At 43.4% G+C, this 250,828-nt stretch overlaps 5 protein-coding genes across 13 annotated transcripts; 4 read left to right on the top strand and 1 right to left on the bottom strand.

Moving 5' to 3' along the window:
• The first annotated feature begins 55,950 nt into the window (after nt 1-55,950).
• Nucleotides 55,951-81,765, top strand: LOC311137664 (RING finger protein 141). Of its 4 annotated transcripts, none has more exons than XM_084172187.1 (7): nt 55,951-56,579; nt 64,991-65,076; nt 67,876-68,073; nt 68,640-68,748; nt 68,970-69,148; nt 69,303-69,410; nt 71,141-72,438. In XM_084172187.1, exons 3-7 carry the CDS (start codon nt 67,937-67,939, stop codon nt 71,205-71,207), a joined length of 600 nt encoding a protein of 199 aa, XP_084028313.1. In that variant the 5' UTR covers nt 55,951-56,579; nt 64,991-65,076; nt 67,876-67,936; the 3' UTR covers nt 71,208-72,438. The 4 variants fall into 4 exon arrangements, with proteins under 4 accessions (XP_084028313.1, XP_084028312.1, XP_084028311.1 ...); XM_084172185.1 differs by lacking the exon at nt 71,141-72,438 and adding an exon at nt 79,118-81,765 and having other exon boundaries at nt 55,953-56,579; XM_084172186.1 differs by lacking the exon at nt 64,991-65,076.
• Nucleotides 81,766-85,893: 4,128 nt separating this feature from the next.
• LOC311137718 (AMP deaminase 3-like) lies at nt 85,894-115,778 on the bottom strand. 5 transcript variants are annotated; one of them, XM_084172274.1, is made up of 15 exons: nt 115,673-115,778; nt 104,383-104,608; nt 103,965-104,157; nt 103,599-103,764; nt 103,135-103,354; nt 102,905-103,034; nt 100,985-101,179; nt 100,573-100,704; nt 100,321-100,484; nt 99,668-99,794; nt 92,229-92,392; nt 91,919-92,039; nt 89,681-89,854; nt 89,306-89,416; nt 85,894-89,077 (listed from the first exon to the last, which is right to left on the bottom strand). In XM_084172274.1, the coding sequence occupies exons 2-15, from the start codon at nt 104,601-104,603 to the stop codon at nt 88,901-88,903; spliced, it is 2,295 nt and encodes a 764-aa protein (XP_084028400.1). In that variant the 5' UTR covers nt 104,604-104,608; nt 115,673-115,778; the 3' UTR covers nt 85,894-88,900. The 5 variants fall into 5 exon arrangements, with proteins under 5 accessions (XP_084028400.1, XP_084028399.1, XP_084028398.1 ...); XM_084172273.1 differs by having other exon boundaries at nt 104,383-104,605; XM_084172272.1 differs by lacking the exon at nt 115,673-115,778 and adding an exon at nt 114,441-114,584.
• Nucleotides 115,779-126,239: 10,461 nt separating this feature from the next.
• On the top strand, nt 126,240-152,102 carry LOC311136900 (laminin subunit beta-4-like). Its single transcript, XM_084171214.1, has 35 exons — nt 126,240-126,331; nt 128,664-128,712; nt 129,631-129,788; nt 134,924-135,059; nt 135,416-135,489; nt 135,617-135,805; nt 135,935-135,998; nt 136,112-136,326; nt 136,468-136,588; nt 136,798-136,986; nt 137,216-137,371; nt 137,473-137,585; nt 137,772-137,851; nt 138,293-138,449; nt 138,592-138,723; nt 138,807-138,992; nt 139,147-139,259; nt 139,393-139,513; nt 139,617-139,788; nt 140,013-140,156; nt 143,121-143,352; nt 143,573-143,730; nt 143,857-144,081; nt 144,198-144,415; nt 146,362-146,458; nt 146,604-146,973; nt 148,468-148,628; nt 148,772-148,974; nt 149,133-149,336; nt 149,431-149,575; nt 149,670-149,877; nt 149,975-150,110; nt 150,293-150,463; nt 150,582-150,735; nt 150,883-152,102. Exons 2-35 carry the CDS (start codon nt 128,688-128,690, stop codon nt 151,020-151,022), a joined length of 5,367 nt encoding a protein of 1,788 aa, XP_084027340.1. The 5' UTR covers nt 126,240-126,331; nt 128,664-128,687; the 3' UTR covers nt 151,023-152,102.
• Nucleotides 152,103-156,284: 4,182 nt separating this feature from the next.
• On the top strand, nt 156,285-210,746 carry LOC311137211 (laminin subunit beta-1-like). Its single transcript, XM_084171571.1, has 34 exons — nt 156,285-156,432; nt 156,812-156,990; nt 163,225-163,366; nt 169,459-169,532; nt 170,242-170,430; nt 172,684-172,747; nt 172,949-173,151; nt 174,254-174,374; nt 174,569-174,757; nt 175,775-175,951; nt 176,085-176,142; nt 181,940-181,994; nt 182,369-182,448; nt 182,670-182,805; nt 183,165-183,323; nt 183,424-183,551; nt 183,803-183,923; nt 184,114-184,315; nt 189,911-190,054; nt 190,158-190,389; nt 190,627-190,793; nt 193,507-193,731; nt 193,850-194,067; nt 194,151-194,247; nt 205,712-206,081; nt 206,190-206,374; nt 206,492-206,733; nt 206,984-207,187; nt 207,297-207,441; nt 207,672-207,879; nt 208,029-208,170; nt 208,343-208,519; nt 208,655-208,814; nt 209,252-210,746. Exons 1-34 carry the CDS (start codon nt 156,402-156,404, stop codon nt 209,389-209,391), a joined length of 5,364 nt encoding a protein of 1,787 aa, XP_084027697.1. The 5' UTR covers nt 156,285-156,401; the 3' UTR covers nt 209,392-210,746.
• Nucleotides 210,747-216,649: 5,903 nt separating this feature from the next.
• LOC311137062 (S-adenosylmethionine sensor upstream of mTORC1-like) lies at nt 216,650-229,426 on the top strand. 2 transcript variants are annotated; one of them, XM_084171384.1, is made up of 5 exons: nt 216,650-216,929; nt 225,085-225,226; nt 225,436-225,567; nt 225,770-225,884; nt 226,248-229,426. In XM_084171384.1, exons 1-5 carry the CDS (start codon nt 216,767-216,769, stop codon nt 226,878-226,880), a joined length of 1,185 nt encoding a protein of 394 aa, XP_084027510.1. In that variant the 5' UTR covers nt 216,650-216,766; the 3' UTR covers nt 226,881-229,426. The 2 variants fall into 2 exon arrangements, with proteins under 2 accessions (XP_084027510.1, XP_084027511.1); XM_084171385.1 differs by lacking the exon at nt 216,650-216,929 and adding an exon at nt 224,646-224,792.
• Nucleotides 229,427-250,828: the final 21,402 nt, after the last annotated feature.

Genomic DNA, 250,828 nt, shown 5'->3' with positions numbered 1-250,828 from the left:
CCTACTGTATTATAATTTTTTGTATGACCATTTTCTCTTGTTACATTTGTTTTTGGTAGCAGATTCAGTAGGATATTATGAGCACAATAGGCTTTGGCATCTGTACCAATCAGTTTTTCTCATTGGAAATCAGACAGGTTTCATGTCCGAGCATTTTAACGGGTGTGTTAAAAACTGGTGATCTGAGAGATCCCGTTTCATGTCGCTGGTCCCGCTGAAAATAATGTGCAGCTCTGGCCATGGCGCTCTTATCTCTTATCCATGAAGTAACTGTCAAACTCTCAACTGTTTTTCTTCTTACCCTGACGCAAATCTTTCTGGGAAATCGTTCTCAGCTTGATATCAATGGGCGGTTAGTCTCATTCTTTAATGACATTGCATTTGTGCTGTAAGACACCATTAGATGAAACGGTTTTGAATTGAATGACTGAATTTATTCAAAATAACTGTTGTATACCAGTGTGTGCCTTGGAAATGTGTGTCCTATTTCTTGGAAGACCAAAACACAGGACAAAAAAATAAGCACTGAGCCTGCTGAGCCTAATTAGATGCATATTATATTTTAACAGTCATTATAAGATTTATAAGGGACGAGAATGAACCCTATGATTGAACTGTAAAAAAAAAAAAAAAAAAAAAAAGGACATAGGGCCTTTTTATTTTAAAATTCATGATAGTTATGTATAGGCCTAGTCATAAATCACCAATAAACCGGGTAGCCTATAATATGACAGCTATAGTTTACAGTGCTGTCATTCAATTATTGTCAGATAATATTTTTAAGAGTTAAAAGTTTAGAAACAAGTTGAAACAAATAGATGCAGGGCATGACTTTTTTTTTACAAGCTCCATAAGTTTTTCTTGCACGGTATACTGCCGGTAGAAAGGGAGACATTGTTCAGAGTGCTAGGTCAGACGCATGCTGGGCCACACGTGGGTTCGTTTTATTGTAGTATGTCAAAGTAAAAACGTTTCAGGATAGCTTGCAGGAGGAAAATGATAAACGCCCATTGATGAAATAGATTATAAAACAGGGGGAAAAGTTAACAAAAGAGTTTATTTGAGGAAGATTCTATTTCGAAGTTATTTTCTGTGTGATCCGACAGGAGAGATGAATCCTGAGACCTGTTGGCTAAGACCTGTAACTAATGGTGTTTGACTGCTGCTCTCTCGGTTTTGTTCTCCTAAGTCCTAACCATTCATTTTCAAGTGGCTACCTCTCACATTTCTTTCTGAAGAGTCAACTCTTCTGCTTTGAAAATGATGGGGAAAGAAAGCCCGCGTGTGTCCTAAGTAATGGCGTAGAAAGTAGATCTCCATGAAATTATGCTCTATAGGAGCTTCCCAGGAAGATAGATGCAGGCACTGTAAAAACAGCAACAACAAAAAACACCCACAAATCTAGTTGTTTCAACTAATTATATTAAGTAATTGGTTCCACAACCTTTTTTTTTTGTTTACTAAACTTTTCGGTCAAAGTGTTACCTGAACTTCAAATGTTTAAATTCAGGTAACACATGACCAACCAACATGAGAAAATGTAGACAAAAATTATATCATTTTAAAATAATGTGTTTGCTCAATTCATATGTTCATTAAACTAAAAAAAGGCTACAATGGTTTCAACTTACATATTTGACACACATGATTACATTGTTCATGTATACAGTAATTATTATTCAACATGTCTTCACCTGGGATTTGAACTCACAACCTCTTTGTTCATGGCATTCCGATCTTCCTGCTACACCCCCATGTCTGTGTAGATTATCAGTTAATCTATCTATTCCCTCATTATTTATTTGATTTACTTATTTATAGTTGTACAGTTGTCTAATGGTGGAGCATATTACTCTGTTTCAATGTTACTCCTTCACTATGATAAATAAATAGCTTTTCTTGATTGTACTTTTAACAGAGCTGAGATTTACTTTGAAGTGCACCAATACAGGTGAAATCAGTTATTGACACAGACATAGTGGGGTAACAGGAAGTTTGGAATACTGTTACCTAGTCAGTTGCACTCAACCGAAATGCGTCTTCCGCATTTAACTCAACCCCTCTGAATCATAGAGGTGCGGAGGGCTGCCTTAATCGATGTCTCACGTCATCGGCGCCTGGGGAGCAGTTGTTGGGAGTAACTGCCTTGCTGAAGGGCAGATTTTTCCACCTTGCCGGGTCGGGGATTCAAACCAGCAACCATTCGGTTACTGGCCCAACGCTCTTAACCCCTATGGCTACCTGCCGCTCCATGAGGTTGTGAGTTCAAATCCCAGGTGAGGACATGTTTAATTGCTTACTAATTACTTTATAAATTAACATGCACAATGTAGTCAACGTGTGTCAAATATGTAAGTTGAAAACAAGGCTGTGGAACCAGTTACTGAAAAATAGTTGAAACAACTAGATTTTGTTTACAGTGTGGTAGCCTACTTCCATAACTAACAACAACATTAATGGTAAGGATTTTAAAATATATTTGACAAATTATCTCACACTAGTAGGCTACCAACTATCCTTCTGATCCAGCTGTCTTGCATGTTACGCAAGCAGGGTCGAATTAGCTTATTTGGTCTATTTATCCTATTTTCAGGTTAATACCATTGGGCTATGGATCTTTTATGCAAAGGAGCCATGGCAATAATAACATCGCCAGAAACACTTCCACATGAACACAAATAAAGCCTACTCTTATCTTTTCAGACTATTGAATAATGTATTTATTAGGGCAGAGGCAAACTGTAGCCAAACCCATATTAAGACACCTTAACACAGCACCCACCTCCACAGAAAAAAAACATCACTGGTTTGTTCAAAGTATTTTATTCTTTCACGATCCCTCGAAAATCCCCCTATTGTACAAATCAAGCAGATGGTTTGCAGGAAATATAGCTTAGCCCCAGTGACCGAAACTAATTTCTACTAGCTTTCCAAGCCTGGCACGATTGTTTTCTCTTTACCAAATAGAGATAAAACATCTGGTCGGTCGCTGAATTAAACAATTTTAAAGATTTAAACCAATCTTTAAGATATTATATTATGCACCCTCACCACCCCACGCTCATTATCCGTTGACACAAGAGGTGGTTGCATTCAAATTAAAATGATCCAGTCTTAACACTGCCGCATAATTATTTGAACCGTTTAGCCTACTAGAAAAACTGTTTTAAATTCAGGTAATTAAGTAAATGTTTGAACATTTTGATTCCAAATATATTGCCTTCTTGCAACCTATTTTTTTGTTTATCCGAATATATTCGACTCTTTACCTGACTTTCACTCTGCCGCTCTATTCAATATATTTAAGAGTAGCCAATTTAGTGAGCAGATGCCCTCATTTGCATTTAGACAAATTACATTATTTTCCTTTAATCAAATAAATACCCTAATAAGGAGAGTTTTTGATCATGATTGCAGATTATGACTTAATTCAGGGACATTTAAAAAATGCAATACTACCACATCTGTTAAAAAGTTACATGGGCTATTATTGGTTAAATATTTAAAAGATAATCATCAAGTTTAAATTGTGTTTTTGCATGGTATTTATTTTACACGCTGCTTTGGAGATGGTCTTAACACCTTCGCTAAGCCGCCTCCTTGCGAGGGCTCTCCCACTTCAAATCTGGCTCAGCATCTGTTTCTGACTAGGATCCGGCCACTGCGGAACATTGAAGGGATTAGGAATGACCTAAAATACAGAGAAGCTCTGACAAGCATTACATCGATATTAACTTTGCATTAAACATAACCCCCCGTTTTCAAACGGATAGAGGCACAAGTCCAACGGACAAAGCGTTTCAGTGTGTGTTGCTCTCAATGCACCTGTTCCCCAATTTACTTGGTAGCCAATCTGTGTTTATGAAGGCTTTCCTTTGAACCGCTTCCAGTGTCAGTTAGTCCATTCTATGTCTGGTCATATATTCATAATGATGTTTTGCTTAGTTAACTACTTAATATGCACCACTTAATCAATATATATACAGTACCAGTCAAAAGTTTGGACACACCTACTCATTCAAGGGTTTTTCTTTATTTGTACAATTTTTTACATTGTAGAAAAGTAGTGAAGACATCAAAACTATGAAATAACACATATGGAATCATGTAGTAACCAAAAAAGTGTTAAACAAATCAAAATATAGTTTATATTTGAGATTCTTCAAATAGCCACCCTTTGCCTTGATGACAGCTTTGCACACTCTTGACATTCTCTCAACCAGCTTCACCTGGAATGCTTTTCCAACAGTCTTGAAGGAGTTCCCACATATGCTGTGCACTTGTTGGCTGCTTTTCCTTCACTCTGCGGTCCGACTCATCCCAAACCATCTCAATTTGGTTGAGGTCGGGGGATTGTGGAGGCCAGGTCATCTGATGCAGCACTCCATCACTCTCCTTCTTGGTAAAATAGCCCTTAGACAGCCTGGAGGTGTGTTGGGTCATTGTCCTCTTGAAAAACAAATGATAGTCCCACTAAGCGCAAACCAGATGGGATGGTGTATCGCTGCAGAATGCTGTGGTAGCCATGCTGGTTAAGTGTGCCTTGAATTCTAAATAAAACACAGACAGTGTCACCAGCAAAGCACCCCCACACCATAACACCTCCTCCTCCATACTTTACGGTGGGAACTACACATGCGGAGATCATCCGTTCACCCACACCGCGTCTCACAAAGACACGGCGGTTGGAACCAAAAATCTCAAATTTAGACTCCAGACCAAAGGACACATTTCCACCGGTCTAATGTCCGTTGCTCGTGTTTCTTGGCCCAAGCAGGTCTCTTCTTCTTACTGGTGTCCTTTAGTAGTGGTTTATTTGCAGCAAATCGACCATGACACTGTAACCTTTGACCTACTCCAGAGGACTGAGATGTTTTGGAACAGATATGGCCTCCTTTGTGGACAAAATTGTAATCCTGTCATAAGCAATAGTGGTTACCTATGTCTAACTAAGTGCAAAGTAACTAACCATTTATTTTGTTTTCTTTTACTCTGTTTGGTTGTGGTATGGTACATTAAAGTTCACAACACTGAACTAAACACTCAATTGAAACAAGATGAAGAAAAGTCTTTCAACTGCAGTATGATTTAACACTGTGTTTTCTTATTGACTAATGGAATTTGAGGTTAATCAATCATTTTTACTGGCTTTGCTGTTGCTGGTGGTGCACCATGGTAACTCGATGTTGTGACTGTTTGTAATGCTTCATACCATGGGAAATCCCTTCTGGAATCATGGTCCTTGTTCTGTTTTCATAGGGCAGCCATAGTGGGCTAACACAGGACCAGAAAATGCTTTATTTTCCTGAAAAATGGAATGACACAATCATAGTTTCCAGTGACATCTACATTGTTTTGAAGTTGTATGGCAAGATTATGCTTTCATCCAAAAGTGTACACCTCCCTTGTATAAACAATACATTATATGCTGTAATAACCTGAGTACATTTAAAGGACAAATCCACTAAAAAACTATATTTGAGTATTCTTTTAATTAGTCTACTGTTAATACAGTCCACTGTTTGCATGTCAGCTGATATTGGACTTTCAAGAAGCAAAGTGTTACTTGCCATATAATCATGATGATGCAAAATGCATGGCTGAAACAATCTGAACAAATATGCCCGTGATGCTAACATATATGGGAAACATTTGCCTCAATATTGGCTTTATACCCTCCCTTAGCTCAAATAACCATTTCAATTCAAAACTTGGTTATTTTCTCTCATTAAGATAGATGGCTGAAAACATTGGGCTTTTGGAAACACTCATAGAATGCTCATTAGTCTTAAATCAGTCATGGGAGCTCAGGGGACGTCAATGTGGCAAACATATTTAATTCGAATTCTAATCTCTTTGGGCCTCATAACGTTCCACTGCCTTGCTGGATCTTTAGGGAGCTCTCTGCACCTGGCAGGTTGTTTAGAAAAGTATTGTAAACGCCTCTGGTTAAAATGTGCTCCACGAATAAAACCAAAGAGCTGCCACAAAGCGGGGAATCTTTGTGGTTGTCAACACCAGTTTAAATTAAGGGCTGGTTGCTAACCCCTCGGTCATGCTAACTGGAGCATTATTCTTGTTGATCATTATAATGTGCAGGGGCGTCGTGTACCTAAAAAATCTGAGGGTGCACAAAGTACGTGAGGCTTTTTTCAAACACCTGAAACAGCTTTATCCTGCAATCTAGAGTCATAATCAGTATGCTTAATTCTATGTAAAAAATGTATATTTTCTGCATATATAAGCATACATTCTGAGCTGTCTGTATCCTCCTGACTGGTGGTTATATTTTTAAAGAAACGAAATATGCTTCTCTGCATCTCTGCTAAAATCTGGGTAAAAGATTGAAAGGAATGTGAGTCTTATTCAATACATTAACTTAATGCTTGCTTTTCTAAAGTCTACCAACCTTGCCAGCAGGCATGCCAGTTAAGATACAGGTAACTGCCAAAATAATGGAAACACTTGAGTAAATGAGGGATGCAAAGTATATTGAAAGCAAGTGCTTCCACACAGGTGTGGTTCCTGACTGAATTAAGCAATTAACATCCCCTCATGCTTAGGGTCATGTATAGAAATGCAGGGCAGGCCATTATTTTGGCTACCATGGCTATGCCCCCATAGGACAACAATGTCCCCATCCACGATGGGTCACTGAATGGTTTGATGAGCATGAAAACAATGTAAGCCATATGCCATGGCTGTCTCAGTCACCAGATCTCAACCCAATTGAACACTTATGGGAGAATCTGGAGAGGCGCCTGAACAACGTTTTGCATCAACATCAACAAAACACCAAATTATGGAATTTGTCATTGAAGAATGGTGTCGCATCCCTCCAATAGAGTTCCAGACAATTGTAGAATCTATGCCAATGTGCATTGAAGTTGTTCTGGCTCGTGGTGCCCCAACGCCCTATTAAGACACTTTATGTTAGTTTTTGCTTTATTTTGGCAGTTATCTGTAGTTAGGCAAGCTAGCTAACTTGATTGATACCCTGAAATGGCTCCTTCGAAACTAGTTATGAGGTTGGGAGATTTCAAATCAAATCAAATATTATTTGTCACATACACGTGTTTAGCAGATGTTATTGCGGGTGTAACAAAATGCTTGTGCTTCTAGCTCCGACAGTGCAGTAATATCTAACAAGTAATATCTAACAATTTCACAACATATACCCAATACACACAATGTGATGAGGTGATGTTGAAGGAGTCAGGCGCAGGAGGGTAAATCACAGAATAACAGGCTTTATTCCGCAAACCACAGAGTACGCAGTAACGCGTCAAAACACTCCAGTGCGCAAAACAGGCGCACTGGAATATACAAGGCACACTGGGAAATATCCCGGCGATACAAAATACAAGGAGCTCCACAGAGCTTCACTACTCTCCACAATAAACAATCACACACAAAGACAAGGGGGCAGAGGGAACACTTATACAGGTACTGATGAGGGGATTTGAACCAGGTTTGTGTAATCAACAAGACAAAACAAATGGAATGGTGAGATGAGGAGCGGCAGTGGCTAGAAGGCCGGTGACGACGAACGCCGAAGCCTGCCCGAACAAGAAGAGGAGGCAGCCTCAGGAGGAAGTTGTGACACACAAATCTAAGTAAGGAATGGAATTAAGAATATATACATATATGGACGAGCAATGACAGAGCGGCATGGACTAAGATACAGTAAGATATTATAGAATACAGTATATACATATGAGATGAGGAATGCAATATATGTAAACATTATTAAAGTGACTAGTGTTCCATTTCTTAAAGTGGCCAGTGATTTCTATAGGCAGCAGCAGCATCTAATGTGCTAGTGATGGCTATTTAACAGTCTGATGGCCTTGAGATAGAAGCTGTTTTTCAGTCTCTCTGTCCCAGCTTTGATGCACCTGTACTGACCTCGCCTTCTGGATGATAGCGGGGTGAACAGGCAATGGCTCGGGTGGTTGATGTCCTTGAATATCTTTTTGGCCTTAGTGTGATATCGGGTGCTGTTGGTGTCCTGGAGGGCGGGAAGTTTGCCCCCGGTAATGCGTTCGGCAGACCGCACCACCCTCTGGAGAGCCCTGCGGTTGCGGGTAGTGCAGTTGCCGTACCAGGCGGTGATACAGCCCGACAGCCGACAGGATGCTCTGTCGGGCTATAAGCCAACTTCATAAAATTGCTAGGTGGCTAGTAGTATTACAGAGAAACAACAACAACAACACCAATTATTTTATTGTAAAATCATTGTAAAATTAAACAGGAGAAATCTGAGGGGGCACATGCCCCTGTGTGCCCCCTATGGGCAAGATGTCTCTGATAATGGGAACATATTGGGAAAACCTTCTCAATAAGATGGCACACAAAAAGAGCCCTGAGTCCTTGGAGGGAAGAGTATTTTTTAAACCTGAGCGCTTGTATGGGCTGACGGGGCTGCAGTGGGAGTTTGGGCACATCGACACAATCTTTAGCTTTGTTTTAGGCCTGAACTTGGAGAGCTGAGGAAAGCACCTTGTCGAAAGGGCTCTTTTGAGTTTGGCTGATGGGTTGAGCGTGGGGGCTCTGCAGTGGCAGCGAGGGAGATTGTGTACCAAGGAGGAGCTGGGTTGTTCTCTGGCCACTTGAATGGGGGACGCTAGCGCCTGTTGGCTGGATGGTATTGATGTGGTTTAGCCGAGTAATCGGATTGAAAGTGAGCCATGGTATTTATGTCAGTTCGCATTTCGTCAAGTGCATAATATGCATGGCCGCGGCGTGGGGATTCTGTATTGAGACTTTGCCCTGCAATTCAGTTATAGAAAGCCAAAGACTCATTTAATTCAAATATAATTAGAATTTAACCGTTTACCGATTGATATATTTGCATAACTGCAAAGGCCCTTTGCCTTTTCTGTGTGTGAGTGTGTCTTTCTCTGAAGGGTTCCCTGGCCTAGCCCCTGTAAGTGTAAAGTGTAATTGGAAGTGTATACTATTCATGTACTTTAGGAGGAACAGGGTTTCTCACAGGGATAATCAAAAAGGAGGTGAAGGAGAGGGAAAATTCCAGACAATGACATTTCACTTTTCCCACTAAAGGAGCAATAATGTCAGGCTAAGGCAAAGGCTAAGACACAGCTTAACAACAGTGTAATACGCCTGAAGTGCTGTGAATCTCACGTGATATCATTTCACCAACAATAGTTTGTTGTTGTTTTTATCAACTTTACAGTTTTTCTTATATTTGCTGAAAAGTATAACATATATGACTTATTTTTTCTATTTATTTATATTTTTATAATGACCTCAGGATTTGAGGTAGGAGGCTACTTGTCTAAATATGATCATTTTTAATGGAGTTGATTTTTTGTTATTATACAAATGGAACAAGGAAATATGATCAGTCCTTAATCCACTTGTATAAAAACAAAAAGGGAACTGCAACCGGAAGTTTCCAAAGCCACAATTTCACGCAATATCTTGTGATAACTGTCATTCATTCAAAGACCTGGTTAGCACATGCATGTTAAGCTGGGGGGGAAAACCAAAGTAAAAAAACAATAGCCAATAGAAAGGTGAAAACACAATTGAATTGAGTAAGGTTTGTTTGGTTTTGCAATCCCTACAAATAGCAACAGGTCCCACTGACATTAAGAAATATATGGTCTCAGGAATTAAGCTTTCAGTTCTGGTTCTGGAGTACAGTATGGTTTATGACCCATCTGTTTTATTTTCACAGACACAGAGAAGGCCTATCGAAAGGCTGGGTTTACCTAAAGCCCCTGGGTCCATACATGTGAACATTATACAAAGTTTAAGTTTAAACTTTTTCTCTGTCTCAAAACGCGCATCAGCCAATTGAAATTGTCAACGTAGTTGCACGTGATAAAACACTACATGTTAGCTCTTGTCACGCCCTGGCTCTGGGGACGCTTGTATGTTGAGCCAGGGTGTGAGTGTTCTTTGTTTATTCTAGTTCATGTATATCTATGTTGGCCAGAGAGGTTCTCAATCAGAGGCAACGAGTGTCAGCTGTTGCTGGTTGTCTCTGATTGGGAACCATATTTAGACAGGCTGTTTTCCCACAGTGTTTGTGGGATCTTGTTCCTGTGTAGGTTTGTGTTTTACACCTTTGGACGTCACGTATCGATTTGTTGTTTTGTTCGTGTAATCATTTAATAAATAAGTATGTTCACCTTCCGCGCTGCGCCTTGGTCCTCCTCCTTCAGCGAACGTGACAGCTCTTCCCATCAGATAACCTGGAAGACTTAGCTTTATATGCTAACCTGAGCAGCTGGACATGATTATTTCTAGTAACAAATTCTGCATCAGCCAATTACAAATGTTGATGTAGGTGGACGTAATTTAACACTTTTTCATGAAAACGTCCTTAACAGAGGTCAAATGGCATGATCTGATAATCAAAGTTACAAAAACATGAACTGGACAAATAGCTCACAGGGTAAGGAGACTGGCTATTGATAATTTTCACCGTTTGTGGTAAGTTTGAATCCCAGGTGAGATATAGTTTTACCTTTGAAATGTAGAATTATATTTATTGTGTTAGTGTGATGCGAAGGGAAGTGCTGCCAACACCTTGAAAATGAAGATTAAGAATAAATTGAGGAGCTGCATCTTTCTTCAGCCTTGTAGACAAGCACACTGCTAATAATCAAGTTTATTCAGTCTAGATACTGTATATTACATGTAGATGTCTAGGCCTACACTTACAGTACATGAACAAGATTTTATATACGTTATTATAATCATCCACGTCATCACATATGCATTATTTGAATCAAGCATCGAGGACCAGCAGTGAACAGTGTTTTGCTTCACAAAAAATCTTCACACAAGGGGTTGCAAACCCACAGTTAATGTGCCCTGCAGATTTCAAGTGAACCACTTTAGCGATGTGTGCCACCTGGAAGCGATGGTAATAGTGGAACATGACAGCTATTTTGTTATGTACAATAAACTTACACAGAGTGCAAATTATGGGGGAGACATGAGCTCCTCTTAAGGCAACAAAAGTCAAACTTTGGTGGGGGGTCTCTAAATATTGATAATTTCACCAAGACCTGCGCCGACAGCAAGAGCATCAATCTCACCAGAGAAAGCATCCAAGCGAGCGAAACAGCGGCCCTCTTTTTGGCCAGACAGCATCAGATACATGGGCTAAACATACAGAGACAGAGGGGTGCTGTTTCGCTCGCTCAGATGCTTTCTCCGGTGACATTGATGCTCTTGCTGTCGGTGGGCATCTCAGTCAAATTATCAATATTTAGAGAGGAGCTCATGTTTCCCCTGTAATTTGTACTCTGTGTAAGTTTATCGTACATAAAAAACAAAAAAAACATGTAGAGCCACTTGCGAATTTAAGGAAAATTATCAAAAAAATAATTCATTCGTTTTTGTTCTTTTTTTATTGTTCCCATTTTTGGGGAGGCATGGCTTACCTTGGCATCTGTGAACACATACCACTGTAGTAGGCTTAATGACAATCGCCAAATGCCACTAATGGTTTTTGTAACAGATGTCTCTTTCCATTCAGCAAATGGAGGGGATAAATGTGCGCAGCCGCAGATAACCTACCTTTTGAAGTGATTTGTTTGACAATCAGATGAATTTAATTAATAATTTTTACCGTTAAATGACATGTATTTACTATTAGGCCCATCAAAAGAAATGTGTGCACATGCACCCAATAGAGGCTCCCACGAATGTCACGGTATAATTCGCACTCTGAACTTGTAAGAACCTGATTTCTAATTTTTGCATAAAAGCAAATGGACGTGTGTGATAAGCATAAACGTAATATTTTATCATATATGCGAAAACATGTATTTTTAATTTTGTCTAACATTAGAACTAGTAGCTAGTAGCCTGTCAAGGATGCATCATGCAATATTGGCACACTACATTTTGTTACAGACCAAGACTAACAAAAGTAAACCTTGAATTTGGAGGTTTAAAATATCCCTCTCATGGCCAAGTTGACCTATTTTTTAAAAATGCCATTGGTTGGAGGACACAGTTGAAGTCGGAAGTTTACATTCACTTAGGTTGGAGTCATTAAAACTAGATTTTCAACCACTTCACAAATTTCTTGTTAACAAACTATAGTTTTGACAAGTCGGTTAGTGTTTACAGACTGATTATTTCACTTATAATTCACTGTATCACAATTCCAGTGGGTCAGAAGTTTACATACACTAAGTTGACTGTGTCTTTAAACAGCTTGGAAAATTCCAGAAAATGATGTCATGGCTTTAGAAGCTTCTGACAGGCTAATTGACATCATTTGAGTCAATTGGAGGTGTACCTGTGGATGTATTTCAAGGCCTACCTTCATTTTCAAACTCAGCGCCACTTTGCTTGACATCATGGGAAAATCAAAAGAAATCAGCCAAGACCTCAGAAAAAAGATTGTAGACCTCCACAAGTCTGGTTCATCCTTGGGAGCAGTTTCCAAACGCCTGAAGGTACCACGTTCATCTGTACAAACAATAGTACGCAAGTATAAACACCATGGGACCACGCAGCCGTCATACCGCTCAGGAAGGAGACGCGTTCTTTCTCCCAGAGATGAACGTACTTTGGTGCGAAAAGTGCAAATCAATCCCAGAACAACAGCAAAGGATCTTGTGAAGATACTGGAGTAAACAGGTACAAAAGTATCTATATCCACAGTAAAACGAGTCCTATATCGACATAACCTGAAAGGCTGCTCAGCAAGGAAGAAACCACTGCTCCAAAACCGGCATAAAAAAGCCAGACTACGGTTTGCAACTGCACATGGGGACAAAGATTGTACTTTTTTGAGAAATGTCCTCTGGTCTGATGAAACAAAAATATAACTGTTTGGCCATAATGACCATCGTTATGTTTTGAGGAAAAAGGGGGTGCATTGCAAGCCGAAGAACACCATCCCAACCGTGAAGAACAGGGGTGGCAGCATCATGCTGTGGGGGTGCTTTGCTGCAGGAGGGACTGGTGCACTTCACAAAATAGATGGCATCATGAGGAAGGAAAATTATGTGGATATATTGAAGCAACATCTCAAGACATCAGTCAGGAAGTTAAAGCTTGGTCGCAAATGGGTCTTCCAAATGGACAATGACCCCAAGTATACTTCCAAAGTTGTGGCAAAATGGCTTAAGGACAACAAAGTCAAGGTATTGGAGTGGCCATCACAAAGCCCTGACCTCAATCCTATAGAAAATGTGTGGGCAGAACTGAAAAAGCGTGTGCGAGCAAGGAGGCCTAAAAACCTGATTCAGTTACACCAGCTCTGTCAGGAGGAATGGACCAGAATTCACCCAACTTATTGTGGGAAGCTTGTGGAAGGCTACCCGAAACGTTTGGCCCAAGTTAAACAATTTTAAGGCAATACTACCAAATACTAATTGAGTGTATATAAACTTCTGATCCACTGGGAATGTGATGAAATAAATAAAAGCTGAAATAAATAATTCTCTCTACAATTATTCTGACATTTCACATTCTTAAAATAAAGTGGTGATCCTAACTGACCTAAAACAGGGCATTTTTACAAGGATTAAATGTCAGGAATTGTGGAAAAACTGAGTTTAAATGTATTTGGCTAAGGTGTATGTAAACTTCCGACTTCAACTGTATGAAGTCTAAGATCTTTGATTGGCTAATGCAGAATTTGTTAGCGTAGGGCTAAGTGTGTGAACAGCTATCATGTAGCGTTTTATCACATGCAACTACGTCGACGATTTTCATTGGCTGATGCGCATTTTGAGACAGAGAAAAATAATAAACCTAAACTTTTTCAAAAGATTCACAAGTATGGAACCCCTCTCTTTTTCCCTGTGGCAATTTGAACCCACATATCCCAAATCAGATCAATAAAGGGTGATCTTGACACCATATTGTCCTCTGCCAAAATGATTCTCCTTCTGTGTCCATCACAAGAAAATCCCTTTGAACCTGCCCCCTCCCTCTCTAGGAGTAATCCAGGGCCCAGACTTTGATTTTCTCCCCCACCCCTCTTTCCTTTTTCACAAGCACAAAATGTACAGCAACTAAGAGGAAAGACAGAAAAAAAATGGTGTTAATATCAGCATGTCAGACACAAGATTAATCCTAATCTCCTTTTCTGTGTGGCAGGGCGCGGGGTTGAAAGGCATGGGGGAGCAGCGGCCGGGGACTGGCAGCCCTGGATCTCCTCCTCCAATGGGATAATGCTGCCAGCCGCCGTGCTTGCTGGCTGTGTGGACTCCACAGGGCTGTGGGGAGCCCCTTCCTTACCACTCTGGGCTTTCACAGTACACTTCCTGAAGAGGTAGGTGATATTGGCCCCCTGTCCTCACCCCCATATGGAGAACCTCTGATCCCAAGTTGCTTGTGCTGGTATCCTTGTTCTCTGAATCAAAGGTATAATAACTTTTGATGTGGTTGCCCCACTGAATATCATTGTTGTCATGACACCATGCTAGGGCAGGATCTGTTGATCCATACAAAGTGAAATGAGACATAATTTTCAGCATATGCTGTTCCTTTCTGTCCAACTTTCTATGATACTCTAGTCATTCTTCCAAATCAAGGGGTAGGCTAGTCATTCATTGAAATCACTGGAGATCTTACTGACTGTGGCTTTAAAGATATATACAGTTGTCTTTTTTCCACCTGTTACCACAATCTTTTCCAAGACAGAAAATACTTTACAAACATAGAGTAAATTCCAACTTTTACAGGACTGTTCTATGCTTTGTTGATAGCCCAAGTATGAATTTGGCTCTATCCATTCTTTATATCATCATAAAATAGTGGTGAATTTACCATGCTGGTCAAATGTTCTGAATAACCTCTATGATATAGAGCTCGCCAGCTTGTAGTCCTAAAAAACTGAAATGAGTTACCTCTGGTTCGTTCAGCCATTCCTTTAGGAGAAATTAATGTGGAAAGAATGGAGTTTTGGGATAAATGCCGAAAATAAAGTCTGAGGTTAATACAGGCTTACGAGATCTTATACAGTTTGGTCTCCAAAAAACCCATTAATTTCTCCAAAGGCTTTGGCCTCCGTTAGTACCTACAAAAAGACTCCATTACTATTGCTCTCTATTGTGCATTCATCTGAGAGATAATGACAATCGCATCACGAGTAATTGACAGAAGTAGAATACATAAAATTCTAACAATATGCAATGAGTACGGTTTCAAACTGAGAAATCCTGGCCTTTAGATGAAAGGTTGGAGAGCTGCTATAGATTATACAAACAGTGGCCAGGGAGAGCACAATGCATGAGAAGGTGGAGGTATAAAGAGAATAAAAGAATCGGCCCCAAAGGGACTTCACTTCTTTTGGCGTGGGACATCATGAAGTGACCAGCCCCTGAAACCTCCAGTGGTTCTCCTGTCCACTGATGGTCAAGACTGTGGACAGAAAGGTCCCAAACGTTTCAGCAGGACCTTTTGAACTTTGGGATGCTCTCTAAAGAGGGGCTTTCAGGCTCCTCTGTATTCAGTTCTCTAACAGACAGACACAGAGCAGGGTGCCCAAAATACTGCCTGGAGAAACCTGAAAAGGCAAGCCCTCTGCAGAAGCCTAAGCCACCCACACCAAACACTCTCAGCTATGAGTAAAATATCATTTTGTCTTTTGCTCATATGTATTGTATCTGTGTGAGTAAAAACGAATGGGCATAAAGTGAAATAGAATAATATGCCACTGTGTCTCTATACACTGAGCATTCCAAGAAGCTAGCAAGCTCTGTAAAAGCCCCGCAAGGTGAATTTATAGTCATTTTCTGCCAGAGTGAGTGAAACAGAGGCCTCTGAATCTGAGCTTTGTACAAAACCCATCCAAGAGTGAAGAGGCTGGACTGAGTACTTGGCCTGTCCAGCTGCCTTGAAGTGAATGGGTTTTCTTTCGGAGGCCATTGAATGCTCTCTGTCTCTCTGAATACAATGTAGGTGTTACTGCTCAGAGAGAAAATAACAAAAATAGTCACTTGAGAGCTGAGGTTTGTTCTTGAGGGGTGTTTTTTCATTCTTACTCAGTCATGAAATCATTCCTCCTTCAGATGAAGAGGGGTTCCCTTTACAAAGGGCCCGGGGGTCCCAATGGCCCTCCAGACATTTTTATGGGACCTTTTCTCAATTTGATACTAAATTTGATTCTGAATAAAACATGAATATTTCTGTGTATTTTTAAACAGGAGCCACGCTCTGTATGCTGACCTTCAACGGACTGAAATAATTTTCTGAAAGAGGAGGGAGACAAGGTGAGGAATTGTAGGACACTACTTGCTTCCTCATATGCACCTTTTTCTTGTCCATAGCCAGGAAACAATGCCTTTTCTCTTTTAAAGTGAATCACTTTTGGACAAAAAAAACAAGCCTCTTTTTTTTTCCCTTTGCCTTATAATTCTCTTGGAGTGTGACAAAGGGGAGTCTTTCAGCAGTCTATAACCCTCGCTGGGTCAGAGAGAAATCTAAAGACTATTAGGAGCAGAGAGAACACAAAAGGTTGGTGGGGGAAGTTGTTAAAAAGGAAGTCCCCATTCTTAGGGGGCTGAATGTGATGCAGAGATTAAAAGTTTCATTTTAGATTTTGCTGTATTCATGGAAGCATGGGTGTGAATGGATCCCATAGAGACCCACAGTGATTCCTTGGACTTTTATTCTCTGCCACATCTCAAGACACAGTTAGCTTAGCACTTCACACAGGGAGCAACAGTAGAAATATGGGACTTGGCTATAGGATGCTTTGCTTTCCTCTATCTGTGTGTGTGTGTGTGTTTTCATTAAGATGGTTTATCAGGTGGCCTGCCTTAAAGGGGTTGTTGCAGAGAGGCCAAGAAGTTGCTTTTCACTTCCTTTCCCACCCCAGAGGTGCATTGATTCTGAATGAAAGGCTTGTTTGCACTCTACTGTCTCACCGTTAAACTCTCTCATGTGAAAAAACATTCAATATAAAGGCAGAAAAACACCTGCCACTTACAGAATATTTTTTTACTAAAATATATATTTTAACAAAAGGACGATCTTGAAGAAGTATGAAATCGTTTCTTGGAATCCCACAGAATTGACAACAAGCAAGATGACAACTGCTACATAACAGAACAGAGAATTCAATATTCAAACTGGTAATATACAAATAGGGTCAAGGCTAATACAATTCCCTTCACAATGTGAGTAGATAAATACATGCTTTTTCATTTCATTTTCACTTTGAAAACTTTATCACGTCCACCACAACATCATTCACCAGATTATAGTCACACGCTCAGCATGCTCTGCTTTCATTCAGGTTCCTACATCAGCTTTGTTTAATAATTTCACAAGGACTAAAGTCACACACACCCACATATACAAAGAAAAAGAAAGGCGATACGGAGGATATTCTCAAGCAGCGCTCATTCATCCCATATCGCCGCTCCTTTGAAAAGGGCTGGGGGAAATGAAAGCGTGCACTAAGCTATTCACCTCCCATTTGAAGGTCTTCGTTTGGTGAAATGTGCCATATCTGTAACACTTGAGGAGGTCCAAAAGATTTTCCTCAGAGAAAGAGTGGGTGCTCATTTCAGTCAATGTCCTGGCGGTTCTGGTGTGTGCCCCCTCTTTGTGCCGGCCCAGCAGGAGGCCTGTTGTCCTGCCACATTCACGTGCCGATCCCAGTCATCCCACACACGGGGCCCTTCACCTGTTTGAAAGCCACCACCACACTGCAGACACAGCCAATCGCCTTTTGTTCCGCACCCGCTCTGCCTCTTTCAAGGAACAGACTGTAATTTCATCAATTTTTCATGCCTATAATTGCCATGAATACTTTACATTTCCATGTCTAAACATCAACAAAAAAGGGATTTCATGGCCCCGACTTCAGCCAGGCAGATCCACACTGGCATGGAGAAGAAAGTAAACATCAAATCCAGAGTCTCTGTTACAGTCTGGAGACAAATGTGGTTATTTTTATGGCATGGAGAAGGTCAAATGACGAAGGAGAGTTTGATTTGAGCTGCAGAGTTTAGCAGGCTGAAAAGCCTAAAATTATATTGTCTATCTCATCACAGTTGAGCACAGTTGGGTAAATGGAAAAGATATGTTTAATAAATCTGGAGAATTTATTTTGTGATGGTATATTTTCTGAAGACATTCAAGGGACGAAGGACAAGTACACTTGTAAATAATAACACTGCAGGTATTATGCTTGCTCACTACAAAATGAAGTTAAAATGGAGGACTGAAGTGTGAGATAAAATAAAAATACTGAAACATACACAGTGGTATTTGTGGTCAGTTGCCTGTTGCAGTGGACAGAAGTTCGGGATGGAGGAGATTTTTCTGACCAGCTCAAGGGTAATTACTTTTACACCATGGAAGCTGCCTGCCTTTGTCCCCTGATTTATACAAGGGAACATATTTAGGCATTAGAGCCCAGTGTCTGGATGCAGGAAAGCCCTTCCCAAATTTGTAGCAGGCACCAGAGACAGAAGGCATTACACTCTCCAAATGCTACGCTTTTGCATTTGAATGTGTCAACGATCCCCGTCCCTTAGAGAGGGCTGCATCACTAACATCTTTAATCCCTAAAATATTGTGAACCCCCATGAATGCCTCCCATCTAAGCATATGTGCAATTATTCTGTAATGCTCCCCAAAATGTGATTTATATATCGTTTGCTCAGTGAATTCCCCCCTCCACATCTCCTTTGTGGTCCAAATAATTGTTTCTTTTTTTTGAAGGACAACAAAAAAAGGGCTGTGAGCCTCATATGAACCAACAATTTACATACTGACATATTCTCTCATCTTTCCACGACCCGAAGAAAAGAGGGCCTGATTTGTTTGAAGGGGCACGTTGCGGTCATGAAAAGAAAAGTTAAGATGAGGATGAAAATCGAAAGCATCGTCTCACAGAAAACGAATCCTCTGGCTGGGAATAATAGAGTGAGAGCCAAGTCATGTATAAGTAATCAGAAAGTGCGGACTCCAAGGCTTCTGCATCGTTCTCTTTGTGCCGCTCCACAGTGGAATGGGGAAAGGATTCAGGGAACTACAGCCTTTCATTTTGGATGGATTGAATCACATTATTTGTTTTGAACTGGAATAAAGAATAGAGCTATCCTCCTTAAAATGGTAACCACACATTTACGACAAACAAGTCTAAGGTGCTTTGGAATATGGAGTTTTGTGTACGACTCACATAATAAAGTTTCTAAGTGACTATTTTCTGTATCCTACATCATATGAACATAACGGTCTTGTCTTATCCCATCTACTGTGCATCATCATATTTATCTGAACTGACTGAGTGGACCAAGTTCTATAAGAAGTTATGTAGCAGTTTGTTCATTTTAAAGGATAAAATAGTTTAGCTCTATACCATAGGCTGGGCAGGGTGAGAGCCAATGTGTGTCAGTTATCCATAAAGTTATTCACCCTCACTTTGGGGCTTTTCTCTAACCCTACTAAACCCTTATATATACATTGGTTTGCAACAATAAGTCTCTGTTAATTAGCATCAAGTGTTGCCATGCCGAGGATTTGAAGAAGCCACATTCAACTCCCTCTCACTTTCTAATTTTGGAAATAATGAGAGGGGATGACATAGGCAGAGGAGTTTTAGTTTGAACCCTCTCTCTGTCATTGTATCTAATGGGACTTTCTATTGGCGGTAGCAAACAAGGGGGGCTTAAAGTGGGATTGGACCATTCCTCCTGCTTCTCTGGGCCTGGAAGAAAGGAACAGGGAGAAGTGGAGGGTGCTGGTAATTCTGGGCTTTAATTAAGACACTTCACTTCTTCTATGGAGCTTTTCTCTCCCCTATAGTTCAGCTCCTGAGTGTGTTGAAAATAGTAAAAGAGCCGAAAGAAAGTGTATTTTGAGAGAAAAACAGGGATTCATTAACTGACAACTTTACGTTAAAGGCCATGTGCTTGCCGTTTTTTGGGGGACTTCACACGGACATCTGGTGGGCAATGTTTTGTGTTTCAGCTCAGAGAGATTCATCACTTGCTGACTACACTCAGAAAAAAAGGTGCTATCTAGAACCAAAAATTGTTATTCGAAGAACCCCTTTTGGTTCCTGGTAGAACCCTTTTGGGTTCCATGTAGAACCCTTTCCACATTGGGTTCTACATGGAACCAAAAAGAGTTATACCTGGAACCAAAAAGGGTTCTACGTGGAACCCTTTTGGAACCCTTTTTTCTTAGTGTGTATAGTACAATACACAAATACATACACTAAACAGAAACAGGCATTAGAGAAAGCCTGCGTTTTAGGTACAAACTTATCTGATCAACTGTTCATGCAAATTGAGATTTATCTGAACTAAGTAATAGTACCCCATAGGTTTTCTTCTCCAAGGTAACACATTTTTTTTTTTACATCCCTGTAATGATTGATACAGACTTGGAAGAGTTCCAGTGTTGGATAGCCAAAGCCAGCTAGCTAACATAGCATCCCTCTCCGTTTGAGCCATATGTTTGAGTAGGCTAAACTAACTGGCTGCATTCGATGCTAGCTAAGTAAGTGAAAGTGAAAGTGAAAAAAATATATACTACGAAATATAGCTATCTCTCTCTCGCTCTTGCTTCTCCTTAATTTTGGAAGAAATTAATTTGTTAAAAACTGTTAAACTATTGTCTTTCTCTCTCTTTGAGTAAACTACTCACCACATTTTATGCACTGCAGTGCAAGCTAGCTGTATCTTATGCTTTCAGTACTAGATTAATTATCTGATCCTTTGATTGGGTGGACAACATGTCAGTTCATGCTGCAAGAGCTCTGATAGGTTGGAGGATGTCCTCCGGAAGTTGTCATAATTACTGTGTAAGTCTATGGAAAGGGGTGAGAACCAAGAGCCTCCTAAGTTTTATATTGACGTCAATGTACCCAGAGGAGGACAGAAGCTAACTGTTCTCCAGCTACACCATGGTGCAACCCTACATAGTGCTGCTGAGGATACTGTAGACCTTCATTGCAAAACAGTGTGTTTTAATCAATTATTTGGTGACATTAATATATTTAGTATAGTTTTATCTAAAAAGGATAACTTTTTTAATGTTTCACTATTTTAATTTTTATGAAATTCACTGAGGAGGATGGTCCTCCCTTCCTCCTCTGAGGAGCCTCCACTGGTCTGAAGATTAACAATGAGATAAGGTATGGCGGAAGTTTATGCAAGATAACTTTATAGACAAAAAGAGCGCAATGCATCAATCTACAAGACTTCAAAGAGGGCCAGCCTACTTTCTGATACAAAATGCAATGATGTGTATTGACACTGGGCCAATTGTGTGCCGCCCTATGGGACTCCCGATCACGGTTGGTTGTGATACAGCCCGGGATCGAACCCGGGTCTGTAGTGACTCATCTAGCACTGGGATGCAGTGCCGCTGCGTCACTCGGGAGGCCCAGGTATATTTTTTCTTAATTTTTTTAATTATTATTTGATAAAATATTGCATTTGGCCTTTACTACAATAGCCCATAGAAACGCATTGAATAATACATTAATAAATGGCTAAACAGACAGTCAAAAAGTAAATCATAAGGAATAAGGTTTTGAAGTGTCTGTCCTATATCTAGGAGACATAAGAAAGTTCAGGAAATATTTTTGTTTTTTGGACACATATTTAACCCCTTTTTATTGTTGGCACAAAACTACCTCCATACTTCTATTGTTTAAAATTGACGGTACCGGGTTACCTTCAGACGAGTCCTCTGACACTTGTGGGGGTCATATTAGTTTGTAGCCCAAACGGTTCGTATGCTACAGACTTTTTCATGAGAAGACCGATTTTCGGGATGTCTCCTAGTCTGACAAACATGTCTGCCACTTTCCACTACAGATGTGGAAGGCCAACATAGGCGGATGTGGTGGATTGAGATGCAGCCCATGCAAAAAAAAACAGATATCTCTAGCTTAAACAGCCAGATTCTGATGGGGATTTTTTATTATGTTAATTAGATTGACGCACGGATGTGTCAATAGACTCTTAAGGATCTTAACAAACTCATCAACATGCTTTTAGTAAGATAGCTTTTAGTCAATCCAGATGCCCAGATATTTATAAGCAGGAACACGATCAATAAGGGCACCATCCAAAGTATGTATGCATAAATCATCAGATACATTTTTATGTGATTTGGAAAATAACATATTCTTGGTTTAACCAATTTCTGTTCCAATTTGTGTTCAACAAAGGCTTTCTGCAGCGCAATAAAGGAAGACTGAAGCTCTGACAGAGCCTGGTCAGCTGTGGGGGCAATAGCATACACCACAGTGTCATTATGCATACAGGTGACATGATTTGTAAAAAAAAATATATATATACAGATAAATGAAAATTGTTCATGTAAATAGTGGGAAGAAAATGGACCAAGAATCAATCCCTGTGGGGCACCCTTTGTTATGTCCAGAAAACCAGTTTTAACACCATCAGTTAATACTGTACACAATGTGTTCTTCCCTTTAAATAATTTTCAAACCAGCTACACGCAGACTGGTCCAGGCCAATTGATGAAAGCCTCAGAATAATTAATGAGTGATCCATAGTTTTTAAGGCTTTAGACAGGTCAATAAAAAGGGCTGCACAGTGTTTCTTCTTATCCAAACAATTAAGAACATATTTAAAACCAAAGAAGCAGAAATGGTGCTATGACCTAGTATGAAACCTGACTGGTGTACATTTAGTAAACATTTTGTAGTTAAAAAGGATCTAAATTGAGTATTTACCAAGGATTCTAGAATCTTTGCTAGGCAAGAGAGATTGGAAATGGGGCAATAATTATTTAGATCACACGGGTCACCACCTTGGTGAAGGGGGAGTATATGGCCGCCTTCCAGACCCTGGGGATGGTACCAAAAATAATAGTAAGGTTACAAATATGTGTTAAAGTTTCTGCAATCAGAGGAGCAGAAAGCTGCAGCAAGAAAGGATCGAGCAAATCAGCCCCAGTGGATTTTTTTTACATCAATCTTGCGCAAGGCGTCTAGCACATCACAAGTAGAATGTTGTTGAAATGAAAACAAAGATTCACTAGAAGTTGACGGAACTTCCATCGAGCCAACTAGAGGCTGGGAGAGGGGCAGTCGAGTGGCTGACCAGGGTAAATTAAACAACCAATAAAAAGCCTGCCGAGATAAAATGCTGATTAAACACATCACTTATCTCATGTTTCTCAGTAATGATGCCAGTCTGACACAACTTGTTTAGGCAGGGAAGTAGAAATGTACACGCTTCAGTGCATTAACTGTTTTTTTTTAAGGATCACCAGCAGAGTCTGAGATAGAACTTTAAAAAGTAGCTAGATTTAGCTTTCTTGATTGAAGAAGTGCATAAATGTTTTAATTGCCTGAAAAGCTGCCAATCAGCTACAGAGTCAGTTTTTCTAGCCTTGGCCCAGGCCTGATTTTCTCATCATAACAAGATCTGTAAGTTCTATGGAGAACCAAGGATTTTTTATATGTTTTACTCTAAGGCGTTTGTTTAAAGGGAGCATGTTTGTCTGCCAGTGAGATACAAATAAATGAGAACAATCCTAGAGCTAATTCAGGGTCAGTCATGCAGCTGATAGAGGAAAAGTCAGAGTAATACAGTTGAAGTCGGAAGTTTACATACACCTTAGCCAAATACATATAAACTCAGTTTTTCACAATTCCTGACATTTAATCCTATTAAAAATTCCCTGTCTTAGGTCAGTTAGGATCACCACTTTATTTTAAGTATGTGAAATGTCAGAATAATAGTAGAGAGAATGATTTATTTCAGCTTTTATTTCTTTCATCACATTCCCAGTGGGTCAGAAGTTTACATACACTCAATTAGTATTTGGTAGTATTGCCTTTAATTTGTTTAACTTGGGTCAAACATTTCGGGTAGCCTTCCACAAGCTTCCCACAATAAGTTGGGTGAATTTTGGCCCATTCCTCCTGATAGAGCTGGTGTAACTGAGTCAGGTTTGTAGGCCTCCTTACTCGCACACGCTTTTTCAGTTCTGTCCACACATATTCTATATGATTAAGGTCAGTGCTTTGTGACGGCCACTCCAATACCTTGACTTTGTGGTCCTTAAGCCATTTTGCCACAACTTTGGAAGTATGCTTGGGGTCATTGTCCATTTGGAAGAACCATTTGCGACCAAGCTTTAACTTCCTGACTGATGTCTTGAGATGTTGCTTCAATATATCCACATAATTTTCCTTCCTCATGATGCCATCTATTTTGTGAAGTGCACCAGTCCCTCCTGCAGCAAAGCACCCCCACAGCATGATGCTGCCCCCCCTGTGCTTCACGGCTGGGATGGTGTTCTTCGGCTTGCAATGCACCCCCTTTTCCTTCCAAACATAACAATGGTCATTATGGCCAAACAGTTCTATTTTTGTTTCATCAGACCAGAAGACATTTCTCCAAAAAGTACGATCTTTGTCCCCATGTGCAGTTGCAAACCGTAGTCTGGCTTTTTTATGGCGGTTTTGGAGCCGTGGCTTCTTCCTTGCTGAGCGGCCTTTCAGGTTATGTCGATATAGGACTCGTTTTACTGTGGCTATAGATACTTTTGTACCTGTTTCCTCCAGCATCTTCACAAGGTCCTTTGCTGTTGTTCTGGGATTGATTTGCACTTTACGCACCAAAGTACGTTCATCTCTAGGAGACAGAACACATCTCCTTCCTGAGCGGTATGACGGCGTGGTCCCATGGTGTTTATACTTGCGTACTATTGTTTGTACAGATGAACGTGGTACCTTCAGGCGTTTGGAAATTGCTCCCAAGGATGAACCAGAGGTCTTGTGGAGGTCTAAAAATTTTTTTCTGAGGTCTTGGCTGATTTATTTTGATTTTCCCATGATGTCACGCAAAGAGGCACTGAGTTTGAAGGTAGGCCTTGAAATACATCCACAGGTACACCTACAAATGACTCAAATGATGTCAATTAGCCTATCAGAAGCTTCTAAAGCCATGACATGATTTTCTAGAATTTTCAAAGCTGTTTAAAGGCACAGTCAACTTAGTGTATGTAAATTTCTGACCCACTGGAATTGTGATACAGTGAATTATAAGTGAAATAATCTGTCTGTAAACAATTGTTGGAAAAATGACTTGTGTCATGCACAAATTAGATGTCCTAACCGACTTGTCAAAACTATAGTTTGTTAACAAGAAATTTGTGGAGTGGTTGAAAACTAGTTTTAATGACTCCAACTTAAGTGTATGTAAACTTCTGACTTCAACTCTACATATCATGAAGAAAAGCTTGTGAGGAAATCTTAAAAACATTTCTCAGATCAGTGTTAATCTGTTTGGTATCTCTAATACATGCAATAGGACAGTGATTACTGAGATCATTAACAAAGACACCACTGGACAAGTACTTGTGGGGGCTATTTGTCAGAATTAGGTAAATCAGTGAATAGTTTGCTGAATTCTTTAACAATAATTCGCGTGGGTTTTGTAATCAGTTGAGTCAGGTTAAAGTCAAGACAAATATTCTTAAAATGGTCTGAGGCCGGGGTAAGCCAATCTAAGTTAAAATCTCCTTAAATGACTAATTCAGATGACATAAAAGGTTTTAAATACTCAGAAATAATAACAACAGTGTCCGCCAGTGCAAAGGGGGGAGGGAGGGGGGCTAACAATACGGTTACAAGATCATTAGTGACAATACCCCTGGTAATGTCATTATCTATAGGCAGTATGATGATAATGCTGTGAAATAGTGGGAATGTGAAGAATTACCTGAGCAGGGGTTGGGCTGTTTTTGACTCAATGCCTTATAAGAGCCTCATCAATGTTGGCCGAGATAACTTTTTCCCCTTTCATATTTGGATGTAAGCCATCCCTCTTGTAAAACTGGGGCTTCTCCCAAAAATGGTCAAATTGTCAATGTACTCCAAATCCATCGAGGAACAGTAGGATTTAAGCCAGTACTGTAGCCAGAGGAGAGGACTAAACCATTCCATTCCACAAACTATTGTTGGTAGAGGACCAGAAATGAGAACCCACTTGTCTGTCTCCTTTAGATTGTCTATTAGCACTCTGAAGTCAGCTTTTAATTGCTCCGATTTACGACGACTGATGTCGTTTGTACCAACATCAATGACTACTGTGTGAGCATTCAGGTGGTTCTCCATCACAGCAGGGACCTGGTGATCTATGTCCCTAACACGGGCTCCCGGGAAGCAGTGGATCCTTGCATCCGCGACCACCACATCCCTAACTATGGAGCTCTCTATAACAACCACCACTGGAGAATGACGAGAGGGTCGCTGCGAGCCTGTGAGACGTGATATGGGGGCTGATCCAGAGGATGACCAGCTCAGTAACCCAGGACCAGATCCAGAGGAGCTTGCGCTGGGTGCTGAGGTGGAGTGGAAAGGACGGGGGGAGCGGCGGAGGGCCCCGGTGAAGCCAGGGGGCTCAGAGCCGTAAAACAGTTAGAAAGCCGCAAGTCTGGATGAGAGGGCAGTGGAATGTTCCTCCGATACTACCTCTATCTCGATTCCACTTTGCCTCCGATAGTGTAGAGCAAGATGCAGTAGTCCTCCGGTTCTCTACGGGAAAGTGGTCCAAGGTAGTATCCTCAGTGGCTACTGCAGAGGAGCTCAATCTCGTAGAGCACCCTGGATTATCCCCTCGGTCATTTAAAATTGTTGCATCAAAAATAGCATGCAGTCTTGAATTCTCCTTAACCAGAGCGAGAGACGTAATTTTAGGACCCTGTTCAATGATCCGGTATTTTGAGGCAACGAGTTGTTTACACTTTTCACAAGTGTATAAGTCAGTAAATTCTTCCTCTTTCACTACGGTGAACATATCACAGGTCTCACATTTTATGGCTTTACCGTCCATCTCTGTATCCAACTCCAAATTAGAGGAATCCGAAATGCTTATACTGAGGTCAACTGCAACTTGAGATAAGCTTTGCCAGTGACAGCCAGGTAACCTAGCTAGTCGGAGCTAGACGGGGCTAGCCTGCCAATGGTAGCTCCAGGAGACAGCAAAATCCAGCCAACACGGTGACACCATTGTCCCATACTAAAACACTTAAAAACAATGTTTTAAAGGTAAAAAATTAATAAGTGTCTTAAAAATATAAAACGTATCAGTGTTTTAAAAAGTATAAAAAGTATAAAATACAGAAGCACTGTATCGACCACTCAAACTTTTTGCTTCCTACTTTACTTCTATGCTCCTAGAACCCTTCTCTTTGTGCAGCAACCCATTTCTATGTGTTCGCTCTTAAGGAAGACGAAGGGAATTTACTCTACCCCCCAAGTGCCCTCCGTGCCACGGCTCTCCCTCCAGCTCTCGTTCAAGCAGCCGGGGCAGGAAAACAAATTGTGAGTTGCCACCAAGCGCTGTCCCCGTGTTCCAGTGTGTTAACACTGCCCTTTTCAACAAAAATGTATCTGCTGTATCCAGGCATCATGCCAAGCACACAGAGCAAAATACAATGAAAGGGCGACTAGCTCCATCGCCACCACAGGATGCTCCGGCACCACTGGTGAGCGAGAGTCTACCGACCTGTGGGCTACTCGCCACAAGAGCAGGGTAATGGCGCGCATGCACAGTCTAGCCCTGAGTCTGGTCCATGGTTACGAAGGGGTACAGACTGCAGTTTGCTCTGAGACACCTGTTTTTAGGACCCGTTTTTAAGCGGTACGAGACACCATTTCCCTTGTAACCCACCTCTCCGAGCTAGGGTTCAAGATCAATCAGATAAAGAGCTGTTTGGTGCCAACACAGAGAACAGACTACCTCTCTCTCTTCTCAGGCAACCCTCTCAGACGACCGCATGTTCCACAGGGGGTGCTCGGTTACATTCAGAATGTGCTTCCAAGTGCTTGGATTGATGGTGTCCACCATCTCAGGGGAATGCAATAAACGGAGTGTGGACCCCACCACTCCGCATTGTTAACATAAATGACCTCGAATTGCTGACAATGTTTATTTCACTGAAACACTTTCTGGCGGTTGACGTATGCCACCACAGTCGTATCAAGACGTGATCAAGACGTGATCATTCCGAAGATGTTCAGATTGAAGGGTTGGGTACCCAGGTGTGTGTGTCACGTGTGTTGTGTGTGTGTCAGTCACCAGATCTCAACCCAATTGAACACTTATGGGAGATTCTGGAGCGGTGCCTGAGATAGTATTTTCCACCACCATCAACAAAACACCAAATTGTGGAATTTCTTGTGGAAGAATGGTGATGCATCCCTCCAATACACACACAAGTGGTGGCCCAATTCCCTATTAAGACACTATGTTGGTGTTTCCTTTATTTTGGCAGTTACCTGTACCTCACCGCATTCACCTACTAACAAGAGTGTGAGGAAGTTCGGTATGCTCGAGAATGAACAGAGGGCGGCCGAGTGGGCTCCTTATAATGAGGGGAGAGGCTCACCTCATCCACCACTCGACCTGTCTGTCTCTGACAGACGTGTGTGGTAGGTTCTTTCAAGCTTCTGAGATTCTGGTGAATCCCACATGTGAGATATCTCACTCATAATATCAGAGAACCTGGGTTACGCAAGTAACCTTGAGTTTTTTTCCCTCATGCTGCCTTGATGTCAGTTTTCTCGGTTCCCCTAAAGTCAATGAACACATGGGGTTAAGGCCAATAACAAAGATGGCTATGAACATCTTCTCTTTCTCATATGTCTTAGAGAAATTCCCTAATCGCCCATGTTGCTGCTGAATGAGTCAGTAATAATGCAGATTAAAGCAGTAGCTTTAAAGGCCCCTGGATGCCCTCTGATCTGTTGAGCTTGGCTTCAGCTCGTGGTGTTTTTACAGGGCTACAGGCTATGTCTCTCATTTCTCATCAAATTGTCAGTCATAGCATGTCACTGTTAGTTTTGTCTTGACTTTCCGTTAACTGTGTTTTGATTGTTGCCATGTAAAAATATGGTGAAATATGATGTTTTGACGGAAATTAGCTTAATGTCACGTTTTGTTGTGTCACTTGTGCAGAGCTCCAGCTGGGTTAGTCTTGAGGCCAAGTTGTAAATGTTAGATTTTGCTTAACAATGGAAAGCATTCAATTTCCAATTGATTTGTATGGTACTGTTGAATTTAATGGCATTTTGAGTCTCAATGTACATTACAGGTATTGGTGTCCAATTCTTGTCAATCATAGCAGTTTGTGTCATTGCTCCCCAAAGAATCAAAGAAAACAATCAAAGTGAAATGATGTGAAAGAGAAAAATGTATTTACGAAAGTTCAATCAGTAAGGCTGGTCTGAATAGATCGTCACTTCATTCATCTAGTAAACTCTTGTCACGCCCTGGCTCTGGGGACGCTAGTATGTTGAGCCAGGGTGTGAGTTTTCATTTGTTGTCATTCTAGTTTTGTATTTCTATGTTGGCCAGTGTGGTTCTCAATCAGAGGCAACGTGTATCAGCTGTTGCTTGTTGTCTCTGATTGGGAACCATACTTAAGCAGCCAGTTTTCCCACAGTGTTTGTGGGATCTTGTTCCTGTATAGGTTTGTGTTTTGCACTAAGGACGTCACGTTATCGTTTGTTGTTTTGTTCGTGTTTTTTCATTCTAGTTAATAAAATATGTTCACCTTCCACGCTGCGCCTTGGTCCTCTGTACCCGACGATCGTGACAGAAGATCCCACCAACACTGGACCAAGCAGCGTGTCCAGGAGCCAGCGCCAGAGGTATCGCTAAAGGACATCAACCTCGACTGGGCCTGGCCCACGGGGAGGAGAGACCCCCAGAACATTTTTAGGAGGGCGCTCACGCCGTGGACGACGGGGCAGCAGGAGGCCGCGATAGAGCGGTCCAGCGGGTTTGCAGAGGAGGCCGCCAGGTTAAGGGGGCCACTGGTCACAGAGGAGAGGGAAAGTGTAGAGGCACGGCGAGAGTTACTGGGGTGTGTTACCAGTCCGGTCCGGCCCGTTCCTGATCCCTGCGTAGGGCCAGTGGTGTGTGTCCCCAGTACGGTCTGGCCTGTTCCTGTTCCTCGCATCGAGCCAGTGGTGCGCTTCGCCAGCCCGGCTCGGTCCGTTCCTGCTCCCCGCACCAAGTCAGTGGTGCGCTTCGTCAGCCCGGTCCGGCCCGCTCCTGCTCCCCGCACCAAGTCAGTGGTGCGCTTCGTCAGCCCGGCTCGGCCCGTTCCTGCTCCCCGCACCAAGTCAGTGGTGCGCTTCGTCAGCCCGGTCCGGCCCGTTCCTGCTCCCCACACCAAGCCAGTGGTGTGCGTCGTCAGTCCGGCACAGCCCGTGCCTGTTCCACCGGTGCCTGGTCCGGTACCGGTCAGCTGCTCCACGCCGGAGCTGGAGCAATCCGCTCCACCAGTGTTCAGTCCAGCTCCGGCCAGCAGGGCCAGACCGGACCAGGGGTACTGTGGGAGTGGGGATCATGCCCAGAGCCGGATCCGCCGCCAAGGCGGAGTGCCCACCCGGTCCCTCCCCTGTGGTGTTCTGTTGGCGCGGTCGGAGTCCGCGCCTTTGGGGGGGGGTACTGTCACGCCCTGGCTCTGGGGACGCTAGTATGTTGAGCCAGGGTGTGAGTTGTCATTTGTTGTCATTCTAGTTTTGTATTTCTATGTTGGCCAGTGTGGTTCTCAATCAGAGGCAACGTGTATTAGCTGTTGCTTGTTGTCTCTGATTGGGAACCATACTTAAGCAGCCAGTTTTCCCACAGTGTTTGTGGGATCTTGTTCCTGTATAGGTTTGTGTTTTGCACTAAGGACGTCACGTTATCGTTTGTTGTTTTGTTCGTGTTTTTTCATTCTAGTTAATAAAATATGTTCACCTTCCACGCTGCGCCTTGGTCCTCTGTACCCGACGATCGTGACAACTCTATAATTCACATCACTTCCTATCTCACTCATCAGCATAGCAGGTATTTATATGGTAGTGTCTATAACGTTAGCTCATCAGTATAGCTGGTATTTATATGGTAATGATTAATACATTACCTCATAAGCATAGCAGGTATTAATGGTAGTGTTAATAATGGTACCTCATAAGCATAGCAGGTATTTATATGGAGTGTCCATGTTACCCCATCAGCAAAGCAGATATTTATATGGTAGTGTTAATGTTCCCTCATCAGGATAGCATCATGTCTCTCCTCCTCTTTACCATTAGCAAGCGTGCAGAATGTCATTCACCTATTAACTTCAGCCAATGAGCATGGCACACTAAGGCAATTCCACCACGCTTGCTGATTAACCTAGGGGATCACTCGTGTAATAATCACTTCCCTTTCTGTCAACCAATGGGCATAAATCTAGGGGAGTATTTATGAACTCACCCCTTGTCTCTCACTTGATGTTTTGCAGCAACAGTCTTCCAACGACCTTCCACCTCCCCACCAGCATAATAACCTGAAGGCCCGTCATCGGAACCCCGTTCTCCAAGCGGGGGGGGGGGGGGGGGGTTTCGATGCCAGCTACCCAGTATAGGACAACCTGTCATCAGCATCCGGCTCTGAGGAGCATTCCACAGAGACGAGGCCTACCCCAAACTATTCAATACAAATCCATATTATATTCTGTCTCTGTTGTCATTCAGTTAAGCCTGAACTCGATTGAAGTGAGGTTCTTAGTGAGGCTCACTTTCGTCTTCATTTTTCTCCATCTGAAACACTAGTCTATACGTACTGAAGAGAGAGAGAGAGGACACCCGGTCCAAATGATGGACAGATTAGCAAGAACAGATGGAAGGGTCACAGTCGAACAACTCTACATAGAGCACATAAAGACAATGTTTAAGTGGAGTTTATTGTCCCTGACAGACACTGTCAATCAAAGTGGGTGCTCCTCGCTCCACTGCTAGCACTAGCAGGTCCCTCTTTTACCCACCCCATGGCCCAGTGAAAAAGAGCATTGTTAATGGACTGAAATCTTCCTGGTGGCTATCAGCACTCTTCTTTGTGATTTTTTTACTCTCCAAGGGAGCCAACAGGCTGCATGAGTCAGGTCACACTAAGAATGTGCGACTGTGTCATAGGTCTTAGAGTCTGAGCAGCTAAGTCAAGATTGAAAGGGGATCAAGCTCATGCTGCATTTAATACACTGCCCCATGTTGGGACGCTAACAATGCTGCCATCTCCCCCAGTGATGTCATCTGAGACCCTGCTCGGCTGTGAAGCTTCTAGGGCTGCTGGTTCCTGCTGTAGGATCAACCCCCTTGGTCATTTTTCTCTCTACCAAAGCTTTTGTTTTATCAGTGATTTGAAAAGTCAGCAAGTTTAGAAGCACCCTCAATAAAACTGTAGTAAAGCATCTTGAGTCAAATCAGACCCTTCAACCAGTGACTAATCATTGACAACTTTTCTTTAGCACACTATGGGGCCTCAATCACTCCTTTACCAAGGACATCCTGCTGACTAAAGACTTATTGACACCAGGAATCAATAATGACAAAGATGAAAGAAGCAGACTTACAAATCTCAACATTGTCAGTTATAGGGTGGCAGGTAGCCTAGCAGTTAAGACCATTGGGCCAGAATGGTCGCTGGTTTCAATCCCCGAGCCGACTAGGTGAAAAATCTGTCAATGTGCCCTTGAGCAAGATACTTAACCCTAATCGCTCCTGTAAGTTGCTCTGGATAAAGAGTCTGCTAAATGACTTAAATGTAAATAGGCAGCTACCCCGTAGTAATCTAATAAAACAACGACAATAAGATAATGCTCATGCATAGTGTGACAACAACACAGCAAAATGTCAGTGTCGTCTTTAGGATGTACTCAGTGTTTTGGTTCCTTTATAATGAGCCACATTAAATTTCAGAATGATAAATAGCTGTAATACAGTATATTGTATGCATGCAGATAGCCATTCATTGTGTGTGCATAAAATACAGAATATTACTGTGATTATGATACAAAATGCTTACAAAACGCCCCCCTTTTAAGTACATTTTAAAATATTTCCAATAAGAAAATAAGACTGAGACTATAATTTCACTGTATAGTGTACAACAGGCAAATGACAACATGCAAACACAGATCTAGTCCTAAACTTCCACATACATTTAAGAAATGTTAATGTTAGTGCCTAGTAGTTGTTGTTTGTGAACCTGGGATGGTATACCATAGGAGGGAAAAGAACCTGGGATGGTACAGTGGGGAAAAAAAGTATTTAGTCAGCCACCAATTGTGCAAGTTCTCCCACTTAAAAAGATGAGAGAGGCCTGTAATTTTCATCATAGGTACACGTCAACTATGACAGACAAATTGAGAAAAAAAATTCCTGAAAATCACATTGTAGGATTTTTTATGAATTTATTTGCAAATTATGGTGGAAAATAAGTATTTGGTCACCTACAAACAAGCAAGATTTCTGGCTCTCACAGACCTGTAACTTCTTCTTTAAGAGGCTCCTCTGTCCTCCACTCGTTACCTGTATTAATGGCACCTGTTTGAACTTGTTATCAGTATAAAAGACACCTGTTCACAACCTCAAACAGTCACACTCCAAACTCCACTATGGCCAAGACCAAAGAGCTGTCAAAGGACACCAGAAACAAAATTGTAGACCTGCACCAGGCTGGGAAGACTGAATCTGCAATAGGTAAGCAGCTTGGTTTGAAGAAATCAACTGTGGGAGCAATTATTAGGAAATGGAAGACATACAAGACCACTGATAATCTCCCTCGATCTGGAGCTCCACGCAAGATCTCACCCCGTGGGGTCAAAATGATCACAAGAACGGTGAGCAAAAATCCCAGAACCACACGGGGGGACCTAGTGAATGACCTGCAGAGAGCTGGGACCAAAGTAACAAAGCCTACCATCAGTAACACACTACGCCGCCAGGGACTCAAATCCTGCAGTGCAGACGTGTCCCCCTGCTTAAGCCAGTACATGTCCAGGCCCGTCTGAAGTTTGCTAGAGTGCATTTGGATGATCCAGAAGAGGATTGGGAGAATGTCATATGGTCAGATGAAACCAAAATAGAACTTTTTGGTAAAAACTCAACTCGTCGTGTTTGGAGGACAAAGAATGCTGAGTTGCATCCAAAGAACACCATACCTACTGTGAAGCATGGGGGTGGAAACATCATGCTTTGGGGCTGTTTTTCTGCAAAGGGACCAGGACGACTGATCCGTGTAAAGGAAAGAATGAATGGGGCCATGTATCGTGAGATTTTGAGTGAAAACCTCCTTCCATCAGCAAGGACATTGAAGATGAAACGTGGCTGGGTCTTTCAGCATGACAATGATCCCAAACACACCGCCCGGGCAATGAAGGAGTGGCTTCGTAAGAAGCATTTCAAGGTCCTGGAGTGGCCTAGCCAGTCTCCAGATCTCAACCCCATAGAAAATCTTTGGAGGGAGTTGAAAGTCCATGTTGCCCAGCGACAGCCCCAAAACATCACTGCTCTAGAGGAGATCTGCATGGAGGAATGGGCCAAAATACCAGCAACAGTGTGTGAAAACCTTGTGAAGACTTACAGAAAACGTTTAACCTGTGTCATTGCCAACAAAGGGTATATAACATAGTATTGAGAAACTTTTGTTATTGACCAAATACTTATTTTCCACCATAATTTGCAAATAAATTCATTAAAAGTCCTACAATGTGATTTTCTGGATTTTTTTTTCTAATTTTGTCTGTCATAGTTGACGTGTACCTATGATGAAAAGTACAGGCCTCTCTCATCTTTTTAAGTGGGAGAACTTGCACAATTGGTGGCTGACTAAATACTTTTTTTCCCCACTATATACCATAGGAGGGAAAATAACCTGGGATGGTATTCCATAGGAGGGAAAATAACCTGGGATGGTATACCATAGGAGGGAAAATAACCTGGGATGGTATACCATAGGAGGAAAATAACCTGGGATGGTATACCATAGGAGGAAAATAACCTGGGATGGTATACCATAGTAGGGGAAATAACCTGGGATGGTATACCATAGGAGGAAAATAACCTGGGATGGTATACCATAGGAGGAAAATAACCTGGGATGGTATACCGTAGGAGGAAAATAACCTGGGATGGTATACCATAGGAGGGGAAATAACCTGGGATGGTATACCATAGGAGGAAAATAACCTGGGATGGTATACCATAGGAGGAAAATAACCTGGGATGGTATACCATCGGAGGAAAATAACCTGGGATGATATACCATAGGAGGAAAATAACCTGGGATGGTATACCATAGGAGGAAAATAACCTGGGATGGTATACCATAGGAGGAAAATAACCTGGGATGGTATACCATAGGAGGAAAATAACCTGGGATGGTATACCATAGGAGGAAAATAACCTGGGATGGTATACCATAGGAGGAAAATAACCTGGGATGGTATACCATAGGAGGGGAAATAACCTGGGATGGTATACCATAGGAGGAAAATAACCTGGGATGGTATACCATAGGAGGGAAAATAAGTGCTCTTGTCTGTACTGGCTGAGCGCTGGATCAGAGGCGCTCTCTTTTTGTGTGTGTGCAGAGAGGGGTGGAGCCGACGGGCTTTGATTCCAAACAGGCTCTCTTTCAGGGGCATCCCCGGGCCTGGCTGGGAGATGCTCACATCCCCGGAAAATTCAGGAGGAGAAAAAGTTTATGGAAGCGAGTAGGAGTTTATTCACTAGCGTCTGAGGCCTTTCAGGGCCCTGGGAGTGAGTGTCTATAAGGGGGCAATCAACCATGGGCTGGGAATTATCTCTGTTGCTCTCCTACCTGTGACGGCCCCCTCAAGTCTCACTCAATGAAAGGAAGAACAATGGGCGAGGGGGACAAACAGTCCAGAGGAGTCTATCATTCTGTATGGTGTTATCTTAGGAACTGAATTAAACTGGAGTTCCCCCTTTCTGCCTCATAGTCAGCACTATTTTCAGGAGCCAGTGGTACTCTTCAGGTCCCTTTCAGAACTTCTCAACAGGTTCATGAGGGCAAGAAGTGCAGTATATTAAAAAAAGGGATAATAACTTCACTTGACTGGAGCTAACAACATTGTGAACTGAGCAGCCAAGCTTGCCAAGCTTGCAAAAACACAGCCTTTGAGAAACTTTCCACTTTTGTGGCTGACTCGAACAGAAAATTATATTTTTCACAAGGAACATATGTGGTGTTACTCTTATTTAATAAATAAATGTATTCATTAAATATAATGAAATATATTTTAAACATATATATTCCCCAAAAAAATATTTAACCACATTTAAGTATATTTTTATTATAAAATACGGAGGGTAAAAAATAAGTAGATTTTTCAAAAGGTGATGAAACCCAAAGAAAATCTAAATCTTTGATGAAATAAAATAAATGTTATTAAGATTTGTGTCTAAGAGATATATTTTTTGTCGCCCATGGTGAGGAGTCGTAAAGTGGTGCTTCCTGGCCACCAGTGCTCTACCTCACAGACACACTGGCCCCTGCCTGTGGGAAAGGGGAAACCATGACTTATCTGAACATATGGTTTCCCAATTCAAGTCAAAGTGTCTGAGCCCTGTTGCATCTGGTGCCATTTCAGTTTGTTAAAAATGCCACACAGGGCTGTGACGAAAGGAGTAGAGACAGAGGAAAATACAGTTATTACACATCCATGGGCTCATTTTTTCAGCTCATTAGCCACTGGCCTCCGTGACCAATTAGGTTTTGTCACCATTGCCGGGTCATTATGCTCTTATTTCTTGAGTAGTTATTCAGCCGTCACTTGGGGGGATATAAAGGGGGAAGAAATAAACTGAGAAAGGCAGAAAAGGCTGGCATCAATGAAAATTAATAGAAACTGGGAAAAGGAGTTTTTAAAAGTATTGAGTGATAATTTTGTGTCAAAGGGGACAAAGGGTCTTTCCAGGGTTATAAAGATGCTAACTGTGTGAGGATGCTGGGTCTTGTGACTGTCAATGTGGTAGGGAACATACGTATTTTGACCTTTGCACTTTTGAGTCACTTTAAAATAAGAAATTATTCTATAATTTTTTACTTAAGACAGGACCTCAGACGTTCATAATGTAGCAACCACCAACAAAATGTTTCCCAAGCCAATATGTTAGCACTTTCTTGAACCTCCATCGGAGAGGCTTCTGCTTAAAGCAAGTAGCAAGATTGTTAAATGTATTGCCTCCACTGTGCAGGTCAGTGGCTGGCCAGTATTCTTCAATGGGGGCCATGGGGAGAGGGAAACACTGATGTCAATCACCGAGTGGTCTGGCACAAAGGGACATAATTGGCGTGGGTCCACCTCGCTGAGCTGACGACCCCCAGGGGCCTTCGTGCACGGCTCTGGACCCCTCCCCTCCTCGAGCTGACCACAGACCATTTATCACAGTCCTGGGCAGCATGGGAGCCCCCGCACACACACATTCCTCTCAGGGCCTGCTATGTGAGCACCACACACACATACACACACACCACACACTCACACAGACCGTGGCAGACACACCATGTAACAACACATTTAAATAGGCACCCCATGAAAATGGCTGGGTCAATATGATGAGTAATGAAATAGTATTACAAAGATAATGGTTTAGCACCGAACAGAACTTCATGCACAGCGAGCAATTCTTCTTTGAGGCAAAAGGAAGACTTGTGGTTGTATAAAGTGTGTAAGGTTTGAATAACTACTGGTGGTGATATACCACTTAGATGTAGCTATGAGGAGGCCACTAGGGCCGAGATTCAATCTGATCACTGGTAAATTCACGTTTTAGCATGCTTGACATCGAAGGGAAATTTCAGATTGAGACGACATATGCAGCGTTTACCGTGAATGCAGTCTCTGCGAACGCGGGAACATTGCCTTTAAAAGGTGCATAGCCAACAAAGCGCGATCAGATGGAATCCCAGCCTAGGTAAAAAAAAAAATACAAGTTAACACAATTTTCCACCTTTTGGGTATATATTTCACATACCTTGGTAGGCTACTCGGTGTACCCATATTTTGTTTTTTCAGTACTACCATAGTAGGGCCCTTGTCTCAAACTCCTTACAAACACTACAATCCAAGTTAGAATTGCATGTCTATTAGTGCCTAAGTAAGCAAAATATGGTGGTCCTCTGTAGCTCAATTGGTAGAGCATGGCGCTTGTAACGCCAGGGTAGTGCGTTCGATCCCTGGGACCACCCATACGTAAAAATTTATGCACACATGACTGTAAGTCGCTTTGGATAAAAGTGTCTGCTAAATGGCATATTATTATTATTATGTACCTGAAACTGTCTGTGTGGATAGACTCCAGATACAGTAAGTGGAAAATCGTGTTTCTCCTAAATCTCTATTTGATTTTGTAATATTCTGGGACCTGCTCCAACACAAAGTAAAATCTGGACTGAATAGGGTCACATTTTCTCAACAAGGAATCAGATCCTTCAACTAATCTGACTAAATCTGCACTTTGAGGCGGATTGGTCCCTAATCTCAATATAACCTGAGTGAGACCACCAATGAACCGTACTTCTCTGCCTCCTGTTTCTGTTTTTTTACCCACTGAACATCTAACAGGGAGGTAACCATTTTTGTATTGTTTCAGAATAATTGCTTGGTTATGACATTTCTCAGATAAATCCCTTATTGACTCTCATTTGTGAATTTCAGAACTACTTTGCAACGGAGCCAGCTACATACGTTGAATGAGTGAATGGACAGCCAGTCACTAGCATTAGGGCTAGCACAATACTAATTCCCTATGTCTAATACAAAGACAGCAATTATATGCTAATCAGTGGAACTCAGCAATACCTTTCTCCTCCACTTTCCCTCTCTGTCACGACAAGCTGGTGCACCGGCTCATGTTTAGTCATGCCTACTTATTAAGCCATTACCTCTCCCTTAGGGCAAACTGGAAGAAGACTTTTCTCCATTATGAAAACCACTTCATTTATGCTACACATTCAGAGAGTGGGCTCTCAAAATTGGCTCCATTTACATGTAGACTTTATTTTGTTCAGAGGATTCAAGAAAACGTATGATAATGAAAAACATTTCTCATCGGATTTCGGATCAGAATTGAGTAGTGTGGTTTTAAGCTGCCGTTTCTAGACTATTATCACCAGATCGGATACAGAATGGGTTTGATATTCTATTGTAGGATAATGTTGTATATAGTATGGATATTTTAATTGCATTATAGTATTGTACTGTGGTGTGATTGTTGAATGTATGTTTGGATATTTCATGTGTCTTAATTATTATATTCCAAAGTACAGTACTGCTGTAAACCTGTGATAAGAACCTATGACATTCTTGTGTGAGAAAACCCAATACAATACATATCATAAATAGTGTGGTTTTATTTCAACTACTATCAATTTGGCCTTTTTAGCTCAATTTACGTAGAAAAATACCCTCTGTATTATTCCAAACAATCTTTTGAATGCAACAAACAGTGTGTTAGTGAGGTGTCTCTTTCTGCTCCGACAAGCTGTTGAGAGAATAGCTGATTTTTCAGCATATATTTCACTCTGTAGAGATCTAGGTTGAAGACCAACATCAAAATAGAAGATCACCCTCTGAAAATAGAAGTGAACCCAAAAGGTTTCCATCTGTGCCCGAAGCCCCTTGCCTCAGTAGATTGCCCTAATATATGCATACATGCTGCAATAGTTATTCCACACATACTTTTTAAAGATTTAAGACTATGCCAATGAGCCACCATATCCAACAGAAGAAGCCTAAGACTTGAATTCCTCCCCATTAAAACAAACAGAAAAACAATGTGACAGAAACAGCAAAACAACCTGCCGTGCTCCAGTGGAGTTTATTCACAGAGAGAGAGTCTTTTTTTTAAAAGTGAAAAGTCATTGTTTTAAAATGAACTTCCCTGGGTGAATGATCCCTCCACACACACATATACTAGCCACCTCCAGGGCCATGCACTCTTTCTTAATCAAATGTACATTTACTAGTCGCTTGGCCAGAGACATCTGCTCCATGCAATCAGTCAATATTGTGGATGAGTTCAAAGCGGCCAGTTCATTAGCTGTGTCAGCTTTACAACCAGAAGGTGACGGTCTGAAAGTGAGCAATACAATGTGGGACAATGGCAGGCTCATTAAGCAGTGATTTATCATGAGGGGACGGCCTGTTTAACCTTTGGCCAGCACTAGCCTCCTTCCCCTCTCAAAGGGCCTATTGTCAACCCCAGGGGTCTCTGACTGTGTGAAAAGGTAAAAGATGATCTAGTTAAAGTCAAATTAATTTCTTTAAGATCACTATAAATGTAAAGCTTTCTCTGGGGAAGACAGCAGTGGTAACATGTGGAGTGTGCAAAGCCTGCCTACTTAGTCACTTTTATATGGAAACACTGACTCTGTGTCACAATAACAGACCAACTCACTGATTCGCTTTTCTCCCTTTTTCTCTATTTTTGTGGTTAGGTTTGTTTTGTTTATTTGCTTACTCTGTCGTTCTATTCTATTCAAATTCCATTGGGTATCATTAGAAATGTCCAAGCGCTTTTCTACATGTTCATTTAGGAATAAGTTCTTCAGAATCAAGTTTAGTTGTTTGCTAAACTCTTATGTTGTGAGTTCCCACAAATATCAGAACTGAAAAAAAGAGAATGATATTTGTGTATATATTTATCATATGCACACAAGCATTACAGATACGACCTATCAGTAAGTTTGCATTTGTTTTCAAATGCTACACAAAGGAGATATTAAACATTGTTCATGTGTGGACTTCTGCACAGCTCAGTGGCTGATTCCATTAGTCAGAGTAAGTCTGAGAAGTCAGAGTGGATAATATATCGCCCGTGGTTTGTAAACTGTTTTGTTAACAATGCATTGTGTAGAAATGAAAAAAGGGTCAGAGCGTTGAAATGTGAACAGTTGGAGGGATGTAAAAAAGCATGCAGCAGCCTGTTTTTGGATAGGGCCTGGCGATGCGCCCCTCCCGTCCGCACCGCCCCCACTCTAACAAGGCTCTGCTTAGTCACACCACCTGCCTCCCTCATTCTTCAACCCCAGAGCTGGGCCTGTCAGGGGAGCAGACGTAGCCCTGGGTCAGCCCCTCCTGGGCCAGCCCCTCCTGGGCCAGCCCTCCAGGCCCCCAGGGACAGCACCAGACAGCCCCAGGATAACCAGGGCCACAAATTGAGTGATCAATACAGTTCCGATCACATGGTCCGCACGCGGCTTGGCCTGTTGTGTTATTCGCTGAGGCAGAAGACATGATGGCCGCCACCAGTCCATGTCTTTTGTTCCAACCTGCTTCCAAACCTTTGTGCTGGACTGTGTGTGCTTGTGTGTGAGGAAGCCTGGGGTAGGGAGGATGCAGGCAGGGGTTCATTAACCTACGTTTGGCACAAGTGACATCAAGTGCCATCAGTATCAGAACTGGAGAGAGAGAGAGTGTTGAGCTGGTTAGAGTGTTGAAACTATGTCAGCAGGCAATCTTTGAATCACTACAAGGCACAAATTATGCCGTATGTAGCAAACAGACATGTTAGAAAACACCACTGACTCCATGGCCTTTAGATAGCACAACATATCCCAGATGACAGGATCTCCCACACCAGTTAGAGAAGCTTCTCACGAGTTAGCACGTTTGTCTAATTCTGTAACTGATCACTGTTGTGCTGTGTGACAGTAATGGCCAGCTAGCTAGCTATCCCCAGTAGAACAGAGATTAGAGGTAATGAGAAGCTCGATCCTTCACACTGATCACCCATTAGCCCCTCACAACCCACCCAGACCCAGAGCACACACACACCACCCCCTCCCCTAATTTGCTCTGAAGGCTATCTTACCACTGTCACACACAAAGGGTGGTGACAACTGATCTGATTCCCACTTAAAATCACCACTTGATTAACACAGCTCTGTTGTGATCTTGTGTGTGTGTGTGTGTGTGTATGTGTGATTGTGTGTGTCATACAATATTGAATTAGTACCACCTGTAATCAGATTTTTTACATGATGGATAATCTTTTTCACACATGGGAAATGTCAGCCTTAATGGCCTAATAGTCAAACTTAACAGCTTTGATAAGGCCAACTCTAGCCTACATCTTTCAAATATGATGATTTTGAGTTATAACTTGCTGAAATATATTTGTAAAAGATATTAAGACTTGAAACATGTTGTTCCTTTGAATCATTTGCGTTACGCTCCGTGATATTTCCACTAGCTTTCAAAATACAACACAATCAAATAGATTGTGCAAGAGGGAGAGCCTTTCGATAATGCCTTTCTTTATATGCTGAATTTGAACCATTTCAATCTTCTTTGAAGTAGCTTTTGGCACATTTAATGCAGAGATTTAGAGCAGAGAATTAATAAAAATAAGAAAGGGGCTTTGGAGGTGTTTATAGATTTCAATTATCTCTCACTTGTAGAGAGCAGCAGAATGTGTGGTCTGATTGGGTCACCCCTCAAGTATCACTTGAAATGTACACAGCAATTTTTCCCTTTTTCACCACACTACTAGTCCGCCATGCTAAATCTTCAAGGAATTTGCTTTGTAGGGGGTTCTAAGGGCTAAGGTCTGGGGACAAAAAGCCCCCCCCACACCAACACAGACACACACACAATATTACAAAGTAGCAGTGCCAAAAGCGGGAGCAAAATTGCAAAACTAGGCCGGCTGACCGCTGAGCAAACAGACTCAACGTAATGGATCGGCCATCTTCTCCACCCTCCAATTACCCTGATCCCGTGTAGAGAATATGGCTGCATTGGTTCACACCCAAGCTCATTCTGTTAATCCCATACATACATATCAACCTCACATTCACTAACATTACTCTATTACTCTATTCCACAGCCACCCAGGCAGTGGGAGTGGAGGAACAGAGAACGCTAGCTGTGAAAACCTGCCTTCTTCAGGTTTAAATAAAATAATGAGGAATATGCAAATGCTTTGGAAGCTTATGGGATTACTAGTTGTTGGACAGTGGTCTTCACCACAATGATGGTGCACTAATACAGGTGTTAGTAAACTGGCATTAGGGGCCTGGCTAATGCTGCTCCATTCACTCTGGGATTGTTCCCTCGGCATTGACATTTGTAGCTCTGTTTGCCCCCTGGTAGAGAGGCTGGTTTGGGCTATTGTGGGTCTGCTGTTACCCAAACTGACACTGGGCTTCCACACCAACTGTGGGTCTGTGGACCCAGTTCTAGACACAACTTGTTAGCTGTCTTTGGGCTAAACATGGTTTTCCATTAGTGACCTGTTTGTTTGTTAACAGGACTACCCTATGAAAGTCTACTTATTGTTCCTGTGGGAAAATCCATGTGTTGTTGCCTAAAGGTGACAGGCCTCTGTGCAGTCTACTTTACCAAAGGAAAGGTATTATATTATTCTATTTCATCAAATTACATCCAGAGCTAGGGAAAAATGTCACTGCACAGTAGTAGAACACATGCAAGAAAGATGTATCACTTTAGCTGAAAACAAATGAGCTAGACATAGACCATTTTGTCTTTAACTGTTTTGTGTACAACTTGGGGACTTAAAAAGGGCCATTCCACTGATCCAGACCTGTAACAATAGAATCATTTATGTGGCTAATGGTGAGAAAATCAAACAGACATATTGCCTAAGAGGCTTTGAAGAGTTAGTGAAGTCCATACCAATTTGAAGATCTATCATATTCTCTGGCCTGGGAAAATCATGGGCATTGTTTTGTAAGGTATTTGAAGGGTTTGTAGGATGTTGCTTAGGGCAGTTAATTCATTGTACTTTTCTCTCTGTATTGGACTATGGTGATACTATTTACAGTATGTGCAAGCCTCAAGCTCTACACTGAAGGCTCTTGACTCTGTGTATAATGCAGCCCTTCATTTTGTCACCAATCAGAGACGTCTAACTCTACAGTGATCCCTACAGTGCTGTCGGGTGGACATCACTAGCAACATGCAGGCTCAAACACTGGTACATTCTTATTTATAAGACCATTTTAGGAAAACTGCCATTTTATTTATTCTCTCTTCTAGCTCAAAATAAAAATGCATAGAAGCTCAGATCTCAATCTTGTTTTATGCTAAAAGTCCCGAAAATTAGAACCGAGCATGGAAAAAGGGCCTTTCATTACTCAGCCACCTGGTCTTGGAATTCCCTCCAAGCCAACCTAAAACAGGACCTGGTGTCCCTGGAGGAGTTCAAAGGTGATGAACAGGTTGTTGAGACATGTACAGTAGTTGTTTCTAGTTGTCACTAGTTTGCGTTGCCTTTTGTAAGGAAGTATGTTGTTTTACTTCACACACATGCCTGCACGCACGCACACACATCCGCTGTTTGTTTGCTGTTGTATTTGTGCTGTTGCCAGCGTCTTCTGTCTGTGTTATCTGTTTTGTCTTACTTTTATTTGTATTGTATTTTTTAATACCCCGTCCCCACAGGAGGCCTTTTGCCTGTTGCCATGACATCATTGTAAATAAGAATGTGTTCTTAATTGATTACCCTGGTTAAATAAAGGTTAAATAATAAATTACTAAATGTACCAATGATTCAGTTATGTAAAAAAACAGAAGAAGCGTTATCTAATGTGTTGCTCAACAATCATACTCAAGTATAGAAAAGTGAAGGACTACATTGTATTACACTCAGCCTAGTTAATCTCAAAAGGCAGACTACATTATGAGTGGCTTCAGTGACAGTCAGTGTGCACGACAGTCAGTGTGCACAGCAGACAAGGCATCTCAACAGAAGCAGGACTGTTTTTATTTCAATTGTAGCATCAACAGTCTGAACTTGTCCTGCCACTATCCCTCAATTAGATTATTTTTTGCCCCATCCCAATGGGATGCTACAACTAGACTAAAGACCATACCATTGGAGAGGAAATGGAGACGCCTACAGTTGCTTTAGACAGAGGAAGCAGCCAGCTGGAGAGATGCATATTCATTCTATATTTTCAGTAATCCAACAACAGTAGTGGTACCTGTTGATTCTCCCTTCAGGATGAGCTATAGACTAATCAGTTTGCTCATAGCATTACTGTATTGTTCTGCTTTGATTTGTATTAATTGCAATTGGTGAAAGTTTACCTTAGCCAAAGCCCTATGTTAGCTAACCCTTACATAAACAAACTGGTCAAATTTGCAGTTTAACATGTGAAATCGCAATTTCGCATGTTAAATAGCTGATTTCATATATTGAGCTTAAATTTCACATGTTAACACCACCTTTCCACATGTGAAAAGAAAACATGTTTTCACCTCACGTGAATTGCAGTTGCACAAGTGAAATTTGCGGTTTTACATGTTAAAACATTCACATGTGAAAATTGGATATGCAGTTTCACATGTGAAAAACATTATCATGTGAAAATCTCACATTCACATGTGGAATTGCAAGTTCACATGTGAAAATCAATCTCATGTGAAAATCAAATTTGCAGTTTCACATGTAAGAAAACTCCACATGTGAAAATCTCACATTCACATATGGAATTGCATTTTCACATGTAAAACCAATCACATGAAAAATCACATTTGCAGTTTCACATGTAAGAAAACTCCATATTTGAATATCTCACTTTCAGATGTGGAATTGCAAGTTCATGTGAAAACCATTCACATGTGAAAATCTATTTTGCACTTTCACATGTAAGAAACATTCACATGTGGCGGTTAAATAGTGTTATTCTCCTCACATGTGAAAAGGTGGCGTTAACATATTGCAGTAGCAATGTTTCCACATGTGGAATTGCAAATGACGTAATGCCATTCTGTAAAAGGTAACTTAGCCTACCTGAGTATAATAATTGAAGTGTGTTAAAAAATAATGATTTCTTATTTCTGAGCCATCCATTTGGAGTGTTACTCCTGAAGGCGCACGCCTCTCTTCTTCATACATTGGTCTGTGACCGTTGGAAGAAGCCCAGTGAAAAGAACAGAGAAGCTAGCTCTCCTTGTTTCCTTATTTATCCTGTTTAACATATTTGAATTAGCAATTTTGTAATTTAAAGCTAAAAACAACAATCCGATGTAAAAAACAAGTTGACTGAGGTTAAAGTGTGTTTATCAATTTATCTGATTTTGCTAACTGGTACTTTGGACAAAATCAAGACATCAATATTCTTGTAATGCTTTTTGTATAAACAAATCTTAAATTACAGCTCAATTTGAGCAAATTATGAATTTGCGATTCATTGTGATTAATCACAGCAAATCCTGCGATAAACTCAATTACATTTTTGAATAGTTTGACAGCTCTAGTTGACATTAAAATGTGAAAATACACATGTGAAAGTGTAGCGGACATGAGTCGGTCATGGTCATGTGATGAGGTAGCCCCGACTACGACATCAAAATTAGTGTTGGCCCTCTCGGTCGAATGGTCAAGCCGTTGGCTTCTCCCATGGAGACCTGGGTTCTAATCCCACCAGTTACGAAAACACACAATCTGAAATGTCATATGAAAAATCTATTTGAAACTTCACACGTGTCCAAAAACCATGCGTCTGACTCACATGTTTATTTTTCACGTGATTTGTTTACATGTGAAATGTCACACATATGTCCGAAAACCACATGTCTGTATTTTTTTTTACATGTGCAATTTTTCGCGTGATTTGTTCACGTGTTTTTTTTGTTCACGTGTCCGAAAACCACATGTGGTTTTTCACATGTTCTTTTCACGTGTTTTTTTTATGTGGGTTCTTTGTAAGGGAAGTGTAAGAAAGGAATAAATGCATGTATGTGTGTGTACTAGTGAGTGCATTTATTCTCTTTTTTATTTTCTTAATGTGAACAAGTTGCTTTGTCTGTTTATTTCAACAAGTGTTCTTTTAGTATGTCAAATGTTTCATTCTGGGGGAAAAAACGAGTGATTGGATGCTATCTGAATTGTAATTTGTTTGTTTTCAGAAAAACAACGGTAGATGAGTATGAAAAGTATGCACTCAATAACTGTAAGTCGCTCTGGATAAGAGCGTCTGCTAAATGATTGTAAAAAAAAATTAGTGGCAGCATATTTATGACTGTGTCTTTGCCGATAACACATTCATGTATGACACCTATGCAGATAAAGTCACCATCCACCTGGTCCAGTGATCAATGAATGGCAATGAATCAACATGAGCAACTGACACAAACCCAACAACAGCTTGTTCCCTACTGCTCACTGCAATTACTGCCCACTGACAAGAACAATAACACAACATGTCCCTTTCATGAGCATGCAATTAGTGACTGGCTGGTCTAAAGACCCAGATCCAAGGCTCAGTACATACTGTCAGCTTCCTACTATGTGGTCTATGGGAGACCTGAATTCAGACTGTTGCATTGATTCTTACTGTTATTTTTTCTCAGAGTCAATTATCTTCATGTTATTACTAGACTAATGGTCTAAGGTGACACCAATGTGTAATGAGTGGTCTGTCCAATATCAGTATTTATTACATAAATACTATTTTTGTTTTATTTTTAACCTAAGTATTTACCACAATCTCATGAAAATGCTGATTATTGTCATTTCAATGTCCAAACACTCAAGGAACAATGTTAAGTACGCCCTCTGCTGATTGATTCGAAGAAGGCCATTTTGGAAACAGAATACTGAAGTTAGGGTTAGAGCTGAAGAGGGTTAGTGTAGCCTGGAAAGAGAGCCTGTGACACAATCCATTTACTGGATTGGTTGAACAGTACAGAAGAGAGCCTCCCCTGACAGTTTTTGTTATTCACGTCAAGACCAGTATGTAGGGGATCTATTTTATTATTATTTTTTACACCTTTTCGTGATATCCAATAGTAGTTACGGTCTTGTCGATCTAGTTTCAGGCGTTTCTAAAGTTAGGGCTGGAGATAGGGTTTGGGTTAGGTTTGTTGTTGAAGCTAGTGTTAGGGCTGGAGATAAGGTTTGGGTTAGGTTTGTTGTTGAAGCTAGTGTTAGGGCTGGAGATAAGGTTTGGGTTAGGTTTGTTGTTGAAGCTAGTGTTAGGGCTGGAGATAAGGTTTGGGTTAGGTTTGTTGTTGAAGCTAGTGTTAGGGCTGGAGATAAGGTTTGGGTTAGGTTTGTTGTTGAAGCTAGTGTTAGGGCTGGAGATAAGATTTAGGTTAGGTTTGTTGTTGAAGCTAGTGTTAGGGCTGGAGATAAGGTTTGGGTTAGGTTTGTTGTTGAAGCTAGTGTTAGGGCTGGAGATAAGGTTTGGGTTAGGTTTGTTGTTGAAGCTAGTGTTAGGGCTGGAGATAAGGTTTGGGTTAGGTTTGTTGTTGAAGCTAGTGTTAGGGCTGGAGATAAGGTTTGGGTTAGGTTTGTTGTTGAAGCTAGTGTTAGGGCTGGAGATAAGGTTTAGGTTAGGTTTGTTGTTGAAGCTAGTGTTAGGGCTGGAGATAAGGTTTGGGTTAGGTTTGTTGTTGAAGCTAGTGTTAGGGCTGGAGATAAGGTTTGGGTTAGGTTTGTTGTTGAAGCTAGTGTTAGGGCTGGAGATAAGGTTTGGGTTAGGTTTGTTGTTGAAGCTAGTGTTAGGGCTGAACTCATCTCTCATGGACAGACTACATAAGCATAAATGGTACCCTAGATATGTCATGATAAAACCGGATGCGTGAGATAATGAGCAGCATTAGTTCTGGTGCTTTGGACAAATCACGATTTCGCAGGTGTTAGCGTCTTTCAAATTCCGGAAGGGGAGGGGACATTTGGGCCATAGACTTGCCTGTAACTTGCAAAGAGAGACGGTGGAGCTCTTCATTAAGGTTCCGATCCTCTTTCTATTTCTTCTCTTAACAAGTATGGACCCAGACCTTAATCAAGCATCTGACCAATTATGCAAGACTTTAGTTCTGGGTTAACCGAGATTAGGGTTGAACCGGGATGTGAACATGAAGATAGGGTTAGGGTTGTGGTTGAGGCTAGGGTTAGGTTTGTGGTGGACATTAGGGTTGAACTGGGATGTGAACATGAAGCTAGGGTTAGGGTTGGTTCTTAACCCATTCTTATAAACCCTAACCTTGATTTAGTGTACTTCTTTCCTACTTTTTATCCTACTCCTCTTTGGACCTGTAAGGTGCTGGAGCTTGGCTCCACCTGGCTCTCCCTTTCACCCAAGGTGCATGAACCCGGCTCTGTGTAGCTCCGGCTCAATTTCAACACTGCCTTACAGGCATTCGGTTCTGTCATGAGCTCCTCCTCATGAACATGGGAGATGGCTCTAAGTATTCCGAAAAAGATGCCAGTTGTTATCACGTCCAAGTTATGAAAACTGTAAATATTCAAACTTAAATAATAATTATAGTTATATTGGCCTGTTGGTATACACTTCATACTAACTTCAGCAACACACATTTTTATTTAAGAAACGAATGCAAACTTAACAAAGGTCTCAACTCAAAAGCCATAAATGACAATACACAAATTATTTCTCATGAGCTCTCTGACTCTCAGGATTCCCCTGTAACCCCAGTCCCACATAACCATGGATATGTATTCCTGTTTCCCACCGCAGCACATAGACATCCACACACATACCTCATCAACTGGCCTAACGCTTTGCCATACTGAGAGGCCATTGTGCACTCAAATCTGGGAAACGTATTGCTGCTAAATGTATTTGAAGTTAAGCAATACCCTGAAAATGCAGTTCTTTTAGACTACCTCCTTGTTGTTCCCTACCCTGTTTTGTTCCTTGGTGGAGGGACACAAGACTTGCCATTGTAACAGCTTCTCCTATTTATTCTATTCTGTTAACCCCTTTAAGTAGTGTGGAAATTCCAGCACGCCAAGGATGGGAGCTTTCTTTATGGGGTGCCACCTATTTGCTGCTCATAAAACAATATTTAGGTTGATTCAGTGCACTGTGTGCGTCACCTCACTGAATGGGCCCCATTCATGCGGGGTGAAGGGTGTAGCGTGGGGCTATGCCGAGGTAGCGTGGGTCCCTGTGTTTTGGGGAGGCGCTGTCACTTGTTAGTAGGAGTGGCAGAAAGGAGGGCCGCCAGCGTCCGATGCTTGGGTTAGCATTGAGTTGATTTAACCGCATAATCGGATTGAAACTGAGCCACGGTATTTATGTCAGTTCACATTTCATCAAATGTGGAGTGTGAATTGGAGTCCACAGTACAGAGGGTTAATCCAGAACTAAAGCCAAAATAATTAGGGGCTCCGTTTAATCCACTCACAATTCTACAAGCTGGGGAGAACATTAAAATGAGAACGCTTTCTGTTGGCAAACAATTAAATGGACCTATCACATCCCAGATTCTCGCTCCTGCCAGGCTCTTAGAGGTTGTATTGGCTCTGAAAATGAAAATGAGTTTTGCTCCATGATTTTAGTGATGAATTTTAAATGAAAAAGAAACACATGCACCAATGACACACCAAACTACTGAGAAATGCATAGGATAGAGGATTGTTATTAAAATAATTCCAAATATTTTCAACCTAATCAATAATAAACAAAAATACTGTTTAAAGATTAGTTAGTTTCGAGTATAGCTTACCCGCTGGGCACAATACGTCATTTCAATGTGGTGAATTGGATAATATTTGGTTGGTACGTCATTGATAAATACATCATTTCAACCTATATTCACCCACTCAGAAAGACAGCCAAAAGTTAGTTGAATTTCGAATGTGTTATCACTATGCTTTCAACCATCTAAAAGCACAACCAAATCCCAATGGAAAAACAATGTCTGATTTTTGGTTAAATTGTCACTCAAATATCTATCACTGTGCTTTGAACCATTTAAAAGCACAGCAAAGTTCAAATGGGAATACAGTGTCAGATATTTTGTTTATTTATACAACAGATTAATGTGACATCACTGTGCTTCATCTCATAGCAGAACCAAATGACCTAGATTGCAGTTGAGATTACATTAAAAGTACATAGTGCAAGTGATCAATGCCGTTCGAGATTCTGCGCAGATTATTACAGCAATTGTGAAGATCTCCACAGACCTGCTATGACCTATGTATGCTATCTTGAACATGCACGCTTTATATGATTACATAAGAAGACATTTATACTTACAGTAACCTCAAAATGGATGTGTTACTCATTTTAAGGTTGCATGTTACATTAGTTTGTATATAGCTGTTTACTGTATTACAAAAGAAATATTGAATAGTGTTTGGTTGACAATGCAACCAAATATCAACATTTGAAGGAGATGTATCTACTGCTTGGATAGTTACATCCGAGCCACTGGCTTAATCACATTATTTAAATAAATGCCTTGAATATAATGTATAATGTAAAAAGGCCTGCTGGATGTAACTCTTCACTTAAGTGGAATATGAAAATGTCTACAAATATCCCTTTTATACCTTAACAAAAACCGGCAAACTTTAGTATACAGCATTCTTTTTACCGCCTTTTCTTTATATTTGAAAGTAATAACATGTGCAAGTGACGTGGTCATACTTCTGGGTCCTGTCCCCTAATCTTTTGAATTGGCTTGAAGATTATATTACCAAATTCGTGAAAACGCAGTCATTTAATGTATATTAAATTATATTTACTCAATTAACTTCTGGCAGATGCCTTTTATTACATTTTTGCTCTGAAGACCATTGTGCTAAGTTTTTTGCCAATTGAAAACCATTGAAAACAGTATTAAAACCGGATTGTAGTTCCTGTCCAAATGTTGTCAATGATATGTGTTCAAGTCATAAACCAAGTTTCCATCCAATCATTTCATAAAGATGATTTACCTGAAGTTTGAAAAAATGTATGACCGGGCTGATGGGAACAGGAAATGCCAGTACAATTTGATAAATGTTGACAAAAGAGATTGGTTGGGCGAAGCGAGAGAGCGCTGAACTTTACTGACGGGTTAGCCAAGAACAAGATAAGAAAATCGAGAGATAGGCAGCGATGCCAGAGTCCCCTGGTGCGAACCAGGAGTACGGTGGAAGTAACTTTAGACAAAGATTTGGTTGGAGAGCCTCGTAAATGGCGTCCCTTGAGAAAGCAAGAACAAGATGTATGTCAGGAGAAGTGCAGTATTATCATAAGGAGACGTATACTTGGAATACGGAGGAGGAATGGAGGGAAAAAGAGAGGCAGAGGAGGTGTAAGAGAGAGAGGGAGGAAGATTGTGAGCTTGAGTTGGTTAAAAATGGCTGAAAAAAGGGAGAAGGTTTGTTAAAGAAGAATGGTAGAAAATGTAAGCAGAGTGAGCTGAAGACAGGAGGAGAAATGGAAGTGAAGTATCGGTGGTGGTAGGTGTGGTGAAGTTCTCGGAGCCTGAGGCTTGCATCGAGGGTCAGGATAAAGATGAGTATGTGACAGTAGGAGTGACGTTTTTGGAAAAAGGGGACCCTTGCCTTTGGCTGATCAATTTGTGGTTTCAAAGTGGGTGAAAACAGAGTTGGGTACAGTGGAATCGGTGAGGGTAACCAGAAGTGGTCTAGTGATAATTGTTTGTGTTTCTGCTGGTCAGAGGGAGAAGGTGCTCAGAGTTAAACAAATGGGGGAAAGAATTGTGAATTGTTTCGCTCTCAAGAAAAGGGCGCCATTGAAAGGAGTGATTACTGGGGTAGCAGTAAATGTAAAAGTTGATCAACTGAAGGTGAAGATTCCCGGTGTTTGTGATGCTCGTCGTTTGGTGCGACGCAAACAGGGTGGCGAGAGTGGGGAAACAGAAGAGTCATTGTCTATTCTTTTGAGTTTTGAAGTTGAGTCTTTGCCCGACAAAGTGAAGTTAGGATATATAAGTTATCCTGTACGAGCTTATGTGCCGAATACATTACATTGTTACAGGTGTCAAACTTATGGGCATGTGGCAGCAGTGTGTAGGAGGGAGGTTCCAAGGTGTGAGAAGTGTGCAGAAGGGCATGAAAGGAATGTGTGAATTGGGGAAAGTAGTGGTATGTGCTAATTGTAGGGGTGCCCATGGGGCTGGGGATCAGAAATGTCCCGTGCGAGAGGCAGGTTGAGGTTTCCAGGGTTAGAGTAGTGCAGAAGTTGTCATATGCTGAGGCAGTGAAGAAAGTAGAGGAAGATGGGTCAAGGGGGAGGAGTGGTGAGAGTAGTAGATCTGTACCAGTACAGAGGGATAGGCCAACAAGTGATATTTGTTTCAGTAAGATTGGATTTTTAGCATTTATAGCAATGGTTATTAACTGTACTGCAGGGATGGAACGGAAGTTGCAGAAAATTGAGGTTGTGGTGGCAGCTGCAGAGAGGTATTTGGGTGTGCGAGATTTGACATCAGAAGAGCTACAGGGTGTGTTAAGTGGTGATGTCCCATCCTTTCAGGTTGAGGGCATGAGGTAGGAATAAATAGATTCAAATAGTGGAGTAGGGTGGTGTTCATTTTATTTGATATATTTCTTTGAATTTGTGAGATGGTAGGGTATTTCTTTATTTCTCAAGCAAAGTATAAGGGAGTTATACTCCAGTCTAGTAGGTGGCAGTAATGCAACATATTGGATGCCAACCGCCGTTAAACCTCATTGAAGAAGAAGAGAGACAGGTTGAGGTTGCCAGGGTCAGAGTAGAACAGAAGGTGTTGCATGCTGAGGCAGTGAAGAGAGTAGAGGATGAAAGGAATTGTAGGTGTAGGTGACCGCATGCACAAACAAAATGTGTGAATGCCATGATACCAAAGAAGAAGGAGACGAGGAGAGAGGAGTATGCAATTGAGATCTTCCCAGTGTAAATGCACAAATCTGATATGGGTCATAGGTAAAACTGAGTGTGGAAAGATTCGATATGGAGAAAATAAATCTGAATTGGGTTCTTAGGGTAGCTGTGTTTAGAGTATCAATCATTGTCATTTCACGCGCCCCCAAACTTTCACAAACTCAAGTAGCCAAACTTGGTCTAGCCTACATAATGCAAAATAGCCTAACTGAATTTGCTTTTAGTTGCAAAACGAAACTTTCAAAAAACATAACATTGCTTACCATTTTAACTTTTCCATGTTTTTATCACCCCTTGATCATAATTTCCAGTTATTTCTTTCGTTATTTAAGAACACCATGAATTGATCAATTAATTGAGTTAGCATTAGGCTTAGTTTGATAGCCACCAGTGATCTGCGTCAAAATGGTCCTTGCTATTCGGAATATTTGGGATGTCCCTACTTCTTCTTCTTCTTCAGTGGGGTTTATCGGCGGTTGGCATCCAACGTTATGGTGCATTTCCGCCACCTACTGTACTGTGAATTAAAATTATAGACTGCTGACCCAATCACAGCGTAGTGTGTTACCAATTGTTTTCTTGGTGACTATGGTCCCAGCTGCCTTGAGATCATTGACAAGATCCTTCCGTGTAGTTCTGGGCTGATTCCTCACCGTTCTCATGATCATTGCAACTCCACGAGGTGAGATCTTGCATGGAGCCCCAGGCCGAGGGAGATTGACAGTTATTTTGTGTTTCTTCCATTTGCGAATAATCGCACCAACTGTTGTCACCTTCTCACCAAGCTGTGTAGGTCTACAATCTTGTCCCTGACATCCTTGGAGAGCTCTTTGGTCTTGGCCATGGTGGAGAGTTTGGAATCTGATTGATTGATTGCTTCTGTGGACAGGGGTCTTTTATACAGGTAATAAACTGAGATTAGGAGCACTCCCTTTAAGAGTGTGCTCCTAATCTCAGCTCGTTACCTGTATGAAAGACACCTGGGAGCCAGAAATCTTTCTGATTGAGAGGGGGTCAAATACTTATTTCCCTCATTAAAATGCAAATGAATTTATAACATTTTTGACATGCGTTTTTCTGGATTTTGTTGTTGTTATTCTGTCTCTCACTGTTCAAATAAACCTACCATTAAAATTATAGACTGATCATTTCTTTGTCAGTGGGCAAACGTACAAAATCAGCAGGGGATCAAATTCTTTTTTCCCTCACTGTAGGTATAGCCTCAGTAGCTGCCCCCACGAACGCTGTTCTCACCCAGTTATTCATACTATCTACATCCCCTCTCATATCCACCCGAGCCATCACCTGCTCACTCAGCTCCTGAAACTGATTCCACTTTGCCCTTCCAAACACCCACCTGCCTACTCCCTCCACTAACACCTCCTCTTCCCTTCGGCCTTCTGTGCATAGAATGGAGTAATGATCACTCCCTACTGCCTGCCCAACAGGCTTAGAGCATTCCATTGTAGTACTACTACCATAACTAAGATCCAGTAATACATGACTCCACTATCGGCTGCTTGAGGTCATCTCGAACCTCTCCCCATGTCAACCCTGTCATACTCAAATGTCTCCCAGCAGCTTTCACTATTAGTTTAATCCTCTCCGTTTTAGACTCTACTTTATCAGTGCTATTGATAGCTCCTGCTATGAACGTCACCAGCTTTCTCTTTTCTATGTATACCATATCGCTGCCCACCTGCCCCGTAATCCCTGGTCTAGATGCTCCTACCCTTCTCTCCCTTGAACCTGTATTTCCCTGGACCTGGACCACCCTCACTGCCTCAGCATATGACACCCTTCTCTCCTGGACCACCCTCACTGCCTCAGCATATTGATACCCTTCTCTCCACTCTCACTTGTTGCACCTCCACTGCCTTCTTCATAGCCTCACACCCACTATATGCCACACTATGAGCACCCCCACAGTTGCAGCACTTTGGTTGTACACCATCTCCACACTTCCCATACTCATGCTCCCCTCCACACCTGGCACACCTCTTTTTCTCTTTACAGACTGTTGCCACATGCCCAAACCTCTGGCATTTATAACATCTTAAAGGTTTCGGTACATAAGCCCTCACATAGTAACTCATATATCCTATTGTTACCTTATTTGGCAGTACCTGGTCCTTAAAATTTAACAGAATAGATGTGCTAACCCCTTGTTGCTTGCAATCTTTGTGCATTCACTAGAACGCCTCCTCTCAAATTTTCCCTTATCTCTTTAGTGCTAACACTCACTCCTGTTATCACCCCTTTACTCCACTGCTTCCCTGCTTGGTCAGACCAGCTGCTAGACACCACCTTACACTTCCCTATTTGCTTCACTCCTATAGCTTTTTCCCCCTGCGCCATGTCCTTACAGAACACCAACAAGCTCCCATCTCTTAATACTTTAGCATTAACAACTCGTTTATCACAGCCGTCAACCTTGTCGGACTCATCTCCCCAACTCCCCCTTCCTCCCTAAACTTCATAATCACGTTATGCTCCTCCTCACCTCCATGATCCTCTCGTGTCTTATCTTGCCCTTCCTCTGCACTTTCTGCCTCCGAACTTCCACTATCGTTGGAATCTAGGTTGCTCTCCTCAAACTTCCTTTTCTGCCTCCTCTCTACCTCCATAGAACTCTCGCTCCCCTTCATACCCCTACTCCCTTTCTCTCCAGCTTTATTTTTCTCTTTCTTACTCCCTCCTTTTTTTGAACCACTATGTTCCATACTTGCTTCCCTTTCCTCTCCATCACTATCTCATACCATCTCTGACCCATTCACAGCACGGCCGTGCCGAACTTCCGCCACACCGAGTAAAGTTTGTTTGTTTCTCAACGATTTCAAAAATCCCTCTCCTCAAAGAAGTTCCCACGGAAAGTCTTCTTCCTCCTCCAAAATCGTCCGTCTTCGCTGTTCAGCTGTGTTGTTTCACTTTCCGAGTGTGTGCGACATCCACCGGGCTGTCCCTACCCCATTGAAGTTTACATTTAAAATGGTTAGGTAAGGACAGTGCGAAGTTTGCTGGCCACTACTTTCTTTCGTCATCATTCTGCGACAGCTCTACTAGCGCTATAGAAGCCACAACATAAACTCCCAAACAAATTAAACGTTGCTGATTGCATGTGGGTTGTAAAATATCGATGTTGACACGTAGCCATACCAGGTAAGCTGAACTTTTGTCACCAAATGTATATCGATGTTCTTAGTATGTGGGCTTTCCGAACCTAAGAAATAAATTGTGACGTTAGCTATTTAGTCATATGTAGCTATGTGCCAGATGCAGTAAAATGCCAAAGACAAATTGCAACAAATATAGGCAACCCTTTCGTGTGACTAACTACAGGTTTTCAAGTCAAGGCAAGCTAACTTAGCTGGCTAGCTCGATGAGTTGATTACATAACATTTCTGACATCACTAGGATCGTATTCGTAACAGCATGTAACGTTGGTTAGCGTTCATATTGTTGATGAGATTTTCTGGGAAATATGACATTAGCGTAAGCTAACGCTTGATGGATAAACCTATCAATGCCGTGATAGGTAACAGTCCTAACTAGCCAAATAATGGACTAAAGGAGCCTAAAGTACCTTATAGTACAACGACCTTATGTCTGTTTTAAAGCGAGGCGAATTGGCCCTGGAAGCAACAAAATAAAAGCCAAATACTCCATCTAAACGTGAATCGATTCTCAATTGCGGTACGATTCTAGAAACGTAAATCCCTTGTCTTTCATATCACATCAAAATAATTTCACAAATGCAAAATACACACTTACTGTACACTGTTTTGACACAGTTGCAGCCGACAGTATTTTTCAGTGACCACGGTTACATGCACACTAATATCACGTTATTATTTGGGATACTCAGTATTCCGTTTTTGAGTTGACTCGTATAAACATCATATCCCGTTTACAATAACCCCAAAAAGCTTGTATCCCGGTTATGAGAAACCCGGATAAGATGCCTAGGATATGCTGATCTAAGATGGGATACTGTGGCATGTAAACATCTTATCCCGTTTACTGTTGTTTTTGCGGTTTGTGTAGGCTCAGTTTCGCAAATCATGGGTGTTGTGATGTTTTCTTCTGATTGTCAAACAAATCACTTAAAAAAGTAGGCTACCTGCGCAGTTCGATCCATCATAATAATTCCATAATAACTTGCCAACTATAATTCATTGACTATAATTTAACTTTCTGCTTATAATTTAGAAGGCCATTTGTTTATTAGCTATAGTTTGATACAGTACATGCAGCTTCTCTTTTGTCATAACTTGTTGCCCCAGAAGACTAAATAAAGTAGTGCTCACCAGAATAATGTCTTATGTGAAATAGAATGAATGCATTAATAATCTTGAAAAGTTGTCTTGTTTCGTTTAGGGACCAGGGAGAAAACTCAATAACTCCAAAACAGTGGAAACAAGAAAAGCATAATTCTGCAGGAGTTAATATTATATTACTCTACATGTGAGAAGTTATACGTTTTTCGCTTTGCTTGAAAAATTAGCATTTACCTTACGTCAGCAAATACAGGATGGCTGAATTAAATTACATCTAAACTTTTGATTGATCTTATGTATCAATGTAAATAGTCGGTTAGAAAATATTCCACACGAGAGGTGCACTGAGAAGGAGCACCAGTAGTGGCTAAGGGAGCAAGCATGGAGAGGCCAGAGATAGCCAGACTTGTAAATTGGGCTAAGGAACAGAAGTTGGGTTTTGGAGAAACGCCAGGCCCGGCTCCAGGATGACATGCCTGAGGGGACATTTTAAATCCATGGGGGGCACAACTAGTATTGCTTTAGAGCCCCCAAAGAACAAGGTAGATTGGTCCTACTGCTGTTCAAATGTACAAAAATGTATATGAAATGTAGCCATACACATCAACAACCGTTGTTTTATTTTAATAACACAAGAAAGATATGCGCCCAACTACAACATACAAGTGTATCCTAAATGCAGCCGTAGCTGCCATAGGCCTACACATAATTTCCGCCTACCAACACGCACAGATCAGCTTGACAGGATGAGCAACACTAGGCTATCAAAGGTTCTTACAGGCTTCATAGCTTAAACTTCAATAATTAGAACTAAAGGCTACATTTCTGTTGAATTTGTGACACTACACAATGAGCGTAACCTACAGTAAGCCAAGCCGCCACTTCTCCAGGTGCGTAATATTTTCTGTAGGAGAGTTTCAGAAAAGCGAACTAAACCAAACTAAGTGCAAATTCTATATTCATAGCTGATGTGACATTTCCTACATGACAGTAGCCAATTTGAATCTGCCGCAAATAAGAGTAAATGCCCATTCAGAGAGCAACACACACATGCTATAGCAAGAGAGCAGGGAGGGGATGAAAAAGTAGGCTATGTATCGTTTTCATAGTATTGACATCACTTTTACAGTAGCCTATCACACAATGACTGTGTGTAATGCAAATTAATGATAAGAGTGAACGTTTGCCTACTTCTTTTAGTAGGCTACACACAGTATTGGTCCTACTACTGCGACGTACAAAAATGTAGGCCTATCTGAAATGCAGCCATATAGCCTATACACCAACTGCCATTTTGGTCCCAAGAAAGCGCGCAATGTTGAAGAGAAGCCCCACGAGGACTGGTGGCCCAAGATGCGCTCATTAAAACAGCACACGCCGTAACATCGATTCAGTACCATGGACAGAAGGCTACTGCGCGATGAAAGGGTGCACTACCAATTTCAGCACCACCGAAGTGGACAGCCAGGACAATAAGAGAACTGCACCAGGGCTCATCTCAGAGCACAACCAGTAGGCTACATTGGTCATTGTCTGTATACCCAAAAAATAACGCAAAGCTACATATCTGTCATTCGCAATTAGACCCGCAAAAGCAAGCAATGACATTAAGAGATCACAGATAAATCTAACATTAATTGAAGTACAAGGCAAAGGCCTGAAGTAACACTACATTACGTTTAAAAAATCTGCCAAACAACCAGGCTTACATGAGGGAAAACCTGTTAATTCTGGCACGGCGGCCAGGGCCATAAAGGTTGTAGCTTACCATTTAGAAGAGTTGCAGCCTCCTTGATGATGTCTTGAATCTCATAAGAAGTTTCTTATTCCATTCTCATTCCTTTACTTGGTAGGTCCCTCTCAAATGCCAGCTGGACAAGCTGGGCTTTTCGTTGATGTAACATGCTGCATCTGTGTTCACTGAATATGTTATTCAGGGTGTAGAAGGAATTTTTGCACATTGCTATAGATGCCCCAAATGTTAATCCATGTTTCAGTGCAAAGGCCCTCCATATCTTTGAATAACACTGAGTGGGGTCCATTTGTTGTTGTTGGCTGTGTTTGTGATTGCACTTTTCAAGAATGTGCGAGCCACAATAAACTCTGTCATTTGCTTGGAGCTGGTGTGCTCGTGCCCTCCTGGCATGCCTCACAAAGCTTTTCGAATTCAGCATCACATCGCAGTTTTTCAACGCACCCATACGTACTGCGGACAAGTTTGACACCGGAGTGCAGATCAGTAGCTTCATACTGCAATAACTTGTTAGGAGGGTCGAGAAGCCCCAGGATTTTATGAGAAATTGTACAGGCAGCTACACACATTGAAAAGTCGTATATCGCCTCAGACGTCATAGCGTGCACCACAACCAAATGCAGACCTTGAAACAGGTGCTACAAATGACCGCTTTCTCCCACTGAAAATGTGACTCGGGTACGTGTCAAGACAAACCTGTGCTGGCTCCTCATCACCGAGGTCATCAGGTGCTAGTGGCTGGGGTAATGGAGGTGCAGGTGCTTGTTGTGATGTTACCCTCGTGCTGCTGGTGCTAGGCTCTTCACGTTCTTTTTGGTCAGCAGGCGGCGTGGGGGATGGGCGGGTATTATATTTGCTGCTAGGGTCCTCAACTCGGTCGGGCAAGCAGGTTGCTCGGTGAGCTCGGCATCTGTCTCGACATGGTGGTCCTCAGTTTTTTTGCTCTTGGCAGTGCCCAGCCATTTTCGGATATCAATGCTGATGAAAGCTTAGTGGACAGTGCATTTGGAATGTATTCAGACCCCTTGACTTTTTCCACATTTTGTTACGTTACAGCCTTATTCTAAAATTGATTAAATTAAATGTTTTTCATAATCAATCTACACACAATACCCCATAATGACAAAGCGAAAACAGGTTTTAAGAACATTTTGCAAATGTATTAAAAATAATAAACAGATACCTTATTTACATAAGTATTCAGACCCTTTGCTACGAGACTTGAAATTTAGCTCAGGTGCATCCTGTTTCCATTGATCACCCTTGAGATGTTTCTACAACTTGATTGGAGTCCACATGTGGTAAATTCAATTGATTGGACATGATTTGGAAAGGCACACAGTGCCTGCAGCATTGAAGGTCCCCAAGAACACAGTGGCCTCCATCATTCTTAAATGGAAGAAGTTTGGAACCACCAAGACTCTTCCTAGAGCTGGCCGCCCGGCCAAACTGAGCAATTGGGGGAGAAGGGCCTTGGTCAAGGAGGTGACCAAGAACCCGATGGTCACTCTTGACAGAGCTCCAGAGTTCCTCTGTGGAGATGGGAGAACCTTCCAGAAGGACAACCATCTCTGCAGTACTCCACCAATCAGGCCTTTATGGTAGTGGCCAGACGGAAGCCACTCCTCAGTAAAAGGCACATGACAGCCCGCTTGGAGTTTGCCAAAAGGCACCTAAAGGACTCTGACTATGAGAAACAAGATTCTCTGGTCTGATGAAACCAAGATTGAACTCTTTGGCCTGAATGCCAAGCGTCAGGTCTGGAGGAAACCTGGCACCATCCCTACGTTGAAGCGTGGTGGCAGCATCATGCTGTGGGGATATTTTTCAGCGGCAGGGACTGGGAGACTAGTCAGGATCGAGGGAAAGATGAACGGAGCAAAGTACAGATATCCTTGATGAAAACCTGCTCTAGAGCGCTCAGGACCTCAGACTGGGGCGAAGGTTCACCTTCCAACAGGACAACGGCCCTAAGCACACAGCCAAGACAACGCAGGAGTGGCTTCGGGACAAATATCTGAATGTCTTTGAGAGCCCGGACCCGATCTAACATCTCTGGAGAGACCTGAAAATAGCTGTGCAGCGATGCTCCCCATCCAACCTGACAGAGCTGGAGAGGATCTGCAGAGAAGAATGGGAGAAACTCCCCAAATACAGGTGTGCCAAGCTTGTGGCGTCATACCCAAGAAGACTCGAGGCTGTAATCGCTGCCAAAGGGCAGCGATTATATATATATATATATATACATGTGCAAAAAAAACTAAAAACCTGTTTTTGCTTTGACATTATGGGGTATAGTGTGTATATTGGGGGAAAAAAAACAATTGAATCAATTTTAGAATAAGGCAGTAACGTAACAAAATGTGGAAAAAGTCAAGGGGTCTGAATACTTTCAAATAAAATTTTATTTGCCACGTGCCGAATACAACAGACCTTACAGTGAAATGCTTACTTACAAGCCCTTAACCAACAATGCAGTTTTAAGAAAAATAAGTGATAAGTAAAAAATATAAATAATTAAAGAGCAGCAGTAAAATAAAATAACAGTAGGGAGGCTATGTACAGGGGGTACCGGTACAGAGTCAATGTGCGGGGGCACAGGTTAGTTGAGGTAATTGAGATAGTATGTGCATGTGGGTAGAGTTAAAGTGACTATGCATAGATAATAAACAGAGAGTAGCAGCAGCGTAAAAGAGGGGGTGGGGGGGACAATGCAAATAATCCGGGTAGCCATGATTAGCTGTTCAGGAGTCTTTTGGCTTGGGGGTAGAAGCTGTTAAGAAGCCTTTTGGACCGAGACATGGTGCATCAGTACTGCTTGCCATGCGGTAGTAGAGAGAACAGTCTATGACTAGGGTGGCTGGAGTCTTTGACAATTTTAGGGCCTTCCTCTGACACCGCCTGGTATAGAGGTCCTGGATGGCAGGAAGTACTGGGCCGTACGCACTACCCTCTGTGGTGCCTTGCGGTCGGTTGCCATACCAGGCAGTGATGCAACCAGTCAGGATGCTCTCGATGGTGCAGCTGTAGAACTTTTTGAGGATCTGAGGACCCATGCCAAATCTTTTCAGTCTCCTGAGGGGGAATAGGCTTTGTCGTGCCCTCTTCACGACTGTCTTGGTGTGTTTGGACCATGATAGTTTGGTGATGTGGACACCAAGGAATTTGAAGCTCTCAACCTGTTCCACTACAGCCCTGTCGATGAGAATGGGGGAGTGCTCAGTCCTCTTTTTTTTTTCCTGTAGTCCACAATCATCCCCTTTGTCTTGATCACGTTGAGGGAGAGGTTGTTATCCTGGCACCACACGGCCAGGTCTCTGACCTCCCTATAGGTTGTCTCATCCTTGTCGGTGAACAGGCCTACCACTGTTGTGTCGTCGGCAAACTTAATGATGGTGTTGGAGTCGTGCCTGGCCATGCAGTCATGGGTGAACAGGGAGTACAGGAGGGGACTGAGCACGCACCCCTGAGGGGCCCCCGTGTTGAGGATCAATGTGGCAGATGTGTTGTTACCTACCCTTACCACCTGGGAGCGGTCCGTCAGGAAGTCCAGGATCCAGTTGCAGAGGGAGGTGTTTAGTCCCAGGGTCCTGAGTTTTGAGGGCACTATGGTGTTTAACGTTGAGCTGTAGTCAATTAATAGCATTCCCACATAGGTGTTCCCCTTGTCCAGGTGGGAAAGGGCAGTGTGGAGTGCAATAGAGATTGCATAATCTGTGGATCGGTTGGGGCGGTATGCAAATTGGAGTGGATCTAGGGTGTCTGGGACAATGGTGTTGATGTGAGCCATGACCAGCCTTTCAAAGCACTTCATGGCTACAGACGTGAGTGCAAAGTGTCGGTAGTCATTTAGGCAGGTTATCTTGGTGTTCTTGGGCACAGGGACTATGGTGGTCTGCTTGAAACATGTTGGTATTACAGACTCAGTCAGGGACATGTTGAAAATGTCAGTGAAGACACTTGCAAGTTGGTCAGCGCATGCGCGGAGTACGTGTCCTGGTAATCCGTCTGGCCCTGAATGTTGACCTGCTTAAAAGTCTTACTCACATCGGCTACGGGGAGCGTGATCATATAGTAATCCGGAACAGCTGATGCTCTCATGCATGCTTCAGTGTTGCTTGCCTCGAAGCGAGCATAGAAGTGATTTAGCTCTTCTGGTAGGCTCGTGTCACTGGGCAACTCGAGACTGTGCTTCCCTTTGTAGTCTGTAATAGTTTGCAAGCCCTGCCACATCCGACGAGCGTCGGAGCTGGTGTAGTACGATTCAATCTTAGTCCTGTATTGACTCTTTGCCTGTTTGATGGTTCGTCGGAGGGCATAGCGGGATTTCTTATAAGCGTCCGGGTTTGAGTCTCGCTCCTTGAAAGCGGCAGCTCTAGCCTTTAGCTCAGTGCGGATGTTGGCTGTAATCAATGGCTTCTGGTTGGGGTATGTACGTACGGTCACTGTGGGGACGACATCATCGATGCACTTATTGATGAAGCCAGTGAATGATGTGGTGTACTCCTCAATGCCAACGGAAGAATCCCGGAACATATTCCAGTCTGTGCTAGCAAAACAGTCCTGTAGCTTAGCATCTGTGTCATCTGACCACTTCCTTATTAACTGAGTCACTGGTGGTTCCTATTTTAGTTTTTGCTTATAAGCAGGAATCAGGAGGATAGAATTATGGTCAGATTTGCCAAATGGAGGGTGAGGGAGAGCTTTGTACGCGTCTCTGTGTGTTGAGTAAAGGTGGTCTAGAATTATTTATTTATTTTTCTCTGGTTGCACATTTAACATGCTGGTAGAAATTAGGTAGAACAGATTTAAGCTTACCTGCATTAAAGTCCCCGGCCACTAGGAGCGCTGCCTCTGGATGAGCGTTTTCCGTTTTGCTTATGGCCTTATACAGCTCATTGAGTGCAGTTTTAGTGCCAGCATCGGTTTGTGGTGGTAAATAAACAGCTACGAAAAATATAGATAAACTCTCTTGGTAAATAGTGTGGTCTACAGCTTATCATGAGATACTCTACCTCACGCTAGCAAAACCTCGAGACTTCCTTAATATTAGATTTCGTGCACCAGCTGTTGTTTACAAATATACACAGACCGCCACCCCATGTCTTACCGGAGTCAGCCGTTCTATCCTGCCGATGTAGCATATATCCCGCCAGCTGTATGTTATCCATGTCGTCGTTCAGCCACGACTCGGTGAAACATAAGATATGACAGTTTTTAATGTCCCGTTGGTCGGATGTCCTTGATCGTAGATCGTCCATTTTGTTTTCCAATGATTGTACTTTGGCTAATAGGACTGATGGAAGTGCTTTCCCGAATGCACTGTATAATTATTCAGTGCGCCACTATCAAAACGTTTTTGTGAGGAAGGAAAACAGTCAATTTGACCCTGCCCTGGGATCCAATGAGCTTCCTAAACAAGGTAATGAAGGCGATATCTTATGACATTGCATGGCTAGGTGCCCAATCAGAATGCAATTTTGGATTTTAACTACTAAATATTACATTATTACATCATCCCCTTCCTCCCTACTTCTCAGATCATGAGCGCACACCGGCATATAGCCTCTGTCCCGGTCAGCACTACTGGCAGGCCCAGCGGCACTACAGTGGCAAAAGCGGCATGGTAATTCATATACCATTTGTTATGTTTATGGGGAAACAAAACTGGGGGGGATAAATTGTATCTGGGGGGGGGGGTCTATACCTGGCTTTTCTACCCCGTAGGGCCTGAATATAACGGATGAAGGCACGGTAAGAGCGTGGTGAACGGATAGATGTGGTTATGGACAGAGAGGAAGAAAGAGAAGAGCCGAGTGCAGAGGGAATGTGTGTGTTGAGGAAGAATGGCGCCAAGTACAAACCGCACTCTGTTGCCTCTGATAGCGCAGAAAGTTAACCTGACGAGTGTGAGGATGAATTATCTGCGGTTGCCTCGCCCTGTTCATGCAAAGGATGAATCTGGCCCAGTGGTAGTGATATTTTTGGAGAACGTGGATCCCTGCCTTTTGGCTGACCCATATGTAGTATCAGGCTGGGTAGAAATGAAGTTGGGTACTGTTCAATCGGTGAAGGTAGCTCGACGGGCCCTTGTGATGGTTTTCTGTGTCTTCCACCCAGAGGGAGCGGCGCTTCGCCTCACGAGCTTTGGGACAAGACCTGTGACTTGGTTTTTGCAGATGCTCTTATCCAGTTAGTGAGTGCATAATTATTTAATTTTTTTCCTTTTTCTTTTTCTTTCATACTGACCCCCCATGGGAATCGAACCCACAACCCTGGCGTTGCAAACGCCATGCTCTACCAACTGAGCTACATCCCTGCCGGCCATTCCCTCCCCTACCCTGGACGACGCTGGGCCAATTGTGCGCCGCCCCATGGGTCTCCCGGTCGCGGCCAGCTACGACAGAGCCTGAACACTAAGGTGTTTTAGATTCCAAGTTTATGGTCATATTGCAGCAGTGTGTAGGAGTGAGATTCAGAGATGTGAAAAGTGTTCAAGGGGGCATGGGACAAAGGAATGTGAAATATCGGTGGAAAGAACGGTCAATTGTGGGGGTGCCCATGTTGCTGGGGATTAGAAGTGCCCGGTGCGAGAGAGACAGGTTGAGCTTGCCAGGGTAAGAGTAGAACAGAAGGTGTCGTATGCTGAGGATGATGGGTCAAGGGTGAGCAGTAGGCCTAGGCCAATACAGAGTGACATGAATGTGTGCTTCAGTAAGGTTGGCTTCTTGGCATTCATTGCCATGGTTATCAACTGTACTGCAGAAATGGAATGTAAATCACAGAAAATAGATGTGGTGGTGGCAGCTGCAGAGAAGTACATGGGTGTACAAGGTTTTACTGCAGAAGAGTTACAAGGTCTGTTGCATGAAAGAGTCCCATCCTCCCAGGCCGGCGGCCTGGTGTAGGATCAGTTAGGGTCAAAGTAGTGGAATGGGGTGGTGTTTTTATTTTTATGAAATGGTGTTATATTGGTGGTGGTGCCATTTATTTGTTCCTTTCCCCCTTTATTTTTATATCACTAAATGTAACATGACTGACCACACACTACCGACCACACACTACCGCACAGTAGGTGACAGCATGCACAAAAAAATTTGCGAATGCAATTATACCAAAGAAGAAGAAGAGGTCCACTCGGTCTTCCATCTGTTTTCCGTAAACAAGCACTCTAACATGGAAATATGGCCATGTGGAAACCCTAACCCTATAAAGGTGTGTATCAATTCAACCTTTATTTTTTATTTTATTTTTTATTTCTCACTGATATGAAAGATAAGGTCCTTATGCTTCCAAAACCGTACCTCAAGCGATGTTAATGTTCAGACCGTGTGTCGGGCCTCTTAACAAAACTCCCCCATACAGAAGACGCCTTCGTCCAATGACTCTTATGTGTAATGTAATGGAACAGAGTGCTGATCAAGTGCTAAGTCCTAGCTAGCTAGCTAGCCAGTTATATATGGCTATTTTGTGAAACACTACCTGCCTCAATTCAACTGGTTATGACAGTAACAGTAAAGTTATATTGTCATGCCATTTTATGTGTCAATGCATTGAAATGTGTATGAAAAATGTATGCGCTCACTGCTAAATGACTAAAATGTAAAATGTAAATTCAAGTTACCTAGCTGTCAAACCCATTAGACATTTTCACAAATAATTAGGCTTATCTAATATCTAAATAATGCCCTATGGCTGGTAGCAGTCTTGGCTGAAAACACTCATACTAGGCTACAAAGTTGGGATAACAGTTCTTCACTGAAAATAGTTCCCTCTAAAGCAGCGTTTCCCAAACTAGGGGTTGTGACCCAATGTGGGGTCGGTTGATTTGAAAATGGAGTTGCGAGAGAAGCTAGGTGTGGTTGTAATAAACAGAGTGGTTTCTGTTTTCTTCCTACAAATGTGGCTCTATCTTTTGAACGGTTTAAGCTACAAAAGATTATGACCCCATCACTGAAAGATAAGACTCTCAGGAACACTTATGTGTCTGTTTCCCTCTACAATGCCCACAAGCCTCATTAGAACAGACTGGACAAGACCAGGTTCTAAATCCGACTGGGGGGAAAAAGAACATCGTCAATTATGTTCTTTTCTACACAGAAAATCATACAAAATTATTACCTGATGACCTTCTGAATTTCACAATAATTTTCTGATGCATTTCTGTCACTTCAAACCATACTGTCTTCAGATTGAAATACTGTCAAAAGTACTGTCAGACTGATTTGTAATAGACTGTCATAGCCCCCCCCCCAAAAAAAAAAAAAAATGTAAACATTGGCTGCTGATTACATCACTTTTTTCATATGGTGGGGTTGTGAACTTAAATATCAAAATGGGGTCGCAGGTCAACAAAGGTTAGGAACCCTTGCTCTAAAGGCCGTAGGTAAATGACTTGGTGACTTTGCTTGTTTCCCTCGGTCAGGCCCTCTTGTGCTGAATGAGGCACGGTCTTCCCATAGTGCTGTTGATTGAGTGCGGTCAGGATGGGCCAGCAGATCTCAGGCCAGGCGGTGATGACCCATCTACCTGAGAAGCTGGTGAAACATGCAGGGCTGGTACGCGACAGCGGCTACCTCAACTACGATGAGTTCCTGGCCAGGGTGGCAGAGCTCAATGACGTGTAAGGCCGGCCATGTTGTTACTGTCAATGTAGGCCTTGTTTGCTTTGTACTTAGTCACTAGACAAATATATGATGATACCAGGGTGGCAGAGCTCAATGACGTGTAAGGCCGGCCATGTTGTTACTGTCAATGTAGGCCTTGTTTGCTTTGTACTTAGTCATTAGACAAATATATGATGATATAATAATAATAATATGCAGATCTACAAAGAGAATCGCAGTCTTTCCCTTTTCATTTCCAGATGGGGAGCTAATTCCCCAAAGTAACATCCAGGTCCTCCGCTGGCACTTCTTGAACATTATCCAATTATAACACTAGTTATTAACTGACATAATCCAGGTTATGAACCTTAATCAAGAGCTAGAGCAGTATCTCCCTGCTAGGATTTACCCTAGTCTATTCCCCAATCAGTAGGCCTTGCTGCTACTGGTGTAAATCTGGCTCTCACAGGCAGTGAGTGACTGAAACGGAGGATAGTTAGGTGACAGTGTTAAGTTGTCATTGTGACTGTCCTCTGATCATCTGTTGAGTAACAATGTTTCTCTATGACTGTGAACTGGACAGGACGGCTAAACTAGCAACTGGACAGCAAAAACATCTGATCTTTGAAGTCCAGACTGGCTCGGACACCTCTGCTCTGTGGAAAGTGGCTGTGAGGATAGTTTGTACCAAGGTGAGAGAGGGACAAATTAAAGTTGGTCTCTGATGGAGACATGTCATTGTGAATCAGTCTCCACTCTCACTAGTTTTTTAGGGGGCATGTGTGTTTTTGAAACAGAAATGATGTGTGTGTGTGTGTGTGTTACAGTGTCTGTCGTAAGCACATCGTGTGTGTTCATGGCATCTGTGTTTTTGAGACTGAAACGTGTGTGTTGTTGCCCTGTGCTCTGGCAGATCAACAAAGAGAATGGGATGGTGGAGGCGTCTCGCATCATGAACCTGTACCAGTTCATCCAGCTGTACCATGACATCACCAGCCAGGCAGCAGAGGTGCTGTCAGCAGAGGGCGCCAGCCTCGCGTCTGGAACACTCCCGTCAGGGGACTCCTGCCAGGCCAGCATGTGGATGGGCAGGTTAGTACTTCAGTGTGTGTGTGTGTGTGTTTCTTTCATGTGTCTGTGTGAAGTCTTGCGTTGCCATCCTTCCAAGTCTTGTTCCTGGATGTGAGGAGGTCTGGAAGCTGAGGCTGGTCTGTGACTGGCTGCCATTGTGTGTATTCCCATACAGGGTAAAGCAGTTGACTGATGAGGAGGAGTGCTGTATCTGCATGGATGGGAAATCTGACCTCATTCTGCCCTGTGCGCACAGCTTCTGTCAGAAGTGCATTGACAAGTGGTAAGAGACACAGACACTATCCACAATAGGTCATACATACATCTGTTGTCATGAGGTCCATTTTTCATGGGTCATTTGAGTAATTGAGCACATTAACATGCCCACTAATAATTTGATATTAAACTGATTATAGCAATAGTATGGCATTAGTCATGTAAACGCCTAACAATAATTATCTTAAGTAAGCATATGTCAATTAAAACGCCTAGATTTCTTTGCAATCTTTCAAATAATTAGGACATGTAAACCCCTTAATCAGAGTTCCAGCTGTGTCTGCGCATGTGCTCGCAGGAGCAGCACGAGCCTTCTTATGCGTGAGTGAAGTGAGCTTGGAAAATCTAAAAGTGTGAATATTAGAAATAGTTTTCATATACAAACTTTATGTCCGAACTTGGGTACCGTGGCCCAGCGCTTGAAGCAAAGCCTCCTCCTCCACCCTCTCTCACTATTCCCCACCCGCAAAATTTCAATCACATAGCGCGCCCTACACTTGTCTGTCCAATGCATGTAAATAACTTGCCCACTCCATAGCAAGCTGCTCTATCCACACTGACTGGTGAAGTCATTTAACGTGGAACTAAATATAAACAAAAAAGAAAATGGTTTCAGAGGTTTAAAAAGGAACAGAAAGGAACGATATAAACCAATACATTTTTTGGGGTTGGAACCGATTCAGAACTTTATTTTGCTGGTCTGAACAGTGGAACGGAAACAAAAAAATTATAATGGTTCTGTTCAGAACAAAACGATTGGAAAATAATTTCTGTTCCAACCCCCGCTGAAACTTTGTTGCTTAGTATTTTTCAGTAATTTTTTTCATGTATGTTTATCTAATTTGATCCCTTAGCTCCTCGGATTGGGATGGGGGGAGGGGGGTTGTAACTTCATTTTGTATGTATTCATGTTTGCTGACTATTATTATTAATAAATAAATAAACATTTTATCACCAAAGAAATGTCTTAACTCCGTATCAAATAGGCTTCCCAAAAATAATGAGTTTGGAGGGCTAAAACTATTAAATATCAAGGCATTAAACCTCTCTCTTAAAGCTTCTATTATACCAAAACTGTATCTAAATCCAAACTGGTTTTCCAGTAGGCTACTAAGAGAGGCACATCCGATGTTTAAAATGGGTCTCTTTGTTCTTATACATATTAAACTATCAATTTCCGGTTGATTGACAATGGAACCCTGTTGAAAGTATCCTCCTTAAATGAAGCCATACAGAGTTCCCTACAATTCCAATTTCATCCTCCAGAAGAGACGGCATATAAACTCAGCAAAAAAAGAAAAGTCCTCTCACTGTCAACTGCGTTTATTTTCAGCAAACTTAACATGTGTAAATATTTTTATGAACATAACAAGATTCAACAAATGAGATATAAACTGAACAAGTTCCACAGACATGTGACTAACAGAAATTGAATAATGTATCCCTGAACAAAGGGGGGGTCAAAATCAAAAGTAACAGTCAGTATCTGGTGTGGCCACCAGCTGAATTAAGTACTGCAGTGCATCTCCTGCTCATGGACTGCACCAGATTTGCCAGTTCTTGCTGTGAGATGTTACCCTACTCTTCCACCAAGGCACCTGCAAGTTCCCAGACATTTCTGGGGGGAATGGGCCTAGCCCTCACCCTTCGATCCAACAGGTCCCAGACGTGCTCAATGGGATTGAGATCTGGGCTCTTCGCTGGCCATGGCAGAACACTGACATTCTTGTGTTGCAGGAAATCACGCACAGAACGAGCAGTATGGCTGGTGGCATTGTCATGCTGGAGGGTCGTGTCAGGATGAGCCTGCAGGAAGACACATGAGGGAGGAGGATGTCTTCCCTGTAACGCACAGCGTTGAGATCGCCTGCAATGACAACAAGCTCAGTCCGATGATGCTGTGACACACCGCCCCAGATCATGACGGACCCTCCACCTCCAAATCGATCCCGCTCATTCCTTCGACGATAAACGCGAATCCGACCATCACCCCTGGTGAGACAAAACCGTGACTCGTCAGTGAAGAGCATTTTTTGCCTGTCCTGTCTGGTCCAGCGACGGTGGGTTTGTGCCCATAGGCGACGTTGTTGCCGGTGATGTCTGGTGAGGACCTGCCTTACAACAGGCCTACAAGCTCTCAGTCCAGCCTCTCTCAGCCTATTGCGGACAGTCTGAGCACTGATGGAGGGATTGTGCGTTCCTGGTGTAACTCGGGCAGTTGTTGTTTCCATCCTGTACCTATCCCACAGGTGTGATGTTCGGATGTACCGATCCTGTGCAGGTGTTGTTACACGTTGTCTGCCACTGCGAGGACGATCAGCTGTCCGTCCTGTCTCCCTGTAGCGCTGTCTTAGGCGTCTCACAGTACGGACATTGCAATTTATTGCCCTGGCCACATCTGCAGTCCTCATGCCTCCTTGCAGCATACCTAAGGCATGTTCACGCAGATGAGCAGGGACCCTCGTCATCTTTCTTTTGGTGTTTTTCAGAGTCAGTAGAAAGGCCTCTTTAGTGTCCTAAGTTTTCATAACTGTGACCTTAATTGCCTACCGTCTGTAAGCTGTTAGTGTCTAAACGACCGTTCCACAGGTGCATGTTAATTAATTGTTTATGGTTCATTTAACAAGCATGGGAAACGGTGTTAAAACCCTTTACAATGAAGATCTGTAAAATTATTTGGATTTTTACGAATTATCTTTGAAAGACCGGGTCCTGAAAAAGGGACGTTTCTTTTTTTTGCTGAGTTTATATTACAGCAAATAAATGGCTAAACTCCAATCTACTGATAGAGGATAAACCAATTTTCTTGGAGAGAATGTATAAGGAAGGTATCATGTTCATGAATGACATTTGTAAACAACGACGGTAAAATTGTCACACAAGCAATTAATGAAGGTGTATGGAGATGTATGCACAATAAGTAAGGGATAATCAACGAGGGGCTATGCGTTCTCTGGAAAATAATGGGGAAGATTATTCCATTTAATTAAAATCTGCTTTCATATTGTTGAGTAATGGAATAAAGTTATCTTTATATATTTGTCACTTATTAAGCATCTTTATTTTTTGTGGTCCACTTAAAGGATTGCTGTAAATCGTGAGTTTTTCTTTTTCTTATTGCCAATATTTCATTTTTTTCCATGTACATTTTATAACCTGAGATTTGAGTATTCTGAAAATATTTTTATCAAAGGGGGCATTATCAGGTATATCAGGAGATCATATGCAAATAAGTTTTGTTTAAATGTATGTTTACCAATACTGATACCTGTTACATTTTGAGTCCTCTATAATTCTTACTGCAAGCCGTTCAATTGCCAGTGCAAACAGGAGGGGAGAGATAGGACATCCCTGTCTTGTGCCCCTTTCTAAAGCAATTTCTTCAGATAATGTATTATTTGAGTATATTTTTGCTTAAGGATATTTATACAATAATTTTATGAAATGTATTATTTCAGCTGGAAATTTGAAAGCTTCCAAAGTTTTGAGTAGGAACGGCCATCCAAGACAATCAGCCATTATTATAGCCATTGAATTCTACCGTGCAAATATACCGTGTGTTATAGGGAAATAATGCACGCTCTAGAATGCCCTTCAAGCCAATCAGAAACGAGTATTCAACAATGCCATGGTATAAAAAAAGTATAAACTGGGTGGTTCGAGCCCTGAATGCTGATTGGCTGACAGCCGTCAGGAACGAATTGCAAAAATCTCTGAAGCTGGAGACACTTATCTCCCTCACTATCTTTAAGCATCAGTTGTCAGAGCAGCTTACCGATCACTGCACCTGTACACAGCCCATCTGTAATTAGCCCACACAACTACTTCATCCCCATATTGTTATTTACATTGTTATTTATTTTGCTCTACTTTCACATCATCTTCTGCACATCTATCACTCTAGTGTTAATGCTAAATTGTAATTATTTTGCACTATGGCCTATTTATTACCTTACCTCCATAACTTAATACATTTGCACACACTGTATATAGATTTTCTATTGTGTTATTGACTGTACGTTTTGTTTATTCCATATGTAACTCTGTGTTGTTGTTGTTTTTATCGCACTGCTTTGCTTTATCTTGGCCAGGTCGCAGTTGTAAATGAGAACTTGTTCTCAACTGGCTTACCTGGTTAAATAAAGGTAAAATAAATAAATAAAAATATCAGACTTTATACCACGGGTATGACATAACATATATTTTTACTGCTCTAATTACGTTGGTAACCAGTTTATAATAGCAATAAGGCACCTCGGGGGTTTGTGGTATATGGCCAATATACCACGGCTAAGGGCTGTATCCAGGCACTCCGTGTTGCGTCTTGCGTAAGAACAGCCTTTAGCCGTGATATATTGGCCATATACCACACCCCCTCGGGCCATATTGCTTAAATAACCAACTCATCGCAGCTCTTCCACAAATGGAAGAGGCAATTACTTAGAAGCTAAAGGAATGAATTAGTTTGTCTGCCACCAATTAAAAAGTACCGTATAAATGGCATAAAATGACCAATATAAATCGTAAAATGTATCAGTTTCACTTACGGTCAAGAGGGTTGACAACTATGCTTCATAAAATTCAAGATAGTTGGGAACAGATTTTCGAAGTACCAATACCATGACATCGGGTTTATGAACTGATATACAAAACTTAAATTTAAGCTATTATATCAAATTCTCGCTACAAAAGAATGCTCAGTGTACAGTCGTGGTCAAAAGTTTTGAGTGACACAAATACTAATTTTCACAAAGTCTGCTGTCTCAGTTTTGATGATGGCAATTTGCATATACTCTAGAATGTCATGAAGAGTGATCAGATGAATTGCAATTAATTGCAAAGTCCCTCTTTGCCATGAAAATGAACTTAATCCCCAAAAAACAATTTCACTGCATTTCAGCCCTGCCACAAAAGGACCAGCTGCCATCATGTCAGTGATTCTCTCGTTGACACAGGTGAGAGTGTTGACGAGGACAAGGCTGGAGATCACTCTGTCATGCTGATTGAGTTAGAATAACAGACTGGAAGCTTTAAAAGGAGGGTGGTGCTTGAAATCATTGTTCTTCCTCTGTTAACCCTGGTTACCTGCAAGGAAACATGTGCCGTCATCATTGCTTTGCACAAAAAGGGCTTCACAGGCAAGGATATTGCTGCTAGTAAGATTGCACCTAAATCAACCATTTATCGGATCATCAAGAACTTCAAGGAGAGAGGTTCAATTGTTGTGAAGAAGGCGTCAGGGCGCCTAAGAAAGTCCAGCAAGCGCCAGGACCGTCTCCTAAAGTTGATTCAGCTGCGGGATCGGGGCACTACCAGTACAGAGCTTGCTCTGGAATGGCAGCAGGCAGGTGTGAGTGCATCTGCACGCACAGTGAGGCGAATACTTTTGGAGGATGGCCTGGTGTCAAGAAGGGCAGCAAAGAAGCCACTTCGCTCCAGGAAAAACATCAGGGACAGACTGATATTCTGCAAAAGGTACAGGGATTGGACTGCTGAGGACTGGGGTACTCATTTTCTCTGATGAATCCCCTTTCCGATTGTTTGGGGCATCCGGAAAACACCTTGTCCGGAGAAGACAAGGTGAGCGCTACCATCAGTCCTGTGTCATGCCAACAGTAAAGCATCCTGAGACCATTCATGTGTGGGGTTGCTTCTCAGCCAAGGGAGTGGGCTCACTCACAATTTTGCCTAAGAACACAGCCATGAATAAAGAATGGTACCAACACATTCTCAGAGAGCAACTTCTCTCAACCATCCAAGAACAGTTTGGTGACGAACAATGCCTTTTCCAGCATGATGGAGCACCTTGCCATAAGGCAAAAGTGATAACTAAGTGGCTTGGGGAACAAAACATCAACATTTTGGGTCCATGGCCAGGAAACTCCCCAGACCTTAATCCCATTGAGAACTTGTGGTCGATCCTCGAGGCGGGTGGACAAACAAAACCCCACAAATTATGCAAGAATGGGCTGCCATCAGTCAGGATGTGGCCCAGAAGTTAATTGACAGCATGCCAGGGCGGATTGCAGAGGTCTTGAAAAAGAAGGGTCAACACTGCAAATATTGCCTCTTTGCATAAACTTAATGTAATTGTCAATAAAAGCCTTTGACACTTATGGAATGCTTGTAATTATACTTCAGTATACCATAGTAACATCTGACAAAAATATCTCATAACACTGAAGCAGCAAACTTTGTGACGACCAATACTTGTGTCATTCTCAAAACTTTTGACCACGACTGTATATGGGTCATTGAACAGTCAGACCGGTGCAGGCTGCCACGAGGAAACAGAATCAATAGAACATCTCTTTTGGTACTGTCCATGTCACACCCTGGTTCTGGGACTCATTATGTTGAGCCAGGGTGTGTGCAGTCTATGTGGTTTGGTTCTATGTTGGGTGTCAAAGTGTTGTATTATGTTGATTAGTCATATGACTCCCAATCGGAGGTAACGAGTGTCAGCTGTCGGCTCGTTATCTCTGATTGGGAGCCATATTTATTCTGTATGTGTTCTTGTGGGCATTGTGGGTTATTGTTCCGTTTCTGTCAGTTTAGCAGAGGACTTCACGAATCGTCGTTTGTTTTGTATTTACGTGCTTTACTTTATTAAAGTTATCATGTTCACTCAACGCGCTGCGCTTTGGTCCGTTCATTCATCAGACGATCGTGACAGAATAACCCACCATCAAAGGACCAAGCAGCGCGTCCAGGAGCAACGGCATCAGCAGGGCCATCATCGTCGGAAGGACGAGAGGCAACCCCAAGAAATTTTGGGGGGGGGGCACATGGCTTGGGCGACGGAGCAGCAGGAGGCTGCCACAAGGCAGAGTCAGAGGGCTGCCAGGTTAAGGGGGCTGACGGAGGCAGAGAAGGGACGGATTCAGTGGGCTACCAGGTCAAGGGGGCTACTGGGTAAAGCAGGGAAGGAAAGTGTTGAGGCACGGCGTGAGGTACTGGGGTGTGTAACCAGTTCGGTCCGGCCCGTTCCTAGTCCCGAGGTGCAGCCAGTAGTGTGTGTTCCCCGTACGGTACGGCCTGTTCCGGTCCCTCGCACTAAGTGTACGGTGCGCGTCGCCAGCCCGGTTCGACCTGATCCTGCCACCCGCACCAAGTGTACGGTGCGCGTCGCCAGCCCAGCCCGGCCTGTTCCGGCCCCTCGCACTAAGTGTACGGTGCGCGTCGCCAGCCCGGTTCGGCCTGTCCCTGCCATACGCACCAAGTGTACGGTGCGCGTCGCCAGCCCAGCCCGGCCTGTCCCTGCGCCACGTACTAAGCCTCCTGTGTGTCCCCAGAGTCCTGTGCGTCCTGTTGTTTCTCCCCGCACTAGCCCTGAGATGCGTGTCCTCAGCCCGGTACCTCCAGTTCCGGTACCACGCATCAGGCCTACGGTGCGCCTCAGACGGCCAGAGTCTGCCGTCTGCCCAACGGGGCCTGAACTGTCCGTCTGCCCAACGCCGTCTGAACTGCCCGTCTGCCCAACGCCGTCTGAACTGCCCGTCTGCCCAACGGCGCCTGAACTGCCCGTCTGCCCAACGCCGTCTGAACTGCCCGTCTGCCCAACGCCGTCTGAACTGCCCGTCTGCCCAACGGCGCCTGAACTGCCCGTCTGCCCAACGCCGTCTGAACTGCCCGTCTGCCCAACGCCGTCTGAACTGTCCGTCTGCCCAACGCCGTCTGAACTGCCCGTCTGTACTGAGCCTGCAAAGCCGCCCGTCTGCCATGAGCCTTCAGAGCCGTCCGCCAGACCGGAGCCGCTAGAGCTCTCCGCCAGACAGGATCAGCCAGAGCCTTCCGCCAGACAGGATCAGCCAGAGCCTTCCGCCAGACAGGATCAGCCAGAGCCTTCCGCCAGACAGGATCAGCCAGAGCCTTCGGCCAGACAGGATCAGCCAGAGCCTTCCGCCAGACAGGATCAGCCAGAGCCTTCGGCCAGACAGGATCAGCCAGAGCCTTCCGCCAGACAGGATCAGCCAGAGCCTTCGGCCAGCCATGAGCAGCCAGATCCGTCAGCCAGCCATGAGCAGCCAGATCCGTCAGCCAGCCATGAGCAGCCAGATCCGTCAGCCGGCCATGAGCAGCCAGATCCTTCAGCCAGCCATGAGCCGTTCAGCCAGGATCCGCCAGAGCCGTCCAGCCAGGATCCGCCAGAGCCAGCCAGCCAGGATCCGCCATTGAGTCAGGTGCTGCCCCTTATCCTGGTGCTGCCCCTTAGTCCGGTGCTGCCCCTTAGTCCGGTGCTGCCCCTTAGTATGGTGCTGCCCCTTAGTCCGGTGCTGCCCCTTAGTCCGGTGCTGCCCCTTAGTCCGGTGCTGCCTCTTAGTCCGGTGCTGCCCCTTAAACCGGTGGGGGTCATTTGGAGGAACCTACGTAAGCGGGTAGTGACGATGGTGGGGTGGTGGTCTAGGCCGGAGCCAGAACCGCCACCGAGGAGGTATGCCCGCCCAGCCCTCCCCTGTTTGGGGGTTTTGAGGCGCGGTCGCAGTCCGCGCCTTTAGGGGGGGGTACTGTCACACCCTGGTTCTGGGACTCATTATGTTGAGCCAGGGTGTGTGCAGTCTATGTGGTTTGGTTCTATGTTGGGTGTCAAAGTGTTGTATTATGTTGATTAGTCATATGACTCCCAATCGGAGGTAACGAGTGTCAGCTGTCGGCTCGTTATCTCTGATTGGGAGCCATATTTATTCTGTATGTGTTCTTGTGGGCATTGTGGGTTATTGTTCCGTTTCTGTCAGTTTAGCAGAGGACTTCACGAATCGTCGTTTGTTTTGTATTTACGTGCTTTACTTTATTAAAGTTATCATGTTCACTCAACGCGCTGCGCTTTGGTCCGTTCATTCATCAGACGATCGTGACAGTCCATCTGTGGCTTGTTTTTGGAGTCAGGTCTAGGAATGGTTTGTTATATCAGGGTGCGGTTGGACCTGCAAACTGTATTGTTGGGGGATTTGAAGGATCACTGTCAAATGTTTATTTATGGGGCATTTTCGGTAGAAATGCTGCAGATGGGGAGGTTCAGGTCCCTAGTGAGACACCATGGTAGAATGGAGGGATATATTGCAAGAGGAAATGGTAGAATGATGATTTATTGGGAGAGATGGGTTGATCTGTGGCTGTTTGAAGGTTGGCATTAATGAGTGTTGGAATAAATACACTTGCACAATATAAAGGTTTGAGATCCTCCAATCAGGGGTGAGGGTGGGGATGTGATTGAATGTTTTGTGTTTAGTTATGTATGTTTTGGTTTCACGCTGTGAGCGGTGTGTGTGCTGGTCTGGTGGTTATGGGTGCGCTCGCTTCCATGCCCGCCTGGGCGTCGGGTGGTGCTTGGTCCTTCCCACCCTGGGAAAATCCCATTGGGCCAAGGGCGGGGGCTTTGCCCTGCTGGCATCTCTGGGGTGGGTGGGGGAAATCGCATCCACTGACTAGAGCACCCACTGATAGGAACGGCCATTTGTATTGTCTTTGTATTATATTGTTGTTTTAATAAATAAAATAATATGGTCGCTTTGATAACATGTTTATTTTGATTGGCGATTTTCTGCATTCATCAAAGTCCCTTCAGGTAGCCTAATTTAGGCCTGATGTCGATTTTAAACAGGATTATTAGGGAAATCGTTCTTCTTGCAAAGCATGTAGACGTTTTAATCAAACTACATTTAATCAGTGTCCATGTAAACATACCCAATGAAATGATTTGGTTTGTTTTCATAGGAGTGGGCAGAGCAGGAATTGTCCGATATGCCGCTTGCAAGTGACCGCTGCCAATGAGTCGTGGGTGATGCCTGATGCCCCTACAGAGGAGGACGTAGCTGGCTATATCCTCAACCTGGCTGACGAGGCAGGCCATCCGCACAGACCTTAAACTACTCAACACTGAGGCACTTTGATTAACCACTGACAGACAAACTGATATCAAGAATAGTTTGGGGAAGGGTCTGGAGTTTTTCGCCAGGAAAAGCACCTTGCCCTGGTTTTGGGTGTATGTAGATAAGATGGTTTGCTTTATAGGAATTTGCCTGCTGTGATGGTTTATATTTCTTTTATGTTCTTTTTCTTTTTTACTTTTCCATATTATTTCAAGATGACTTTTACATGATTGCTCTTAAACTTTGTGTGTGTGTATGTACAGTACCAGTCAATAGTTTTAGAACACCTACTCATTCAAGGGTTTTTCTTTATTTTTACTATTTTCTACATTGTAGAATAATAGTGAAGACATCAAAACTATGAAATAACACATATGGAATCATGTAGTAACCAAAAAAGTATTAAACAAATCAAAATATATTTTATATTTCAGATTCTTCAAATAGCCACCCTTTGCCTTAATGACAGCTTTGCACACTCTTGGCATTCTCTCAACCATCTTATAATAATAATATGCCATTTAGCAGACGCTTTTATCCAAAGCGACTTAGTCATGCGTGCATACATTTTTTTTTTGTGTATAGGTGGTCCCGGGGATCGAACCGACCACCTTGGCATTACAAGCGCCATGCTCTACCAGCTGAGCTACAGAGGACTACAGTCTTGAAGGAGTTTCCACATATGCTTAGCACTTGTTGGCTGCTTTTCCTTCATTCTGCTGTCCGACTGGGTTGAGGTTGGGGGATTGTGGAGGCCAGGTCATCTGATACAGCACTCCATCACTCTCCTTCTTGGTAAGATAGCCCTTACACAGCCTGTAGGTGTGTTGGGTCATTGTCCTGTTGAAAAACAAATGGTCGTTTGGGATGGCTGCAGAATGCTGTGGTAGCCATGCTGGTTAAGTGTGCCTTGAATTCTAAATCAATCACAGAAAGTGTCACCAGCAAAGCACCCCCACACCATAACACCTCCTCCTCCATACTTTACAGTGGGAACTACACATGTGGAGATCATCCGTTCAACCACACCGCGTCTCACAAAGACATGGCGGTTGGAACCAAAAATCTCAAATTTGGACTCCAGACCAAAGGACAAATTTCCACCGGTCTAATGTCCATTGCTCGTGTTTCTTGGCCTAAGCAGGTCTCTTCTTCTTGTTGGTGTCCTTTTAGTAGTGATTTCTTTGCAGCAATTCGACCATGAAGGCCTGATTCACACAGTCCCCTCTGAACAGTTGATGTTGAGGTGTGTCTGTGACTTGAACTCCGTGAAGCATTTATTTGGTCTGCAATTTCTGAGGCTGGTAACTCTAATGAACTTATCCTCTGCAGCAGAGGTAACTCTGGGTCTTCCATTCCTGTGGTGGTCCTCAAGAGAGCCAGTTTCATCATAGCGCTTGATGGTTTTTGTGATTGCACTTGAAGAAACTTTAAAAGTTATTGAAATGTTCCATATTGACTGACCTTCATGTCTTAAAGTAATGATGGACTGTTGTTTCTCTTCGCTTATTTGAGCTGTTCTTGCCATAATATGGACTTGGTCTTTTACCAAATAGGGTTAAAAAAAAAAAAAACTTGTCACAACACAACTGATTGGCTCAAACGCATTAAGAAGGAAAGAAATGCCACAAATTAACTTTTAAGAAGGCACACCTGTTAATTGAAATGCATGAAGCTGGTTGAGAGAATGCCAAGAGTGTGCAAAGCTGTCATCAAGGCAAAGGCTGGCTATTTGAAGAATCTCAAATATAAAATTGGTTTAAAACTTTTTTTGTTATGTGTTATTTCATAGTTTTGATGTCTTCACTATTATTCTACAATGTAAAAATAAAGAAAAACCCTTGAATGAGTAGGTGTGTCCAAACTTTGGACTGGTAGTGTATATTACACACACAATCTATCTCTCCACAAGAATATATAATGCAACCACATTGTTTCCGTTCGGCTTGGTCCTGCCTAATCTTATAATTACACTGTGAGTACTGAATAGTAGTAGATATTTTTATAGGCACCTCTAACTGCTGTTGAAATGTCCATAAATCACAAGTCACATAACTACTATAATTTCATTTTGAAATCCTATAACACTCAATGTGAATGGTTTGTCATTTGATGAAATGTGAAATTAAGTACAATAATCTCATGGATGCTTCAGCCATGATTAAACGTTCTATTTTCTCCTCAAAATGTTAATTAGGTGAGGTGATCTATCCCCCCCAAAATGTTGCTTTTAGTTTTATATATGAATCAGTAAAACAAAATGTAATTATTGTTTACAAAATCATTTATATATCATGGGTACTTAAGCATGGCCAGTGCATTGGATGTTTTAAATATTTAACTTTTTATTAAGTGTGAGGCTGTGAATTAAAATAATACTACAAATAATACAGTCCAAATATGTTATTCCCATTAGTGAACTAAAGATTTGAGCTGTATGTACTTTACTCATGACTGGCTTTTACTATACTGAATAAAAATATAAACACAACATGTAAAGGGTTGGTCCCATGTTTCATGAGCTTAAATAAAAGATCCCAGAAACTTTCCATATGCACAAAAATATTATTTCTCTCAAATGTTGTGCACAAATTTGTTTACATCCCTGTTATTGAGCATTTCTCCTTTGCCAAGATAATCCATCCACCTGACAGGTGAGGCATATAAAGACGCTGATTAAACAACATGATCATTTCACAGGTGCACCTTGTGCTGGGGACAAAAGGCTACTCTAAAATATGCAGTTTTGTCTCAAGTTTTGAGGGAGCGTGCAATTGGCATGCAATTGGCACATTGAATGTTCAATTCTCTACCATAAGCTGCCTCAGTCTTTTTTGAGAATTTGGCAGTACATCCACAACCGCAGACCACCTGTAACCACGCCAGCCCAGGACCTCCACATCCGGCTACTTCACCTGCGGGATTGTCTGAGACCAGCCACCAGGACAGCTGATAGAACTGTGGGTTTGGTATGGGCAGGCATAAGCTACCGAATTGGTGGCGGTGGGGTTATGGTATGGGCAGGCATAAGCTACCGACAACGAACACAATTGCATGTTATTGATGGCAATTTGAATGCAGAGACATACTGGGATGAGATCCTGAGGCCCATTGTCGTGCCATTCATCTGCCACCATCACCCCATGTTTCAGCATGATAATGCACAGCCCCATGTCGCAAGTATCTGTGCACAATTCCTGGAAGCTGAAAATGACCCAGTTTTCCATGGCATGCATACTCACCAGACATGTCACCAATGTTCCCTCAAAACTGCGCGCCTCCGCGGCCGCGCACTTCCTTCAGGTCTGCGGCGCAGAGGAAATGCCATGCTGCGCAGAGACTCAAGAGATTGAACTTCACTGAGTTCGCCCCATTAATTTGCACTATATAGATCAACGTTTTTTCTGTGATCGAATCAACATTGTCAGCCACTTTTCAATGCAACAAACCAAAACTAATTCTAACTTTGCAAGATTGAGTCTTTGATTTTGTTGTAGGCAGAGCCAGAGCGCAACGGAGTAGAATTCTATTGGCAGGGATAGCCCACGAGCGGTTTTCAATCACCCGCAGGTGAATGAGCTTGTCAGATCAGATCAGAGCGCAGAGCCGTGCGTGTGCACATTTGTTGATATTCTTTGCTTGTTATCGAGTTGTTATCTCAGTTATAGATAAGTGTATAGGTCAGCAATGGGGAGTTACTGCTTCCTACAACAGCACAAAACGTGTAGGCTACATTTCAAGCTGTCTTTGAAAAGCCGTTCAGGTAAAAAGCTTATGTCTTAATTAAAGGAGCAGTGTTGTATTTTGAGACAGCCTTGGATATGCAAATAGTAGCCTACATTGTCTATTTCTCTGTATGGTAATAATTATTAATTTTATTTTGTAAAGTGGCTTCTTGCATCGTACAACACAATACAATGCCATTTACAGTCACATGTTTGGCCCATGGTGTTACAAACCAAGTTAAAAATCCTTAATGTCAAGCCCTTCATAATGTAAAAACGTCTTTAAAATTCTCATGCAATGTAGGCCTGCATTGAACACCACATATAGGCTACTATAGGCTATATCATAGAAATCAAAAGCTTTTTCTGTGTGAAAATGTTATGGATTCCCTCCATTGGTTTTGTTGGTAGGCCTACATTATGCTGAAATGGCTACTGTCTAAAACTGTAAGGGTACAGCCTCCGTGTTCACTGTAAACGCGTGCTGGAAGTTGCACAAAATTCTCACAATGTTCAAGTTTTTCGCTCACAAGACCTCAAATTTGCTCAGTGCCCCAAACAATTAGAGGGAACATTGCATGTCACCCATTGAGAATGTTTGGGATGCTCTGGATCGACGTGTACGACAGCGTCTTCCGGTTCCCGCCAATATCCAGCCATTGGAGGAGTGGGAAAACATTCCACAGGCCAAAAGCAACAGCCTGATCAACTCTATGCGAAGGAGATGACGCACTACATGAGGCAAATGGTGGTCACACCAGATACTGACTGGTTTTCTGATCCACGCTCCTACCTTTAAAACAAAAAAAGGTATCTGTATTTCCCAGTCATGTGAAACCCATAGATTAGGCCCAATTAATGTATTTCAATTGACTGATTTCCCTATATGAACTGTAACACTGTACCTAAACAATGATTTAATTAATGTTAGTCCACAGAAAATACATAAATCAAATATGACCTAATTATTTAGTGTTTGTAATGTTGACCAATTGCACTTTTGAATACTTTTGTAGTTTGCTGTGACATTCATATTATTAGTATTGTTATTGTGCATGTTTGAGTAAAGGGTTGTTCCATATGATTTCGATAACTTTCTGCCTGCACCCCTTTTGATTTGAACAACACATTTACATTTACATCATTTAGCAGACGCTCTTATCCAGAGCGACTTACACATTGGAACACCTTCATACATGTTTGCCCATGGTAGAAGTGGTCAGAAAGGGACCGTTTAGACCTGATTGCCAAAGGGTGGCTATTTGAAGAATCTCAAATATAAAATATATTTTGATTTGTTTAAAACTTTTTTGGTTACTATATTATTCCATATGTGTTATTTCATAGTTTTGATGTCTTCACTATTATTCTACAATGTAACGAATAGTAAAAATAAAGAAAAACCCTTCAATGAGTAGGTGTCCAAACTTTTGACTGGTACTGTATATATTGTAGCTTACACCCTATTTTACACCATTGAAGGTGGTACCACAAAGATGGTTGGAGGTCCACACATCAGATAATGTTGTCTTGATTGGGAATATTCAATGTTTATAAATTAAACTTTCAATCTTCCATAGGAAACCTATTGAAATCATAGAAATATAGATAATAGAATATACATTCACATTGAAGTTGAGGGTGAGTGGACCGGCAATCACCTGTCTGGTAGTAATTTGAAGTTTCAATTCAATTTAAATGTCAATGGTGTAGCAGCCAAATTGCAGTGGTCTGAAGGGATAGGCCCATTCTATGAATTATATTTTTATGATTTCTGTATTCCAGAGTATGCTGTGTCTCAACCGATGACGGGAACAACACAAACACTTCAGATTATGTAAAATAGTGTCTAAGCTACAACATTTGTGAAAATGAGAAAAAATCTATGTTCATGTGTTTGTTTAATAAGTGATGTTAAAGCTTACATTTTATTTTTATTTTTTACAGGGTTTGACAACCCTGTTTGTGAGCATTCAAATTATATCAAACTCAACTGTTTATCTTTTTCAGTGATGAAGACATTGACGTTCCACTACATGACGTCGGACATCTCATTCCAAAATCATGGGCATTAATATGGAGTTGGTCCCCCCTTTGCTGCTATGTTGGGACATTTCTGCTGGGACTTCCTTCCATTCAGCCACGAGCATTAGTGCGGTCGGGCACTGATTTTGGGCGATTAGGCCTGGCTCGCAGTCAGCGTTCCAATTCATCCCAAAGGTGTTCGATGGGGTTGAGATAAGGGCTCTGTGCAGGCCAGTCAAGTTCTTCCACACCGATCTCGACAAACCATTTCTCTATGGACCTCGCTTTGTGCACGGGGGAATTTTCATGCTGAAACAGGAAAGGGCCTTCCCCAAACTGTTGCCACAAAGTTGGAAGCACATAATCGTCTAGAATGTCATTGTATGCTGTAGCGTTAAGATTTCCCTTCACTGGAACTAAGGGGCCTAGACCGAACCATGAAAAACCACCCCAGACCATTATTCCTCCTCCACCAAACTGGCACTATACATTGGGGCAGGTAGCGTTTTCCTGGCATCCGCCAAACCCAGATTTGTCCGTTGGACTGCCAAATGGTCAGAGAACGTGTTTCCACTGCTCCAGAGTCCAATAATGGCGAGTTTTACACCACTCCAGCCGACACTTGACATTGCGCATGGTGATCTTAGGCTTGTGCAGTCGTGGAAGAAAAAAAAAAGTGTCATACTTGAGTAAAAGTAAAGATACCTTAATAGAAAATGACTCAAGTAAAAGTGAATGTCACCCAGTAAAATACTACTTGAGTAAAAGTCTAAAAGTATATGGTTTTAAATATACTTATGTATCAAAAGTAAATGTCATTGCTAAAATATACTCAAAAGTCAAAGTCAAAGTATGAATAATTTCAAATTCCTTATATTAAGCAAACCAGACTGCACCATTTTTTTTATTTTTTATGTACGGATAGCCAGGGGCACACTCCAACACTCAGACATAATTTACAAACGAAGCATGTGTGTTTAGTGAGTCCGCCAGATCACAGGCAGTAAGGATGAGTAGGGATGACCAGGGATGTTCTCTTGATAAGTGAGTGAATTGGACCATTTTCTGTCCTGCTAAGCATTCAAAATGTAACGAGTGCTTTTGGGTGTCAGGGAAAATGTATAGAGTAAAATGTACATTATTTTCTTTAGGAAAAGTAGTCAAATATAAATAGTAAAGTACAGATACCCCCAAAAACGACTTAAGTAGTACTTTAAAGTACACTGCTCAAAAGAATAAAGGGAACACTAAAATAACACATCCTAGATCTGAATGAATGAAATAATCTTGTTAAATACTTTTTTCTTTACATAGTTGAATGTGCTGACAACAAAATCACACAAAAATTATCAATGGAAATCAAATGTATCAACCCATGGAGGTCTGGATTTGGAGTCACCCTCAAAATTAAAGTGGAAAACCACACTACAGGCTGATCCAACTTTGATGTAATGTCCTTAAAACAAGTCAAAATGAGGCTCAGTAGTGTGTGTGGCCTCCACGTGCCTGTATGACCTCCCTACAATGCCTGGGCATGCTCCTGATGAGGTGGCGGATGGTCTCCTGAGGGATCTCCTCCCAGACCTGGACTAAAGCATCCGCCAACTCCTGGACAGTCTGTGGTGCAACGTGGCGTTGGTGGATGGAGCGAGACATGATGTCCCAGATGTGCTCAATTGGATTCAGGTCTGGGGAACGGGCGGGCCAGTCCATAGCATCAATGCCTTCCTCTTGCAGGAACTGCTGACACACTCCAGCCACATGAGGTCTAGCATTGTCTTGCATTAGGAGGAACCCAGGGCCAACCGCACCAGCATATGGTCTCACAAGGGGTCTGAGGATCTCATCTCAGTACCTAATGGCAGTCAGGCTACCTCTGGCGAGCACATGGAGGGCTGTGCGGCCCCCCAAAGAAATGCCACCCCACACCATGACTGACCCACCGCAAAACCGGTCATGCTGGAGGATGTTGCAGGCAGCAGAACGTTCTCCATGGCGTCTCCAGACTCTGTCACGTCTGTCACACGTGCTCAGTGTGAACCTGCTTTCATCTGTGAAGAGCACAGGGCGCCAGTGGCGAATTTGCCAATCTTGGTGTTCTCTGGCAAATGCCAAACGTCCTGCACGGTGTTGGGCTGTAAGCACAACCCCCACCTGTGGACGTCGGGCCCTCATACCACCTCGTTTCTGACCGTTTGAGCAGACACATGCACATTTGTGGCCTGCTGGAGGTCATTTTGCAGGGCTCTGGCAGTGCTCCTCCTGCTCCTCCTTGCACAAAGGTGGAGGTAGCGGTCCTGCTGCTGGGTTGTTGCCCTCCTACACGTCTCCTGATGTACTGGCCTGTCTCCTGGTAGCGCCTCCATGCTCTGGACACTACGCTGACAGACACAGCAAACCTTCTTGCCACAGCTCGCATTGATGTGCCATCCTGGATGAGCTGCACTACCGGAGCCACTTGTGTGGGTTGTAGACTCCGTCTCATGCTACCACTAGAGTGAAAGCACCACCAGCATTCAAAAGTGACCAAAACATCAGCCAGGAAGCATAGGAACTGAGAAGTGGTCTGTGGTCACCACCTGCAAAACCAGTCCTTTATTGGGGGTGTCTTGCTAATTGCCTATAATTTCCACCTGTTGTCTATTCCATTTGCACAACAGCATGTGAAATGTATTGTCAATCAGTGTTGCTTCCTAAGTGGACAGTTTGATTTCACAGAAGTGTGATTGACTTGGAGTTACATTGTGTTGTTTAAGTGTTCCCTTTATTTTTTTGAGCAGTGTATTTTTACTTAAGTACTTTACACAACTGATTTAAATAAACCAATACCATTGGCTAATAAAGAGGTTCACATTTTGCACATATGTATTTTGTCTTCTATTTTATTACAAGAGTGTTGACAACCTCTGGTGATTGCCAGTCTCATATTTGACCAACTATGTGTTTCAGGTGCATGTGTTACAGTTTGCTTCTGTTTGTGTGAAATATTGTAAGTAACTCTTTATTGTCATATAAAAACATCAATTTCCCTATCGCATCATGAACATGTACAGTTGAGTGACAGTTTCCCAATTTTGTCATATTCAGCACATGATAACAGTTTACCTTTGACGTGCTATTTGTGGACCATCTCTACAGCAGTGATATGATGACCACATCAGAGGAGCACTCAAAGTAGTAGAAGGGGCTCTGTAGTAAACCTCTCTTAACAAACTTAAAAACACCACGCTCTCTCAAGACACCGTTACAACAGAGATATTGACCTCAAAAACAATGCATAAAAATGTATGGCTATCATTTACATGTGAGTCCCTTGACCTGACATAGCACAATAATATATCTCCTACCATTATGTACTGTATTTCAAATAGAAAGGCCAGAATAACACAATGACTGGTGTGCTCTCGGATTGGCTTTCAATCTGGCGTGAGAGCTCCTGTATTGGCACAGTTGGTAGTATTTCTTGAACAGGACATGAGAAAAGGGAGAACTATGGCAGTGTCCCTCTGTTGGATCGCATGTTCAACTACAAACTGGTTTTTCGAGGTAGGGATAAAGTTCTGCTTTATCAAAGACCATATGAAAAATGCATGCAAACAAAAGAAAACACGAATCAAAAGAGGCCATGGGTACTGTTGATTTGCCTAGTGCGGTGCTGTTAGCTTTGGTTGATTTGGTGTGGCTTACACAGTACAGTCTCATTACTTTAGCATGGTGCATTATTCTCTCAGTATTACCATAGCCCAGTAACAGTACAGAATTTGGCTGTGGTCTAGAGCTGAAATAAAGAGAGACCAGAGGTCACTAGCCCAGGCAAGCGCAGTACAGCTCAGCTTGGCTCAGCTCGGTAGTGTGAAAAGGGTCTCTCTGTGCTTTGGTCACTCGACCTGTGTGCCGCTAGCCTCTGTCTTCACAGCCTCCACCAGGAAGCTGAGCTCATTGCATAGGGTCTCGTGGCGGTAGGCCATGCGGATCTGAGCCACATTGGTCCGTCTAATGTCATTCCCCTCAGGCCCGTCCTGCAGGTAGTTGGCCCCCAGGAAGTGCTTCTTTTCCTGGCAGGAGTAAAGGGGGATATGTGTCACTAAATATGACAAGGCACACTGAGACATACTCAGGAGTTACATGAGGTGGTCAGGGATGGCTACATAAATCACTTATGAGGTGATGTCCTGGTGAGTTCTCCTGAGCTTAAGGAGGGTGAAAACATCTGTCACAGTCAGCAGGCACTACTATTGTTTACCAAAACACTACAATTTACCAAGCAGTTCTATTTACTGTACCTGGTGAGACAGACCACTCTGCAGTACACTGTTCCTGGCGATCTCACATGTGTCACAGGTGCTTAGCTTCCACAGCTGGGCAGCAATGGCATATTCCTCCATCAAGGCCTCCTGCAGCATGGACAAACAGACAGGGGTGAGTTTCCCCAAAGATTCTTTGCTAACATGCTACTTTATTTCACGCACAGAAGATTAACCGTCAAACACTGCCTTTACAATTGTTACTCTCTGGTAGGTGTGCGGCTGGGTTGTGTAGATATAATTATTATGGTGATAGCTTCATCTTGCCTTCTGGTAGGCTAGTTGTAATTTCTGCCACATTGCCTACACCAATCCAATCCTTTCAGATCTACAGAAGTGCCCAGTGGCTCTGACCTTTGTGTAGTGGAACTGCATGGGGTCGTCGGTGGACAGGGACACACACAGGCCCTTCTGGAGGAACTCCTTGAGAGGATTCTTGGAGTACTCCAGGAACAGGCTGTTGTTGCTTAGAGGAGACATGGCGATGGGGACCTGGGCCAGGTAATACAGGTACTGCAGCACAGGACTCTGGGAAGGGAGAGATGGAAAGATGTCAACACTCCCTTTGTCTTGGCCATGGGTAGGAGGGAGGGAGGGTTGGTGGTGGGGTTGTTGGGACGGATGTGACAGCTAGGAGGGGTCTCACTATATTCCTGGCAGATGGGATCTGGAGAAGGGGGGTTGGGATGGGAGGGTCAGCTGTATGGGGACCTGGGATCGTGGGAGGAGGGATGGAAAGAGGTTCTTATGGTCTTCCACAACCTTTCACATTTTTCACACATTGCCATGTTTAAATTGCACCATTTGTAACCTTAGAAAATATACCAAACTGTGCCATTGTATATTCTACTGCTGTTTCTCATGATTGGTTAAAAAAAAAAGATGTAACACCAAGTTCCAGGGAAAGCTTTCCCAATCCTCATTCTTTGATTGTGGAATTGTAGGTCTTTATTGTCTGATCCACCCTTAACATAACAGTCTGGTATGATAAAGACTTCAATAGACAGATGTAACATGTCTAAGTTCCATCTGATTATTTCATGAGTTGGATAATCAATTGTGCAAATACTCTGAATGTAGACCATTCAAAGTTAGCAAAAACACGAAGATCTGTCTGCAAAGGCAGACAGGTGGTTTTTAGTGTACTCATTTCGACTTAGCTGAATAAGCTGCTGATTTGTCATGTGTGTCATCCCAGTGCTTGGGAAGTGAACAGGGTGGAGCTGTGTTGGCTAATGAAAAATGTCCTTTTGACACAAAGAAGCTGAATAAATGTTGAATGTTTCAGTTATCAGTAAGTGGGCTCTAAAATCAAGCACACAGCCATGCAATCTCCATAGACAAATATTGGCAGTAGAATGCTCAGTGACATTCAACGTGGCACCGTCATAGGATGCCACCTTTCCAACAATTCAGTTCGTCAAATTTCTGCCCTGCTAGAGCTGCCCCGGTCAACTGTAAGTGCTGTTATTTTGAAGTGGAAACATCTAGGAGCAACAATGGCTCCCCCGCGAAGTGGTAGGCCACACAAGCTCACAGAATGGCACTGCTGAAGCGCATAAATCATAAAAATCGTCTGTCCTCGGTTGCAACACTCACTACTGAGTTCCAAACTGCCTCTGGAAGCAACGTCAGCACAATAACTGTTTGTCAGGAGCTTCATGAAATGGGTTTCCATGGCCAAGCAGCCGCACACAAGCCTAAGATCACCATGCGCAATGCCAAGCGTCGGCTGGAGTGGTGTAAAGCTTGCCGTTATTGGACTCTGGCGCAGTGGAAATGCGTTCTCTGGAGTGATGAATCACGCTTCACCATCTGGCAGACGAATCTGGCTTTGGCGGATGTCAGGAGAACGCTACCTGCCCCAATGCATAGTGCCAACTGTAAAGTTTGGTGGAGGAGGAATAATGGTCTTGGGCGGTTTTCCATGATTCGGGCTAGGCCCCTTAGTTCCAGTGAAGGGAAATCTTAACGCTACAGCATACAATGACAATTTAGACGATACTTTGCTTCCAACTTTGTGGCAACAGTTTTGGCAAGGCCCTTCCCTGTTTCAGCATGACAATGCCCCCGTGCACAAAGCGAGGTCCATACAGAAAGTTTTGTCAAGATCTGTGTGGAAGAACTTGACTGGCCTGCACAGAGCCCTGACCTCAACCCCATCGAACACCTTTGGGATGAATTGGAACGCCGACTGCGAGCCAGGCCTAATCGCCCAACATCAGTGCTCGACCTCACTAATGCTCTTGTGGCTGAATGGAAGCAAGTCCCAGCAGCAATGTTCCAACATCTAGTGGAAAGCCTTCCTAGAACAATAGAGGCTGATGTAGCAGCAAAGGGGGGACCAACTCCATATTAATGCCCATAATTTTGGAATGAGATGTTCGACGAGCAGGTGTCAACATACCTTTGATCATGTAGTGTAGATTAGACAGAAGGGAAAAGCTTCCATTCCCACTGAAAGGTGACTTCCGAGCTGTGTGGCTCAACACAGCTTTCAAAGATTATAATTCCTGTTACATGTAATCCGTTACTACCCAACCCTGGGCATGTTATAGGTAATGATTAGGGGTCAGAGTAGAGGTTTCTGACCTTCTTCAGGTTGAGGCCGTGGGAGATGTTGTCGGCCGTGAGGAAGGCAGAGACCAGGTGGGTGATGGAGCCGGCCTCACCACAGTGGGGCCGGAACTGGAAGGTGTTGAGGCCTCGTTCCCTGAGGGAAAACAAAGAATGACGCATTCCATTCCATGAAGACTAATTTTCATAACAATTTTATTGGACAAATAAAGTATGTATTATATATTGCTGAGTCTACCTTTAGTCATAGCAGTAGGCTACACATAGGAATACCTTCAGTACAGTACATGTTTTCCTGACACCCTGGTCAGGAGCAGTGACTTACTTCCTCAGGTTGTTGAGCACCATGATGTTGGCGTACATGTGGAAGAGGTAATAACTGTAGGGGGGGTTGTCGCCTGAGGTCCACTCCTCAGGTTTGGGGCTCTTGTAGGAGAACATGTGGTCACTGTGTTTGGACTCATCATCCACGCTGTCGAACCCGGTCACCTACAGGACAGGAGGGATGGATCTGAGCAGGTACCATAGCTAATGCACTGTAAACATTTTAGCACTAAATGGCTGCCATACATGATGCATGACCAACTCTCATACAATGTAAAATGCTTTGAGACCCAGGGGAAGTACTACTGTATAAATGCAATCCAATACCAACATTTTATTATTAGGAGGAATATACTGTTTTTTATATACAGTGAGGGAAAAAAGTATTTGATCAGTCTATAATTTTAATGGTAGGTTTATTTGAACAGTGAAAGACAGAATAACAACAAAAGAATCAGTAAGTATTTGACCCCCTCTCAAATCAGAAAGATTTCTGGCTCCCAGGTGTCTTTTATACAGGTAACAAGCTGAGATTAGGAGAACACTCTTAAAGGGAGTGCTCCTAATCTCAGCTTGTTACCTGTATAAAAGACCCCTGTCCACAGAAGCAATCAATCAATCAGATTCCAAACTCTCCACCATGGCCAAGACCAAAGAGCTCTCCAAGGATGTCAGGGACAAGATTGTAGACCTACACAAGGCTGGAATGGGCTACAAGACCATCGCCAAGCAGCTTGGTGAGAAGGTGACAACAGTTGGTGCGATTATTCGCAAATGGAAGAAACACAAAATAACTGTCAATCTCCCTCGGCCTGGGGCTCCATGCAAGATCTCACCTCGTGGAGTTGCAATGATCATGAGAACGGTGAGGAATCAGCCCAGAACTACACGGGAGGATCTTGTCAGCTGGCACATCTCAAGGCAGCTGGGACCATAGTCACCAAGAAAACAATTGGTAACACACTACGCCGTGAAGGACTGAAATCCTGCAGCGTCCGCAAGGTCCCCCTGCTCAAGAAAGCACATATACAGGCCCGTCTGAAGTTTGCCAATGAACATCTGAATGATTCAGAGGAGAACTGGGTGAAAGGGTTGTGGTCAGATGAGACCAAAATCGAGCTCTTTGGCATCAACTCAACTCGCCGTGTTTGGAGGAGGAGGAATGCTGCCTATGACCCCAAGAACACCATCCCCACCGTCAAACATGGAGGTGGAAACATTATGCTTTGGGGGGGGGGGGGGTTCTGCTAAGGGGACAGGACAACTTCACCGCATCAAAGGGACGATGGACGGGGCCATGTACCGTCAAATCTTGGGTGAGAACCTCCTTCCCTCAGCCAGGGCATTGAAAATGGATTGTGGATGGGTATTCCAGCATGACAATGACCCAAAACACACAGCCAAATTTTTCTTGGGGTTGCCTCTCGGGTCTCCGTCGTCGGCACAGTTGGCACCATTTCACCTCTCCTACCTGGGCATCTACCTTCGCCCATGGCCCTTTCCCCGCAAATATCTCCTCCCATGACCACCATTTGCCCACCTGTGACATGGCTATTTGCTCTTCCTGGGCACGCTGCTTGGTCCTCGTTTGGTGGGATCTTCTGTCACGGTCGTTTACAGACGGGACGGACCGAGGCGCAGCGTGAAATGCATACATATTTATTTAAATGAATAAACAACCGACAAAACAACAAACCAACGAAACGTGAAGTCCAACACAACACAACACAACACAACACAACACAACACAACACAACACAACACAACACAACACAACACAACACAACACAACACAACACAACACAACACAACACAACACAACACAACACAACACAACACAACACAACACAACACAACACAACACAACACAACACAACACAACACAACACAACACAACACAACACAACACAACACAACACAACACAACACAACACAACACAACACAACACAACACAACACAACACAACACAACACAACACAACACAACACAACACAACCCACTAGTGCCAATAGGCTGCCTAAGTATGGACCCCAATCAGAGACAACGAGCGACAGCTGCCTCTGATTGGGAACCACACCGGCCAACATAGAAATACACATACTAGAAAACCAACATAGAAATACACAACATAGAACATACACACCCTGACTCAACATATACGAGTCCCCTGAGTCAGGGCGTGACACACACCTACTCATTCAAGGGTTTTTCTTTATTTTTACAATTTTCGACATTGTAAAATAATAGTGAAGACATCAAAACTATGAAATAAAACATATGGAATCATGTAGTAACCAAAAATGTGTTAAACAAATCAAAATCTATTTTATATTTGAGATAATTCAAAGTAGCCACCCTTTGCCTTGACAGCTTTGCACACTCTTGACATTCTCTCAACCAGCGTCACCTGGAATGTTTTTCCTTCTGTCTTGAAGGAGTTCCCACATATACTGAGCACTTGTTGGCTGCTTTTCCTTCACTCTGCTGTCCAACTAATCCCAAACCATCTCAATTGAGTTTAAGTATTGTGGAGGCCAGGTCATCTGATGCAGCACTCCATCACTCTCCTTCTTGGTCAAATAGCCCTTACACAGCCTGGTGGTGTGTTGGGTCATTCGCCTGTTGAAAAACAAATGATTGTCCCACTAAGCCCAAACCAGATGGGATGGCATATCGCTGCAGAATGCTGTGGTAGCCATGCTGGTTAAGTGTGTCTTGAATTCTAAATAAATCACAGACAGTGTCACCAGCAAAGCACCCCCACACCATCACACCTCCTCCTCCATGCTTCATGTGTCACAAGTGTAGAGAGGAGTAGGCAGGAGGCAGTCGCAGGTTTGGAACTACTGAATTTATTAAAGCACCGTAGCTTAAAGCGGGACGAAACCCACAGTGTAAAATATAAAGTACTCAAGAAATAGTAGGAGAGATTCCGCTCAGGAAAACAAGCAACATATACAATGACCGACAAAGACAAATGACAGAGGGAGTATATATACAGTGATAGAGTGGGGATTGGAACCAGGTGTGTGTAATGATGACGAGACAAGTCCGGGGTTGATGAGTGAAGGGCGTTTGCCAGCAGTAGGTTCGGCAGCAGCTAGAAGGCCGGCGACGCCGAACGCCTGAGCTGGACAGGAGGGGGAGCCAAAGCGAAGGCTGGTGTGACATCGTGGGAACTACACATGCAGAGATCATCCGTTCACCTACACTGCGTCTCACAAAGACATGGCGGTTGTAACCAAACATCTCAAATTTGAACTCCAACCAAAGGACACATTTCCACCGGTCTAATGTCCATTGCTCGTGTTTCTTGGCCCAAGCAAGTCTCTTCTTATTATTGGTGTCCTTTAGTAGTGGTTTATTTGCAGCAATTCGACCATGAAGGCCTGATTCACGCAGTCTCCTCTGAACAGTTGATGTTGAGATGTGTCTGTTACTTCAACTCTGTGAAGCATTTATTTGGGCTGCAATCTGAGGTGCAGTTAACTCTAATGAACTTATCCTCTGCAGCAGAGGTAACTCTGGGTCTTCCTTTCCTGTGGCGGTCCTCATGAGAGCCAGTTTCATTATAGCGCTTGATGGTTTTTGCGACTGCACTTGAAGAAACTTTCAAAGTTCTTCACATTTTCCGGATTGACTGGAATTTCCACAAATTAACTTTTAACAAGGCACACCTGTTAATTGAAATGCATTCCAGGTGACTACCTCATGAATCTGGTTGAGAGAATGCCAATAATGTGCAAAGCTGTCTTCAAGGCAAAGGGTGGCTACTTTGAAGAATCTCAAATATAACATATATTTTGATTTGTTTAACACTTTTTTGGTTACTACATGTTTCCATATGTGTTATTTCATATTTGTGATGTCTTCACAATTATTCTACAATGTAAAAATAAAGAAAAACCTTTGAATGAGTAGGTGTGTCCAAACTTTTGACTTACAGTACGCACACAGGTCGAGAGAAATTTTTTATATGACAGACAGTGACACAAGGACAGACAGTGACACATTCAATACCGCCTTGCACACTCTTGCCTGCATCTATCTTATCTAGTCCAACAGTTACAAACGAGAGCTTCTATTGGACAAATTCAGGTATTTTTATCCCCGTTTGGCAGAATGAATACACCCCTGATCACTAATAAACACAGTTCACTTTCACAGTTCACCTCTATGCACTCTCCTCCTCTCACCTTTTCCATCGGTTTGTGGACTTCACTGAACAACACATCAGCTGTAAGTGACCAGGCGAAAAAACCTTTCCAAGCCAAACCATGTCATAACCGCTACACACTGTTTACATCGTTGTCCCCATATTACAGTGGGGAGAACAAGTATTTGATACACTGCCGATTTTGCAGGTTTTCCTACTTACAAAGCATGTAGAGGTCTGTAATTTTTATCATAGGTACACTTCAACTGTGAGAGACGGAATCTAAAACAAAAATCCAGAAAATCACATTGTATGATTTTTATGTAATTAATTTGCATTTTATTGCATGACATAAGTATTTGATCACCTACCAACCAGTAAGAATTCCGTCTCTCACAGACCTGTTAGTTTTTCTTTAAGAAGCCCTCCTGTTCTCCACTCATTACCTGTATTAACTGCACCTGTTTGAACTCGTTACCTGTATAAAAGACACCTGTCCACACACTCAATCAAACAGACTCCAACCTCTCCACAATGGCCAAGACCAGAGAGCTGTGTAAGGAAATCAGGGATAAAATTGTAGACCTGGGATGGGCTACAGGACAATAGGCAAGCAGCTTGGTGAGAAGGCAACAACTGTTGGCGCAATTATTAGAAAATGGAAGAAGTTCAAGATGACGGTCAATCACCCTCGGTCTGGGGCTCCATGCAAGATCTCACCTCGTGGGGCATCAATGATCATGAGGAAGGTGAGGGATCAGCCCAGAACTACACGGCAGGACCTGGTCAATGACCTGAAAAGAGCTGGGACCACAGTCTCAAAGAAAACCATTAGTAACACACTACGCCGTCATGGCTTAAAATCCTGCAGCGCACGCAAGGTCCCACTGCTCAAGCCAGCGCATGTCCAGGCCCGTCTGAAGTTTGCCAATGACCATCTGGAGGATCCAGAGGAGGAATGGGAGAAGGTCATGTGGTCTGATGAGACAAAAATAGAGTGTTTTGGTCTAAACTCCACTCGCCGTGTTTGGAGGAAGAAGAAGGATGAGTACAACCCCAAGAACACCATCCCAACCATGAAGCATGGAGGTGGAAACATCATTCTTTGGGGATGTTTTTCTGCAAAGGGGACAGGACGACTGCACCGTATTGAGGGGAGGATGGATGGGGCCATGTATCGCGAGATCTTGGCCAACAACCTCCTTCCCTCAGTAAGAGCATTGAAGATGGGGTCGTGGCTGGGTCTTCCAGCATGACAACGACCCGAAACACACAGCCAGGGCAACTAAGGAGTGGCTCCGTAAGAAGCATCTCAAGGTCCTGGAGTGGCCTAGCCAGTCTCCAGACCTGAACCCAATAGAAAATCTTTGGAGGGAGCTGAAAGTCCGTATTGCCCAGTGACAGCCCCGAAACCTGAAGGATCTGGAGAAGGTCTGTATGGAGGAGTGGGCCAAAAACCCTGCTGCAGTGTGTGCAAACCTGGTCAAGACCTACAGGAAACGTATGATCTCTGTAATTGCAAACAAAGGTTTCTGTACCAAATATTAAGTTCTGCTTTTCTGATGTATCAAATACTTATGTCATGCAATAAAATGCAAATGAATTACTTAAAAATCATACAATGTGATTTTCTGGATTTTTGTGATGATAAAATGATAAAAATTACAGACCTCTACATGCTTTGTAAGTAGGAAAACCTGCAAAATCGGCAGTGTATCAAATACTTGTTCTCCCCACTGTAGCTAAAGTAATGTCCTAGTCAACATAATGATAGCTAATACAACTAATATGTTAGTAAACCCGCTACAATCATGCAGTAACGTTACAGTGTATAGTCAGTAAGCAGTTACACTGGCGGGCCGTTGCAATAAATTAATAAAACCAAAAGCTTACCTTGACTTGGAAGAGTTCCAGTGTTGTGTTGGATAGTCATAGCCAGCTAGTTAACATAGCATCTCTCTTTGAGCCAGGTGTTTGAGTAACTAAACTAGCCAGCTGCATTTGCTAGCTAAGTAAGTGAAACTGAAAGTGAAAAAAAGGACAATCTCTCTCTCTCTTGCTTCTCCTTCATTTTTGAAGAAATTAATTTGTTGAAAACTGTTTAACTATTGTCTTTCTCTCTCTTTGAGTCAACTACTCACCACATTTTATGCATTGCAGTGCTAGCTAGTTGTAGCTTATGCTTTCAGTACTAGATTCATTCTCGGATCCCTTGATTGGGTGGACAACATGTCAGTTCATGCTGCAAGAGCTCTGATAGGTTGGAGGACATCCTCCGGAAGTTGTCATAATTACTGTGTAAGTCTATGGAAGGGGGTGAGAACCAAGAGCCTCCTAGGTTTTGTACTGAAGTCAATGTACCAAGAGGAGGACAGAAGCTAGCTGTCCTTCGGCTACACCATGGTGCTACCCTACAGAGTGCTGTTGAGGCTACAGTAGACCTTCATTGCAAAACATTTGTATTTTAATCAATTATTTGGTGACATGTGAATATATTTATCTAAAAAGGTTAACTTTTTTAATGTTTTACAATTTTTGTTTTTATGAAATTCACTGAGGAGGATGGTCCTCCCCTTCCTCCACTGAGGAGCCTCCACTGGGTGGCAGCATCATGCTGTGGGGATGTTTTTCAGCGGCAGGGACTGGGAGACTAGTCAGGATCGAGGGAAAGATGAACGGAGCAAAGTACAGAGAGATCCTTGATGAAAACCTGCTCCAGAGCGCTCAGGACCTCAGACTGGGGCAAAGGTTCACCTTCCAACAGAACAACGACCCTAAGCACACATCCAAGACAAGGTTGAATGTCCTTGAGTGGCCCAGCCAGAGGCCGGTTTTGAACCCCATCTAACATTCTTGGAGAGACTTGAAAATAGCTGTGCAGCGATGCTCCCCATCCAACCTGACAGAGCTTGAGAGGATCTGCAGAGAAGAATGGGAGAAACTCCCCAAATACAGGTGTGCCAAGCTTGTAGCGTCATACCCAAGAAGACTCAAGGCTGTGATCGCTGCCAAAGATGCTTCAAGTACTGAGTAAAGGGTCTGAATACAAAAATGTCTAAAAACCTGTTTTTGCTTTGTCTTTATGGGGTATTGTGTGTAGATTGTTGAGGGGAATTTTTTTTGAATCCGTTTTAGAATAAGGCTGTAATGTAACAAAATGTGGAAAAAGTCAAGGGGTCTGAATACTTTCCGAATGCACTGTATATAGTTATTTCCCTATTTCTGACATGGAAAATCAGTCTGATAAAGTTGAGCTACCCTGCTGTGTGTTGTAAATACTCACGTATTTCAAGAAAATGTGTATCTCCTTGTTCTTTTGTGGATTGACTGTAGCCTCGAACAGTGGGAGGAAAATATTCTCCAACAGTTTGGCGAAGTTCTGTATTATCTTCTTCGACTTGAAAATGTCACTGCAAGACAAAATGTTACATTTCTGAAACATATCTTTAGATAGACAGATGTAATTTGCTTGATCACTGTAAGACTAATGATGGATTAAATAAAATTATTTGTTGATCAATAATAATGCTGACAACTGCCTTTATTTTTTCAAGTTGCAGCACCATTCCTACTATCTTTTGTGTGACTAAAACACTCTTAGAAAAAATTGTTCCAAAATGGTTCTTCGGCTGTCCCCATAGGAGCACCCTTTTTGGTTCCAGGTAGAACCCTGTTTTTCTAAGAGTGTCGGCCCACTATTGGTATTTGCAAACAAGAGCTTGGAATCAATTGGTTCCAAGTTAAATAACAACCAGTAAAGGGACCATCACCTTGGTTTACAATGTAACATGTCCTATTTTACACATCTCCATTGCCACTTACAACTAGTGAAGTCTTACAAAGACCATTATGGTTGAAGAATTATAGTACCACCACCCTAGAGATCAGCATTCAGAGCAGCATTCCCTTATCTTCCCTTCTCCCTGTGGCACTTACTAGATCCTGGGCACCTGGATGATCCATCGCATGTTGGGGGAGTGAACCTTGTGCTGGATGAACCATGAGGCCAGGCTCTCCCACTCATCAGGGGAGCGGCCGTAGATGGACATACGGGGCTCTGCGTGCTGGTACTTACTCTCCTCCAGCTCATGAGCCACTTCCTGTTATAGAGGAAGAGGAAAAGAATTACAGTACGTTAGAGATGCCCATGATAGTGGAGTTGATATTGAGCATAAGTTGATCCTATACCTTGATGATGCGTGCAAAGTATTCCCCTTTGATGTAGTTGTCTGTTTTCAGGTAAATCTCTCTGAGTTCGCTTGCTCCCACAGGGTTGTACTTGGAGTTGAACTTATCAAAGCGGTGGAATGTTTGCCTTCCCTAATAGAGTAAACATTTATAATTTATTACATGCTTTTGTCAACAATGGCAGTTTAGCACCACTATCATTGTGATCCTCAAACACAAGTTATATGGAACCTACTGCCAAACTGCAATTGTTTAAAGACATACTTCTGAATATTCATATATGCATTATAAAGGTGTTATGAACTGCTTATGAACAGTTTAATCGGTATGCCGAATAGGTTATTAAATGTGTTAAAAAACGTGATATTATTTCAAGCATTGGAGCACGTAAGTGTTTCTGGAACATTCTTACAGCGTGTACGTCCAGGGAGTCCACAGTGAGGTCATAGGGGTCCATGGCCAGGGTGTCAAACACCTGTTTCAAGGTGATCATCTGGCCCCCCTTCTCCAGCACCACGCGGTCTGCCTCGGTCTTGTAGGTGGTCTGGATGAACTTCAGCAGGTGCTTCTGGTTCATGCAAGCGGCTGCGTGGATGTGAGTGTCTACCTGTATTTATGAGGAGGCATAAGACAGACATATTTTGTCAGCTTGTTCTAAAGCACAGCTTGAGTCAGTGAGATGTAATGTATGACCATCTAATCATGGGAGTTTCAACCCTTTTATTTGCATTACATCTTATACTCTATACACTACCGTTCAAAAGTTTGGTGTCACTTAGAAATGTCCTTGTTTTACATGAAAACATAAATGAAATTAGTTTGAATAGGAAATATAGCAAAATGAATAGGAAATGTATTCATTGACAAGATTAGAAATAATGATTTTTAATTGAAATAATAATTGTGTCCTTCAAACTTTGCTTTCGTCAAAGAATCCTCAATTTGCCACAATTACAGCCTTGCAGACCTTTGGCATTCTAGTTGTCAATTTGTTGAGGTAATATGAAGAGATTTCACCCCATGCTTCCTGAAGCACCTCCCACAAGTTGGATTGGCTTGATTGGCACTTCTTACGTACGATACGGTCAAGCTGCTCCCACAACAGCTCAATAATGCTGAGATCCGGTGACTGTGCTGGCCACTCCATTATAGACAGAATACCAGCTGACTGCTTCTTCCCTAAATAGTTATTGCATAGTTTGGAGCTGTGCTTTGGGTCATTGTCCTGTTGTAGGAGGAAATTGGTTCCAATCAAGCGCCGTCCACAGGGTATGGCATGGCGTTGCAAACAAAATGGAGTGATAGCCTTCCTTCAAGATCCCTTTTACCCTGTACAAATATCCCACTTTACCACCACCAAAGCACCCCCAGACCATCACATTGCCTCCACCATGCTTGACAGATGGCATCAAGCATTCCTCCAACATCTTTTCATTTGGTCTGCGTCTCAGAAATGTTATTCTTTGTGATCCGAACACCTCAAACTTCAATTCGTCTGTCCATAACACTTTTTTCCAGTGTCTGTGTTCTTTGACCATCTTAATCTTTTCTTTTTATTGGCCAGTCTGAGATATTGCTTTTTCTTTGCAACTCTGCCTAGAAGGTCAGCATCCCGGAGTCGCCTCGTCACTGTTGACGTTGAGACTGGTGTTTTGCGGGTACTATTTAATGAAGCTGCCAGTTGAGGACCTGTGAGGCGTCTGTTTCTCAAACTAGACACTAATGTATTTGTCCTCTTGCTTAGTTGTGCACCGGGGCCTCCCACTCCTCTTTCTATTCTTGTTACAGCTAGTTTGCGCTGTTCTGTGAAGGGAGTAGTACACAGCATTGTACGAGATCTTCAGTTTCTTGGCAATTTCTTGCATGGAATAGCCTTAATTTCTCAGAACAAAAATAGACTGACGAGTTACAGAAGAAGGTTCTTTGTTTCTGGCAAATTTGATTCTGTAATCAAACCCACAATTGTTGATGCTCCAGATACTCAACTAGTCGCAGGAAGGCCAGTTGTATTGCTTCTTTAATCAGCACAACAGTTTTCAGCTGTGCTAACATAATTGCAAAAGGGTTTTCTAATGATCAATTAGCCTTTTAAAATGATAAACTTGGATTAGTAAACACAACGTGCCATTGGAACACAGGACTGATGGTTGCTGATAATGGGCCTCCGTACGCCTATGTAGATATTCCATAAAAAATCAGCCATTTCCAGCTACAATAGCCATTTACAACATTAACAATGTCTACACTGTTTTTCTGATCAATTTTATATTTTAATTGACAAGGAAATGTATAAGTGACCCCAAGCTTTTGAATGGTAGTGTACATCACCAACCTTCCTGACGTTATAGAAGTCTCTGTGAGGTACACCTTTCAGCTCCTTCAACTCAGCCATCTCATTCAACATCTCATGCAGATAAAACTTGGAGGCCACAAAGTTCAGTCGTCTGTGGCAGTAGGTTTTCCTGGAAGAAGAATGAGATGACATTAGAAACACTGTAATAGAGGGGTCATTGGGAATTGGGCAACAGTGGGAGGTGGTGATATTGGTGGTGGGGTGCTCACGTGGGCCCGTCTGCGATCATGGCGAGGACATGGCTGAGGTCTATCGCGAAGGTCTCCAAGTCGGGGTAGGGCAGGCTGTGGGGCTGCTGCTGCTTCAGGGCCTCTGCATCGTCGTACACGTACACGATGCCGTCCTTCATCTGCAGCAAGTAGTTCAGGTCGTCAGGTATGCCCTCCGTAGTGTACGGGTCCTCCCCCTCTCGAGGGCAGGGGCACATGTCTGCAGAGGACAGGATTAAATAAGTGGACAGAGGGAAGAGTGGAGAGAGTGAGAGGAAACGACAGAAGAAGAGGATGAGTGTCTCGAATTGGAGTTACTTTTCCTATGAGTCCTTTTCAGAAATAATCAAGGCAAAGCTGTTTCTAGGGCTCTTTGCCCCAAAGTCTTATACTGTATCTATCACATTGATGAGCAGTTAGCTGGTATGTGGTTGATGCTGGATGTGTACAATGTAATTCTCTACCTGGCAAGATCTCGTCCTCCACGTTCCACTTCTGGTTCTCAGCGCTGCGGAGAAACTGGGCGGTGGTCCTGTGGAAGCGGTGGTAGGCCAGCCTGGAGTACTTCTCTCTGATGAACAGGGCCTTCATCAGGGTCTTGGCTGCCTGCTCATAGTCCTCCACTGTGATCTGGGAATGAAGTGTGTTGACAGGCCATTATAGGCAATACACTGTCAATAGAAATGGCAACTCCTAGAAGTATTGTTTCCAAGCTAGCTCTTGCCTTGGTATAATTTTTTTGGGGATCATTGCATGAAGTATATGACATGATTTGTGATGTGATTAAATTAGATTATACAAGTATCATATTATTGTATGACGTCGCTTACCCCTGCACAATAATCTCCGCTGATGGTGACCCTCTGGAACTCTGGGGAGTTCTCTGGGATACTAGGGCAGACAGGGGCGCCAGGGGAAAGCAGAGGGGTGACTACAGACATAGCCCACTCTGGATTGATGTTGAAGGAACTGGGGACCTGCTGAGATACCGACTGGTAACGCTTAACCTTAAAACTCTTCTTCCTGGAGAGACCAACATCATACAAGTGGATAAGTGGACATTCCGGACCCTAGTCTCCTTTTTAACTCAATGTCATTCAAGTCACTTGGGGAAAATAATCCTCACTGAAAATGTCTACATTTGAAGATCAGTTCATTTCAGTGACTTGACATGAACTGAAATACTTTGAAATTGACTCCCAGTGTCCCTGACCTATTAGACCCATTAGTTTATCTGTGCCCTCTGACCTCTTGACGCTTTCCTCAGAGTACTGCTCGGCGATCTCCTTGAGCATCTCCATCTCCCGGTCCTGGTGCAGGCCGATGGGGCAGTCCTCAGGCACAGTGTACATGGACAGGGCATCCTTGGTGTCCTCCTCCTTCAACGCCGAGGCGTACACCTTCTCTGCCAGAAGACGCACCGACTCATCCACCTCGCTCAGCGAGATCTTAGGGAACTGACGCGGCATCTCTACTGAAACAAAGGAACACACACGTACTCTGACTATCACAGATATGCTTTTACTATGCAGGATTGAAGTATACTGTATTCGTGAAATATACTGGTATTTTTTTATGTTTAAAACACGCAGTTGTGACATTGTCCTTTAGAATTGAGTTATAAAATGACTTAGAAATGACTTATAAATGAAGGCTGTTGGTATGATTATTATATTATCTATGATGAAGTACTACTGCTGTTACGGAAAATAAAACATTATCTTAGCAGAGGCAGTAAATAACTACAGGGTAAGCAGGAGACTCACACACAACAGGCTGAATCTGAGAGCATGGTGTAATGGGGACACCAATGTTTCGTACCACCTCAGCTTAAATCACTGCAGTTAACATGTCCTTGAGTGTCCTTGTCTCATGTTTCTATGTGCCTTCATTTGCTGCGTCATAATCATGTTACAGTAAACAAAACTATTCACCAAAAAGGTCATGTTACAGAGACAGAGTCACCTTTGACCTTTTGGATCAGAGGTCAGTCATTGAGCATGAAAAGGAAAATCGTTCACCCACCCAGCCTCTCTGTCTCCAATTATCTGTCTCAGTGACTCTATACATTTTGTTTCTAAAGCATTTTTTGACTGTGATACAGACAAAATGGCCTTGATAATGTGTTGAGTATGCATAAAAGCGTGTGAAGAGAAGTGTGTGATACATACTGTAGTGGGATATGTCACAGTTCATGGGATTGCATGAGCTCATGGCTGATTATGACCATATTAGGTGGACCATATTAGGTGACTGCCTCCCCCCTCCTCCCAAAAAAGGTTTAGAAATGATTCCTTTCTTGTTCTACAGAATTGTCCATAGGCTTGGTTCAGGGTAGATCTGGTTACTGTGATATTTGTTTCTGCCTGGCAGTTTCACAAAACCACTGTTGTCACGACTTCCGCCGAAGCTGCCCCCCTTCCTGGTTCGAGCAGGCTTCGGCGTTCGTCGTCACCAGAGTACTTGCTACTGCCGATACCATTCTCATCACTCCACTTGTCATGTCTTGTCAATCACACATACCTGGTGCTCATTCCCCTAATTAGTATATGTATAAGTGTTCCCTCTGTTCCCCTTGTCTTTGTGAGTGATTGTTTTGTTGTGAGAGCGTGTAGCTCGGTTGAGCTACATTTCACTGTGTTATTGCTAAGGTGGATGTTTTCCCTTGTACAGTTTCGTTTGACGCTTGGGGCGTTTGATTTATGCAAACGGATTAAACTCTGGACTTCGGTATTTTACCTCCTGCGCCTGACTCCTTCTTTCACACCTCGTCACAGAATCACTCACCTGATCTGATATGGAGTCAGCACGAGAAGACCGCATGCCTGGAGTTGTGGCAAGGGTCCAGGAGCATTCCTCGATGTTGGCCAGTTTGGGGGAAGCGATGGATCGGGTTCTTCAGGTGGTAGAATGCCTGGAGAGGAGAGGATCCGATCTATCGAGACCAGCTGGTCAACCGGATCCAGCCACCTACACCCCAGCCCCTGGAGGGATCCAGATATCCCGGCCACCGGTGTTTGACGGGACTGCAGCGCGCTGTAAGGGATTCCTACTCCAACTGGAGTTGTATTTCTCCAGCATCAGACCGGAGCCCTGGGAGCGGGAGAAGGTATCCGTCCTCGTTTCCTGCCTTTGTGGGAGTAGCCCTGGAGTGGGCCAACGTGGTATGGAATGAGGGAGGTACCACGTTGAAGAACTACAGGGAGTTTACTCGCCTCTTTAGGGCCGTTTTTGATCACCCGCCTGAGGGTCGAGAGGCGGGCGAACGACTGGTTAATCTAAGGCAGGGGACGAGGACCGCTCAGGACTACGCGCTGGAGTTCCGGACGCTGGCAGCGGGGTCCGGGTGGAACGAGCGGGCCCTGATAGACCATTTCCAGTGCCACCTAAGGGAGGACGTCCGACGGGAGCTAGCCTGCCGGGATGCCATGCTATCGTTCTCCCAACTGGTGGACATGGCCATCCGGCTGGACAATCTGCTAGCAGCCAGAGGACATCCTGGTAGGGGTCTGCCCGTTTCCACTCCGGACGACTCTGACCCCGAGCAGATGGAGCTGGGGGGAGCCGCCGGTCGAGAGAGCGCAGGAGGACAGCGACAGTGCCACTCTGGTGGCACGAAGGGACAATCCACCTCATGTCGCAGTCAACGTTCTTTTGGGGCTGGAGGCGGTAGGCAGGGTACTCACGCATCACCCCAGGTAACGAACACCCAAACGTGTTCAGAGCCCTTTGCGGCGCACTGTACTTTATCTATCTCCTTTCCAGATCACTTGGTCGGTTCCCAGTGTAAGGCGCTAGTCGATTCAGGCGCAGCTGGGAATTTTATGGACAGGGCATTTGCACACCGTCAAGGCATTTCATTGGTTCCCCTAACCATTCCACTCCCCATCAGAGCACTAGATAGTCGACCATTAAGGGTCCGGGTTGGTCAAGGAAGTTACTGTACCAGTCACCATGATTACGCAGGAGACACATGTTGAGCAGATCACCTTTATGATCATTGAGTCTCCTGCTTACCCTGTATTCTTGGGTATCCCGTGGTTAGCCCTTCACAACCCCAATTTCTCATGGCCGCAGAGGGTTCTTACGGGGTGGTCGCGTGAGTGTCCAGGTAGGTGTCTAGGTGTTTCCGTTGGTGCGACCACGGTGGTGCGCATTCCCTCCGAATACCATGATCTGGCTCTCGCGTTTTCCAAGATGCAAGCGACTAAATTACCACCTCATCGGGAGGGGGATTGCGCGATAAACCTTCGGGTAGACGCTGTACCTCCCAGGAGTCATGTGTATCCCCTGTCGCAGGCTGAAATGGAGGCTATGGAAATATATGTCACCGAGTCCCTGCGCCAGGGGTATATACATCCCTCCACTTCACCTGCCTCCTCGAGTTTCTTCTTTGTGAAGAAGAAAGATGGCGGTTTAAGCCCATGCATTGATTATCGACCACTGAATAATGTGACGGTACGATTTAGTTATCCTCTTCCCCTCATTCCTTCAGTGATTGAGTCAATGCATGGGGCCCGTTTTTTCACCAAATTAGAACTCAGGAGTGCCTACAACCTGGTGAGTGGAAAACAGCATTCAGCACAACCTCGGGTCATTATGAATACCTGGTAATGCCCTATGGTTTGATGAATGCTCCATGGGTTTTCCAGTCCTTTGTGAACGAGGTGTTTCGGAACATGCTTAGTCACGGTGTGGTGGTCTACATCGATGACATCCTGGTGTATTCCGCTACGCGCGCTGAGCATGTGTCCCTGGTTCGCAAAGTACTGGTCTGACTGCTGGAAAATTATCTTTATGCCAAGGCAGAGAAGTGTGAGTTTTTCCAGCAGTCAATCTCCTTCCTCGGATATCGCATTACCACCACAGGTGTGGAGATGGAGGGAGACCGCATTGCAGCCGTGCGTAATTGGAAGACTCCAACCACGGTAAAGGAGGTGCAGCGCTTCCTTGGCTTTGCCAACTACTATCGAAGGTTTATTCAGGGTTTGGCAAGGTCGCAGCTCCCATTACCTCCTTGTTGAAGGGTGTGCCATCCCGGCTCCGCTGGTCTGCTGAGGCTGATTTGGCATTCAGTAGATTGCGGGGTCTGTTCACCTCAGCCCCGGTGCTGGCCCACCCCGATCCATCACTACCGTTCGTAGTGGAGGTGGATGCGTCCGAGGTAGGGATAGGAGCTGTCTTATCCCAACGCTCGGGCACGCCACCCAAGCTCCGCCCCTGTGCCTTCTTTTCTAAGAAGCTCAGCTTGGCGGAGCAGAACTACGGCGTTGGTGATCGGGAGCTGCTGGCTGTTGTCCGAGCTTTGACGGTGTGGAGACATTGGCTCGAAGGGGTGAAACACCCTTTCCTCGTCTGGACAGACCACCATAACCTGGAGTACATTCGGGCAGCGAGGAGGCTGAATCCTTGCCAGGCCAGGTGGGCCCTCTTCTTCACCCGGTTTGATTTCACACTCTCATACATTCCGGGTACGAAGAACGTGAAGGCAGACACACTGTCTCGGCTGTATGACACAGAGGAGAGACCCAGAGACAACACCCGCATACTCCTGGCCTCATGCATGGTGGCGCCGGTAGTATGGGCGATGGATGTAGATATAGCGCAGGCATTACGCACAGATCCATCTCCACCGCAGTGTCCAGCTGGGCTGCAGTACGTGCCTGCGCTTATCCGTGATCGTCTGATCTACTGGGCACACACGTCACCCTCCTCTGGTCACCCAGGTATCGATCGTACAATGCGCTGCCTGACCGAGAAGTACTGGTGGCCTACCTTGGCTAAGGACGTGAGGGTGTATGTTTCCTCATGCTCAGTGTGTGCTCAGAGTAAGGCACCTAGGCACCTCCCAGCGAGTAAGCCACAACCTTTACCAGTTCCACAACGACCATGGTCTCACCTGAGTTTTGACTTTCTCACTGATCTTCCCCCCTCCCAAGGTAACACCACTATCCTGGTCGTTGTGGACCGCTTTTCAAAGTCCCGCCGCCTCCTTCCTCTGCCCGGTCTCCCCATGGCCCTACAAACTGCAGAGGCTCTGTTTACTCACGTCTTCCGGCACTACGGGGTACCAGAGGATATAGTGTCTGACCAAGGTCCCCAGTTCACATCTAGAGTCTGGAAGAAGTTCATGGAACGTCTGGGGGTCTCGGTCAGCCTGACCTCTGGTTTTCACCCCGAGAGCAATGGGCAGGTGGAAAGGGTGAATCAAGATGTGGGTAGGTTCCTGCGGACCTACTGACAGGAACGGCCGGGGGAGTGGTCGGTGTTCCTGCCATGGGCAGAATATGCTCAGAACTCTCTCCGCCACTCCTCCACTAACCTAACACCCTTCCAATGTGTTTTGGGTTGCCAACCGGTCCTGGCACCGTGGCACCAGAACCAGACCGAGGATCCCGCAGTGGATGACTGGTTTCGGCGCGCGGAGGAGACTTGCGACGCTGCCCACGCTCGCCTCCAGTGCGCCGTACGTCGTCAGAAGGCCCACGCTGACCACCACCGCAGGGAGGCCCCGGTGTTCGTACCGGGGGATCGGGTCTGGCTCTCGACCCGGAATCTGCCCCTCCGCCTGCCCTGCCGGAAGCTGAGCCCGCGGTTTGTGGGGCCGTTTAAAGTCAAGAGGAGAATAAACGAGGTGACATACAGGTTGCTACTCCCCCCTGATTACCGTATTAACCCCTCGTTTCATGTGTCTCTCCTCAGGCCGGTGGTAGCTGGTCCGCTCCAGGAGTCTGAGGTACGGGAGGTTCCTCCACCTCCTCTGGACATTGAGGGTGCCCCGGCGTACTCGGTCCGTTCCATCCTGGATTCGAGGCGTCGGGTGGGGGGCCTTTAGTATCTCGTGGAGTGGGAGGGGTACGGTCCGGAGGAACGGTGCTGGGTCCCAAGGCGGGACATCCTCGATCCCTCCCTGTTGAGGGATTTCCACCGTCTCCATCCGACTCACCCTGCTCCGCGTCCTCCTGGCCATCCCAGAGGCCGTGGTCGACGCACTGCTGGAGCCGCGCGTCAGGGGGGGGGGTACTGTCACGACTTCCGCCGAGGCTGCCCCCCCCCTCCTGGTTCGGGCAGGCTTCGCCGTTCGTCGTCACCGGAGTACTAGCTACTGCCGATCCCATTCTCATCAATCCACTTGTCATGTCTTGTCAATCACACACACCTGGTGCTCATTCCCCTAATTAGTATGTGTATAAGTGTTCCCTCTGTTCCCCTTGTCTTTGTGAGTGATTGTTTTGTTGTGAGAGCGTGTAGCTCGGTTGAGCTACATTTCACTGTGTTATTGCCAAGGTGGATGTTTTCCCTTGTACAGTTTCATTTGACGCTTGGGGCGTTTGATTTATGCAAACTGATTAAACTCTGGACGGATTAAACTCTGGCCACAATGCATGAGGCCGGGAGTATGCAGGTGTTGTCTCTGGGCCTCTCCTCTGTGTCTGGATGGTATTTCACCTCCTGTGCCTGACTCCTTCTTTCACACCTTGTCACAGTTGTGCAACAAACATGGTTTCGTTCACGTCTTTCAGTTCTGTGGTCTGTTTCTGAGTTGTAGCACAAAAACAACTCCATTCACATTAAATGACACAGAATATTCCCAGTCAGACCAAGCAGACAGAGAAAATGAGGGGTTAACAATCTTGAGGTCCATTTCTACTGTAAAAGGCAAAGACAACCTACAGTGTTTGTTGTTTTAGTATGCAGTTATTTGCAGACTATATTACTCTTGGTTCCCAGGACCTTGTATATTTTAAATGTTTATTTGTGTAGCCCTCAAGCCTTACATTATCGTGTTTCCATTTGCAACCAACTGATTCTGCTGATTCACTTAGCTTAGCCATTTTGGAGTGACACAACTTTGGTTGCTATCCAACTACCAGTCTACAATGCTTGCTGTGTTCTTATTTTATTGACCATGTCTCCACATGTGACTATTAATACTAGTGCCACTGTTAGGGTAGCATCTGTGACTGAGTGGGTCAGTTGGCCAGTTCCCCAGTCAGACGTCACGGATACTGTGTAGAACGACAAGCAGGGAAAAGGAACATTAAGCACCACCCTATCAAATGAGTGCTTCGATGTTGGCTCACTTTCACTAAATGTTGACATGGAACTCAAGCCAACTAAGATCATTCAACAACCCCAGTGCCTTAAAATAGGCCTACAATGCTTTGGAACTTTCCCCCATGTTCCTCGGCCAGCGCCTCTAGGAAGGCCGCATTTCCGACGAGTCGTCCCAACAACAGCTGGGTAAGTCTCATCAAATCAAATCAAATCAAATGTTATTTATCACTGGTGTAGACTTTACAGTGAAATACTTGTTTACGAACCTTTCCCAACGATGCAGAGTACAAGTACCAGATCAATGTGCAGAGGTACGAGGTACTTGAAGTATATACAGTGCATTCAGAAAGTATTCAGACCCCTTGACTTATTCCACATTTTGTTACGTTACAGCCTTATTCTAAAATGGATTAAATTGTTTTTTTCCCTTATCAATCTACACACAATACACCATAATGACAAAGCAAAAAAAAGGTTTGTAGACATTTTTGCACATTTATTACAAATAAAAAACGGGAATATCACATTTACATAACTATTCACACACTTTACTCAGTACTTTGTTGACGCACCTTTGGCAGCGATTACAGCCTTGAGTCTTCTTGGGTATGACGCTACAAGCTTGTAACACCTGTATTTGGGGAATTTCTCCCATTCTTCTCTCCAGATCCTCTCAAGCTCTGTCAGGTTGGATGGGGAGCGTCGCTGCACAGCTATTTTCAGGTCTCTCCAATTCGATCGGGTTCTAGTCCGGGCTCTGGCTGGGCCACTCAAAGACATTCAGAGACTTGTCCCAAGTCACTCATGCGTTGTCTTGGCTGTGTGCTTAGGGTCGTTGTCCTGTTGGAAGGTGAACCTTCACCCCAGTCTGATATCCTGAGTGCTCTGGACCAGATTTTCGTCAAGGATCTCTGTACTTTGCGCCGTTCATCTTTCCCTCGTTCCTGACTACATTTTACATTTACATTTTAGTCATTTAGCAGACGCTCTTATCCAGAGCGACTTACAGTTAGTGAGTGCATACATTTTTCATACTGGCCCCCCGTGGGAAATGAACCCACAACCCTGGCGTTGCAAGCGCCATGCTCTACCAACTGAGCTAGTCTCCCAGTCCCTGCCGCTGAAAAACATCCCCACAGCATGATGCTGCCACCACCATGCTTCACAGTAGGGATGGTGCCAGGTTTCCTCAAGATGTGACGCTTGGAATTCAGGCCAAAGAGATAATCTTGTTTCTCATGGTCTGAGAGTCCTTTAGGTGCCTTTTGGCAAACTCCAAGCGGGCCGTCGTGTGCCTTTTACTGAGGAGTGGCTTCTGTCTGGCCACTCTACCATAAAGGCCTGATTGGTGGAGTGCTGCAGAGATGATTGTCCTTCTGGAAGGTTCTCCCATCTCCACAGAGGAACTCTTGAGCTCTGTCAGAGTGACCATTGGGTTCTTGGTCACCTCCCTGACCAAGGCCGTTCTTCCCAGATTGCTCAGTTTGGCCAGGTGGCCAGCTCTAGGAAGAGTCTTGGTGGTACCAAACTTCTTCCATTTAAGAATGATGGAGGCCACTGTGTTCTTGGAGACCTTCAATGCTGCAGACAATATTTTGGTACCCTTCCCCAGATCTGTGCCTCGACACAATCCTGTCTCGGAGCTCTACGGACAATTCCTTAGACCTCATGGCTTGGTTTTTGCTCAGACATGCACTGTCAACTGTGGGACCAAATATAAACAGGTGTGTCTCTTTCCAAATCATGTCCAATCAATTGAATTTACCACAGGTTGACTCCAATGAAGTTGTAGAAACAGCTCAAGGATGATCAATGGAAACAGCTCAATTTCGAGTCTCATAGCAAAGGGTCTGAATACTGTAGATTGATGAGGGAAAATTTTATTTAATCCATTTTAGAGTAAGGCTCTAACTTAACAAAATGTGGAAAAATTCAAGGGGTCTGAATACTTTCCGAATGCACTGTATGTACATAAAGGCAGGGTAAATTGACTAGGCATCCGGATATATAATAATAAGAGTAAAATATAGTATCATCAGCAAATGATCAGCGTAAAAGTGTGTGTGTGTGTGCGTGCGTGCATGCGTGCGTATGTAGTGTTTGAATGTGTGAGGGATTTGTGTAGGAGTGACAGTGTAGTGTGTGTATATGGTGTGTATATAAAGTCTAGTGAGTGTGCACAGGGTCAGTGCAAGATGGAGTCAGTGCAGATAATTGACTATTTAGCAGTCTGGCTGTTTAGCAGCATTATGGCTTGGAGGTAGAAGCTGTCTCTGAGCCTGTTGGTCCGAGAGCCGATGCTCTGGTACCATTTGCCCGACGGTAGCAGAGTGAACAGTCTATGACTTGGTTGGCTGGAGTCTTTGGCCATTTCTTACACCTCCTGATATGGATGGCAGGGAGCTCGGCCCCAGTGATGTACTGGGCTGTCTGCATCACCCTTTGTACCGCTTTGCGGTCAAGGGCGGTGCAACTGCCATACCAAGCGGTGATACAGCCGGTCAAGATGCTCTCGATGGTGCAGCTGTAGAACCTTTTGAGGATCTGAGAGCCCATGCCAAATATTTTCTTCCTCCTGAGGGGGAACAGACGCTGCCGTGCCCTCTTCACGACTGTGCAGGTGTGTGTGGACCATGTTAAGTCCTTAGTGATGTGGACGCCAAGGAACTTAAAGCTCTCGACCCGCTCCACAACAGCCCCGTAGATGTGGATGGGGGAGTGCTCTTCCCTGTTTTTCCCATAGTCGACGATAAGCTCCTTGGTCTCCTTGACATTGAGGGAGAAGTTGTTGTCCCGGCACCACACTGCTAAGTCTCTGACCTCCTTCCTGTAGGTTGACTCATCGCAACAACAACAGTGTATATGGGGACAATAAACTGAGTAATTTACTGAGTGATTTAGTTGTTGTCATGATTTAGTTGTTGACTTTGTGTCCATGAGGAAGGTCAGTGCCTCTATACGCCATCACACACAATCCAAACACATGACATCATCAAACTGGCGACTCATCCTGACTTATTGTCATTTCCTCTGAAAATGCCCCTTTTTCAGCATTTGGCTATTGTCAACTAGTTGTGCTTCATCACAGTATTTTCTTGCACACAGGAAGTGCTCAATCCAGTAGATCCTGACCCTCAGAGTGCCCCAAGCCATAGACATTCAATGACCCCTGCTATTCACACAACGCCCATTGTCATCATCACAACACAACAGGATGGTCAGTAGGTAGCTTTATCTCTCACTCTTACCTTCTGCAGTGATCCGGGCCATGCCTGGCTCTCTGACTCTGAGTGGTGAGTCTCTATCACCCAGTGGTGACTCTCTGTCTCTCTTGTGAATCTCTTTGTATGACTGTTGATCACTACTGTGATGCAGGAGAGACTCCCTGTTATGACTCTTTCTGTGTGTCTTTCTCAGGATTCGCTCAGTTGTTTATCAACCCTGGTCTCTGTATGAGGCAGCAGCTGGTTATTTCTGTGTCTTGAGTATTCCTATTTTAGGAGGCTGGGAGCGTCATGGAGACCAAACCCGCTAATCCAAGTTGTGTATGTCACAACTGGCTCTTAGCGAGGCAGTGACTCAGCACTCATTGAGAGATGAGAGATGGGGTGATGGGGGGTGAACCTAATGTCCTTCTGATCCCCCTCCTCCCACCATACACTGTAACAGTTGTAAGGAGAACAGGAGAGCAGAGGACTTAATGCTTGCTTGAATAGATCATCAATGGCAGGAGGCAACCTCTTTGCCTTTGATCTTCTGGTCATGTCTTTGAGGGAGGCAAGCAAGACGCTCTGCTAAACAGGAAAGTTAAAACATATGCTTGTCTGCACCAGCTGGCTCTACTAAAAGCCAGGCCTGGAACTGGGCCATGCCAGCCTGCCAGGAGCATAGCAACCATGCCCTGCACTGTGTTGGACAGACAACTGAGCTTTACCAGGATTCCATAGTCCATAACAGGACCGAGAACACAAGTACCTGATAGAATAGAATGTGCTGTGCACATTAGAGCTAATGACAATTTATGGAACACTCTGTCCCTGAAACATTGTGCTACACTGAATGAAACACACAGAAGGTTACAATGTTATAGTCAAATGGACACATTCCCAAACCCATGCTTTGATAGACCTTGACGTAGGATACCAGGCATAGAGTACTGAATCCTATTTGCTGTGAGTGGCCTCCTTTACCCTTACTATACGCTGGGTGTCAACAGTCACATGTGCCCCTAAGCCATTACAGAAACAACAAACATAATGTAATTCAATAGTAGTATGCTGACACACCAGGGTGAGAAATGCCTGGATCTATTTGTGCAGTGTAGTCATAACAATCACTGGTCCAGTGGCAGGAAATGGAAAGTGTCAGGAACAAGTCAGATTATAAACACAGTTAGAGGGCAGTCAAAAATACGTAATCAGTCTCCAGTGAAAACATGCAAAACCCCCGAAGAATGTAGAGACACAGGCCTACTACTTACCCCAAGGTGTAACAAAGCGGAGAAGTTGGTAGGTATGTTGTTTATTTGTTCAGTGTTGTGTGCTGATGCTACAGAATCAGACGAGGGGAGTGAGTGTGTGGTGCTCTCAGCGGACTAGGTCTATTTATTTATCTTTTTAATGGCTGAGCTGCGTCTCACGGCCTCTCCTCTATTTGCAGGGAAACAATTGGGGGAAACCTGACTCCGCCTCGGAAAGCGTTACTGTTGTACGTGCACATCCCACAGAGACTTGTGTGTGTGCCAGTCCTATCCTGTCCTGCCTTTCCCAGTCCCAAAACCCCCACTTCCCCATCTCTCACTCCCACTCAGAGCCACACACAACCACAACCGCTCTCCAGATTATAGCTTGAGTAATTTTGGCATTGGTATTGTATTATGTAACATCTCTTATGAAGGACTGTGACATCTGCGTCATATTCAGTACTCTGGTAATATGATACTCCACCTCTTTACTCTCATGAGAAGAAATAACAATTTTTGACAGTGAGGCATAGGAACACACATAGAAACATGGATTAGCATAGATTTATTTAGGCTTAGCGTAGGAGTGGGCTCTGTAGTCTTGAGCTCACTTGACAAATCAGTTCCATCGTGCCAGCATTGTGCCAACGAGGCCTCTACATTTAGGAAGGAATAAAAGATAACCAACCAGCTCCCTTATCACTCACAGCAATTCAGCGTTAGAAGAAGTGTTCTCTACACTCTCATGCTCTTTAACATGTAGTAATATCATTGAATTAGATTAAATAAGACGCTCATGCTTACATTGCTGCACACAACTAGTGTATGAACTCTGTCAGCGTAAATGAGTGGTTTTTGTTATTGCACTGACCCTGCTGTATGGCCAGTGCACATGCTCATACCTTGAACAGTACTTAGCTCTTAAATGCTGGTAGAGAACAATGGAATGCCCCAGGCTGCATTCTCACCTCAGCATTCAGACATTGTTGTTTTTCTTTCATACTGTATGTGTCTGCAAGTGCATCTGGATATCATTAGCATATAGTATGTGCATGTGCACAGTGTGTGTATGTGCGTCTTTGTGTGTGTGTGTGTGTGTGTGTGTGTGTGTGGTTAGGTTTGAAGCTGCTCTAACCTGCTCTGTGTTGTTTGCCACTGGAAACACCTCTGATTGTCAGCGCTCTCTGTGACCGCTGAAGATTTTTTGTTGTTGCTTACGATAACAATCTCAATTTGAAGCTCTAAAGAAAAGGGGAATTCTTCTCAAAATCAAGAACACCATTCTCCCTCCTGCCCCACCTATTGTCCATGTATGAATATTAGTTGGCATCTAACTGAAGAAGCTAACTGCATCGCAGTGCTAGCAGTGCATCGCAGTGCTAGCTGTGCCACTAGAGATCCTGGTTCGTGTCCAGGCTCTGTGGCAGCCAGCCACGACCGGGAGACCCATGGGCGGCGCACAATTGGTCCAGCGTCGTCCAAGGTAGGGGAGGGTTTGGCCGGCAGGGATGTGGGTTAGTTTCCCACGGGGGGCCAGTATGAAAAAAACAACAAAAAACAAAACAAACAAAACAAACAAAAAAACATGTATGCATTCACTAACTGTAAGTCGCTCTGGATAAGAGTGTCTGCTAAATGACTAAAATGTCAATAGAAGATTAGCCTTAGTGCAGCAGCTGTGGCAGACAGATTCTGCTAGTGAGCTAAACTGAGTGCACACAGCTGATTTACCCCTTCACTGCCGGCCTGGAAATGAATGCAACTTTTTACCAGTTTATGCAAATAATTGCACCATGAAGTGAAACCATGAAAGAAAGAAGGCTATGTTTCAGTTATGGGGATGCACGACCACATGTAGCCTAACTAATCTAACTTTACTGAGAGTATGATGGAAAGTGTTCAGATGTAACCCAACATCCTTATATGCTTTGTCCTCTCTCTATCTCTCTCTTTTCTTTCTTGAACCAGTTCTGGAACAATTTATACACACATTTATACACTCATGCATGTTTTTAGAGAGAAACTGGGTACGATGCATGGCTGATCTTACAGTGCAATGGTAATGTTGTGAGTCTTTGCACTGGCCCCCATATAAATCTCTACAGAAATTCTTAAACTTGAGTGATGTCTTTGGTGGAGAGAATGTGTTTTATAATGAACCTTAGACAATAATACATAAGTTGCCAAAAAGTGTTTATTATGATGGACTGTGAAAACCCAAGGGATCATCATCTATTAATTTACTGTGTCAGAGCAGATATTATATTTTCTTCCATTTAAATATTTGAGGCTGTGAGTAAGTTCAGTTGGTGTTCAAGGTACAAAGTGTTCAGATAGAATGTGTGCTGCAGTCTTCTCCTCCCTGCTTTCCAACCCCCTTTAATTACAGACCTTTAGTGCCCTCTGTGGGATATCATGTGTTGTTACATGGGGTTCAACATTTATTTTTGAGGGTTGCAAAGAAAAACATGAATAATGTTATAATAAAATCATGCTGAGGAATTTTCTTCAAAAGACAGAGGATGAGACATGATGTGTCATACAGTGTCATGCTTCAGAACAAAATAAAAACTATACAGTCACTGCCTTGCAGTCTAACCAACGGTACTTTAAACGAAGCACAGTTTGAAGGCTAAACAAATGTAATTCACGTTTCACAAATGTAAGGCAGCACTACATCTATTCCAGATAAAGGGGTACTAATTATTTGTATAAAATAATTTATATAAGTACTGTGTTATGTGGCACTATCCAGGTCTTTCTTGCAAAAGTGGGTTATTTTGGCAAGAGAGACCTGGTTACCACATAACCCTGCTTCTTATACATTATGTGCAAGTTGAGACATGGCCTCTTGACTCAAGCGAAGAAAACTTTGGCCAAATATTACAACAAACAAGCCTACAGGCCAGAAAATGTTGTTCAGCGTTCTCGCATTTCATAAACACTGTGTTTGGATAGATCCTGACGGAACTCATTTCCAATACTGTAGTACAAATAGTTCCACCTGAGAATTTGTCAATGTTGCTATACTTTGAAAATGTGAAGAATTATGGAACTAAGGTGTGAGTCAGATGTGCCTCCTTCGGATTAATACAAATTTGAATTAGTCCGGTCAGCACTTACTTCTTCTCCTTGGTCAACAAATCAACAAATCCAATGAAGAAATGAACATTCTATTAAATCTATCATAGCTCACATGAAACCAACTCCACACACCACAGATCATTTTCAACTGCAATAAAACTTTATAGAAACAGAATTCGTTGGCACATGCTGAGGATAAGTTAACATTGGCCTAACTAGAATATCAAGTGGATTAATATTCATCTCTAGTAGATCCTGAAGGGCATATTCTGTCATCATTAGACCTCTGGGGAGGATTGGCCTGGATCCTGACCTCAGACTGGCTGCATGGAGTCCCAGATAAAGGAGCTACTGCCTTGGCTGCAGTGGAGCATACCTTGGTCCTCCTAGGGATGCCTCCTGGTGTCTGTGGTCTGCTGGGTTTAACCTCTGGCAACTGCTTGTGGCTGGAGGTAAATGTGCTCCCACTGGTTTTGGTTTTGACTGGACCCAGACACATGCTACACATTTGTCCCTCCAGCTGCAGATGAGGCGTGCGAGGCACCTTAGAGGTGTTTTTTCTCCTTTGGACAGTGAGAGAGGTCACAGTGAGCAGTGGGAGCATGATGGGTGGAGTGGCCATTGGAGGCCTTCCCATGTCAGCCCTCTCTTCAGTCACATCCATGTTGTGGAAGTGGGATCGGCTATTCCTTCTCCCTGGTGGCATTGGCTGTAGGACAATATTACTGGCACGCCGGACACTGAGGATGTCTGTCAGGCTGTTCTCAGAACTGTTCTGACTGGTCTCTGGTGTCCTAGCCAATGGAGAGCTGGACTTCCATCTGTCTTTCATGGCTGTGAGAGTCACAGTGGAGGAGCAAACAACAACAAAAAGCATGTTTGAGAATAAGAATATAGAATAGATTGCAGATATTTCAATAGAATTTGATCAAAGTTGTTATTATAAACTAGTGTTTTTCCACTTTCAAAGGACATTCCAATTCCTCCCAAAATGTTCATAAATTCATAAAAATGACAGATTCACAAACTAAGGCCTACCTTCAATTTGGACATCCAGATAATTTGCACACGTAGGATTTGACTATACAGTCTCAACAATATATTCTTGAAAACAGAAAGACAAGATCTGTTTTATTTTTCCTCGTTTTGTACATATTTTTTTGTCACAAAATCACAAAACATAATAGAGAAGTTTTTCTTACAATTATTGATAAAATAAAGTTCTCATAACATAAAAGTAATGTATATGAGATTATTTCGTTAATTATATGGCCTACCTCAGTTCAGGAAGAGTGTAATGACTTGTCTATAGAATGTCTTATTTTAACAAAAGAATGCATCATTATGACATTATGTACATTATGACATAGCAGCCATCCACCTCATCAAAGTTAGTCAAAACCACTTGAATAGGCCTAATGTAAAATTAAATACAATAGGCCTAATTCAATAATTGAATACAAATAATAGTTTGACAATAATTATTCAGTTTATTGGCTTTTATTTTCATTACAGTAGTAGTTTAGAATTTATTAAAATGTGATTAGGCCTAGTGACCTTAGCTCATTGAACATCTGTGTGGAACGTTCGCAGCTGACGCCACAAAGATGCCCTTGAAAAAAAATCACGATTTCATATTCAACGTATCGGCATATATGCACGGAAAATAAATTCCCAGTACTCAAATAAATGTGAACATTTTATTATGTATTTATTATAGCATCCTCTTAGAACGAGAACCACCGTGGTGTCACTGTTTTAGAAAATAAAAAAGCACTAAATTAACCAGATTCATGACTTCTGCACGTCCCTCCTGCACAGTAGATGGCGCCAAAGTGCTCTCTGTTTCTTCTTCGTTAGAAGAAGGAAGCAGACTTCTAAAGCATGCTGTGTGCTTTGCGCCGTTGTTTTTGATGATGTCCAAGTGCGAACATAGCTACAGGTATTTTGACTTCTATACTAAATTATAATAGCAGTAGTTGTGTGTTTTCTTGTTGTGCATTCGACCCACAATATTTTGGTCCCATTCGGTATTAGCATTGTGATAATGCCTAATGCCCAGATTGATGATGTCGACCAAACACAATTCAATATCACTTTTGAAATACAATAAATAGCCTATTAATTTGTTGACAAAACAAATTAACAAATTATATGTTGGCTTCACGTCTCCAACTCAACTCAAATAAAATGTATGAAAAATGTATGCACTCACTAAAACTGTAAGTCGCTCTAGATAAGAGCGTCTGCTAAATGACTAAAATGTAAATGTAAATAAAAATTAAAGAATGGGATTAAGCCAGTATCTTAGATTGAACTATTTAAGCAGTAAATATATCCTTTAAATGTTGATCTTTGATTGCGTTGTCAACTAAACACAATTTAATATTACTTTTCTAATACAGTACAGTAAATAGTCTAAAGTTAAGACTATCTTACAAACGAATGTAACATTCAACCTTAAAATGAGTAACATGGCCACATTTTGAGGTTACTGAAACTATAAATTTATTCTTATGTAACGTTAATCCAAAATTGCTGTATTGTGTGTAGAATCTCGAACGGCATTGATCACTTGCACCATGTACTTTTAATGTAATCTCAACCTCAATCCAGCTAATTTGATTATGCTATTAGATGAAGCACAGTGTTGCTTAGTCGCCAGGGATGTGGGTTCGATTCTCACGGGTGGCCAGTACCAAAATGTATGCACTCACTACTGTAAATCGCTCTGAATAGGAGTGTATGCTTAATGACTAAAATGTAAATAACACATTAACGGTTGTGTGTGTGTATATACAGTACCAGTCAAAAGTTTGGACACACCTACTCATTCAAGGGTTTTTCTTTATTTTCACTATTTTCTTCATTGTAGAATAAAACAATGAAATAACACATTTGGAATCATGTAGTAACCATGTAAATCATGTAGTAACCTATATTCACCCACTCAAAAAGTAAAATGTATTTTTGAGTGGGTGAATATAGGTTGTAATCTCATTGATCAACGTATCAGCCACATATTACCAAATGATCCACGTTGAAATGACACGGTGTGCCCAGTGGGTAGCTTGTTTGCATTAGCCATGCCTTATTCTATTCTCTTCTATTGACAAAATGTTTTGTCTTTTTTCAGCAAACAGAAAATTAGACTGCACCTCTCCCTCCGTCTATCAAGATGGAGAACTTGATGAAAGAACACCACAGCCGCAATGATCCAGAGAACAGGGCAAATGACATTGATTCAGCTGAAATAAAGATTCAAATAGATGAGATACGCATTGAGTACACTGAACAGATGAACACACTGGAAGAAGATAATCTAAGTGACCAGCCAGCAAACCAAGCAGACAGTTCGGATTCGCCACAAGAGGATTCTAAGTCTGATTCAGTCTTTCTTTTGTACACAGTGTGAGAAGAGCTTCCGTACTGCATCACGCTTAAAGCAGCACCTAACAATTCATGATGCTGACAGAACATACTGTTGCACAAAATGCGACAAGCACCTCCGATATGCATAGTGCCTAAGGAAGCACCTGACGATGGACAGTGAGAAAAATCTGTGAGGAAATTATGTTCTGTTGCAAGAGCTTCAGTCAAACCATACTGGTATCAAACCCCATTCTTGTGAAGAGTGTGGGAAGAGCTTTGGTCTTCTGCAGGGTCTTCAGAGGCACCAATACACACACAGGCCCAAACCAGAAAAGTCCTGCCTCTTTGAGGATTGTGGAAAAAGCTTTCTTAACCTCACTCAGCTGGCCAGTTATAAACATGTTCACTCCAATGTTAAGTCACACACTTGTGAGGAGTGTGGTAAAAAATTCAAACAGTTTGGAGGTTTGACTGTACACTGCCGCACTCACACAGGGGAGACACCGTTCTCTTGCAAAGAGTGCGGGAGAACATTTACGCAGTCTGGCTCCTAAGGTTCATATGTTAAAACACACAGGAGAGAGGTCATTCTCTTGTAAGGAGTGTGGTAAAACGTTAAACATCGCAAAGATGTTACGGCTTCACATGCTCGTTCACACAGGAGAAAAACTACATAAATGCCCTGAATGTGGGAAGGGAAACCAAATACAGTGATATACTGTATTTCACCACAAACTGAACTTTCCATAGAATGTTATTGTTGTCACGACTTCCTCCGGAGCTGCCTCCTCTTCTTGTTCGGGCAGGCTTCGCCGTTCGTCGTTACCGGCATTCTAGCCACTGCCGCTCCTCATTTCATCATTCCATTTGTTTTGTCTTGTTTATTACACACACCTGGTTCATATCCCCTCATCAGTACCTGTATTAGTGTTCCCTCTGCCCCCTTGTCTTTGTGTGTGATTGTTTATTGTGGAGGTTACTATAGCTCGGTGGAGCTATATTGTATTTTGTATCGCCGGGATATTCACCCGTGTGCCTTGTTTTCTCCAGTGCGCCGTATTACCGCACTGGAGTGTGTTACGCATTGCTGCGTACAGCTGTATTGCCGAATAAACCATTTATTCTGTGATTTACCCTCCTGCGCCAGACTCTTGTCACAATCACCCGCTACAATTGTGGGTCGCCTTTTTTGTAATATAATGCCTATGATACATTGTGTCAAACTAGTCTAATGATGCATAAGATAAAAGTGGTAATTTAATTTATAAAACTTTTTTTTAGCGCTTTTCATTATATAAAGAATCTGAGCGCTTTAAAGGAGTAAAGAAATACGTGCAATGGTGACTTATTTCTCATTGAACTTGCATTGCAATTGCTGTACTGCATGGGGCGGCAGGTAGCTCAGTGGTTAAGAGCGTTGTGCCAGTAACCGAAAGGTCGCTGGTTCTAATCCCTGAGCCTACTAGTTGAAAAATCTGTCGATGTGCCCTTGAGCAAGGCACTTAACCCTAATTGCTCCTGTAAGTCGCTCTGGATAAGAGCGTCTGCTAAATGACTAAAAATGTAAAATGTAATTACCGTTGTTGTCCATTTGAAACCCTTATGTTGTTGTTGTGGCAACAAAGTACAGTGGGGAAAAAAAGTATTTAGTCAGCCACCAATTGTGCAAGTTCTCCCACTTAAAAAGATGAGAGAGGCCTGTAATTTTCATCATAGGTACACGTCAACTATGACAGACAAAATGAGATTTTTTTTTCCAGAAAATCACATTGTAGGATTTTTAATGAATTTATTTGCTAATTATGGTGGAAAATAAGTATTTGGTCAATAACAAAAGTTTCTCAATACTTTGTTATATACCCTTTGTTGGCAATGACATAGGTCAAACGTTTTCTGTAAGTCTTCACAAGGTTTACACACACTGTTGCTGGTATTTTGGCCCATTTCTCCATGCAGATCTCCTCTAGAGCAGTGATGTTTTGGGGCTGTTGCTGGGCAACACAGACTTTCAACTCCCTCCAAAGATTTTCTATGGGGTTGAGATCTGGAGACTGGCTAGGCCACTCCAGGACCTTGAAATGCTTCTTACGAAGCCACTCCTTCGTTGCCCGGGCGGTGTGTTTGGGATCATTGTCATGCTGAAAGACCCAGCCACGTTTCATCTTCAATGCCCTTGCTGATGGAAGGAGGTTTTCACTCAAAATCTCACGATACATGGCCCCATTCATTCTTTCCTTTACACGGATCAGTCGTCCTGGTCCCTTTGCAGATAAACAGCCCCAAAGCATGATGTTTCCACCCCCATGCTTCACAGTAGGTATGGTGTTCTTTGGATGCAACTCAGCATTCTTTGTCCTCCAAACACGACGAGTTGTGTTTTTACCAAAAAGTTATATTTTGGTTTCATCTGACCATATGACATTCTCCCAATCCTCTTCTGGATCATCCAAATACACTCTAGCAAACTTCAGACGGGCCTGGACATGTACTGGCTTAAGCAGGGGGACACGTCTGGCACTGCAGGATTTGAGTCCCTGGCGGCATAGTGTGTTACTGATGGTAGGCTTTGTTACTTTGGTCCCAGCTCTCTGCAGGTCATTCACTAGGTCCCCCCGTGTGGTTCTGGGAATTTTGCTACAAAATCCTACAATGTGATTTTCTGGATTTTGTTTTCTCAATTTGTCTGTCATAGTTGACGTGTACCTATGATGAAAATCACAGGCCTCTCTCATCTTTTTAAGTGGGAGAACTTGCACAATTGGTGGCTGACTAAATACTTTTTTCCCCCACTGTAGATGACCTGATCTATGTACTTTGGCAGGGCCATACTTGTTAATGGGGATACCTTTAGTACTGTACTGTATGTTAACCTTTCAGTGAATAATGAGTGATTTGAAATGTAAAAGTGTTGTGCACAGAATTAACACTAACCTCCACCTTTATTCAATGCCTTGATTGAAGAAAACTATACAGGCACATATTGCACTCAAAATATATGCTTTACTGCAGTGGTTTCCAACCTGTGGTCTGCGGACCACTGGTGGTCCACTGGGGTACTGTAGGTGGTCCGTACATTTTATTGATTCCCAAAATAATAACAGTTGGGAGTATTTATGGTATAATAAGCAATTTTACATTACTTTTCACAATACAAATTGTTTATAATAATAGGCCTTTAATCTGTTACATTCACAGATAAAATTGACTCAAAATTTGACAGCCAAGATATTTTATGTAAAAAAATTCTGAGACTCTGTGAATGGTGGTCCTCAAGAGCTGTTGACAGTGATTTGGTGGTCCTCGGAATGGAAGAGGCTGTGAACCGCTGCTATACTGAACATATTGCGTTGTAAAATAAATAAATAATCCTGACATTGCCTTGTATAATCTCACACATCCCTCTCTAGCATGGCTTGAACTAGCCTTTTTCTCACTTCATTTTTCACAGTTTGAATACATCTATAAAAAAAAAAAAGGAAATACAATTACAATTTTATTAAAACCAGCAAGAAGGATCTAAATCGATATACCAAATGCACTTCTGGAGGTGCTATCTGGAAATTCATCTGTTTCTGAATTAATACCCACCTAGGTTTTATCTACTTCATTATCTGTGATTGACAACGATGTGTGTTCTATTTCTTTGATACAACTGTATCAGTATTTGGTTTAAATGCACTAGTAGAGACTATTTTATGTTGGTTGAATCCCCCTTTCTCATACTGTATGGTATCCAGGCAAGGTGTGCACTCAGACACTATTCTATGTGTTCTAATTCATTGCTTTATGAATTGGATCCACTCCACTACACAGTTTATGGTGAATATAAAGAAGAGACCGTTGGTGTATTCTATGTTTTTGTTAGGGTAAACCGCTGTCTCGTACTATACTACATCCAGGGAAGGTGAGCATACCTCAGTAACTCTGTGTGTACTCTGTGTTTGTGTCTTTGTCCAAGTAAATCCCTCCCTCTTGCTGTACTCTACCTCAGGTATAAGTCAGAGAGGGAGAGAGAGGGATGTGTCAGCTTTGAATGAAACCTAATCCTCCTTCTCCTTCACTTGCACCCCGGGGGCTTCGTTTGGCCTGCTCTCTCTCTGTATGGCGCTCAGGTGTGCTCTTACATGCTGAGACTCCATGTCATTACCGCTGTGATCACAGTCAGGGTCTGGAGCAGGTAAGCGCTGATTCTGGAAGCATACAGGGAAGACTGCTCATATTGTAAGTACTACTACTGTCTGCGTTATGATATGAGAAAGCTAGCTAGTGTATTGTTGCACCGATCTTATGATATGGTCTGTAATAAGCTTTGAATGGAACATACGTTTTGTTCTTGCATCATCACTTTTTTATCAGATACTCTATTGGGAAGTTGACTTGAGGCAAATCTGGTGCAGTAGATCACTTATCAAATAAAGGTCTCACATAGGTCTCATACTTTTCCCCCCTGAGTAGTTGGCAGTTATTTGGTTTGAAGTAATTTTAGTGTGATATGTTTGAGATGACATCTTGTTTCACTGCCTCTTTGATGACTTTTGTGGGATATTCATTTGATTCTGCAGCACATTGTTGGAAGACGTCCCAACAATAAGGAGAAGATCATTGCTTTTTCATGCAATTAGTGATAACACGATGCCAAGAAAAGATGGTGTACATACTTTGTTCTCTTCTCTCTTTTTCAGTAAGGTCTACAGTATACTGTCCATTAAAACCTACATTATTGCCAACTGTCTTTTATATATGATGTTTGATATGCATTCAGGCAATGTCAGCTACAGCATGTTGGATTGCTTGCTGTACATTCAATTCTAGCGACTGTTTTTCACCTGAGATTTGAGTTACTGTATGGAATGGTTTCATGATTCAAGTCGAAGCATAGCCTAGAGTAAATCCCCAAACTATCTCTTGAGGCCCATACATTCCCAATAAAGTTCATTCCTCCCTTGAGGGTGCACTTTTGCAGAGAACCGTGATATACGGCATTGTACATTCCAATGTAGTCCCTTGGGCATATTATTTTGCTGCCATGCATTTAAGTCTCCCATTGTGAATTGGCTATATGACCCACGATGTGAGAAAAGTAGCCCATACAATTAGGGAGATGGTCAAATCAGTCACACCACCAAAGGCATTGCAGCTTAGCTAATATCACATCACCAGAATGATCTGAATATTTACTGATGAAGCGAATGGCTTCTGTGGTATGTGTAAACTTTACTGTTGTAGGCACTTTGTATTTACAATACATTGCCTAAACATGTGGTAGTTTAGGATCTTAATTTGATCACGCTTTTGTTGTGGAGAATTTTCCTGCACTGCAGCAAATGCAGATTATTTATATAAATTAACTGAAAACCCACACTAACACACAGTTATATTAACAGCATTGAACTTTTCATGTAGCCTACTTTTGTCCAGCTAATAGCCAAACCACCGATCAAGTAACATTATGGACTAAACGTTCAAGTCCTGTTGCTGCAGGATTATTTTGCTGTGACAATATACAGGTAACTAACTAAATAAAGTAACCACCAACATAAGTCCCCTGTAGATCAGTTGGTAGAGCATGGCGCTTGCAACGCCAGGGTTGTGGGTTCGTTTCCCACGGGGGGCCAGTATGAAAAATGTATGCACTCACTAACTGTAAGTCGCTCTGGATAAGAGCGTCTGCTAAATGACTAAAATGTAAATGTGAATAAAGTGTCTTAATAGGACGTTGGGCCAGAACAGCTTCAATGCATCTTTGCATCAATTTTTACAAATGTCTGGAACTCTACTGGAGGGATGTGACACCATTCTTCCACGAGAAATTCCATCATTTGGTGTCTCCCATAGGTGTTCAATTGGGTTGAGATCTGGTGACAGAAACAGCCATAGCATATGGTTTACATCATTTTCATGCTCATCAAACCATTCAGTGACCACTCGTGTCCTGTGGATGGGGGCATTGTCATTGTATGTGGGCATAGCCATGGTAGCCAAAATAATGACCTGCCCAGCATGTCTGGACCTATTTATCAGCATGTTGGTGAAACCTTGATTTGACCTGTGATAATGTGAATACCCTCACCAAATTGTACTGGTAGAAAGGTCCTGGACATCAACTCTCCACTCTACACTCTGTTTGTTTGAACTCTGTTCAATGCAGCAATTTTTTTCGGCTAATGTGTTGTTCACTGTCTGACCTATGACCAAGACCTGACTAATTAATTTTTACAGACCCTCTCCCTCCCTTCCCCATTGACAGTGATAAACACTTTGGTCTGGTTCACTGGACCCTTATTCATTATTGGACTAAAAAGCACCTCCAATAGAGCATCTCTGTTGAGTCTGCTTCTTTGTCAAGGAATAGGCTTAATCTGGGTCCAGTGAACTGAAAACATGGTGACTCGGTCTTCAAAATCAAATCAACGTTTATTGGTTGTGTACACAGATTTGCGGATGTTATCGCAGGTGCAGCAAAATGCTTATGTTTCTAGCTCCAACAGTGCAGTAATATCTAGCAAATATATTGTGTTTTCACACTCTGGGTTGTTTTCTACCACCCAAATAGGTCTGGCAGCCAACAACCTGCAGAATGGTTTCTCTGTTCCTGCTCATGTGTAAGTCACACTCACCTTCCTTTGGCACTATTTGAATTGATGACAGGCAAATCACATGTAGCAGAAAAAGGAAAAACACAGATCTTCACAGCTATTTGTTTCAACAGGGGCAGGATTCAATTGTCTTGTTTTTGGCAGGAAGAATCTCTTTGACATTATAGTCCATGAATCTTCTCTCCACAGGCGTGTGATCACTTGCTGCACACTGATGGAGAATATTTCCACTTGTTGGCACTTGCTTTCTCTAGCGGAATACATTTTTATTTCCATATTTTCCCTAATATTCATAATGGTAGATATCATTTTAGTCATGTATGGACAACTTTACAATTGTTAAGTAGACGTTTTGAGTGTTATAAAAAGTGACTTTGGTCATCTTAGAAATTGTATTATTTTTGGTTTTATTCGTTTTTATTTCTGTTTAATAAAATACTTATTTTCGTAAAGGCCCCATCAAAGATGACATGTCTTTAAAACAATTTGTAATTTACTTAAAATGTTTACTTAGAAAGGGAAAAGAAGCACAACATCTGGCTTGTTGATGATTACAGTGTCTGGATATAATCAAAAGCACCAAAGTGTTTAATAATGACCTATAATCTTTACATAATGACAGCTTACACATACTGTAAGTATAGTCAATGCATGTATCCTTTTTTCACTATACTGTTTGTGAGCATAGGGTTTAAATCCTTACAAAACAAATAGTACTGAAGCACAATACTCATAATATTATCTTCCATGATCTAGCTATTATAGTGCAGCCTTGACATCATACTTTTTCATTCTAAATCCTGTATTACATTTAGTGTTCATCTATAATCTATAAACAAACACTAAACAGGTTAAAGCAAAAGAAAAGGATAAGAATATGTTTTCTTTCTTGACCCCTCTGACTGTTCAGTTTCTCTGTTCCAGTGCTGGTGCCTGGGGCCCTCCTCCAGGAAGACTGTGATGTGAACTCTTGCCACCCCCAGCTGGGGGACCTGATGGTAGGCCGCGCTGCCCAGCTCTCAGCCTCCTCCACCTGTGGACGGAACAGGCCCCAGAACTACTGCATCCTCGGATACCTGGAGGTCAGGACTTAAATCTTGATAGGGGGGCTCTGTGGTGCACTGTTCCTATATACAAACTAGAGATGTGGTGTTGAAGGCAGTGTTGTCTGCATATGTTCATCTGTCTCTGTACACAGTACTAATGTCAAAACAGATATGTTCCACAAGCACAGACAGACAGTGTCAGGGCGACGTGTATGCTGTGAGCAAAGTCAAGCGCAGGACACCGAGCTACTGGCAGACAAACTTTACTTGCACAGTAAATCAAATACAAACAAGACCAAGATCGTCGTGTTCCCCTGGGAGGGGGGAAGGTCCGTGACAAAATCCACCGATAGGTGAGACCACGGCCGTTGTGGAACGGGTAGGGGTTGTAACTTCCCTCTGGGCAGGTGTCTAGGCGCCTTACACTGGGCGCACACCGAGCAGGAGGAAACATAAACCCTCACGTCCTTAGCTAAAGTGGGCCACCAGTACTTCCCACTAAGGCAGTGCACTGTCCGACCAATACGAGGATGACCAGAGGAGGGTGACATGTGAGCCCAATATATCAATCGATCGCGAATCTCGAGCGGCACGTACTTCCGACCCTCTGGACACTGTGGGGGAGTAGGATCGGTACGTAACGCCCGCTCGATGTCCGCATCAACCTCCCACACCACTGGTGCCACCAGACAAGACTCCGGGAGTATGGGAGTGGGCTCAATGGACCTCTCCTCTGTGTCATATAGTCGGGACAGGGCGTCTGCCTTAGCGTTCTGTGACCCTGGTCTATAGGTGAGCTTAAATACAAATCGGGAGAAAAACATAGCCCACCTTGCCTGGCGAGGGTTCAGCCTCCTCGCTGCCCGGATGTACTCCAGGTTACGATGGTCAGTCAGAATGAGAAAAGGGTGTTTAGCCCCCTCAAGCCAATGCCTCCACACCTTCAGGGCTTGAACCACAGCTAACAGCTCCCTGTCCCCCACGTCATAATTGCGCTCCGCCGGACTGAGCTTCTTAGAATAGAAAGCACAGGGGCGGAGTGATGGTGGCGTACCCGAGCGCTGAGACAGCACAGCGCCGATCCCAGCCTCGGACGCATCTACCTCAACTTGGAATGCCAAAGAGGGATCCGGATGTGCCAGCACCGGAGCCGAGATAAACAGGTCCTTCAGATGTCTAAACGCCCTGTCCGCCTCAGCCGACCACTGCAGACGCACCGGACCCCCCTTTAGCAGGGAGGTAATGGGAGCTGCTACCTGTCCAAAGCCCCGGATAAACCTCCGGTAGTAATTGGCAAAACCCAAGAACCGCTGCACTTCCTTCACCGTGGTGGGAGTCTGTCAATTACGCATGGCAGAAACGCGGTCAATCTCCATCTCCACCCCTGACGCGGACAACCGATGTCCCAGGAAGGAGATGGACTCCTGGAAGAAAATACATTTCTCCGCCTTCGCATACAGGTCATGCTCTAACAGTCTACCAAGCACTCGACGCACCAGGGACACATGCTCGGCTCGTGTAGCGAAGTATATTAGAATGTCATCAATATACACCACTACACCCTGTCCATGCAAGTCCCGGAAAATCTCGTCCACAAATGATTGGAAGACTGAAGGAGCATTCATTAAACCGTATGGCATGACGAGGTACTCATAGTGACCCGAGGTGGTACTGAATGCTGTCTTCCACTCATCTCCCTCCCTAATGCGCACCAGGTTGTAATGCGCACCTGAGATCCAATTTTGTGAAGAATCGCGCCCCGCGTAATGACTCCGTCATACTAGCAATCAGAGGGAGAGGATAGCTGTATTTGATTGTGATCTGATTGAGACCACGGTAATCAATACACGGGCGTAAACCCCCATCCTTCTTCTTCACAAAAAAGAAACTTGAGGACGCAGGGGAAGTGGACGGCCGTATGTATCCCTGTCTCAGAGATTCTGTGACGTATGTCTCCATAGCCGACGTCTCCTCCTGAGACAGAGGATACACATGACTACGCGGAAGCGCAGCACCTATTTGGAGGTCTATCGCACAATCCCCCTGTCGATGAGGTATTTTAAAGAAGGCGAGTGCCAAATCGCCATACTCAGGTGGAATGTGCATGGTGGGAACTTGGTTTGCGCTTTCCACCGTCGTTGCCCCTACGGAAACACCTACACACCGCCCAAAACACTGATCAGACCATCCCTTGAGAGCCCTCTGTTGCCATGAAATGTTGGGGTCATGAGATGTTAACCAGGGAAGCCCCAACACCACGGGAAACGCAGGAGAATCAATCAAATACAAACGTAGTATCTCCTCATGGCCCTCCTGCGTCTTCATCCTGAGAGGCGCTGTGACTTCCCTAATCAATCCTGACCCCAAAGAGCGGCTATCTAGGGCATGGATGGGGAAGGGCACATCAACAGGTACAATAGGAATCCCTAACTTATAGGTGAATTGGCGATCGATAAAATTCCCAGCTGCTCCTGAATCTACTAGTGCCTTATGCTGGGAGTGAGGAGAAACCTCGGGAAACACAACTTTAATACACATACTGTATGCGCAACAGAGAGCTCTGGGTGAGTTGGGTGCCTACTCACCTGGAATGACTCATCAGTGCGCTGCCTACTGCCTCGATTCCTAGGAGACCATCCCCAGCACCGACCAGCAGTGTGTCCTCTGCGGCCACAGTTGGTGCAGGGGACGGCCTCCCTCCTGGTCTCCCTAGCACCAGTACCTCCGAGCTCCATAGGGGTCGGTTGGAAGTGCTGGGGGATGGAATGGACGGCCCTGAATCCGGACGTCCGCGGGTAGCCAACATGTCCACCAGTTGGTCGAAGCTGAGGTTGGTGTCCCTGCAGGCCAATTCCCGACGCACGTCCTCCCTCAGGCTACATCTGTAGTGGTCGATGAGGGCCCTCTCATTCCATCCCGCGTTGGCAGCCAGCGTCCGGAAGTCCAGCGCGAACTCCTGTGCTCTCCTCCTCCCCTGTCCAAGGTGGAATAGACGCTCACCCGCCGCTTTACCCTCGGGTGGATGATCGAATACTGCCCTGAAGCGGCGGGTGAACTCCGCATAGTTGACAGTAGCGGCGTCTATTCCCGCCCACTCGGCGTTGGCCCACTCCAGTGCCTTGCCGGACAGACAGGAGATGAGGGCGGACACGCTCTCGTATCCCGAGGGCACCGGGTGGATGGTTGCTAGGTAGAGTTCAACCTGGAGCAGGAAACCCTGACACCCGGCCGCTGTGCCATCATAAGCCCTCGGGAGCGAGAGCCGAATCCCACTGGACCCCGGAGGTGAAACGATGGGCATCGCCGATGGTGGTGGTATCATTGGAGGAGGCGTAGGCAGACCCCCTCTTTCCCATCGCTCAATAGTGCTCACCACCCGTTCCATGGCGGTGCCGAGAGCCTGGATCATGGCCGCTTGGTGTTCGACGCGTTCCTCCATTGATCCAGCTGGCACCGCCGCTCCTGCTGACTCCATGAGTGGTGTGTGATTCTGTCAGGGCGACGTGTATGCTGTGAGCGAAGTCAAGCGCAGGACACCGAGCTACTGGCAGACGAACTTTACTTGCACAGTAAATCAAATACAAACAAAACCTCCAAACAGAGAGGAACAGCATACACCCGAACACTGCCGACCTCACGGAAAACAATCACACACAATAACTATTGAGAGACAGGGGGTTATAAAGGGAATACAATGTAACATAATGGGAAACAGGTGAAAACAATCAGGACAAACTAGACAAACACCGAAACATAGATCTGTGGCAGCTAGTACTCCAGGGACGACGAACGACGAAGCCTGCCCGAGCCAGGAGGAGGGGCAGCCTCGGCTGATTCCGTGACAGACAGATTGACACATGCATGCATGTACTTTAGCTGTGATCCCACGCAAAAAGACATCAGGCTTGCCAGTACCAGGGTTGAGGAGTAATTGATTACATGTAATCTGATTATAAAGAACTAACTTTCATCAGTTACTTTACCAGCAAACATATTGCAATCAGATTACAGATACTTTAGAAAACTAGATTACTTATTTCATTACTTTTAAATTCTAAAAGGATGTTTGCGATAAAAAATAAATACATTATGACACCTTTGTTTTCTCAATGACATTTAGTTCAGCATTGAAAAAGTTTGCAAGTTTACGTTTATTTCACCTGAGCGAGTTTGACCACAAGTCAGCGACCACTATGATGACACACCAAATGCGTTTGATGTATCCTTTTCGTCTTCTTAAGGGCAAAGTAATCCAAAAGTAACTACGATTTTTTTAAATTAGAAATGTAAACGTAACTGATTACATTTAGAAACCTGGTCAGTATTATCTACAGAATTTCAACAGGTTTTAAGCCAGATGTTGAAGGTTGGAATAGGATATAAAGCGTTGTTTTAGAACAACTCTCTCCATTTGATTGACAGCTCTGTGGCTCGCCCTTAAGATGCTTCATACTGCAGACGTGTCTTGATCTGCCACATTTATAGGCCATTACCTGTCTTTTCACTGAACACGCTCTGGGACTAATTTTTGTGCTCTCGCTATGATGATTGCTTGCATAGTGCTCTTGCTTCCCCTTCATTCCCCTTCACTTTTCTATCTAACACACCTTATTTCTATATGTTTCACTCTCTGCCTTTCTCCCTCTCACAGCTCTTCCCCCTGTTCTCCCCTGACAGGTGATAGGTATGTGGGGTGTGTGCCACTTTTGCATTTATTTTTCTAGTTCATTTTGGTTCTTTATTTTATTCAATTTCTTATTTGTTAGTCAGAACAGATGCATGGCAAATGTTGTTCTCTAACCACCGATTGACAGTTGTAAATAGCAGTACAGTCTTAAGATGCCCTCTGGTTCATACCTTGTCTGACTGAGTTGATTTAATGGGATTATTCCAGTGTTGGTGAATGCATGTCCTCACACGCCTACCATCGCATGGAAGTTCCATACACTTTTGTATGATTTATGGCCTTATGACTTTATAAGTTACGTTTTGTTCGTAAAATACTGCCTCATTGTTTTGGGGCAGTTGAGAACTAATTGTAGGACAAAAAGTGTAACTTAATCGCTCACTCAGTTATTAGAGTTGTTGCCATGGCAAACCAATGAGTTGTGTAAAACCACTGTTTCATTTCTAGCAACAAAATGGAAAATGTCCCTTTTTGTCTCTCTCAGGATGAGCAGAAGTGTTTCAGCTGTGATTCCAGGCAGCCCTACAACCTCTACAACAACCAAGACAGCCACCAGATTGAGAACGTCATCACCAACTTTGGCCCTGAGCGCAAAATGAAGTGGTGGCAGTCTGAGAACGGTGGGTCTCATTCCAGATGTTGTCTGTATGATAGCCAGGCCTAGGTCAAAAACATAATGTTACTTACGTGAAAATATTTGAGATGAGCTTTAGCTTGAGTACCGACAGGGCTAACTAAATCACTTGAAAGTATTTGACGCATGTATTTGAACTCAGTCTGATCATATCAAGAGGTGAGCAAGAATGTTCCAACACCTTTTGAATGGCTAGGCTAGAGCCTACTGTACAATGACAGCTCATGGAAAATCCCTTTTAGGGACTTTTGGACTCCATCTGATACAAAAGACCTTGGCCTTGGCACCAGTAAATCTTTTCTCACAACATTCACTGATACCACTATACATCCATCAATGTAGGGGTTCATCAAGTCAGTATCCGGCTGGATCTGGAGACTCTTTTCCAGTTCAGCCATCTGGTCCTCACTTTCAAGGTATCTAACACCCCTTGTCTAAGACCTCTCACAGCCAAACCATAACACAGTGTTCTTAACAATTTTCGCTCTGTCTGCACTGAGACTTCCTGTGGAGTGATAATATTTCCTTTTCTTGGCCTTGAAGAGTTTCCGTCCTGCCGCCATGTTGGTGGAGAGGTCCAAAGACTACGGGCACAGTTGGAAGGTGTTCCGCTACTTTGCAGAGGACTGTGCCTCCCACTTCCCTTGGGTCTCGCAAGGGCCGGCTGACAGCATCGATGATGTCATCTGTGACAGCAGATACTCAGCCTCAGAGCCATCTACTGACGGAGAGGTGAAATACACATACATACACACACGTTTACATTTTGGTCATTTAGCAGACACTTATCTAGAGTGACTAACACACCGATGTAACACGCAATAACCAAACATATGGCACGTATCTATGATTACATTACAGGTGGTGTTGAAGGCTCTAGATCCAAGTTTTGACATAGAGAACCCATATGCTCCCCATATTCAAGGTTAGACACAGCTCCTATACTTTTCATTGCATTATTACCATTGGTGGAACAATGTAGAATTATATGTATATAAAAAAAACACTTTCACCCATTTGATATGTTCTCCCCTTCAGAGCAGATCACCTTGACCAACCTGCGGGTCAACTTCACCCATTTGTTCACCCTGGGTGACACCCTACTGGCGCGGAAGAAGAGGAACCCTCAGGAGAAGTACTACTATGCCCTGTACGAAATGGTGGTGCGCGGCAGCTGCTTCTGCAATGGCCATGCCAGCATGTGTATGCCCGTGGATGGCACCCGAGGAGACGTCTTAAATGAGCGTGGCATGGTGAGGATGGTGAAGAAGGGACTATAGCAGTTGTACTGTATCCATAATGGCCACATTGAATCCTGAACGGTTTTCTTTTGGGTTCTTCAAGTATTGTTTGCCTCCGTATATCTTTGTGTATCTCTGATCTTGTTCTCTTAGATTCACGGGCGCTGTGTATGCCAACACAACACTGTGGGCACAAACTGTGAGAGATGCCAGGACTTTTACAATGATGTCCCCTGGAGGCCGGCCGGCCAAACTGACCCACATGTCTGCAGAAGTAATGCACTTTAATGGGCTATTTACTATTTGACTGGTGTTTATGCATGAACTGGGATTCAAACCTGAAATGCCTAACATGCTATGAGCTAAAGCCTCGGACACCCCTCCAAGCCATCATTGATGGAATCATACTTATGTGGAAAATGGGATAATTCAGAGTGTATTACATTGTATAAGTATTATGATGGTGTTTGTTTCTTCACTTAGGGTGTAACTGTCACGGTCATTCGGAGACGTGTCACTTCGACATAGACCAGTACCAGGCCAGTGGGGGGGTCAGCGGGGGTGTGTGTGACAACTGCCGACACGACCGCATGGGTCCCCAGTGTGAACGCTGCCGACCCTATCTCTACCAGGACCCCCAGCTCTCCATGGAAGACCCTCGGGGATGTATCCGTAAGTCAGCTTCTAGCAGGTTTATATCTAGATTGGGCTTTTGGTCCAGGCAAATAATCTGGCAATGATTTATATGAAGTTGTCCCTGTAGGTCTTGTACTACTCCCATGAAGTGAAGTCAATAGACGCTTTGCATTGATGTCACGGTATATGAAGCTGTGCATCGATGTCATTCAATCTCTTTCCATCCTGTTCTAACGGTGGATCTCATTGGCTCCCTCTGCTCCAGCGTGTGACTGTGATCCGACGGGGTCCCTGGATAACGGCCTGTGTGACCCCGTGTCGGGCCGCTGCGTGTGTAAGGAGAACGTGGCAGGGGACAGGTGTGATCGCTGTAAATTTGGCTTCTACGGGTTCAGCCAGGCGGACCCCACTGGCTGCCAGAGTAAGAATCTTTACCAAGAGCCAGATCTGCTGGACTCATTCTATATCTATGGTGGCCTCCCTGTGGTTCATCCCTCTCTCTGATTGGTCCTCTGTGTTTAGGGTGCAGGTGTAACTTCCTGGGTAGTGTCCTGACCCCCTACCCATGTGACCAGTTGACAGGCCAGTGTGTATGTCAGCGCCTCGCCACGGGACCCCTGTGTGACCAATGTCTGGTAGGACCATGTGTCCATGACAACCAGTGTTGTAGTGATGGAGTTGATTCTTTCTGTCACATTTATTGTGATTTAGCTCTTACCATAAACTTAATGCCACCAACGTCCTGATTGATCTCTCTCCCTCTCTCTCTCTCTCTCTCTTTCTCTTTCTCTCCATCTCACTCTTGCTGTCTCGCTCTCTAGCCAGGTTACTGGGGTCTGGGGAACACTGTACACACCTGCTCACCTTGTGAATGTGACCATGGAGGAGCCTACAGCAGCACGTGTGTAAAACAGCATTGTACAGTACATAATGACTTCTTAAAGTAACTGTCCAGTGAAAATCTCACTTCATTTTTTTATATTTTTAAGTCTTTGTATATTGGATAGAGGTGAAAGATGGAGAAGAGTGTGCTGAAATAGCAGTGGGCCAGATTCAAACCCATGCTGCAGTGGTACATGTGCACTGGAGGCAGCTGCCTAGACTGCTAGACCACCCTAGGCCACACTAGACCTTTACTTCACGTAACTGACGTAACACCTGGGGTTTATTCAGTGAGGTGAAATGCTCATCATCAATCACATCTGTTCTACTCAATAAATTTCTATGTAAACATTCTGAACGTTTCACCTCTGAAACAGAATACACCCCGGGCTAAGCGTGTTCTGACTTGCCCACTTGTCCAACCTGATTGGCTGTATCTCCCTGTCTGTCATGTCCACAGGTGCTCCTCAGTGGACGGCCAGTGTCAGTGCCTGCCCAACATGGTGGGCCGGAGCTGTGGTGATCCTGCTCCTGGACATTTCCTTGCTGCTCTGGACTACTACCTGTACGAGGCAGAGAACGCTGCCCCACTGGAGGGAAAAAACTCCTCCTCTCTGGTGAGGCCTGAGTATGACCTTTGACCTCCAGCATTGTGGCAAATGGCTGTGGATGGAAAGCTTCAGTGTCAAACTTTTGATATTGGATTTTGTCAGCAATTCAAAAACCCTAAGTTGGTGTCTGTGTGTGTTCCTCTCCCAGTTTAAACCCACAGACATGCCTGTGTGTGAGGAATACTACAGACAGCAGGGCTATGACCTCAAATATCAAAATGGCCGCTTGGTCCTGACCAGGAGAAGCAAGAGACGAGCCAGGAGGAGAAGACAGGGACAGGTACTAGCAATGGCTCAATACCTTACTTACACAGTACTAGTGTAGTACTAATTAGCAACTCACACTGGGTTTCTTTCCATCAGAGGTCCATTCGCCTGGACCCAGGCTCAGCGCTCCAGATTGTGCCCCGGGAGAGGACCCCAGATGTACCAATCACTTGGACCGGCCCAGGATTCGTGCGGGTCCTGGATGGTGCGGGGCTTAGGTTCACTGTGGACAACCTCCCAGCAACCCTTGACTACCATCTAGTCATCCGCTATGAACCAGAGGTGAGGGCAACCATAGCAACTAAAAACATGTGAAACCATGGAAACACGCTGTAAGTGTTGATGTGTGTGCATGTGAAATAGTTTCTGTGTGAATTTGAGCTTATATTTATTGTGCCCTCAAAGTTGGACACTGTGCTTACTTTGGTCTCTGAAGTCGCCAGATGACTGGATGGCCTCTGTGAGCATTGTTCCATTATTGGCTGGTGATGGAGGATGTCCCACTAACCCGACAGGGGAGAAAACACTCACCATACCTGGGGCTGCCAGGTAAAAGGCAACTGCACTCATTATCATAATATATCATCAATATCAACCTAAGGTCACACCCGAGGTGAATTGTACAGTATTTACCTGCATACTCCTAAGTCTGATAACATTATGATCGTGTGTTTGTCCCCAGGGTTGCCATTTTGGATACGCCTGTGTGTCTGAACGCAGGAGGAAGATATTATGTGGACATCACTTTTAGGAAGCAGCCCAACTCTAACCCTCAGTCCAGCTCACATACCCTCATCGACTCAGTGGGAATACCATCACATTATCATTTGTATCATAATATTGTCTGTCATGGGAGATGTAGTCTTCTGAGGTACCCTGTTAAACCCATGCACTTCCTGTTTCTAGATGGGTCTGATCCCTAAGATGGAGTCTGTGCAGGACTTCTGTTCGCAGAGTGAGCTGGACTCGTTCAGAAGATTCCGCTGTGTTGAGTTGGCTGCTGAGCAGGAGACCCTGCCTGATGTGTGTAAGGGCCTCATCGGAAGCCTGTCGGCCCGCATACACAACGGAGCCATGCGTGAGTAAACCATGGCCTAGCCTAAACAATATCTCAACGTTATCATTTACATTACATATTTACATTTTAGTCATTTATCACAGTGTACACTGTAGGTATATACTCATTCTGGCAACCGTTCAGAAATCGGCACTTATTTTCAGCTAGCTCTGAGCCCTGAGCGAAGGTATGAGACTTCGAAAAAAGCCAAAGTGGGTGTGTAATGCCATTACCGGTGTCTCCAGTTTGCAGGTGTAACATCCAGGGTTCTCATGGCCCCTCCTGCAGTAAATTCGGAGGGCTCTGTGAGTGCAAGGCCAATGTGGTTGGCCGCTGCTGTGACTCCTGCGCCCCCATGAACTTCGGCTTCGGACCCAACGGCTGTGCACGTATGTCACCATGACAACAGCTTTCTATGGTTACATTCTATGGTTACATACCATAATATATATACACTACTGGTCAAAAGTTTTAGAACACCTACTCATTCAAGGGTTTTTCTTGATTTTTTACTATTTTCTACATTGTAGAATAATAGTGAAGACATCAACACTATGAAATAACACATATGGAATCATGTAGTAACCAAAAAAGTTAAAACTTTGAAAGTTTTTTCAAGTGCAGTCGCAAAAACCATCAAGCGCTATGATGAAACTGGCTCTCATGAGGACCGCCACAGGAATGGAAGACCCAGAGTTACCTCTGCTGCAGAGGATAAGTTCATTAGAGTTACCAGCCTCAGAAAATGCAGCCCAAATAAATGCTTCACAGAGTTCAAGTAACAGACACATCTCAACATCAACTGTTCAGAAGAGACTGTGTGAATCAGGCCTTCATGGTCAAATTGCTGCAAAGAAACCACTACTAAAGGACACCAATAAAAGGAAGAGACTTGCTTGGGCCAAGAAACACGAGCAATGGACATTAGAGTCTGTGTCTTTGTGAGACGCAGTGTGGGTGAACGGATGATCTCTGCATGTGTGGTTCCCACCGTGAAGCATGGAGGAGGAGGTGTGATGGTGTGGGGGTGCTTTGCTGTTGACACTGTCAGTGATTTATTTAGAATTCAAGGCACACTTAACCAGCATGGCTACCACAGCATTCTGCAGCGATACGCCATCCCATCTGGTTTGGGCTTAGTGGGACTATCATTTGTATTTCAACAGGACAATGACCCAACACACCTCCAGGCTGTGTAAGGGCTATTTTACCAAGAAGGAGAGTGATGGAGTGCTGCATCAGATGACCTCCACAATCCCCCGACCTCAACTAAATTGAGATGGTTTGGGATTAGACGGACCGCAGAGTGAAGGAAAAGCAGCCAACAAGTGCTCAGCATATGTGGGAACTCCTTCAAGACTGTTGGAAAAGCATTCCAGGTGAAGCTGGTTGAGAAAATGCCAAGAGTGTGCAAAGCTGTCATCAAGGCAAGGGGTGGCTATTTGAAGAATCTCAAATCTCATATATATTTTGGTTATTACATGATTCCATACAGTGAGGGAAAAAAGTATTTGATCCCCTGCTGATTTTGTACGTTTGCCCACTGACAAAGACATGATCAGTCTATAATTTTAATGCTAGGTTTATTTGAACAGTGAGAGACAGAATAACAACAAAAAAATCCAGAAAAATGCATGTCAAAAATGTTATAAATTGATTTGCATTTTAATGAGGGAATTAAGTATTTGACCCCTCTGCAAAACATGACTTAGTACTTGGTGGCAAAACCCTTGTTGGCAATCACAGAGGTCAGACGTTTCTTGTAGTTGGCCACCAGGTTTGCACACATCTCAGGAGGGATTTTGTCCCACTCCTCTTTGCAGATCTTCTCCAAGTCATTAAGGTTTTGAGGCTGACGTTTGGCAACTCAAACCTTCTGCTCCCTCCACAGATTTTCTATGGGATTAAGGTCTGGAGACTGGCTAGACCACTCCAGGACCTTAATGTGCTTCTTCTTGAGCCACTCCTTTGTTGCCTTGGCCGTGTGATTTGGGTCATTGTCATGCTGGAATACCCATCCACGACCCATTTTCAATGCCCTGGCTGAGGGAAGGAGGTTCTCACCCAAGATTTGACGGTACATGGCCCCGTCCATCGTCCCTTTGATGCGGTGAAGTTGTCCTGTCCCCTTAGCAGAAAAAGCATAATGTTTCCACCTCCATGTTTGACGGTGGGGATGGTGTTCTTGGGGTCATAGGCAGCATTCCTCCTCCTCCAAACACGGCGAGTTGAGTTGATGCCAAAGAGCTCGATTTTGGTCTCATCTGACCACAACACTTTCACCCAGTTCTCCTCTGAATCATTCAGATGTTCACTGGCAAACTTAAGACGGCCCTGTATATGTGCTTTCTTGAGCAGGGGGATCTTGCGGGCGCTGCAGGATTTCCGTCCTTCACGGCGTAGTGTGTTACCAATTGTTTTCTTGGTGACTATGGTCCCAGCTGCCTTGAGATCATTGACAAGATCCTTCCGTGTAGTTCTGGGCTGATTCCTCACCGTTCTCATGATCATTGCAACTCCACGAGGTGAGATCTTGCATGGAGCCCCAGGCCGAGGGAGATTGACAGTTCTTTTGTGTTTCTTCCATTTGCGAATAATCGCACCAACTGTTGTCACCTTCTCACCAAGCTGCTTGGCGATGGTCTTGTAGCCCATTCCAGCCTTGTGTAGGTCTACAATCTTGTCCCTGACATCCTTGGAGAGCTCTTTGGTCTTGGCCATGGTGGAGAGTTTGGAATCTGACTGATTGATTGCTTCTGTGGACAGGTGTCTTTTATACAGGTAACAAGATGAGATTAGGAGCACTCCCTTTAAGAGTGTGCTCCTAATCTCAGCTCGTTACCTGTATAAAAGACACCTGGGAGCCAGAAATCTTTTTGATTGAGAGGGGGTCAAATACTTACTTCCCTCATTAAAATGCAAATCAATTTATACAAAATTTTACATGCGTTTTTCTGGATTTCTTTGTTGTTATTCTGTCTCTCACTGTTCAAATAAACCTACCATTAAAATGATAGACCGATCATTTCTTTGTCAGTGGGCAAACGTACAAAATCAGCAGGGGATCAAATACTTTTTTCCCTCACTGTATGTTATATTTTATAGTTTTGATGTCTTCACTATTATTCTACAATGTAGAAAATAGTAAAAATAAAGAAAAACCCTTGAATGAGGAGGTGTTCTAAAACTTTTGACCCATAGTGTATGTGTTTGAAAAGATGCTGTGAGGTCTTTGTTGTGTTCTAATTGTGACTAAACCTTTTCCTGAATAAGAGAAGATATTCTCTCTTTCTCGTTCTCTTGTCTCTCGCGATCGCTCTCTCTCCCTCCCCCTCCAACCTCCCCTCCTCCAGCGTGTGAGTGTGACCCTCGCGGTGCGGTGGCGGAGCTGTGTGACCAGGTCAGAGGTCAGTGTCCGTGTCGTATGGAGGTGGGTGGGCGACGCTGTGACCGTTGCCTGCCGGGGTACTACAGCTTCCCCCTGTGTCGGCCCTGTGACTGCAACGGCCTGGCTGAACTGTGTGACCAGGACACTGGAGCCTGCCTGGACTGCAGGGAGCACTCCACCGGATACAGATGTGAGAGGTGAAGGTTCTTTCATTCATTTATTTATTCATTCATTCATTTAAACGTTTTTATTCACATTTCCATATTATAATCAACCCATATCTATAGCCTGGTTCCATATCTGTGTGTGCCAACTCCTCTGACTATCATTCTTTCTACAGTCACAGATCTGCCAGTGTACAGTACACACAGTGTCAGTCAGACTGAATAATGAATGTTGTGTGTTTGGTTGCTCCAGGTGTGTGGAGGGTTACTTTGGTGACCCAGTCTCCAGGGAGCCCTGTGAGCCTTGTCTGTGTCCTGACACTCAGTCCAGTGGACGGTTCTTCGCCAGCACCTGCAACAAGGACCCAGAGTCTGGTAGCCTGACCTGTGACTGCCTGACTGGACACACAGGTGTGTTTGTGTGTTTATGTAGGTGCATGTGCACTCTTTTCAACATTTGATGAAGCTACTGGCTAGTTTGACTGCTCAATACTGACCTTTGAACCACGTTTCTCTCCCCACCCATATTCCATTCAGGTCTCTTCTGTGATGCCTGCTCTGCTGGTTTCTACAGTGGCCTGACCAAGCCGGGTGGCGGCTGCGTGGAGTGTCTCTGTAACAACAACATCGACCCTGCTGACAGTGACGCGTGTGACAGTGTGACGGGCGAGTGTTTGCGTTGCCTCCACAACACCCAGGGACCCAACTGTCAGAGCTGTAGGCCTGGCTACTATGGAGACGCACTGGCCCAGGACTGCAAAGGTATAGCAGGGACACACAGTATCAAAATTGTCATCAAATCCCATGACTGTTTGGATATGATATGTGGCTATTTATGTGTGTTTTACTGTCTTTATTTTTGTTTGTGTGTTCCCCAGAGTGCTCCTGTGACCGGCAGGGGACGGATGTGACCCAGTGCCCTCTGGGCAGCCCGTGTTTCTGTGACCCGCTGACAGGTCAGTGCCCGTGTCGGGCAGGCGCGGTGGGAACGCTGTGTGACGAGTGTGCCAACGGCTTCTGGAACATTCAGGGAGAGTCCGGGTGCCAACCATGCAAATGTGATCCTGCTAACTCCTTCAATAACCACTGTGACAAGGCAAGGCCTCAATACTCCCTAGCACTTCATTTTACATACTTGGATAATGGATAAATTAAGATATATAGTCAGGTCCAAAATTATTGGAACCCTTGATAACGATGAGCAAAAACGACTGTATAAAATTATATATTTTATAGTATACTAATATAATTGCTCAAAGAAACATTTTGTTTAAAGGGGCAGTCAAAAATGGGATTTTCCTGTGTTTTATATACACTGAGTGTACAAGACATTAGGAACTCCTTCCTAATATCAAGTTGCACCCCCTTTTGCCCTCAAAACAGCCTCAATTCATCGGGGCATGGACTCTACAAGGTGTCGAAAGCGTTCCACAGGGATTCTGGCACATGTTGACTCCAATGCTTCGCACAGTTGTGTCAAGTTGGCTGGATGTCCTTTGGGTGGTGGACCATTCTTGATACACATTGGAAACTGTTCAGCGAGAAAAAGGCACTTCAATCTTTTGTCTTGCCTATTCACATTCTGAATGGCACACATACATAATCAATTTCTCAATTGTCTCAAGGCTTAAAGTCTCCTCCCTTTCATCTACACTGATTTGAAGTGGATTTAACTGGTGACATCAATAAGGGATCATAGCTTTCACCTGGATTCAACTGGTCAGTTATTATGGACAAAACTGAGCAAGATTATCTTTGTTTTTCAAACGGCAGCCAAGCATCGATCATCAAGTCACCAGGATATTTATTGGAAAAGAGCATCAAGCTAATCACTGAGCACTTTATTTACATTTACGTCATTTAGCAGACGCTCTTATCCAGAGCTTTATGATGGTTATTATATCAATATTTGCGCATTAAAGGTGTATCCACCGCCATTTTTCTTTTACACCTTGATCACACCTTTGCCTAGCGTATTCTGTTTTGTCGACATTTGGAAATGTACTGCCAGATTTGCTGTTTCTATCAGGCCTGTCGTGCCATTTTTATTATCCCACATAAAAAGGGTTGGAAACCTGGTTTCTGTGATTGTTTTCATTTAAAATTGTCAAAAAGTAACATAGCTTCTTAGCAAAAAGCAATTTCTCAAGCAAGAATTTAGCTAAAACTTTATTGGAGTGATCTGAGTGAGGGACCTAATTGGAGGAGCCTAATGGGAGGGATATGTAACCTGAAAACTAGCTGTTATTGGCAAATCTACACTGAGTGTACAAAACATTAAGGACACCATGACCTAGACTGACCAGGTGAATCCAGGTGAAAGCTATGATCCCTTATTGATGTCCCAAATTGATGTTAAATCCACTTCAATCAGTGTAGATGAAGGGGAGGATACCAGTTTAAGATGGATTTTTAAGCCTTGAGACATGGATAATTTATGTGTGCCATTCAGAGGGTGACTGGGCAAGACAAAATATTTAAGTGCCTTTGAACGGGGTATGGTAGTAGGTGCCAGCTGCACCGGTTTGTGCCAAGACCTGCAACGCTACTGGGTTTTTCATGCTCAACAGTTTCCCATATGTATCAAGAATGGTCCACCACCCAAAGGACATCCAGCCAACTTGACACAACTGTGGGAAGCATTGGAGTCAACATGAGCCAGCATCCCTGTGGAATGCTTTCAACACCTTGCAGAGTCCATAGTTACCCCAATGAATTGAGGCTGTTCTGAGGGCAAAAGGCAGGGGGTGCAACTCTCGATATTAGGAAGGAGTTCCTAATGTTTTGTATACTCAGTGGAAATCACGTTTTTGACTGCACTGCCCCTTTAAACTAAATCACATTCTCTGAGCAATTGTATTAGTGTACTATAAAATAATTGTACAAAAAAAATGTTGCATACAATATAGCTCAGTATTTGTATCATTTATTTTATACAGTCTTCTTTGCTCATCTTTATCAAGGGTGCCAATAATTATGGACCTGACTGTATTCTATAGTAGCCCATACTATATTGGTAAGTCTTCATATTTGACTCTATAGGTGACTGGTCAGTGCCAGTGTCATACTGAGTTTGGAGGCAGACAGTGTGATGAGTGTGGGGAGAATCACTTTGGGAACCCTGACCTGCAGTGTGTCTGTAAGTTGTGGCCGAAAGTGATTATTGATGATGGCTAAGTATTGGGTATTTTAGTTTCTAGCACCACAAAGAGAGACAATGGTGTTTCACCGTAAAAGAAGAATGATTGACACTTGTCCCTTCCCTTCTTATCCTGTCTCCATAGCCTGTGATTGTAACATGGAGGGTACCGACCGCCCCGCCTGTGACCCATTGACTGGTGAGTGTCTGTGCCGCATTGGTGTGATGGGCATCTTCTGTGACGAGTGTGCCCCTGGGTATGACCAAGTCTTCCCCGCCTGCACCCCGTGCCACCCCTGTGCCGTCCTGTGGGCGGACAACGTCACCGATGTCCACCGTGCCGCCCAGAGGATGCGCACCTTCATCCCTCACCACAGCGAGCAGCTAGAATCTGGACACAGTCGTCAGTGGCAACGAATGCTGGAGATGCACTCCAAGCTGGACTATTTGGTGAACCTGACAGAGAGCTCTTTACCTCGGATGAAAGACGTGGAGAAGCTGTCTGTCAGAATCTCGTATGTAAACAACAATCTCTCACTTTTTTCCTTTCTGAATATTATTGTTCAACAGTTTGTATTTGTATTTATTAGGGATCCCCAGCTACTATTCCTGGGGTCCACACATATTAAAGCACTTACATTACATATAAAACAAAAGATAAAACAGTACATCATATAAAATTATTACACCACTACATATCCACAATACAAAATGTATAATACCATCATACAACAATATCACAATGTATGCGTGTTTCTGTACCTTCACAGTCCCCGCTGTTCCATAAGGTGTATTTTTACCTGTTTTTAAAAATCTGATTCTACTGCTTGCATCAGTTACCTGATGTGGAATAGAGTTCCATGTATTCATGGCTCTATGTAGTACTGTGCGCCTCCCATAGTCTGTTCTGGACTTGTGAAGAGACCTCTGGTGGCATGTCTTGTGGGGTATGCATGGGTGTCCGAGCTGTGTGCTAGTATTTTAAACAGACAGCTCAGTACATTCAGCTTGTCAACACCTCTTAAAAAAACAAGTAGTGATGAAGTCAATCTCTCTTCCACTTTGAGCCATGAGAGACTGACATGCATGTCATTAATGTTAGCTCTCTGTGTACTTTTAAGGGGCAGCCCTGCAGCCCTGTTCTGAGCCAACTGCAATTTCCCTAAGTCCCTCTTTGTGGCACCTGACCACACTACTAAACAGTAGTCTAGGTGTGACAAAACTAGGGCCTGTAGGACCTGCCTTGTTGATATTGTTGTTAAGAAGGCAGAGCAGCGCTTTATTATGGACAGACTTCTCCCCATCTTAGCTACTGTTGTATCAATATGTTTTGACCATGACAGTTTACAATCCAGGGCTACTCCAAGCAGTTTAGTCACCTCAACATGCTCAATTATATATTACATTATTCATTATGAGATGTAGTTGAGGTTTAGGATTTAGTGAATGATTTGTCCCAAATACAATGCTTTTAGTTTTAGAAATATTTAGGACTAACTTATTCCTTGCCACCCATTCTGAAACTAACTGCAGCTCTTTGTTAACTATTGCAGTAATTTTAGTTGCTGTAGTAGCTGACGTGTATAGTGTTGAGTCATCTGCATACATAGACACACTGGCTTTACTCAAAGCCAGTGGCATGTCACTAGTAAAGATTGAAAAAAGTAAGGGGCATAGACAGCTGCCCTGGGGAATTCCTGATTCTACCTGGATTATGTTGGAGAGGCTTCCATTAAAGAACACCCTCTGTGTTCTGTTAAAGTAACTCTTTATCCACATTATAGCAGGGAGTGTAAAGCCATAACACATACGTTTTTCCAGCAGCAGACTATGATTGATAATGTCAAAAGCCGCACTGAAGTCTAACAAAACAGCCCCCACAAACATTTTATCATCACTTTCTCTCAGCCAATCATCAGTCATTTGTGTAAGTTGAACCATGAGGTGAAGTGATTTACACTATATGTTGGCAGTAACCTTGGAGCTGTACACATTTTCCTTCCTCACAGGAAGCTCAAAGACACAATAGACCCCAACGCCATCATCATGGACTCATCATCTCTTCTGAACACTGAGATCGACAACATCCACCATGAGTTCAAGATGCTGTTGGATAACTTAAGGAACAAAATCAGCGAGGTGCCAACACTAGATCCAAAGGAAATGCAGGGTACATATGGCCATATTGTTCTTTAAAAAAATTGAATTCACTGTAACTTCACTGTGTGTAGAGAGCAACTCTATATAATGTAATTGATCAAATGTAAAGTGTGTTTCTGACTTGTGTGGACTTTTATTTTGATGCTGATCCAGAGGCCCTGGAGAAGATCCGGAAGCTGCATGCAGACTTCATGGCTGAAGAGAAGAAGGTGAAGGATGCCGAGAGGGCCCTGGAGAACTCCATGGACACACGGCAGGAGGTCAAAGACCATCTGTCCAGCTGCATCATCTTGGGAGACATGGAGGTGCTGGAGAAGAATGTCAAGGCTCTGAGTGTGGCCAAACTCAACAAAAACGTGAGTGTCCCTTATAGTAGTGCTTGCACTGCATGCATCAAAAGAGTGATGTGTTAGCGTGAATGGCAGTCTGTTTCAATTGTCGCCAGCACCATGTTGGTAGTCAGCCATGGAAATATTCGGATATAAACCATGTTACACTCTTTGGCTCCTCCTAGATCTGTGGAGCGCCAGGCGATGAGGAATGCTCTAAATCAGAGTGTGGGGGTGCGCTGTGTCGAGACTTCCTGGGACAGAGAGAATGTGGGGGTCCTACATGCAAGGGCAGCGTCCCTGTGAGCCACAACGCCACAGAAACAGCTGAGCAAGTAGAGAATGACCTTATCGACCTGCTCCAAAAACTAGGGGACTCCAAGATCAAGGCATGTTCCCAAGGAAAACTCTACAGATGTATTACTTTATTTTTGCTTTCAAATGAAAGAGTGTATGACACAAGTCTCAATTTATCCTGTTCAGATCAATGAGGCCAAACAGATGACCCAAGGCACCCATGAGCAGGCAGAGAAGCTACAGAAGAAGATCACTGACAGCAAGAAGAAGTTTAACAGGGAGAAGAACGACACCAAGGACCTCATCAATAGGGTCAAAGACTACCTCACAGGTCGGCTGGATATAAGCTTGAAATGTCCATGTAAAGATCCCTTAAAAACGTGATTTGTTGACTTGACTTGTGTGGCTGACTTCTCTGCTAACAGATGATATGGTGGCACCAGAGGACATAGAGAATTTGGTCAATGCTGTTCTGGCCTTCCAGCTGCCGGGCTCTCCGGACGACATCCGCTCCATGATCCAGAACATCCGGGGCGTGCTGACCAACTTCACTGAGTTCAAGGAGGATCTGAAAAAACTGAAGGACCAAGCCAAGACAGCCCAGGACCTGCTGGAGAAAGCTCAAGATATCAGGTTAGCCAGTACCATATGTTTTATATGCGTAGCTGTCACTTTGTATAAACCAGCATGCTAAATGACCATATTTGTACCATGGTTGTCAATGTGTTAGGGACAGAACCAAGGGTATTGATGTTACGGATATCAAGAAAACCATGGCGGACACTGAGAATACACAGGACAAGGTTGAGCAAGACCTGGAGAAGGCTAAGGAAAGCAATGGCATGGCGGACCAGATGATTAAAGAGGTAATTCTCTCTTAACACCTTCAAACTCTCTCTCGCTCTCTCTCTGTGTCTCTGTCCCTCTACCCATTCCTGCTTGTGCGTATTTGTATTAGTCTAAACATCCATCAGACTCTCCACCTCTTCATCTCGCAGAAGAAAGAATGTTCTTTCTCATAACTTGATGTATTTGTCATGGCCCTCAGATTGAGAAGAAACTGAACAACATAGAGACTAACTTGAACTCTACTAGAACTCCAGAGATGCTGGAGGAGATTGAGGCTCTGAAGAACAAGACAGAGATGAACAGAGAGCAGGCGGAACAGGCCAAAGCTGATGCAGATGCAGCCCTAGGTACCGCTACTGACGCAGAGAAGGTACGTTGTGTCCACTTAATTACCACTACTCACTTACCACTTTGGTACTATGTCATGATACTGTGAGTATAATCCTAAATAGGTATGTGGTTTTGTTTTTCTATGACTTATTTGCCAGGGGCTTGACAAGGTGAATGTGCTGTTTGATAAGCTAAAGAATGGAAACATAAACCAGGGCAATAATGAAGTGGCCAACGAACGCCTGAAGAACATTACTATGGAGGCAGAGAAAATCGCAAAATACGTTCAAGATCAAATTCAACAAATTGACGGTAAGTCTCAGGACTTTAAAACAGAGCTATCCAACTCATATCCTGGAGAGCCACTAGGTGTGCAGGCTTTTGTTCCACATCAGCAGGAACACACCCATTTCAAAGAATCCACTAATCATGGTCTTCATTTTCTCTTTGTTGCTTCAGACTTGGAGAAAAAGATCCAAGACTTAATCAGAAACAAAGAGGACAAGGCCAAGGAGGTTGCCATGTTGCTGGAGACGGTAGAAGCCCTCCAAAAGGAGATTGCTGCGCGTGTGGATGGGTACATTAACTGTACCTCCTAAGACCCCAGGTGGATCAAGAGATGATTCAGGGTTCTATCTTCAAGGGGATATACAGGGTCACAGACTTCGAGCAATTATTATAATGCCGACTTTATAAGCATGTCATTACAGGTGACATAGGCAGCACTGACAACTTTCTATAATACCTGTGTAATGATTTTGCTGTCAACTCTGTCATTTCAAGAGATTGAAATTATATTCATGCATACTGACATTTCTCAATGAAAGATATGGGTAATGGAATTGACCCCAAACCATGACCAGGAGTAGTCCAATAAGCGAATTGCTATAATAATGATCTTATCTTGAGTGTGCGGAATGGCATTGATATGTATTATTTTACATATTTAACTTTTATTTAGCTTCTTCTCTTTATTTGACTTCACTTATTGAAGACATGCTCAAAAGGGTCTGATTCTGGAACCTGGTCCTATTCTGATGCAATATCAAATATGGGTTCTCTCAGGTTGGAGGATGTATTGTGTCAAATGAATGTCCTTACATACTGTTTATTGCAGCTAGACAGGGAACTTCCCTTCCCTTTCTGCTTTAGCTCGAGTTTTGCGACTGAATTTGAGTGTAGTTCTCCTAAACCGCCACATGGAGGCGTTTGGTGATCATAAAACTGAGTTGAGAAAGAAGCCTCTTGTATGCGCATTCTTTACTGTCTTGTGATATGTATTATTATGTTTCAACCTGACCTACTGCTTAAATGGTCTAATGTGAAAAAAAGGGGGAAAGCTTTCTTGCTGACCTTTTTCAGGTTTTTATGCTATTCTACCTCTAAATTTTCCCCAATTATTTTCCAGTTTGTACCCTGGTCTTTGGTGGAAGTAGATCTCTTTGTAAGATTTGACTGGTATTTCGTGAGCTTGTTATTGTCCTGAAACGATGGTGCCCCCAGCCTAGCTGGAGGTGATGAGATTCAACACACTATTAGGTTTGGAATGGGTCCCAGCTGGGTTTGGAATGCATCCATTTGTCATTACTCTGGCCCCGGAATGTTCACTCTCTCTTGCCTTTTGTACAGGTCGGCATTAAATGTACATTGTCCATTTTGTAATTGACGTGTAAAATCCTAGATGTCAGTTGCATTTTATTTTTATTTAACCTTTATTTAACCAGGTAAGCCAGTTGAGAACAAGTTCTCATTTACAACTGCGACCTGGCCAAGATAAAGCAAAGCAGTGCGATAAAAACAACAACACAGAGTTACATATGGGGTAAACAAAACATAAAGTCAAAAATACAACAGAAAATATATATACAGTGTGTGCAAATGTAGCAAGTTATGGAGGTAAGGCAATAAATAGGCCATAGTGCAAAATAATTACAATTTAGTATTAACACTGGAATGATAGAGGTGCAAGAGATGATGTGCAAATAGAGATATTTGCTAATGAGCAAAATAAATAACAATATGGGGATGAGGTAGTTGGGTGGGCTAAATTCAGATGGGCTGTGTACAGGTGCAGTGATCGGTAAAGTGCTCTGACAACTGATGCTTAAAGTTAGTGAGGGAGATAAGAGTCTCCAGCTTCAGAGATTTTTGCAGTTCGTTCCAGTCATTGGCAGCAAAGAACTGGAAGGAATGGCGGCCAAAGGAGGTGTTGGCTTTGGGGATGACCAGTGAGATATACCTGCTGGAGCGAATACTACGGGTGGGGGTTGCTATGGTGACCAATGAGCTAAAATAAGACAGGGATTTGCCTAGCAGTGATTTATAGATGACCTGGAGCCAGTGGGTTTGGCGACGAATATGTAGTGAGGACCAGCCAACAAGAGCATACAGGTCACAGTGGTGGGTAGTATATGGGGCTTTGGAGACAAAACGGATGGCACTGTGATAGACTACATCCAATTTGCTGAGTAGAGTGTTGGAGGCTATTTTGTAAATGACATCGCCGAAGTCAAGGATCGGTAGGATAGTCAGTTTTACGAGGGCATGTTTGGCAGCATGAGTGAAGGAGGCTTTGTTGCGAAATAGGAAGCCGATTCTAGATTTAACTTTGGATTGGAGATTCTTAATGTGAGTCTGGAAGGAGAGTTTACAGTCTAACCAGACACCTAGATATTTGTAGTTGTCCACATACTCTAGGTCAGACCCGTCGAGAGTAGTGATTGTAGTCGGGTGGGCGGGTGCAAGCAGCGTTCGGTTGAAGAGCATGCATTTAGTTTTACTAGTGTTTAAGAGCAGTTGGAGGCTACTGAAGGAGTGTTGTATGGAATTGAAGCTCGTTTGGCGGTTTGTTAACACAGTGTCCAATGAAGGGCCAGATGTAGCCGGATCTAGAACCTGGCAACAAAGGCTGCTAACTCAGTTCAATTGTATACAGCACAATGTCTTACTGAAGCAAAACAAACATGGCACTTAACCATTAACAGCTGGATGGAAATTACATTAGTAGTAAGTGGTGTGTTCTCCTCACCACAAAACATGGTCAATGAGATGGAAAAAGGTAGAGAGAGATAAATAAGATAAAGAGAGGTAGAGAAAGTAAAAGCAAGGGGGGGGGGGGGGGGGGGGGGGGGGTCTGAAAGTGTGTGCGGTACGAGATGGATTCTAATACCTCAGAGTTCGCGGCTGCTGAGAAAGTCGCCAAGTACACCCCGATTGCTCGATACATTATGGTTGCCCTGAAAGTGAGGAAGGTAAAAGTGTTTGGCTTTCCACTGGGAGCCCGAGGGAAGTGGCCAATCAGAAATGAGAGGTTGCTAATGAACTTGGGGGTGAATTGTTCACGGAGGAAACAATTGGCCAAGCTATTCAGCAGGAGGGCTCTCCTGTACTCCCTGGATGTCCTTAGGGACTTCTATAGAACTGATGGGAAGATGGTGAGCTCGGATGAGGAGAGCGATGATGATCATCCTTAGGCTCAGTAGGCGACTATTGAGGAGTGCCTGCTGGTATAGAGGTACTTTCACCATTCTTCCCTAACGCTGCCCTGACCTTGGTTAGGAGAATTCCCAGAACCCCCACAGTTGAACGAAACCCCTGGCTTCGGCGAGGAGATCCAATTAGACCTATGGTCTAATGGGGCAGTATGATGGTAGAAGCGCCTCTAAGTTAATCTTGGAGGTAGCGCCATTGGTGAGCCATACTGCTTTGAACGAAACCCTGACTTTGGTTAGGAGAAAAGGACCATGGTTAACTGTAAATAGTTAAAGAAGGTTCGGTTTGGGTTCCATGAAGGTTCGGTTTGGGTTCCATGAAGGTTCGGGTTGGTTTACATGAAGGTTCGGTTTACATGAAGGTTCGGTTTGGTTGAAAAAAAAAAAAAAAAAAAAAAAAAAAAACGAGTGGAGGACAGAGGAGCCTCTTAAAGAAGAAGTTACAGGTCTGTGAGAGCCAGAAATCTTGCTTGTTTGTAGGTGACCAAATACTTATTTTCCACCATAATTTGCAAATAAATTCATTAAAAATCCTACAATGTGATTTTCTGGATTTTTTTTCTCTCATTTTGTCTGTCATAGTTGACGTGTACCTATGATGAAAATTACAGGCCTCTCTCATCTTTTTAAGTGGGAGAACTTGCACAATTGGTGGCTGACTAAATACTTTCCCCCCCCACTGTATGCTTTAGCCACTCTTCTGACTGGCAGACTAATAACACGACAGAGAGGTGTTGGCTAATAAAGCATAAACAGATCTAGAGCCAGCCTACAGTATTTACATAGTAGCATTGAATTATACTTTTCTCCCAAAAGTCAATGAAGTTTTAGAATGTGGGTATGAAATAAAACCGGGTACCTCACAGGTAGAAGATAGATGGCTTTTCATCAAAGTAAATGTGTGGACATGGACAGAAGGCGTGTGAACAATTGCTAGGGCTATTGTTTGCTCAAATCCTAGTGACTGGTGAGTTCCATCCCATTCCCCCCGGGGCACAGTTAGTCCACTCACCCCCAAGAATGTGTCACAGACTGGGGTCTGAATCCCCTCGCTGCCCCATGGTTGTGTTTTTAGACGGGAGGAATTCACAGACCACTGATTGCTCTGCCTAATTAAAGGTTGCCACTGGTTTGTGTGATGCAGCTAATTACAGAAGAGGGAGATAGTTATTTGAGAACCTTTTAAACCTTTGAGGTTTTTGGTTGCGTTTGTCTGTTCTTGAATGGACAGATTGTGGTATGTTTAACCTGTCAGTGGTATTTCTTACCATGGATTATTAGGAATTCGTTCAGAATGAGAGATTGAGATCACTATATTAGCCTAATTTAACGAAGGCCTACATTTATTTTTGCAACTGAGGCCCCTTTTCAAGACTAGTCGCTTGTCCCTTGAGGTAGCATACACCTTTGTTATTTTCAGCAGTAAAACAAGGAATGGTTCAACAATACTACAAGTATGTCTTCAAAGGCATGTGATGGGGTCAATCAGTTCTTTCTTTCTTTCTTTCTTTAATATGCTCAGTGGATGTGAACATGGTCTAGTTTCTCTGACTCAAAAATCTTATTGAATCTGTTCCCACAGTCCCCCTCTGTCTTCTCACAGATAATTGAATTAGGACATCCGGCCTGTTTCTTCTCCAGCTATCTGAGCTTGTGCTGCCACACACTGTGTCATATAATTACGGTGGTAGGTTATTCACTGTAGGTGATAGTTCAGTCTTTGGTGCTAATCTGTCATTACCAACAACTGTACAGGAAAGTTGCAAGGAAAAACGCTACAATTTGAAATTCAATGGATAGCTCCAATAACAGGGTAATAAGTGGTGGTACATGCTTTTGATTTCCGCTTGGTGGAGGGAAACTCACTGTTCAAGGCTCTCTTTACCTAATTTCCCTTTAGTACAATAAATTAGTAGCATGGCTTCAGTACCTAGATGTACCCCTGGTTTACCTGTGCCTAGGGACATTGGGTAGCTTCCTGCCTTGGTGGAGGAATGTCCTTTGTTCTAGATGAGTAGGTAGGTATAAGTGGGTGGGGGTGGTATCTGAGAGAGGACCATTTTACAATCACATAAGATGTGTGTGTGTGTGTTTTGAAAGTTCTCTCAATGTGTGCAGAGTGAGATGCTGTCAACATGATCCTTCTGCTCCAAATAATCTGTCACATTTGAGATAAGCCCACAGGTAGGCCTAATGATTTAACTCTTATGGAATTGGTAGTTAAACATATATTACAAGTTGATGAGCACTTGGACCTTGGTGGTTTTTACTTTATTGACTTTAATTGAATTATCGAATAGGGGGAGGTCTAGTTACACCCTGTGCGCATGCTTGAGGAGTTAGCTCAGTCTTGTGGCAAGTTGAGTAGAGCAGTGCGGTAGCGCGACAAGAAAAAGGGTGGGGCGCAAACCACTACTATAAGGAACCACACACAGTCCCACTGAGAGTACTCGCAACAGAAGAGAAGAGGTGGAAATACCAACAAAAATGTTGATATTTCAAATTGCGACCATGCTATGTAAGTTTTTTATTTACATTTTTTACATATATATATATTTTTAAATTCTGTAGAACGCATGGCCAACATTGAGTCAACTGAAAGAACATAACCTTGCAAGTAATTAATAAAATACTGTATATTCCCATAGGGACATTAGTTCTTATAAGGTTTGAATAGTAAACGTTTCATAATTTGATTCATGTTACTTTGAAGTAGTTTGGCTTTTTGTTTTACTGTGAACCATCTTGTTCTTGTTATAAACTCAGCACGAGTCAATTAAAGAACTTAGGCATGCGACATTAATATAGCCTAAATCAAAGGCTCATAGGCTTGTGTTTAAAAAAACAACCTGCCCTGAATAAATTCCGTTCTTTAAATCTGCATCCTCTTTGCCTAGCCGCAGGGGCGTGCGTCCTTGCCCAGGTAGGCATACCCGAGTTCAGCGATGTATGCACTGAGGGGAGCTGCTACCCGGCTACGGGAGACCTTCTCATTGGCAGAGCCCACCAACTCTCCACCAACTCCACATGCGGCCTTCACCGGCCCGAACAGTTCTGTATCGTCAGTCATTTACAGGTAAATGCGCCTGGCACAATAAATACCGCATTTGAACTAGGCCCAATATGTTATTATAGGCCTATAGTCTTCATTAACTCTAGGCTTTTAATCATACTAATATTGTTATGACAAGTTGGCCACTGTAAAAACCTAATACAATAAGACTCACGGTGGTGCTGTTATCAAAAGGCTCCGTTATTGTTACAGTGGCACCAGTGCGTTAAAGTTAGCCTGGCTAGTAGCTACCGATATTCGTCATAAGCAAGCTCTCTGATTTGTGGTGTCTCCCATTCATGCCTGTAGTAGCGAGGGAGAAAGTGCCTGGAGAAGTGGGTATAGTCTAACTTCCGGGAAGGCCCTGTGAAAAATTAGATGAGAAACAGTGGCCTACTATTTAAAATAACAAATTATTCTGTCAACTGAGTCAAATTCACAGGTTTCAGATGCATTGTATTAGGTTATCGCTCTCAGTCTCACTTTTGAATAGAAAAACAACAACATTGGATGTTCTAAGTCCACTGCAATGCTTAAACCACATCAGGGGACCACTTTTGAGATCTGAGAAAAATCAAATAATTTAAAAAAAATGGTTTAGTTAACCTTTAATTCAAGTGTGCAGGCACCTAGCACTGTTGTTTGGTTCGCTTGTTTCTGTAGTGCAAGAGATGGAGTTTGCTAAACAAATGGACACTGGATTGATGCAAATAATCATGATATCATTCTGCCAGGTAGTCATAGGCTACTTTGTAGCTAGTTAACATTTAATTGAGAAGATTTTTGACAAAGCCTTTCCATCTACCAGAAGATGGTTAGGTCTATCATTATCATCGCTATATTTTTCCTGTTCGTTGATTGTTTGAAACATGGACATTTTAGTTCATATTATGAGGCATTTCTTACCTTGCTTCAAAGTAGCGTAGCCAAGATCCCACCATAGAAACATCATATGCACTCTCCTATTCTATTGGTTTTCAAATCAACTTTCTTTCATTGTCTAGCAGCTAAAGGCATTATCCTAGTCATATTAGCAACCCATTATAGTTGTTGCATCTTTAGATCTCTCCTCTTCCTAAATTTCTAACGGATATTTCCATCTCTGTCCATGGAACCGCTCGCATGTGCAGTATGCATTTTAGAACAATGTTTTCCCACAAATTGCATTTTGGAACATTCACATGTAGGCCTACCGCCGTGTGCACTTTACTGAAAACATAATAGTTTATCACCATGTTAAGCTAAACATTCTGATCTGTTCCATCAGCCTTATCAATTAATATGGCCTATACCTCCACTACACTACTTTGATACGCATCGTGGGGATTAAGAAGTGAGTATACTCAATGCCAACTGCGTATACCATACACTACACCACTGGAGATAAGCAATACATAGATAGGATACATATTAAGCGTTCTTGGAATTGCTAATCCGGGGGAGTTTACTCTTGTGAATGGGAAAGATAGTTTTGACAGCCTACCTTTTGAAAATTAGTGATGAGAGTAAAATAGTGCTACATTAATTGTCTTGCCTGCCTGGAGGGGGAATTAGTCTGGGCTACCAATTAAAAAAGAAACAAAGTGCAAAAAGGCACAAAATAGGCTTGTGGTTAACTCATAATTAAACATTACCCACTGGGCACACCACGTCATTTCAGTGTGGACATTTGGGTAATATTTGTTTTAGACGTTGATCAATGAGATTTCAACCTTTGTTCACCCACTCAAAAAGACAGCCAAAAGTTTGTTGAATTCCCAAAGTGTTATCACTATGCTTTCAACAATCTAAAAGCACAACCAAATTCCAATGGAAAAACAATGTCTGATCTTTGGTTTAGTTGTCATCTAAATGTGTTCTCACTGCGATTTCAAACTTTTAAAAGCACAACAAAGTTCAAATGGGAATGCAATGTCAGATATTTGGTATTTACAGTGCATTCGGAAAGTATTCAGACCCCTTCACTTTTTCCACATTTAGTTACGTTACGGCCTTATTCTAAAATTGATTAAATTGTTTTTTTCCTCATCAATCTACACACAATACCCCATAATGCCTCGAGTCTTCTTGGGTATGACGCTCCAGAGATGTTCGATCGGGTTCAAGTCCGGGCTCTGGCTGGACACTCAAGGACATTCGGAGACTTGTTCCGAAGCCACTCCTGCGTTGTCTTGGCTGTGTGCTTAGGGTCGTTGTCCTGTTGGAAGGTGAACCAACGCCCCAGTCTGAGGTCCCGAGCGCTCTGGAGCAGGTTTACATTGAGGATCTCTCTGTACTTTTCTCCGTTCATCTTTCCCTCAATCCTGACTAGTCTCCCAGTCCCTGCCGCTGAAAAACATCCCCACAGCATGTTACTGCCACCACCATGCTTCACTGGCACCACTGTAGGGATGGTGCCAGGTTTCTTCCAGACGTGACGCTTGGAATTCAGGCCAAAGTGTTCAATCTTGGTTTCATCAGACCAGAGAATCTTGTTTCTCATGGTCTGAGAGTCCTTTAGGTGCCTTTTGGCAAACTTCAAGCGTGCTGTCATGTGGTTTTTCATGAGGAGTGGCTTCCGTCTGGCCATTCTACCATAAAGGCCGGATTGGTGGAGTGCTGCAGAGATGGTTGTCCTTCTGGAAGATTTGCCCATCTCCACAGAAGAACCATCAGGTTCTTGGTCACCGCCCTGACCAAGGCCTCTCTCCCCTGATTGCTCAGTTTTGCCGGGCGGCCAGCTCTAGGAAGAGTCTTGGTGGTTCCAAACTTCTTCCATTTAAGAATGATGGAGGCCACTGTGTTCTTGGGGACCTTCAATGCTGCAGATATTTTTTGGTACCATTCCCCAGATCTGTGCCTCGACACAATCCTGTCTCGGAGCTCTACGGACAATTCCTTCGACCTCATGGCTTGGTTTTTACTCTGACATGCACTGTAAACTGTGGGACCTTATATAGAGAGGTGTGTGCCTTTCCGAATCATGTCCAATCAATTGAATTTACCACAGGTGGACTCCAATCGAGTTGTAGAAACATCTCAAGGATGATCAATGGAAACAGGATGCACCTGAGTTCAATTTCGAGTCTCATAGCAAAGGGTCTGAATACTTATGTTTTTATTTTTAATACATTTGCATACATTTCTAAAAACCAGTTTTCACTTTGTCATTATGGGGTATTGGGTGTAGATTGATGAGGACATTTAGAATAAGGCTGTAACGTAACAAAATGTAGAAAAAGTGAAGGGGTCTGAATACTTTCCGAATGGACTGTGTGCAACAACTTAATGTGTTATCACTGTGCTTTATCCAATAGCACAACCAAATGACCTGGATTGCAGTTGAGATTACATTAAAAGTACATAGTGCAAGTTATCAGGGCTGTTCGAGATTCTGCGCATACTAAAATAGCAATTGTGAAGATCTCAACAGACCTGCGACCTTTGCATGCTATCTTGAACATGCACACTTTATATGATTACATAAGACATTTACAGTAACCTCAAAATGTGGCCATGGATGTGTTACTTATTTTAAGGTTGAATAAATACTGTTATATTAGTTTGTAAGATAGCCTTAACATTAGGCTATTTACTGTATTACAAAAGTAATATTGAATTGTGTTTGGTTGAAAACGCAACCAAATATCAACATTTAAAGGAGAGGAATCCAATGCTTGAATAGTTTCATCTGAGCCACTGGCTTATATTCATTAACTTAGATCTTTGGTTGAGATGAAGACATGAATCCAACATATCAATTATTAATTTGTAGACAAACTGGAATTAAAGCCAAACTGGAATTAAAGTCAGTGGCACCGATAGAGCTGCCCAAGCAAAAGATAGCCTACATGTCCTTCAAATGTTGATATTTGGTTGCGCTGACAACCAAACACAATTCAATATCCAGTTTGTCTACAAATGTATAATTGATATGTTGAATGAATAGGACCAAATCAAACCTTAAATGCACTTTTAAATAAAGTTTGATTTGATTTAGTCCTATTCTTTAACTTAGATTTTTGGTTGCGATGGAAACATGAATCCAACATATTAATTATTAACTTGAAGATTACATTTTAAATCAATCAAAGCTTGAAACCCGAGGCCTATATGTATTGTCAATTTTTATTTGAACTCCTGGGTTTAATTGAAACAATAGCTGTTGATGACATTGCAAATCCCTTGTCTGTTGGGGGTGGAATATATCAATTGTATATATTCCAAATATCCCTTTTGCTTTTATTTTCAATACTTCCTTTCAGATATGTTTTTTTTTAAACTCCTGCTTTCTCAATGTGAGCGTAGGAGTGGGAGAGATGTTTGGGATTCGGGAAGGATTGGTTTGGGAGGCTTAAATAATATCATTGATGATATACTGTATGACATATAAAGTTTGGTTACATTTCATTTGCTCTGTTAAACCTACCCTTTGGAATGACTTTGATAGCAACAGTGAATCTATTTAGTATTAAGAGATCTTTCAAAAATCATTCTCACGCTATCACGTTGGTTGTAGTCAGTGACAAATCCCAAAGCTAAGCAGGGCTGGGCTTGGTTAAAACCCTGGATGGGAGACCAAATGGATAGCTGTAGATAGATCAACTCTACAGTAGGAGGTGCTGTACAGCCTATAGTATTTTTTTTCTGATAGTGGATATAGCATTGAAGATCTGAAATTGTTTTAAAGGTACAGATTCCACATATTTTATACAAGTATTGTCTATGTTGAAAATTGGTTACCATGATGGCATAATCCTGTGGTTGAAATTTCACCTTCAATGTATTTTCCACGTAGATTCCATGTCACAATACAAATTACATTGAAACAATGTTGATTCAACTAGTTTGTGCCCAGTGGGTAATTACAGCATCACACATTAAATTATAACATTGTTTCATTTTCTCAGTAAGAAAAGCTCCCCTATTTATTTAATGGAGAATAAATTCATTCTAAAAATTAAAATGCTCTTGCCGTGGTCAATTTGGCATTCAGATTTTATAATAATCACTGTAAGGTTTACAGTCAATCCCTTGTCTGTTGGGGGTGGAATATATAAATTGTATATATTCCAAATATCCCTTTTGCTTTTATTTTCAATACTTCCTTTCAGATATGTTTTTTTTAAACTCCTGCTTTCTCAATGTGAGCGTAGGAGTGGGAGAGATGTTTGGGATTTGGGAAGGATTGGTTTGGGAGTCACACAACCCTCTGAGTTGTCTAGACCACTTCCTGGCTCAGTCACACAACCACACTAGAAGCATTATTGAGGTTCCGACCAACAAAATAGTTTTGAAAGTGGCTGTGCCAGCAGCTTGGACGCATGGGGGCTCATTGTAGCTTACTGACACAGACATTCCACGGCTAGAGATATCTAAACTCTCAAACACCCGTCTTTGTAGTCAAAGCTCTTGGACACTTGAGAAGCCACCATCAAAGACTTTTGTTCTCCCTTACATAAAAAGACAGACCATACCTTGTTTGAGAAATCATCCTATTTTATCAGCTTTGTAGATTAAACCCGCATCGGTCTGTATTGTATCCTCCTATATCCAATGTACTACTTGTGAATACTTTCATAATGTGTTGAGCATCTATTTAAAGTATGGTATGTCCTGAGCATGCAAAAGTTTTAAGATTGAAATCTAATCTAATAAAATGTATTTAATTTATGTCACCAATAAAGCAGAGAGACCAGATTGTGATCCAACTGGGTCCTAGAGAGGGTGGTGGTTACATTTCTTATCTATATGTACTGTAATTTTAAATTCTAGTGTGTGGCTGTGGGCACACTGTTTCATGGTCTGGATGTATAGAAGGTTTAGAATATTGTAAAGTTGTTTATTTTGAAGGGAAGTGGTGAAAATACGCTGGAAAGAAATTCAGATGGTGCTGAATTTGAACCCTTAAGCGTGTGTACACATTCACAAGCACACACACACACACAACCACCACACAATGTGTGTCTTCTGAACATCTGGTGGCCAAATGAAGCCTACACTGTCAGCAGCCTCAGATAAGCATTCGCTGATGAGACCAGGGCAAGATAGGCTACTAATTTTAAAGTAGTTAAGGGCCTATTTGGCGCAATCACTAATTTCAGCATCTATATCTACTCTTGATAAAATAACCCATTTTCATTCACTTCTGTATGAATGGGCTTTTCAAAGATGTTCCTTATCTGTCCCCCTGATTGGGAGAAATCTGCTTGGTATCCCAAGAATCACACTGACATTTTCATCTTTCTCTCTTTCTCCCAATCCCCACGGTCTCTTCAGGATGAGAAGAAATGCTTTTTGTGTGACTCCACCGACGTCTACGTCAAAAGCATGGTGGACACCACCACCGGCCACCGGGTGGAGAACGTTGTGACCACATTCGCCCCCAACCGCTTGAAAACCTGGTGGCAGTCAGAGAATGGTGAGTTCTCATGGGAAAAAAAGGTGGAGGGCTAGTAAGCAGGGGAGTTCAATTAAAGGTGACTCTCTCCCACTCCCGCATCTTGGCATATTTTCACCCTCCAATCCCTTAGCTAACCCCTTTAATCAATGTGAGGGAAGACTTCAAAGAGAAAGCAGTAATGGCTGACTTAGATTATGACTTTGTAATAACAGGATGAACCCATTGGGAATGATTACCTAGGTGGCCGTTGGATGACACCCCGTGTACACCATGTAATGGATGTTAATAAGGCAGTTCTCACTTCTTACTAGGCTTGGGCGGTATACCGTATATATACATTACAGTTGAAACTATATTAGTTTTTCAACACATTTCAATATTTGTAGCTACCTTTGAAGTAAATACCTGCAGTCAACTTGTGCAATACATTAGGAGATAAAGCAGATCGCGTTGATCATTTCATTATGAAGCTTACCGTAGTTCCCCAGAACAGTTGAGCCAGTCACGTGTTTGTTTGTGAATAGCACAACGGGTGAGTCCAGCGGACGGGTTGTGATTTATATTGAAAGTCAACAGTGTTTAATCAGGGGCATGCAATGATAGTTTTCCTTCACAGACAATACACTAGTGCAACACATTAGGCAGAAAATATCATAATTATCATCATATGACAACAGAAGTGCAACGCTATTTGGCTGGCAGCCACACAAGTAGATGAGCTTACAATGAAAAAGCAAGGTATTTTTTGCAAAAACGATGCATGGCCATCATATTTCTAATGTTTATCATAGAAAGAATGGAGCCAGCTATGGATGGTGTTAAGAGATAGTTGGGTGGTGATGAATGGAGTTGAAGGATGGGACTAATAACAACTAACAACAACTAATAACAACAAGATAACTAATAATGTAAGCATACTGTGTCCATAATAAGTACAGTGAGGGAAAAAAGTATTTGATCGACTGCTGATTTTGTACATTTGCCCACTGACAAAGAAATGATCAGTCTATAATTTTAATGGTAGGTTTATTTGAACAGTGAGGGACAGAATAACAACAAAATAATCCAGAAAAACGCATGTCAAAAATGCTATAAATTGATTTGCATTTTAATGAGGGAAATAAGTATTTGACCCCCTCTCAATCAGAAAGATTTCTGGCTCCCAGGTGTCTTTTATACGGGTAACGAGCTGAGATTAGGAGCACACTCTTAAAGGGAGTGCTCCTAATCTCAGTTTGTTACCTGTATAAAAGACACTTGTCCACAGAAGCAATCAATCAATCAGATTCCAAACTCTCCACCATGGCCAAGACCAAAGAGCTCTCCAAGGATGTCAGGGACAAGATTGTAGACCTACACAAGGCTGGAATGGGCTACAAGACCATCGCCAAGCAGCTTGGTGAGAAGGTGACAACAGTTGGTGCAATTATTCGCAAATGGAAGAAACACAAAATAACTGTCAATCTCCCTCGGCCTGGGGCTCCATGCAAGATCTCACCTCGTGGAGTTGCAATGATCATGAGAACGGTGAGGAATCAGCCCAGAACTACACGGGAGGATCTTGTCAATGATCTCAAGGCAGCTGGGACCATAGTCACCAAGAAAACAATTGGTAACACACTACGCCGTGAAGGACTGAAATCCTGCAGCGCCCGCAAGGTCCCCCTGCTCAAGAAAGCACATATACAGCGCCGTCTGAAGTTTGCCAATGAACATCTGAATGATTCAGAGGAGAACTGGGTGAATGTGTTGTGGTCAGACGAGACCAAAATCGAGCTCCTTGGCATCAACTCAACTCACCGTGTTTGGAGGAGGAGGAATGCTGCCTATGACCCCAAGAACACCATCCCCACCGTCAAACATGGAGGTGGAAACATTATGCTTTGGGCGTGTTTTTCTGCTAAGGGGACAGGACAACTTCTCCGCATAAAAGGGACGATGGACGGGGCCATGTACCGTCAAATCTTGGGTGAGAACCTCCTTCCCTCAGCCAGGACATTGAAAATGGGTCGTGGATGGGTATTCCAGCATGACAATGACCCAAAACACACGGCCAAGGCAACAAAGGAGTGGCTCAAGAAGAAGCACATTAAGGTCCTGGAGTGGCCTAGCCAGTCTCCAGACCTTAATCCCATAGAAAATCTGTGGAGGGAGCTGAATGTTCGAGTTGCCAAATGTCAGCCTCGAAACCTTAATGACTTGGAGAAGATCTGCAAAGAGGATTGGAACAAAATCCCTCCTGAGATGTGTGCAAACCTGGTGGCCAACTACAAGAAATGTTTTGCAGAGGGGTCAAATACTTATTTCCCTCATTAAAATGCAAATCAATTTATAACATTTTTGACATGCGTTTTTCTGGATTTTTTTGTTGTTATTCTGTCTCTCACTGTTCAAATAAACCTACCATTAAAATTATAGACTGATCATGTCTTTCTCAGTGGGCAAACATACAAAATCAGCAGGGGATCAAATACTTTTTTCCCTCACTGTATATAGGTTATAGGTTGAGAGCTTTTGTGAAAGAGCACAGTTAGAAAGATATGTCCTGTGTAGCTCAGTTGGTAGAGAATGGCGTTTGCAACGCCAGGGTTGTGGGTTCGATTCCCACGGGGGGCCAGTATGAAAAAAAATGTATGCACTCACTAACTGTAAGTCGCTCTGGATAAGAGCGTCTGCTAAATGACTAAAAATTTAAATATGGCATATAGAAGCAAACCGCATGGACATCATGATTGGAGAGGTTGAGGGTAGAGGAAGTTCAGGAGTAAAAACAAACAAAATATAATTATTGTAAAATTGACTGTGTCCATAAAAAAGCTGGAAGTAGAGGCCTAATCATTGTTGTTCACTAGTTTACTCAAATTAGGGAAGGTGTGGTGGGGTTGGAAAGTAATAAAGGGAAATATATATTTTTTAAAGGATATGTATATGTATGTGTATATATGTATATATGTATGTATGTATGTATGTGTGTATATATATATATATATATATATATATATATATATATATATATATATATATATATATATATATTGCGAGAGAAAAAAACATATGGGGGATTGGAAGTGATGCAGACAATTACATTGATGGAAGTTACAATCTATCTGCAATATTAAAGCTGATCTACCCCCTAAAAAAATTATAATAATTAAAAAAAGATTTAAAAAAAAAAAAGAATGGAGCCAGCTACATTTCCTAATGTTTTGCTTAAAGTTAATATTGCATTTTTATCAGAGAAAAGTAGGTTAAACCTAGAAAAGTACCGGAGAAGTACCTGCTGATAGAATGCCTGTTCGTGATTTCTCATCCAAGTGGAGAAGTGCAATTGAAGAACAAAATGAATCTGTTACCGAGCAGAAATTACAAGAAGCGTTTTAGATCTGAGTTTACAAAACGCAGAAAGATATTTCTTATGCGTTTTTTTTTGGGGGGGGGGGGTTCTTGAAAAACAGATAATTCTGCATTAACGCAACCCCTAAATTTAACTTGCTAGTTATCTAAGTTAGTGGCTGAATTAATAAGGTGACGGGGCATCATATAGTGTGAGCTTTCTGCCGTGTTTGAGAAGTCAAAGCCCTTTGGATGAGTTATCTGTACAGCTGGCACTGCTGTCTTGATTCCCTTGTGTTATTTCTCCTCTCCGTTCTCGGGTCGTCTGCCTCTTCTCTGAGCAGAGCAGGCAGGCCCTTTGCCCTAGTGACTCCAGACATAGTGTTTTCACATGCTGCTCCAGAGCCAGTACTGTTCTTCCTTCAGACAAGAATGCATCAAAACTTTGTTCATTTGCACAATGTCTCTCGTTCACATTCGCTTGTAAAGGTCCAAACTCACCAAAAATTACATTTGGTAGCTCTTACCTATATATGTGTAACTTTATGAGCTGGATTGCCTGTCCTTGCAGTTTGTTTATTTTCGTTTGCGCTCGTTAGCATATTTAGCTAGCAGCCTCCATGGAAATGTGCTATTACTTGAGGCTAATTTTGTTAGCATTCTGGTAATAGACGATCAATGGGCTTTTTTACGTTTTTTGGCTCCGCCTTGTGTACTAAGCTGGTAATATCATAAATCCCGGGATGTGAGAAGGACAGTATGACGAAATGAAAATCTGGATACCCTACTTCTTACCATGTCATATGTGAGCATAATTACTTTTCAGTTTTGAAGCATTGTTAAAGGTCCAATGCAGAAGTTTTTATCAAAATATCAAATCATTTCTGGGTAACAATTAAGTATCTTACTGTGATTGTTTTCAAATAAAATAGTCAAAAAGTAACAAAAATAGCTTCTTATCAAAGCTCAAATTTTCCTCATTGGAAAGCATTGAAGAGAATTTGAATTTGAATTTTTGTGTACTTCCTGAATTGACTGGAATTGAAATTAAATTGACCCCAACCTTGGTCACCAGGCAGGCCAAAACTCCATCCCACCAAAACAGGCTGAAATTACAGCCAGTCTTTTCAAACAGCTCTTACATTAAAAGGACATTAACATCATTTAACAATTTCACAGTATTATTCCAACCTCATAGTATGGAAATATATATAAAACACAGGAAAAACATGTTTTTGCCTGCACTTGGCCTTTAATGATTACTCAGAGGCCATGAGCATTGAAATCATCCACACCTTAAAGGGGCAGTGCATTCAAAAACGTGATTTCCCTATATTTGATATATATTTCCACACTATAAGGTTGTAATAATACAGTGAAAATTCTGATAATACCAGGCGGTATAAGTTAATAGACCAATAACAAAGAGAGTTTCAAACCTCTCTGAAAATAACAGCTAGTTTTCAGGTTACATATCCCTCCCATTAGGCTCCTCCAATTAGGTCCCTCACTCAGATCACTGCAATACAGTTCTAGCAAAATTCTTGCATGAGAAATTGCTTTTTGCTAAGAAGCAATTTTTCTTACTTTTTGACCATTTTAATTGAAAACAATCACAGTAAGGTAATTGCTACCCAGAAATGATTTGATATTGAAATAAAAACAGCTGCATTGGACCTTTTTACATAAGAATTTTGCTATCCCAAATACATCTTGCCTTGAAAGAGTTAACTCCCAAAAAGTGCTGCAAGAATGTTGGATCCAGAAAGTCTTCTGATAGGAGTTTGGGAATGTTTGGCTGAGGAAAAGCGGTGGGAATATTTATCCGGAAGAGCAGGAAAGAGGTTTATACTCACCAGTGGAGCGGCCAACTCCACCGATGGGCCTTGGTAAAGAGGCAGGGAATTTTCATTCATAATCCAGACATTACCGTACTAGATCCACTCCAACACTGGCCATATAGGCCCCAGACCAAAGCACAACCCTCTTACGTACATAAGCACAGATGAGGTTTTCCCTAAATTCTACAATATAAGATGGTGCAATATAAGATGGTACAAAAACGTAGTTAGAAAATGCATTATTAGTTCTTAGTTTCCCAATGTTGTTGTACTGCATACATTACTTATAGTCTGTTGATAAGTTTGAACATTGTTCGAACAAGTGGGGGCTTGTTCTTGCTCTTATCAATCTTTTTGTTAAACAATAAACAAAGCCACTTAACATTAGTGTTACCAAAGAAATAGGGAAATTTGAAACAGTGAAGTTGTTATTTGCTGCTCAACTGCCTAGCGGTTATGCGTAAAACCCACAGTGTCATTTTGTGGCAAAGAAGATGGATGTCAGGAATCAGAAGGGCAGCCAAGAGATTTATATCATAGAATGGAACCAACCATGATTAGACTACGGAGGGAGAGGTGAAGAGTTAATGCAAGTGTTCTGGTCTAGAGGAAGCACTGGGAAGAGTGGATAAGTGTTGTGTAGTGTTAACCATTCCAGATTTGGATATGCTTGGCTCAAGTGGAACCCTGTAAACTCATTTTTTTGTTTCTCTCTCTCCTTCCTCTCTCTATCCATTTCACCCTCTCTGACTTCATCACTTTGTGCAATTCTATCCTTCACTTGCCTTTTGACCCATTCTCTTCCCTGGCCCCTCTATCTCTCCCTCCCTCCTCTATCTCTCCCTCCTCTATCTCTCCCTCCCTCCCCTTTTCCATTTTTGGCCACCTCTTTTTTTTATTTTCCTCTCGGTCTCCTTTTCCTCCTTCTCTCCCCAGGTCTTGAGAAAGTGACCATCCAGCTGAACTTGGAGGCGGAGTTTCATTTCACCCACCTCATCATGACCTTCAAGGTAACCAATGGAGATGCCGGGTCAGAGGGCTCGCTGTGGGGGAGCGTGGGTAGTGTGTAAGGGGATGCTGGCTGGCCTGTCTACTCTGCAGATTAGCACAAGGCTTGGCCTGGGAGGTCTCCCACACACATATATCCCCCAGCTGTGTGTGAGCCTGAGGAATGTGGAACAGACCGCCCACCCGTCTGGGGTTGTTCGTTCCACACAGATCTAGCCTGTATCACTTTACTCACAATTGCAGCTCATTTAGGCTGTGTAACAGCACTTTTGTAAGAGCGCCAATATTGAACTCAACTGTGTCATCAATCCTGTGTGACAAATACAGCTGAAATACAAATGTGAGATCAAGTTCCAGTTATGAATAAATGTATTGTAACAGACATTCCCAATGGGTAGCAGCTTAGGAAGGATGTAAAGGAACATGCCAGAATCTGCCGCTGTTATCCATAGATCTTTCAACATAAACATGTTCACATAGTATGACTCAACTTTCATTGTAGTTATGGTATAATAGTATCTCATTTTATTAGATAAGTTCACACCTGTATATCTCGCCTGGCACTCACGTCATCTTTGATTACAGCGGATGATGTTAGTTTAGAAAAAGTTGGTAATTTTCCAGATGTACTCCTGTTCAAATTGCTGGTAGTAACCTCAGTGTGAAGGTATATCATCAAGGTGCATAAGTATGGTTTCTTCTCCACGACAGACCTTCCGGCCTGCTGCAATGGTGATCGAGCGCTCGGCTGACTTTGGGAAGAACTGGCAGGTGTACCGCTACTTTGCATACGACTGTGAGGCGGCATTCCCTGCGATATCCCCAGGGCCCATGCAGAAAGTGGATGACATCATCTGCGATTCACATTACTCCGACATCGAACCATCGACAGAGGGAGAGGTGTGTGTTCTGAATTACTGGGTTTTGAGAGAGTCTAAATTCTTTCAATGTTAGGTTTATACACTAAGTTTACAAAACATTAAGAACACCTGCTCTTTCCATGACATAGACTGACCAGGTGAATCCAGGTGAAAGCGGCAGGTTGCCTAGCGGTTAAGAGCGTTGGGCCAGTAACTGAAACGTCTCTGGTTTGAGTCCCTGAGCCGACTAGGTTAAAACTCTGGCTGTGCCCTTGAGCAAGGCACTTAACCCTAATTGCTTCTGTAAATCGCTCTGGATAGGAGCGTCTGCTAAATGACTAAAATGTAAATGTTATTCATGTCACTTATTAGATCCACTTCAATCAGTGTAGATGAAGGGGAGGAGACAGGTTAAAGAATGATTTTTAAGTGGCTTTGAACGGGCTATGGTCGTAGGTGCCAGGCGCACCGGTTTATGTCAAGAACTGCAACGCTTCTGGATTTTTCCCGTGTGTATCACGAATGGTCCACCACCCAAAGGACATCCAACCAACTTGACACAACTGTGGGAAGCATCGGAGTCAACATGGGCCAGCATCCCTGTGAAATGCTTTCGACACCTTGTAGAGTCCATGCCCTGACGAATTGAGGCTGTTCTGAGGGGGTTGGGGTGCAACTCAATAATAGGAAGCTGTTCTTAATGTTTTGTACACTCAGTGTATGTTAAGTAATTAATTGTAGCTAAGTAATAACTAATCACATACAGTGCCTTCGAAAAGTATTCAGAACCCTTGACTTTTTCCACATTTTGTTACATTACAGCCTTATTCTAAAATTGATTAAATAAATAACAATCCTCAGCAATCTACACACAATACCCAATAATGACAAAGCAAAAACAGGTTTTTGAAATGTTTGCACATTTATAAAAAATAAAAAACAGAAATACCTTATTTACATAAGTATTCAGACCCTTTGCTATGAGACTCGAAATTGAGCTCAGGTGGATCCTGTTTGATCATCCTTGAGATGTTTCTACAACTTGATTGGAGTCCACCTTTGGTAAATTCAATTGATTGGACATTATTTGGAAAGGCACACACCTCTCTATATAAGGTCCCACAGTTGACAGTGCATGTCAGACCAAAAACCAAGCCAAAAGGTCGAAGGAATTGTCTGTGGGGCTCCGAGACAGAATCTGGGGAAGGGTACCAAAACAATTCTGCAGCATTGAAGGTCCCCAAGAACACAGTGGCCTCCATCATTCTTAAATGGAAGAAGTTTAGAACCACCAAGATTCCTAGAACTGGCCGCCCGGCCAAACTGAGCAATCGGGGGAGAAGGGCCTTGGTCAGGGAGGTGACCAAGAACCCAATGGTCACGCTGACAGAGCTCCAGAGTTCCTCTGTGGAGATGGGAGAACCTTCCAGAAGGACAACCATCTCTGCAGCGCTCCACCAATCAGGCCTTTATGGTAGAGTGGCCAGACGTAAGCCACTCCTCAGTAAAAGGCACATGACAGCCCGCTTGGTGTTTGCCAAAAGGCACCTAAAGGACTCTCAGACCATGAGAAAGAAGATTCTCTGGTCTGATGAAACCAAGATTGAACTCTTTGGCCTGAATGCCAAGCGTCACGTCTGAAGGAAACCTGACTGGGTGAAGGTTCACCTTCCAACAGGACAACGACCCTAAGCACACAGCCAAGACAACGCAGGAGTGGCTTCGGGACAAGTCTCTGAATGTCCTTGAGTGGCCCAGCCAGAGGCCGTCCTTAAACCTGATCGAACATCTCTGGAGAGACCTGAAAATAGCTGTGCAGCAACGCTCCCCATCCAACCTGGCAGAGCTTGAGAGGATTTGCAGAGAAGAATGGGAGAAACTCCCCAAATACAGGTGTGCCAAGCTTGTAGTGTCATACCCAAGAAGACTCAAGGCTGTAATCGCTGCCAAAGGTGCTTCAACAAAGTACTGAGAAAAGTGTCTGAATATTTGTAGTATTTGTAATGTAATATTTCAGTTTTTATTTATTTATTAATTAGCAAAAATGTATAAAAAAAAAACCTGTTTTTGCTTTGTCATTATGGGGTATTGTGTGTAGACTGATGAGGGAAAAAAACAATTGAATCAATTTTAGAATAAGGCTGTAACCTAACTAAATGTGGAAAAAGTCAAGGGGTCTGAATACTTTCCGAAGGCACTGTATATGACACAATATGCTGGATGTCTTGAGAGAAAAGAAGCCATAGAAAGTAGAGTGTAATCCCACTGACTGTAAACCCATCTGTCTCTGTAGGTCATCTTCCGAGTTTTGGATCCAGCTTTACGTATTGAAGATCCCTACAGCCCCAGAATCCAAAGTAAGTTCCAGTGATGATATGTGTACTTAATGGTTTATATCTGCTAGTAAGGTGTTCTTTTTATCCTTCCCATGTTTTGGAAAATACCAGCTATGTGTTGCCTATTAGCCAACTAAACTGCAAAACACTATTATACGCATAATGACCTCAAGGCTAATAATCTACAAGCTAACGGCTAACACATGTTTCTGAATGATTCAGACATGTTGAAGATCACCAACCTGAGGGTGAAGTTCACCAAGCTGCACACCCTGGGAGACAACCTGCTGGACTCCCGCATGGAGATCAAGGAGAAGTACTACTACGCTGTCTACGACATGGTGGTCCGGGGTAACTGCTTCTGCTACGGACACGCCTCCGAGTGCGCCCCCGTCGACGGGGCTGGGGATGGAGTGGAGGGCATGGTGAGTTCTCCTTGATAAGATTGTCGTAGTTTTCATCAGGTCTCCTTATTTGTGGAAGTTTGTGCACTTTGTGTTTGTGTGTGTGTGTGTGTTTGTTGCTGTTTAAGAACAACTCTGTTTGTGTTGGTGAAAGTGTGTGGGTCTACATCTGTGTGTGCTTGGGCGACTTTGTTTGTGTATTTGCGGACAACGTGTCAATGTGTGTGTATGCCAGGGAGAGAAAAAGGCAAACAATGCAGTTCCTGTTTAGTCTCTGCTACAGCCTGTCTGCCTGTCTGTCTGTCTGTCTGTCTGCCTGTCTGCGGAAAGGCTACTCTGTCTTTTGTTCACTTTTATTATACAGGCTATTCACCAGGAAAGAGGAAAGTAACCCTATTTAGATGAGTCAAACTCTCCTCTTCCTCTGTCAGTGTTTTTCAAATTGATTCCCTCACATTACAACGTCTTAAAGACTTAACAAGATACAGTAACACCTTGCCTGAGGAGGCCTAACATAAAAGCTACATAACCCTGTCATAAGAGTGGCATCGTGCCTTTTATAACGACACCAAACTTGGCACGTATCTGTTATTTTGTTGAAGGTTTTATTATTGAATTGTTAGTTTGATCATTTTAACCGGATCCAAGTGTGTCTGTCTGTCAGCGTATTGGCATTTGTCCCCTCAGTTTAATGCAGACCAGATGAGAGCTAGCCGACACTGTTAACATGTCCTGCTGCCATCTGGAATGGGAATACACGGATAGAGCTGTAGGAAAAAAACGATATCTTGCGCAACTGCTCCTTTTGTCTCTAGTTTCCCCTTGCTTTTGCACTGATATCTCAGCTGTAATTGACCATGATGGCCAAAGGAAGTTGACTCAAATACCACTGTTCCACCAGAGGCCTGGGTCTCTGTACAGTAGTTGATAAGGCCCTGAACTATACTATTAAACCCTGAATATGGCCTGTGAAATCATTTTAAGGTGGATATCCATAGATCATTTGTGTTCGTAGTTTATGCACATGAATAAGAGATGAAGTAATAGCTTATTCACTGCTTATAAGTGCGTACTAAATGTTTAATTCAGTTGCTCGCCTCCATTTCTGTATGATTTTCTCAAGGTCCATGACCACTGTATGTGCAACCACAACACCATGGGGCTAAACTGTGAGAAGTGTCAGGACTTCTACCACGACCTGCCCTGGAGACCAGCCAAGGGACGCAACACCAATGCCTGTAAAAGTATGCCTTTTTACCCTAACATATTTTTTTACTAAAGGGGAATATTATAGCTTGTGGTCACCTTACAATAGATCGCTTGTGATGACTGCAGTGTCTGCTCAGTCAGTTTACAACCATCCAACTGCCTTTTTATAAACACTGTGAATCAACGTTGTCTGTTTTCCCCCTCTCTCTCTCTCGCTCTCTCTCTGCAGAGTGTAACTGTAACCAGCACTCAGGCTTGTGTCACTTCGACATGGCAGTGTATGTATCTACGGGTAACGTGAGCGGCGGTGTGTGTGACGAGTGCCAGCACAACACCATGGGTTACAACTGTGAACAGTGCAAGCCTTTCTACTACCAACACCCAGAGAGGGACATCCGTGACCCTAGCATCTGTGAACGTAAGTCGAACCCTGAACCTTAAACCTCCAATTCCAACCCCCTCTACGGCTCCCCTCCCCTCCACACCCCACCATCCAAACCCAGCCTTCACCTCTCTACCTCCATCCATCCTGTTATATTCTCCCCCATTACTCCTCCACCTCTTGAACCTCTGTTCTTCAACTCTACCTCCATCCTTGTATGTTTCTCCACCACTTTACTCCATCCCCCACTCCTCCTCATCTCGTCCGTGACTCTGTCTGTCTCTCTTTAGAATTATATATTTTCATATTTTCCCTTCCTCCCATCTGGCTCTTTGATCCTGCCTCTGTGATCTGGATGTGAGAGAGAACACCTGGGCTTTGAGGCTGTATCAGCCAAAGCAGTGCGGTCTTCCTTTAACCCCAAACCCCTATATGGTGTAGAAGAGACCCTTCTCATATGCCACCTCCCCCCTTTCATGGCTCTCTGGGTAGAAATTGACATCAGGCTGCAGGAGATGCATACCTGATTTCAGATTAGCATCTAGGGAGAACTTCATCTCAGTCTGCGTTGATGTGTGAATAATGGGCTTGTTAGAGTTTTCATTTGTCTCCAGTGTTTTGAGTCCTTGTGTGTGTGTGGTGTGTGAGAGAACTTCCATTATTACTTTGTAAGCCTTTTTTCTACCATTTTGTTTTAAGTTTGGTCATTTTGTTAGCCTGCAGATAGCTACAGTTAAGCACACAAATTATTGAAGCAGATGTAGGAACATTTTTGAAGGGATTTTCAAATAACCTTCAGAAGTTACAGTATGTTCCCTTCTTCAAGAGGAACATATCAAATACTTCACATTGATATTGACTTTGACCATTTCCTTTTACTTGTTCGTTTTGACTTACTTTCCATTCCATGAATGTGGACTTGACCATTTATTTCTTCGTCCTGTTAGCTAGTCACCATTGTAGCTTTTCTACTCCACTAGTTCCATGCACAATATCCCATTTTACATCAGAATTCCTAACTCAATGTTCCTGATGATTCCCATCTCTTCGTAGCATGTAATTGTGATCCGGTGGGCTCTCTGAACGGCGGGATCTGTGACAGGATGACTGATGTGTCGTCTGGACTGATTGCTGGCCAGTGTCGCTGCAAGCCCAATGTGGAGGGAGAGTACTGTGACCAGTGCAAACAGGCCCACTATGGCCTGGGTGACCACCCTCTGGGCTGCCTGGGTAAGTACACACACACACATTCACACACACATTCACACACACGTCTTGGGTTTTTCAAGTCCTTGCATAGGCTTTTTCAAGCTGTGTATTTCTGCATTTTATTTGAATAACTAAACTTTGTTGTTTTTCCCAGCCTGCACCTGTAATGCCCTGGGGACAGTTCCTGGAGGGAGTCCGTGTGATACAGACTCTGTCATGAGCCTCTCACTCCACCGGGTTACCACCTTAATTTTCTTCCACTCTGCTCTCCACTCTCTCTACTCAGCCTAACTAGCTCCACCTGTCCCTGCTCTGCTCTGCTCTAATTACTCTGCCAGCTGCGCTGCATTACCCACTACCTCTCCCAGTATTTAAGGCCCTGTCTTTCAGCTCTCCGGTGTCAGATCGTCTGCAAGGCTCACACCCGGAACCTGTTTGCTCGCGCTTCTGGCTCACCCTGGTTTTGTGACCCCGGACCTGCCTGATTTTTGGATACTCTTCTGCCCCAGGAGATCCAGACCTGCTTCTGCCATTACGACTCCTGACTACTCTTCAATCCCGGTAACTCTGACCAGCCTTCTGCCTTGCTACTACGTATTTTGGATTTCCCTTGAACTGTACTGCTGCCTTGTTTCATTCCGCCCTGTTGTGTCTGTGTTTCCCCCCCCAGGACTTCTGGACCACCCACCACCGGCTTCATAGGACGCATCGCTGCCACTGGGGGGGGCACAGACCCAGCACATTGGACGGGATCCCTGTTACCCCTGGAGCCTTCATTCACTCCCTACTTCCCTTTTCCCTTAAGTTTTAATAAACTTTCTGGTGTGACGCAATTGTGGTCCTCTGGTCGTCTGTCTGAACCGTGACAGTACGATCTGACCATTATGGACTCAGCGCACACTTTCCCCGACATGGAAACCGATGAGCATGAGCAGCAGTTCCAGCAGCAGCAACAACAACTCGCCATGATCATTCAACTCCTCACCAACCTTACCCCAGCCAGTCTGCCCACCAGCCCTGCCCCCGAGTTACCTGCCCCGGTCATTGCAGCCGCTGCTCCGGAACCCAAGATTGGAAACCCCGAGCGGTTCAACGGCGATTCAACCCAGGTCCGGCCATTCCTGACTAGCTGCCGACTTCAGTTCTCCTTGCAGCCAAGGACCTTCGCCACGGAGGGGGCTAAAGTTGGGTATGCCATCACTCACCTGACGGGCCGAGCTCGACTCTGGGGAACAGCAGAGTTCGAACGTCAAACCCCCGCATGTGCAACCTTCGACCTGTTTGCCCGAGGAGATGCTGAAGGTGTTTGACCTGGATTCACCAACCGCAGAGGCGTCTCGTGAACTGTTCAGTATTCGACAAGGCAGACGTACAGTCGCAGACCATTCCATCGACTTCCGAACCCTGGCTAGACGAAGTTCTTGGAACACACCATCGTTGGTGGACGCGTTCTTCCATAGTTTGGCTGACTATATCAAGGACGAGTTGGTCTCCCATGAACTGCCTTCCACTCTTGATGAAGCCATCGCACTGACTGTCAGGATCGACAGAAGGATACAGACCCGTCGTCGTGAGAGGGGGCGCCAAGGTCCACCTACTACCGGCATTCGGAGAGATCCGACTGGGCTCCTGTCATCTACTGCCACTCACCCAGGTCAGCTTGATCAGTCTGAGCCTATGGAGATTGGGCGAGCCTCTCTCACTCCTGCAGAGCGCCAGCGCCGCTTCACCTCAAACCTCTGCCTCTATTGTGGAGGTGATGGACATCGTGTGGTAACCTGCCCTTTAAAGGGCCGAAGCTCACCGGGCATAGGGGGAGTCCGGTTGAGTTCAATGACCATCCAGTCCTCCGACCGCAAACCCCTGCTGCAAGTTCACCTCCGCCTCTCTGACTCAACTCACACCCTGGCTGCTCTGGTGGATTCTGGCGCCGAAGCCAACATAATGGACATCAAGCTGGCACGCCAACTGGGACTGGAGAACCTCCGTTTGACACCTCCTATTCCTGCCCGGGCACTGGACGGACACTTACTCGGATCGGTCACTCATGTCACGGCCCCGGTCTCGATGGGTCTGTCCGGAAACCATCAAGAAACTATCCAGTTTCACCTGCTCCCCTCTCCAGGCCAACCCCTCATCCTGGGTTACCCATGGCTCCGCCGGCACAACCCTCAGCTCGACTGGGTGACCGGGGTGATCAGGGAGTGGGGAGAGGACTGCCACCGAACCTGCCTGCTTGCTGCCGCACTACCCCCTCGGCCAGTACCTACTAACTCCGCTCCTGACCTCTCCAATGTCCCAGAATGCTACCATGGTCTCAGAGAGGTGTTTAACAAAGCAAGAGCCACATCTCTGCCCCCTCACCGACCGTACGACTGTGCCATCGACCTCCTCCCTGGAACAGCCCCTCCAAAGGGTCGTCTTTATTCGTTGTCTGCTCCTGAAAGAAAGTCCATGGAGGACTACATCAATGGCTCTCTGTCCGCAGGATTAATCCGTTCATCTTCATCTCCTGCTGGTGCTGGCTTCTTCTTTGTGGGGAAGAAGGACGGATCTCTTCGCCCCTGCATCGACTACAGGGGACTCAACGACATCACAGTGAAAAACCGTTACCCTCTGCCTCTGCTCACCTCTGCTTTTGAGTTGCTCCAGGGAGCCACTGTTTTTACCAAGTTGGATCTCAGAAACGCTTACCACCTAGTGCGGATCCGGGAGGGAGATGAATGGAAAACCGCATTCAATACACCAACAGGCCACTACGAGTATCTGGTTATGCCTTTTGGCCTCACCAATGCTCCTGCTGTGTTCCAGGCTCTAGTGAATGATGTACTGCGGGACATGTTAAACAAGTTTGTCTTCGTTTACCTGGATGACATCTTAATCTACTCCAGAAACCTGTCTGAACACACCCGCCATGTCCAGCAAGTCCTTCATCGTCTTCTGGAGAATTCCCTCTACGCCAAGGCAGAGAAATGTGAGTTTCACGTCAAGACAGTGGCCTTCCTGGGGTACATAGTGGCAGAGGGAAGTATCCAAATGGATCCTGCCAAAGTATCAGCAGTCACTTCATGGCCAGTTCCGGAGAACAGAAAGAAGCTGCAACAGTTTCTGGGGTTTGCTAACTTCTATAGAAAGTTTATCCGGAACTACAGTACCGTTGCTGCCCCTCTCACTGCTCTAACCAGCACCAAGCAACCCTTCACCTGGACCCCAGCAGCCGACAAAGCCTTCAGTACCCTCAAGGTGAGGTTCACCTCCGCTCCCATCCTCCAGATGCCTGATGTGGACCGGCAATTCATTGTGGAGGTGGACGCCTCGGATGTGGGAGTTGGTGCTGTGATTTCTCAGTGGGCTGCGGAGGATAGGAAGCTCCATCCCTGTGCCTTTTTCTCACGTCGGTTGTCCCCCTCTGAGTGCAATTACGACATAGGGAACCGTGAGCTGCTGGCTGTGAAGCTTGCCTTGGAGGAGTGGCGTCACTGGCTGGAGGGGTCCACCATTCCATTTCTCGTTTGGACCGATCATAAGAACTTGGAGTACATCCGCACGGCCAAACGGTTGAACTCCAGGCAGTCCCGCTGGGCCCTGTTCTTCACCAGGTTTAATTTCACTCTGTCATACCGGCCTGGATCACGCAACACCAAGCCAGACGCCCTCTCCCGTCAATTCCAGAAGGATGACACCCCCTCCAAGGACCCTGTGTCGATTCTGCCAAGTCCCTGCATCGTTGCAGCTCTGACCTGGGCTGTTGAGGAACAGGTGCTGGAGGCTCTCCGTAACCAGCCAGGTCCCAGCACTTGCCCAGCTGACCGCCTTTTTGTCCCCGAAGACCTGAGGTCCCAGGTCGTTCAGTGGGGACATGACTCCCGCCTAGCTTGTCACCCTGGCTCCACCCGCACTTACAACCTGCTCGCCCAGAGGTTCTGGTGGCCCTCTCTGAGGAAGGATGTACGGGAATTCGTCCAAGCCTGCCCCATCTGCAACCAACACAAGTCGTCCTGCCAGCCCCCAGCCGGATTGCTGCAGCCCCTGCCTGTGCCCAGACGTCCCTGGTCTCACATCGCCCTTGACTTTGTCACGGGGCTGCCCCCTTCAAGTGGCATGACCGTCATTCTCACCATAGTTGACCGTTTCAGCAAGATGGCACACTTCATTCCCCTCCCCAAGCTCCCAACCGCCAAGGAGACCGCCCAGGTGGTCCTGGAACACGTCTTCCGGATCCACGGACTGCCAAAGGATGTAGTTTCTGACCGTGGTCCACAATTCTCCTCCGCCTTTTGGAAGGAGTTCTGTCACCTGCTGGGAGCCACAGTCAGTCTGACTTCCGGATTCCATCCCCAATCCAATGGGCAGTCAGAGCGGGCTAATCAGGAGCTCGAGAAGGCACTGCGATGCATGACTTCACGCAACCCCCACTCCTGGTCGCAGCAATTGACATGGGTGGAGTACGCACACAATTCTCTGACCTGCTCTGCCATCGGTATGTCCCCTTTCCAATGTGTTTATGGATACCAGCCTCCTCTATTTGCCAGCCAGGAAGAGGAGGTTACTTGCCCATCTGCACTTGCTTTTGCCCGTCGATGTCGCCGCACCTGGTCACAAGCCCGAGCCACACTCCTCAGATCCGTTGCCAGCTACACTACCGGGGCCAACCGTCGGAGAATTCCTGCTCCCACCTACCATGTTGGTCAAAGGGTGTGGTTGTCATCGAAGAACCTGCCACTCAGGGTGGAGTCGCAGAAGCTGGCACCTCGGTTCATTGGCCCATTCCCTATCATAAGAGTGATTAGCCCAACTGCTGTCCGGCTCCAACTGCCTAATTCCCTGAGGGTGCACCCCACTTTCCATGTGTCTAAGATTAAGCCCATCCATGAGAGTCCGCTGGTCCCTGCTGCGCCTTGTCCTCCTCCTCCACGGCTCGTCGATGGTGGTCTGGTTTACACCGTCCGCCGCCTGCTTCGGTCCAGACGGAGGGGTAGGGGTCTCCAGTACCTCATTGACTGGGAGGGCTATGGACCTGAGGAAAGGACCTGGGTGCCAGCTAGTCGGATTGTGGATAGGACTCTCATCACCGCTTTCCACCAACGGCATCCTGATCAACCTGCAATCCGTAGGGGCCGCCCCAGAGGGGTCCCTAACCGTCCTGCCCGCTCGGCTTCCTGTCCTGTGCCTGATCCTGTCTCGGGACCTGTCCCATCTCCCGACCACGGCCCTCCGGCTTCCTCCGAGGATGAGGACGTTCACTCGGACCGTTCGGAGGAGTTCTAGCCCTCCTCCGGCTCCCCTCCTCCCGCCCGGCGTGGTGTTGCTCTTGGGACTTCTGGGGCCGTCCCTTGGGGGGGGGGTTCTGTCATGAGCCTCTCACTCCACCGGGTTACCACCTTAATTTTCTTCCACTCTGCTCTCCACTCTCTCTACTCAGCCTAACTAGCTCCACCTGTCCCTGCTCTGCTCTGCTCTAATTACTCTGCCAGCTGCGCTGCATTACCCACTACCTCTCCCAGTATTTAAGGCCCTGTCTTTCAGCTCTCCGGTGTCAGATCGTCTGCAAGGCTCACACCCGGAACCTGTTTGCTCGCGCTTCTGGCTCACCCTGGTTTTGTGACCCCGGACCTGCCTGATTTTTGGATACTCTTCTGCCCCAGGAGATCCAGACCTGCTTCTGCCATTACGACTCCTGACTACTCTTCAATCCCGGTAACTCTGACCAGCCTTCTGCCTTGCTACTACGTATTTTGGATTTCCCTTGAACTGTACTGCTGCCTTGTTTCATTCCGCCCTGTTGTGTCTGTGTTTCCCCCCCCAGGACTTCTGGACCACCCACCACCGGCTTCATAGGACGCATCGCTGCCACTGGGGGGGGCACAGACCCAGCACATTGGACGGGATCCCTGTTACCCCTGGAGCCTTCATTCACTCCCTACTTCCCTTTTCCCTTAAGTTTTAATAAACTTTCTGGTGTGACGCAATTGTGGTCCTCTGGTCGTCTGTCTGAACCGTGACAGACTCAGGGGACTGTTTCTGCAAACGCCTGGTCACAGGGAGAAACTGTGACCAGTGTATGGTAAGGAATCCTGTTCTGATGATTTAGTTACTTTGTACACAACACTCAAGCTCAACTGTGCTAACTGATAGACCAAAAGGTTAGCCCTGTCACTCTGTGAGAGTCAGTTGACTTATCATCACCAATGGCCACTAGCGCTTCACTAGCCAGCTAGTTACACATCTGCTACATACGTTCTGTAAGTGTTTTGATCGTTTGGTTTGGTCGTTACCAAGGCTGTAAATCTTTGGGACATTAAACACCCTCTGGGTTGTAACGAGACTGGTACATCCGTCCACAGCTTGGAAACAGCTTTTGCAGTGAAACATAGGGGGGAGGTCATTAACAACGTGTCATTAAAGGAGTGTTTTTGACAATGTGTGTGTGTCCTACAGCCTCAGCACTGGGGGCTCAGCAATGACATGGATGGCTGCAGACCATGTGATTGTGACCTGGGTGGAGCCCTCAATAACGAGTGAGTTCAAAGTTCACCTCTCTAATTCACTTATCTAAATGCCTGTCTGTTACCCAATTTACTTAAACAATTCTTCATACTTAAACAATTCTTCATACTTTCTTCTTTTGATACAACCACAGAAGTCTTCAAACTGAGTGTTACCTTAATGTTGAATCTTTTAAACTGTAATTGAACTCGGTCTGTAACATTCCCTCCTTGTCCTCTCTCTCTGACTCCAGCTGTTCTCAGGAGACTGGCCAGTGTGCGTGTAGAGAACACATGTTTGGCCGGCGCTGTGACCAGGTGGAGTCAGGCTTCTACTTCATCGCCCTGGACCACTACACCTACGAGGCCGAGGACGCCAAGTTTGGACCTGTGAGTTACCTTTGAACTTTTGTTATTGACTTTCTTCTAAGGCCTATGGGGTCGGTGGTGATTCCTATGTAACACACGGGATATGAACCTGGATCTCTCACGGGAGCAACCAACATCTTAGACCAAGAGGGAATTCCTTCTAGGGACACTGGTTTTTAAGTTGGCATTCAGGACTACCTCATTACGTGACCATGAGAGACCACCCCACGTTGGGCGCCAATGCAACACGTGGGATATGAACCCAGGTCCCCCACGGGAGCAACCAACTCTTAGACCAATAGGAAATTTATGTCCGCTACACCTACTCACCTTTTGTCTTTCTCACCCTCTATTTTCCTCTCCCTCTCTTCTTCCTCCAGGGTGTGACAGTAGTGCAGAGACCTCACCCTCAGGACCGTAGCCCCACCTGGACAGGGATAGGTTTTGTCAACGTTCCCGAGGGGGCCTACATGGAGTTCTCCATTGACAACATCCCCCACTCCATGGAGTACGATATCCTCATCCGTTACGAGCCTCAGGTCAGCTTCGGCACATATCACATATCCACCTACATGGGGTCATTTCCCTACCCTTGTTTACCTGTTTACCAATGTCTATGTACCTGTTGTGTTGGCGTAGTTACCAGACCAGTGGGAGGAGGTGTTGATGACGGTGATGCGGCCCAGTTTGATTTCAGCAGACAGTCGCTGTGCCAACACCATGCCTGACGACGACAACCAGATGATATCCCTCCACCCCGGATCACGGTAAACACACACCGCCTCCTCTGTCTGAGTGTATGTGTTGGTGGGAGGGGGACTGTTGGGTAACTGGTGGGTGCATGTGAGAGTGAGTGATGGACTCTGTCTGTATATTAGGTATATTCTGAGTCTGTGTATGCACACTGGAGGTTCCCCTGTAGCACATTGGGGACACTGATTTAGTGTGTGTGTGTGTCATAGGAGTATTTGAAAGTGTGTGTTCTTTTCTGAAATCCATCTTTGTCTTGTCTCCTCAGATATGTGGTGCTCCCCAGACCAGTGTGTTTCGAGGCAGGGATGAACTACACTGTTCGTCTGAGCCTGCCCCTCTACTCTGCACTCAGCGACGTCCAGTCCCCATATACACTCATCGACTCGGTTAGTTCCCACACACACACACTGTCAAACACATAGTCACAACTCTGACTTTTGCTTAAAATATCCATCAATGTCAATTGTAGACTTAGGCAGAAATTTCAGCTACTAGGATTTCATATTAGGATTGGGCCCTTACTGACTCCATACTAAATCTCATTCCATCTTCTGTATCTCTCTTCCCGGTCTGTAGATTGTGCTGATGCCCCACTGTAAGAACCTGGAGATCTTCACTGGTTCTGAGGGAGGTGACGTGGCCACCAACAGTGCCTGGGACACCTTCCAGCGCTACCGCTGTCTGGAGAACAGCCAGAGCGTAGTGAAGACCCCCTCCACAGACATCTGTCATAACTTCCTCTTCAGCGTATCTGCTCTGCTGCACCAGGGAGCTAAAGGTATGGGACCGCACTACAGTTATATATTCTTCAACATACTTGTATGCTCATGTATGTGAGCATAGACTAAAGGTCAAAATGGGGGGGGTTTAACTAAAGGTCTTTGTTAGGGTTGAATGGCGGGAACCCGGTTACCGAGATTTACCGCCCAAAACCACTCCCTTTTCCCGGGATAATTAACTGCGAGAAACTGGTAAATTATAAAAAGGGTCTACGGCCCTCTCTCCGCATCTCTGCATGATCAATCATCAACACTCAGGGTAGGATAATACAGCCCATCTCAGTATGGAGCGCAGTTCACTATGCTTGCAGACCTATCATCTCATCATGGTAACTTTGTTGTTGTGACAAGTAGACCTACATTTGCTGCAGCATAGCCTATGCTACAGTAATATAAAGACCGAATGCGCTTCTAATTTACCCATCTCCATCTGGCTTTCGGGGGTCACCTTATTTTTGAATTGTAATTTAATTGTAATTTGAATTGTAAAGATTGTTTTTAATTGCAGCTGCGGAGTTTTAAAACAGTGTATCACTCGAATAATGTTGCTTTAAATCAGTGCACGCACAAGCACTCTCTCGCAGTCTTTCTCAATTCCATTCAAATTGCCTCCAAAATAGATAATCCTGTTCAAGATTGATATAGGCATATACAGTGCATTCAGAAAGTATTCAGACCCCTTCACTTTTTTTACATTTGTTTTCGTTACAGCCTTATTCTAAAATGGATTAAATAAAAATACATCCTCATCTATCTACACACAATACCCAATAATGACAAAGCAAAAACAGGTTTTTAGAAATGTTTGCAAATGTATAAAAAAAAAAAATAACTTGATTGGAGTCCACCTCATTGGACATGATTTGGAAAGGCACACACCTGTCTATGTAAGGTCCCACAGTTCACAGTGCATGTCAGAGCAAAAACCAAGCCATGAGGTTGAAGGAATTGTCCATAGAGCTCCGAGACAGGATTGTTGAGGCACAGATCTGGGGAAGGGTACCAAAACAATTCTGCACCATTGAAGTTCCCCAAGAACACAGTGGCCTCCATCATTCTTAAATGGAAGAAGTTTGGAACCACCAAGACTCTTCCTAGAGCTGGCCGCCCGGCCAAACTGAGCAATCGGGGGAGAGGGGCCTTGGTCAGGGAGGTGACCAAGAACCTGATGGTCACTCTGACAGAGCTCCGGAGTTCCTCTGTTGAGATGGGAGAACCTTCCAGAAGGACAACCATCTCTGCAGCACTCTACCAATCAGGCCTTTATGGTAGAGTGGCCAGACGGAAGCCACTCCTCAGTAAAAGGCACATGACAGCCTGCTTGGAGTTTGCCAAAAGGCACCTAAAGGACTCTCAGACCATGATAAACAAGATTCTCTGGTCTGATGAAACCAAGATTGAACTCTTTGGCCTGAATGCCAAGCTTCACATCTGGAGGAAACCAGGCACCGCTCATCACCTGGCCAATACCATGTCTACGGTGAAGCATGGTGGTGGCAGCATCATGCTGTGGGGATGTTTTTCAGCGGCAGGGACTGGGAGACCAGTCAGGATCGAGGGAAAGATGAACGGAGCAAAGTACAGAGAGATCCTTGATGAAAACCTGCTTCAGAACGCTCAGGACCTCAGACCGGGGCGAAGGTTCACCTTCCAACAGGACAACGACCCTAAGCACACAGCCAAGACAATGCAGGAGTGGCTTCGGGACAAGTCTCTGAATGTCCTTGAGTGGCCCAGCCAGAGCCCGGACTTGAACCCGATCGAACATCTCTGGAGAGACCTGAAAATAGCTGTGCAGTGACGCTCCCCATCCAACCTGACAGAGCTTGAGAGGATCTGCAGAGAAGAATAGGAGAAACTCCCCAAATACAGGTGTGCCAAGCTTGTAGCGTCATACCCAAGAAGACTCGAGGCTGTAATCGCTGCCAAAGGTGCTTCAACAAAGTACTGAGTAAAGGGTCTGAATACTTATGTAAATGTGATATTTGCAAAAATTTCTAAAAACCTGTATTTGCTTTGTCATTATGGGGTATTGTGTGTACATTGATGAGGGAAAAAAACAATTTAATCCATTTTAGAATAAGGCTGTAACATAACAAAATATGGAAAAAGTGAAGGGATCTGAATACTTTCCGAATGCACTGTATTTAGATGTCCTAGCCTACCTCTTTCAGATAATAAATTAAATGCAGTATTAGCCATATATTTAGCTAATGAATTATATGTTATGCATAATAAGCTTCTAACTTATAGCCTCTGTCTCTTGCGCAATACGCACGCACCTGTTTTCTGCTGGCCTCCTTAAAAAAACGCTCCTTAGACCCATGCAAGAAAAGCTACACTAGAATAGCTTGCTGGACATTTTTTGTTTTGCATTTCTTATACCAATAGATTATTCGAAGAGGGATGCAAGATCTTGTTTGCTGAATGTTAAATAACGCAGCCAATAGAACTCGTGGGTAGTTTGAAAGAAGAGCGAATGCACGATGGCGGTAGGCTATAGCAGTTATTTATTCAGACCCATAACCATTAAATCTTCGTGAAGAGAAGTGAAAGCCATCTGCATTTAATTCTAGTCCTATATTATGCAAGCATGTCATTAGAATGATGAAGATAAGGACAACAAAACGTATTTAATTTAACTGTTGAATGCTAGGAAGGAAGCAACAATAAAGTGAGAAAAGGAGGTAGGCTATAACATTAGGGGAAATATTATGAAAGGTACTACATTTACATTACATTTTAGTCATTTAGTAGACGCTCTTATCCAGAGCGACTTACAGTTAGTGAGTGCATACATTTTTCATACTGGTCCCCCGTGGGAAACGAACCCACAACCCTGGCGTTGCCAGCGCCATGCTCTACCAACTGAGCTACAGGGTACTAGCTACATCTATGGACTTTTATGTTTTTATGTTGTGTGTAATGTGCAGTAGCCTATACTGTATATCATATATGTATTGGATAACGGCATAACGGCTTTTTTGGGCTTGGGTTCATCAAATGTATTTAAAATAGGGCTCATCAAATGTATTTAATGTATGGCTCATCAGGCTCAGGTAGCATCAGGCTTGAATTTTTTATCAAAGCGCTAATCAAATCCAGACATAGGCCTATTTATATTCTTTATATGCTTTTGAATTACACTTCCGGTTTAGGCGGGAAATAGCGAGTGGAACATTTGCAAAATACCTGGAAAATATTCAACCCTAGTCGTTGTCCCAAAGTCTGCATGTGGTGCACATTGTTTTGGAAAGACTGAATTTCATTCCAACGTTGACCTGCCACCTCTGTCTGGCAATCATCCCCAGTCAATCTCCACATAGACTCCCTAAACTAAAAGCCTCTGTCTTTCCTCTAACACATCAGCAGTTTCCATTCCTTTCTTTTCCTTGGGAACATTCCTTTCCTGTCATTCCTCTGTCATTCTGTACCATATCCCCTCTTGTGTCTCTGGCACATGGCAGTCATCTCCGGTTTCCGACCCATGCCACTCATCAACAGTTACGCTATGTCTCTATCTCTCTATAATCTCCTCATGTATGGACCTGTAGCTTGATTATAGGCTCTCTCGGATCCTGAAATGCCCGTAGAGGAACTTTCTCAGCCCACATCAGCAGTAAATCTCCTACCCTGTCAGACGGAGTGAGAACTTGTCTGTACTGACAGGCTATAGCATATACAGGGTTCATGCTATCATATGGAAGTTTTCACATAGGTGGTCTGATTTAGAATAGAAGAGTATAACATAATGTAAAATATATAATAGAACCAAATACTCTATCTTCTTTGAGGGGAACTTTTCTCACTCATGGTCGGCGAAAACTAATGAAATGTATAACAAAGCCATACTGTATATGACGGTACCTACTTTGCAACATAATACTGTAGTTAGATGTCTAGGTGAAGAGAAGTAATTGTTAGGATCGAAATATGATGTAAGTGTGATATGCTTTGATTGGCTTTGTATTCATTGTCTCTAGGAATGCTGTCAGTATTAGTTCAAATCCTCCCAGCTGTGGAAGTCACATTATCTTGTCTCAATTACCATGTGGAGGTTGTTTGAGGTCTCCTGGACAGATGTAGTTTCTGCACATTGCTGCAGGTCTTCACAAAGCCAATGTGGTTTCGTAGGTCCCTTTTAAGTCTTACCCCAGCCTTAGCAGATGATAAAGATCAGAGTGTCTTCAAGATCTGCGTGCAATAATCTAGCCCATAGATCAGTTCACCTCCCTTAGATCTGAAGGTCCTCACATTGCTGTGGTGTCCCCTTATTAAAGCTGGAATCCTTAGTTGCTACATCCATTATTGGACATAAATTAATGATATATACCCATTGATTCTTGAAGAATAGAACTTATAAATGCCTCATGAGCTTAGTTCAACTGTCGTACCCCATCAGAACCCAAAATAGAAGCTTGTTTTACTCCAATGATTGTAAACAATGTAAATGTAAAGGAACACTGTCCCACTGGGCAAAAACTGGTTGAATCAACATTGTTTCCACGTCATTTCAACCAAAAAATCCAATGTGATGATGTTGAAACAACAAAATGTAAGGGAATTTTGTATTTTTGTCAACTTTTAACCTTAATCCAATGACAGGGTGACATTTGTTGTTGATTTCACGTTGAATTCACACTAGTTGACAACTCAACCAAATATAAATCAAAGCTAGACATTGAACTGATGTCTGTGCCCACATGGTTACAACTATAATTTTTATATCATGGATGGTCAGTCCTTGCATCCATAACACTGTTAATATATATTTTTTTAGAGTTGTTACATTTCACCAGGCCCATCCCTCTGCTTTTTACCAAACACAGACAGGGTGACCACTTTGTTATTGTTTCAATTCTAGCTTTAAGCCACAGTGGTTTAGAGGTGCTTCAGAAGTCCCAGGCGAGTTTTGATTTATGAGGACAGCAGAGACTTCAGAGGATAATGTTGAAGGAGTCCAGGCTTGGGCAGAGTCTGGCTCAGAGCATATCATTACCCGCTATCCAGGAAGAACTTTGGGGGATGTTTAGTTCATATAGGGGCACAAAACTCACACTCTAAGGTTGCATGTACTTAAGCTTGCGCGCGCACACACACCACACACACACATTCCCATGCTTGCCTAAAATCCCCCTCCCCTGACGTGACCTAGTGAATACCAGTTCACTCGTCTCTCTCCTCCACTCATGGACTCACTGTCCTCTATGGAATGTCTGGTACCCCTCTCTCTCTTTCCACTCGTCTGTTGAGAAGGATACGGTGCCTTTGTCAGCCTGTCAGTGTGATAGATTATAGAAGGTGTTGTTGATTAAATACCTCAGTCGCCCTTAATGAAACAAACCTTTGTCAGCATGTCAAAGGCAAGATATATTGAGGTAAAATATATTGCGACAAAGGGTTAACCAGGGTTTTATGTACAGTCAGTACTTATACCATATTCAAAACTGTTTGAGTGAAATACCTTACTCATGTATCCAGCAGCAACTATTGCCCCCATTTGAACAGATCATTCCAGATTGTGTGTTTAACTAACTTTTAAGCCCATTCCCCCACTCTCTCTTTAACATTTCCTCCTGTCTCCATTTTTCCAGCATGCCAGTGTGACCCGCAGGGCGCCCTCAGCACGGTGTGTGACGCCAGTGGCGGGCAGTGCCAGTGTCGCCCCAACGTGGTGGGCAGGAACTGTGACAAGTGTGCCCCTGCCACGTACCTGTTTGGACCCAGCGGCTGCAGACGTAAATTTGACTAAATGAAAAGGCTGCCATTTAGTATTGCACAATTACAGGCACTGAATCTGGTACTTATCACTCTCTTTGCTCTCCCCCTCTCTCCCCGCAGCCTGTGATTGCAGTCCCCAGGGATCGGAGGATGCGTTCTGCCACGAGGCCACAGGCCAGTGTGTGTGTATCCCCGGGGCGTACAGCCGTCAGTGTGACCGCTGTCTGCCGGGTCACTGGGGCTTCCCCAACTGTCGCCTCTGCACCTGCAACGGCCACACAGAGCAGTGCGACCCCTACTCCGGAAAGTGCCTGGGCTGCCGAGAACAGACCACTGGACACAATTGCGAGAGGTCAGCCAGGGGTCAATGTGGGTTGAGGAGTCAGGCGTCAAAGGTTAAGGAAGCTCATTGGTGTATGTCTGGATGGGTGGGCATTACAATGGGTCCTTGGGAGTCAGTCGGTCGTCTAAATCTCCCTGTAGCATAAAGCCACTTAACAACTTTGATTTGTTTTGTTAGTGTCTATAATAAAGACATGTATGTGAATGATAGAGTGATAGATACCACCTTTTGCCTTTTTCCCTACAGGTGTCTGGATGGTTACTACGGCGACCCCATCCTGGGTTCAGGCGACCATTGTCGGCCCTGTATGTGTCCGGATGGGCCCGGCAGCGGGCGACAGTTTGCCGGCGGATGTTACCGCGGTCTGGACTCCCACTACCAGGTGTTCTGTATCTGCAGCCCCGGGTACAGAGGTAGGCAGCCAATAACAACCACCTGCCAAGATTTATAGAGCACCTAGTAAACTAGTGGAGCATGGCAGGATTACTTATTAGACTTGTTCCATGCTTCCTATGGAACAAGTCTGAACAGAATCATTCAGACTTGTTCCCTAGGAAGCAGAAGATTTGTATGCATTCATGTTGAAGCTTGAGGTGACTTTCCATGATGTATAGCTGCCTGCAATGTACAGTCACAGTTTGATATATAGATTGTTTGACAGGAGGGAATACAGCAGGGTTGTGCTCAATTCAGAATTGAATTAGAATTGAGGTAGTAAAGAGGATACAGAATTGCAATTCAAATTTGAATTAAAGGAAATAGAATAAAATTCAATGAAATTCAAATGCCTCTTCTATTATATACAGTGGGGGAAAAAAGTATTTAGTCAGCCACCAATTGTGCAAGTTCTCCCACTTAAAAGATGAGAGAGGCCTGTAATTTTCATCATAGGTACACGTCAACTATGACAGACAAAATGAGATTTTTTTTCTCCAGAAAATCACATTGTAGGATTTTTTATGAATTTATTTGCAAATTATGGTGGAAAATAAGTATTTGGTCAATAACAAAAGTTTCTCAATACTTTGTTATATACCCTTTGTTGGCAATAACACAGGTCAAACGTTTTCTGTAAGTCTTCACAAGGTTTTCACACACTGTTGCTGGTATTTTGGCCCATTCCTCCATGCAGATCTCCTCTAGAGCAGTGATGTTTTGGGGCTGTCGCTGGGCAACACAGACTTTCAACTCCCTCCAAAGATTTTCTATGGGGTTGAGATCTGGAGACTGGCTAGGCCACTCCAGGACCTTGAAATGCTTCTTACGAAGCCACTCCTTCGTAGCCCGGGCGGTGTGTTTGGGATCATTGTCATGCTGAAAGACCCAGCCACGTTTCATCTTCAATGCCCTTGCTGATGGAAGGAGGTTTTCACTCAAAATCTCATGATACATGGCCCCATTCATTCTTTCCTTTACACGGATCAGTCGTCCTGGTCCCTTTGCAGAAAAACAGCCCCAAAGCATGATGTTTCCACCCCCATGCTTCACAGTAGGTATGGTGTTCTTTGGATGCAACTCAGCATTCTTTGTCCTCCAAACACGACGAGTTGAGTTTTTACCAAAAAGTTATATTTTGGTTTCATCTGACCATATGACATTCTCCCAATCCTCTTCTGGATCATCCAAATGCACTCTAGCAAACTTCAGACGGGCCTGGACATGTACTGGCTTAAGCAGGGGGACACGTCTGGCACTGCAGGATTTGAGTCCCTGGCGGCGTAGTGTGTTACTGATGGTAGGCTTTGTTACTTTGGTCCCAGCTCTCTGCAGGTCATTCACTAGGTCCCCCCGTGTGGTTCTGGGATTTTTGCTCACCGTTCTTGTGATCATTTTGACCCCACGGGGTGAGATCTTGCGTGGAGCCCCAGATTGAGGGAGATTATCAGTGGTCTTGTATGTCTTCCATTTCCTAATAATTGCTCCCACAGTTGATTTCTTCAAACCAAGCTGCTTACCTATTGCAGATTCAGTCTTCCCAGCCTGGTGCAGGTCTACAATTTTGTTTCTGGTGTCCTTTGACAGCTCTTTGGTCTTGGCCATAGTGGAGTTTGGAGTGTGACTGTTTGAGGTTGTGGACAGGTGTCTTTTATACTGATAACAAGTTCAAACAGGTGCCATTAATACAGGTAACGAGTGGAGGACAGAGGAGCCTCTTAAAGAAGAAGTTACAGGTCTGTGAGAGCCAGAAATCTTGCTTGTTTGTAGGTGACCAAATACTTATTTTCCACCATAATTTGCAAATAAATTCATTAAAAATCCTACAATGTGATTTTCTGGAATTTCTTTTCTCAATTTGTCTGTCATAGTTGACGTGTACCTATGATGAAAATTACAGGCCTCTCTCATCTTTTTAAGTGGGAGAACTTACACAATTGGTGGCTGACTAAAAATGTTTTTTCCCCACTGTATTAGGTATAGTCTACAGTATATAAATATAGATTTTGTACATAAAACATCAAACATGTCATTATATACATGCATATAAAATATTGATGAATATCAAGGAAAACAAAACCTGTATATGAATATGCTAAGTTATTATATTTCATTAATCACTTAAATTTGCTTCAATATGGGGAACATACTACATTTACAAGAATGCATTAGTTTAACCCTTAAGTTGATCCTAAAGCCTTCAAAAAGAAGCAAAACAAATTAAATGGTTGATGGAAATATAATTGGCTATTTTAAGCACTAAGGTTAAAAGAGTATATGAACATTGTTTCCAGAGAAAAGTGATATATTCCTTGGTATCTGGAAGTGTGACCTGTCAGATTAAATGAAACACATTCTATGACTGACTGGAATTTATTTGAATTGCACTGAATTCATTCTACATCCTGTGGGGTGTGGCCAATTCAATTCGAATTTCAGCTCATGAGTGTAATGGGAGTCAATTCCAAAATTCTGAATTGAGCACAACCCTGGCATACAGTATGTTATTGTTGAAGTAAATATATAGGCAGTCATTATTTCTGATAGTGTGGCTAGGTGAATAGATTGTTGTTGTAGAGGTGAGTGATGACACACTTATTCTGGTGAAGGGGTTATTAAGCATTTTTTCCCCCCTTCACCCTTTACCTCTTGTTCCTTCTCTCTTCCTTTGTCTTTCCCTCTCCCCTACAGGTGCCAGATGTGAGGAGTGTGCTCCAGGTTACTATGGAAACCCCCATGAGAACAGCGGGCAGTGCCAACCCTGCCAGTGCAACAACAACATTGACATGCTGGATCAGGAGTCCTGTGATGCCAGAACGGGTGAATGTCTCAAATGTCTCTATCACACTGAGGGTCAGGGCTGCCACAGCTGCAAGCTGGGTTACTATGGAGATGCCCTCACACAAAACTGCAGAAGTGAGTAAAAATAGTTAACTTGCATTTCTTTGTTATTTGTTTGTCGTATCAATGTGAGGTGAAGTAGTTGTCATTGTCCAATTGCCAACCTGCTAGCAACGTAACTTCTCTCCCTCAGAGTGTATGTGTAACCACCTGGGCACCAACCCAGCCACGTGCCCGTCAGTGGGTGACTGCCACTGTGATCTCGGCAGCGGTCAGTGCCAGTGTCTACCGAATGTGGTGGGTCAGCACTGTGACCAGTGTGCCCCTGACACCTGGAACATGGCCAGCGAGACGGGCTGCGACGTCTGCGACTGTGACCCCAACCACTCATTTGGGACGTCCTGCAATGAGGTGGGTTCTCACACGACCACACCCTTCTTCTGTTGGGTCCTAAGGTCACATTTCTAATATTTATGCATGTGTTTTGTCAACAGCTGAGTGGCCAGTGCTCCTGTAAGCCTGGCTTTGGTGGTAAAACGTGTCGGGAGTGCAGAGAGCTGTTCTGGGGAGACCCTGAAGTCAAATGCAACGGTGAGTTGGCACATCTCAACAGTGGTGTAAAGTACTTAAGTAAAAATACTTTAAAATACTACTTAAGTCGTTTTTTGGGGTATCTGTACTTTACTATATCTATTTTTGACAACTTTTACTTTTACTTCACTACATCCCTAAAGAAAATTATGTACTTTTTACTCCGTACATTTTTCCTGACACCCAAAAGTACTCGTTACATTTTGAATGCTTAGCAGGACAGAAATGGTCCAATTCACACACTTATTAAGAGAACATCCCTGGTCATCTCTACTACCTCTGATTTGGCAGACTCACTAAACACAAATGCTTTGTTTCTGAATGATGTCTGAGGGTTGGAGTGTGCCACTGGCTATCCGCAAATTTTTAAAACACGAACAATTGTGCCAACTGGTTTGCTTAATATAAGGAATTTGAAATGATTTATACTTTTACTTTTACTTGATACTAAAATGATACTAAAGTACATTTTTGCAATGACATTTACTTTTGATACTTAAGTATATTGAAAACCAAATACTTTTAGACTTTTACTCAAGTAGTATTTTACTGGGTGACTTTCACTTTTACTTGAGTCACTTTTACTCAAGTATGACAATTGGGTACTTTTTCCACCACTGCATCTCAATCAGCAGAATTGCAGTTATTCGTGCTGGCACTACACTGACTAAATCTACATCTTGACACACACTGAGGTGTGTGTGTGTGTGCGCGTGTGCATGTCTCTACGTGCGTTTGTGTGTGAGAAAGCTCCAACCCGACAATTTTAAATTTGCCAGACACACAAAGGAGGCCTTTAGTGTTAATAACTAGGGTATCACAAGCAGCCACATTCCCCTAGGCTCATATCATGGGAATGTGTAGGAGTTTCAGCTGTGGTGGAGAAACTCACAGCATCCTCTCCTTACTGTGGGAGCCAACATTAAGGCCAGATGTGCTCTCTCACCCGACGGCTTTGTTTCTATGACAAACAGACAGGGATCTGTCCGAGCCTCCCAATATCCCGCCGGTGCCCCACAATGCACCTTTGTTCTGATGGGGTGTCCTGTTGGAGGGACGGCTGTCCAACACAGTGACTGCTGCTGACACAAAGGACTCATTGTCCCAGAGTAGCATCACTGGAGAAGAGCAGCCTGCTGAATTATCTACTGAAGGACACATGAATTGGCTTCTGATGTAGGCTAGTCTCTTGAGTATAAATGTTCAGTCACTATATGAAGGGTCCACTGTGGTAGTTGAATCTACTTCAAACTTCTGTATACATTGTTGACAATGAAATTAGAAAGTGATTATCAAACCCAAAAGTAATCAAACCAAAGGTGCAGAGATGACTTTGACGGCTTTAACATAGGAATTAAACATTGAAATCCTTCTCGGCAGGCTGTGCAACAGTGTTGGTTCCGTCCCTCTCCTTTCCCCAACCTGGGCTAGAACAGGGACCCTATTAACACATCAACAACTGCCTCCCACAAAGCATTGTTACCTATCGCTCCACAAAAGCTGCGGCCCTTACAGAGCAAGGGAAACAAATACTTCAAGGTCTCAGAGCGTGTGACGTCACCGATTGAAACGCTACTAGCGAGCACCGCTAACTAGCTAGCCATTTCACACCGGTTACACTCACCTCCTCCTTCTACGCAGCAACCCCAGCAGCTTGGCAGAGCACAACTAAGTGATCCGGGTAAACAACATCAATGTAACAGTGTTGCTTCTGTCCCTCTCCTTGCCCCAACCTGGGCTCGAACCATGGACCCCCTGAACACATCAACAACTGCCTCCCACAAAGCATCATTACCTATCGCTACACAGAAGCCGCGGTCCTTGCAGAGCAAGGGAAACAAAAACTTCAAGGTCTCAAAGCTAGTGACGTCACCGATTGAAGCTACTAGTGCGCACCGCTATCTAGCTAGCCATTTCACACTGGTCACAGCTGCACCATGTGAAACGCTTCATAGAAGACCTTGCTATCTCGTTTAAATTCCACAGTGCAGTTTTCTCAGGCTTGTGGTTTGCTGCTCCTTGCAAGGAGTGTAGTTCCAGAAAGGTTTGTGTTTTTCTCTCGGCGTAGAAGGGTCTGTGTTGACAGTCCTGGCTGTTTGTTTGGAGAAGGAAGTCCGCTCCGGTTCCCCGATATCAGATTACCTCGTTTACCCCACCTCATGTTGATTTACCCCCAATCTGGAGCAGCCCAACAGCCAAACATTACACTAAAACTAGCTTCAAACGCTGCAGTTTGTTAGTGTGTTATAAATATGGAGTCTAACGTTGTACAGTTGTACATCCCGGCATTTGTGTGGCTTTTGCAGTGATTTGAAGGCAGTTTGCTTTCAGCAAAACCTACATACACTTCCGTAGGAGCCATGTCCACTGCTTCTTGTACATCAAAGCCTTGTCACAAACGGTGTGTGTGTGTGTTGGCCCATGATGAAAGACTGCTCCAGCTGTAGACCATTGAAGATGTAGTTTACAACCATCTCTGCCCCCCTCCACCCCCTAGGCAGAGGAATAGAAGCCGTAAGGGGATCCATGTCACAAAAAACGCTGGAATTTCCCTCCCTTGCCTGTACACAATCATCTTATCTGTGCTGTAACATAGAACATGCTGTGTAGAAAGGAAAGAATAGAGGTAAGTTATGGTATTTCAACTCTAGATACAGCTATATTCTGGAAAGTCTACTGAAAAGTGAGGTGAAGGATTTTCTCAGAAAACTAGGGTTGGGAATTGCCAGGGACCTCACGATATTTATATAATCACGATATTTAGGTGTCGATACGATATACAGTACCAGTCAAAAGTTTGGACACACCAACTCATTCAAGGGTTTTTCTTTATTTTTACTATTTTCTAAATTAGAGAATAATAGTGAAGACATCAATACTATGAAATAACACATATGGCATCATGTAGTAAGCAAAAAAGTGTTAAATATATTTAATATTTGAGATTCTTCAAATAGCCACCCTTTGCCTTGATGACAGCTTTGCACACTCTTGGCATTCTCTCAACCAGCTTCACCTGGAATGCTGTTCCAACAGTCTTGAAGGAGTTCCCACATATGCTGAGCACTTGTTGGCTGCTTTTCCTTCACTCTGCCGTCCGACTCATCCCAAACCATCTCAATTGGGTTGAGGTCGGGGGATTGTGGAGGCCAGGCCATCCATCACTCTCCTTCTTGGTAAAATAGCCCTTACACAGCCTGGAGGTGTGTTGGGTCATTGTCCTGTTGAAAAACAAATGATAGTCCCACTAAGCCCAAACCAGATGGGATGGCGTATCACTGCAGAATGCTGTGGTAGCCATGCTGATTAAGTGTGCCTTGAATTCTAAATAAATCACAGATAGTGTCACCAGCAAAGCACCCCCACACCATAACACCTCCTCCTCCATGCTTTACAGTGGGAACTACACATGCAGAGATCATCCGTTCACCCACACCGCATCTCACAATGACACGGTGGTTGGTACCAAAAATCTCAAATTTGGACTCCAGACCAAAGGACACATTTCCACCGGTCTAATGTCCATTGCTCATGTTTCTTGGCCCAAGCAGGTCTCTTCTTATTATTGGTGTCCTTTAGTAGTGGTTTCTTTGCAGCAATTTAACTACGAAGGCCTGTTTCACACAGGCCCTCTGAACAGTTGATGTTGAGATGTGTCTGTGACTTGAACTCTGTGAAGCATTTATTTGGGCTGCAATTTCTGAGGCTGGTAACTCTGAACTTATCCTCTGCAGCAGAGGTAACTCTGTGTCTTCCATTCCTGTGGCGGTCCTCATGAGAGCCAGTTTCATCATTGCGCTTGAAGGTTTTTGCGACTGCACTTGAAGAAACTTTCAAAGTTCTTGAAATGTTCATTATTGACTGACCTTCATGTCTTAAAGTAATGATGGACTGTCGTTTTTCTTTTCTTATTTGAGCTGTTCTTGCCATAATATGGACTGGTCTTTTACCAGATAGGGATATCTTCTGTATACCGCCCCTACCTTGTAACAACACAACTGATTGGCTCAAACGCATTAAGAAGGAAAGAAATTCCACAAATTAACTTTTAACAAGGCACACCTGTTAATTGAAATGCATTCCAGGTGATTAACTCATGAAGCTGGTTGAGAGAATGACAAGTGTGTGCAAAGCTGTCATCAAGGCAAAGGGTGGCTATTTGAAGAATCTCAAATGTAAAATATATATTTTGATTTGTTTAACACTTTTTTGGTTGTGTTATTTCATAGTTTTGATGTCTTCACTATTATTCTACAATGTAAAACATTTAAAAAATAAAGAACAACCCTTGAATGAGTAGGTGTGTCTAAACTTTTGACTGGTAGTGTATTGCGATTCTCACGATTCTACAGTGAGGGAAAAAAGTATTTGATCCCCTGCTGATTTTGTACGTTTGCCCACTGACAAAGAAATGATCAGTCTATTATTTTAATGGTAGGTTTATTTGAACAGTGAGAGACAGAATAACAACAAACAAATCGAGAAAAACGCATGTCAAAAATGTTATAAATTGATTTGCATTTTAATGAGGGAAATAAGTATTTGACCCCCTCTCAATCAGAAAGATTTCTGGCTCCCAGATGTCTTTTATACAGGTAACGAGCTGAGATTAGGAGCACACTCTTAAAGGGAGTGCTCCTAATCTCAGTTTGTTACCTGTATAAAAGACACCTGTCCACAGAAGCAATCAATCAATCAGATTCCAAACTCTCCACCATGGCCAAGACCAAAGAGCTCTCCAAGGATGTCAGGGACAAGATTGTAGACCTACACAAGGCTGGAATGGGCTACAAGACCATCGCCAAGCAGCTTGGTGAGAAGGTGACAACAGTTGGTGCGATTATTCGCTAATGGAAGAAACACAAAAGAACTGTCAATCTCCCTCGGCCTGGGGCTCCATGCAAGATCTCACCTCGTGGAGTTGCAATGATCATGAGAACGGTGAGGAATCAGCCCAGAACTACACGGGAGGATCTTGTCAATGATCTCAAGGCAGCTGGGACCATAGTCACCAAGAAAACAATTGGTAACACACTACGTCGTGAAGGACTGAAATCCTGCAGCGCCCGCAAGGTCCCCCTGCTCAAGAAAGCACATATACAGGGCCGTCTGAAGTTTGCCAATGAACATCTGAATGATTCAGAGGAGGACTGGGTGAAAGTGTTATGGTCAGATGAGACCAAAATCGAGCTCTTTGGCATCAACTCAACTCGCTGTGTTTGGAGGAGGAGGAATGCTGCCTATGACCCCAAGAACACCATCCCCACCGTCAAACATGGAGGTGGAAACATTATGCTTTGGGGGTGTTTTTCTGCTAAGGGGACAGGACAACTTCACCGCATCAAAGGGACGATGGACGGGGCCATGTACCATCAAATCTTGGGTGAGAACCTCCTTCCCTCAGCCAGGGCATTGAAAATGGGTCGTGGATGGGTATTCCAGCATGACAATGACCCAAAACACACGGCCAAGGCAACAAAGGAGTGGCTCAAGAAGAAGCACATTAAGGTATGGAGTGGCCTAGCCAGTCTCCAGACCTTAATCCCATAGAAAATCTGTGGAGGGAGCTGAAGGTTCGAGTTGCCAAACGTCAGCCTCGAAACCTTAATGACTTGGAGAAGATCTGCAAAGAGGAGTGGAACAAAATCCCTCCTGAGATGTGTGCAAACCTGGTGGCCAACTACAAGAAACATCTGACCTCTGTGAGGGTTTTGCCACTAAGTACTAAGTCACGTTTTGCAGAGGGGTCAAATACTTATTTCCCTCATTAAAATGCAAATCAATTTATAACATTTTTGACATGCGTTTTTCTGGATTTTTTTGTTGTTATTCTGTCTCTCACTGTTCAAATAAACCTACCATTAAAATTATAGTCTGATCATGTCTTTGTCAGTGGGCAAACGTACAAAATCAGCAGGGGATCAAATACTTTTTTCCCTCACTGTATGTATTGCGATTCGATACTGCGATTTTATTGTGATTTGATATTCCAAACATATTGCTCACTATATGTCTGCTGCAGAGAGAGAGAGCATGAGAAAATGAGTTTTGATCAGTCATGGAAATAAAAGTGCTGAAAACATGTTGGCTCACTATTTAAAAAGAAGATGTAGGACAAGCTATAGGATGAAAAATACCGGAGTTTTGGAGCTGGTACAGCCGATTAGCGCTAGCTAATGCTACTTGGCAAAAAAAGTTGGACTCAAAGTATCTATATAATATCTTCCAAATAATATTGTGATATGTTACTGTCTTGATCCCCCCCCCCCCCCCATCACTACAGAAAACTGCAGCAAATCAACGATAATCAGCCATGTCTTATTGCGCCATGGATTCAAGTTCCCTCTACAGATTGCTTAATTTGATATGTTTGTCCTGTAGTGTGTTTAGTCTGCTCTGGGGGCAATGCTGACGGGTAGGAGGAGGGTAAATATTTACCGCAGGTTCCAAGAGGTCACATTCACTACATATTTCCACTGAGCCCAGGCCCCTCGACCTCCTGCCTTAGAAAACTAACTCAGCTCCCCAGAATGAGACGTTAGTTCCCCTAAATGCAACAAAAGTCAAACTTTGCGGTGAGGGTCTCTAAATAATGCTAATTTAACCATACTTCTATTTGTTTAAAATGCAGTGGTAAATATGTTTTACAGTGGTAAATATGAAAATAAAACTTTCCAAATTAAACAAACATCACCATCTCTCTCTCATGGTTTAAACCATTTATTTCTATGTGGCTGCACAGACCGTATCCCTGTTCATGTTGCTGTCCACTCAGTAGTGCTACATTTCAGCCACAGCTGAGCTCCTTTAAACCCATAGATTGTAATTTGTACTTGCTCATTTTCGTTATTTGTTTGCCACGCGTCCTTGATAAAAATAGCCAATGCCTTTATTCCAATGCATTCTATTTATCCATTGATTTACCATTGTTTGCTTTTGTCAGTCAGCTGTTTACAGCGCTCATTGCTTTGTTTTTCAGGTGCGCTAGGGTATTGGTGTTCTCTGTGCCCTATATGGCCAGAAGAAGTAGACCATTTATTTAGCTTTATTATTTTCTAGCAATATTTGTTTTATTTCCTGGATCAACTGATGATGGTTGCCAATATCAATAGACAACTAGCCTACAGCTAGACACCAATGCGCATCTAATCCATCCAACATTAATGACAGTAGGCCTATAGTTGACTCTTTCAGTTAGAAGCATTCGATTTTGCAATGGCATAGGCCTACATTATTTTGGATTTATGTACCCATGAGAACTGTTTTCACTGCAAAACTTAATGAAATGTTAGGTAGGCATAGTTACACTTACAGTGCATTTTCAGAGATTGCGGAGATTCAGGAATCGAACAAGGGTTTAAGTTCAATGTTCTAATTCAATTGTTAAATGTGTAATAATTACAAATAACACTGTCATAAATGTAATTAATATAAGGAAAGAAACGTAGTGTTTTACGTCACACGATCTGTGAAGACTCCAAGCATTCAACGAACAGCAATCAGAGTTTACCCAGCTATTTCTTTTACCACCATCACTGGCTACTGGTAGGCCTATTTGAAGTTCATGCTAATCGGCCTACACATTGTAGCCTAGCCTAGTATATTGACCCTGTGTTAGGGTGACAATCCCGTTTTTCTCAGGACAGTTTCAGCCCCATTTCACATGTCCCGACTTTTCAGGCTACAAGAAAGGTCAATTAGTCAGCAAGACGTATCAATTAATGTAGGCCTAATCAATGGCAATCGCCGAATGTCATTAGGCACTTTTTTTAGTGTTTTGTCTATTTCCATTCATCAAATTGCACGAGTGTTCACGCATTGCACTGTTTGGATTATTTTGGAGTGGACGAACATGCACAGGTAGCCTACTTTTTAAAGTGATTTGTTTGAGAATCAGGTGAAAGCATCAGGACTGGTTGTGTTCATGCCACATTTAAAGGTAATTCATTTTTAATGTTAAATTACATCTTTATTATTAGGCTCATGAAAAATGTAAATAGAGATCCCCGAATGTCACTTGGATCTGGGGGATTGTTTGCAGAGTCTGTAGGGTGGCCCATCGTGACCCTTTTGTACTCCACACACTTCCCTCACTGAGGCTTTGAAATGGGCAAACATCTTCCTCTTTCTCCATTCCTCCTCCTCCACTCCTCCTCCCGTTCTCCATACCACCCTATTCACTCAACCCCCTAAAGGTTACTACAAGCTTCACTCTGTTGATCTACGTGCGTCCACATGGGTAGAATGGGATTTCTGGAGTAGCGAACACCTTTTGGTAACATGATCCCATTCACAAGAGGGTGATGGGAACGTTTTTTATTTTTGTGTTTTCATTTTGTGAAAATAAGGAAGAGTCGCCTTCCCTTGCTAGTAGTAGCTAGCTGGCAGCTGGCTTTAGCCTGGCTTAATACATACACTACATGACCAAAAGTATGTAGACGCCTGCTCGTCGAACATCTCATTCCAAAATCATGGGCATTAATATGGAGTTGGTCCTCCTTTTGCTGCTTTAACAGCCTCCACTCTTCTGGGAAGGCTTTTCACTCGATTTTGGAACATTGCTGTGGGGACTTGCTTCCATTCAGCCACAAGAGCATTAGTGAGGTCACACACTGATGTTGGGCGATTAGGCCTGGCTCCCAGTCGGTGTTCTAATTCATCCCAAAGGTGTTCGATGGGGTTGAGGTCAGGGCTCTGTGAAGGCCAGTCAAGTTCTTCCAAACCGATCTTGACAAACCATTTCTGAATGGACCTCGCTTTGTGCACGGGGGCATTGTCATGCTGAAACAGGGAAGGGCCTTGCCCAAACTGTTGCCACAAAGTTGTAAGCACAGAATCGTCTAGAATGTCATTGTATGCTGTAGCGTTAAGATTTCCCTTCACTGGAACTAAGGGGCCTAGCCTGAACCATGAAAAACAGCCCCAGACCATTATTCCTCCTCCCTTTACAGTTGGCAATATGCATTGGGGCAGGTAGCGTTCTCCTGGCATCCGCCAAACCCAGATTCGTCAGTTGGACTGCCAGATGGTGAAGCGTGATTTATCACTCCAGAGAACACGTTTCCACTGCTCCAATGGCGGCGAGCTTTACACCACTCCAGCCGACGCTTGGCATTGCGCATGGTGATCTTAGGCTTGTGTGCGGCTGCTCGGCCATGGAAACCCATTTCATGAAGCTCCTGACGAACAGTTCTTGTGCTGACGTTGCTTCCAGAGGCAGTTTTGAACTCAATAGTGACTGTTGCAACCAAGGACAGACGATTTTTACGCGCTACACGCTTCAGCACTCGGCGGTCCCGTTCTGTGAGCTTGTGTGGCCTAGACGTTGTTGCTTCTAGAAGTTTCCACTTCACAATAACAAAACTTACAGTTGACCGGGGCAGCTTTAGCAGGGCAGAAGTTTGACGAACTGACTTCTTGGAAAGGTGGCATCCTCGAGGAGGAAATTATTGTCCAAAAACTAGCAAAAGTGGCACTGACCCAATGACAAAGACAGTGAATATACATACTTACCGGGGGTATGGCTGATGTTCTCCGCTAGTGCCAATATGAAAGGCTTCTGTTCGCTAAAATGTGAGTATTTTCATTGACATCTCTTTACATCAATAGCCATTTGCTTTCCAAACAGTTTTTACGCGATTTGTATTTTTAAATATTGCGATATGCCTGGCTGGGTCTCTCTACTTTTCACTGACAGTCGCAACTCAACAATCCTCTATTTGGTATTTGCAGCATGCGCTGCCCAAATTGCGGGCCCTTCCGACTGTAGGCTATGTGATTTAAAACAATCCACAGTAAAAAAAAAAAAAGAAGCTAATGATCCTCTGTGGCCAAATCATGCTTTCTGGTGTAGTAGCCTATTTTGAATGATTGTATTTACTTCTGTATAGACAGGAGTAAGCTAATTAGGCAATATCATTTTGGCAATCTAATTCAATTTACTTTAAAGAAAGCTTCCCCTAGCCTTATTGACAAGCCACCTTTGCCTTTTAATGTGGCATAAACACAACCAGTCATGATGTTTTCATCTGATTGTCAAACAGTCACTTAACAAAGGTGCTCCTGTAGGCTACCCGCGCACATTAGTCCACTCACAAAATAATTTCAGCATCCAAACCCTAACAGTGACCTGTGTACCCACAAGTTTTTCGGGCATGTTGTATTAATTGTGATAGGCTCACGTTCCGCCTTACTTTCAACCCTGATAATATCTCTCTAGAAGCTGATCCGTCAACAGTATTGTGGAATAATTTCTAATGTTACGGTAAGATTGGAAAGGAGAACACTGATCCAAGAACAGTGCTTCCTTTCTTTTGATCCTATCAGTATCGACACATGCCTCAACGACACATTTAGCGAACGTTCTCTCTTCGTGGTGTTTTGGGAAACTAATGTTAAATCTTCGGCAGTTGTAGGAAAGATGCATCGTTAAAACACTTGTAAGCCTAAATTCCATCGCTATCGAGAAACTGGGCCCAGATCAAGGAACCAAGATACAACACTGCCCCTACGGCTGCGGAAGGAATGATACGGCATGTCTACATTTTCAGGTAGTAATAAACCACGTCGAATGCTGGAGCGTATTACAAGGAGCCGCCCCTTTTTGTGACGAAAAACAACATTGCAACACTCCAAATTTTGCATCTGCGTAGAGCTTGTTGTAAGCTTAAAGTCACCAGGGTAATGTGGGTGGCTGTGGTTCATTGGTCTTTGGCTCCCCAGAACTTCAGTAGACTTCATCTTAACGAGGTGAAATTCCATCAAAAACGTTTTACCCACAAGTCAAAACATCACCTGGCCACTCTTAACTACTGGTAAGCCAGAAAGACATAGGCTTACCAGTAGATTTAAAAATTGATGATATGGCAAGGCATATTAGTTGCTAGCATTAAATAACTGGGATATTACCATTTGAATTCTAATGGAAAAAGTCTCAAATAGAAGAGTTAGGATAGCCAGTCCACATTTCAGAGGTGCTTACAACAGGGTGCTAACCGTGCTTAACACCACCAAACATAGCAGTAACATGTGATTATAAACCTATAAAGGTTCCACCCCATAAAGTGACAGGAGCTCCCTTCCTTTCCCTTGTCGCCAGTGGCGCACTTTGAAATTAGATTAGGTGGATCCCAATAGACTAAATGAGTTTATGCGTTGACCTGACGAGGCAGATGCGTCCTTTGAAGAGGTAGCGAGAGAGAGGGGGGCTACTGAGAAGCACTTCCCTGGCTTTGTAAGGCTGCTGTGTAGGCTGTTGTCCCCTTGTTATGGGACGTCACCAAGCTGTTTGAAATGTCTCCCTCCCATTCAGGACCTTTGGAGGGTGACTGACTGGTCAGGATCAGGATGGAACAAAATGCTAATGACTTATGGAAAAAATTATGTTTTGTGAGTTCAGTCATGCATTAAGAGTTTTAGAGTTGACTGAAAATTGTAGTAAAACTGGTTTCCTGTTGCCTTGCAGCATGTGACTGTGACCCACGAGGCATCGCTGAGCAACAGTGCAACAAGGCCAACGGCCACTGCGTGTGCGTGGAGGGCGTGTCTGGTCCCCGCTGTGACGTCTGCACCCGCGGCTACTCTGGCACCTTCCCCTACTGCGAACGCTGCCACCAGTGCTTCGCCGACTGGGACGTGGTCGTGGGTCAGCTGACCAACCAGACCCACAGGCTGGTCAACAAGGTGAACACCATCAAGGCCAGCGGCATCACCGGACCCTACAAACACACCATAGATAACATGGAGCAGAGCGCCGGGGCCATAAGAACTATCCTGGCCCAGAACCCGGCTACAGAGCCACTGTCAGAAATACAGCAGCTACTGGAGCAGGCCACGTAAGTGGGGAAAAGGGTGGGGTCAAAATGGGTCAATGACAATATTCATTAATGGCAAACCAATTTATATACTGTATTCTTTCTTTATGATATATTTATGTTCTTAAGAGATCTAATGGAAGAGATGAGCAACAAGCTGAACCTCTCTGAGGAGGCGCTGGCCCAGGTATCATCTGATGACAACAGCACCAACACCAAACTGGACTCTCTCAAAGAGGACGCCCAGAAGCTAGATCGCACCGTCAAGGAGCTGCTGGACCAAGTGGAGTTCATCAAGAACACTGACGTTCGGGGTTAGGGACTGATATACATGTTGAGGATTGTGATATAGAAGAGATATACAATGTCAATCTCCATTATACTTTCATTTGTCAACTCTGTGACATTAAACATTGTTTTTATAATGACAGGAGCGACAGACAGTGTCACCAAGTACTACCAGCAGTCTCTGGCTGCAGATGCTCGCGCCAACGCCTCCACCAGTGGCCCAGGCAACCCTGTGGAGAGCTCCGCCATTTTACGGCAAGCCACAGAGGACAAGATGAACGACACCAGGGAGGAGTTCCACAGGAGGCAGGGAAAACACGCCAAGAGACTGGATGACCTGGCAGGGCAGCTGGAGACACTGGACCTATCAGAACTCAGCGAGAAGGTAAGGCCAAGAAAGGCCATATCTGAGGCCTGACACTGGCTTGCTGATGTTGACATTGCAGAGGTGTGTGGATCTGAGTTTGGCACAGATGGGACTCAATCTAATCCCAGTTTGTGAGATAAAACCATCGAAAATAATACATTTTCTTGTGCTGTTAAATCAAAGGAAGGATGTTAGGTTTGATTAAAAGAGAACCACGGTCTTGCATCCAAGTTGAACTCTACTCACTCTACTGGTCCTCTCTATGCAGACGTGTGGTAGCCCAGCTGATGAGGCATGTGTGGACTCTCCGTGCGGGGGGCTGAGCTGTGTGGATTCCGAGGGGAACAGGAGGTGCGGTGGCGAGGGGTGCGATGGTCTGGTCACCCTGGCCAACAACGCCTGGCAGAAGGCCAAGGACTTTGACCAAGAGATCCTCACGGCCATGGAGGAAGTGGACAAGCTCGCCAAGATGGTGAGACCCTGTCTTTAAATTAAAATGAACCAACTCTCTTTAGACTAGAAATTCCCCCCACTACCTCTCCTCTGGTTCCTAACCTGTCTGTGTGTGATGAGGTGCCCAGGTGTCGGAAGCCAAGGTGAAGGCGGATGAGGCTAAGCTGAGTGCCCAGAACGTGCTGCTGAAGACCAATGGTACCAAGCAGCGTGTGGACCAGAGCAACGAGGAGCTGCGCAGCCTCATCCGACAGATCAGAGACTTCCTCACACGTATGTGTACTCCTCCAATCAACTCCCACGTAGCCCTCATACTTTAACTCCTACATATGTTTACTACCCCGTTATTTAAAGGTACAATCTGCAGTATGTGCAGCTGTTCAATGGCCATTTCAATTAATTTCACCCATTGATTCTAAAAGAATGTAACTTATAAATGCCTCATGACCTTAGTACAACTGTCCCCCCATCGTAACCCTTGTCTCTCCTATGGCGCCCCCTAGAGGATGCAGCGGACCTGGCGAGCATTGAGGCAGTGGCCAACGAGGTGCTGGCCATGCAGATGCCCACCACGCCAGCCCAGCTCCAAAACCTGACAGACGAGATCAGGGAGAGAGTGGAAGACCTGTCCCACGTGGAGACCATCCTTAACCAGAGCTCCGACGACATCCAGAGAGCCGATAGCCTACTGGAGCAGGCACGCAGAGCCAGGTAACACACATAAACACACACACACCTCAAGATCATCCTTGAACAGAGTGCAGAAGATGCGGCAAGTGTGCAAAGCCAGGTACTCCATACATACAACACTGTTGTGCTTGGTGTGCTTATTATTTACCCCCTCTGTGTGTGTCCCACAGTAAAGAGGCGACCGATGTGAGGGACACAGCAGAGATGGTGAAGCAGGTTCTGGAGGAGGCTGAGCGTGCCCAGAGCGCAGCGGTCAAGGCCATCAAACAGGCCACCACCGACATCAAAGGCACCAATGACCTCCTGACCTCAGTGAGTCAACATCCTCACACAGCGAGTTTGAACTTTTGGGACTAATCCATTGGTTCCATTCTACTGGGAAAACTAAATAAAGCAACTAAAATATTTGAAAGTATTTTGCTTGACAGCTAATACCGTAAAGACGCAGAAATTAACCCTGTTCCCGTCTTTACATCTTGAACAGGTGGAGTCGGAGACAGCGGACTCAGAGTACAAGCTGAACAACGCCACCCAGAGGCTGCTGTGGTTAGAGCGAGACGTCATGCTGCTCAGAGAGAAGGCACTGAACACCTCACTCAGCTCTGAAGAAACTGAGAAAGACGCAGAGAGAATCAACAAAGTGGCTGAGCAGGTCAAAAAGGTGTGTGATCCACTCTGTGTTATATTGGGATAAGTGTGAGAGTTTGTGGTTCATTTTCAAGCCTTGTCCGTCTTACAATAAATTGCGGACCTTGTATATGACGGTGTGTGTGTGTGTGTGTGTGTGTGTGTACAGGACCTAGACTCGGAGCTGAAGGATAAGTATAGCACCGTGGAAGACCTGATCACGCAGAAGGCCGGGGGCGTGGCCAACGCCAAGAAGAGGGCGGAGCTTCTACAGCAGGAAGCCAAAGACCTGCTGCTACAGGCCAGCGACAAGCTGCAGCTACTGAAAGGTACATATACACACACACATCAAGAACAGCTTGGAGAGTGCCTTGCATGTATATACAATCACAACTCACTACCTAAAACACACACCCTTGGGGTCCAATCATGACATGTCCTTACAACGCATTGAGGCATTATCACAAACAATACACAGACCCTACTGTGTAATGGTGTCTGCTTAGTGGATATACAGTATAAACATGATCAGTTTATAATACCTATGAGCTCTCCATGTCCATGTTAACTCACTTTTTCCAATACAGAGTTGAACATAAAATAACGCAGTCCCTCTAACATTCTCTTCTCAAGTGTGCCTATTCACTGTGTGAAATTTCCACATGTTCTGATTATAAAACCGGTGTGTGGAGGGATACTACACATCTTGTTACTTTAAGCAAGTAGATTGACGGTAGCATGACTCTCCTTTTTGGTTCCCATCCAGATTTAGAAAAGTCATATGATGACAACCAGAAGACTCTGGAAGACAAGGCCAACCAGTTGGTGGATCTGGAGAAGTCAATCAAAGAGCTGCTGCAGGAGATCAGTCACAAAGTCACTGTCTACAGCACCTGTCTGTTTTAAACACAACCCCCAGTCCGGGGTTTTGAAGGAAACTGGTCCCCAAGGCAAAATGAATGCCAATCAAGGATATGGGCATTTGAAACCAGAAGCCGTTTAAAGACATGCTCCGGAACTTTAGCGACCACTAAGTATTTTTCAAACCTCCCGCTTTGGGCTGGATGTGTCAATGTGTAGTTCATACGTGCATAATCTATGTGCAGAATTACTGTCTTACCTCAATTAGCCACAAAATCCCTAATTTGAAAGCTGTGCTGCACCATTTTCCAAAAATGTTCCCCCACATGGGCCAGCCCCTTAGTAATTTGAGTTCAACCAATGAGCTTCAGCCCCTCACCATATGATTGACAGCTTTTTTTACATTTTGTTTTTTATTTTAGGGGGTATGATTGACAGCTAGCAAGATGCACATGTTGCACCCACAGCAGAGCAGAGAGCAAGCAATGACGTGGTGCACATATCTGCACATATGTGACGTAGTACACAATCTTCAGGGACCACTTTTGGCTTGGGGCGCTACTTTCAGAACTACTGGCTAAATTATACAAAAGTACTGCTGCAGAATCTATTTAATATTACTGACACTTGCCCCTTTAGACTGGACTCTCAGTCACTCCCTGGTTTCATCATTTAAAATTGAATATTTCGGTTTACTTTTGTACTGTCTGTAAGTAAAACAACTGGGATTTGTTTGGAAAAAGCAGGGGATGAAAAAGTAGAAATCTGTTTCTATTTGTAGGAAACGAGGAGAAAGGATAAGTGAAAATCAGAATCCTGCCAACGAGTTTGCCAGCCAAGTTACAGCCAACATTTAAGATACACAGTACCAGCCAGCCATCATTGCCTATACAAAGTGACATGAACCAGCCACAGATGTTACAACTGCCTTGTGTGGTAGTACTACTAGCATATGTGAAAATGTTATGGTTTGAATCTTTTTGAATGACAGCTTTTAGGCGAATTTCTCAGTGCTTACTGATATTTGGAATATGAAAAACACCATCCTCCTAACAATTGAAAATAAAAAGGAAAATGTGCATTGTTCTGAAATGTTTCCAAAGAAATGCCCCTCCAGTTAAACCAGAATGTAATTTCATAATTTTTCTTAAGCATGTAAACCAAAGTTTAGAGGGCTGAAAGCGTGAATGTAAAGGTTTGACCTACATTTTTACCATGAGACTGCAATGATTTTATTCCTCCAAACTTTTGTATTGGATTATTTCGTACATTTGAATGCAACATTGTATGAGCCAACTGTTTACTTTCAAAGTTTTACCTAGACCAAAACTTGACAACTAAATACATTTGTAATAAAAAAACGACCCATTGAAATCCCATCAAATATGTGTTATATCTCTTCAATCTACCGAAAAGCGATATCGTTTTGGGTGTCTCGACAAGTACTGAGAGTTCTTTTTGATATACAGTTGAAGTCGGAAGTTTACATGCACTTAGGTTGGAGTCATTCAAACTTGTTTTTCAACCACTCCACACATTTCTTTTTAACAAACTATAGTTTTGGCAAGTCGGTTAGGACATCTACTTTGTGCATGACACGAGTAATTTTTTTCCAACAATTGTTTACAGACAGATGATTTCACTGTATCACAATTCCAGTGGGTCAGAAGTTTACATCCACTAAGTTGACAGTGCCTTTAAACAGCTAGGCAAATTCCAGAAAATGATGTCATGCTTTAGAAGCTTCTGATAGGCTAATTGACATCATTTGAGTCAATTGGAGGTGCACCTGTCGATGTATTTCAAGGCCTACCTTCAAACTCAGTGCCTCTGCTTGACATCATGGGAAAATCAAAAAAATCAGCCAAGACCTCAGAAAAGAAATTGTAGACCTCCACAAGTCTGGTTCATCCTTGGGAGCAATTTCCAAACGCCTGAAGGTACCACGTTCATCTGTACAAACAATAGTACGCAAGTATAAACACCATGGGAACACACAGCCGTCATACCGCTCAGGAAGGAGACGCGTTCTGTCTCCTAGAGATGAACGTACTTTGGTGCGAAAAGTGCAAATCAATCACAGAACAACAGCAAAGGACCTTGTGAAGATGCTGGAGGAAACCAGTACAAAAGTATTTATATCCACGGTAAAACAAATCCTATATCGACATAACCTGAAAGTCCGCTCAGCAAGGAAGAAGCCACTGCTCCAAAACCGACATAAAAAAGCCAGACTACGATTTGCAACTGCACATGGGGACAAAGATCGTACTTTTTGGAGAAATGTCCTCTGGTCTGATGAAACAAAAATAGAACTGTTTGGCCATAATGACCATCGTTATGTTTGGAGGAAAAGGGGGCATGCTTGCAAGCCGAAGAACACCATCCCAACCGTGAAGCACGGGAGTGGCAGCATTATGCTGTGGGGGTGCTTTGCTGCAGGAGGGACTGGTGTACTTCACAAAATAGATGGCATCATGAGGAAGGAAAATGATGTGGATATATTGAAGCAACATCTCAAGACATCAGTCAGGAAGTTAAAGCTTGGTCGCAAATGGGTCTTCCAAATGGACAATGACCCCAAGCATACTTCCAAAGTTGTGGCAAATGGCTTAAGGACAACAAAGTCAAGGTATTGGAGTGGCCATCACAAAGCCCTGACCTCAATCATTTTAGTCATTTAGCAGACGCTCTTATCCAGAGCGACTTACAGGAGCAATTAGGGTTAAGTGCCTTGTTCAAGGGCACAGACAGATTTTTCACCTAGTCAGCTCGGGGATTAGAACCAGCGACCTTTCGGTTACTAGCATAACGCTCTTAACCACTAAGCTACCTGCCGTCCTATAGAACATTTGTGGGCAGAACTGAAAAAGCGTGTGCAAGCAAGGAGGCCTACAAACCTGACTCAGTTACACCAGCTCTGTCAGGAGGAATGGGCCAAAATTCACCCAACTTAATGTGGGAGGCTTGTGGAAGGCTACCCGAAACGTTTGACCCAAGTTAAACAATTTAAAGGCAATGCTACCAAATACCAATTGAGTGTATGTAAACTTCTGACCCACTGGGAATGTGATGGAAGAAATAAAAGCTTAAATAAATCATACTATTATTCTGACATTTCACATTCTTAAAATAAAGTGGTGATCCTAACTGACCTAAGACAGGGAATTTTTACTACGATTAAATGTCAGAAATTGTGGAAAAACTGAGTTTAAATGTATTTGGCTTATGTGTATGTAAACTTCCGACTTCAACTGTATGTGCTATTTATGTGCCTCTCTCCTTAACTGTAGAGTACCTGTTAGGGTAAGACGGAGCTGTGTGTGTGAGGGAGCAGCTGGCGCCTGTGTTCTCCACCAGAAATCTGAGGCCCTCAGAGTGACCCTGGGAGGCAGCCACATGCAGAGTGGATCTCCTGTGTACACTAAGCATTAGATCCAATGCCTAGATCTGAAACACAAGAGACATTTAGCTTTCACAGTACTCACAGTTTTGTTTTTATCCTTGCTTTTTTTTATATTTTCTTTTGTTGTATAGTGTCCTTGGTTCTTTTTGAAAGGCACTTTAAATACAATGTATTATTATTATTATTAAACTGCCCCAAATCTATGGAAGGCCTATATTTTCAATGAAATGCATCCATCCCTTCATTCCTGGGAGAAATCAGCCCTGAGAGGTTTGAATTGGTGATAACATGAATTGGTGATAGCATTTTACGTAAATCATAAATGGATTATTCAATCACACATAGGGGAGAGTGGGGTAAGTTGAGCCAAAGGGGTAAGTTGAGCGCCACTCTTGTTTCTATGAAACCATACACAAAATGTATAATTTGACCAATTATTTAGAAAGAGGTCATCATTTCATGGAGTGTGTGAAGGAAGAAGCCACATGGAAAAAGTAGTAAACATGTTAGGTCAGAAAAACAGATTTTCACCAAGTCAAATTAATTAAGTGTTTAAAAAAGGACAACGTGTTTTTTAGGTGTTAAGCCTGAGTTCAAATATGCTTAAAATTATTAAAAGACAAAAAAGCAATTATGATTGTGTTAAAATGTGTTTGGGAAATAAAGATATACATGGTTTTAAAAAGGTACCCACTGGGCAAAAACTGGTTGAATCAAAGTTGTTTCCACATCATTTCAACCTGTTTTTTTTTCACCCAACTTTTAACCTAAATCCAATGACATGGTGACATCTTTTGTTGATTTCACATTGAATTCACATTAGACAACTCAACGAAATGTAAATCAAAACTGTGCCCAGTGGTAATATTTCATTCAGTACAGAATTTTGTAGGCAGCTTCACCTTACCCTGTCCCGCAGCTCAATTTACCTCATACCCAGGGTAAATTGTACAAGAGAACAGTTTTTTAGGACAAGCTAGGTTTTCAAAACTGTAATGTTTACATTAATTCTGATTATTTCCAGGGATACAAACATCCTAAAATATACAGTATGTAGATATATTTGTTAGAAAGAATACTATATTTCCCTTGACGGAGTGATGCTGAATGTAAGAAATTTCTCAATTTACCCCACTTTCCCCCTAAGCCTATATTATGGGCACTGGCAGACAGGTGAGCCTGGGTTGTATGATTTTTTGTGTGAGGTCATTACTATCTGTTCTGAAACTGACTAGAGCAAGATCTTATAAGTCGAATGTCAAGTTCACGCTCATCAATAATGGAATCTTATGAGCCACAGGCCTATGCCAATACTATGAGCACATGGTTCATCCAGAGTTGCTGAATTGAGATCCCTGTTTGAACAAACATTCGTTTTTTAAAGATTTTGTAATTATTTTTCAAACAAACGTTTTCTAACATGTCCTCCTCCAAAGTAGACTCTGAAAGGTCTGAGGAATCTGTCTCAATATTACCTACCATAAGGTGGCAGTATGTAGCTACAAACCTTGTGTGTTACAAGGCCTGTAAGGCAAGGCCTCTACAAGGGCTGCTAGAGAGGCTCCAAGGGACTTCATTTAGGAACCTCAAACCAAACGCAGAAAGGATGGAATCTATTTGCCTAATTCTTGTCCCAGGAATATCATACATATAGCTGTGGAAAAAATTAAGAGTCCACTGCACATTTTTCTTAAATCAGCATCTCTACATGTATGAGAGCCATTCCATTCCAGTGTCTGTTGAATTCCAACACAGGCACACCTCATTCTACTGAGTTAGGTACTGATTAGGTGATCACATGAACCAGATCTTATTTAACGAGGAAAAGTATAAAAAAAACACTGCTGTAGTCATCACTATCCTCTTGCAATAGGACCAGCTGGATGGCAAAAACAGTGCTAATAGTACCTCAAAATTAATATTAATCAAAAAATAACTATGGACCATGCCAAAAGAGTTGAAAGGATCGTTTTGAGTGAGGAAAATAAGGGTTCAATTCTGGCTTTACTGGCAGAGGGATACAGTGAGCGTCAGGTTGCTCCGTCCTTAAAATTTCAAAGACGGCAGTTCATAACATTTACATTTACGTCATTTAGCAGACGCTCTTATCCAGAGCGACTTACATTATTATTTTTTTCATACCCCCTGTGGGAATTGAACCCACAACCCTGGCGTTGCAAACACCATGCTCTATCAACTGAGCTACATCCCTGCCGGCCATTCCCTCCCCTACCCTGGACGACGCTGGGCCAATTGCGCGCCGCCCCATGGGTCTCCCGGTCACGGCCGGCTACAACAGAGCCTGGATTCGAACCAGGATCTCTAGTGGCACAGCCTGCACTGCCTTAGACCACTGCGCCTTAGACCTTAGACCACTGCGCCACTCAAGCAGCAGACATCGGGGACAACAAAGCTACAGACCGGCAGAGGGCGAAAACGACTCTCTACTGACCGGGATGACCGCCAACTCATTCGAATGTTACTCAACAACCGTAGGATGACATCAAGTGACCTACAAAAAGAATGGCAAACGGCAGCTGGGGTGAAGTGCACGACGAGGACGGTTCGAAACAGGCTCCTAGGGGCAGGGCTGAAGTCGTGCAAAGCTAGAAAAAAGCCCTTCATCAATGAGAAGCAAAGAAGAGCCAGGCTGAGGTTTGCAAAAGACCATAAGGATTGGACCGTAGATGACTGGAGTAAGGTCATTTTCTCTGATGAGTCCAATTTTCAGCTTTGCCCAACACCTGGTCGTCTAATGATTAGACGGAGACCTGGAGAGGCCTACAAGCCACAGTGTCTCGCACCCACTGTGAAATTTGGTGGAGGATCGGTGATGATCTGGGGGTGCTTCAGCAAGGCTGGAATCGGGTATGTACAAGGTTGTCCTGGAAGAAAACTTGCTTCCTTTTGCTCTGACATTGTTCCCCCCACTCTGAGGATTGGTTGTTCCAGCAGGACAATGTGCCATGCCACACAGCCAGGTCAATCAAGGTGTGGATGGAGGACCACCAGATTAAGCCCCTTTCATGGCCAGCCCAATCTCCAGACCTGAACCCCATTGAAAACTTCTAGAATGTGATCAAGATGAAGATCGATGGTCACAAGCCATCAAACAAAGCCGAGCTGCTTGAATTTTTGCACCAGGAGTGGCATAAAGTCACCCAACATCAATGTGAAAGACTGGTGGAGAGCATGCCAAGACGCATGAAAGCTGTGATTGAAAATCAGGGTTATTCCACCAAATATTGATTTCTGAACCCTTCCTAAGTTAAAACATTACTATTGTGTTGTTTAAAAATGAACATGAACTTATTTTCTTTGCATTATTCGAGGTCTGACAACACTGCATCTTTTTTGTTATTTTGACCAGTTGTCATTTTCTGCAAATAAATGCTCTAAATGACAATATTGTTATTTGGAATTTGGGAGAAATGTTGTCAGTAGTTTATAGAATAAAACAAAAATGTTATTTTTACCCAAACACATACCTATAAGTAGTAAAAACAGAGAAACTGATAATTTTGCAGTGGTCTCTTAATTTTTTCCGCATCTGTATGTTGTTCCAGGGACATCATACCCTGCGACCTCATTCCTGTGTTGTCCCTGGAACATCATACAGGAGAAAGGCCTCCATACAGTAGCTAATGTGACCAGACTTTAAAACCAGACCAACCTGTACTCTTACATCCACATTTGCACACACATTTTAGATAGCAATAGTTACATTATAAAGCTGGCACCTCTAAATGGAGCTATTGTTTCGATTTAAACAGCAAATAGCCGATGCAACTGTACGCTGAAGGTGTTTCTGTTTTCAGCTCTGTGATTGGTCATACAGCTGTCAGTGCCGCAGCATGTGTTTCCAGGGGAACCAATCAGCGCGCGCGTTGTTCGCTTGTGGACCTGGTGTGCAGGCTGACACCGGTCGTTAACGTAGTTAGATGTGAAGAACTGTAGCTGGTCTGTAAAAATAAAAGCCTTCCCCTGGTGAGGAAGGAGAAGCGGCGCAGGACTATGGACCCGGTGAACAATGCTGAAACAGGAGATACAGAAACCGAATTGGAGCCGGTCTACGTTCTCATTCCGAAAGAAACGCGGTGCAAGAAGAAGGAGCAGGAAAAACTGTCCGGAGTCGTCAAGAATGTCCATAGAAAACTGCGAAGAAAATACCGAGAAGGTAGTTACGCGTCGTTAACTTTAGCTAACTAACATTAGTTAGTTTAACCTGCTAGCAAAATTCAGGGGTCCGGCGTCTGTCTCAGCAAACGGTCCATTTAAACTGGGCGAAAATAAGGCCCCAAGTATAACTAATGTAGCTAGCTTGCTAGCTTGCTAACATGATTTCTTATTTTGGGGGCCTTGCACATACTGCAAGTGGCGGGCAACATGTCAGGCTCCGTCTGCTCGACTATTATCTAAAAAACATTGTCATACAATAGTAGCTAGGTGGCTAACTTGTGTTGCTACATTTCACTTATTTATGATCAAACCAGACTAACGTAACGCTAGATCAGGGCCGCCTGGGAATATTTCAAGCTGCGGTGTGCACTTACCAACTAGGCTATGGTTGTTTGGACCTTATTGTATGATTTGGCATTCATAACAAAATTCACAATCGCCTCTTACATTACCTACAGCCATAGTCATTTGGGAAGGTTGTTCAATCATAACATACTGGATCATGGGCACTGTCAGACAGGTGAGCCTGGGTTGTATGGCTTTTGTGTCACCTGTTCAGAAACTGAAAATCACGACAAAAATAAGATAAAATGTTTTATTGTCACATACACCGGATACAATGCCTTCAGAAAGTATTCATACCCCTTGACTTATTCCACATTTTGTGTTACAGCCTGAATTAAACATGTATTACATATATTTTGTTCTCATCCAGCTACACACAATACCCCATAATGAAAAAGTGAAAACATGTTTTTAGAAATGTTAACACATTTATTGAAAATGAAATACAGAAATATCTCATTTACATAAGTATTCACACCCCTGGGTCAATACTTTGAAGAAGCACCTTTGGCAGCGATTACGGCTGTGAGTCTCTCTGGGTAAGTCTCTAAGAGCTTTCCACACCTGGATTGTGCAATGTTTGCCCATTATTATTTTCAAAATTCTTCTAGCTCTGTCAAATTGGTTGTTGATCATTGCTAGACAACCATTTTCAGGACTTACCATAGATTTTCAGGTAGATTTACCAATCCAATCACTGTCTTCTTGGTAAGCAACTGCAGTGTTGATTTGGCCTTGTGTTTTAGGTTATTGTCCTGCTGAAAGGTGAATTCATCTCCAAGTGTCTGGTGGAAAGCAGATTGAAACAGGTTTTCCTCAAGGATTTTGCCTGTGCTTAGCTCCATTCTGTTTTATCCTGAAAAACTCCCCAGTCTTTAACAATTACAAGCATACCCATAACATGATGCAGCTACCACTTTGCTTGAAAATATGGAGAGTGGTAATGTGTTAGATTTGCACCAAACATAATACTTTGTATTCAGGACAAATAGTGAATTGTTTTGCCACATTTTTTCAGTATTAGTTTAGTGCCTTGTTGCAAGCAGGATGCATGTTTTGTAATATTTGTTATTCTGTACAAGCTTCCTTCTTTTCACTCTGTCAAGTTGGTTAGTATTGTGGAGTAACGACAATGTTGTTGATCCATCCTCAGTTTTCTCCTATCACAGCCATTAAACTTTGTAACTGTTTTAATGTCACCATTGGCCTCATGGTATGACTACCTCATCTCTGTACCCAACACATACAGATAATTGTAAGGTCCCTCAGTCGAGCAATGAGTTCCAAACAGATTGAACCACAAAGACCTGGGAGGATTTCCAATGCCTCGCAAAGAAGGTCACCTATTGGTAGATGGGTAAAAAAATAAAAATACATTGAAAATCGTGGAGCATGGTGAAGTTATTAATTGCACTTTGGATGGTGTGTCAATACACCCAGTCACTACAAGAATACAGGCATCCTTCCTAACTCAGATGCAGGAGATGTCTTCCCCCATTCAATGTCTATTTTTATTTATTTTTAACCCATCTACCAGTAGGTGACCTTCTTTGCGAGAGTGTTTTCCCCTCATAAATAACAACTTGTGTGCTGTTTCAAGTGTGAAGGAAATCTAAAGCTTTTTGCTCACCTGATATAGAATACCTCATGGTAAGCTGCAGACCCTTTCATCTACCAAGAGTTCTCATCCATAATTGTCACAGCTGTCTACATCCCTCCACAAGCCAACACCACTATGGCACTCAACAACCTATATGGGGCCATAAACAAACAAGAAACTGCCAACCCAAAGGCAGCGTTTATGGTGGGCAGAGACTTTAACGCTGGGAGACTTAAAACCGTCCTACCTCACTTCTACCAACACGTCTCCTGCGCCACTAGGAGCGCTAAAACTAAAGACCACTTTTATTCTACCCACAGAAACTCATTCAAGGCCCTCCCTTGTCCTCCCTTTGGACCTCAGACGAGACATCAAATATGCAAAAGGACAATATCGAAGGAAGGTGGAATCCTATTACACCAGCTCCCAACAGTCGTCGAATGTGGCAGGGCTTACAGAAGATAACGGATTACAAAGGGTAAACCCAGCCATGAGTGCCCAGCGATGCATAACTTCAAAATGAGTTAAATGCCTTTTATGCTTGCTTTGAAGAATATAACACTGTGCCCTGCGTGAAAGCCCCAGTTTTTCCGGATGACTGTGTGATCTCGCTCTCCGTGGCCTATGTAAGCAAAACTTTTAAACAGGTTAACAAACACAAGGCTGCCGGGCCAGCCGGAAAACCAAGGCGCATGTATTCTCAAAGCATGCGCAGACCAGCTGGCAAGTATCTTCAGACATTTTCAATCTCCCCTTGTCCCAGTCTGTAATCCCAACATGTTTCAAACTGTCCACCATTGGCCCTGTTCCAAAGAGCTCTAAAATAACCTGCCTAAATGACTATCACCCTGTAGCACTCACATCTGTAATTATGAAGTGCTTTGAAAGGCTCGTCATGACACACATCAACATCATCATCCCAGACACCCTAGACCCACTCCATTTCGCATACCGTCCCAACAGATCCACAGATGACCTAATCTCAATTGCACTTCACAATACACTCTACCACCTGGACTAGAGGGGAAATGAATATAAACGCAACAATTTCAAAGATTTTACTGAATGAGTTCATATAAATTCATTAGGCCCTCATCTATGGATTTCACATGACTGGGAATACAGATATGCATCTGTTGGTCACAGATACCATTTAAAAAAAAAGTAGGGGCGTGGATCAGAAAACCAGTCCGTATCTGGTGTGACCACCATTTGCCTCATGCAGCGCGACACATCTCCTTAGCATAGAGTTGATCAGGCCGTTGATTGTGGCCTGTGGAATGTTGTCCCGCTCCTCTTCAATGGCTGTGCGAAGTTGCTGGATATTGGCGGAAACTGGAACACGCTGTCGTACATGTCAATCCAGAGCATACCAAACATGCTCAATGGGTGGCATGTCTGGAGTGAATGCAGGCCATGGAAGAACTGGGATATTTTCAGCTTCCAGGAATTGTGTACATATCCTTGCGACATGGGGCTGTGCATTATAATGCTGAAACATGAGGTGATGGTGGCGGATTAATGGCACGACAATGGGCCTCAGAATCTGGTCATGGTATCTCTGTGCATTCAAATTGCCATCGATAAAATGCAATTGTGTTCGTTGTCTGTAGCATATGCCTGCCCATACCATAACCCCACCTCTGTTCACAACGTTGTCATCAGCAAACCGCTCACCCATACAACACGTGGTCTGCGGTTGTGAGGCCGGTTGGATGTACTGCCAAATTCTCTAAAACGACGTTGGAGGCGGCTAATGGTAGAGAAATTAACATTAAATTCTCTGGCAACAGCTTTGGTGGACATTCCTGCAGTCAGCATGCCAATTGTACGCTCCCTCAACATGGCATTGTGTTGTGACTACTGCACATTTTAGTGGCCTTTTATTGTTCCCAGCACAAGGTGCACCTGTGTAATGATCATGCTGTTTAATCAACTTCTTGATATGCCACACCTGTCAGGTGGATGGATTATCTTGTGCACAACATTTGAGAGAAATAAGCTTTTTGTGCATATGGAACATTTCTGGGATCTTTTATTTCAGCTAATGATACATGGGACCAACACTTTACATGTTGCATTTATGATTGTTCAGTGTATGTGAGAATGCTGTTCATAGACTACAGCTCAGCATTCAACACAATAGTCCCCTCTAAGCTAAGGACCCTGAGACTGAACTCCTTCCTCTGCAACTGGATCCTGGACCTTCTGATGGGCCAGCCCCAGGTGGTGAGGGTAGGCAGCAACACCTCCGCCACGCTGACCCTCAACACGGGGGCCCCTAAGGAGTGTGTTCTTAGTCCCCTCCTGTACTCCCTGTTGACCCACGACTGCGTGGCTACGCACAACTCCAACACCATTAAGTTTGCTGACGACATGACGGTGGTAGGCCTGATCACCGACGGCGATGAGTCAGCCTACAGGGAGGAGGTCAGAGACTTGGCAGTGTGGTGCCAGCACAACAACCTCTCCTTCAACGTCAGTAAGACCAAGGAGCTGATCGTGGACTATAGGGAGAAAGAGGGGAGCGCACGCCCCCATCCACATCAACGGGGCTATTGGGGAGCTTCAAGTTCCTTGGCATCCACATCACTAAGGACTTAGCATGGTCCACACACACCCGCACAGTCGTGAAGAGGGCACGGCAGCGTCTGTTCCCCCTCAGGAGGCTGAAAAGATTTGGCATAGGCTCTCGGATCCTCAAAGTTCTACAGCTGCACCATCGAGAGCATCTTGACCGGCTGCATCACCGCTTGGTATGGCAGTTGCACCGCCCTTGACCACAAAGCACTACAGAGGGTGGTGCAGACAGCCCAGTACATCACTGGGGCCGAGCTCACTGCCATCCAGGACCTCTTATATCAGGCGGTGTCCAAGGAAGGGCCAAAAAATTGCCAAAGACTCCAGCCACCCGAAGTCATAGACTGTTCACTCTGCTATCGTCCGGCAAACGGTACCGGAGACAGCTTCTACCCCCAAGCCATAAGACTGCTAAATAGTTCGGGTACCATTTAATTGACTATCTTGCACTGACCTTATGCACATTCACTAGACCTATATAAACAACATTAAGGACACCTGCTCTTTCCATGACCAGGGTGGGAGATTACCTTTTTGGTCCACCAGCCACTGTGGGAGGTAGATTAAAAAATCTACCCGCCACTTAGATTTTTTTACCTGCTAAAATATGTTTTCTAATTATAATTGACCATGACACAGCCAGGGCAAGACCTCAATAAAGCACATGCAGTTCTGACAATTTTCAGCCAGTAAACATGTGCACCTGCTTTCTCTCCACACACACACACACACACACATATTTATAGGCTATATATACAGTACCAGTCAAAAGTTTGGGCACACCTACTCATTTAGATTTTAGATTCTTCAAAGTAGCCACCCTTTGCCGTGATGACAGCTTTGCACACTCTTGGCATTCTCTCAACCAGCTTCATGAGGTAGTCACCTGGAATGCATTTAAATTAACACGTGAGCCTTGTTAAAAGATAAATTGTGGAATTTCTTTCCTTAATGCGTTTGAGCCAATCAGTAATGTTGTGACAAGGTAGGGGTGGTATACAGAAGATAGCCCTATATATAATGGCAAGAACAGCTCAAATAAGCAAAGAGAAATGACAATCCATCAGTACTGTAAGACATGAAGGTCAGTCAATACAGAACATTTCAAGAACTTTGAAAGTTTCTTCAAGTGCAGTCACAAAAACCATCAAGCGCTAAGATCAAACTGGCTCTCATGAGGATCGCCACAGGAAAGGAAGACCCAGAGTTACCTCTGCAGCAGAGAATTAGTTCATTAGAGTTAACTGCACCTCAGATTGCAGCCCAAATAAATGCTTCACAGAGTTCAAGTAACAGACACATCTCAACATCAACTGTTCAGAGGAAACTGCGTGAATCAGGCCTTCATGGTCGAATTGCTGCAAAGAAACCACTACCAAAGGACACCAATAAGAAGAAGAGACTTGCTTGGGCCAAGAAACATGAGCAATTGACATTAGACCGGTGGAAATCTGTCCTTTGGTCTGATGACTCCAAATTTGCGATTTTTGGTTCCAACCGCCGTGTCTTTGTGAGACGCAGAGTAGATGAACGGATGATCTCCGCATGTGTGGTTCCCACCGTAAAGCATAGAGGAGGTGGTGTGGGGGTGCTTTGCTGGTGACACTGTCAGTGATTTATTTAGAATTCAAGGGACACTTAACCAGCATGGCTACCACAGCATTTTGCAGCAATACTATTTGACCATGGAGAGTGATGGAGTGCTGCATCAGATGACCTTACCTCCACCCAATTGAGATGGTTTGGGATGAGTTGGACCACGGAGTGAAGGAAAAGTAGCCAACAAGTGCTCAGCATATGTGGGAACTCCTTCAAGACTGTTGGAAAAGCATTCCTCATGGAGCTGGTTGAGAGAATGCCAAGTGTGCAAAGCTGTCAAGGCAAAGCGTGGCTACTTTGAAGAATCTCAAATTATAAAATATATGTTGATTTGTTTAACACTTTTTTTTTGGTTACTACATGATTCCATGTGTTATTTCATAGTTTTGATGTCTTCACTATTATTTTACAATGTAGAAAATAGTAAAAAATAAAGAAAAACCCTTGAATGAGTAGGTGTGTCCAAACTTTTGACTGGGACTGTACATACATGCATACCTCTTCCATTTCATCCTGACAGCAGATCTTTCACTTCGGCTGTTTTACACATAGGCCTATAGAATTGGGGAGGAAAGATAAGGGTAGCGTATAGGCCTAAAGATCGTGTAAAAATATGATATGCATTTCTGGTTCAGTTTATTGGCCTTTGCAGGAATTAGTCTTGCATTCAGATGTAGGCTGTTCCGGCGTAACCAATGGAGGAATCTGCCAGTAAACCTATTCATAACAGATTGTTTATCATGAGGCAAGTCTCTCGTGTCAACTGCAGCTATTTTGAACCCTAAATTGGCTAATCTTACTGGAAGAATGTCCAGTGCCACAGTTTTAGTCAAACAGTAATGGAGCTCTGCATTCTGTGTGTAGCTAGGCTGCCAATAGTGTAATGTAATGTGCTCTTGTGGTGGTCAACCTGGACAGAATATAGGTCTGTTAGCCACTCATTTTACTTTGCAGGCAATGTTTTCATTTAGTTTATTTAGCATCGGTTTGAATAGATACCAGCCTGCTTAAAAATAGTATCGTGTATGAATAGCCTAGGTCTATTTCCCACTGTGGTGCAGTCATCACACTAAATAAAGTAAAAACCGCATACAACAGGTATTTTCCACTCTACCAGTAGAAGGACTGACTGGCCTAGCAACTGCTCTTGAAAGACAAGACACTGGGCAGTTGTCCTGTCAGCTGACACCATGATTGGTTAATAAGTAGCTGACACCATGATTGGTTAATAAGTAAAGCATGATCTCTTCTGCTTGGCATTGGTACCACAGTAGTCATGCTTTGTACTAGGGCACTGCTGTTTATTCCAACCTGTCTTGTTGTCGTTTCATTTCTGCCAATCTGATATTGTTTTTTTCCTCTTGTAGTCATGGGATTTCTTCCTTATCAGCGTGTTTGCTCACACAAGCTAAACGCATTCTGCTGTACGCCTGTGAAGACCTGGTGAAGGGAATTTGTGAATATATATATATATATATATATATATATATATATATATATATATATATATATATATATATATATATATATATATATATATATATATATATATATATATATATATATATGAACAGATGTGAAGACGTCTATTGAAAGTCTGGTTTTCAAATATGCCTCTAATGCCGGAAGGATGACACGAGTAACTGTTTTTAGAAAATGTTGAGGCAATGTTGTGTTAGCCTGTGTGGGGCTGAATGATAGTGATTCCTCTATTGAATGAATGTACACACTTTACAAGTAGGTACATTTAATGTTGGCTTATTGTGTACACTACGTATGTACTATGCTTGCGTGCCATTTTTAGAAACAAAACTGACACGACTTTCAATTTCAATTCCTACCATTTGTAATGATGAATTTGAATGTGATGAAATGGGAAACAAAAATCTCTGCCTGGCCCCCTTTCATTTGTGCTTGTTTGTTTTGCTATGTCATACTGTATAGTGTGAGGTAGGCTTGTTGTGTTCTGTTGGGTTTCTTTTCTCTGTTTCAACCTTCTGCCTGCCTTTTTTTCTTGTTCTTTCCACAGTGGGTGATTTTGAGAAGATCTGGCGAGAGCACTGTGAGGATGAACAGACTCTGAGTGAATACGCCCTGGCCATGAAGAACCTGGCCGACAACCACTGGGCCAAGACCTGCGAGGGAGAGGGTCGCATCGAGTGGTGTCGCAGGTAAAACGGTCCCCCCACAAATAACCCTCTGCCTACACTGTACTAGCTCAGAATGTTAATTGCGATGACTCTGCTTGTTGAATTTTCACTTAGTCCTGCATTGATGGCAATGCGATGGATTTGCCCCTATATTTCATTGCTCATCAGTATCGTTTTAACGGTGAGGCATCAATACCATGATGTGTGATGTTTTGGGACTATTTTTCCAGTGTTTGTCAGGAGTATTTCCTGGATGGCGGGATGCAAAGAATGTTGGAGAAGGATGAGAAGAGTGCCAGGCTTGCCATGGCCATGTCACCTGTAGCTCTGAGTGCCCAGCCGTATAGCTCCTCCATCCCCAGGTACTGTACTGTTGCAATGTTAAATCAAACCCTGATGATTTTTAACGGACTATTTTGCCCTGCTTCAGCATGCTCTATTGTGCGTTCATATTGACACTCAATATTCATATTTAATTATATTAGCTACTGCACTCATAAAGCACACTCACTGTATGTCAGACTTAGCCCTAACTCTTAATGACTCTGATTTCTCTGCTTGCAGGTCCATCCCCCAGCTTGGTAAAATGCGGCTGCTGGACGTTGGCAGCTGTTTTAACCCCTTCCTGAAGTTTGACGAGTTCCTCACTGTCGGTATTGACATAGTGCCTGCGGTCGAGGTATGTATGATTTAATATCAGTGGTCACTCCTTCGGTCCCTGCTACAAAATCCTGACTCTTACTGTCTTACTCACTCATCTACGGCCGTGACAAAATGTCAGGGGTTTTCCAGACGGGTAGCTAGTTTATTGTGTGAATATCAGACCACGTAACAATGCTGTCCCTTGACAGTGAGTGTCAACACTTGACTGCAATGAAACCTGACCTGCTTTGAAGGAACTGGCAGAATATTAGCCTAGAGTGATTTGGGTAACCAAATGGTATAAGAACAGTGGGTTTTAGATGTAGGTCTAAAATACTGCAACATGGTAGACCTTTGGAAGCTACTCTAAAGTATCTGTTTCTGCTCTCTCCCCCCCCAGAGTGTATACAAGTGTGACTTCCTTAACCTCCAGCTCCAGCAGCCCCTGCAGCTGGCTGGCGACGCGGTGGAAGCCTTCCTGAGACAGCTGTGTAGCCCCATCGACGCACTGCCCGCCCAGCTCTTCAACGTGGTGGTCTTCTCACTGCTCCTTTCCTACTTCCCCTCGCCTTACCAGCGCTGGATCTGCTGCAAAAAGGCCCACGAGCTGCTGGAACTGCATGGCCTGCTGATTATCATCACCCCCGACTCCTCCCACCAGAACCGCCACGCACTCATGATGCGCAGCTGGCGTGTGGCAGTGGAGTCACTGGGCTTCAGGCGCTGCAAGTACATCAAGTTCTCTCACATGCACCTCATAGCCTTCCGCAAGGTGTCCCTGACCACCACTAGCGACCTGGTCAGCCGTAACTACCCCGAGATGCTCTACATCCCTCAGGACTTCCAATCCCCCGAGGAGGAGGACTACACAGACGTGCTGGTTCAGGCACACTCCGTCTTCGAGGACGACCAGCTGGCGTGGGGCTTCACAGAGCTGCCAGACACGCCCTACGACTCGGATTCAGGAGAGAGTCAGAGCAGTTCGGTGCCCTTCCTACACGAGCTGGAGGACCCCATACTGCTGCAGAGCTGAGCTAGACCAGCTAAAACCCTACTAGCTACTCTCTTCTCTCTCTCAGAAGTCCTTATTCAATCCCTAACGCTCCCCTTGGCCCTAACCTTTCAATGTTTGCAGATCTGTAAGGAGGAAGCAATATGGTTGTAGCTTTGCCACTGCACTGCTTATACCAAACCAGAGCCTTCAGACATGCAACATGGAGGGGATGGGGAGCAATCTGAGACTGGCTGTCTCTGTCCCCAACTGCTGCGCTGCCAAATTAACATGCTGCATTCTTCTCACACTCCTTCTCTTTTCCCTTAACTAAGCAATGCAGTTTGCACAGAGTGAAAGAAAAAGACGTTTACAGAAGTCAGTCGTTTATTATTCAATATCTTACATGGTTAGTCTCTCAACACAACTACACATACACACGCACACACACTTCAATAAATGAAAGGTTTTTAAAAATAAAAACATGGTAGCTGAATGCCCTCAGGATAGACGCAGAGGTAGCCTGCCCCTTGCGTTTCATCCCATCTTTGTGATCTGTCACGCTCTACTAACAGAAGACAACCAATCTTTACTCTTTCAAAGGCTTTTTGTTGTTGTAGTTAAACAGTTAATGTGCTTCAGTGCCAGCAAGCAGCTGACTTTAAATCCCTCTTAAAGAGACTGATACCACAGAGGTTTGTCAGGTTTGGTTAGAGTGAAAAGATTCAGATGGAAAGATATGCTTGCTTCTGTAAATCAGGCGAGGCTAGACTTCCTCTAATTCTTGGTGTGCATTTAGTTTTCCAAAAAAGAAAGAAAAAAACATTGTTGGACTCTCAGCAAACTATGTGATTTTGTTCTTATGAACACACTGGTTTTGTCCAACACGATGTGTGGCAATGCCATTTTTATTTCAGCATCTTTTCGGCTGATTCATAACAATTAAAGTGATATTTGTAGCATTTTCAGAACCTTAAGGTAGGCGTATGTAGTTACTTTTACTAATGTGAAACTGTTAACCGTGTTTTTTTCATAGTGTACCATGGTACGAGTGTTGCAAAATAGTCCTTGCTCTTTTTTCTCTGCTGGTGTGAAGAAACTGCTGTGTAAATCTGCACAGATGTGAGTTTACCTTCAATGTTGTAACCCAGAAGATTTAGCATTTTTTCAATTCAACCTTATTTGTAAAAAAAAAAAAAAAAGATCTGATCAATAATAGGTCTGTAGTGATGTCTTGCCTTCTTTATAGGTAACTGTTGGCTTCTCTATAGGTACTGGTAACTATATAAATTATACCGACCACACTATGTCCACTGAAGTGAAACATATATCGACCTAAGAGACACCAGCTCAAGCTGTCAGTCACACAGTTACTGTTTATTTTTATATATTGGCTTTTTCATTCATAGGTTCATAGTATCAACAAATACTGAGTCATTCATTGCACCAGTAAGTTAATTTGACTATCCCTTGTGTGCTCTGCTTAAAAAAAAGTATTAACTCCAAACAATTGTCAAAATGATCTTATGAACTCTAATACAATTCCAAAAGATTCGCCTCAATGAGGTTTTGCACTAATACCATGCTGTCTCATTAGTCATGCAATCTTTGATCTCATCAATGTGCATTTTAGCAATAGCCAGGTGTATCCTATACTGTATCCTTATGGGGAAGGTTTCTGTGTTGTTCTCAATGACTCTAGCGCCCAAATACTCATTTGTTACATATTTGTAATGATATTTCCTTTTGTGTGTGTGTGGAGATATGTAGGTTGAGTGTGCATGAGTGTTTGTTGTAATGCACTTGTGTGTGGCACTTCATAAATAGTAGACTAATATCTCAGCTGCCATGAGTCATGTGATTCCTGTCATGGGGGGGTATAGGGTGCGCCCAAAATGGCACCCTATTCCCTATGGACCCTGGTCAAAACAAGTGCACTATGTAGGGAATAGGGTGCCATTTGGGATGGACACTTATTAATATAACCAGTATGATGTACCTGTACCCTTAATGTTCTCACATCAGTTTACCTGGAATCCTAAAGGTGCCTTCTTACTTATCCCCGGTGATGTTTTTGCAGTCCTGATTCTCATGCCCATATGTTGGATAACTCACACTTTTCACTTGGCAGCATACAATGGGCTTTCTTTGCCAAATGATTGTGTTATGTGCAACTGTCCAAATGAGCTACCAGCTACCACTTAAAAGTATAATTGGCTCAATGTTTTACTCTTAAGAACAATGTGTTTTGTTTAAATGATGTCATTTGTCATTTATATTAATTACATATTGCTATACATCCGTTGTAACTAGATAACTTTCTGGTCAGTTCATGTTTGATGTACTTTAAACTATTTATCTTTAGTAACAGAAAATATACTTTTGTCATTACAAATCATTTTCTTGAAGGTTGTGAATTGTACCAGTAAGCAATTAGTGATACACTCATCTTTGTATCTGTCTTCCAAGAGTTTGAGTCCATTACTTTCATAAATAGCTTCATTTTCAGTATTAAGGATTTCGACAATTGCAGGACAATGTGTGCATGGTTGTTTTTCTATTTTATAAATGAATGTAAATGCAGCTTTCATGTCTGATTATTGAGTCCTCCATTCAGTTTTTTTCTACATGACTGAGGTAAACTTGTCATTTTATTGAGCATATTTATTAGAGCATAAATATAGCAAGGTGTAGTAGGTTTGACTTCTATTGCAAGATCATTGTAATTTGAATATATAACCCCCCCCCCATATTTCTCAATGTCAAACCAGAGTGTCTTGTTTGAAAATAATTAAATCATAGACGGCCTTATGAATCTAAGCATGGCACTTTCAAAAGTTACCTTTCCACCAAGACAGAGGCTCTACCAACGCAGAAAAGTGTTGGCTACTGCTGGATTCTTGTCCGTTGTATAACGCAACAACAGAAGTGCTTCCCTAAAAGCTGCCTGGGTTTAAACAAACATCTTCTCTTTTCAGAAAGAGAGAAACTCAATTAATAGGGATAGAATAGCAAAGTCCTTAAAAAAAAATCTCCCTGAATATTATAGGCTGCAGCTCAGCTTCAGAATGTCATAGAGAGGAATCAATATATCCCCACATGCATCGGAGTCACGTCTTTCGCGGGCATTTTAGAGCTTGTTTCTACCATGAGGTATCACCGAGTTAAGCATCGTTATAGAACGCTTGATATAATTTGGATAAGTTTTATGCATTTATTTCAAAATATAAAGCAAACAATAGATATCCTTTTTGCCCTTTTCTTTAACGAAGGGTATGTTATACCCTCATTCAATTCGAGCCCTGGTTTTAACCAAACACACCAAGCCCTTCCCAGGCATGGAGGTATTTAATCAGTGCATGCGACAGTATTGGAGTATTTGGCTATACCGACATCTATGGATAGCATAATTGTGTCTGTCAAACAGGTAGGCTTACCACTTATTTTTGGGAATAGGAAGAAATAGGCTCCAATTATATACACTACCGTTCAAAAGTTTGGGGTCACTTAGACATTTCCTTGTTTTCGAAAGAAAAGCATTTATTTTGTCCATTTAAAATAACATCAAATTGATCAGAAATACAGTGTAGACATTGTTAATGTTGTAAATGGCTATTGTAGCTGGAAACGGCAGATTTTTTATGGAATATCTACATAGGCGTACAGAGGCCCATTATCAGCAACCATCAGTCCTGTGTTCCAATGGCACGTTGTGTTTGCTAATACAAGTTTATCATTTTAAAAGGCTAATTGATCATTAGAAAACCCTTTTGCAATTATGTTAGCACAGCTGAAAACTGTTGTGCTGATTAAAGAAGCAAAATAACAGGCGTTCTTGAGACTAGTTGAGTATCTGGAGAATCAGCAATTGTGGGTTCGATTACAGGATCAAAATGGCCAGAAACAAATAACTTTCTTCTAAAACTCGTCAGTCTATTCTGATAAATGAAGGCTATTCCATGCGAGAAATTGCAGAGAAACTGAAGATGTCGTACAACGCTGTATACTACTCCCTTCACAGAACAGTGCAAACTGGCTCTAACCAGAATAGAAAGAGGAGTGGGAGGCCCCGGTGCACATCTTAGCAAGAGGACAAATACATTAGTGTCTAGTTTGAGAAACAGACGCCTCACAGGTCCTCAACTGGCAGCTTCATTAAATAATACCTGCAAAACACCAGTCTCAACCGTGAAGAGGCGACTCTGGGATGCTGACCTTCTAGGCAGAGTTGCAAAGAAAAAGCCATATCTCAGACTGGCCAATAATACAAATAAAAGATTAAGATGGGCAAAGAACACATACACTGGACAGAGGAAGATTGGAAAAAAGTGTTATGGACAGACGAATCGAAGTTTGAGGTGTTCGGATCACAAAGAAGAACATTTGTGAGACGCAGACCAAATGAAAAGATGCTGGAGGAGTGATTGAATCAAAAAAATATATACTTTTTTGGTGTCATTTAGCAGACACTCCAGAGCGACTTACAGGAGCAATTAGGGTTAAGTGCCTTGCTCAAGGGCACATCAACAGATTTTTCACCTAGTCAGCTCAGGGATTAGAACCAGCGACCTTTTGGTTACTGGCACAACGCTCTTAACCACTAAGCTACCTGCCGCCCCTTGATGCCGTCTGTCAAGCATGGTGGAGGCAATGTGATGGTCTGGAGGTGCTTTGGCAGTGGTAAAGTGGGAGATTTGTACAGGGTAAAAGGGATCTTGAAGAAGGAAGGCTATTACTCCATTTTGCAACGCCATGCCATACCCTGTGGACGGCGCTTGATTGGAGCCAATTTCCTCCTACAACAGGACAATGACCCAAAGCACAGCTCCAAACTATGCAATAACTATTTAGGGAAGAAGCAGTCAGCTGGTATTCTGTCTATAATGGAGTGGCCAGCACAGTCACCGGATCTCAACCCTATTGAGCTGTTGTGGGAGCAGCTTGACTGTATCGTACGTAAGAAGTGCCCATCAAGCCAATACAATTTGTGGGAGGTGCTTTAGGAAGTATGGGGTGAAATCTCTTCAGATTACCTCAACAAATTGACAACTAGAATGCCAAAGGTCTGCAATTGCTGCAAATGGAGGATTCTTTGACGAAAGCAAAGTTTGAAGGAAACAATTATTATTTCAATTAAAAATCATTATTTCTAACCTTGTCAATGACTACGTTTCCTATTCATTTTGCTATATTTCCTATTCAAACTCATTTCATGTATATATATATTTCTAAGTGACCCCAAACTTTTGAACGGTAGTATATATATATATATATATATCAATCTATACTATACTGTTCCTACACACGGTCCTTAATTTCACTTACCCTTGCTGCTCTCATCCTCACTTCTCCCGTTCTCTTCATATTTTTGCTCCCTCTCTCTTCACCGGGTCTCCCTTGCAGTCCTGATGGGCAGCCCACCCTGTTACCTCCGGACCAAGTACATCTGTTGAATATGCGCTCCACGGGCATGTTGAACAGCATACAGAGTTTCTTCTCCCACCACATGTTAGAAACGTTCGGCTGTGACTAGTCAACCGGCGAGGTGACTCAGGAAGCCCTACAGGTGAAGCTCAAGGTCTTTTTGGAGCTCCACACGGCCGATGGGCCTCACCACAACACCTACGTAGTGTTCTACAGTGGGCATACCCACCGCAGCGGGGAGTGGGCACTGGCAGGTACAAATCACTGAGAAGTTTAATCATTCCAGTATCCCTGCATATTGTAATTATGGTATTGGAACTGCCCCTGTATATAGCTTACTTGTGTTCTTCTTACTTCGTATTTTTATTTATTGTGTTGATATTGATTACTGCATTGTTGGGTTTAGAGCTTGCAAGAAAGGCATTTCATTGTACTTGTGCACGTGACATTTTAACTCAAAACTGTCATTCTATGAAGCTTAGTTACTTTAACTCTCTGAAAACGCTCTCAAAAAGGAGGTGAGGAAAGTGGAGGGGCTATGCATGGCCGCCCAGGGGCCCCAGATAGCCTGCGCCACGGATGTCGAGCTCCAGGACGCCCCCAGCTCGGAGACTTCACCTCGCAGTGGGCAGAGTATAACTGCAACTCGGACAGCGCCGTCCAGTTGTCGGAGAGAGGAAGGACGGTCACCGCCATCTATGGCATCTCCAAGCACTGGATCGACTACACGCTGCACCTGCCCACAGGAAGTGACATCACGAAACACTGGAGGATGTACTTCCCCAGGATGACCTACCCCGTGCCCCAGTTGGTGTCCTGGTTCTGTGGGCTGAATCTGCTCTGTCTCTGCAGCATCTGTCTATAATGCCTCAGAGTCAAACTCAACTGGTTCCCCACAGCCATACTTGAAACTGGCCAAGGGTTCAAGCTGGTCAAATCTTAGAAATGCACCTCTGTATGAATGATACTGACTAAAGCGTCTTCACTTTGTCTTTTATAATAGTTTTTCACAGTTCGGGAATGTTTTCTAAATCAGTGTTTGTAGTTGATTGATTGGTTGTGTGATATTGAGCTCTGCGTTTTTAGGACCCTCAGTGAAGGCAGCTGTTGATTGGGAAATGTTGATTGGGAAACCTTACTGACCAACCAGTTACTGATACACAATGTGTGATCTATACGTTTTGCGTATGAGTGCTAATAGTTTACTCATTTTGATCTACTACTACTACCACCTCTGTTGGTAGGCTATTTCTTACCGGTTGCTCTATACATTGGTGGTGGTGATTTGATTGATTCAAGTTTTTGTTTTAAGTCAATTCATTGATTATCCTTTGGTGGGTTTATTAGGGTAGTGGTACATTTTCCCAACCACCTTGTTGGGAAAAAGTTATACCAGTAGTGATGGAGGGGGAGGGGGAGGGGGGGGGGGTCGATAGTTACATATTGCAATATTTTTTGACACTATTATATTGATATTTGACTCAGAGTATCGATTTGTGTTTTTAAAAAGTCTGCTGTACCTGCGCCAAAACTCCAGTATTTTTCATCCAGTGTTCTGTCTTCTTTTTAAATAGTGAGCCAACATGTTTTCAGCACTTATTTCCCTGACTGATCAAAACTTTTCTCTTGTCTCTCTGCAGCACACATAGTGAGCAATATGTTTGGAACATCAAATCGCAGTATCGAATCGCAATACATATTGTATCGGCACCTAAGTATCGTGATTATATTGTATCATGAGGGAGGTCCCAGCAATTTCCAGCCCCATTTATCAGTATTTGAGGCCGAGAATGTTACTTTACCACTGTTGTCGGAAGTGGTATCACATTGTCACTCTCCCACATTGGATTCTCATGCACCAAATCTTGCAGTGGTTACACTGATTGCACCATTCTGACATTAAAAATGTTTTATTATGACCAATACATGCATAGATCCAGCTCTGTGAATCTGGTCATATTTTTCACAGGTGGCCTTTGTCCTCCTCCCAAAATGTATCTCAGGCTACTAAGATATTGTATTAGTAGCTATTTCGTTTATTTTCAAGTGTGTGGATTTATAATTCGATAACTTCATATTTTATTCCTATCCATACACCTAGGCATATTTGTAAATGCAGCTTTTAATACTCTTCAAAGCTTTGATATAAAATAGTGCCTCACAGCTGTCCCACAGCTGCTATTCATCTCTTTTGTATGAATTCTTTCTTTGAAGAGTATAATTACTGCAGGGACTCTAATTGTTGTTACTGTACCTATGCTGATTGCACTACCTGGAGGAATGGAGTGAGGAATATGGACCCAATTTAGGACGTGATCTTGCATTTGTGTGTTTTTTTTTAGGTTTATCATGTCATACAGGGATTTTGATATGCAAGCTTGATCTTATCAACTGTTTTCATATGGAAATGGCAATATTTTAATCTAAAGCGTTGACTGAAGTCTCGACTATGCAATAAAATAAGATTTCACTGTCTTTTTAATGATATTGATTGATATACAGACATTATGGCACACTTTCAGTGGACAAATTGTGCCCTCTGCTGGTATGCAATAAACTAGGCCTGTCTATTCCATTTTGCTTTGAAATTATTTTCTGTAATCTCTACATAATGTCATGAATTAAATCAAATGTTATTTGCCACGTGCCGAATACAACAGGTGTAGACCTTACAGTGAAATGCTTACTTACAAGCCCTTAACCAACAATGCAGTTTTAAGAAAAGAAAAAAAAGTGTTAAAATAATTAAAGAGCAGCAGTAAAATAAAATAACAGTAGGGAGGCTATTTACAGGGGGTACCGGTACAGAGTCAATGTGCGGGGGCACCGGTTAGTCGAGGTAATATGTACATGTGGGTAGAGTTAAAGTGACTATGCATAGATAATAAACAGAGTAGCAGCAGTGTCTAACATCACTGTTCTGTTTTCCTCACAAATGAGTAGTCATGGGCTGCATCTCAATACCCAGGTGGAGGTGAAGACAGAGGACGACATTCTGAACATGATGGAAATGGGGAGAAAAGAATAGAAAGATTGGCTCAACCAAAATGAACAGAAGGTGCCTTGAGTCAAACTTCAGTTCAATTGTGTGGTTGTGAGCCCATTGTTAGCCGTCTGAGTGGATTCATCCATTGCGGAGGCCACAGGGATGGCACACCTTTATTACCAGTAGTACATTTACTGTTAATTACCATCATTTCTCATCTACAATGTTTGTTTATGGTAATTTCTGCTAATGCATTCAATATATTTATTATGATTATTATTATTATGATGATTATTATTATTATTAGTCTTACCTAGGCTACACTTGTGAGGGAAAAGTTTTGGTTTATTTCATTCAATTTACAAGTTGGCCGCAGGGCCAGACGGATTACCAGGACGCGTATATACCCTGTATATAGCCTCCCTACTGTTATTTTATTTTACTGCTGCTCTTTAATTCTTTGTTATTTTAATTTTTTACTTATCAATTTTTTACTTAACACTTAATTCTTCTTAACTGCATTGTTGGTTAAGGACTTGTAGTAAGTATTTCACTGTAAGGTCTACACCTGTTGTATTCGGCGCATGTGGCAAATCAAATTTGATTTGATTTCGTTTGGAGCACTCCTGTCAATCTTGAGTAAGGACACGCACCTGATTACGCATATAACTAGGCCTAGGCTACCTGACCTGCCCGCAAATGTATGCTTATAAATGTACCCATGCAGGCCAATAAATGTACCCATTTGGGGATCTGATACTATTTCTGATTGTCTTAACTCACCATCACTGTGGAGCTTCTCAAAGTAATTTTTTCTTCGCCTCAAAAAGCAAGTAAACAAAGTCTGTTTTTACATCCATTGAGAATGACGACAGTTCCTCAACGTAGCCTATTTGAAAAATCTTTCCAGTTCTCTCCCTTTTGATAACCACTCAGCATGAAAGGGGAAGAAATGTCATGCTCTGATCCAGTGGAAATGTCATAAAGGCCTACCTGATTACTTCTTATCCTTGCGCAAATTGCTTACAGCTGTGTCTGTCTGTCTGGAGCTCACTGACGCGGGAAACTGAGGGCCCAGAATATTTTATAGAATGTTGAAGCCGGACCCAAGTTAATAGTTGATACAATGTTTCAAGTTCCTTGCAGACAGGCCATGCATTGCCAATGTGATTTTCTACCTGCTGGCTGCAATGTTTTTATTTGTTGGCTTTATGGAGCCTATTTTTTACATATTGGTAATGGCAGTAGAAGTTACTTTTAGATGTGTATAATTCTTTCATTTACAACGAATTTGAGATATGAAGACTTTATTATAAATTAAATGAAACTGTTCCACGAAAATGTGCATATGAAAATCATAACTGGCATGCAGATCAGTATGATAACTTGGCACTCTAAATGGAAAAGGCTGCTGAACGCTATTGTAGGCTATTACTGCAGCTTCAGGAGCATAATGGCAGAATCTGCAAAGGCCAGCAGTAGCAGGCAGCGGGAGGAGGAGGGTCGGGTAGGGGAACAGGTTATTTTCATCTGGTTAGGCTATATTGACACCAGACTGCAAGTCATAACGTCATCATAGGAAAAGGGAACAGTAATGGTAGGCTATTTGTCTCACCTCCTGCTCTCTTCCTCTCCCTCTTTCTCTGACTCCCTCCCTCTCTCCGTGAGGAGGGGATACTGATCCAAGCACTATGAAACTGAAGCGTCTGTGTGAACTGAAAGATTGTAATACAGTTTGATGTGATTATTATTTGACTGAAGCAATAAAGTTAGCTGAGACTTTGGGTTTCTTGAAAAGCACTTCAAATAAAATATTATTATTATGTGTTTGTTTCTAATGAAACTGGAGAGGTTTGTGTGCATGAGAGCTAAAAATGTACTATGCCAGGTAGGTGAGTGCATTCTTCTGCTCCCCACGTCACCACGAATCTGTCTTAACCAGTCATAGCTAGTGCTTATAGTGTTTATATATACTGAACAAAAATATAAATGCAACATGCAACAATTTCAAAGATTTTACTGTTTTACAGTTCATATGAGGAAATCAGTCAATTGAAATAAATTCATTAGGCCCTAGTCTATGGATTTCACATGACTGGGAATACAGATATGCATCTCTTGGTCACAGATGCCTTAAAAGAAATGGGCCTCACAATGGGCCTCAGGATCTCGTCACTGTATTTCTGTGTATTCAAATTACCATGGGGCACTCTGTTCACAACGTTGACATCAGCAAACTGCTCGCCCACACAACGCCATAAACGTGGTCTGCGGTTGTGAGGCCGGTTGGACGTACTGCCAAATTCTCTAAAATGATGTTGGTGGCGACTTATGGTAGAGAAATTAACATTAAATTGTCTAGCAACAGCTCTGGTGGACATTCCTGCAGTCAACATGCCAATTGCACGCTCCCTCAAAACTTGAGACATCTGTGGCATTGTGTTGTGTGACAAAACTGCACATTTTAGAGTCCCTTTTATTTTCCCCAGCACAAGGTGCACCTGTGTAATGATCATGCTGTTTAATCAGCTTCTTGATATGCCACATCTGTCAGGTGGATGGATTACCTTGGCAAATGAGAAATGCTCACTAACAGGGATGTAAACAAATTTGTGCACAACATTTGAGAGAAATAAGCTTTTTGTGCATATGGAACATTTCTGGGATCTTTTATTTCAGCTCATGAAACATGGGACCAACACTTTACATGTTGCGTTTATATTTCTGTTCAGTGTATATTTTTTATAGACAGTAGAGCTCATGTTTTAAGATTGTGATGTTTTCTAGCTGAGGATAGCTGAAGGCACCAGAGTTTAGCCTCTCACTTTGCCAGAAATGCACACACACACACCGTCTAATTTTAGTTTAGTTTTGTCAATGTTAGAATATTGTAATGTTTTCAACTTTGAATGGTTGTTCAATAGAACCCCACTGTGGAGGTGTCATACTACCCATAAAACCTAGCGGTCACACAGGGAAATGGTTCCAATCGTTCTTCCACCATTCATTTTTCCCAGAAGGGATTTTAGAAACACATGAAATAAGGTCTGTGTTTCGTGTAGGCTTACCCTGGCATGACGTCTTGATAACCATGTAAATCTCTCGGACAAGGTGACTTATTCTGGAAAAACAATTGTGATTGGCTGGGCCTGGCTCCCAAGTGGCCCACCCATGGCTGCGCCCCTGCCAAGTCATGTGAAATCCATAGATTAGGGCCTAATTATTTTTTTTCAATTAACTGATTTCCTTACTCAGTAAAATCGTTGAAATTGTTGCATGTTGCGTTTATATTTTTGTTCAGTATAGTTAGGATTTATTACAATAATGTTCACCTGACCAGTAGCTTAGCGAGTAGGGAACTATGGAACATTCAGGGACGTGAGGGTATGAGGTCAAATCCCAGTTGAAGGCACACTATTTTGAAAATTGTTTTGTGAAACCACACTTTCTGCACTGTTGTTCAAATCATTTGTTTTATTTAATATCGTATAAGCTTCTATCTTAAGCGTCCTAAATAATGCCATAGAATCAGTTTTTGAAAAATAGTGAACTTGAAGGCAAAAAGGGAAGCAGGATATAAGATGCGAACCTGGTATTCCAACTGATTACAGGCTACTAAAGACAACAACTTACAGCTGCGCCACAGTTTTGCTGAAAAATATGTTTCTAATAATCACACACTGTTTTTTATTGCTGACCAGCAGGTGTCCCTAATGTGCACAGATGTGAACAGATAATGAAGCTCCGAGTAATTAACCGTTTTTCGGCACAATTTGGTGAAAGCACCGAAGCCTTCAGAAAGCCTCCGTTTCCCATCACTACCACAGACAGGTACACAATGAAAAAAAATGCAATTCCTATCATATCTAAAGCATTCCTTTATAAGGAGTGCTTTTTCAACATCAAAAATCTGGAAGTCTCCTTGATATAAACAGCGTGGGACAGTGCAGGAACTGACTAATGAATTCCATGCTGTCACTGTCAATTGTCCACTCAAGCTTAACATTATTGTCATCTATCGCCCACCAGCAGCCCTTGGAGAGTTCCTCAATGAGCTTGACACCTTGATAAGCTCATTTCCTGACGATGGCTCACTGCTCTTTGTACTTGGCGACTTCAACCTATCAACATCTGCCTTCGATTCATTTCTTTCCCACTCTCTCTTTCTCTTCCTTGCCTCTTTTGACCTCACCCTTTCCCAATTCCCTCCAACTTACAAGACAGGCAATACGCTTGACATCATCTTTACTAGAGGCTGCTCGCCTACTAATCTCACTGCAACCCCCCTCCAGGGCTCTGATCACTACTTTGTTTCCTTTTCTGTCTCCCTTTTCTCCAACCCTAACCACTCAGCCCCTACCCAGATGGTCATGCTTCATCACTATATTCGCTTTCTCTCTCCCACTACTCTCTCCTCTTCTATCCTATCATCTCTCCTTTCTGCTAAATCCTTTTCCCTCCTGTCTCCTGATTCTGTCTCTTCGACCCTACTCTCCTCCCTTTCCACATCCTATGACTCGCACTGTCCCCTTTCTTCCCGGCCGGCTCGCCCCTCCCCTCCTATTCCGTGGCTGAGTGACTCATTGCGAGCTTACAAAACAGGGCTGCGGACAGCTGAGTGAAAATGGAGTAAAACTAAACTTCCGGAGGACCTTTCATCCTTTCATTCCCTCCTCTCCACCTTCTCTTCCTCTGTATCAGTTGATAAAGCCACTTTCTACCACACTACATTTCAAGCTTCTGCCTCTAACCCTAGGAAACTCTTTTCCACCTTCTCCTCCCTCCTTAATCCTTCACCCTCCCTCTCTGCGGACGACTTTGTCAACCACTCTTGTATTGCATCCTACCTGGCAGGCCGCTCCTACCAGGTGACATGGAGAGGATCTGTGTCTGCACCACATACTCTCACTACTGGTGTCCCCCAGGGCTCGGTTCTAGGCCCTCTCCTCTTCTCTCTATACACCAAGTCACTCGCCTCCGTCATATCCTCACATGGTCTCTCTTATCATTGCTATGCGGATGACACTCAACCACTTATCTCCTTCCCCCCTTCTGACAACCAGGAGGCGACACGCATCTCTGCGTGCCTGGCAGATATCTCAACTTGGATGTCAGCCCACCACATGAAGCTCAACCTCAACAAGACGGAGCTGCTCTTCCTCACGGAAACACTCAAAGAGCTCCACAGTGTCGCCCTCCTAGAGTGCAAAGAATCTTGCCGTGACCCTGGACAACACCCTGTCGTTCTCTGCAAACATCACTTGCACGTGACCCCCCCCCCGACCAATGGCAGGCACCAATGTGCGTTTCCTGATATCAAGGAACGCCCCGAATTGCGGTCTACAATTACACCATATTGAGCAAATATAATTGACAAAAGGCCATGGTCTAAGATCCTTCCCAACGTGTTTTCTAATCTCATAAAACATGTTAGGCTCAGTGTCGTTATACTCGCAATGGGAGGGTGCTAGAGTATTCAAAACAGGGGTGCCAATCATTTTGACCCGTTTTTATTACTTGTTAAACAAAATCTTGTTCTCTGAGTATAAAATAAAATAATTTCCCAAAAATGTTTTGCATACAATATAGCTCAGTATTTGTATTATTTATTTTAAACGGTGTTTGTTGCTCATCTTCAAGGGTGCAATCATACACATGCTCAGTGCATTCCAACTGCAATGTGCACAAAAACCACTAGATGGTAATCTTGTAAAGTCTTTTTCATTGCATTTTCAAGCACATTTCAAATTGTCAAACAATTAAAAAATATAAAGATTTAAGCCCAGTCACTGCATTTAATTTATTGTAGACATACAATCTATCATGTTCACATGAGTGGAGAAATGTATTTTATTCTCTTCTATGCCATAGCCTTGGAGGGTACTGGTACATATGGGCAACTTCCTACTTCTGTAAAAAAAAACTACAAATCATCTCTCCCTCCTTCCCTCCCTCCCACTCTCTCCCCCACCCTCTCTATCCCACTCTCTCGCTCTCCCTTTCTCTCTCTTTCTACCTCTCCCTCTCTCTTTCTCGCTCTCTGTCTCTCATTCTCTCTGTTTGAGCAGAGCACATTCAGGTGTGCTCAGGTGTTGCAATACTCAGACAGCACTTAGAGAGCCTAATTAAACTCCAGGGATTGGGGATAGAGGGGTGGTGGTTGTGATGGTAAGGGGAGGTGGAGGTGAGGGTACCATTCATTTAATTCCAGCCGTTACAATGAGCTGTCCTCTCTTCACCGGTCTCCACTGTGGTGGTGAGGGAAGTAGATTCTGTTTCGTCCCACTGTTCCGCTCTGTGCTCAACCAATCTACACTCCAAAAACTGAAGAGAGAGTGGGCTATTATTATCTGTGGATATAATGATTTCAGATATAAACTGTGTGTGATTGCCATGGCAATCTCCCTTTTAAATGTAATTATAACAGCACGCTCAAATGGCATCTATTGGTCATGAAATTGTTGAATCAACTCCACTGGATTTAATCTTTGCTCCTCATTTCTTTTTAGGTAACACTATACAGTGCCTTCGGAAAGTATTCAGACCACTTTACTTTTTGCACATTTTGTTACGTCACAGCCTTATTCTAAAATGGATTTAAATGTTTTTTCCCCTCATCAATCTACACACAGTACCCCATAATGACAAAGCAAAATCACATTTACATAAGTATTCAGACCCTTTACTCAGTACTTTGTTGAAGCACATTTGGCAGCAATTACAGCCTCAAGTCTTCTTGGGTATGATGCTACAAGCTTGGCACACCTGTATTTGGGGAGTCTCTTCCATTCTTCTCTGTAGATCCTCTCAAGCTTTGTCAGGTTGGATGGGGAGCGTCGCTGCAGAGCTATTTTCAGGTCTCTTCAGAGATGTTCGATCGGGTTCAAGTCCGGGCTCTGGCTGGGCCACTCTAGGACATTCAGAGATTTGTCACCGTAGGGATGTTGCCAGGTTTCCTCCAGACGTGACACTTGGCATTCAGGCCAAAGAGTTCAATCTTGGTTTCAACAGACCAGGGAATCTTGTTTCTCATGGTCTGCGGTTCCTTTAGGTGCCTTTTGGCAAACTCCAAGCGGGCTGTCATGTGCCTTTTACTGATGAGTGGCTTCCGTCTGGCCACTCTACCATAAAGGCCTGATTGGTGGAGTGCTGCAGAGATGGTTGTCCTTCTGGAAGGTTCTCCCATCTCCACAGAGGAACTCTGGAGCTCTGTCAGATTGACCATCGGTTTCTTGGTTACCTCCCTGACCAAGGCCTTTCTCCCCCGATTGCTCAGTTTGGCCGTGCGGCCAGCTCTAGGAAGAGTGGTGGTTCCAAACTTCTTCCATTTAAGAATGATGGAGGCCACCGTGTTCTTTGGAACCTTCAATGCTGCAGACATTTTTTGGTACCCTTCCCCAGATCTGTGCCTCGACACAATCCTGTCTCAGAGCTCTACAGACAATTCCTTCAACCTCATGGCTTGGTTTTTGCTCTGTCAACTGTGGGACCTTATATAGACAGGTGTGTGCCTTTCCAAATCTTGTCTAATCAATTGAATTTACCAAAGGTGGACTCCAATCGAGTTGTAGAAACATCTCAAGGATGATCAATGGTAACAGGATGCACCTGAGCTCAATTTTGAGTCTCATGGCAAAGTGTCTGAATACTTATGCAAATAAGGTATTTCTGTTGTTTGTTTTTTTGCAAAAATGTCCAAAAACCTGTTTTCACTTAGTCATTATGGGTATTGTGTGTAGATTGACAAGGCAAAACATTTATTTAATCCATTTTAGAATAAGGCTGTATCCTAACAAAATGTGGAAAAAGTCAAGGGGTCTGAATACTTTCCAAATGCACTACCAGTCAAAAGGTTGGACACATCTACTCATTCAAGGGTTTTTCTTTATTTTTTACTATTTTTTACATTGTAGAATAATAGTGAAGACATCAAAACTATGAAATAACACATTTGTAGTAAGCAAAAAAGTGTTAAACAAATCACTATATATTTTATATTTGAGATTCTTCAAGTAGCCACCCTTAGACTTGATGACAGCTTTGCACACTCTTGGCATTCTCTCAACCAGCTTCATGAGGTAGTCACCTGGAATGCATTTCAATTAACAGGTGTGCCTTCTTAAAAGTTAATTTGTGGAATTTCTTTCCTTCTTAATGAGTTTGAGCCAATCAGTTGTGTTGTGACAAGGTAGGGGGGGGTATACAGAAGATAGCCCTATTTGGTAAAAGACCAAGTCCATATTGTGGCAAGAACAGCTCAAATAAGCAAAGAGAAACAACAGTCCATCGTTACTTTAAGACATGATCAGTCAATCCGGAAAATTTCAAGAACTTTGAAAGTTTCTTCAATGGAGTCGCAAAAACCATCAAGCGCTATTATGAAACTGGCTCTCATGAGGACCACCAAAGGCACTACAGAGGGTAATGCGTACGGCCCAGTACATCACTGGGGCCAAGCTTCCTGCCATCCAGGACCTCTATACCAGGCGGTGTCAGAGGAAGGCCCCAAAATTGTCAAAGACTCAAGCCACCCTAGTCATAGACTGTTCTCTCTGCTTCCGCACGGCAAGCGGTCCAAATTCTAGGTCCAAAAGGCTTGTCAACAGCTTCTACCCCCAAGCCATAAGACTCCTGAACAGCTAATCATTGCTACCCGAACTATTTGCACTGCCCCCTCACCCCCACCACCCTCTTTTACGCTGCTGCTACTCTTTCTATTATTTATGCATAGTCACTATAACTCTACCCACATGTACATATTACCTCAATTACCTCGACTAGCCGGTGCCCCCGCACATTGACTCTGCACCGGTACCCCCCCTGTATATAGCCTCCCTACTGTTATTTTATTTTACTGATGCTCTTTAGTTATTTGCTTTTCTTTTTTTTACTTAACACTTTATAAAATAAAAAATGCATTGTTGGTTAAGGGCTCACTGTAATGTCTACACCTGTTGTATTCGGCGCATGTGGCAAATACAATTTTATTTTAATTTATTTGAATGGAAGACCCAGAGTTACCTCTGCTGCAGAGGATAAGTTCATTAGATTTACCAGCCTCAGCAATTGCAGCCCAAGAAATGCTTCACAGAGTTCAAGTCACAAACACATCTCAACATCAACGTTTCAGAGGGGACTGTGTGAATCAGGCCTTCATGGTCGATTTGCTGCAAAGAAGCCACTACTAAAGGACACCAATAAGAAGAAGAGACTTGCTTGGGCCAAGAAACACAAGCAATGAGCATTAGACCGGTGGAAATGTGTCCTTTGGTCTGGAGTCCAAATTTGAGATTTTGGGTTCCAACCGCCGTGTCTTTGTGAGACACGGTGTGGGTGAACGGATGATCTCCGCATGTGTAGTTCCCACCGTAAAGCATGGAGGAGGAGGTGTTATGGTGTGGGGGTGCTTTACTGGTGACACTGTCTGTGATTTATTTAGAATTCAAGGCACTCTTAACCAGCATGGCTACAACAGCATTCTGCAGTGATACGCCATCCCATCTGGTTTGGGCTTAGTGGGACTATCATTTGTTTTTCAACAGGACCTCCAGGCTGTGTAAGAGCTATTTTACCAAGAAGGAAAGTGATGGAGTGCTGCATCAGATGACCTGGCCTGCACAATCCCCCGACCTCAATCCAATTGAGATGGTTTGGGATGAGTCGGACCGCAGAGTGAAGGAAAAGCAGCGAACAAGTGCTAAGCATATGTGGGAACTCCTTGAAGACTGTTGGAAAAGCATTCCAGGTGAAGCTGGTTGAGAGAATGCCATGAGTGTGCAAAGCTGTCATCAAGGCAAAGGGTGGCTATTTGAAGAATCTCAAATATTAAATATATTTAACACTTTTTTGCTTACTACATGATTCCATATGTGTTATTTCATAGTTTTGATGTCTTCACTATTATTCTACAATTTAGAAAATAGTAAAAATAAAGAAAAACCCTTGAATGAGTAGGTGTGTCCAAACTTTTGACTGGTACTGTAAGTCATGAATGGGATATTTATTAATTGTTAATTAATTAATGAGTGAATTTGTAAATGTGAGTACATAAGCTTACTAATACCTCTGTTGATGATTAATGTAGATCCTTATAAATCATTTACTAATCAACTAATTTGCAGTCTCTAATCTAAAGTGTGCACACATATACTTTATAAAGGTTTATAAATTACTTGTTTCTCCCCAAAAGCTGGCAACATTAGTAGACAGTATCTGACGCTCCACCAATGGCAAGAAATAATCTTAAACATAAAATGTTAAAAGAAGTATATGATTATATATATATATATATATATATATACAGTGGGGAGAACAAGTATTTGATACACTGCCGATTTTGCAGGTTTTCCTACTTACAAAGCATGTAGAGGTCTGTAATTTTTATCATAGGCACACTTCAACTGTGAGAGACGGAATCTAAAACAAAAATCCAGAAAATCACATTGTATGATTTTTAAGTAATTAATTTGCATTTTATTGCATGACATAAGTATTTGATACATCAGAAAAGTAGAACTTAATATTTGGTACAGAAACCTTTGTTTGCAATTACAGAGATCATACGTTTCCTGTAGGTCTTGACCAGGTTTGCACACACTGCAGCAGGGATTTTGGCCCACTCCTCCATACAGACCTTCTCCAGATCCTTCAGGTTTCGGGGCTGTCGCTGGGCAATACGGACTTTCAGCTCCCTCCAAAGATTTTCTATTGGGTTCAGGTCTGGAGACTGGCTAGGCCAGTCCAGGACCTTGAGATGCTTCTTACGGAGCCACTCCTTAGTTGCCCTGGCTGTTTGTTTCGGGTCGTTGTCATGCTGGAAGACTCAGCCACGACCCATCTTCAATGCTCTTACTGAGGGAAGGAGGTTGTTGGCCAAGATCTCGCGATACATGGCCCCATCCATCCTCCCCTCAATATGGTGCAGTCGTCCTGTCCCCTTTGCCGAAAAGCATTACCAAAGAATGATGTTTCCACCTCCATACTTCACGGTTGGGATGGTGTTCTTGGGGTTGTACTCATTCTTCTTCTTCCTCCAAACACGGCAAGTGGAGTTTAGACCAAAAAGCTCTATTTTTGTCTCATCAGACCACATGACCTTCTCCCATTCCTCCTCTGGATCATCCAGATGGTCATTGGCAAACTTCAGACGGGCCTGGACATGCGCTGGCTTGAGCAGGGGGACCTTGCGTGCGCTGCAGGATTTTAATCCATGACGGCGTAGTGTGTTACTAATGGTTTTCTTTGAGACTGTGGTCCCAGCTCTCTTCAGGTCATTGACCAGGTCCTGCTGTGTAGTTATGGGCTGATCCCTCACCTTCCTCATGATCATTGATGCCCCACAAGGTGAGATCTTGCATGGAGCCCCAGACGAGGGTGATTGACCGTCATCTTGAACTTCTTCCATTTTCTAATAATTGCGCCAACAGTTGTTGCCTTCTCACCAAGCTGCTTGCCTATTGTCCTGTAGCCCATCCCAGCCTTGTACAGGTCTACAATTTTATCCCTGATGTCCTTACACAGCTCTCTGGTCTTGGCAATTGTGGAGAGGTTGGAGTCTGTTTGATTGAGTGTGTGGACAGGTGTCTTTTATACAGGTAACGAGTTCAAACAGGTGCAGTTAATACAGGTAATGAGTGGAGAACAGGAGGGCTTCTTAAAGAAAAACTAACAGGTCTGTGAGAGCCGGAATTCTTACTGGTTGGTAGGTGATCAAATACTTATGTCATGCAATAAAATGCAAATTAATTACTTAAAAATCATACAATGTGATTTTCTGGATTTTTGTTTTAGATTCCGTCTCTCACAGTTGAAGTGTACCTATGATAAAAATTACCGACCTCTACATGCTTTGTAAGTAGGAAAACCTGCAAAATCGGCAGTGTATCAAATACTTGTTCTCCCCACTGTATATATATATATATATATATATATATATATATATATATATATATATATATATATATATATATATATATATATATATATATATATATATATATTAAACAGAGCATCTCCAGAATCAACTTTATTGCATTAACTTCTTGCTTGAACAATTTCAGTTATATATTCCAAAATACATTTCAAAAGAACAGAATAGCATATTTTTTATTTAATTGTGTTACTGTGCTAAGTTAACCTAAAACCTGCAATGGTCAAGTTTTGGCTATTTTTTGCCATTGGTGGAGTGTCAGGTATTGTCTACTAATGTGGCCAGCTTTTGGGGAGTAACACGTCATTTATAAACCTTTATAAAGTATACACTGAGTGTACAAAACATTAGAAACACCTTCCTAATATTGAGTTGCACACCCTTTTGACCTCAGAACAGCCTCAATTCGTTGGGGGCATGGACTCTACAAGGTGTTGAAAGCGTTCCACAGGGATGCTGGCTCATGTTGACTCCAATGCTTCCCACAGTTGTGTCAAGTTGGCTGGATGTCCTTTGGGTGGTGGACCATTCTTGATACACACAGGAAACTGTTGCATGTGAAAAACCCAGCAGAATTGCAGTTCTTGACACACTCAAACCGGCGCGCCTGGCACCTACTACCATACCCCGTTCAAAGGCGCTTCAATATTTTGTCTTGCCTATTCACCCTCTGAATGGCACACATACTCGAGGTTCTGGAGTGGCGCAGTGGTCTAAGGCACTGCATCTCAGTGCTTGAGTGCTCAGTGCTTGAGGCGTCACTACAGACCCCCTGGTTCGATTCCAGGCTGTATCACAACCGGCCGTGATTGGGAGTCCCATAGGGCGGCGCACATTTGGCCTAGCGTCATCCGGGTTTGGCCAGTGTAGGCCATCATTGTAAATAACAATTTGTTCTTAACTAACTTGCCTAGTTAAATAAAGGTAAAATAAAAATAAATAAACGTACACAATCCATGTCTCAATTGTCTCAAGGCTGAAAAATCCTTATTTAACCTTTATTTTCCCCTTTATCTACACTGATTGAAGTGGATTTAACAAGTGACATCAATAAGGGATCATTGTTTCACCTGGATTCACCTGGTCAGTCCATGTCATGGAAAGAGCAGGTGTCTTTAATGTTTTGTACACTCAGGGTAGGCCTATATAGTGGCAGTGCACACGTTTTTTAGATTAGGGGCTGCAAAATAGTTTATTCCTTTTTCTATAATGGTTTATAAGGCTCTACATTAATCATCAACTGAGGTATTAGTAAGTGCAAATACATTTATAAATGCACCAATTAACAATTCATAAATATACCATTCATGACATATATAAACCATTAATCAACCATGAACAAATGCCTTATAAATAATCTTATGAGTTGACAATTACTCCTTCATAACTGGTTTATAAGTACATTAGTAATACATTATTAATCATTTTCAAATTGTGAACATACTATGATCAAACAGCTTACTAATTATATTATAAATCATTAATAAATCATTTAAAATAGTGTTTATAAATGCATAAATTACTATTTAGAGATTGCTTATTGACAATTGCAAATGTAGTTATAATGATTAGTAATTGGTAAACAAACTCTTTACAAACTGTTAATAAATCATTTTTTAAGGAACCTTAATATAAAGTGTTACCCTTCTTTATATTTATGTTTTAACATGTCAAGAAAATGTCTGGATTTTAGCATGGTCATGCAGAATGTCCCTTCTATGATAAAATGGGTGTGAATAGAAGCAATCAATACAGTATTGTGCATTACAATATCGCTTTGGATTAAATGCTACTCTGAATTTGAAACTATTTAGATTTCCTCTGAACCACTATGCTTGACCCTTTTTCACCAGATGAGCCTGAGCTGCACGTTGCCTATTAAACTGGTAAAGTCTCCGCCCAGCTGTGGTTTCGGCAGCCTTTTGTAGTTCCCCACAGTGTTTTGAGGTGTTTATTAGCCACCTGTGTGTGCTCACTCCTCTTTCCTGAAGCCCAACGCTGCGTGCTTCGCACTCGATTGTTGCATAGCAACTGCTTGCTCAGCACCTGTTTTCATCATTTAGAAGTCTACAGCCTCAAAATATGTAATTATGTGGGCAGAACCACCCGCGTGGGTCAGTGTATGACTCTGCCAGTGTCCAAAAACATGCTCCTTCTCTTTTAGGGAGAGCATTGATGCATGCTAGATAACCAGCTACTGTAACTCATGAGTCCCAAAAGGCCATCTTAACTATAATGCTCTATACAGGGAATAGGGTACCATTTGGGATACAGACATTACTCCATTGAGCATGCTCTCTGTAACATAACTTATGGCTGGTTATCATGCCATATAGCCCCGCAGAGAAACACTTCACTTTTATGTCAGATATATTGTTACCTAACAAATATCAGAGGGCCATAATGACTGGTGACTGATAGGCAAAGTAGCCATGCCGTCGATGGCACTGCAGGGCTAGGGACTGATAATGGCTCTTAGATTCTAAGGTTTTAATTAAGCCCTCAAGGAAAATCCAGACTGTATCATCAGTGAAGCTTTATCTTCTCCAAATGTGAATTTAGATTTCTAAGTGCATGCCCCCATTTAACACTGCTTCTTATTCACCCTCTAGTCTATTCGACTTTGAGTGACTTGTTTCTCAGGCAAATGCTGAGCTTATTAATATGTTTACTTCTACACACCCACCCAACAACAGGAAAGTAATTGATTGCTTTCTTTGTAAACAGCTCTTCTGTTGTGTTCATTGGGTAAGTTGAGCAGCACATCTTCTATGGGAACATTGGTTGGCTTCAGTGTGCACTTTGTGCCATTTGCCAAGTTTATATCATGAAGACACATTGCCATTCACTCAAATGAATTCTCTGTTGAAGACTTCATGTATTCCTGTAAGCCAGCCATAGCGGACTACGGTCATTACATAATGTTTTCATATCGTGTTAAATGCTTAGTTCTGTGATAAACACATCAAGATGTCTAGATGACAGCCTTCTAATATAATTTATGTCATGTGGAGGTGTAGTGAAGTCTTGGATATAATAAATAAACAGTATATATGGAACTATTCTTAGATTGTGTAGTTCAAGCCGTAGGCAATCTCCTGTTACCTATTTCCAGGTGATCCTCAATAAAAAAAAATGTCTGAACATTAATGAAGAAAATAATATGTTCCCTGTAGATACTAACTCTAAGCTGCTGTTTAGTGTTCATAGAATCAGGGAAAGCTAATGTCTGTATTGACCTTGCCTTTGGCAACTCTGTGTTGAGATGATGTCCACCCTGCAGCTACTCCAGCATGATCAAAGACAACCAATATGAGAGTCTGGTAGGCTCTGTAAACAAATCCTACTGTAGAGCATCCTCCAACCTTTATTCATCCATTCCTAATCAATAGGCCTACATATACCTCTCCAAGGCTCTGTCCAAGGATGTATGTCACAACCCTTCTCACTAAACTTGATCAAATGCTCAACAAGATTCAGGGCTGAATCTCCATTGAGGAAAAAGTTACCTGCTCTAGTGTCACGGTTTCGGCCGAGGCTGCCTCTCTTCCTTGCTCGGGCAGGCTTCGGCGGTCGTCGTCCCCGGAGTACTAGCTGCCACCGTTGTATGTTTCTATGTTCGTTTGGTTTTGTCTTAATGTTGTACACCTG

Source organism: Coregonus lavaretus, assembly GCF_964263955.1.
Source record: "Coregonus lavaretus genome assembly, chromosome: 11".
Lineage (NCBI taxonomy): Eukaryota > Metazoa > Chordata > Actinopteri > Salmoniformes > Salmonidae > Coregonus > Coregonus lavaretus.
This window is presented reverse-complemented; position numbering and strand designations above follow the sequence as displayed.

Coding starts and splice junctions, on each gene's coding strand:
- LOC311137664 (XM_084172185.1), top strand. CDS start 67,937: ATGGGCCAGCAGATCTCAGGCCAGGCGGTGATGACCCATCTACCTGAG. Junction 68,074..68,639: donor GTGGCAGAGCTCAATGACGT/GTAAGGCCGGCC, acceptor TGAACTGGACAG/GACGGCTAAACTAGCAACTG. Junction 69,411..79,117: donor CAGAAGTGCATTGACAAGTG/GTAAGAGACACA, acceptor TTGTTTTCATAG/GAGTGGGCAGAGCAGGAATT.
- LOC311137062 (XM_084171384.1), top strand. CDS start 216,767: ATGGACCCGGTGAACAATGCTGAAACAGGAGATACAGAAACCGAATTG. Junction 225,227..225,435: donor CGCATCGAGTGGTGTCGCAG/GTAAAACGGTCC, acceptor CTATTTTTCCAG/TGTTTGTCAGGAGTATTTCC. Junction 225,885..226,247: donor ACATAGTGCCTGCGGTCGAG/GTATGTATGATT, acceptor CTCCCCCCCCAG/AGTGTATACAAGTGTGACTT.
- LOC311136900 (XM_084171214.1), top strand. CDS start 128,688: ATGGTTTCTCTGTTCCTGCTCATGT. Junction 138,724..138,806: donor GGAGGAGAAGACAGGGACAG/GTACTAGCAATG, acceptor TCTTTCCATCAG/AGGTCCATTCGCCTGGACCC. Junction 144,082..144,197: donor ACTGGCCCAGGACTGCAAAG/GTATAGCAGGGA, acceptor TGTGTTCCCCAG/AGTGCTCCTGTGACCGGCAG.
- LOC311137211 (XM_084171571.1), top strand. CDS start 156,402: ATGTTGATATTTCAAATTGCGACCATGCTAT. Junction 174,758..175,774: donor TGACCCTAGCATCTGTGAAC/GTAAGTCGAACC, acceptor ATCTCTTCGTAG/CATGTAATTGTGATCCGGTG. Junction 207,188..207,296: donor TGGACAAGCTCGCCAAGATG/GTGAGACCCTGT, acceptor TGAGGTGCCCAG/GTGTCGGAAGCCAAGGTGAA.
- LOC311137718 (XM_084172272.1), bottom strand. CDS start 114,462: ATGGCCCGGATCACTGCAGAAG. Junction 103,355..103,598: donor GGAGGACGAGATCTTGCCAG/GTAGAGAATTAC, acceptor TGTCCTCTGCAG/ACATGTGCCCCTGCCCTCGA. Junction 92,393..99,667: donor TACACATTTTCTTGAAATAC/GTGAGTATTTAC, acceptor CCTGTCCTGTAG/GTGACCGGGTTCGACAGCGT.